Raw genomic sequence first — 287,681 nt, 5'->3', positions numbered from 1 at the left:
TCTGCTAACAATAACAACTGTAACTAGTGGTGACTGTGGCTATAAATCAAGGCTGTGCTTTTGTTTTAATGTACCAGTTGAACTGAGGTGAAAACTTTGCTTTTCTCCTCTTCCACCCATCCTTCACCAGGCTGACCTCCCCATGATCCAATTCAAATGCATGCAGACACTGTGGATGGAGCTGTCAGCTAGCAAAGTTAAGAGAGTAATTTCTCTGGAGAAATGACTGACACCTCAACAGCTTCAGGATGGAGTTCATTCACAGATGTAGATAGATTATAAAGGAAGATTACTCCTTTCTACCTCATCAGGCTGTATTGCACAGAATAGAAGAAACATACTAAGATAAGGAAACGCTTTCTGGTAGATGACACCTCTACAGCTGGACAGAAGCACAGTCAGCCACAATTGACTATATGGGCCCATACAGTGTCACTAGGGAGTTTATTCTACATTTACTCCTTGTCTCCAAACAGAAGTGAGGAAAATTCCAGTCTGTGTCTCTGATTCATAAATTCACATCAATGTTGACTGAGGCCACTTCCTGCCAGCTTCCTCACAGTACAGCTTACTGCTATTCCAGAAAAGAAAGGACACTAACAGAAAGAGGCAATGAAATACCCTCTGGAGGCTTCCAGATTGCTTTAATTCATAATTCTGTCTCAGTACTGTAATCGAGATATAAATAATCTCCTTATTTCCACTTCAGTTACTTTCAACCTCACCAATGCAGAAAACAGTCTTGTATCTCTCAGGTACCTCAGAAAGAAAGTTATTACACCAGAAAGCAAAAATTATTTTAAAAATAGTTTGCACGTCTGTTTGAATGATAATGCAGTCATGCAGGTGTTGTATAACTGATATTATATTCAGAGTAGTTTACTTCTTGAAAGTGAAGTATAAACATTTCAAGCATACCTACTTACAAGAAATATGCTTACAAAGCATGATTACTTCCTATGAGAAAAAAAAAACCCATGACTCTCCTCTTTACATGGGCAAACAATACATTTCCTCTTCCCATACCACAGTAAAGGCTTACACATGCACATCACGTACACACACACAAACGTTCACATGTGTGAGATCCACCACAATCTAAAAAGGAAAGTGCAATAAAAGGACCCTGTAGTAATTGGGTAGCACATCTTGATGTAAATGAGCGTATCTCAGAAAAGCTGCAGGCCTTGTAGTCTTGTTTTGCCGTGCTAACCACATGCAGACACACACACAACAAACTACTTTCATGTTAGCTCAGTTCTCCTTCCACAAGGCTTGGTGGTAAAGCTCTCCCTGACATCCATCAAAGAGAGAGACTGATGAGGTGAGAGCTGATGAAAGTTTTGAATAGCCAAGGAAACCGATGATTTGAAGAATTTAATTCCTCCCGTCTTAAACAAATGCTTGTTTCCCTGGGAACTCATCAGGGCAGCTATTCTGAGAAAAAAAAAAAATTCCTTTTTTCTCCTTGCCATACCCCATCCTCAGGACAAAAGGATTCCTCTGGCATGTAACTACCCATCTCAATTCCCAGTGTGGGCAACAAGGAGGGATATGTATTTTCGGAGCAGTCTTTGTCTCAGCCCAAAGTAAATATGTAATATAGGTCAGATGAGTTAGCCCCCCTTCCCTCCCCCACTAAATGCATATTTCTCTCTTTGGTAGAAGGATGCTACCACAGTGACCTTCCACACTGACCTCAGAACTGGACCATGCCTTACCCCATGGGCTGAGGGCAGGAAGGGCCACATGGCTTGTAGGAAAATTCCTGTTCAGCTCTAAGCCCAGAGATTAAACCTGAGGACAAAACTGGGGGGCACCATCCCTCCATGAGAGCACTGAACAGTTTCTTACTTCATTGTCCATCCTGCCACCATCTATCCATCTGTTGTGAGGAGAAGAAAGGGCTTCCTCCATGGCTCCTACATCCCTGTCACACCCAAGGGTGGGTTAGTACTAAGGGAAATGTGAATGGTGACCTAATGGCCTTTCCAATCCCTTTGTTATTTCATGGTTATTTCAAGGTTATCTGGGACATGTCTTGTTAATTATTAAATATTTTCTTTGTCTGCTGCATAATCACATCAATAATTTGGTACATTCCATTTTAAAAAGGATCTAGGTCCTTGCCCCCATTACACTGCTTGAGAGACGGATCCAGAACTTTCATCTTTGAATGGTTTCACTAATTTCAAGCCTGAACTCCCTTATGACCAATTTCTAGCCAGTTGGGTTGGAGCCAGTAGTGTCACTTAACTCAAATGCTTCTTTTCCTCTTGTGATTTTTCCCTCTCTCCCTGTTCGCAAAAACATATTATAAGGAGACTTCATAATTGTCTCCAGTTTCAGAAGCCAGCTTCTTGTCATGGTCCTTGCAAAGGAAGATATTACTTTCTTCTCACTGTAACCATTCAATTAGTTACCATTTAATTACCTTTGGACCATAGGTAACAAAAGCTATAAAAAATAATTCATTGAAGAATGCCAGTATAAATGTACCAATACTTCTCCATCTCTATTCCCAAAAAAAACCTTCACCTGGTAATCAAGTTTTATCATTGTCTCTGAGCTGGAAAAAAAAGACCCAGTGGTTGTTATGGCATCCTCTTACAGATCAACAAACCCAAGCCTCTTTCTTCATCTTGTCCCTTCACAATAGCAGCTGTTGTGAAAGGAGAGCAGGACCCAAAGCAGTGAGTCAATGCTGAGCACTAATTGCAGAGCAGGGACAAAAAGGGATTCAAGGCTGGCAAGGTTGGGCACTCGAGGGATGTCCACATGAGCTGCTGGGATTGGTGCCATGAGCTCCTGGCTCCAGGAGCTCCCTCTGCCAGCCCCACTCTCCTTTCACTCCCCATTTCCCAGCCTGGTTTTCCCTCTCAAAGGAGAGGTGGCCATAGCTGAATCAATCCTCTTCTCTCAGCTCCCCAGGCAAATGCCAAGGAAGTGCCAGGGGCAGCAGCAAGTCCTCCAGCATCATATCACCAGACAGGAGCTCATGCTGCATTCTCTCACCCCTTCCCATGTGTTTCCCTAGGAAAAAGAACTAAGTTAGCACATGCAGGGATAAATAAAATAAATGCACATTTATAATAGGCCCTCACTTTCCCCTTCTTTCCTCTTCCTTTACAAGCCAGTGGGATTCAGCCCACAGCACCTTGCTTATTCTACACATTGAGAAGTCTTTCTCCCTGCTGAGAGGAGCAAGGAAAGCACAGGGCATGGTTCAGCCTTTCCAGCAATTCTGCCCCTCCTGTGATGATGGAGGCACTGCAGTGCCCAGAGCAGCACATCTCCTGCCCTCAGCCCCAAGCAGAAATGCTCCAGGCTACCCAAGAGGAGTGTGTGCTTCTTAAATCCAAAAGCACTTGCCCTCTTGAGACTTATATTTAGCCTGAGAACAAACAGTACTTTTGGCTTATAGCCTGGATTCTCATCAGAAGGAAGGAAAAAGTTGGTCTGAGAGGCTTTTTCAGCTGCTTTCCCTAAAACCATCTGATTTTACTGCTCTTCATGGAAAACATTTGTGATTTTACCCTGAGGAGCTTGTTCATCTGTTCACCCGCAAACAAAAAAACGCCAGTTTTTTCTAAAAGGGGACAGAAGTGTGAAAAATGAAAATTTTTAATTCCAACTATAATTGCTGGAGTTTTGCAATGTCATTCATTTTCCTAAGTAATACCCAAATATTTTTTCCTTGCTGTGCTGCAGCCAATACTCACTTGAGCTTTCATATGAGGAAAATAAAATAGATGTGAATTATTCAAATCTAAAAACCCAAATCAACCGCTACACAAACTTAATGGTGCATACTGACAATCCTGTACAAAAGGATCTATGACTTATGTCATCATTCTCTGTTAAAAGGTAATGAGGTGGGGGAAAAGAACCACAAGGAGATTATTCACAGAAGTGAGTATCTCACAGGAGGTGAGCCCACAACCTCGGCATCAGCGGTGTTAATTAATGGGGTTATTGTTCCACTGGGGAAAGACCCTTTGATCCTTGGCTAGATTAGTCCTACTCTGTGTACATCAAAGGAATCAAATCTGATAGGCAATGCTAGTGATCCCAGCTCCCTCACCCTTTTCTAGTTTGTAAGAAAAACAAATGTATTTAGAGCAAACTACTACCCTTGTTCGATCCTATTCTGTTTCACCCCACACCAGTCCTAATTCCATTAATTAAGGCAGGGATTGCTGGACAAGGTGGGCCTTTGACATACATCCCAATGACCAGGACAACCACCTTCCAGAGGCAAAAGGCAAGAAAGGTTTGCAGTCAGATGCTGCTGTGAAATAATATGTAACTCTTTATACATAAAATTTACACCTTTCATACCCACCACAGCTGGGCCACAACTGAGGACAGCACTCTGAGCCCTGGTGATGCTTTGGTAGCTGGAGCATGGTGGTAGGCAGGATTTCAAGTGGCATCCACATCAGGGAAAAGCCTGTTAACATAACATTGCATTCAGCCTTGGTCATTCAGCAAAAGCTTTGAATTAAAGCATGTGAGTTGTGTCCCTCAGCAACATGCTCAAAAAGATGAGTGAAGTTGGGGTACAAGAAAAGGTATTTTTTAAAATCAAAAACTTAAACTTTCCATCTCCTAACAAAAGAAATGAGAGTAGCCTTCTGGATATTTTCTGGAAACAAGGAAATGAAGAGGCAAAGTTTCATTTCCTTGCTGAAAGCATTTTACTGAACTATTTCCCTGCATCCAGCAGCAAAATTCCAGCTGCTGTCCAAGTACTGTTGCTTTACTGATATGGTTAAACTGCAGCTGGCGTGGTGGTAAAGAGCCCCAGACACCCATGCTGAGTGACCAAGCCACATGAAATACACCTTTTGGTTCTTTTGCTAAATTAATATGACATGCTCCCAAACCACTGACATCCTTAAAAAATCCTTTAAAAGTTCTAATTAAGTTCAGCTCATAGTTCAGTTGTATAAAGCAATGCACTAGACACTTTTGAAATTAATTATGGAAAAGACTGAAAGAGACTCTTTTGCAAATATTTTGCTGTCTGTGGGTCATTTGTGGGGCAGTCCTGATTTCCAAGAATGTGTCAGTCATTCAGTTTACTCTGCCACAGGGATGTCGAAACAGCTTGGAGCCCTACAGTTGTTTGAAAACACTTTTGTTCAACTGTTTACAAATCATTAGAACTGTTTTGTAATGCCAGCATTACTTCTGCCTCTCTGACTGAGGCATTCTGAAAGGAAAAGTATGATTAATGATCAATAAATAGCAGCACAATGACTATGGAAATAAATGCTTGAAACCACATACAAATTCAGGCATTTGTCTCAATGAAGGACAGCTTGCTGGCAACACAGGCAAGCAAAACCAAGCTGTCTGGAGCAACCACCTTTCCCTCTAAGCCTGGCCTCTTCTGCATCCATGCCTTTTCACAGCAGCCCATGGGGACACCATGGCTGACTCCCTGATAACCTTCCAGTGCCATCTTTTCAGTCCCACAGCAGGTACTTCGCTATCAAAACACTTTCAGGATAAACACCACCTCATATATATACACAGAATGACATGGTCAAACAAGCACACTGAGGGCTAGGCAGCAATGAAACCTCAAAGGCTTGTCTACCTAACAGCTTCTGGGCACTTTGTGAAGGTTTGGCTTTGCCCAAGGCCAGCATCTGTATCTAGCAGGTCACCAGAAGCTTCATCCCCCTCCATCCACCTGATATAGGATGCTGGCACTTCCTGCAGCACAGAGGGGAGACAACCCACGAGGCTGCCACATCTTCCCTCTCTGAAACCCAGAGTGGCCATGTCCAGTTATTTCTTTAACATCCACAAGGATGGTAACTCCACCATCTCCCTAGGCAGCACATTCCGATGCTTGACAACCCTTTCCATGAAGAAATTCTTCCTGATGTCCAATCCAAACCTCTCCTGGTGCAGCTTGAAGCTATAGTAGCTTGTCCTCTCATCCTGCCACTAGTTGCCTGGAAGAGATTGACCTCCATCTGGCCACAACCTCCTTTCAGGTGATTATAAAGACCAGTACAATCTCCCCCAAGCCATTTTTCCTCCAGACTAAACACCCCCAGCTCCCTCAGCCAGTCCTCACAGGACTTAGTCTCTAAACCTTTGATCAGCTTCTCTCTGGCACAGGAGCCACCTCAGCTGGCACCTGCTCTGCCCCAGCCCCAGCACAGCAAACCACTAAACACAGAGCTGTAGGAAACCTGGTTTCACCCACTCTGGCAGTGAATTAGGGAAAAAAAGTATATCATGACCCCATTGCAGGCTCATGGCAGGTGTGTGCCTGTGCAGGAGCACGGGCCAGCAGCAGGAACTGCTGAGGGGAGGCACCACCTGGGTTTCCACTGTGACAGAGGCCAGCTCTGCTGTGTGGGCAGGGCACTTGGGTTCCCACTGCTGCTGGCCAAACACCAGGGTGAGAGTGATGTGACAGGGGGCTTTTGAGAACAAAACTGTCCAGCTGTATGAACGTTGTTTTAGGAAGAAGAAAAGGCATTGGGAGGGGGGTGGACATGTGGTACTTACTGAGACTCAGCACAGCAAAAGCTGATAAATGCCTAGCACTTACTGAACAGCCACTTCAGTCTGCTGCTCTTCAGGACAATTAGACACAGTCAGACCACAGAATATGAGGCCAAGGTGAGCACTCCTGTCGAGAGACAGCCCTGCACAGAGGAAAATTTGGTAAACATTTTGGAGGCGGTTCAGTACGACACCACATTGAGCCATCTGCAAAAAATAACCCTAATTACTGGGTAAGACCTCCTAGGACACACTTAGAGTAGCAGATGGTGCCATTTCCCAGAAATTTTTATAGACTTGGGTGACTTTGGCAGAGGAACATAGCTACTGTGGAGTTGCAATGGGCTATAAGGATGAGCAGGAAAATATTTGTTCTGCAGGACATTTTTGGTACTAGGGGTTAGAGGGCTACAGCCCAGTGTTGGCTGAGCTTCTGCCTCCACCTCTGGGAGCAGAGGCATCTAACAGGGAGGGCCAAAATTATAACCAAGACGGTGGAATAAACTGAATATGCTCCTGAGCATGTCAAATCTATTGGCTATCCTCCTACTTTGCAGGGAATCAAGAAGTTTTCAGATCCCTTTTCTCTGGCGAATATTAATTCTAAACAGATCATTGCTACCACCAGCACACTTAGGGGTACACAAGGGCCATGATTATGGAGCAGATATGGCTGAGTGGCGCAGCCTACCTCAGACTAAAACCATCCCACATCATGCCCAGAAGCTGCAGCACAAAGGTCTGTTCAATGCAAGAACCACACAATTCCTCTCCTCCACATCAACTCTCAAGAAAAATAATGGCTGGAAACTTGACCCAAAGGTGTTTGCACAAGTCAGGCAAAAGAAATTGCATCCAGTGTTGAGCCTTAAAAAAACCCTCAAAAACACAGAAGCAAACTTTTCTGATAAAATAGTATCTATGGTAAATCAACATCATTTCTGTGCTTTTTCACACCTGTGCTAAGATTTTCCTTGCAAGACTGTGTTCCCTGTTAACATAGGACAGCCCTCAGCTTCTTCCATATAAAGCTAAGGGAGCTCCATTCCATTGCAGTCAGCCAGTTAATGAAAACAGAAGTAATTAGGAACATGGGGAAGAAACAAGATCCAGTAGGTGTCTCAAGTAAGCAGTTTTTGTCAACTCAGTGTGAAGTTGAATTATGTCCTCCATTTTGACTGACAAATGCTTTCCACTGTCTGAAATTTTTCATTTTCCATTTTCAGAGGCTATTGATTTCCATCTCCTACCCTAGCAACTGTTTCGGTGGTTTATGATTTTTCCAGCTCATTCTAATTTGCTCAGAAAATAGCAAATAGGCCAGCTATAATGAACTGTCACAGGATGTGCAAAATCTTCACAAGAAATAAACATATACAGCCTCTTCTTGCACCCACAAATGACAAAATCACAATGAAACATTAAACAGAAAGCAATCTGCCATGTGTGGGTGAGATCTGCTTCCTAATCTAAACATCTCTTAAGCTGAGTCCTGTTTAGTAGAACATCAGTTGGCCTCTTCTAGGGAAAAAATGTAACTCAGAGACACAGCATTGTTTTGAGATGACTGAAACCTTCAAAGGATGAAGTCTTGCATCTCAAAACGAAGTTACAGTGAACCAAGAGTATAAATTGTGTACTCTGTTTTTAGAGACCTGCACATGGGCTTTGTTTTTCAGCACTTACTCATCATTATTTCTATATTCCCAAAAAAAAACACTGGAGCCACATTCATCAGCTCATTACATGTACTCCCTGAAACACCCCTAAGGCATCTGTCTCCTCTGGCCACTCTCCTGGGAGCTGCCCACTTCATTTGTCAGCAGAACCCACCCTGACCTGCCACTCTGATGTCCAGCAGACTCCTCATTATACAAATTATCTGTCATTACCAAGCAGATATAAAGTCCAGACAAATGTTAATAAAAGGCTACATTAAAAAAAAAGCAAACCACTGCAGATCGACCAACAGCACATGGTTCTCCACCTTTTGCCACCATTCGTGTCAATGCAAAATGATGAGGTGGTGTTTTACATGCACAACTCTTTAAATTACTTTTTAAGGCTTTCTTTAAAAATCAGCAACACAGAAAACAACCCCTGTGATTCAGAGGTAAGTGAAGTTGGGAAACATTACAAGTGGCTTTGATTGAAGAAGTTTTAAACCCATAAGGCTCCACCACCTGAAGGAAAGTGTGAGACTCACCCAAGACTGCCATGCACCACGTTTTCCAGTAGCACAACCCACAATACGTTCAAGCTGAAACGCCTGTAGGAAACTCAGGTTAAAGGAAAAGAAAAAAAAAAAATCAAATTATCTGTTCTGCTGACCTATTGAAATTGAACCCAATAGACAGGCTGATCCTCTGCCACTCCTCTGCCAGAAATGGCCTCAGCATCTCCCAAGTTGTTGCCAGCCTGTCCAAAAGCAATGACTGAGGGGTTACAAAATGGCAATCAGACATGCCTAAAATCCTCCAAGCTTCTGCTTCTTGCCATGTTTTGGTCATGCTAAGCTGTTTTAGGGTTCAATGCTTCACTAAGCTTCCAGAAAGCAATGCAGTTTTGGTGAACAGGCTGATATTTATAAAAGGAGGAGCAGTCAAGGTTAATGGCCCTCTTCTTGAGAGGAGGCTTTGAACAATATAAAAAGCCCATGTTCATATAATAAATTCTCCATGGGCTCTCTCACAGACATATAATTCTTGATGCAAAACATTTTTAAGATAGGAGTTGAACATAGAAATAGGAGTGAAAGTCTGGTAAATATTCTTAAGGAAGCTCTCTCTCTCATATCTGCCAGAGAGCAAAACAAATGCAGCCCTTATTTTTCTCTCCATTTATGAGGAGTCTGTAAAGCTCTTAGAAGGAAAGTCAAGCCACAATCATTGCTCTGGTTTGTTCAAAGTAAATTTAAGAATTACTGGAGAGACACTGATCAATAGCTTTGTCCCCACACCACAAAAAATGAAGTGCTCTTTTTAACACCTGTCTATTGCTATATATATATATATATATATATATATATATAAAGCCAGTTTGCTAGGGAACTATGTAAACTTCGGTGTTAAAGCCCCAGAGAAAGGTGTAGTATATTAACTAGCTGCTTGGCCTGGGGAAAAAGGCTCAGAGAGTGATGTGGAGACATTGAAAAATCCTCAAAAAAGCCAAGTTCTAAGTAAGTAACTTGACTGGGAGTGCCTGGGCTCACTTTCCTCTGTCACCCTGGGAAAGTCACTTATTCCTTGTGTCTGTGACCAGCTGTAGGACCTCTGAAGCAGTAAGTCCCAGCAGTGACCTAATGTGGAGAAAATATGGTTGTGGAAGGCAGGTAACTCTCAGGAACAAAGCCTCTAGTGCAGGAGAAGTTGATGGGAAAGGATTGAAAGAAAACACAAAAACAAGCTGGTTACCAAGCATTAGCAAGCCCATAGTAAATTCCTAGAAGAGATCAGCTGACTGTGTTTTTCACCATAAGATAACTTATGAGGACTACTTGCTCCACTCCACCCATGACTAACCTCACCACCTCCTTCCCTTCACAGTGCAGATGATATTTGCAGTGAGCAACCATATGTAAACTGCAGATAGCACATCTCTAATGGGCTGCTGTGATCTGCATGTTCTTAAAATCAATTACATTAATCTTTTAATTAACATTAAAAGTCTTAACTGATGGTTTTGAAAGCTTCATTTCAAAAGCCTTCATTTTCCTAGGTGTGGATTGGCTCACTTCTCCCATAGACAGAGACATAGAAAATCAGAGCCAGCCTTTGAAATGGCAGACCTTAACTCCCACACACACATTTTCTTTTAAAAAGTGAAAACCAGGGGCCAAGCATGGTCTCATTCACAGCCCTAGTTCCACAGTGTTTTTTCCATGTTCTTTAGTCAGTAAAGTCTCACTGGGAGCATGGTGTCAAAAGGTCATACACCACCATTTGCCCGAATATGGAAGTGGTACAGGCTATGGGGTTTCCCTGTCAGACCTTAAGAATAGCTTTGCCAATATGGGTTTTGGGCTTTTTTTTTAATTTAAAAATAAAAAATAAAAAATAAAATAAAATAAAAATAAAAAAAATAAAAAATAAAAAAATAAAAAATAAAAAATAAATAAAAATAAATAAAAAAATAAAAAAATAAAAAAATAAAAAAAAAAAAAAAAAAAAAAAAAAAAAAAAAAAGGAAGAAGAGGAAGAAAAAAGTAAAAGCCCACTACTACCAGTTGTTTCATTTAATTCATTTAATGGGACCTACCATATCATCTTCTGCTTGAAGCCTGAGGGACAAAACCAGAATAGGATTCCTGTCCAGGACCAAGCCCAGAAGTGAGAATAGCTCCCCACACTTGGCTTGCACTTGCCACTGCTCCCACCTGTCCTGCAGGGAGCACTTGTCTCTGTCCTTTCTATCAGGAAAGCAATCTGGACTGCTGAGACAATGAGAAGGAGTGTGGTTCATCATAGTATCACCATTTTTTTTTCAAGTGCTAAAAATCCTTTTGAAAGCCCACTGTGTTTTGGCATGGGTGGGGAAGGAGTGTTGTGCACTGCAGCACACAGGGCAGATTTTCCTGTCCCACAGCAGGTTTGCCAAAAGGACAGAGAACTTCAAGGTGCCAAGAGTTTCCAGCTCTTCTCATCTATGGGAGCTTTCTTGGAGAGCCAGTCCCCAGACCTTAAAGGCTATAATACCAGGTTGACAAGCTGAATTAAGAGGGTAGAGAAAAGTTGCTGTGGTTCGGAGTTGCGGAGAAAAAGGGAAAGAATTCCATTACACCATTTGTAATTTCTAAAATCCTTTGTGATACTAGGGCCTTGCAATTTTGAGTCACAGGACTAGTAACACAGGACATGTGATGTGGATCACAGATCCTGATCCTATTTTTTATGTCCAACAAGAGAGCTTGACGCTATAGATCACCAGAGCCCTGTGCAAGCTCCATTTTCTTCTCAACCTGCATCTCAAAAAGCTCTCTAGGACCATGCTCAGGCTGGGAAGCATCATGAGCCTGTCCTCTCAGAAAGACCTGAACAGCTTTGGAAACCTTGTGTGCTGGAGAGGGAAGGCAACATTTGAGGTTCTGCTCTTTGCACAGAGCAGCCAGGCTTGGGTCAGTTTGGGCCAAACTGGTTACTACCATGAGAGCCAGGTCCCTGATTACTTGCTAAAGCTTCCCTGGAGCACACACTGCTGGAGCTCCCCTCTCATCAGCAGCCCTGCCATACCTGAGTCAAGGAACACTTTCTCCTGCTTTTCCTCCTGTTCCCATCCTCCCGTCATGGGGCAATCCTATGGGGCATTTGTCCCTTAGGAAGGTGGGCAGCATGAGCAGAGGGGAGGGATGGCACCAGTCCATGAGTGCCTTGGTGTGTCCTGTGTCCCACAGCTGGTGTGACCTGCTCCTGTAGGGGTTCAGCAGATGGCCAATGGCATCTGGCTGTGCCCCCTATGGCTGGTTAGCACAGCCACCATGTGCTGGGATAAAGAAAGACAGAACAGGTGCTGGAGGTTCTCAGCCAGAGCAGTACCAGAACTTCCCCATCATGATAAGAGCTGGGCTGACTGAGGTAGAAGACACCCTGCAATTTTCCTGGAAGTGATAGTGTGAGTGACCCACTGTGACAAGAAGCCTGCATCACTCCTGTGGCAGCGCACCCTGGCAGGGGAAAACATTGATGTTCTCATTGCTCAGGTCCCACTGTGGTAGAGAAGGTTCCCTGTTTACTGACTGCCAGCTGGAAGAGGACAAACCACCAGGATTTACCAGGATCCCTATTTAATATACCTAATACACATAAACTGGAAACTCAGCCTTGCTGCAGCTCTGAGCTGTGGAACAGTAGTTGCCACTTCTGCAATTAAGAGAAAAACAGAACAGTTTATTAAGCACAGTTGTGGGAACGTAGTTTCAGTTTTCAGTGGGTTCATCTGAATATTTTTTCCATTTTAGTTCATGTAAGTTCACGCCCTTTGGGTTTCACATAAAGCCGTAGGGTCTGAGAAGCTCAAAAAAAAAAATCTCAAAATCAAAATGTCAAGTTGAAACGAAACCATAAAAGGTATTTGGATTTGCATGAAAACGGGCCCAGATTTGCTTCAGGAGTTCCTGAAGCCTGGTAAAGCTTTTGAAGAGCCTAATCTGAGTTTTGTGGTTTCAGTGCAGACAGAAAGCAGTGCAAGAGAGCAGATGGGCTCCTTTCAGGAAGCCAAGGCAGAGGAGAATGATTAAGAAGCTATGAGAACAAGAACCATGGAGCAGGGGGGCTGGGGAGGGGGGAATCTAAAAAAATCTCCAAAACCAGATTTTCAATTGCTGAATGCTGCATCTTAGGACCTGAGAGAACATGGGTCTTGCCAAGGCACTACAAGATAGCGGACAGATCCTGTTTCTGAGGATCAGGCTCTGAATGGGAATAGAGAGGTTTGGAGATAAGTCCAGCCCTAATAGTGCCACAGACCCTTCTGCCTGTACATTGAACATCCCTCTCCCTTTATAAATAATCCCCTTCCCACAGTACTCCAGCCTCACATGAGGTAGGAAAACAAAACGAAAATAATTTACCAGGCTTATGCTCTCTAGTTAACACCTATAAACCTGTCCAAACATCAAATATTTTAAATTCTGGCTTTGATCTATTTTTTAAATTAGTTATTTCAATTTCATATGCTGTAAATTTATTCTCATTGAATTCTTTTACTGACATAAAAATAAACATTTCAGAATGACAATTCAATTTAGTTGTTTACCTTAAAAGATGCAGAATAAATTTAATTAACATTTCTTTCCACTAGGAGTCTATACATCTCTTTCAATTACACTCTTTACATTAACATCTTTTACATTGACAGGATGCAGAGAAGGCACTCATTGATTGTTTAGTCTCCTGGCTGAGCAACTGGGTGTCTTAAAAACAGAAATCTCTCACCATGACTGACATAACAAGGGTATACAATGCTATGAACAATGTAAGCAAAACCTTCAACACTTAAGTATGTTTCTTTGAGAGCATTTTTCCTTCTAACTACACAAAAATTTAACATCTAACCTGCAAATTAAACTTTCAGTCCCCTCTCCCTTATCATTTTTTTCTGGAAAAAAAAAAATTCTTCTTTCAACAGCAGAAAATATAAATTTGGCTGAAACACTGACTTTTGTTCCCATCCATCAAGAGGATCCTTACTTTCCTATCTTCTCAAGAGTTCATCTTGCCAAAGAAAATAAAATGGTTTTGCACAGCTTCAGCATTTGCTTGAATTCTCATGAACTTGGAGTGCTACTTGCATTTTATGTCATCCTCCCAGGAGCATGCACTCAGGAGATATGACACTCCCTGCTGACATTGTCATGCAGCATCACTGCAGGCCAGCCAGCAGCATTTCCAGCATCTGCACATTTAATAACCACGGGTTGCATAACAGGATAAATCATTACCTTGGTGTCATCTCGCTTTGGCGTTTTGCCCTCTCACAGGTTTACTTTCATGCAGGCTACTGAACTTACTTAACCCATGAAGCCATTTAGTCTCCTCACGCTTTCCACACCGTCTTTTGTGATATAAAAGAATTTCCTGGTATGGCCTGTCCTCACAGCACACACTCTCCCCAGCCATGTCTTCTGTTTGATAGTCCATCACAAGCACTGCAGTTGTACTTTGGATGCCATCTTCCAGGCAAGATGTTCTTTGAACCATCAAGAGCTGTCTACATCCCCTTAGCTAAGACCATACCCTGGCATTCAAAGGATGCTTAGTCAGACCATTTCCACTGAAATCAGATGCGTTTAAGTGCTTAGGCAGGTTTGCAGGCTGGGCCAAAGAGTCTTTCTGCTTCATCTAGTAGATTTGAGGACAGATACTACATTCTCACACTGCAAAGATAATAACTAGGTTTGTTTGGAAAATCATAGTGGGGCACTTTACCATCTGATAACTCAGCCTCAGTTCCAGCAATACCTTGGATCAGTGTTAAAAATGGTCGAAAGGCAAAAGTTTCCATGCCCCAGTCACAGCCAAACAAATGACTGAGGAATCTTCTTTCCAAATGATGATGTTTCAATACATTTTCTGTTAATTTCATAGAAATGGACTATAGTAAAATACATAACCTTAAGATCCAAATCAAAACCTAAACCATAGCAATTTACTTCATCTAAACAAAACTAAAGAGTTTAATTTTCTGTCAGCCAGAAACAGGGGGTAGTCTGAAGTCCTGTTGTTCAAACAGTTTGGACCTTTGTGCAGCAGTTAAAGAAGACACCCCAAATGATAACAATCCAAATTCTCACAGTTTTTGCAAGCAGCATTTGAAGTATCCAGCCTGGCCCTGGGCCAGAGTATGCAGGAGGAGGGTCCAGGCAGCTCTCCCCATCCTTCCTGTCTGGCATCCCAAACAGCTCATAGGATTACCGACCATTTTATGGTCACTCCTCCCCCTCTAAAGAAGCAGCTGATTCAAAGGAACAGCTGCTGTGTCAGCCAGACAAACAGGGTTTATTTCACAGAATCACAGAATCACCAGGTTGGAAGTGACCCTCAAGATCATTGAGTCCAACCCATGCCCTAACACCTCAACTAAACCATGGTACTGAGTGTCACATCCAATCTTTTTTTAAACACATCCATCCATCCATCCATCCATCCATCCATCCATCCATCCATCCACAATTTAAAAGTCACATCCAAAAAAGGAGCAAATGGGAAATAAAAATACGATACAGAGTAAGGGAAAACACAACAGAAAAAAGGTGTGACCCAAAGAGTAGCTGGTCCCCACATACAACTGCATAGATTAAGAAGTTCTGCTCCCTAGCTGGTTGTAGGCACGGGGAAGGCTGTGAGCAGCCCACTGGACTTGCAGTACTTGCTCTGAAATTTGCCACTGAACCTTGTCTAAAGCAAAAACAACAACAAAAAAAAACCCAAATAAAAAAGTAAAGCAGAAAAAGAGTGAAAATGCTACACCACAATGTTATGTAAAAAGAAGCACAGCTGAAATCATTTTGAGAAAATTTGGTGTTTGTCCTGTAACAGCTTCATTTCTGTGGTTTTTCTCAGCACAGATGCAGTGTGAAAAGTCTACAGCTGTACTTCCCTTCTTAAAAATAAACATACAATCATAAGCAGAAATCGTTTGGTACACAAGGGAGCCAATTCTGCCTGATGTCACCTAGTTGTACAGGCAGGAACTTCCCCAGAGGTACCACCACTTTGGTCCCTGTGAGAGCCACGCATCAAAGATGACACGCCAGGACTGTGTGATCTCACCCAGAACGGGGCCATCACACCCAGGGATACAGCACAGGGCCAGGGAGGCCAGGCTTAACCCTGAGCAGAGAACATGAGCCATGGCACTCCAGGAAAAGCAGCTCATGCAACATGGTACCAAAATTTCTCAGGAGCTCAGCAGTCCAGCAGACACCTAAACACAGGGTTGGTTTTTCCCATAGCTCAGCACCACGCTCTTTGGAAAACCTGACTCACAATGTTACAAGCAACATCAGCAGCTCAAACCCTGTTATTTATCTGTAGGACAACAACGTCTAGAGGCCCCAGGCATGGCATAGCACTGCTCTGTCCAGGCACTGCGCAATCCTGCTGGCTGAGAGCAGGAGCTCCAGGAGAGCTGACCTGACACTGGCAACCACCATCAGCTTCCCATGGCTGCCTGCCAGCCTTGTGCCATCCCATTTCTCTCTTCTGATCAATCACATCACTGCAGAGAATATTTAGATTTGAAACCAGGGTGCCAGGCTCCAGCAGCTCTGTTGCTGTTGGTGAGGCATCCCAAGGACGAGTCACCTGGCGTAACTCCAGCCCCAGCAGACTGAGCCCTGCTAGGTTTGCATCACAGGCGAGACAGACACGGGCAACCAACATCTTTTCCTATGGGTCATGTATGTGCTCCCAGTCCTTCATCAGCCCTTGGGGGAGAAGCTGCCACTCCCTCCCTGAGCTCTTGTTTCCAGTCCATCAAGAATTTTCCTCCAACTTGCACTCAGGAAGGCAGCATGGGCTTCCATCCCTCTTGCTCTCCAAGACTTCCTGGAAAGATCCAGCTGGGATTTCTCCTGTACATGGATATTTACTGGGGTCATGCCAATGGGGACACAGCCAGAATTTATCTGGCATCAGTTTCACAATGAATGGAATACAGAGCAAAATAGGGAGTCAGTCTAATCTTTTGGCCAACACACAGAGAGGGAGCTGACTGGCAGCCTCCTCCAGGAGGGGCAGACATGGCTTAGTGACCTGCAGCAGTGATTCCACTCTTCAAGAAGCCCCAAGCAGAAGGAAATTCTCTCTGCAAAGGAAGAAGGAGACTTCCTCAAGCACAGAAGAGAGGGCAAGACGGTGGGTCTGGACCAGTGTAGCATATCAAGATGTATATTTACTTCTTTTTTTCCTCCCTGACCTTCCCTGGGACCTTAGACAACCTGCCCTAATCTTTCCAGAGGTTTTGAGTGGTTTGTGCATGCAGAGAAAGCACCAGGGCTCAGCACCCTGGCAGACAGGTTGCATGCCCACCTGGTTCCCAGTCATCATGCCAGGGACAGCATGGCACCACGAGGACATGGAAATCATCCCTGACCAGAGCAAAGCCACAGGCAGAGGCATCTTTTGTCTGAAACACTTCCAAAATAAAAACATCTAATGTTGCCTTCATGAGAAGACTGAAGTCAGCCCTGAAAACACACAGGAGCCCTCTTTCAGAAATCAAACTGTTCTTCCCCATTCCCCAAACTTAAATATACAAGAGAGGAGACTGATACCAGTGCTAGCAGACATTATAACTATTTTCGACCCATCTGGCCCAGAGCAAAATAGACCAGAAGAGGAAAAGCCCTTGCATAGCAAATCCCTCTGATCCAGACTCAGTCTTCCAGCACTTTCGCCAAAATTATGGGATAGTTCCTTAGCCTACATAAGTCAGCAGGAACACATGGATTTCTGTGGAAAGGAGAAGCAGTTCCCACAGGATAAACATACCTCCATGCTTTTTGGTAGGCATATTCATAGTAACCTTTTAGCCAGAAACATGTGCTGGCTTAACAAGATGTTTGAAAATTGGCCTGCAATTTAAATTTTGGTAGAAAATGAGCAATAGGATAGGTCCTTGTTTCAAATCTACACCTCTAAGACAGGTCTTGGACATTTATTACCAAATATGAAACTCTTAGCTCAAGCTAAAAAGTAGAATTAGGGAAGGAATTTGAAGAATTATTTATTTTATAAATATTGAAGTTTCAGAATACACAGTTGAGAACAGACACATCTCCAAGGGCTACAGCTCATGGGTACAGATCCTGAATCAATATTAGCCACCATCAGCTTCCTCACGTTTGCCTTGTGCCCTTCCCAATCTCAAGGAAGCAGGACTATAAGAATAAGCCTGTGTTATCAGACAGAGATTTTTGGCTTCTATGTTTGGGAGCAGTGAGATTGCCCATCCAACTTCATCTCACTGCAGCACGCAGACATTTGAAATTTGCTTTTTCCCCACAAACAGGAACAGTTCTCTTCTGATTCACGCTGAAAGTGACAGGGGATTTTCAGAATTATCACAACACAAGACGTCATCTTCCTCTGCCGGCAAGAGGGATTGAAAATGACCTGATTTCATAAAAATATCAGCGTGTGTGTGGTGTGTGGTCTGTTACTCTTCCACACTGTTGTGGTTTCTGGGTGCACGGCAGCAGCCTGCCTGCTACATACTGTAAAGCAAAATACAGGTTGGAAAACTGAAAAAGTGGAAGAGGAACAAAACAGAAATGCCTGGACAGATCAGTATCCAGTGTAGGCCAGCTAACATTTGAATCAGAACAAAAGTAGTAATTGAATAGGAAAACATTCATTTCCTCTCCTTCTAAAATAGCAGTAATGTGAGGCACAGGAAGTACACATGCTCTCATGTTTTGATTTTCAAATAAATTTCGGATGAAATGACATCAAGAATAAGCCTGGGAAAGTCCTTTGTTTATTATTTTTTTCTTTGCTTTCCTTTGCAAAAAGGCAAAGTTTGGCTTATTTCTACATTTGCAGATTCACAGTAATAATTTCAGTGGCACCTGAAATTCAGAATATGTCACTACAAACTATTCAGCAACTGGAGTGGAAAAATATTTTCATGACTTAAAACCACAGATTACTTCAAAATTGAAGTATATTATCTCCCTAGAAACATTTCAATGAGACAAAAAAAATGCACAAAAAAAAAAAGGAATGAATTTCTCCAGTAAAAGCATAATTTTTTTTTTTAAAAGTTCTTTTTCCTTACATATCCACACTCTGTCCTCAGCTCATTTTCACACTCCTGGATGTCATGGCACCTTTCCAAAGCCCTTTGCTGCTTTAAAGTGTATTGAATTTTACAGGCTTGGTGCAAAGGCATTGTTTTTACATTGTTCCTTTATTTTTCTTCAGTTTCAGATTCAGCCTCGGGTGGCTTCCATTTCTTTTCACTCCAATTTAATGTATTCCTGAGCATCATTTCAACTCTACATACTCCAAAGCAGCTTGTATGGACCCACTGACCTCTCTCTACTCCACTGATGGGAAGAGGGAAGGAGCAGAGCCCTCTGGCTAGGAAGGAACCAGCCTTGTGGATGGTAGGCAGTGAATCAGAGGTGAACTCATCCCCAGCAGTTCACACTGAGCAGCAGCTGCTGGAAAGTGTCTGTTTCACAGACTTGCTTCTCATGAATGCTCTGATCCCGTGGGCTCTTAAGGCATACACTGAAAAATCCCATTTTGGCACCACAAGGCTCAATGCAAACACCTCACTGAGGTTGTGTCACACATCACCAGAAGCCAGAGATAATCTGATTTACTCCATTCTGCTCAACCTCAGACAGATCATCAATGTGCATCAAGTGCTAACACCGACAACGGACAGAAAGGATAAATACAAAAATGTAAACCTGATGATAATGTTCCAAAAGTCACCCTTGCATGTAGAGATCTAGCACTGCTTAGGAGGTACCAGCATCTTGAAGCAAATATTCAGCAGCTTCTTACTCTCTATGTGGTCTTCTCCCCAGTTCAGCAGGTTAGGGACCAACTTGTGAAAAACAGATTAAAGGACTCGTACCCCAAACCAGCTTCTATCCTAAAAACTAAATCCAAACTCTGGCCAGGTTCACTTTTTGAAGATCAGAATAGGAAATGGGATGGGGCCCAAGGCCCATGGTCCTACAGGCTTGTTCCTGGAGAGTTCTCTCTTCCAGGCTGGGGTGGCATCTGTACTGACTGCAGCCAGCCCACGCACTGACAGATTTTTCTATCAAAGGATCTCCTCTTCAATGTGTTTGCTCCCTAGTCAGTGCTGCAGCACTATCAGCTGCTTTACATCCATCAGATGGCAGAGGTATTGCTGCCTTTAAAACTGTGAGCACAACCTCTGTGCAAGGTTAAAGCCATGGCAGCTCTACCTGGCCCAGGAGGAGCAAAGAGCCTTGCAGCAGCAGCCCTGACAATCAGAGAAAGTCATCTCTGGGGAAACCCTGATTCATAAACCAGCTACTCTTAAATCACAGAGCAGACATCTCTTGCTTTTAGGAAGCAGCCAAAAAATGTGCATGTGTCTCACCTATTTCAAGGGAGCTTTTTCTGAGTAATTCTTCCCCAAATCAGTTTGCAGCAAGGTGGCTCACCCGGGCCTCCCACGTCATGTAGTAGCGTGCAGTGATGTCCTTTGTCAAACAGCACCTTCTGTTTCTAGAGAGAGAGAGAAACCAAGAACATCACTCTCATTTTTCTAAGATACATTTATTGTAAGTGATTTCAGCACTGTTGGTAGCTAACTTCAAGAAGGCAGGTGGGTGATTCAACCAAGCCAAGCATCTTGATAGTTACTTATTTCCCCTTTGCTCTTGTCATTTCTTCTTTTGGAGGAATTTATTAATTATAAAAGTGATGGATAATGCCTATTTTAGAAGGTTAAAAAAAGACTGATTTGCACTTTTCTTGCCCTTTTGTGCAAGTTAGACAACCTCTATTGGGTACTGGAAGAAGCCTGCTGGAGCTGGGGAAAAAGAAGCATCTCCCAGTAACATGAACATCCCGATATGAGAGGTGGAACCTGCCTGCACACAAACCACTTCTCCAGCTCATCAGAAGCAGAGAAAGCATGAGTTGAAAAGGCAAGGTAAGTGTACTATTGAAAAAATATCCTTAAACCAGTCTGCTTTAGGGTTTAATGCACAGCATCCATAGCAAGGCAGCTGGTGTATAGGGGTCTGAGCTCTGTCCTTCTCATGCAGGAGCTCAGCTAAACCCTTCAATGCCTGGCAGTGCCCCTGCTGGCACCTCACACTCAGCCTAATTCCTGCACCTGCCTGTGTGTCATGCCAGTCCCTGACCTCAATCAGAGGCTCACCAGCCGCCAAGCACTGCAAATGGGACTGACTCAACAGATCTGTGGGGATTGCTCTGCACACCCACAAAAGAAGGTGGCAAGGCTCAATCCATTGCCAAATCCTGTCTCTCGCTGTCCTCAGCTCAGTGCCTTACCCATCTCCAGGGCAGGACCAAGGAAGTGGCTCTTGTGAGTCAGCAGGCAGCATCTCCAGCACTGGTACAGCAACATGAGCTGTGACGGAGGATTTGTCACCTCAAGGCTGGAAGCTCCTGCTTGTTGTCCACAATGGACCTTGCCAATCCTTTTCCTAAGAAGGAATTAAAAAAAAAAAAAAAAAACCTTCCTGTGCAAGGAGGGAGGAAAAGAAAAGCCTCAGGGTGAGCTGGTGGGTTGGAGCAGGACACAAAGTGACCCCTGGTCCACTAGCAGCTCTCATGCCAAGCAAAGAGCCAGAGGCTGAAGAGGGGGAAGTACTCCCTGCTCCCACACTATGCAGGTTTCTAGGGCTCCTGGAGCAACTCCAGGCCTCCGTGGGCCTCACTTGACTGCTACTAAAGCAAATCTGAGAAAAAAAGCAAATAGGAGCTGCCCACATGCAGCTCCTGGGCTTGGGTTGATCTTTCACTCCATGTTGCAGAGGTCTGGCTCCTCTCCCTTGCACACCTCCCTGGTGCCACTGTCCTCACCCCACCAGGAGCTGCTATGGCTGCTGCTCCAAATTTCTCTTCCCTCTCCAGTATACAATTGCCAAAGCCCTTGATTAGACTGTGAGAACTGCTATTGTCTGCCAAACTACTCAGATGTATCTGCTGCAACGATTAAATATTTTGCAAGGCTTAATCCTGTTTCTGCGTAAATCTGGTTTAGATGAGAGCATTTTTCACCACCTCTGGGAAGTCAGCAGAACATTCATGGAAACAGTTCCTCAAGTCAGGGTGTAGTCCTCTGGCCTTACTTTGACCAACAACTCCTGCAAACCACATTATGCATGTCCAGAGAGAGATGAGGTGTCCTTCAACAATCCCACAAACACCATCCCTGCCAGAAACAGTGGAGGGATGAGATTGGTAACCCACCGGGCTTTTTCTTCTTTCCATCCCAGCCTCGTGATTCATCAGAGCCACTGAAAGAGCTGTCAAGGGGAATCAAGCCCTGAGCACTGTTTCAAGGCAGATCTACATCCAGAGCAACATGCTGCACTTCAGCCTCTCCACCTGCCACATTCCACATTCATAGGTGTGTTTGCAGATTTGTGTGTTTTAGGAGGAAAGTTCATCCTTGAGTCAGAAATTCATTAGGCCAGTGTCAAGCTAGTTCAAAGGGTACCAGTTTGCCATGGCCAGCTCATTTGCTCCCTCAGAAGCAGCCAGGCATGAAAAGTTTTGATTTGAATTCAATTAGCACGCAATGTATTTTCCTGTAGTGATAAATTATGCTCTTTCATCAAAATGTGTTTCAAAAGTTTGCACTCCAGGCACCTTCTGAAAGGGAAAATCTTTGATATGTGACTTCTGAGTAGAAGACAACAGACTCTAACCATGACATCTTCTGCTATCTGGAAAGGACTCTGGGAATCTCCCACCTGAAGGTTAGTTTCAGACACGCAAGGAGACCACTGGTTCCTGATTAGCTACTTGCAGAGGGAAATTCCAATTCTCTCCCCTTCTTTGCTCCTGCTAAGACTTAAATGTGAAAGCCTCACCAAGAACACCAGTTAGGAGGAAAAGTTCAAGCTGCAGCTGTGGTAGCTCCCAAGTACTTTAGGGTAAGAGAGGCTCAAAGATGAACCCCAGAAATTATGTATTTAATAATGAGAAACTACAGACTCTCTGCTCTCCAACAACAGAATTGCTGCTTTCATCACAAACAAGATAAGCAGCTCTGAGTTGTGAAATTTCTTGTTTGACACTGAAACAAGGATAATACGTAAGGATCACAGGCAAGAATTGAAATGGCTTTGGTTGGCATTCCCCATAGACTTTTCACACAGCCCATGGGAATCCAAATATAGACACCAGTGTTGCTTCCCACCAGATGCAAAATCATTCTGCAAGTTAAAATATCTGAAAGTTCAGGGTCCTCTTAAACTACAATAGCCTCTTGAAGATTTTCTGCCCTTTTCCTCATCCACCATTTAGAAATATCATCAGGCACCTTCCCACGGCTGCAGATAGAAGCAGCTCCTCATGTTTCCATCCCAAATCTTCTTGGGGTACATTCTGCTGCTACACATCACAGCCCACTCTAAGTCTGGAGTTATGGAAGGACAAGACTTCCACGTCTTGCTGTGTCAGCCCAACAGCTTAGCACCACAATATGCCCCTAACCTGCTTTCCTCCTTAACACACTGCAGCTACAATGGGTTCATTCCAAGGGTTTAAATAGGTAAACAGGACTGCTTTCATCTCCAGTGGGTTACAGATAACGAGTGGTTTTGCTGGCAGATCAAGTCAGGGCTTCGTGTTGTCTTCCTGCCCAGTAGCTTGCCCTGCACCTCATGCTGAGGGCAAGCCCTCAAACCACCAGAGCCAGCTGCTTGCTCTAGGCAGGAAGATTGTGCCTGGGAAATGCTCCCAGGGATCCCACCACGACACACCGGAGAGGGCTGTTCTCTTGCAGCTTCCTCCCTCTGGCACAGAAGCCAGTGGCAGGCAATGGTAATACCTTCCTTTAGCACAGCTGGTTCAAAGTAAACTTGCCTTAAATTATAACTGAGTAAGCAATATTGCTTATCAAGATATTTTAAGGAAAAAAGAAGTCTTCTCTGAAGAAGCAATCAATTTGTAATCCAGCTGTTTCTTATACAATTACAGCTTAAAGTTGAAGTTATGAATTTTGAACTTACAGGTTCTTTTGTGCAAGATGGAGATGGAAAGGTCACTTTTAACACAATATTAGCTTTGAGCTATGAAATGAATATATTATCTAAACTAGACAAGACATTGATAAATATCTAAGAGGATGAGGCTTTTGGCAAGCACAATTTCTCTTTTTTCCACTGATGCAACAGAAATTGCTTTTTTTTTTTAGTATTGTCTAATATTGTCCAAACTGAACATGCATCTCAGACCACAATCTTGAGGCACACAGAATAAATAGATGATCCCTTGTTCCAGGCTTATCCAGTGATTTGCAGATGCTCCACATGCTTATGACACCCACAAGCTGATCAGTGATTGTCACCATCAAGTGTGACATGCAAAATTCCACAGACTCTGCCCTTTGATGAACCATGGGCCAGACATCACCTGACTCTGTCAGGGAGACCATTTCAGAGATGTCAGTGCAGGTGGTCAACTGGCCACCTCCTGAGGTAGAGACAGCACCCAATGTCAGCTCTCCAGGAATGGGCCAGTTCACAGCACTGACTATAGGTAAAAAGGCCTTCATCTGGAAAAATCAGACATCAGCCAAATACAAATGTGAGTGTGTTTGTGAAGGGTCGGTGGCAATTATCACACATTAATCTTGGGCTAATTCTAATTTTAGGCATCTAACTTAGGTGCTGATACCAGCCCTAGGGTGTCAGCAGAGTATCTAGAAGGTGACTCAGATGATTCCCAGAGCCCACCACAGAGTTGTGCCCCCCTGGCTGGTCTGCCTGCCTGCACCCCTGGCACAAGGGGTACCTCAGGAGGCTATGATGCTGCAGAGGAGTTCCAACCCTCTAGAAGAGCATCAAGTCAAATTGAGGCTGAAGGAAACAATAGGAAAATGCACAGCACCCAGAGCCAAAGAAGTTACCATGTAAGCAGGCTGGTGACTGCAGAAATAAAAGGCGCATTGCTTACAGCCACCTTGTAGTGGAGGATCTGAAAACAGAACCTGGGGTTGCTGAAGCCCTGGTCTCTGCTCAGACCCCTCCCTGGCTGTTGCTGGAGGATGTCCTGCTCTGCACCTCCACCCACCCTTTCTTTGCTGGCTGGGGACCTCCCTAGGGACATGGCACCAGCCCATATGTTCAGGTGCTTTTCCAAGTGCTGAGACCCTGTTTTCCCAGCAGGAAGCAGAGATACTTGGCTCAAAAAACAGCTCCTGGCCAGTCTTTCCCCCTCTGCCAAAGCACAAATGCTCTCTTCATGTCATAGTATGGAACAGACACTTTTAAACACAGTTTCAGAGGACTACCAGCTACCTGGCTCAACAGCTCTTCCAGACACATGAGGTACTACAGATGGAAAAGCAGCCAGGCCAGCATATGCTTCCTCCCAGCTTTACAGGAGACACTTTTTGGGAGGTGAGACTGAGATATACCTTCATCTAACCACCAGTCACAGTTCCTCTTCAGGATTCACATGTACCTATCCCAGTTTTAGAAACAGATATCAGATGTTGGACTGCAGCCAGAAAATCATGCTGAAGAGCCTTCTTTTCAGGAATAAACATTATTCTCTCTAGGCTGGATTTAAGCCCCTCAGTTACAAGAGAGAGATTCATTATCAATGCCCAAAGCACCTACTGGCATGTGCGGGTTTGTTTTTCATCTCTGCTGTGTAGACATTCAGATGGTCACAGCTCCTTTCTCTCACTCCCTGCAGCACCTGCAAGCACAGTTCAGGGGCAGCAGTCACACATGAGGCAGCAGATCCATGACTGTCATCCCCAAGTGTAGCACACAGAAGTGCCACCCCACAGTCTCTGCCCTTCCATGAGCCACAAACCAAACACTGCCAGACTCTGCCAGGGAGACCATTTCAGAGATGTCAGTGCAGGTGGTCAACCGGCCACCTCGTGAGGCAGACACAGCACCCAATGCCAGTCACCTTGCCATGGGAAAGTCTGCATGGATCCACAGTGTGGAAGAGAGGAGAAGAAAGATGTTTGGTCTGTCTGACTTAGAGACTTATCACTGTAAGGTAAGAAAGGCTTTTCTGCCATAGCAAAGCTGGTCAGTGCATGGAAAGCCATCCTTCCCAGGAAAACCTCAGCAGAGGTGCAATGCAGGGCTCAGCATTTGGTATGACTTCAGTGATTCCTGGAGTTCCCAACCCCAGAATCAAACTGTTATCCTGACTGTCCTGGATCATCCACACACTAGGTGAATGTGAAGGATATGGAAATGCCACAGAGCTGCCAGCCCCTTCCCAAAGAAGTGACAGAAAAAAAAATGTGGAGGAACAATGCACTGATTTGCAGCAAGTCCCTTAATTACCCAACAGGCTGCTTAAATAGTGAGAGCTTCCCTGGAGCACATGCTGGGTCTCCAAGGGTTCATGAAACAAAAGCCATTGGTGTTTCCTATGTCTTTTGGGACATAGCATGTTCCTGCTACTATTATAAATCAACAAGGGCTAGCAGGAGTCAGAGGAGACCTGCCATTTCACATCATCTGTGAGGAGAACACCTGAGTTACTGCAGTGCTGCTTTTTCACATGGCTATTCTGTAGGATAAAACTTCTAATTAACTGCATAGTAATTGTGATGGGAAGACTCTTTTGCTAATTATTTCTATACCCCCAGGCAATGGAATAAAATCAATACGTAGCAAGAAAATGATAGGTAAATAACCTTGGTAACTTGTGCTGCAGGTAAATTAACAGTGTGGCAGCAGATGGGAATGCCTTCACAAATCAGGATGCTGGCTGAAACCAGGCTTCAGATGTGCATCACCCACCAAAGCTGCCTCTGCCTCCTTCAGCACAGCCTCACACAGGTCCTACAGCCCCCTCCTTCACAGTGTGCTGAGGAACCTGCTTAAAGCAGAGAAGGCTTCCCTCACTTTCTTGTATTGAAAAGTCTATATACTACATTTACTTGCTTTAATGCTACTGGAACAGCCAAAAGGAGGGGAAATGACCTTAGGAGCCATGCAACTGGCACAACATTTCTTGTTACTCCTCACAGGCAAAAAAAAGCTTTTGGATTCAGTCATGTTTGTGTAAAACCAGGGCTCAAAAGGATGTAATTCCATGAGCCCTCACCAATAGTTACTTCTGCCACATGGTAGGAAAGATGAGATTTTAAGATTTAAGCTGAAGGGATTGGTTACTTTGGACCCTCTGTTTTACTACACCCACTTTCACCATGCTTGAGGGGATCTGTGTTTCCAGGAGCCAAGTTTACCCAGAGCTGGGCACCACCCGAGAGCCGCGCAGGGCTGGAAGCCTCTATGGCGCGTTAAACTCTGTTTGTCGTCCACAGCGCAACTTTCATCGATCTGAGAGCGAGATAACAATTTACAGAAACAAAACCACAACCACTTGTTAGCTGCGAGTGCCTCCACATGCGCTGCATTAATTCAGGCATGGATTAGACATGGAAATGCAGCCGGAGCTGCGCTGGGATGCCGGTTCTCTTCCAGACTGCTCTCGCATCAAGTCCCATCCTGCCGCATTCCCATGCCAAGCTCCGGCGGAGATAAAGCGGGAAGGTGCAGGCACAGGGCATGTCTGGCAGGCCCGCTCCCATGACTAACTAACTATTCCTGCGATAACAGGCTCGGCCACCTACACAACTGCAGCCCTCGGAATCATCGCTGCGCCGCGGGTTCCCAGGAGCGGCAGAGCGATGGCAGGGCCAGATAAGCCTTCGCTGTCGCTCTCACTGGGGGGTTTCTGGGTCTGGGCTGCCTTCTGGATCTCACACACCGCTCTTGTAGCTCTGTCAGTCATTTTCATCAGGTCCACTGCTCCATCAGATCCCTGTTTTTGTCCATACCAGTGTGTCGCTCCCAAAAATCCCCTGTGAGCACAAACTGCAGCTGGGCAGACATTGAAATCCCCTCCCCTTAAACCACACAAACACATCCAAAAAGACACATGGATTTTTCAGACCCAGTGCTTCGCAGCCTCTACCTGGTAAATGCATCCTCCCCTTCCATCTTTTCTCTTTTCCCTCCCATCACAACGTCCCAGACTGATACGCTTTGAAAGGCACAGCTCATGGGTCCATAGCGTCATTGCACACCAGCAAAAAGCCTTTGCAGCTTTCAAAATCTTCAACAACAGAATTTTCTTGGCTTTCAAATACAAGATCTCAGGCGTGTTCACAAGAATGAGTTTACATCAAAGCAAGCTGTCAGCAAAATTGCACTAACTGGCACAAAACAGGCACATCCAGCAGTTGGGTTTTCTGTTGGCACTAGTTGTTGCTTCCATTTCCTCCACACTGTGCTCTTGGCAAAGTAAACTACCCATTTGTCCCAGGTCCTGAGCACCTTAGGATCATTGCCACAGCCCATGGTTGCCTGGCTAGGAACAGCCATGTTAAAATGACTACTTCCCACACCAGGGGGTCACACCTCTGCCAAAGAGGAGTTGGACACCCCACCCTCACCTGATACTGGGAAAGGGAAAAGCAGGGGAGCCCTGCAGAGAACAAGGATGGGATAAGGGAGAAAGATGCATTCTATTGTCACTGACACGAAAGGAGCTCATCCTCCAAAATACATCATGCATTTGGTAAAGCCCACAGGGGTTTGGGGCCAGTGGGATCCCAGCATGGACTGGATAGGCAGGAAGATAACCTAAGCAAGGAGATAGATACAAGGCTGCAGGCAGGGTACACCCAGAGAGACCAGCCCCAGAAAACAGACTGATAGAAGAAGCTTTTAAGTTGGGTTTTCTAATGGCTGCCATCATTGGGCAATGATTTGCCAGCATTCACAGAGCCTAGGCCAGGAGGACCACCATAGAAATCATGGGCAGCTTTATTTCTCAGGGCCCTGTAAACTAGAACCACATATTTTTCTTTTTTTTTTTTTTTTTTGGAGGAGCCTCCTCGCCCTGATATCTTTAATTAAGAGGGTTGTGTGTTGTTTTTCTTTTACTGTGTGGTAGCTTTTATCTAACAGGTATATGTAAAAAGTGTGCCTGGGGAAAATCATATTCATGGGAACAAACTTAGCAAAGCCACTTTAACCCGGCTGCTTTTTTAAGAAGCACCTGAGGGCAAACCCTTGAAGATATTTATGCTCTATGGTGAGTTAGAGGCTTCTGAAAACTCCCACTAATCCCACTTCCCTTTATTCCCCTGGGTATCAGCAGTGGGAAGCGCCACTGTCCCTCTGCTCTCAGTCTAGAGCATTCATAAGGAGCTACTTTAAAGCCAGATGATGGGCTCCACCCTGTAAATAGCTGAGGGCCCCAGCCCCTCACAGCAAGCCGTGAGTGCCCCAGCAGCTCAAGGAGTTCAAATGTGATTGTGAAGCTCATGCAAATCTAAGTATCTGCATAGAGCTTTAATGACGAGCACCTTATGGCTACATCACACAGGTCAGGTACACATCACTAGGCTGGGGGGGGGGGGGTTTGGCCAGAGAAGTTGTCAGTCTGCAGTTGGGATGTCTACATGATTCAACCAGTGCTGGCAAAATGTAGCACAGCTGGTACCACAGTCACAGAATCACAGGATGGGTAATGTTGGCAGGGACCACTGGAGGTCATCTGGCCCAACCTCCCTGCTCAATCTGAATCCCCTAGATATATTACTCAGGATTGTGTCCAGACAGTTTTTGAATATCTGCAGTGAGGGAGACATCACAACCTCTCTGGGAAACCTGTTTCAGTGCTCAGGTACCCACACAGTGAAGTTCTTCCTCATATTCAGGTGGAATTTCTATGTTCCTGTTTCTGTCCATTGCCTCTTGACCTAGCAAAACTGCAAGAGAAGTGATGATTTTAAGTTAGAGCTGAAGATTAGAGAAGTACAGGGCATTTTTGCTATGCTTTATCATACCTTTTGTAAAATATCAACCTGCAACATCATTTCTAGGTTAGACTTTAGTTTCTGTTTAAAAAATGATACAAGCTACCTTAAAAGTTTGATCCAGCTCCTCATTAAGTCCATGTGAAAAGGGCTTTCTGAAAGGATCACTCCCTTCCTAAGCAGCTCAGGACCATGCTTTTGTGGAGGAGCCCTATCTACATCAGAAGGAGGGGTAGATGTAATCATAGTGACTAACACAGTCCTGTTGCTACTTTCACCAGCTTTAAGCATTCAGAAATTAGGCACAAGCCTCTATCCTCTCCACTGCACAGATCTTTCCCATACCAGCTGAAAAAAATCCCCACAAGGCTAGCTTGTAAATTCAGGTCTTCAAGAAAAAAAAATTAAAATAACAAAATCAAAAAACCAAACATCTGGGGCAGTTTACCTCCAGGTGCCTGAGTGTGGGGAGTTTTCCAGCCACAACCCCAAATGCTTTCACCACAACCCTGAGGGCCAACAGTGCTGCCACTCAAGAAGCAGAGCAGGGCAGGCAGCTGGTCAGCAGCAGTTCCTTGGCAGCCCAAACCCTGAGCTGCAGGGTGCCAGGAAGAAAAGACGAATAAAACCAACTCAATGCAGCTGCTGTGAACTGTGACCCCATTTACAGAAGTTGGCACAGCTGTGTGGGATGCACCAGCATGTTTTTTCCATCTGTGGATAGGAAGCCCTACAGGGAAAGGGAGGGAGGGAGAGAGGGGGGGGGTCTGCTGGGCATTTTTTCTTAGTGGAAGTTGGTCTAGTTAAAAATTGCCAAGAACAGGCCAAAAGTAGGGAGGGTTAGGCAATGTAAATTCAGGGTGCATCACCCAGCAGCTCTAACACAACCCTCTGTATTGCACTGCCAGTGAGTGGAGAGGGAGCCATGGTGTGAGGGCTCCACCAGCACTGCTGCCATTGAGTTTTACTGCCTGCACTGCACCCAGACAGCACAGACCTTGGGAGAAATAGTCCCAAAAAACTTCCAAAAATGCATACAGGCCCTTGCTGCCAAGGAGGATCATGTGTCTGCCCCCACAGCTGTGCCTAGGGCAGCACTGGGCTCAGCCTTCACTGCTTGGGCATGATCCTGATCCACACATGCCCTGCCAGGATTCCCTGCACTGGCACCTGGCCACAGTATGGGAGCAGGGGGGGAGCAGCAGTGGGGTGCAGGCTGCACCCTTGAGCTGAGTGTACTGCAGGAGTGAAAGGTTTTACCTGACAATCTTGGTGCCACTGTCCCTGCTGTGGGGCAGGGGCAAGTCCCTGAGCCAAGCAAACCTGTGGTCTTGTCCCTTACACATGTGCCTTGTATTCACATCTCTGATTTGAAACAAGCTCTGATTTTTACATCTCTGCTGAAAATTCCGGACAGGAACAGGTGTGATTCCTTCCAAACAACTCCCTTCAATCATTTTCTGGTGTTTCCTTTTTCCTGCTCCTTCTCTGGTTGTGGCACAGTAGGACTGGAGTGAGAGGGAAGGTGCAGGAGTGGGTTTTGCTGATGACAGGGACATTTCAGACCTTCTGTAGCTGCCAAGTCACTTGACAGGGGCATGTACCATGCACTGGCATTCACTCAGTGCAGGGCTGCTCTTGCCACATGTGCAGCACCAACAAAAGCAGACAAATCCCCATGCACAGTCTGCTTGTGGGAAGGGCATAGAGGAGCATGAATGTGATAAAATAAAACCACTGAGCACTAACACTGTTTTATGTGTCCTCATTTACACTGCAAACATGGACAGCTAAGGCCGGTCTCTTTGACTTTGGTTAAGCTAGGAAATAAAAGGAGTCAGGGCCAGAGGCCAAGGCCAAGTCTTGCTCCCTTGCAGCCAGCCTTTCTCCCCCCAGCCATGAGATTGGGACCCATCTGCACTGCCCTGGGTGACAGCCCCCAAAGATGCACTGCCCCTGCTGCCCCAGGGCCAGGGCTGCTCTCCTGGAGGACTCAGGAGCTTCAATCTTGCTCTGGACTCCACAAGTAATAGGATGATATTCCTGTCCCAAAGACCTGCTCATCTCACCCCAGAGCACAACCTGGCAGCTCCAAGTAGCACAGATTAAATCACAGCTGTATACTTTTATTTTCTACCCCCAGCCTGGTCAGTCAGGAATGAGCATTGCTGGGCTAAATCTCCTAAAACAGGCACTGGGGTCCAATTTGAGATGTACTTCTTGTCACAAACTAAGAGGCACTGGCCTAAATCACATACCCAGGCATATTACACTGTAAAACACTTCCAGCACAATGTTATATGTCAAATGTCAATCTATTGTGAGCTTTCATATCAAAGGGCAAATGCTGATTGAAGAGAAGCAGAGTAGTGCAGCAGAGAAGTAAATAAAAGGAAAGGTCTTAAGAGGCTTACAGCCACCCTGGTATAAAAGAATCGTCTTTCAAGCTGATAAAAATATTGTTACACGCTCTGATAAGAATAATCTCTCAGGCTCTGATAAGACTACAATGAGAACAAGCCTTTTACAACACAGCATTAGTGAACCACAACCCCATCCTGCCCAGAAATACCCTTTCTAGGTGCCGCTTCCTTTTGTTCTCCAGTGGGGTAAGCACTGAAAAGAGCTACTGTAGCTTTCCTCCCTGTCTAGCAGGGACACAGCCAGGAAAGGACTCGGTGGACTCCACCCTATTGAATATGGAGCAATTCACTCCAAAGCAACTAAAGCATGCAAATAATTGCATTGACTTCAAATGAAATTATTCCCATGTGTAAGTGCTCTACTGAATCAGGGCCAGGGTGCTTAGCACTCTGGAGTATCAAGTCTTAAAAGTTTTGGAAGGCTTTAAGTGAGAGGGAATGGTTTGGGAAATGGGGGGGAGGAAAGTGGGTGGGAAGGAGTTCTCCCACTGAATAATAGGTCAATTATCTCTGAAGTCTGTGATGGGTATGAATAGAGAGAAGAATCTTGGAAGGTCTGAATCTATTTGGACATTTGCATTAACAATGACTTAGGACCCCAAATCCACACTGACCAAAAAACTGGACCGGCTATATGGTTAGGGATTTGAGTTGGGAAATACATCCTGTAGTACCTGTGCACACAATTTATCTTCTTTCTTTGCTTATTTCCATCATAATACAAGAACATATTCAGACAACCTGCTGTTCTTGAAGGGATGGGATGACTTCCACAGCACAAAAAATGGCTGAAATTCTTCATGTCCCAAGCTGAAGAAGGTAGGTACTTTTCGTTGAGTGAAAACTTGAAGCTCCATGAAGCCAGCTCAGCAGAAGCACGTACTCAGGCATGGTAATGCAGGGGGACAGCTCCATACCTGAGGCCAGGCACAGAGTTGTCTTGCTGGGTTAATCACATTGACAACAGCAGATGCAGGGATGGCTCCCCCAGAGCCACTGGTTTGACAGGAGGGAACAACACAAAAACCCTGTGGAAATGACCTGCTGAGATGAGTGCCACACAGGAACTTGGCTGCACATAGCCAAAGCAGCCTGTGGGCGAAATTAAGGAAAATATGAAGTGAAAATAGAAGGCCATAACTTCAGTTTCCTGCTGAAAGACCAGGAATATCCTTTGCCATGTGACACTCCTGAAAGGTCTCATTGCAAGGATGTGGACATACCAACCAGTTCATTCCCAAACCTCTCCCAGCATCATTGGCTTCCTTCTGCCCTAACAGACACTAATTGTGTGCACTTCTCAGGTCTGATCCCAGTTTACTCTAAAAACAACAGATGAAAGGCAGCAAGCATTAAAGTAAATAGGAGTTCTGCTCTCAACCACATTTGGAGCAGAATTTGACCCAGAATTAAGAGGACACTTTTTACTGGGGATCTAGCAGGTTTCTGATGCTGTTCCAGTAGCTCCAGGAGGCACACCTGCTCTTGGATCTGCATGGCAATTTCTGTGGTTTGGCCACTGAGGAGAGTTTTATATTATTTTTAAACGTTGCCATTAAAAACAAGGAGCTATTTTTCTCTTTTCTCTTCACTTCTTTTTTTTTTTTTTTCTCAAAAAGCTTGGACAGGACTGATTAACCGTACAGGTGACAAAGCTATACAGAAAATATTCTCAGGGTTGTACACAGAAAATATCTCCCACAATTGTTTTGGATACCTCACCCAGCCTCAGCCAGTGATGCAAGAGCCCTTCCCTCAGCTGCCTGCCTGCTGCCTCTCAGAACTGACCCCACACAAGCCACCTGTAGCAGAAGACCACTGGTGCACCTGCTGTGATTCCAGGGGGCCTCCACAGCCTCTGCTCTGTGTTTCTGACTCACTTCTCTCTCACTAAGCTTGGGAATTGAATGGCAGGTGGTGCCATGCTGATAGACTCTGATAGCTTTTTAATCCACCCATAACTTAGGGTAATCCCATTTTAGACATGGAGATTTGGCACAGCCATGTCACAGAATCAGGCTGGGTCTAGTGCTTCCCACCACTAATACCTGGGTTATACCTTATGCTTTGGCTGTTGCATGAAGTACATGAAATGGCACCTGCTATAAATGACCAAATCAGAAGTGGAAACATTTATGAAAATGTATGTAGTGATATTGAGCTGCTATTGAAGCAGTTCTCCACAAGTGTCTCCAGCAGTGCAGACAACTCCAGTCAGTGGGGGCAGCTCCCAAGTCCTGGTGAAACAATCTTGTGTTATGTGCCTGCTACTGGAGAGTTAGGCCAGGAACCTGGACAAAAAGGAGAATATTTAGCCTATTGAATATGATTTTAAACGGTTTTTGATAATAGCAAAAGCATGAGAAATGATGGTTAGACAGGCACCCAAAAGAGTTTCAACATAAAATGGTGGGAGGGGGACAAAAAAAGGTCCAAATGTTTAAACCAGAAAAAAAGGCCAGAGCAAAGTAAGTATTTCCCACCAAAAGAAATTAACCCCCCCTTTCAATATAGCCTACCTACGGGATAAGCTCAACACCTGGGGAATTTACAGGCCTGCCTTTCACCAGGATATGGAGAGCAGCAATAGCTGAGCAGGTCATTCCAGCCGGCAGCAGGGCTGAAATTGGACCCAGCCATTTGCGTCATCACCAAACAATTAATAACTGCTTCAGGTAACTCGGGCCACCAGCCAGCGCCTTGGAAAACGTCTGTGGCCGGATGGGGGCTGTCACATTCCTCATGTCAACACCGAGGCTTTGCAGTGAACTCTGCACCGTCACGTAAGAGCAGCTGGGCCAGGGGAGAAAAGCACCTCCCAAGGTAAAGAGCTGCTCAGGCCAATGCAGGACAGATTTGGGACTGCACGGAAGGAGAGCCTGGGCCAGCACGCAAAGGTTGGGCTGTGGTGGGGATTTCCACTCTCAGAGCCTTACAAGGATGGGGAATCACATTCACAGAGCAAATGTCCACAAGCTTGATGATGCTCACTTCGGCCAATTGAAATTGTAGCACTGGAGGCACTCCTTTAGCCAGCTTAGTTAATTTTTAGCATTTCACAAATCAAACTTGCTGATAAGCCATTTCTTGAAATGAAGAGAGCAATAATGTAGAGATACTGGGGCCATTATGGAAAATGCTTTGACATTCCCTGTGATGAGACATTTTCATGATTCACCCTAGATCCAAAGGGAAACATTTCTATTACATGTCACAAGTCAGCCAATTCAAATAGCATCAGTGAGATGTGACATGTCAGTTATTCATTTCTCCATCATCAGGTAGACAACCAGAAAAAGCCTGCCAAACCATTCGTTCTGAGGGAGCCATCCCTGTAGCTGCTGCTGTCAACATGACAAAGAAACATGCAGACCCCAGTTTTAGCTCTACCAAAGAGGCAAGTGTTTTTAAATCATATACCTAAGCAACCTTTTGTCCACCACTAAAAAAATTAATTAATTAATTAATTAATTAAAAAGACAGGAAAATATACTACTACCCCCATTTCCATCAGATCTCCCTTTGGAGAGACTTGGATAGACCAAATCAGGACTCACCATCTAGATATGGGGAAGTTTAGGGAGACACTCAGAGGATTTTAGACGTTTAGTGTGGCAGTGACTCACTACACCCAATGCAAAGGCATCACTGTGCATCAAGAGCACAGGAGGCACCAGAGCAGGTGAGGCAGGCTAAGGACAGAAGCTCTCAGCAGGCTGAATGCAGCAGAATTCACAAACCAGAGCTCTTCAGATATTGCTTTTCTTTGCCCTCCATAACAACACACCAAGTGTTGACTGCATTTCATGTAAAGTTTATTTCACTCCAAATTCACAGTTTCTCATTAAAAATTCCATATCACTGGCATTCAGAGATGCTTTAGTGGGAGAGAAGGAGCAAAGGATCAACTACCTAGTTCATATGGATAAAAAAAATAGTTGGAATTACTGCTGTAAATGTATGGAAAAGTTACTCAGTCTCTGGTTTGGATCTTAAAATAATCCCTGTTAGATTATTAGTCATCTGATATCATAGGCAAGATAACCCAACTTTCACAGTTTTTCACAGTTTTACATCTCTAGTAGTTTTTAGGTCCTGGCATCTGCTGTCTTGTTTGCAAATAAAACCAGGAAAAAGTTCTCATAAAATAATAAACAAGGCAAAGGAATATAAATACTACAGAGCTGGAAGGAAAACCAACTACTTAGTAACACCATCATTTTCCAGTAATTGCTTCCAAATAAAAAAGAATTGTTAATAATGTGGACATATTAATTCCAGATCCCTCATACTTACAACCCTTAGATATTTTCTGTGGATTAAGTCCACTGCTGATGTAATAGTCTGGAGCCATGTGGAGCTCACCCCTACTGTGGTCTGTGTTCCACCTGTTTTTAGGTAAACCATGACTTCCTGCTGTTAGACATATCCATCTTCCAAGAGCCAGAACATGAAGGTAAACTGTTTGCTTGTATTGCTTTGTCATGGCTGGATTAATTACATTGTCCTGACACTCAGACCCAGTTCCAAAAAGCAGCAAAACTGTAACAAATAGCCAGGGTGGAGGACTGTGCTGACCAGGCTTGCTGGCCCATAGGGTGCAGGTGCAAAAGCAGATTCAACACACAGAAAGGGTGTGTAACGGTTCAAAAAGTATTTCTGTGCCTCACAGGGAAGCTTTAGAGAGAACAGGGGAATGAAAGAGAATAGTGAGCTGTTGCACTGAGCTATTAGTGCCTTTCTTGAGAGGACCTTGTATCACTGCTGTTCTTCTCCCACCACAAAAGCTTATGTTTGGGGAACTCAGAATATAAGTCTACATTATTTACCATCAAAAGAAAATCTCTCTGCAGGTTAATGGTAGCACTCACCTGCAAGAACAATCTCACAAGACTCTAAACATCACTTCTAACCCCTGGACTCCTTGGAATAAAGTGGCATGATAGCAAAGGATACAAAGCAAGAGGTAAGACTGAAGTCCATTGCAGCCTTGCATTGGTACTTGAGACCACTGCACTGGAGTCACAAATCAAGGCATTTACAGTAATCAAAGAGTACCTATCCAAGTGTAGAGATCTCTACTTAGCAGGAAGACTTAAAGTGAGCTGTCAAAGGGGAAATGCATGCCCCTTAGGAAGATCTCTTCAGTAGCAAGTAATGAAATTCATTTGATGCAAATGTAAGCCCCTGTTAAAAAGTACAAACCAGACATTGCTTGTGCATTTCTAAACCAGCATAGCTATTTTTATTTTCATTTTGCATATATCCCAACAGATTTTCAGAAGATGGTTTCAGCTGCCTGGATTTTACTAGTGACTACATCCTTGACATCTTGTCTTTTTATGCATTGATTGGTTTGATGTCATAAGAAGCAGTAGGTGCATTGTGCCTCTTCAAGTATCCAATGTCTCTATTTTCCATAAGGAACAAATCCCTATTTACCAGTTCAAGCAAACTATCAAGGGAGAAGAATGACCTTCATTCACTCACAATGTTTTTGCATACTTTCTCTGCTTGCTCTAAGCCTAGAGCTAAGTTGTTTCTGGGTAAATATTTTTCCATCTAAGAAATCTTTTTTTCCATTACATGGTTGTATAATCTGTTAGCAAACCACATTTTAGTCGGGAATTAACCCTGCTGGAAATGAAGAAGTGCATGAAATGCTGGGAAAAGGAAGTTTCTAATCAAAGGAAAATACCTAAAAATGAAGAAAAAAAAAAAAAGGGTAAGAGTAGAGGTGGGAAATTGCTTAGCCTAAACTGCCTGAAGTTCTAGGCAGCATTTGCTGCCTCATCTTCCACTAGATAAGGTTGCCTACAGACACTAGAGAAATAGACTATTGAACTGTTTCTTATCAATTTCATTTTCATAGCTTCTGGCCTGGAGAAGGAGATGGGATTTAAGGAGAGCAGCAAAGTTTTATCAGTTTCTCACACGGGTTGGCAGAGTGGGCAAAGACCTCTGGAGGTCCCCACCACTTGCGCTCAGCATCCATCATCAGGTAGCCAGTAAGAAACAGAAAACACTGCAGTGCTTGGGAGTGGGAATGGGAGCCCACCCAGTGGTCCTTTGACAGGACCTGAAACACACACCAGCCACCCAAACCCTCCCTGTGTGTGCCCATGGGCCCCCAGCCTGAGCTCTGCCAAAGGTGAGGCTCCCTGCGGCCAGGCTGCACACTGGTGTCCAGCCAAAGTCCAGCCCAGCTCTGCAGTGCTGACCACCACCTTTTCTCTACTGATGTTGGCTGACTCCTTGCTGGAGTTAAAGTTGTGTATTTGCTAGCACTCTTTGTTTCCCAAGAAAACCAGATGCACAGCAATCCAGAAGTTTATATGCTAAAATGAGAAAACAACATATCAATACAGGAAACAACCAAACAAAAGATAACCAAAAATAGCATGCTATGTCTTCAGGATAGAAAATGCAAAGAATTAAGTTTAAATAATTACATCATTATTCTGCAAATAAAAGAACAGTTTCTTCCACTTTCAATCCAAAAAGTTTATCAAGCCAGCATATCACACACAGTAGCAGCTCCCCCTGAAGAATTAATAATATAGCTACACAGATACATGTAAGTGTATATAAACACTTGCATTAGCCAAGGTACAGGTGTAGCTTGGATTATATTGGATTGTATAATGTTACTTGCTCTTGGTTTCTTTGCCATTCCAGCTGTTAAGCAGAACCCAAATATTTATGTGATTGCATGTTATTTCAGCTAAAGAGTTGTTAGAAACATCCAGCACAGAGCACAGACAGGGCTTATTCATAATTCATACGACAAGTTTTTTACCCCTGGCTGAATCCCACATGCTGCCCATTTGCAAATGCAGACACTGGAAATCAGTTTTGCAAATGGATGCGTAGCAAGTTAAGAGTATGTAAGTTCCTAAGGCTTCTTCTTATTTGTTCTGAATGGGCAGAAACGAGCCAGACTTACACCGGGATAAGAATTCATGAAAGGCATTGATTTGCTTTAAACCAGAACAATTAGGTCAAACCATCTGCTCTCTGATAACTACATGATCACCCAGCAGCACTGAATTTGGCAATGTGGAAAGAACCTGGGGCAAGATACCATCTGAGTTGTTCAAAACATAGGCAAGACGCTCTGCAAGACACAGCTGGTGCTTGCACAGCTCCTGCAGCCTGTGATTCACTCCAGCTATGCAGAATTTCATCTCCAAATTATCCTGGCCACCAAATACAACAGTTGTGTGCAGTCAGCTGCAGAGCCAACACCATGACGTGAAAAAACAGCCTGCCATTTCTCTGGTCAGGCAGCTCTGGTTTCTGACACAGCTTTAGGAAGCCTTAAACTGCCCTGTACATGGCAGGTTTGCTGAGTTTTTCCTGAAAAGCAAAGAGGAAGGCATGCTGGTTAAGCAGGAATCCTGCAACTGGAGTCCATGTGAGAAGTGGAGCAGGAGATCTCTAAACCTTTGGAAAGCCAAATGGATAGAATGTCCAGCACATTGCCAGGCTGCTCCCTGTCATCCTTCCCAGCCTGCAATGATTGTGCCTGGAGACATCCAAACTCTCAGCCCTAAGAAGGGTGAGTTTGGCACAGCATCAGTATTGAAGGCAGGGAAATACCCAGTCTAGCAACAAGAACATCACCCACCTACCAAGAGAAGGATGAATCACCTAGTTCACAAGCTACATGAAACCTTGATTTATTGGTAAATCATGACAAGTAGGCTGGGTTCTTCATCTCTGAACAGGCTGTGCTGTTCAGGCAAACAGCCCCAAACATCATTTGTGATGTGAAGTGCTGGTGGCAGAGCTGCTGAGATCATTGATGGGAAGGAACTGGCTTCCTCAAGTGTGGTTTTACTCTGAAGTAACTGCCTTGAAAAATTACCATCCCTCCACGGGCTGTGTCTCTGCAGAGTGAGTCAGAGTGTAATAGATGGCTTGGGTGACTGAGATAAGTTTGCATGGCCAGACACAGGCAACATGCTGAGCACACTCTGCATCCTGAGCTCAGGGCTCAGCCACAGCTGAGGAACAAGACCACCCACCCACCCCTGGAACAGGCTCCTTCTTGGTAACCCAGGAGGCACAACTATGCTTCATGGAAGCAGCCTTTCATTTTTGACTGCTTTCTATTTAAAGCACTTCCTTCTGGTGCATCCTGATACTTTTTACCTTGGGACATTAATCACAAAAGCAGTCACAAACAGCACACCATTAAAATGCAGGAGACCCAATTTCTGCTTCACACAACACTGGGAAATTAAAATAATTTGTCACCATGATTTCTTAGTAAACTGGATGTTCAGTCCTCAAGTGAGAGATTGTAGCAGGTATAGAAACACCCTGAGTGTGCCACATTTCATTAACTGAGTTAACATGGACTATAAAATTTCCTCTGAAGTGTCTGGTTTTGGTTCCCTCCAGACCCACATACATGGTCAGTGGCCCAAAGCAACAGATTACTATCACCAAAAGGTATTTTGTTCAAAGCCACCTGGAAGAGGAAGGAAAATGCAAGTTCTCTAGTTAGCTCATTTTTGACTTAGATGTCTGTCTCACTTTTCCCCAGAAGGGGAGGTGGTGGGATTCCCCAGCTGGCTTTTGCTGTTAAACACCAGTCTTGTCTTCCACATTTTTCCCTGAAGGCAGCCAAGCTAACAGAAGAAAAAGATTTGCAAAGCAGAAAAAAACCTGCTTGTTGGAGACCTTGTTTTGCTGCATAGTGTAAATACCTGGAATACTTCAGGGGAAAAAAGGTTTTCTTGCTGTAAAATAAAAACCTGCAGTTTATCCATCAAGGTTCAAGGAAAACAAGTCAATTACTTAATTCTTCATTAAGTTCCTGAACGCATTCCAAGGCAATCTACAGACATATGCAGTCTTTTTTATGTATCCAAGTTATGAAAAAGGAGAACACTATGGGTCTCAAGTCAGTAGTCTCTTTCTTAAGATATAAACTATCACAATCAGGCTGCATCTTGAGAATGTCCTCTTTTATATTTAATTTAAAATTTTTAATTAAAGTTACTTTTCTTTAGAATTTCTGAAAGGAAAAGAAATGCTTGAAAGGGGTACCTGGGGATACTCTAAAAGAAGAGAGGGTAAAAGCAGTGCTGCTCCAAATTACCTTCAGACCAAGTCATTCTCCTAAGCCTAGGTACAAGCTAACCCTGGGTTAATACTGAGATAGCAAGAGCAGCACTCTCTGTGAAACCATTCACTCTCCATTTATATGTCAGGGTGAGAAAAAAATGGAATGGGAAAAAACACAAGCCTATGTATGAGGTCAGATCTTAAGAAACCAAGAGATGGGGTGGTTTTTTTTCCTTTTTTGTCTTGCATCTTGCCTTTCTTTTGTTGGGTGCTGCTTTGGAGCACACACATTTATGTTATCCACTCTTATGGCCTCCACTGGGGGCCCACAAAAATAGACGCAAGTTTTAGTCAATTCACAGATGCAGAAGGAAGCCCAAGCCCATGCCTGAGGGCTTTGATCCACCAAGATTCATCAGCAGGCTCCATGGCAGGGCCAGACACAGCTGCTGAACACGCAGATCTCACGGCTGGAGAAACATCCCTGCTGGAGGGGCAGTGAGGGCTTTGGCCAGGGTTTGCACACACACAGTGCAGTGCAGACAGGGGGAAGCTCTGCAAATCAAAATGGGCACTTTCCCAAGGGCTGCTTGGGACATTTACAAGTCTAATTGTAAGTGTAGTTTACCCAAGCATGGCCACCAGCAGAGCTGCAGGCACACCACCACCCCCTCGTGCTCCACCCTCACATGCCTCAGGCCACCATCCCAGTTCTTGGCCATCTCCTGTCCCAATACACCCTCATCCCCAGGCTCCAACATAGCGCTTGGAAACGCCTCCACTGTCTGGGACCCAGCCCCATCCTTCAGTTTTAGGAGCCAGGAGCTGCCTTTGCCACCAGCCATGACCTATCTCTGCACTTTGCAAGTGGGGATCTAATGGAAAGGTAAAATAAAATTTTCCCTCATTTTGTACATGGTGGAAGTGTGGTTGGACCCACCAGTGAGCACACTGATGGACTTCTCTGAGCCACCCACAATGCTTCAACAAGACTTAACCTTGCTGCCACCATGTCCTCTGCAGACCAACATTCCCAGAGCTGCAAACTCTCGGGAGACGGCTCAGAACTGCAGACAGAGAAAAACATGAGATCAGATCTACTGGTTGACACAAAGGAAGGCTGACAATGGTGGGGCACCATGTGCAAAGGGCCCAGTCTGGGCTGTGGGAGGCAAGAGGAGGGGGAGAATCCCAAACCAGCACCAGCAGATCTACAGGGGAGGGAGTCATGGTGCTGGAACCAAAAGTATTGACATCTTCCACCACAAACTGATTTTCATCAAGCACATTTCTCAGTGAGAAGGAAGTGTTGGTATAAAACATGCAGGTCAGAAAAAAAATCACCCTGAAAATTTGGGCAGACTAAGCAGACTATATGAATCTTTTTCTCTGAAAACCCTATCAATGTCATTTGATAGTTTGCTCAGCCCTCCAAATAGTTGCTGACAATTTTGGGTTTTTCAGCAGAACTAGTCATGCTGTAAATTGTTACACTTGAAATGAGAACCACAATCACCAGTTTATCATACATCTAATTAAAACAAACCTAAGTATTTCACACTATATATACATTGTAGTGCTCATGTGCCAAACATCAAGATACAAAATACTTTGGAGTTCATACTGACGTCAGTTTTCTGCTTCAATCAACATTTACCTTTTAGGTCAATACATTTTTGTATTTGCCATAACAAAAGCTAGAATCAACATGCTTATGGCTGTAATTATTTCATTAACTCTTTCGGTGTTTGAAATAAAGTTTGTAAGGAAAAGGCAAAGCTAAATACAAGTGTGCAGTGGCTTTGCCTGGCCTTTTGCTCAGTTAAAATCAGAAAAATACTATTGCAGAGCTGTTATCTGGAAGAATCACCTTGTTCTTTGCCAGCACTGGCACAAAATATACAACAACATTGCCAGTAATATTAAATACCAGTAATAGCCCACCTGAATAGCCGGGAGACAAACATTCAGTTATTAAAAGTGATGGTACAGAATTGCCTCATTAAGCCCAGTAGCTCACTGTTTACAATGGGCTAGTGCCAAAAGAAGAACATGGTTTTATAGCTTTTATTGCTATTGTCTCAGTGCATTGAAGTATCTGTTTTCAGATAACCTACAAAAAACCCCCCAGTTTTAATCAAAGTGAGGTATTTGAACTCTGTGGCCATTATTTGATCCAGTCTTGCTGAGATAAGTAGGAGAATGTGTAGTTATCTGTTTGGTTTATACAACAAGTAAACTTCTTATACCCTGCTGCTCTTGCCAGCATTGCCAGTGCTGGCTGGAGAGCTGGTGGAGAAAACATCTGCCTAAAGATGGATGATCTGTGTTATGAGTGCCACAAAGGCTGGCAAGCCATGACCACGGTTGCCAATGGCTTCCTCAGCACTGCCATCCCAGGGAATGATTTTGTGTCTCCGGATATCCAAGTTTAGAATGGGCTCAGGATAGGAAGGGTGCGTAGGAATGGTATAAAATGTGCAGGCACAAAGTCACATGTGCCCTGCCAAGAAGCACACACACATATTCACATGGGAGGCTTGTTGGCAGGCTCACTCGCTTGCTTTCTCTCTCACATGTATATGTATATATGCATATATATATATATATATATATGTATACATACATATATATGTGTGTATATATATTTTTTTCGGGGCCACAGGTCTTCCTGCAAGCCTAGAATTGTCAAAACTCCTTTCACTGTCCTCACTCTGAATTGTTGACAAGAGCAACAGCTGTTCAGGGATGTGAGGAAAAGACATGTATGCACAGCAGGGAAGAAAAGGCATTCATGGAGAAAGGGGCAGGAGAACAGAGCCGTTTTCACCATTCACAGGTAAAGCACACCATTGTGGAGGTGCAATGCCCTCTGAATGGAGTAACCAGTGGTTTCTAGGCAGCTTTCTAACAACTGTTAGCCTGCCTCCATTCCAGGAGTGGGAACACTATGCCCAGTTTCTCTCTGTGGTGTGTCAGGGGCTGTCCCCATCCAGGAGAGAGCCATGATGCCGACACTGGAACTTCTCCTGTGCAGCACTAGTTCTGCTCCTCCCTGTACTCATCCCAATTACAGCAACTCAAAGGAGAAGGGAAGAGGAAGGTCAGTGTGCTCCATTGCAGACTGAAAATAAAGATAAAAAATCATGCAAAATTGTCTATTAGTGCATGAAAGACAAACACTGCCTCACTCCCCAGTAACTCACTCCCTTAATGGCAGAAGATAGACAATTAATAGTGTGGCTTCCGTGTTCAATCACGTTGGGGGCTATGGCTTAAACCCACTTTAAAGAAACTAGGCCAATCATTTTATGAGGCGTGGGAATTGTTAAATTGGGCTACCCCTTCTGCTTCATACAATTGCATGAAGACTGGTATTGTGGAGAGGCTTTAATGAAGGCCTTATATAGCTCTAGGTCAGAACATTTGCATTTGTGAAGATTACATTGAACACACAAGAAACGAAACATCATGAACAAACAGCAGTGTTTTCATCTAAAAAAAAAAAAAAAAAAAAAAAAGCACAACACATTCCATCCGTGGGAATATGGTACAAGGGACTGGGAAACAATAGTTTCTATTTCCAGCTCTGCTGTCAACTTTCAGGAGTCTGACCTTAAGCAAATCATTTTACTCTGGAACCTCATTTATCTGCCTCGGGTGTGTAGAGGCTCATTAGTACTCTTACTAATGAGCTTCATATAATCATATGCAAAGCACAGCATTTTAGTAGATTTTGGAAGAGTAGGATTTGTAAAGCCCTTTGAAATTCATGATGATGTAGATATGTAAAAATCTGCCTCTTGCTTGTTCTCTCTCACACATACTCTCTCTCTAGGTGATAGAGACAAATTCCATTAAAAAATTTCAATTCCCAAGCACAAACAATGTAAACCCAAAGTCCAGTTTTTGAAGTTTTATTACTTCTTTGGAATAACAGCACTAACACACTCGAAAGAAGCATGAACAGCAGCAGGGTACTGGAGCAGTTGATCCTGAGCAAGCAATAAAAGCCCGTATGAAGTTGAACTTTGGATTACATGCCATGTTGAGCTATTGAATTTGACAGGTTAATTTGTTCATTTTGTTCACCTGATTTATATACTCACTGTATACTTGCAGGTCTCCTCCTCTTCAGATGTTTCCTTTATACTTCTTACCTCATTGTAGCCTCAGTAGTACAGAGGCAGTCACCAGCTCTGAGTGCACAATTGCAAAGTTGTCTTTTAGTAAGCTAATTGGTATAGATGGAAAAAACCCTGTTTGTCATGCCTGCAGCCCAAAACCAAAGAATTACCCTGTTCCAAAAAGAGTGTCTTATTTTTTTGTTTGGAGGTATAACAGTTGGTTTAATGAAATATTATGGCCTTACCTACAAATCTCATCCATCTTTTGTCCTTTTGTCACAAAATACCAGGATAAAAGCTCTGACTTAGCCTCCTCACTGGAAATAAGGGATGTACAAGTTTTGATTGAGATATTTGCTTCATAGCAGCTCATATGGTGCTGGGTTTCAGATTTGTGACCAAAAGAGTGTCAAGAGCACACTGATGTTTTAGTTACAGCTGAGCAGTGCTTATACAGCATCAGGGGCTTTTCTGCTCCTCAGCCTGCCCTTCCCACAAGTGAGCCAGGGGTGTAGCAGAAGCTGGGAGGGGACACAGGCAGGACATCTGACTCCAACTCACCAAAGGGACACCTCTCACCTTATGCTGTTGTGCCTCCAACACATGGGCACAGAGGAGAATCAGTTCCACCTCCACTCTCACAGGCAGAGGTGTGCCCTTGCTACCCAGGGAGGTGTGCTCACACTTAAAATGGAATATTTTCCTGGGGGAGAAAAAAAAAAAGATTTGCTGTAGGAAAAGTGGCCAGAGCAGCCCTGTATGAGACCTCAAGGCTCTGGTGAGCCACAGTCACATTGCAAGGATATCCCAGCCATTTGAGGGAAGTTAATTGCAATGGTGGGAAATTTGTCCTGGTTTGTTTGGTGCAAGCTTTATGCACACTAAGTATTTGCTTGGCTGGTGGTTTTGGGTAGTAAAAGTAAAGGGAAATTATATTTTTTGAGTGATAGATTAGGCAAATGTCCCCTTGGCAACTCAGGCTTTGGTAGGGCAAGGAAGCAGCAGGAAGACCACCACTTTATAGGAGATCAAATCAGATTTTTATCACTGATCAGTTTTCTACCATTTGTTTTTTCATTGAACCTAATTGCATTACTTTGCATTTATCCTTGGGTAAGGCAAAGTTTAAAAGTATGTAAGATTCGATTTCAGAGAAATTAGGTCAGGCAAGCAGGTTGAAAGGCCTTAATTATAGCCTTGTCTTACCAACTGATGAGTTTTGTTCACCCTCTGCACTTGCTATAACCTCTCAGAAACGCAAGGAAGGTCCTCCACACCCTTCTACAGCCAGTCAAAAACCTCACCTCCGTTCACATCCCCACAAGGCTCTCAGGATTTCACCGTATCAGGAGCAGATCTCAAACCACCACCCTGATCCAGCAGGCTTCAGTGTTCCTAGAGCCAGTATCACTTTGCCTCGATGGGTCAAACAATCTCCAGCACAACCTCCTCACCATGCAATCTAGGAGAAGGTGACTGCAGCACAGCAGCCAGCTTCTTTTACCCATCACCTTCCTCCCTACGCTGCTGCTCTTCCATCCCCAAGCTGCAAGGCTTGGCCATCTTAATGGGACTCCAAAGTTGTCCATGGGATCAAACCTGTAAGCAGACATTGAAGGGGTCCAGGTCAAAAATAACCCCTTGAAAAGAAAGTATGTGGGAAGAGTCACTGAGGCCACTGAGGCAGAGCCATTGAGGGGGCAATGGGTAGAGTGGGCATGAGGAAGTGTCTCAACCTGCATCCCTGGAGGAGTCAGAGCAGGGGTCCATTCCCATCACTTTCTGATGCCCTCTGTCCTGCAAAAGCTGTCACCAGTGCTTGGAAGCCTTGGATGGATCAAACCCTCCTTGGTGGAGACAGGTCTTTCACTAGGGGCAGGGCACTCTGTTCAGAGAAACAGTCTTCAGGGAAATAAGATTTTTTCCCAACCATGTGCTGGCACCTTGCCACCATGTCCCTCCCCAGAACAACACACTGCTGAACCCCCCCCAACACCAGCACCCACAAGAAGCTGTGTATGACTGACATGGGGATAGCACAGAGCAATCTGCTGCCAAGGGAAGCAGACAAGAGAGAGGGTGCTGCTGGCACCCAGCACCTCAGCAGCCTTTCCCAGAGAGGGAGAGGGGACAAGGCAGAGCCCCTGCATCCCTCACTCTGCCCAATACTGAGCTATCCCTGATGTCTGTGACTTCTCCTGGGAGAGCACTCCCTTATTTACATCCTTGTCACAAAGGTGACAGCTGATGTATAAAGAGATGTCAAGAAAGCCTTTAAGGTCTCTCATCCCCCCAGGATGGCTGTGCCAGTGCCATTCCTACTGCTGAAAAATGGATGTGACCAAAATGGAGAGGAGATCACAGCTCCCCTTTGCCTACTGGAGAAAAAACATCTCTTTTCTTCCAGACAGGAATGAACCAGTGTGGGGTAGGGCTGTCAAAAATCCCCGCATGGCTTGCAATTACCAACACAGTTGTGTTGCCTGCTTCTGGAGCCAGGACTGATGTTGGGGTGTTTCCTACCTCTCAGGCCCAGACAACTAGCAGGCCCACCCACTCCTTCTTTAAGGGAGGGCTTGTTCCCTGCTGGGTGCATGAGCTGGCTCTACATGCATTTACATGTCTTCTGATAGCACCCAGAGAGTCACTCTTCCAAAATCCCTACACTAGAGACACTGGGAGTCTACTGTGATGTTGTGATGATTAACACCAAACTCAGTCCCCATCATGCAGACCTTGATTCCTGTGCCTGCTTCAGGAATTTGCACAGCTCCAGGCTGGGCTGTGGGTGATGATGAGCTTTCCCTTGCAGAACTAACAGGATGTCTTTGCCTTTTAGCCCTCCCCAAGCACTCATACACACATTTCCACAGACAGCTTTGCAAGAAAGCACCTTGGGATCTGAGAGCATCCTCCTGGTGCCAGAATCCCAGGCAAGCTCTTGCATGGACACAGGAAGTGCTTTGCTGCTCCTCTGAGAGTAGGAAAGGGGAAGACAAGAGAAGATTTTAAGAATGAGTCTCTGCTTTCCCCACTGATGAAGATCTCTTTCACTTGCTCCACTCTCCCTCCCCCTTCAAAACAAGGTTTAGCTCACCAAAAAGCAAAGAAAAGCAATGAGGAAAACATGAAACAGCACCATAGCAGCAGGGAGTGCCAGGCCCCCGGCCTGGCAGGGCAGAAGAGAGCAAGCTGAGCCATGCCACCAAGAGCTCCCAGGTTCCCATCACCTCCCACCCACTTCTGTCAGAGCAGGCGTGCTGTTCGCTCTGCCATGGGGCCAAGGCCTGTCCCCCCACGCCTGCCCCTCCTGCTCCTCACCCAGCCCAGCACACAGCCTGCCAAGGCACACAGGCACTGAGCTGCAGCCAAACACTCGTCTTTTTTTAACAAATTCATCCATCTTCTGCTCAGCAGCCCAGTCTCCACTTCTGCAGTTAAATGATCAATCTCACAGCCCATCCTCACCCCAAACAGAATAAGGCACCGCATTCTGGTGGAAAAGGACACCCTACACTGATGCTCCAGGGTTGCTTTCAAGGCCATTGTGTATCATACAATCAAAATGACCAGGTATTTCCAAAGCTGTTTAGTAGGGCCTTATTTTCTGGTTAGCATGTGTCTCGTGGAGCAAAAGCAAAAAGCCATCTTTAACAAAACTGGAGAACACCGAATGTGTTGTGAGACTGCTGCGGTTGTGACCTCTGTAAGAGCCAAGTAGGAATTCCTCCCCTACCACCGTGGGTATTGCCATGGTGCTATCGAGCTGTGCACCAAAAGAGGCTGGTGGTATTAGAAATGGGATACAAGGAAGGTTATGAAAGCTGCAGGGTCTCTCTATATCACTTTTCCCCTAAGGTACCTTCATTTGGAATGAAGCTTCCAGCTGGGCCGACAGACTTGGAAGCTGAACTTCTGTTTAGCAAGAGAATAGTCCTAACACAAACTTCCCCACGGCTTTCTGATAAGAACATGACAGTCAGGAACCACACCTTAGGAAGCTCTTCCCGGGCTTGTTGCAGTCTGCAAAGTCTCTGCCAGCCTTGGCAGAAGATGGTGTTTTTGGGCAGAGAGGGGCTGTGCCATCCCCTGCACAGCAGCACACAGGATGTCCCTGGCAACAGCAACCTCCTGTTTCCTGGGGTACAGTTAAGAAACAAGGAGAACTGTGCACCACACTCACTCTCAGGCACAGTTCTTCACAGAGAGAGTAATTTTCATATGGACATTTGAGAGTCTGCTGAGATTTATTGTTGAGTCAACAACACATTGTGCAAGAGGCCTGTGAGATGTGGCAGGAGCTGGCAGCTGCTATGGCACCATGGAAGAGAAGTCAGAAAGCTATGTCCCCCACTCTGAGTTATCACAGTGTTTCCATACCTTATGTTATGCACCTGATGTGTTTTGAAGGGACAAGCCACCAGCGTACTTCCTGGTGATCCAAGATTTTATCACTTTGTTGAGAGAAAGACTGAAGATAAGCAGATATGACATGCAGGGAATATCTTGCTGAAAAAAAAAAGGGGGGGGATAAGGTACAACTTTCTGTGGGAAACAGTCTCCCCACAGGAAGAAGTAGAGGTTTCTTTTAAGTGGGTTTATTTTTTTTCCCAACATTACAAGAATTTTGTTTTAAAGGAATGGTGTTTCACCTGCAAAACCAGAGTTCATTTTATCTCCTCCCACTCCTCATTAATCAACCTCAAAGAAGGTTTTTACAATAAAGAGATACAATATTAGTTAAACTAATGACTTACACAGACAGAATCATGCCCGCAATCTTGACAAATGCTTGGAGCAAGCAGACAGGTCCTGAGAACTGACAATGCTGGCTGGGGGGAATGAGGATGCTCTTGAACAAATGTTGCTTTGCAGATGGCTCCCCAGTACCAGCAAATATCCTGGCATCACCAGCCTCTGTCAACTGCATCAATGAGGCACATGGCCTACACCATGGACAAGTGGCACAGCAAAGAAAACACTTCTGGGTCAATATAGAAAGCAGTTGGAAGCCTATTGTCATAATACAAAGCCTTCTGATGACTGTTTACATACTTTCTTTCAAAGTTTCTCGAAACAATCTATATTGTTTTCATTCCTCTCAGTGATGGACTTTTAGATTCACCACTAGGGTCAGAGAAGTGTTCCTCCCAATGTCCAATCCTTGACCAAATCCCAAATACTATATAAACCCTAAATCATAATAAACTGCCTTCTTTTCCCTGCTTCTATGTGACAGGTGAGTGTAGTTCTTTTCGTGTTCATAATTGCAACAGAAGCCTTTGTGCTCCAATTTTGGGAAAGAAAGGGCAACACTGTGAAAGTTGCTGGCTCCTATGCTGAGAGGCGGGAAAGCAGTTCTAGACAAGGCCCCATGTACAGGGTAGGAGGGTGAGCTGCAGGTTGTGCCAGATTTCAAGGTGGGTGAACAGAGAGGCACAGGGGCTGCAGGACTAACTGTGCTAGGACAGGCACATGAGGGAGAGAAGCAGGCACTCGACATTTCAGCAATGGGTTATGACCAGAGGAATTTCAAAAAGTGACTGAGGTGGGAGAATAGATTAATTCTAGGCTCATCAGCAAGCTTTATCTGTTTCTAGGTTTAACCACTTTTCCTTCCTCTTCGAGTCTCCTAAGTTTCAATTTGCCTTTTCTACAGCCAACACTTTAGTAGTAGCCAAGACAGAAGGAAATGCGCTGGTGGTGCTACAAAAGGAAAGCTGGTAGGATTTGCAGAAGTCAGAAGACACTCAGGAGAGAAGATGGATATAGTGGCGAGGCTGGAAATTGATTCAGTTCTGGAAACAGCAACACAGAGCACAATGCAGAGTGGTGATGGACACTTAATGCTTGCAGCAAATTGGTGCACCTAAGCTCCAGAGAGGTGGAACACTCAAAGGCACTGAGAGAGGCAGGATCTGACTGCCCAAGCACAGAAAGAGTGCTCCAAGTAGGAGTCTGAGCAGAAAATGGGGAAAAGGCCAGGTTGGATGGGGCTTTGAGCAGCTTGGTCTAGTGAAGTTCTTCTTGCCTATGGCACAGGGGCTGGAACGAGGTGATCTTTAAAGTCTTTTCCAGCCCAAAGCATTCCATAATTCTATGGTAAACAAGTACCAGAGCTAGATGTGGTGAACTGAATACAATAAGAGAGGCTTTCGGGAGCTGCTCAAAAAAAGGGTCACCAAAGAGTCATCAGAAATAGTCCTGAGAAAAAAAAACAGTTCTCAAAATGAAGTTTGTCATGCAAAGGGGAAGAGAAAGTTGCAAAGTATATCCCACCAAAGAAATAGGGACACCAGCAGAGAAAAGAAACCAAAACCACTCTCAAAATAAGAAATAAGAGGGATGGGGGAAGCTGGACAGACAGAAGACATCAAAGAATGTATAAAAGCAAACAGAAAAGAGAAAGAAAAAAATAAAATAAATTGACCAACACTCTCCAGAACCCAAAAAAGTCAGGTATGATGCAGGCTGTGAAAGAACAAGGCAAGAAGGACCTGGTGGCACAGGACAAGGCCAGAGGGTTGGAGGAGGACCATAAAGGCTAAAAGGAAAGGACAGGAAGGATGATCCATAGTATCAATGCAAGATACAAGTGGATAGGGAAGCAGGAGTAGGAAAAGATGAGAGAATGGCCAAGACAAGCCAGAAGCAAAGCTAATGGATTTAACAAAGGCACAGAAGAGTCTCTACTAGTATGGCAACACTAATTAAGAGGATGTGGCACCTAGATATGATGGTAGCAAATAATTAAAGGTTGTTAAGAGGAAGTAATTTAAGGCTAATAAGAGACAGTAATTTATCAGGAGCCAACAAGAATAAAGAGTTCAGGAGCAGTAAATTCAACAATGGAGTAAAAATAAACAGGCAGAGCAAGAACCAGAGCCACCAGCATGATAACAAGGACGATGCCACAGCAGCACATAAAGTCTGTACACAAATGGTGAGTGGCTGATGGAGTCCCAGATGGAGCTGTCAAGGCCTCCTCCCTCTCCTTATTCAAATCTTCCCTGAATACCCATCTGGGCCAGGAGGCCTTTAGAAGATATCAAGCCACTGATCAGGGAAGACGCATCTTTTTGAAGTAGGGTCCTGTTGCACTTGTCCCTGCACCCAGCACCTCAAACAAGAGCTCTTGGGGCAGAGGTTGTCCAAGATCCACACCACACAGGGTGGGAATGGACACAAGGTTGGGGGAAGGTGGCAGCCACCAGTAGATCCCTGAAGGAAACTGCCATTGTTGGACTTGCAGAGCACAGGCAGCATGAGGGAGGGGAAAGAGATCTTCATAGCTGCAGCCCCAGCTATGGAGTGACAACCAAGCTCTTGCCTGGGGAGCAAAGGACCATCCTCCTGGGGGAGAAGAGAAACAGGAGTCCAGGCACCAGCCTGGGAGCAGGAAGGCAGGAGGAGCAGGCTGCCTTCCCAGCAGCTGTTGCAGCAGCTTTACAGCTTCCTAGAAAGCACATGAAGCTTATTAGCCATGTTCCTCGTGCTCCTGCTCTGTCCAGCTCAAACAGGAGATGATTGCTATTGTCCCTGCAGCAAGAGTACCTCTCACTCACTCATGCCCAGTGTCCAAAGCCAGACAGACAGCAGTGCACACCCTCTCCACTGCTCTCCACATCCAAGCTTGAAAATCCCAGTCCTGAGCCCAGACAGCTCCAAAGGGAGTGAGTGGCCAGCGTGCCAGTGGTCAGGTTTGCTCCAGCACTCTCTCCCACCGGCTGTCCCTGGGCTCAGCCAGCACAGCCCAGCCTGCTCTTCTAGCTGGGGATGGAAAGGCATGGAAAAGGAAGGGCTGCCACGGAGTCAAGAGACGCACCTTGAGACATGGATGCAGAGAGCGTGGGAAAGAGGCTAACGACATTCATGTTCATCAGAAGGCAGATAAAACCACTGCAATAATAAAATTTCATTATGACAGCTGAGGAAGAAGAAACAAAAATTCTTTGTTGACTGTGTCTGTAATAAAGTACAAAGCCTTTGCACGACTGGTTGCACAGACAGGTTTCGGCCCTAGGTGAGGACTAGAACTCGCTGGTGCATTGTATGTTGGTTTCCAGGTGGCAGATCAACTCTTTGCAGTGTTAACTCAACGCTCTGTGCCACAAGGTACATGCAAAACATCTTTCCCGGGGTCCTTCTCCTTATGGAAACAGAGAGCAGAGATGGCAAGACTTAACCAGTTCCCACAGACTTCAAGATTCATGGATTTATCAGGAAAGAGGGAGGACATCAGGGTCCTCATCAAAAGCCAAGGAATGTGCTTAATCCTCATTAGGCATGGGAGAGTCTACATTGGCAGTCATTCTCAGGACAAAAAAACCATTAGAAACCCAACTTTTATTCTTCGTAGTGCTTTGGTTTTCACTAGTGCATTCAATTTGCAAAATCAAGAGAATAGCATGGGAAAAGTTTCTATTTTTAACAAAAGAAGGTAAAAACTTCTAAAGTAATGAATTACTCCTGGATAAAAAGATTCATCTTCTTGAAAGAGTTTTGCTGCCTTATGTACTCCCACACAATACATTTTACATACTTACATTTTGCATGCATATATATACATACAATTCTCCTACAGAATACAAAAATAAATTGATCCATATTATAAACTTACTCTACATATGCATGTTTTTTATTCACAGACATGTGTGAGAAAGTTTGAGAAAATGAATAACCATACCAGCCTGAGACTAGAGCCAGGGGCTAGAATACAAGTGGATAAAAGCTGTGTAAAAATAAAATAAGATAAAATAATAAAGCAGTAAAACTATCTGTCCTATCTGCTAATTTTAAAGACTTTCTTTTTCCCTGCCATACTTATTTTTGTTAAGAGAGGTCCATCTATCCCAAGCACCAGAGCAGCTTTACCCGGTGGCATAGTTACTTCCTGATGAGTCATCCATGTCCTGAGCTCAATCTCCACACCTCTATCCCATAGGAAGATTTATTTCATATAACTCCATCAGAGCATTCATGGTGATGTCTTAAGTGTCGTTAAAAGCTCAACCACTAAGACAAATGCTTATTCCTCAGTTTGACTCACCTCTCCTTTTTATTTTTTAAAAAAATCCATTCATGACCAACCATGTTTCATGACCAGCTTTTCAAAATGTCTTTGTATGACTTTGCCTCACTTAAAAAAGGTTTCCCTAGTTTTGCCTCAAGTGTTCACAAAATGCAGTGAGTCTAGAGTCACGGGTCTAACTCAGAGTTCCCTGCCATCACAGCATACTCAGTTTGCTCTGGTGCAATTTTTCTAGTCTGGGTCTGCTTTTTCTCTTCCTGTTCCAGCAATCAGGGCTTAAAAAGATTAAATTTTTCAGGTGAAACAGCTCATTTTTGAGGCACTGTCCAATGGCTGCTCCAAACAGCCTGGTACTCCTAGCAGTAAACAAAAGCAATATCACGGACAGGGTTTCCAAAATGAGCACACAAAACACATGAACTCAACATGAATAACCTACAGAAGGATCATGAATGGCCAATAGATCAGTCATTATTCATTGTGTGATTTGGTACATTTAGAAAGAGCAGGCATCTAGAAGGATAATTGCAAGCATGTACAGCCTTTGGATGGAGCTCCTGTGGTTCTTTGAGTCTCTTCAGACGAGCTTCTTTCCTTCTCCCTGCTTTGGGTTTCTTATCTGGCCGATGGGACTAGTGATTACTACTGGCTTTTGAAGCCACCTGGAAATCTACTGATGAATAATGATAATAGCATGTTACTATCTTGATGGTTTTTCTCAAACTGCTCCTAAAGCACTTCCCTTCAAAAGGAACGTGGGCTGTCACTGGTGACCCAGTTCTTATTCCTACACTGTACATCCAACTGCAGCACAGTGCAAAGGACAGAGCACCTGTAAGCACCTCTTGGGATTTTTCATCACTGCGATCTCAAATTTCCAATTCTTCGTACAGAAATGCCAAATTTATTGCCATCATTTAATGGGATGTTTTTAGTGGAGTGAAAGTACTTGGGCAAGAACCTGTGTTCTGCCTGTGGATAAACAACAAGATGTACATGCTCAGCTTTTTAGGGTTTATTGGCTAGCCATGAATAGCAGTGTTTAGGCTCCCTGTCCTTTTTTTTATGGCAAGCCTAGCTCTGAAGATAACAGGGCAGCTCTGGGCCTTTCCACAAAAGCCTCAAGATAGACTGAAGGCTGTCCTAAGGAGTCATGGACTGAAATGACCCAAGTTCTACCTCTCTCTCAGGTTGAGTCAATGGAAAGAACTCAGCAGTGCTGAAGAAATCCTTTATTTGGGGCCAACACAAAGCATTTGATACTATGACCTACCTTAGAAAAAGATGGTACCCACTGTGGTACCAAAAGGTCACCCATGTGGCCCAGACCATCTGGACAGAACTACAAGCTTTCATTAAGCAGGTGCAAATGCATCTCTGCTCTGCATCCACGAGACATTCACTCAGACTCTCCAGTCTGCCTTGCAGCCCTGACACGTCTACAGAAGCAACGTGCAACTTCTTTCAATTGTCTGCTTCCCCTTCTAAATCTAAAGCACCACCTTAGTCATCTTTTCCTCAGGCCTTCTGACTAGCAAAGGGGAAGGGAAAAACTTCACCAGAAACTAAGGGGGAAAACACGTGCAAAATATAGATTGGTTAGTACAGCAATCACTTTCTCAGGACAGCCTAGATCACATTTTCAGAGCTAAGAGTAATCCTTTCCAGGTAAAGCAAAGATTTATTGAGACAGCCTCAATCAAAAAAGCTGAAAACAGACACTAAGAAAACACAGCCCAAGATATTTTACTCTTCTCCAGCAAGACTGAGATAGGTACCTGAAGAAGAAACCAGCATCTAAATTCCACTATTACAGGAGACAACCTCAGGTGTAGGACTTCTGCACTAACGTGGTTCCCAATTTCATTAGTGCTGCCTTGAGATCTTTTGCTACGAGGAAGCAGATCCAAAGAAATACTGCCAAGAACAGTCACAAAATTTTGCCAGGAAAAGAGCTGACCATATAGGCTCTATGTACAGATGAGCATTCCCTCCCAAGCCATCAGTATCTCAGGCCAAGAATATCACCAAACACTCAGGAAAAGTAATAGATAACAATAGAAGGATTTGAATGTGTTGAAATACCAGGTCCATTTTTGGCAGATACTTAATTGCAGGAACCTGTTGTTTATCTTTACATGTTCACTGCACTTTAATCATCCTCAGCTCTTCCCTTACACAGAAGAGCATATATAGTTTTAAAGGAAAGGCAACCAGACAAGAAAAGAGTCAGGTAAGAACAACAAGCAGTTCATGTTGTATCTTTGCAGACAGTTATACCACACCCAACCTCCCTAAGAACATACTTCCTGGCTATGTTTTTCATTTTCTGATAAAAATATAAAATGAGCAATAAATGTGGGAAATGTACATTTTCCATCTCCAGAAGCAGAACATATTTCTTGTAAATCATGGATTGCCACCTTCCACAACTCCAGAGTAGCCCACAAAAATCAAAAAGCAACCCTTTACTGAGGTTTGGCTTGCTTAGACAAACAAATCAGACTCATCCTGGGAACAAAGCACCATGTGTCTTAATATTCCTACTTGGACCCAAGCCAGAGTCTCTCCTCTCTCTACTGCAGCCAGTGAAATAAGTGGTGAGCTTACATCCGCATCAATAAAAGCTATTCAGCACTTCCTGAGAGCCATAAGTAATCAGAGAAACACTGTTAGCCTCCTAAATATTTAGTGTCACTTGGCCTTCAGTAAAAAGGAATTGTTTCTAATAGCTAGGTAAATTGGGTCAGATATGCCAGACCTTCCCAAGATCATAGGAGAGAAAAATGAGACAGTTTGAGCAGGGATGCTTTCTTGTGATACTAGCTAGTGAACTCTCCAGACAATGAAATTATGCTCCAGGCAGATGGTTAGCTTCAAACACTAGAGCCTTCCCCTAGGAATTTTCTAACTTGGAGTGCCCCTTCCAGAAGGGCACAAGTGCCACAGAAAGCACCACACTGGTTGCTAAATGCTTCTCACCTACTTCATGTTCAAGTACTGGCTGAACACGTGCCAATGCTCTGCCAACCTTTCAAGGCCAGGATATTTAATCCCTATGTAAGATGACTCAATCAATGCCACTCAGAAAGGAGTGCCAGGCAGTCAGATCAGGCTGATTTGAAGGGCCAGAATATCTCATCAGCAACTCTTTCCTCCTGTGTAATCATCTTTTATATAGAAAATGAAAACTAACTGGAAACAGTACTATCAGGCTCTTTGCACAAATAAAAAATATATACCAAAGGCTGGGTCACTTGCAGTGAGGTGCAGATGACAGTATCTTCCACACAATCTAGACACAATTAGCTGTTCACATAAAGAGGTACCATTTCATCTTTGCATATCCTAGTAAGAAATTCAACTCTGTTTCCTGTTGCCTGCTGCGTGTGTGGTACTTTCATCAATATCTTCCAGCTCTCATGCTGGAAGGGAGAGTGAGTTCATCCCTACTCAGAGCCTCTGGCTTGTCATGGCTCTGCAGGACTGTCCTCACTTACTCTGCTGCTCCTTACAAGGAAGCTCCTCCACACGTCTGGGCCTCTTCCAATTCCCACACTTTCACCCTCACCACAAGCAGCAGTAAGGCAGGGTGGACAGCAGGTTCCTACAGTTACATAGAAGCCCCACTGGTTTTCTTCCTTTCCCCTCCTACAGATCCTAATGCTGCATGCACTTTTATCACTAGTGCCATCTCTCCAGCTCCATGCTCAGCTGGGACAGGCTGGGATGACAGCTCTTCCCCCTGAAGGGTCACTGCCAGCTCAGGAACATCTCATCACCATCTGTGAGGCAGACAACCCAGCCCCATGTGTACAGCCCTACAGACTGTCACCTGTGCTAGAGTGACACTTGTGCCTCAGCTGCCAGAACTGAGGACCAAGGCAGGGAAGTCATGAGGAGAACACAGCATTGTCAGAACTGCTATCATTCTTTTGAGTATGCAGGAACAAGTGTTCAGGTTCCAACCTTGTGACTACCAACTCGATTTGGGGGGCACACCTACTAAATTCACAGACAACACAACTGCAGAGTGCACAACCCAGAACACCAGCATCAAACTAGAGAAAGCATAAAGAGCAGGATGCCAAGACTTCATCTCATTTTAGCAAATGACTTTTCAGGCTCACTCTATTACTATGCTAAATCAGTTTTACCTCAAGCTTGACTTCTTTGTCATTATTTGTATCACACACAGTAACCACCAAAACTGAATCAGCATGTTTATTCAAACACAAGTTACACAGAACCCTTTAAGAAATACATTGCAACAAAGCCTTTGCATACCAGATTTTTTCCTTTAGCTTGTCTACAAGACATACTTTGCCAAAACAGCATAATCAGACTAATTAAATGGTTACAACAGAGAACTGCATGTGATGAGAAGTTTAAGAGCAAAGACCATACAGAGAACATATTACTGGATTACAGCCCAGCATGGATCATTCAGAAAGTGATAGAGGAACTTTTATCCAATAGAACACAAGTATACAGCATCATTAGTATACATTTTCCATTAATAATTATTAAAAAATAGAAAAACTGTCAACTTCAAATATTACTTTGCTAGCCACTATACCTATAAGGTAAAACCATAAATGGACTAACTCTGCTCAGGAGGTGGAAAACATTAAGTCTCTAGAATTAACTAGAGCCCAATTCAGCACACTACTTATGCATGTGCTTAAGCCTCACCAACACTAGTAAGGCTTACATATGTTGAAGTATAAAATTAACATTGAGAGATTTCAGCATGCATCAACAATGAAGTGCATGCCAAACTTGCATTGAATTAGGATTGTATCCTTTAAAGTACAAGTTACATGCATACTATAAAAATCATGATCCTCCTCTCTCAATCTTTTGTTATATTTCTAGAAAAAACCCAACTGGGTATGAGAAAAACTGACACAGTCCCCTGAAGAAGCATAGCTTTTCATGTTTTATTAACAACTCCAAAAGTATGCACAAATCAGTGCCGGGGACAATCTATCTTAACTCTACTTTCCATCCTCAGCCTTTCAGAACAACAGAATTTACCTGATTTGCATCAGTATAGTATTAAAACTCTATGCAATTTGCAAGTTCAAAATCAAGGAACTTGTTTCTTCAGATCCTTCCCCAAGTGATCAATAGATTCTTAGAACTATACATCTGTACAATAATGTCAGTGACTATATACAATCCTGCAAAAGATACTGGAACAAAGCCACAAAGTTACATAAATAAATGTTCAACTTCAAAAATATTTAATTTATCTTGCATTTAAGTGTTACTAAAAACACAACAACAATCTTTGCAATTTTGACCTGTATCAGCCCTTCCAAAAATTTAATTTAAAAAAAATCCCATAGAATTGCCCTTGTCTAGAAGTTATCTCTATGGCTGTTTAAATAAAATCAGTCTCACCATAGCTATGAAATAAAGGTAGCCAGGAAAACGTTCCACATACTTGGGAATGAAGCATTCCCTTTTGCTTGGAGGAATTTGATTGTTGGGTTTGGGTGGTTTTTTTACTCTTACGTAACCCACTATATAATAGTGAACAAGATACTTTTGTTTCATAGAAACAACTAACATTTGCCCACACCAGGCAAATGCTCTATTTACAGATTCATTAGGACTGCCTGACTGACAGTGAGTGTAAGTTGCTGAACTCCAAGAAACATGGAGCCTAAAACGGCGACACTCTCTGCTGAATCGCCTTCCCTTTGAGGATACGTCTTATCTGGAGAAGAGAGAAAGACAAAAACATCAGTATTCTTAGTCTTGAAGTCAGTCACAATCTGAAAAAAACCCACCCCTAGATCCAGTTTTGCATTCATTTATCCAAGCCTAGGTCCTGAGTTCAGTTACACCAGAAATGATCCCACTTTACAGCATTTGAACCAACGAAAGGCAACAGGCAGCAACTCAGCTGTGCTTAAGTTATCAGTCTTAGGTCAAGAGTCAGTTTATTCATCAAGCAGGAAAAAGGAATCTTTTCATCTATTACTCAGGCCTAAGAACTGCTGCTACTAATTCTGACCAGAGCCATAAAAGCATGAACTCAGGCCATATTGAGATGAGCAAGAGGAGGAGTATTGCCTCCAGTACATTGCAGGATTACAGAGACAAAGTTGATCTCGACAGGTAAAAGCTTTCGAGATGGAAAAAACAAAAGCTGCATGTGAAACCTCAAATTTCAAGTCTGTACATTCTGCCTGATCTTCACGCTGAAGCTAAAGATGTAAAGAATAAAATGGTACTTGCTAAATCTTTTCCTTGAAAACTGCAACTCAAAACCCCAAAGAAACTCCTGGCGTGGAGTACAAGGACAGATGAAAGGAGACGGCTGTCAGGAATTTTGTACCTGTTCCCCTACAAGGCCGTCAGGAACCAGGTGCACAGGCTGCTCGTTCTCCAGGTTCCTGGCGCTGGGATCAGCTCCCTTGCGCATGAGCAGGCGCACGGCGTCCAGCTGGCTGACGCGGTACTGCAGGCTGGCCGCCACGTGCAGCGCCGTGTTCCCGTTGTACGCCTGGGGACCACAAAGACATTCCATGAGGGGAAAGTGGGGGCACGAGCCTCTCTTTCTCTGTCTGCATCATGAAAGAAATCACCATACCTTTGCGTTAACAAAAGAGAGGCAGTTGGGCAGCTCCAAAAAGAGACGGATGAGCTCCAGGTTTGCCTCTTCTGCTGCCAAATGTAAAGCGGAGCGACCACTTTTGCGATCCTATCAAAAAAGAAAATGTTTAGTCTTCCCTGCAGGTGTTTCACCTATCCAGGGGGAACATGCAGACAAATAAAAATAGAAAGCAAAGTAACTGCAAGTGTTGAGCAAACATACTTGCACTACAATTCATCAAAAGTGAATCTGAATATATATATTTTAATATCAACATCTAATGAACAATGGAATCTGATCTCATCCACAGGTAGGCTTATATAATGTAATACTTGATATTTTGGTTAAGTAATGGTCTGGCACGGCACAGAGCCGAACTGCACAGGTAAGCAGTTTTTAATTAAAATTGGCAGTTTGAGAACAAGGTGTCATCAGCACCCTACTACTACAGGTACCTCAGAGTGCTCCAAACATATTCTTACTTTTACAACACTATTCACTACACAGTCAGTGTAGCATCATCCTTAGTCTAGAGATTAGACTGTCACCTCCTTCTTTCCCCAGGGTTCGTTCGCATTGATAATACCTTGTTCTGAATAAATGCAGCATTCTCATCCCATCTGGGTAAATTAAGCTTTCAAGTTAGTCTGCTTGCTTTGTAATAAATGTAGCGTGGGAGAAAGGGACATATCCTGCTTCCACATTCTCTCTGGATCTGGCACTTCACACTAAGGCATTTTACTTACTTTCGCTTCAACAGAGGCTCCCATCTGTATCAGGATCTTGATGGTTTCTACCAGGCTCTTGTTTCTCAGCAGAAGCTCCTGGACCTCAGGGGAGTGAGGTGGCTGACAGTTCTGTAGTTCATGCAGCACAGCATTGTGGGCCAGAACTGCACAGTGCAATGCTGTCAAACCTGAACACATGCACAAAAAAAATATATATATATATTAACATAAGTGAACAAATGCAATACAGAAGTATTGATTGGCTGATTGTTTCAGAGGTTGGATAAAGGAGCTTCTACCCCCATTAAGCCCAGGGATGGTTCCATATTTGTAGGTGACACTGACTGGTCCCAAGCAGCTTGAGATTTGAACCATCAACATAAGAGTGAAATAGCAGCCTACTGTGAGCTCTCAGCCAGCATATAAAAGAATCCACATCTAATATATTTCTGTACAAACTGTATGTTATAGAAAAAGCTGTTTTATGGAAAAGGGGTCCAAATAGAAGAGCTTTCTACTGCCAGATTCTGGCTTCTGTATCCACTGACACAATGCTGGCACTCCAATGTTTTAAACAATGGCCAATTACAACCTACACTCTCCATGCCAAACACAGCAACCACATGTAAGAGGAAAGAGGTCCTGACAGACGCAGATTAACCATGTTTTCATCTGACAGATACGTCAATTGTACCTGTAAATTTCCATCTGAAAAAAAAATGCACTTTATAGTATACCCATCAGTAGCTATAAAACCTGTACTATCCAGTAACTCTGTAAATTATAAACTCTTGACTACTCACCATCATAGTTTGTTGCCTCAAGGTCCACATACTGATTGCTTCCCATGGCTCCCTTTTGGATTGCCTACAAAAGTGGGAACAGTTACACATTTAGGTCTTATCCAAACCACACACTGCTTCAAATTTGTTTACTGTCTTACTGCAATAACTGTAATAAAGTTGCAATAAATAACAGCATCCCTGGAAGTGTTCAAGGCCAGGCTGAACGGGCCTCTAAGCAACCTGGTCTAGTGAAAGATGTCCCTGAGCACAGCAGAGGGGATGGAACTAAAAAATCTTTGAAGTCCTTTCCAACCCAAACCATTTGATGATCCTATGATTAAGAGGAGACTTACTGTTTTGGTTTGGTAAACTAGAGGATTCCCCCAAAATTACTCAAAAACGTTGAGAACCTTAACGAGAAATTCAGTCCCACTTCAAGCTCTATGTGTAGACAGCCTCACAAGGCTATCCAGAGAGAAAGACAAAGGAAGGAGTGGCATTTCCAGAGTTTCCCAACACAGCTAAGGCCAAGGGTAAGAGTCAAGGGCCGGGGCAGAGCTGTGCCTGCCTGCCTCTTACCTGGAGGACCTGGGCATGCCCCTTCTCAGCGCAGACATGCAGCGGCGTCCTGCCCCAGCAGTCTGTGGTGTTCACTTGAGCCCCCAAGCTAACCAAGTCCTGCACAATGAGATGCTGGTTGGCAGCCACAGCAACCTGGAAAGCACTCTGCAAACATCAAGAAGAAAATTCAAGCTATTAGTCATCTGATCTCCAACAGGAAAGAGCAACTAAAACAAATAAAAACCCTAGCTACCTGGTATTATTTAAGCAGTGATTATGAATACTAGGAAGCCAGGACAAATGAAGCAGAGCACATAGTTTTACCAGCTCAAGGTGATCCCAAGAAGTATTAATAGCTCAAGGTTAATATTAGTATGCAGGCTAAATCTTGGGGTTAATATTAAATAAGCATTTCACCACATCTTTCCCAAGGTTCAGACAAGCAGAAGCACTCAGGTGCACAAAGCAGGTGCAAAGACCTTTTTCAGAACCTCACCTGGCCATTGTGCTCTTTAATATCCAGCATGTGCAGGGCAGCCATCTTCCTTGCAAGAACATAGGAGAGGGCTCGACGGCCCTGGGCCACAGCAATGTGGAGGAAGCTGCAGGAAAGAGAGACAACAGAGTTACACCACCAGACATAAACCAGGGCTCAAGACAGCAGAGAACCAAATGTATAGAAGGCCTGTTATGCTGCCAGCTTCAGACCTCCTCTGTGTAACTAAGATGGGGACATGGGTATTTTCTTACCAGGGCAATTTAAAGCACCTAAACTATAATGTTTTCCTCCCTATTTAGCCAAGTCTAACAATAAGCACCCAAAATTAGAAAATATATCTACTCAGGTGTGCTGGAGCTCTGCATCGCAGCCATCAGCAACACCACACCTTTGACTTGATCAGCCAAACCACTGCACTTGTGACACAAACACTGCTATTGATTGAACTGCCTCACTATAACCCACAGTCTGCCAAAACCCAAACAGAAACATTCCCCAACCTCCCACAGAAGACACACCGAGATAAACGGCACTCACGTGTCTCCATCGGCGTCTTTTGCAAGAAACTGGTCCTGAGAGATGTTAGCCAGCTTGTTCTCCTCCTGTTCCACCTGCCATTGGAAAAACGACTTGCCCAGCTGTGTTGTGCTCCTGGCAACGTTCTGGTCAGGCAGAGAGACATTCAGAGCAGCCAAAGAGACGCTGCGCTCCAGGCTGCCACAGAGGTTGCTGAAGTTTGGGGCGTGAGGGGCAACCTCGGCCTGCGGGTGGGCACTGCTCAGCGGCTGGAGGGGGCTGGAGATGCTGTCCGAGCCCTCTGAGTCATTCAAGAGAGAGGAGAAGCTCTGTGACGGGCAGTACTGCAGCTCATGGCTCCCAAAGGTGCTCTGCTGGTAGGCAGGAGACTGATCACTGGCAACGAAGGGCCTGTAGTCCAGGGAGGCATCTGAAGGGTAACTCTGTGACAGATCTTGGTTCTGGGACGCGGAGAATTGGTAATGCTGTGGCGGATCAAGCATATGCTGGCTGGTGTGGTCTTGGAATGCTTGGTACTTCTGGGACGGGGAGAAAGCCTGTGTTCCTGGGCTGTCCTGGTACTGCTCAGCAGGAGAGCCGTGGCTGGAGACTGAGTGCAGCCAGCTCACCTGCACCGTGTTCAGGGAAATGGGGCTCGACTCGTTCTTGATGTTGATAATGTTCTGAAGCAGATCAGAACCGCTGTCGTGCTTTGGGTCAGTTTTATGTGTCTCCTCCATGCTATCCATAGAAGTTGGTGTCTGGGGTGGGGTCTGGCAGCAGGGGAAGAACAAAAGCAAATCAAAACAAGCCCCAGAAAATTTGAGGTATAGTTGTATCTGGTAGATTCTGATCATACAAAGCAAACAGAAAAATAAAGGCACAGAAAAAATTACTACAAACTTACCAGGAGATGTGGGTGAACATTTGCTTGGCGTTTGAAAGAAGGTCCATCAGAAAGGAGTTCATGAGCCTTTCTTTTGCCACCGTGGCCCAGTATGCTCTTTAGCTCTGATGAAAAGAAAAGAAATTTAAAATCCATTTAGAGGTTACTCTTAAAATTTAAAATTTTAAATACTGCATGGTATGATTTAAAATGCTGCATGGTATGTACTAATAAATGGTGTACCTGTGTATGGCTCGTAGTTCACCAATCCTCCTTGTGCCTGTTAAGAAAAACCCAAATTTTTCTGTTACTATAATATTATTTCTGGGGGGAAATAAACAAAAACAAATAAACAAACAAACACAAAAAACCAATCCACCCCAGAAAAAAAAAAAAAAAAAACAGGAAAGCAGCCATGACTTCCTTCTATAAACACAGAATATACCTTAGAATAATTCCAGTACGTGGCTGTCTAACCCTAACTTAATTGCTTTTAATTAAGGTTAGAAAATGGAAACCCTTTAATGCAACTTAAATAAAACCCACTGTTTTTCTTTAGGCTTTTCCCGCCATTTGTTATAATACCACAAAACTCAAGAAAATCTAAAGAAAGACACTACTCCTTCCAGAGACCTGAGGATTTTTTTGAAACATAAATAACCCAGCCAATTTTATACTTCTTTACTGCCATGAAGTTTTCCATGCAAAAATCTTCATCTGACAACACTTATCTAGGAAGCTTTCAAACACACGTTCAGAAAAAAATAATTTAATCAAATAAAAAATATCCTTTATTCTTCTCAGAATTTCCTGTAATTTTTGTGTTTTCGGACTGAAAGGGCCTACCTTTACACTGTGTACTTTGCACAGAGAGGCAGGATAGCAAGACAAACAAATCTGAGAAGAATCCCTAACCCTTTCCAATGAATGATCTCATTCCAGTCAACACGGAATTTCTGCGGTTTCGCAACACAAACGCGTCTTTATCCAGACTCCCTTTGGAAAATAAAGCTTAGTAAAAAAACATTTTTAAGTGCCTCCTTCTCTCATGGTAGACCTTCCTTCTGATTTCTTCCCAGCTGTATTCTTCCATTAAGCGTTCAAAAACACCGATTCCATCCACAGCAGACAAAGCAGAAGCTCGTTTCTAGCGTTACCGCAAAGTGCTTCTCTTGCCAGCTCCAGTCACCACTAAAATCAAACCTGTCAGTGCAGAAAGCTGCCGGTTACCTTGCCTTCCTCGGCGGCGGGACCCGAGGACATCTGCTTGCTGCTCCTGAAGTGCAGCAGGAGCTCCTTCACGGAGTTCTTCACGCGGACCCCCTGGAAAGGTCCTCTGTGCTGCTTTCCGCCCCCCATGTGTGGCTCAACTGCGGGGACACGAAAACAAAAAACCCCGGACTTAAGCCACCCATTCCGTGTACGTTAAAAAAAAAATAACAATAATAAAAGGTAGGAACTCTTGTATAATTATAATAATAATAATAATAATAATAATAATAATAATAATAATAATAATAATAAAAGGTAGGAACTCTTGTGGCAAGGCACCTCAATCCTGGTTCAGCAGAGAGCGCCCAGGGAGCTGCCCCGTGTCCCCCTCGCCATCCCAGGGCCGTGCGGCTCCTCCGCCGTCCCGGGACCGCCCCGCCGCTCCCTCTCCAGGGATGGATGGGAACACCCCGGAGCCCGAACGCGCCCGCTCCCACCGCCTGGGCCGCTTTCCCTGCTTTCCCTCGCCCCCGAGGGGCCGGAGCGGGCCCCCCGCCACCCCCCGGGCCGGTGCTGGTGCCGGTGCCGGGCCGGGCCCGCCGTACCTTGGAGCGCGGGGCGGGGGCCGCCCCGGGGGTCCCTCCGGCCGCCGCCGCCGCGGCTGCTCACCGAGAGGTCCGAGTCGGATCCCGGCGAGCCCGGGGCGGAGGAGTGCGCGGGCGAGCAGCTGCCCTCGCTGGAGCGGGGCGAGGCCCCGTAGAAGTAGGCGAGGTTGATGGGGCTGCTGAGGGCGCCGTCGCCGCCATCGGGCGCCGCGTCCCGGCTGCTCTCCACGATCATGGCGGCGCGGCGGGGCGGGCGGTGGCGGCGGGGGGCGGCGGGCGGCGGAGCGGGAGCGGGCACCGGCACGGGCACGGCCAGGGCTGGCACTGCGCTCCGGGGGCCCGGCGGCTCTGGGGGCGCGGGGCCGCGGCCGCGCTTATCACCGGGCCCTCCCCCCGAGGGCGGGGCCGCGCCGGGCGGGGCCGCGCTTCCCGTAAGGCCGCGGGAGGAGCCTCCCCGTGAGGGCTCTGCCCGGGAGATTCCCGCTGGGAAGCGTGCTGAGGGGTGTCGCCTCACGCCGTGCCGTCCCAGCTTGCCCCTGTGCGCTTCGCGGAGTCACAGAGTGTCCTGAATTGGAAAAGGCCCCATCAGGACCGTCAAGTCCAGCTCCTGGCCCTGTAATCTACAGCCCAGGAATCAAACACGGGCCTGAGAGCTTTTCCAAGCGTAGCCTTGTTAGCCCTCGCATGTAGCCCCCCTCTTATGGGGCTGCAGAGGCGGGGAATGGCCGGGATCCCCCTGGGCCTCCCACCGCTGTGATGTCCCCTCATGTCCCCCCGTGTCCCTCACCCCGGCCCGGCCTCGGCTCCAGACACAGGACAGACTCCTCGGTCTTGTGCGTCCCCTGAGCAGCGCCCAGCGAGAAGGGGAACGTGAGCAGTCACTCACCACAGGAGTGAGTCATCTGTGCTCCTCTCACCCGACCTGGAGCAGGCAGGGGCAGACAGGAGTGATTTTGGTTGTAGGTTGCCCCACACTGGGGTGGCATGAGCCCCTGGGTTGAGGCCAGCAAGCAACACAATGCCAAAACAAAATGTGGGCAAAACCCTGTGATTACTGTTAACATCACTGAGTTATCACCAGTGAGACTTCCCAGGTTTCTACTTTTCAAACAAATATTTCTGCTTTCCCATCTCCACTGAAGTCACTGTCTTCTAAAGTACAAGTGAGCTGTTTTGCCCACGAGGTTGAGATTAGGATGTGTTTAGCACTGTGGATGCTCCAATAAATATGTAGTAAAACAGCGTGGTCTAACCTGGTCTTTCTAAAGTATATTTTGCAAAATGGAGGTCTATAATTTATATGTTTTAAATGTATTGAATAACACGGGTCAGGTGCAATATGAAACTATATTAATCGGACCACAAAGAGGCAGGAGGGAATGGCTTTATATTTTTCAAATATTTCTCCCACCATCAAGCGAAGGAAGGGTTTTGCTGAGAACTATCTAGGTGGGTTTTTACTCCAAAGACTGTTGTTTTACACCATAGACTGAATCTATGCAGCCGGGGTGAAATTTGCAAGTAGAAACCATAAAACAAAATCAGATGCCAAGAAGTGCCAGAAATACTCCAACAAAGGTTTCTGCTCCCTGAGCAGAAACTCACTGCCAAGCACACCTTCTCCCTCGTTTAACAAAGCACTTTACACAAGTGAGGATTTATGAAATCAGGCCGTGTGTTTTAAACAAGCAAGGAGATGGTTCCCTGTTCTTCAAGCCTTAGACCTCAGTTATGATACCTCAACCTTAGACAGATGCTTTTAAGTATCTCCTCATTGAAAAGCACTTGGTGCTCAGAGATCCTGGAGCCCACGAACGCTCTTTGCACATTCACTGGCTGTGAGGAGGACCCAAGACTCAGCTTTCCAAAGTGGATCCAACCATTGCATGGACCTTTGCCTTCTCATCCCTGCCAGGGAGTCCAGAAAGCCACTCATTTTAATCTCACAGGAGAGTCTGCAACTACTGCAAAATGCATCTCTTCTTTCAACAAGCAGATGGTAACGCCAATCCAAGAAGTTGATAATCCAGAAAATTAGATTTGTCATCACAGTTGCCTGCCATTCCCTTTAAAATGTTGAGAGTAAACAAGATTTCAAGCCAAAAGTGGATTTGTCTCATTGTAGTTCTTCTGTGTTGTAGAAGGTCCCTAAACCACAGGCAGGGAGGGACAGGCAGCACCTTTATCCTTGCAATTCCATAACGATTTTGGAATGGATTTAATTGGAGATTAGTCTCTACATATGAATAAAAACCATTCTATAAAACAATTTACTGAGTTAGTGTTTGTTTTTTTTCCCTATAGAGGGCATGAAATTTCTTTTTCTCATCTATTCCAAAGTCTCTACTTTTCTGAAGGTTGAACTGTTAACTTGCTCTCCTTTTACCAAGCAAAATCCGTTTCAGACAACACTCTGATACCTCAGCTCATACTTGTTTCGTCCGTGACATCTTATTTATCAGGTCTCCTGGCATAAATCTACTCCCAGCCAAAGCAGATTAAGGCAAGTCTAATTCCACCAAGCTCCATAACAAAAGGCTCTTTCAAAAATATACACACACCCACTGGTTGCACAAGATGAGCTGGCTCACAGCAGCCCTGTGTTCTCGAAGTGCTTCTATGAGAGTTACTGGTAAATTATTGCTACATCCACAAACTGTAATTATTAATGCTGCAGACCTTGAGCTTTAATGGGTTTTGGGTTTTGGCTCAAACACTACGTAACATCTGTGGTGACCAAAACCCTGTGAGGCATCTTCAGCCAAAGTAAGTTCCTCTGGGGCAGGGTGGTGACCAAAAAAAAAAAAAAAGCACTTGTCACCTCTTCTCCTTGGGAAGGCATCCAGCTGTTTTTAGCCTTCTTTGGCCGAGCTGTAATTCAGTATAACCCACCAACCTCAGAGCTGGAGAAAGCTGCAAGGTGAGCACCAGGCAGCCACCTCAGCTCGCTGAGTGCTGTGTGTCCATGATTTTATTGCACCATCTCCCTGCCGGGATGTATCAATAATGCCAACTAGCGGCCGTTGGCAGCAGCATTTGTCCTGAAACCACTCCCCTACACACCTGCAAAAAGTGAGATAGGCTTATCTTGCTATCTCAAATAACAACAAAGAAGAAACAGAATGCACTTGTTTCTGGGAACTCTGTTTCTTCCCTCCCTTCAGAGCACAGATCAGTATTACAGCATTAAAAGCAATCAGTCTTGATTTAGATTAATCCAATATACTTGATTAATTAAATAACTTTTGAGAGTGTGACTTGTGCATGCCCATGAGCTACTTCAATGGGATCCGGAACAAACTCAGTTAAGAACAAAACCAAAATCCAGTTGTCTTGAAACTTGTTCTTGCTGGGTAGAGGGTGTCATTACAGAAAGCAAAGAGGCTGAATACCAACACCTTAGACTTTTACCACCAGCTAAACATCTACGCTAACCAAGGTCATGTGTATCCCCTTTGCTATCCTAATCAGAACGAGCACAGAGAGAAGGTTCAGCAAATGCTACAGGGAGTGTAGGCTTTAAATAAATGAATGAATGAATAAAGCAAGCTCAGTGAGTGGAGCTTTGTCTTCTCTGTAGAGCAGCACGTAGTCACTCTGCCAGGCACACTGTATAACATCCCTCTGTGAATGAGGAACATGCCAGCTCTCAGAGCAGCCCATGGCTCAGCAGGAGCAGAATAAATCTCCCCCCCTCAGTCTGTCTCCTAAGCAGCAGCATGGAATAAGGGACAGCCTCTAGGTGAAGTGTCAGAGCACAAACGACTGGTAACAAGAAACTTGTTGGTTTTGCAACATGTTTCTGCAGCAGCATGACCTTTGTGGTATTTCTTAAACTGGACATAAAAATGGTAGTTTACAGTCCAGTTGCTTAATGCAAATGAATATTTGCTGTGTTTATGTCAAACGTGCCTTATTCTCCACTGGGTGTAATCGAGGCTCCTGCTGCAGATTGTGAGCTGAGATGTGCAAACACCACTGCCACACCTCTGCACCCCAGCAGTGTTTCCAACAGCACATACCTCCCAAACCATGCAGCGCAACCCTCAGTCTGCTTCTAGACTGGCATAGAGAAAAACAGAGGTAAAATCCCAGGAACTATTCCATTCCTGGAGAGCATTCAGGGTCTGTACCTGTGTTTGCTTTAAACGGTTTTGGAGAGCACTTGTCAGCACTTTGGAAGTGGTCCATTACACAGTTTTACTCTAAAAGCTGGTACAGAGGAGTTAGTGTTTCTTCCCTCTTTGCTATACTTGTATTGCTACATTTTTCCTAGACTGTGGTCTCCAAGACTGACATTCTGGGATTACCCTGAACATCAAAAGGGGGCATGTTTCTTCATATTAAAGAAAAACTTGGACTTTTTATTTAACATATTTCTTTTGGGCCTTATTCCTTTGATCCAGAGAATAGCCTCAATTCTGGGTTTTTTTCTCTCGAGCTGTCTGATATTTAAAAAAAAGAAAAGAAAAAGTAAATAAAACAGAAAAAAGTAAGTTGTGCCTAAGTAGATCCTTCAACACTGTGTATATAAAATAGCTGAAATCAGTACAGAAGAAAAGAAACCCTAAGACCAGCAAGTGTTGCAAAGCCGGCAGAGTGGATCTGAGTTCTGTGAAAGCAAACAGTTTCCTTGTATATATAGCTCATGTTTGGGGACATTCCTCGCAGCATACTCACTACCCTGGTTAGTCATGTTTTCTCAGCAGCTTACCTATCTCATTAGTGCCTTGCAGTAGGAATGCACTGCTGAGAAACACACACACACACACACACCACTGATGTCACAGCGTGTAAACAAGCAGCAGTTTCCCCATAGCAAAGGGCAACGTCATATGTTGCCTATAAAGGATACTGTGTGTACACAGATGAGGTAGAGAGTACACGTACACGGCTTGTTGTGCTATTCCAGTTTAGAAGGGGCGTTGGCACAGTTTCTCAATGCTATTGGGGAGACTCAGTATAGGTTTGGAGGGGTCAGCATCAGTTTTCCTTTTTGCTCATGGTGAAGACATTTTTCCTCTAACCCAGATGATCAACCTCGGCCAAAACCTGACATTTTTAGCTCACATTAATTTCACGTTGTGCTGTCAGATGCAGGAGCGTGTATTGCAAGCACAGTAGGTGAGGTAGGCTCTGGTGTACTTGGATTTCAATGTTCCTACTTTCCACAAACAAGGACCACTTCAACTACCTGTAAAACAAAACCACTGTCTAACAGGGCCTGCAGAGCTACACTGATGCCCATTGCCACTCAACACTTCAGTACAGGAATGGGAGGAAAAATTCTCAAAGGGAGACTTGAACCTAAAAAACATGTTTTTTTTGAGCTGCTCTCTACCCAGACACTTCCATGGGTAGACTCAGTTTGTGTGTAGTAGCAGGTAAACTAAGATAAAGGTTGCCACACATCCAGGCTTCTCAAACACGCATTTTTTCACTCAAAAACATTGTCTTGGCAGATTTTGAAAATTTGTGCTTTTCTGGACATGGTAGACCAGTAACATCTACCAGACAGCAGGTCTAACAGCTGGCCAGTCCAGAAACCCCAGGCACAATGTCAGTATTTATACAGCCCACCCGTGCAGCACTTGCATGGCAGGATCAACACCTGCAGGAAACTTCAGCACTGATTTGCACAATCCTACACATCCTGTGTGCATACTATCAGTTCAAGGTGCAGATCAACGAGCAGGAAAGTCCAGGCAGAAGCAAGACAACCAGTAAAAAGCACTTGTAGCAGTCGACAGTGCAGAGATCATCGAAGGGAATGCCCTCATCTAATGTCTTGAGCTCGTTTCACTGTGTTTTCCAGCTGATCGAGTTTAAATGCCTTCATTTAGTTCAGTTCAGACATCCATTCACTAGAGAAATCCCAGCTTTCAAAACACGTCTGTCTGACCATTGGGGAAGTCCTGAAACTCAGCTTCCAAGCTGTCCTCCATTAGTCAGAAAAAACCAAAATAAACAGGAAATTTTCTCATTTACAAAAGCACCTAAATCAAGGCAGACAAATAAAATTTTATTATGGTAGGGAAAATGTTAGATGGCCTCCAAACAGCAGTACAGAATTTTTACTGGTGCTTAGGATGAACTGCATCTACTAGGCCAGGTTTTATCTTCTGTTAAATGTGTGCTGGAACAGCTGGGACAATACCTCTTCACCTATGGGTCAGAATTTGCTGTCACACAAGTCTCAATCACAGATGTTCTGTGTCTGCATAAAAGAAATAAATAACACAGAAAGGATCCAAATACTCTGTTCTTTCTATAAACTCAACAGCCACCTGTTACAGCTTTAGAAAGAAATGCATGACAGTAATGACAGCTTCACAGTAGTATGTAAATCACGCACAAGTTAGCATAAAACATCAAGAAAGTTGGAAATAAACTCTTTGATTTGGTGGGGCATTGTGCAGAGCTCTGTTCCCAGGCGTTGGCTCCCTCCTCCAGTTCCCAGCTGGGAAAAGACACCTTCCAAAGCCAGACACATCCTGTCTGACAGGACACTGCTTTCCACAGAAGCCAGCCCATGGATGTTTAAGTTTCCTTTTAATTTCCTGCCAATTTCTTAAGAAGAAAGCAAAAGTAAAGGCAGCTCTCGTTTCTACCTTGCACATTTTGTCTCAGGAGTTTGTGACTGGGAACACAAAAGTCACACAGGGGTTTCTGAGCAGCACCATCAGGGCTGAGTTTTGCTGCTCTCTAAAGTCCAGGTGAGAAGCAAAGCCAGGTCAGAGCACTGGGGCTGCAGCAGCAGGCAAAGCCAAAGAAAGTGATGCGATTCTTCCTGCCATCCTGCTGCTCCAAGCAGCCCAGGGATGGGAAAGGAAAATCCCCAGTGCCCAGGACTGCTGCTGCAGACCTGTTTCCACCACTGATGAAGATAATGATGACAATGATGATGATGATGATATCCTAACCATGACCTCCAGGGTGGCAAGGCTGCAAGGCTGCTCCAGGCAGCCCAGGGCTTGGCTGGTACTTGGCTCCCTGTGACAGAGGGCATTTCCTCCCCACACACACACACTCACTGCCACCAAATGCAACAGGAAACGTGCCTTGCTGCAAAGAAAGTAAATAGAAGTCTAACGAGCAAAAAGAAAAAAAAAAATCAGGAACGTGATCACCAAGCGGATACTGGAGTTTTGTTTGGATCAGAAATATGACCTTCTTTTCAATGCCGTAGGTGGCATTTGTCCCTGACTACTGGTCACCCAGTCTAGCTGGGGGAGAACCCAGGGTGTTTCCTTTTCCCTGCCCTCTCTCTGCCTCCAGCAAACCTCCATGTCCCAGCTGAAATCACCTGGCTTCCATCTGAAGTACGCACAAGCTACCCACCCCTGGTCACATGTAATTCTCCAATGTCATCATGGCACACAAATCCCCCCCCAACCCTTGAGGTCTGAAAACCAGACCACATTTTATTCTCTGCAAGACTCTTTGTGCTGAGCTGCCCTCCCTGCTGGCCAGAGACAGGCACGGCTAATGAACCAGGGTGCTGCATAATCAGCCTCCTGTGGTAAGCCATGGAAACCCTCGCCAGGCGATGAAAAAGAGTTTATGGTTTGGTTTAATAAACCCCTTAGCATAACAAAATTTAAAGTGAATTTTAAGCTCATTAAACTTATTTCTTTTCATTCCCACAGGTTTTTTTCTGAATTACAAGAAAGTAGGCGTAGATCCCTATTTTTATATGCTTCCCTATCTTGTCTCGCACTGCACAATGACAGTTTACTCCTGTCCTGTTGAAGCTGGCAGGCTCACATACTGATGGTGCTCTGCTATTTCAAAATTACTGATGAGCTGCCAGGAAAGAATTGTAACCAAGATTATACAAAACACCTTTTTTCACTAACAATGCTTCCATTCAGTACTCTCAAAGCTTTCCATCCATCCATCCTCTGGAAAGCAAATACATCCTCCCCTAAAAATGAATATTGTTTCAGAGAGATTCACCCAGAACAGCTAAGCTATTTAGGAGTATTTTGCCACCAGATTCACTGAGAGTTTTCAAAAATCCCACCATTCTTTGTGGTTTCTTTGCTCTTGGCTGTTACCCACTACCTTCCCAAAAGCCAACCATTCTTCCATACTCAACCCCAAAAGGCACATTTTTTTTTTATATTTATATAAAAATTTATATAAATATATAGATATTTATAGCACAAGCCACTTGTGAGGTGATTACAAGTAAAAAACCTTATGAGAAGCCAATATTGTTTCAATTGATTAGGTTTTTTAGGCAATAAATCAAATAAAATTATACCAGCATACCTTCATGTTGGAGGAGTGAAGTTAGAAATAGTTCTGTGGAAAACAAGCCAGTTCTTTGCACGCCACTGGCAACTGATCATTCCTTATGGCCATGCCTGTGTGAATGACTGAGAGGTTCCTCTGAGGTTTAAAGGTGAGAAACAGAGAAGCGGTGGTAAGGAAATTTTTCTTACCCTCCCTCACGAAAGTCCTCCTTACTTTGGCTTTCTGTTCACAAAACAAAAACAAACAAAACAAAATAAAAAAAAAACCCCACCAAAACCCTAAACAACACCCCACAAGTTTCTTTCAGCTCCCAGCTGAGTACCCACAGGGCACCTCTAGTGCAGTGGCTCACACGCCACTTATCTTTTGGCTCTGGTTAACAGGAAGGGAACGGGGATGTTGTGACATGTGAGAGGAAGCAGGGTGGAGGAGGACAGTGGCGTGAGCATGGCTCTCTGGACTTTTTTTGCATGGTGGAATTTCCCAGCTGGGGTAAGCCCTAGTTGAGGACATTCCCCTGTCAAAGAGGCTGGCAGGAAATCCCAGGCTGGCATAACACTGCCAAAAAAGGGTCTAGAAAACACTGATATGAGATAAGAATAATGAAAAAGTGCTGTGCAACAGTAGGGTGAGGAGAAACCTGCGGGTACAACCCAGTGAGGTTTCCTTCCTGCCAGGGTCAGGTTCTCCTTGCCCACCTCCTGCCTGCAGTGCTGCCTGTATGGCCACAGGCATTAAGCTGCATCTCGGTATCCCTTTTCTGTCTTGGCACTACAGGATAAACTGGACAAGCAGGTGCCTGCATAGCATTCACATAGGAGGCAAGACAGATGCAGTGTCCCACAAGAAAAAAAAAAAAAAATCTCTAGCCTTTGGAGGTGGTGCAGGACAAAATCCTCTCCTTGGCAACTGTCTGGCTTCCAGCAGGAGTTTGCCCTCAGAAGGGTTGGAATGAGTTTCACAGGGTGTCAGTGTGAAAGCTCCATATAGCCAGGAGCCTGGTTAAAGTGGGAGGGGGATATGTGTAAAAAAAAAAAAAAAAAAAGGAAAAAGTAGTCCCATTTGTCACAGATGTATCAGGTGTGAAATAGTCACCTGCTCCAGTAGATAAAAATAACCTTCAGAATAAAAAAAGTATCCTGGATTTTCCTAAAATGTGAGTAGATCCATCTGAATCATAACTCCTTTTCTTTTCTTCTCCTTTCAGCAGTGGCACGGGCCAGGAGTCACCATACCTATCAACCATGGTGAGCAAGGACAGGACAGCCAAATCTTTTTGGAGCAAACACCCTTCACTGTGAGTGCCCTGTGTTGGCCCTTCCCAAATGCAGCTGATACAATTCCCAGCAGCTCGCACTAACAAGGTGAAAGCACTGGACCACTGCTCCCCTTGCCTGTTGTGTCCCCAGTGCCTCCTGCACTGGAACACAGATGTTACAAACAAACAAAACATCCTCAGACTTTACCCCACTCCTGCCCCAGCAAGCTGCAGGAGGGAGGTAGGAGAGAACATCTCCATCCCAAAGGTGATAAATTCGAAACCTTCCCCCTGCAGGCAGGAAACGCTGCGTGGGCTCCATCTTCCTGCTCGCAGAGGTATTATATCACTGGAACATGTTCAACTGATAATCTTGATGGGCTCAATACTTCTCTTTGAAATCAGGATGGTTTGTTCCAGCTGGGGTTGGTACTTGCTCACTGAAGGTCCGTGGAGCCCTCGGTCTTGCCTAACGTGTGACAGGGCAGTGCCTCACCTGGACCCTTGCCCTGCCCTCTCCTGCAGCAGCTGAGAAGCAAAACCTGCTGCCTTTGGGGGCCTGAGGGGCTTTGAGTGGCTTCACAAGGAATGGAGATCTCTCTTTGCAAAGAGGGGAGGCTGCAGACCCAAAGAGGCACAGATGGCCCAACACCACAGGCAGTAGGAGCAGCACCTGGAGCACCACCCAGCTCATCCTTTCTCCCAGGTGTCACTGCCTTTGGCATTAGGGCAGCTAAGGTGCTTTGACTCCAAAAATCACAGGGGACATTTGTTATCAGCTGAATATGTGATGGAGGTCAGCCCCCTTCTGGGCACCACTCACCTGTGCAAAGAAAAGGAAAATGCAAGTCCGACAAGAAAGACAGGAAGAGTAAAAATGCCACAGCTGATGTGTGGCAGGGCAGGATGAAAAGTCATGACTCCAGCCAAAAGTGAAAATACCTACTTGTAACAATGTTTGTTGCACACAGGAACAGGAGCAATAGGACATCAGGAAGAAATGTGTTAACATACATTTCAATTGGCAGATATGAAACTTCTGGGATTAGAAGATACACATATGTTGAACACATTTTACAACAATGTAAAGTAATCATAATGTCTGCTTGTTACTGAAGCACCTGATACTTTTTTAATGGATTTTAAAGACAGGACATTTTCTTCAGTAAAGTTTCTTTTTCTAATTTTACCTATCAGAGCAAGGGTAAAAGCAAGGCACAGCAAAAGCAAATAATAATAATAATAATAATAATAATAATAATAATACACAGGGAAAAATACAAATGTGGAGCAGAAAGATATGAAACCATTAGAAGGAAGAAACAGGTAGAGACAGAAATAGCTGCCTTGCCAAGAGCAAGCAACAATTCCCTGAGAGAAGCTGACTCAGAAAAGAGGGCAGGCAGGACTGGAAAGCACGACTCACCCAGCCCAGGGAAAACGAAAGAGTAGGAAGAAGTGGAAATAACTGACTGCAGGATGGCAAGAGGGGAAAAACCCTGTAATTTGTCATGGTTCTTTCACTGCAGGTCCTTGTGCCATGCTCTTACCTACTGCACTCCCACGGGCATGCCCCACCTGGAAGTTCTTTTGTGAGATCCTTCAGTGAGCTGCCAGGCCACAGCAGAGGAGTAGTCCTGGTCATAGTCCTGGTTGTTGCAAACAGCCTGCAGCAGAGAGGGAAAAGGGACAGCCCTGTACCAAACTGAACTAAAAAAACAACAGGTGCCTTCCGAGGGCCCAAGCACAAGGCCAAAGGGTGAAAAGCACTTCAGAATTGACCAGGGAAGGAGAGAGTAAAAATTGGGAAGGCACAAAATGTTTAATGGATGGCTGACCCAGAGAACACTGACTGCCACAGCATGTCAGACCACAGACACTGCTTAATTTTCTATGTTGCAGAAAGAACTAACTTAAGATGTACTATTCTATCCTGGTAAAGTTTACACCTCTTGATCCTTTTGTGGCTTAGGAAAAAAAATTAAGATTTAAAAGAATATTTTGGGGGGAAATACCATCCTCCGAAGCATAGTCTTCAATCCAAGAGTTATCAAATCTATGTCATCAATTGATTTCACTCTCAAACAAACTTCAAATCAAAGAGCCTCATTGGTATTTGAGACATTTGTTTTCAAAACACAAACTACACAGGAGTTACAAAACAAACCACCACGAAGACAAATATGTTGTGGGTTATGTTTTTTATTTGAGAGTCATCCCAGACTCGTTTTCAGTGCCTCAAAGCCCTCTTCTGGCCACATTCATTAAGGGATTAATTTATTAAGCCCACACCAGCTGACAGAGTTGGGATGTGGGGGAGGGCACATTGCACTTTCACTTAGTTTTAGTGCTCACTCTGCAATCTGGTGCTCACAGAAAGTAACTCATACACTCAATTCTCTAGCATTCCCCCACAAAATCTCGCTTTCCCCTTCCAAGTAGAGAAGCCCCTGTACAATTCACCGTGACAGACTCACAGAGCAGACCAGCTTGCATCACCCCAGAATACTACTGAATATGCCCACAAGAGGTTGGTAACACCAACAGTGAAGGAGGACATGGTAATTGGGACAGGATTTTAGAATCACTGCCCAGATACAACCCAGGTTCCCTTCCACGAGAGTTCAGGTCTGGGTGACAAGCACTGTGGTGAATTAACAAGTCAGAAAGCCTCAAAGATCCAGATTCAAGTACATAAAACATTTCCCTGATTTCAAATACATTGATCTTGCACCATAAATAGGACAGCTAATGTTAGAAGGTACCTTATACTCTGCTAACTGGGGATGCAGTGCTAAACCACAGGATGAACACAAGAAGCCCCATTCCAACCAGACCAGAAACCATCTTGTTTTGGCTTTTTGCTGGCCCTGCTTAGCCTCCTGTCCCTGTGTCTGATGGATGAGACTCAAGCCCCTGCCCTGGCAAGCAACCCATGCCATCTCAGGCAAGTTACATGCCTCCTCTGAGTCACCACGGCCTCTGAGGAGCACTTTGGCACATGATGAAAGCCTGCGTGTGCACTCCTCCTTATCTTCATTACAAGTGCTTTGGGTTTCTTTTTAACAAAGTTCCCCAGCCACATTATCTGTCACATCTAAAGCCATGTGAGAACACAATACACATGCAAGCAGAGACTGGAACTGTGCCTAACATGATTGCTGTGTCATTGCTGTCAGGAGGGCACAGAGGAAGAGGTGGGTGAGCAGCCTGGGTGGAAAGAACTGTTCCTTTTTTAAAACATGGAGCAATTCATCTCTGTGCATTCAATGTGCTGTCTCAGAGGAGTGAGTCTGTCCCACACGAGTGGTACTTCCTTTGGAAATCTCCACATGACTAAATCCCCGACCTTCTTCCTCTCCTTGGTGTCACAGAGCAAGACCTTTGCATGTTGTTTTTCCTTAGCTGTATCCTACTTTCTCACTTCCCCTCTCTGTCCTACTCCCCACTCTCACTTCCCCTCTGAGGAGGCCTGGGGCCTGACACAACACCACACTGAGAAGCAGCTCATACTTTGCAGCCTCTCTCATTCATTTTTGGCTGAGTGAAGGCTGATGTAGGTTGGACATGACAGCAGCACATCTTTAATACAGTTTCCAGAGCCAAATGCTGGGAAGGAGCTGCTTTTGCCTTTGCCCTGTCCCCTTGGGGCCGTTGGGACTGGTGAGAGCAGGCTGCGCCATGGCCCCAGCTCTGTGCTCAGCAGGAATGTGTGGGCAGCACCAGATCTCACCCCTGGCCCCTGCCCCTGCCCTGCCCACTTCCGAGTCACCATGGAGTGAGAGGGGAACAGAAAACCGGAACAAATGCTTGGCAATTCGGCCTCAGCACTCTCTCCTAGCCCACGGGATTTTGTCACTCAGGGATTTTTAGCCTGGTCAAACAGGCTATTTTTGGCTACATACGTCAGGAATCAGCACAAAGGGCTGATTCTTACACCCTGCTTACTACTTTCCCAGCCACAAAGCCTGGCTGCAAGCTGACTCCATGGCAAGCCAGTGGACATAGCCCAAATCCTCCACCATTAGGCCATCCCAGAGACTCCCCAGTGTGTGCCAGGCAGCTCCTCTCTCCCTCCGACCCTGCAGACACAGCCCTTGGGCTCATGAGGCAGTGGACACACAGCCCACCAGCACAGGATACCCTACAGCCCTTGAACACTCCGACTGACTCCCAGGATCCGTCCCTCCTCCATTTATCTTCCATTATTTAAGTAAAAACTGTTAACAAGATAGAGAAGCAATGATCATGCTGCATCTGCTCTTCACCCTTTTTTAAAATGAAGTGGTTTAAGGATTTCCTGTGGGTCAGCAAAAGCCCTCAAAGAAGGAAGCCTAGATTATGGACAAGCTTTTATTATGTGTTGGATACACCAACAGAGGGAAACATCAGTAAGCATCATTGCTAGGTCTCATGTCAGGCACACGTCACTCCTCTCCAAATGCAAAACACCTAAAAAAAAAATCACTTAAGAGTGAATTTAATCTGTAAACCATAGCTTGAAACTCCTACCCAACACACGGCACAAAATATAATAGGTAAAACTAAGAGAATTAATATGCAGCTATAAAAATATAAAGCAAACAAGATAAACTGAGACTAAATCAGATTAAATGGTTCAAGTAAACTTGCCCCCTTTATTAGGAACTTTTCATTCTCTGAGCTTTTTGGCTATTTAAATTGTTTTTCTGATGACATCAGGAAATAAGACAGTAGAGCCTTCTGCATATTGTAAGCATTACAATAACATACATATATTAGAAAGAGACAAGTTCTTTCTCCAACATACAGAGTTGTTCACTACTCCCAATGCAGAGTAAGAGCCTTCCAAACAGTCTAAATATATATGAAATTATCTGAACTTAAGGAGTAAGTGCTTTATAAATGAAAACCACATTTGTGACTGAAGTTTTTTGCTGTTACTTTTGCTGTCATGAATAGAAGAATGTTTTAACCCACACCTCTGCAACAAAACTAAAGCAAAACCTCAGTGTCCTCCACCCCTCTAGAAGGCAACTTCAAACCTTCGTTTTTGCCATGTACACATGAAATTGTCACCTGTAGTATATCAAAAGTTGCACAGACATTTGTGGTAAGCAAAGCTTCCATTTTAATTGATTTCCTCTAACAAGTAAAACAATGAAAAATGGTGATTTAAATCTCATGAAGCAGTGCTGCACTGCAGATGAAATTAGAAGCAAATCAAAACCTGAAAGAAGGGAAACTTGCTTTTTATTCTCCCTTCTCATCAACAATTCATCTAACATTTTTACTAAATTTCTAGAAGGAAGAAATTAGCCTAAGAAGAGATACATGAGAAACAAGACTCTCAAAATATTACAGTGCAACACTAATATATATAAAATGGAGTTTACTTATTTTATAAATAAATTACTCTGAAATCTTCTAGTAGACACAATCAAAAAGTTTCTTTCACTGTAATTTGAGAGAGCTGGATTTTTAATGAAGAAACTAAAAAAAAATCCACTGAAAGATTCATAATCAAAACAAGAATGAAAATATCAATACAAATTCTTCCTTTCAAAGGAAAAAATGGAAAGAAAAGGAAAACAGGGCTTTGAAAAACCTTGTGAATTAATTTTTTATGTGTCAAGGAAGAAGATACTTAACAGATGCTGAGAAATTCCTTTCCAGTCCTGTTTCACATTGAGTTCAAAAATAACCAGCATCTTAACCTAAGTCCCTATTAATATCCATTTAGAAGTTTAAAGAAACTGATTTAAAAATATTTTATTGCTTCTGTGTTTGCATATCCTCTACATACACAACTCTCACGTGATGATAACAAGATGAGAATAGAATTGAAAAATCATTCACAGATCACCTGAATGACATCTAAAAGCACAGTGTTTCCTAGCATGAGTAAATCCTCAGTTTCTTCATTTCTCTTCCCTGTCTGTTTCAGAATCCAAAGAAATAAAATATTGATCTTCATTCTAAATCAACAGGCAATTTCCCTGAAGTTCATTACTGATAAATTAGTTCATCTGTTACTAAAAAAAAAAAAAAAAAAATCAAATTAACCCAAAGGATGAGGTTCTACCAGAAGGCAATTAGATCCCTTTGCTAATAGCAATCCTGTTCTCTTTTCCCCAACTGTCAAAGCATTTGAAAGAATATTTTCTTCTCTCTCTGTGCTTGGTAGCTAGTAGTGATATAAAGCTGCTGTTCAAGAGCAATAACAAGCACTACAACACCCAGAGAAGACACATGCAGCCACAACATTTTCAGACACAATATGGCTTTATGGGTTACACCTAATGGTCAGTCCACAAATTAAGTAGTTTCCTTCAAAGTAAGTCTGAAGACCTATTTCCATGAGCATTATTAGGATAGAGTTGTTATTCAGGATGAAAGTCTTTGCCTATTTTATAAATCACACCTGGAAAAGATGAAAGGTCATTTTCCATTGTGGTAGTTTACTTTCCCAGACCTGAATTGGTGTGGCCTCTTTTTAGCAGAGGATAAATTGCCATTACCATATTAAAGTAAGAAATAGTTACCTAATGTATGGGCAGATGCTGTGTGAGGCAGTTGTCAGTGGGAACTAGCAAATTGGATCTCTTAATTGCTGATTTGAAAAGCTGAGAATAGGTGCTATTTCAGTGTACACAATTCCTCCAGACATGTTTGAACTGTTAAGTTTATAGATGGATAATACCGATGCTTTTTACATGCTAAAATAATTTATATTTGTTTTAAAACCACGTCTCAGTTGCCCTTTAAAATGAACACAATAAGACACACTGTTGCTGTAGCTGGTAGCATTGGCTCTCTTACAGCTCTGGCAATAAGAGCACAAATTTCCTTAGGACAGCAGCAAACCTAACAAGGGGGAAAACTTCTAACCTAAAGACATTTTGATTATTTCACTCTGTGCAACCTGCCAATTCACCTTACTAATTTTCTCGGTTTGCTCACAAAGATTCAACTTGGTTTTTACACAAGCCAGTGAAGACTGGCTTTGGCTTGAGTGGGACCAGAAATAAGACAGCATGGAACACTTCTCTGCTGTTTAATTTGGGGGTTGAGTTTAATAAAAACTGTTTTCAAAGTGCTTCTGGTTAAAACTGCAGACAGGCTCAGTCAAACAAGCAGCAGTAAATGCCAGGCTGCAGAGCCACCAGCTGTCAGCCTGGCAGACCTGGGTCTGTGCCAGGCAGATGTATAAAGGCAACCCTGGATGCAGTGCAATTTGGATGCAGGGTGTTCCACCTTTTATACTGGCAGCAGTGAAGCTCATTTAGAAATGCCAGAGCTGCCAAGTCCTGAAGAGGAATCACTGCATGGCCTTCACCACCCCTGCCACAGCTCACCAGGGCCCTGGGGTCACTCAGCTCCCCGTCAGACAAAGGACGCACCAGAGCCACTGTCGGCAGCCCGGCTTTGCAGGGCCACAAGGGAACAGCTGTAACTGGCAGGGAATGCAAACTCTCTCCTTGGCAAATGAAACACTTTCACTAGCAAATGCTTTAAGCTTCAAGTAGGTGAGCCTGCAACTTGAACTTGCAGAAACCGCCTGAGACGGTGTTTTCACTGAGGTCATAAAACACACATATCCTCGCTACTGATAAATCAAGAAGTGGATGGTGTAGCAAAGCTCAAAGGAAATTCAAGTAGTATAGAAAACCAAACTAAGATACTGGCTATTTGAGCTGTTTAGCAGCCATCTGTAAACAACAAAGGCGCCTAATTAGTGTGCTCAATTAATTTCAGCAAATCCTTCATAACTTAATTCTACAGATATTGTGATTGTGCTTCCTTATTTGTGACTTTGGTGCACTCCCTTCACGTTTCTAATTAGGACTTTGAGACAAGAACAGACACTCTGCTTCTCTGACACACAACTGGAGGAGAAAGCTCTTAAGCTCTGGAATGCTCAGAGAAAGACCACTCCCAAAATTCTTCCCAGGTTTCACACACTGTTCTGAGCAACACGACCCTGCCAACAGAATCAGTGTCACATGGATTAAATTAGGCTTACAGTGCAGACAACTAGTAAAGCTAATAACCCAAATAGTTTCTTATTGAATCCTGCCAATTTAATTTAAGGTGCTCTCTAATAATCTCAGGTATGAATGATAAGCTTGAAGGAATCAACCTTACAGGAAGATATGGCCTGAAGAGTCACCTCCTCTTTACCACCCTTCACAGCTACCCAGACTTAAGGCCACCCTACTTATCCTGCATGCAAGTACAGTACCCAGAGTTCCTCCATATCATCTAGCCTCATCCCACAGCTCGGAAGAGCAACCGTACTTCGGCTATAGCAAAAGATGACACAGGGACACCCATTTGTGCTAAGTTTGCAGAGGGCACACATAAGATAAAAACGCATCTATTTGATTCTTAACAATTATTTCATGAGGGTGCAGGTTATGCGGCAAGTAATGAGCCACAGACATCTCCCAAGCATCCACAAAGTGCACAGCAATTCCTGAGAACATTTTCCTCATGACAGAGTCAAGCTGGAAGGAATACCAGTCACTGTTGAAGAGGCTCACTTCGGGCCCGAGCTCCTGCACGTTGGCGGTCCTGATGACGATGGCAGTCTTGGGGCTGCGGTCCAGCAGGCGCAGGACGGCCCTGCGGATGTTCCTGAGGCGCCGGATGTACACTTCCACGGGGAAGGTGCTGAAGTGGGACCAGATGGTGATGGCTATGACGGTGTTCCTGCCGCCCACGATGTTGTCGAGCTCGTTGGCGATGTAGCGCAGCTCGCTGCTGAACACCGTCGAGAAGCGGATGGGCGGCCCGTGGCAGCGGAACTTGAGCAGGATGTTGTGCCTCAGGTCCACGGACATGAAAGGGCCCACGTTCTTAGGGCTGCCCAGGTTAAACTCCACCAGATCTGAAAGCCCAGGGGCAGGGGTTAGTGAAAGGGGAAGGGGTTAGTGAAAGACAGCACAAAAACTTCCAGCTGTTGACAAGATGCTTGGACCACAGGACAAAGCAGGAGTAGGTAAGGAATCTGAACATACTTCAAATATTTCTAAAATTAAACAGGTGAGCATCATTTTTCAGAATGGAGTTTATGGGTGTTGAAATGGACAGGACAGCACGTTTGGATTTGACATTTGGATTTCATAAGGCTGTCATTCCTTTTCCAAGTTTCGCAAACTATTTCCTTCTCTCTTGTAAAAAAGAAATTTTTCCAAATAGTCATTGTTTCCTCTGGATCCAGGGTTCACAAGAACCCTCCTAGCAATTTTAGGGCTTCATTAAATTTAAAGATTACTTCAAGTTGAAGGAATTGAGGTGGTTCAAAGACTATTCCAACACAATTGAAGCGCTTCAGGGGAAAGGGATGAGGGAGGCGGGAATGTTTAATTGTCAACTGAAATTCTTCTATTTAAGTAACTTGAATAAGGAAAAGGGCCCCAAAACCTATAAACAGCAATGGAGGTAATTTGCTACTTCATTCCAAAACCTCTCCTGTGACTGGGATGCTGCAAGGCCTTAAAGAGGCAACCCAAGTGACTTCCTGCCTGAGATGTGAGAAATAAGGCTTTGTAAAGGTCCTTAAGGACAAAGTTAAATAACAAAAAATTACCTGGAACAAATGCTGTCAAATATTCAAACCACTGCCTTATTGTAGAGTCTCCAAACAAGTGGATTACTTTTCCTTGTAAGCACTCTGTTATATCATCTGATTTATTAAAATTATGGATCCAATGTGTTCTGGACCTCCACTGGTCTTCATAATAATAACCAGAAGGGGAAGCTGTGGGATCTTCAGCTCTGTCCATACTGCTTGAATCTGGAAGAGAAAAAATCCTTTGAAATTAACATGCAACCAAAGCAGCCACCAGCCACACATAGTCAGTGACTGCTGACAAGAGCTGGGTGGCCGATTATAGTTCAATTTGGCTTAAATTAAATGGTATCTCTGCCGCTAATGTAAAAACGTATCGGACACCTTTCTCCCTGCGCTAGAAGTGCCCAGTGGTGGGTGTTTGCCCCGGCAGAGAGGAGCGGAGGCAGGGAGAGCAGCGGAGCATCTTCCCCATCCCGGCGCGGATCCCGGCGCGCTGCTGCCCTCCAGCGCCCGGCCTGCGCACGGCAGCGCTGCTGTTAATACTCAAAGAAACGTCCAAAAAACCCAAAACAAACCCACCAAAACTCCCCAACAGACCACAACAACCACACCCCCACCCCCCCGCCAAAACTACTTCTATGGAGTAACACGTATCCCGGCACTCTAGAAAACCATAACTCTGAACCATAAGGCCTCCAAACCCAGAGAATGCCAGAATTAAAGCTATGACCAAAAATGTTTTATGTGCCATTTGAATATGTTAATTATGAGTGTCTCTAATTCCATGGATTTTGTACTTTCTCTCTGCTATCTAGCCCTCTCCCCATTTACTGCCTGGGACAGGGAGCCCCCTGAGGAGCAACTGCACACCAGGGAAGCTCTGCTCCATAGGATGCCTTTTTAACCTGCAGAAGTTGAACAGTATCTTACAAGCAAAGGTATCAGGATTACAGGAGACTACAGGAAGAGAAACTGCAATCTCATGGTTGTATCAGCCAAACATTGCCATAATTGGCACATCAAAGTTCCATGGGGTTGTTTCAGGTTCCTCCTTTGCCGTTTGTGTACTCAAATACCTCAGCTGAACAAGCATGGAGCTCTTCCTCAGCACAAACACCAGCTGCATGGAGCAGACACTTCCAGCTCTTTAAACACTTCTACACACCTTGGTGTGGAGACTGCTAAGAACATTCCATGCCCTGTCATAACTATCAGCTGCTTGATAAAGAACACCTTGTCGTGGCCAAAATCATGCCAGAGACTGTTCAAATTACATAAAAGTATGGAATTCCAGGGCTCAAAAGCACCCTCTGATGGATGCTTTATTACAACACAGATAAAGCCAACCATAACCATCTTTCCTGGTAAACATTTTAAATTGCTCTTTTTCTATTCAATATCCTCTGCATGTTGTATTAATGGATGTTAACCTTAGAGTTCAGAGGATATTAACCTCTTTAGACCTCACAGAGACACTGTAAAATGCAAACCACTATTATGTCTGTGTAACACAAAAAATACAATCACAATTACCACAGCACAAAGCCATCAGAAAATTCTATCTATGGATGACTCTTTAAATCTGACAGCAGGAACAAGGAAAGAAAAAAAACCCCAACTAATAATGTGGACTCATCTAATATTTATATACAGGAAAAAGAAGCCTTCACATGGTCATGCAGTTAAAGAATTCATAATGTGAATTCACAATTTGAGTTTGTTTGATTCTAAGTTTTGATGTAAAAGCAATTCAACTTTTTACCTTTTAGATGGATTCTATATATAACAGTGGTACTAGAACAACTTTTTGGTGCCCCAGAGTAAATCAACATTTCAAGTCTGTGTATAGTATCATACCAGTTATGGCCCAGAATTCAGAATTGGCCCTTACTTTGAGATTTTATAGAAGAGGATAAAAGCTCCAATCTGAAGTTAAAAACCAAAGATAGAAATAAAAACTTGTATTTCAAAAAAGCATAGGTTTTTAAAAACTCAATCTACATTTACCACCACACAGAAAAACATGTACAAAAATAACAGCAGCAGAACAGTGAGTTTGTCTGTACCATCTGTCCTAACAAATCCATACATTCATGAGCATTATACCAACGAGTTCAGTTTATTTATTCAGAGACTGCTGTACTCGGAAGGAATTTCCCTGAGGAAATGTGCTACTCCTATCAAGACTTTTTAACCCAGAATTAATCCTCAGGACATTGTAGGCAGGCTTTGATCATTCACAGCTCCTGGAGGAAGGGTGACAATCAGATTTTGAATTTGCAGCAGTTTCCAGCAGGAAATATGCAAGATTAAAAAAAGCTACAAAAACACATCAGATAAAGGATTGGACAAAGAAAAGAGGTGGAGGGTAAAATGCTGCAAGCCTAGTAGCAGAACTGTATTTTTTTAGTGAAGAGTAAAACTAAAAGCAAGAAATGCTCTAAGCTGCTTTCTGTTCAGACTTCATGGCTCGGGTCAGTAACTCTACCTTAAAAGTCTCCTACAACCCTATGAAAAAAAATTAGTGTTTTCTTTTAAAAAATAATTCTCTGTGTATCACATTTTATGCAGACTTTTTAGAAGCATAAAAAGCTTGCATTTGGATATGAATGAGATAAAACCTCTGAGTTTACTTTAGTACAGACTGTCTTTGTTCTGTTCTTAGAAAGGGCACAGAACAGTTAGAACGGTTAGTTCTGACATCCTGTGATAACACAAATTATAGTAATACTTGAATGCAAGTTATCAAAATCTGCTGGGCAATATTCTTAACAAAGAAAGAAATTAAGAAACACCACACAGCTGTTTTCATTAGATTGAGAGTTTGGTAAGCAGTTACTCTAAGACATTTTACAGTGTGAGTAAATCCTAGGGGAAATGAAAGACATTTCTGGCAAGAGAACAAACTTCTCTCTTCTTTTGATTTCTTTTTTTTGCTAAAAATGTCATTTATGCATGTAATTTTAGAAAAAGATTTTCATTATTTCTGAACTTGTATTACAGTTAACACCCAAGAGCCTTTATCATCTCAATAGAAATCCAATACTCATTTTTTTGCCATGCTAAAAAACCAAATTATTACTTGATGCCTTTGCTCTTTTTATAAATTTAATTATGAATTACAAACAAGGAGTTATGCAATTTACTTTACCTGTAAATGCCTTGGGCTTTACAATGACTGAATCAGGTCCACTGGAGAGTATCGGCCTTTTGATATTCACATCACTTGAACAAAAAACACAGCAATGTTTGTAAAAGTTACTGTGAAACTTGAAGGTAGTATTAATATCTTTTTTTTTTCTTACTCCACTTCAAATAAGCACACAGTACTACGAATTTTTACTCTTAGTTTACCCTACTTCCTATAGCTGAATTCACTCTGCATTTACTTTGAGACCACCCTCTCATTCTGAATCCAAATTCAAAATTTCATGGCACTGACACAAATCTTGTGCACACTTGTACCGACACAAATCTCAATAAAGCAATCAAATTGCCAGAGGCTGGAACTTCCTGCAACTGCAACTGCAGGAAGCTTTTGGGGATTTGCCTCAAAGATGTTTCCAGCTTGCAGAACATGTGGGGACAAACCACTGCAAGGGGTACAGGGCCACAGCAGCAGCTCCCAGCTGACTAATACTGAGCCCTTGTTCTGTCTTTTGCTACTGTTTTTGAAGAGAATCTTTGCCTATTTTAATTTTTTTCTCTCCATTTAAGAAATAAATTATTTGGAATTTCTATAAGCCACTTCAATCAAGGATCTCAGAACTGAATGAAACAAACAAAACAAAACCAAGAAAAAAACCTTTTCCATTCCCATATGGAAACATCACCAATAAATATAAGCTATATTTTACAGGTGGACTGGCAGAGAGATACAGGAAGTCAAAAGACCCACTTACAGACTTGATATAATTTTGCAGGAAGAGCCAAAAAAATTTCCACTGACGCTTTTTATTTCTGGTTTTGGTTATGAACATGCACACATACTGTCCTAAATTAAACTATTCAGAGTTGCTACTCTAAAATCTTTCCCAATTTAGGCCTCAAGTGAACATAGTGCCAAAAGACTTTCCTACAACATCTTTGTTGGAGAGCAAGGCAGCAGCCTACAACTACAACTCTGACATTACACAGTAACTAACTTTATCCAAATTCAGCTGTGTAATTTCATACAGAAGCAGTTCTGTCACACGTACCCAGGAAGTAAGAGATGGTTTGGGGTTTTTTAATGCTGAATGCAGAAATAAAATATGACTGTGAAACTAATTTAGTATGACACTTGAAGTAACATGCACAGATCATTTCCACTTGCATGGGTATTGCTCAGCAATTTGTTCTACCAGGTGTTTTCTTTATGAAGTATTTTTAAGATTTCAAAGTCATACTGAGCAACAAGGAACACATTTAAGACAATGTTTGATGAGGACAAAAACAAATGGTAATTTCTGTGAAAATAAGCCTAAAACACAGACCCTTTTTAGGTAGTTTAGATTTGGCCAAAAATACTTCTCAAAGCATTGTTATTGATATTGCAAGTGTAGGCATGAAAATAGAAAATAAGGAAACAGTCCCCCAAACCATCACCACATTTAGACAGCATGCTCTTGTGAAACTCAGCAGCACAGAAAGGGAAGCACAAAAAGAGAAGTACATGCCAAGTCTCTTTAAGATTGCTGTCTAAGATTCTTGCAGAGCTGAATGGAGGAGAAGAGACTATTCAAGAACTAACACCAAACACCTGGTCCTGCAGATACACTCCTCCAAGGCAATGCATCATATTAAAGCAATAGGCTAAAGTTTGTATAAAAAAGCCCCAAATGAAACAACTTGGCTGAATATAAATAAATTCAACAACATACAAACCTTTGGAAAAAGAGGCTTTCCTCTCGTGTCAGAAGGCCCTTCAAATATCCACCTTTGGCATGGCTGATTCGGCTGGCACAGGACAATTTCCGAGGCTTGTAACAGAACCACGGCTCACCCGTGTAGAGGTCTGTGAAGTTACAGACTGGGAGACCTCCAGGCAAGCAAACGTTGCATTCTGTAGTTTCTGAATACCTCCCAGACTTGAATGAGCTTTTGAAATAGACTCTGTCCGGCCTTTCCTCTCGCAAACGCAGGAGGACTTGGATCGCTTCACTCGGGTGGACAAGGGACACTGAAACTTTGACCTCTCCTGGCCAAAGCAAGGTAAAGAAGACTTTGTAAAAGCCATTATGGCCATCTACAACCCTTCCTGCTGCTCCAGCTTTCAGTCCAGGAGAGTGAATTCGTGCCTGTAAATAGTCTCCACCATACTGCTTGGGGTTTCCTTGGAAATCCTTCATGCGAACAAGTACCTCTAGCTGATCACCCACCTTGAAGAACCTGCTGGGTTTCACAATCACAAAGTCACTGTGTGTGGGATCAGTGCTCTGTGCAAAGGCGATTTTGCCCTCAGGGGGCTTTGGCCACTCTATTGCAGCAAGCAACGACTCCTGCTCCGCTTGTTCCCGCTTGGACAAGGTCTGCTGTGTATACCCACAGTAAGGCTTCCTGGTAGTTTTGGTTGTCTGGGACAGAGAGTGCTGGACATTGTTTTCTGTTATCCAATTCGATCCTGAAACTGTGTCATCATCCAGGTGCTGGGGAGAAAAAGATTACCTGAAGCTGTGCTATGAAGTGAAACACTGTGAATAATGGATGCTTTGTCAGGAAATGATCCCAAGAACTGGGCTTTGCTTTACAGAGCTTTGAAGCTGACCAAATGAAGCAACTTCACTAGAAGACCCAAATCTAGTCCTTTGGCCATGGGATTTCTAAGGAGACAGGTGGGCAACCTGTGGTTACCCTGCTTTGGCAAACAAGCACTTAAAGAGATCACATTCAATGTATGGCAGTGTTTCAGGTACCAGAATACTCTCTAAACATCAGCAATGTGGGAAAAAAAAAAAAAAAAAAAAAAAAAAAAAGGTTGGATGATTAAGTTATAACTCATGTTTTCTCTTCTTCTGCAGTAACATTTTAGTCTTGGAGCACCATGAGATCTAATACCTGCCCCATGCAATGCAAGGAAATACAGCTTGAGATGTTACCCTGCAGGTTAAGCTGATGCACCCCCTGCACATGCCTTCCAGAGAAGTCTGCTGCAAGCAGCAGCTGCAGTCATTTATCTGGTCACACTCACATCACTTCTTGGCTAATTATCTGAAATGCATGTCTCCCTGTAATGTGCACGTTGAAAGAAATAAAAGAACAAAAGCCCAGATCCTTCTGGGACAATGAATTCATGGGGCAGTTGGCAAGTAGAATAGCACAGGACAAGCTAGGACCAAACAGGCAGAGAACCTGCTTGTTTATTTATAAGATTTTTAAATCTACATACAGCTGCTTCTAGCATCAAATGAAACAGCAAGCAAAGCATTCCCTAATCCATACAAAAATTTAAAAATTAAAATAGTTAAATACAAAACTAGACTGAGAGGGCTCCTGCTGCAACTTAAAAAACTGTATTTTGTGTAAAAATTTCAGTGTCCAAAACTGTATTTTCATGCAAATGACTGCAGATACCATCTTCTTTATGACATCACATAATTTTGCAGGTTAGCATTAGGATAATTTTTTAAATAGCAGTCTAAGACTCCAGAGGTACCTTTGAGACTTCTAATCAGCAAATCCAAAAATACCCTTCAAATACACACAAAATCAGCATTTAATGAGCAACTAATTACTAGGTCTATATAGCAGAACTTCTCCATGGTTCTATTTCATAAAGAAGGAAAATAGTTTTTCAAGCAAAGATTAAAATTATACAGTGTACCATTCACATGGCATCAGATTATATGCTAGTTTAGATTTGAAAGATTGCTAAAAATTCAACCAACACTATTTGAAATCTTTAAAAATATCATTGCACTTACCAATACCCCAGTGTTTTCCATTTACTGCCTTCACAACTAACTGCTCAGTAATGTACTAAAAGTCACAGCACTCATATTAAAGCTTTATTCACTGTCATAAACCTTTCTTAGGCCATGGAAATATCAGTAGTGTCTTAAAATCATTTGAACCAGACTGAGATTCAACATACTTTTTTTAGAAGAAAGGTAAACCTAACAAGCAATAGAAACACATAGGCTTTTGAAGTCTGTGACATAAGTTGGTTTTGATAACCTTTAGAGTAAGAGGAAGAGAACACGAGGATGTAGGATGGATACACAAAATCTTCTTTGTTTGATATCCATGTTAACTGTAAAACCTGAACTTGTAAATTGCTACATTGTACCTCTAAAACAAATTGACACATACCCAACTATACACCAGATGTTAACGTCACAATAGAGGCTTTTGCTTCTGTTTTATATTCACACCTAGCATTTAATAAATGTTCCCTGAAGGCCATCTGAGATAATTCATAATTATTTTTGTTTTCCATCACAGCAAGCCAAGCTGCAGATGTATGCTGCACATTACTTTTATTAGTCCAGTGAATTTCAGCCAAAGCTGAGAGTGAATCTCAGGCACAGTTCTACTTTAAGTCTTGCCTACGTGCATTCTTGAATTAAGCCAAGTTTCTATTTTTGGAGAACTTCACAACTTCTTCCCTTCACTTGCTCATGCATAAATAAATACCTATCTATATATATCTATAACACAGAAAATACTATATGGGAATAGTTTTAAAAGTTAGCTATATATTTGGATGTATCCAATAAGCTGGTAACAATGTCTCAGCAGAAATATTTACACATTTTCCTAAAGGGGGTGGAAAGGGAACAATATGTGTGTACAATTAATTGTTGTTTTCAGTGTAAGTTCCCAAGAGAAAGTTTCTGCTTTTCAGCTGGTTCTCCAATGGTTGGTACTTTGGGCTGGGGGACATGGCAAAAACAAATCCTATAGAATTAAGGAGAGATGGTTATCTAAGACAGCTGAAAAACTGGCATATCCCTGTTTTTAACCTTCTATCAATTTCCTCAGGGTTTTTAACCTGAGATGTAGAAGATGCCATTTCTGGCCTAGCTAGGCTTTCTGAAGTCTTCCCTGGGGGCATATCTCTATCTTTCAGTGGGAAAGGCTGCGGAGAACACCAAACCAACAAACTCATTCAGAAAACAGAACATGGTTTCATGTCTCCAAATTAGTCCACTTACACAGACTTTTGGCAGAGCATAAGGCCAAAGCTCTTCACTTGTATGCAGCTGAGAACAAGAACAAGCACTGTCACTTTGACATCTCCAGGTTATAACCCAGTAAGCAGAATAGATCACAACACAAATATTTCCTCAGTCTATCTCCAAAGGGCCTGAGGGGGAAGCTCCATGAAGGTAGAAGCAGAGCTTCTTCAACATCCTCAAGGACTATTCATCCTTGTTCATCTTTACAGCCATCTTTCAAGCCCTACCATTACCATGTATTGTTGCAGAATTAAAAGCTTACATGTGAAAATAAGTTACACCATGTATGCTATTCACAGAAGAAAATACTGCAGATTCTCTTTGCCAGTAAAGGCAGAAAAAGCTTCAAAGTCAATTAATACACCAAAGATCCTTGCCTGGAATAGAAAAGCTTTCCAAACCATCTTCCTTTCTTAAGTGTTTCCCAGGCTCAGCTCCAAACAAGTATTTAAGTTCTCCTGCCCCTATGGACATACAAAGCCTAGCCTGAGGTAAATAATTAGCTTAGTTTGTCCCCACTCCACTTTTCCTCCCTGCTGGAATTTCCAAATCTCCCTGGCTCCTCTGTGTTGTCTTACTGAGACTGTGCAGAACTGAGGGTTTCTACTGCAGTAATAGCCAAAACTAAATACAATTCCTTTATGAAAAACAAATGAAGAGGATGTCTCAAGAGTGCTCCTCCTTTATGACACAGATTCTTTTAGTGTTCATTACAGGTTCCATGTTGGATAACACCTGCTTTGCTTGTTTCCATGTTTACACCATTCAAGGTATCATGTATTTTAAGTGTAATTCCCAAGAGGCTTTATTTGTTGGGTTTGAGGGGTTTTTCTTTGTGTGGGAGGAGTTTGTTTGGGTTTTTTTGCTTTGTTGGGTTTTTTTTCTACTTTACTGTATTTTGAAGCTAACCAGAACCCAAATGTGACCACAAAGTAATTTAATGGCTGTCTGCCAAGTAACACAGGCAGGACGGAAGAGATTTCATGTCAGTTAAGCACAAATAAATCCACTAGCAGTTCCTGCATTAGAGATGTCATAAAAAGGAAAAAAGAAAACTGTATTTATATGAGAACTAATGGAAATTTCTGCCAAAATCTGAGGAGATGAGCTTTCTCACCACCAACTAAGCAAAAATTAGATACAACATATAGATTAACCCAGGCAATAATTCTCTCAAAGACACTCCAGAAGGATGACAGAGTACTTGAGAAGATCTGCAATGAACACCTGTCCTTAGGTGGCTGATGAAAACATTGAGTATTTCCATTGCTACTGAAGAGGTGGTGGCTCCATCTCAAAGCCCAGTATCTTCCACCAGCTGTTAACTCCTGCCTTGGCCTGGCACATCCTGAACAGCTGCTGCAAATCTGCCTAAAAGTTACTGTCACTAGAGCAGGAAACAACACAGGAGTTGCCCAGGCTACAGACACAGTGGGGAAATAAAAGTTCCAGAAGACAATATCTGAATCTGAATGAACACCAATTCCTGAAAGGTCAGTCACCTTATTTTCAGTAATTTTACACTCCAGGTACTTTATTTGTTGTCTATGACAGATATGAAATTAGTTCTCTATCATTACCATCTCACAGCAGTTTGAGTGGCTGCTAAACTACTCTAAGTGTCAAAGCCAATCCTCAAAAGCCATCACTTGACAGTCAAATGTTCCAGAAATAATTGGAATAAGATGAAGTTATCTTTTGTAGGCACCTGCAATTCAGCAGCAAGAATTTAAAACTTTGTTACACAGTTCTTTCGTTCAATTTCAGCTGTCTGATTTCATACACTGTCCCGGCATGGAACTTTCTTTCTCCCCACACACTCTCTCTTCAAGGTGCTTCTAAATAAAATAGTGCTGACAACCAATCCTGAAGTGGTTGTCACTCTAAAGGCCACTGGTACAAATACACAAACCCTACTGCATCCTGAAAGCATAATGTTTGGGCAACGTCCTGATACTTCACAAAAAATTACTGTATATTTTATCTGTCTGGCTATATTCACAGAAAGAAATTATAATAAAGTAAAACCACATTTCTTCTGGTACTATATGATCAATTGTCTGACCTCAGGGGAGTACTTACTCCATAATAAAAAGCAAAGTAGATAATAAGGTGACTACCAAACATTTTGTGGACAGCTTGGTTAGTTTTGTTGGGTTTTTTTTAAACGCAACATAAGGAAAGTAAAATTCTGACATAGGTATAACTACTAGGAAGGTATCATTAGTAGTTTAAGAAATTAAGAGGAAACATTCCAACATGAAAAAGTATAAAATTCTAAAGCAAAAAAAAAAAGAAGGGAGACTAGCTGACAATTAGATCTTGAGCTTAAGCCAGCTAGGTTGGATGATTTGGGGATGAGAAGCATGTCTGATGCATTTATAAACACATTCTCAACAGTAACCAACAATACTGTCCAGAGCCTGAATAGATTTGGTTACAGATATTCTGTGAAAGCTTTATAGGATTTTTTTTTCTGGCTTTGATCTCTGATTGAAAAGAATCAGCATAAATGCCTATCTTAGACTGCCTGGAGAACTGAGCCAACACAAATACAGGACAAATACAGGCATGTCATTTAGAAAGGTCACAACAGAAGGGATTAGAGTTGCATGTTATAATGTAAAGATTCACCAGCAACACAATTCTTAACTGAGTTTAAAATAACAGTTATGTAAAGGGCAACAAAGCCACAAAGACTCTTTCCATGGACAGTGGCAAGAAAAGGCACAGAGTGAACACCCAACCTGCATCTTCCATTTCACTCTCAAAGCACTGCCAGAGCCCTTTTCTCTAAGAAATGTAATTTTAAAATAGAAAGAAAACAGTTTAAGATTCTAAATATCAACATTCCTCAGGCAACATCCTAGGTCAAAACCCAAAACAAAATAAAACCACAGAAAAAGAAAACAAAAGCTATTGGTCCTGAACAAAATGGATCATGCTAACTTGAACCAAAAGTCCATCAAACACAATATTCTGATTGCTGCAGGTATGTGGGAAAAGAAATCAGACCAAACATGTTGTGCCATTTCCTCCTGTAGACTTAACACATTTTCTAGCACTTTATGGCTTAGATTTCTTAAACACAGGGTAAACATATTTAAGATCTAGTATCCCTAATGGATTTTTCTTCTGTGCACTCACCCAGTTTTTTTGAATACATGCATTTAGTAACTACAAAGACTTACTGCAAGGGCTTCTGCAGCTTTGCTGCAATGCATAAAAAATATCCCTGCTTCATTTAAAATCAGCATCTGCAGTTTTTATTTAATGTGTTCACTAGTACTGGAATATGTAACAAATGTTCATTCTTCAGTTATTGCTCCTGAGTCACTTGTGATTTTAGACTTCTCAAACATCTTCCTGACCCTTACATGATCTTCTTCCAAGTCAACTGTATTTTGTGTGAGATGAGGGGGTTTTACAGCCCCTCTTCTAGATCATTTCATTTGGGCCTCACTAGCCAGGGAGAAGGAAGATTCTGCAAGCAGCATATGCACAACTTAAAAAGCATAAAGCAATCACTGACTGGCTGGCATGCAGAAAGGACAGCTATAATTTAATGAAGTGTTAGGCTAAGCATTCCAAAGCTCATCCACCAAAGCCAGCACTGGAATGCCTGGCCAGGCAGGCAGGCAATGGGCAGGGTCAGCCTCCAGGGCTCCATCAGACAGATCCTCATCCACCTTGGCTTTAATCTGGGGTTACTGACTAAGCAGTTTGAAAGTACCTCTGCACTGAAGTGATAAGTAAAATGAGGAAATATGCAAGACAGATGCAGCAGAGGGGAAAAAGGGAAAGGGAAATAAAAATTGCATCAATACAGACCGGAGATGAACAAGCTAGTAATAGCTCTGCAGGAAAAGGCCTAGGGATTCCAGGAGACAGCAAACTCACCATGTGTCAGCAGCACAGCACTGTGGCAAGGAATTAACAATATCCTAACCAGCTGATTAAGCAAAGTTATAGTTCTCCTCAACTTGACCATGGTGAACTCATACCTAGAACACTGTGTCTGGTTTTCGGACAATACACACCAGAGTAAAGTTGGCAAGATCAGCTAAGAGCCCCTGAGAAGATTAGGGAACTGAAACAACACTAAGGTAACCAAAGCATCTTTTTTTTTTCTTAAATTTGGAGAAGACCAAAAGGGGATCTAACTGCAGTGTTTCACTATCTACAGAGGAGTCACAGAGGAACTGGAGTTAAAGTAGACTCAAACACAGGGTAAGGAGGTAACTTCCTGTTGCAGATAAGGCAGACAATGATCCCTCTAAGAAGGATGCAGCATTGCAATAGGCTGCCTAGGTAGGTTGTGAAATAGGAGTGTCCTTGAATACTGTCAAATGTCAAGATACCCTGTTGCAATCCAAGCTAACTCTGATGCCAGGCTTTTGAGGAGGGTGCTGGATACCTCCAGACATGCCTTCAACTATGAATCTTCTGTGATTCCAATTTATAGCCAAATATAATATAAAGGTCAGACAATTCTAACCTTACACTTGAAAGTTGGTAATGCTGCTCAAGCCACCTTGGAGAAGAAACAGGCTCCACTTACCTCTAACTGAAAAAAGTTATGGACCAGCACCACAAGGGCCAGCACTGCCATGAGCAGGCAGAAGAGCTGCAGTCTGAAGGAGTCACGCCACATGGTCCATTCGTGTCCTTCCCTCCCATGTTAGGCACTGCCCTGACTTCCATTGGCCACAAGCAGGAATGTCATTTCGTCTCAGCAGAGCACCAGAGAATTCACTTGACTTCCACTTCATTCCTGCAAGTGCATTTACGAAAACTGTATTAATTCCCAAAATGTCACCAGAACTACAGTCAAGTTTTACCCTGAAAGCTCACAAAGGGTGGCACAATAACTAGTACAATGGAATGGTCAGATTCTTCTTGTGGAACTAATCTGAACAGCATTATTTATCATGTCACATATTTCTCTAGGGTGTACCAAGATAAGCTCTTATCAAGAAGCTGGTCTAACCTGTAGTTGACAAAAAAAAAAAAAAAAAAAAAAAAAAAAAAAAAAAAAAAAAAAGTGGGGCCAGATTTTGTTCTGGCAATCAAAAAGACCAAAACAAATTACCACCACCCTATTTATGCGTTAGGACACACCATCACCATCCAGACTAGATCAAAACAGAAACTTGTGGGTTTAGACATCTCTCATTTACCTGTTTACATGTTCCAGTGAGTTGTTATTAAACACTGATGTCTGAAACAAATTTGGATAAGCAAAGTAAAACTAACTTCCTCCAGTTTTCTGCTTGGGAAGAGGGGGAAATAAATGAACTGTAGCATTAAATAGCAGACACCTAAGAGAGTTGAAAGCAGTAACATTTAACTTCATGCATCACCTATAACATTACATCTTCCCTGTTTTGCTTTTTTATCATTCCTTTTATCTCAGGGACTCATATGCAGCTCTAAAAATAAAAAAAATAAACTCCTGAAAAGAATACAATGTGTTGGGATTCAATGTTCCTGGTTCTTTAAATATAATAATAGTACTGTCTTTCATAAACTTTAACTTTCATACAATATTGTTCCTTTAAGGTTGCTTGATGACTGATCTGCTATAAAATCACAGCCTTAAGAGCCACTGAAGAAGTTCTCAATGCTTGCTCAGAATGACTCTTAAACCTTCCTTTCTTTCTGAGAAGGACAATTTTGATGCAGTCTTTTTGCAAGCAAAAAGGGTACTGTTCTTGCAGTAGCTCTAAACTTGGAAACAGAAAACAGATGGCAAGGAGAGACAGTCAAAAGACACCAATCACTCCAAACCCAACATTCTCAAAGCAGCATTACTCATAACAACCATGCACCAAGTGCAACAACATAATCAAAAGATTATATAAACTTTGTATAACTTTCTATAAATAGTATAGCTGAGAATTTATACAATTAAGATAATATAAATACATAGCACCTATAGTTTTAAGACTATATAAAAAATGTAGTGTAAGTTTAAATGAAACGTACATTAAATATCAAAATTAAAAATTTATTTATCAAATGAACACAGGCTAGAAAACTGAAACACATTACTGACATAACCAGGACAGCCTCAAAATAGACCAAACATCAAATTGCTTTACAGGGATTATAGGGATTATAACTTCAAATGCTTTGCTGAGAATTACAGAGATTGTATTTCTGACCAATGAACTAGCATTGAAAGAGCAAGGTACTCATTAAAGTGAAAGTATCAAAATGCCACAAAAATGCAGCTTTGTTGGAACAGTTCTGCACTAACAAGAAATTTGCATAAAACAGCAGCTTGGGTCATTGTAAATTGATAATAAATATACCTAAACACACAAAAATTGTAATTTAAGGACATATATTCCCATCTGAGGAAGAAAAAAACTACATTAGACAAAACCATAATTTTCAATTCTGTTGCTGAGAATTCTTTCCACGTCACCAAAAAGCACAAGACACTGAAAATTAATAGACTGTCATTTCAGATGCCTAAAAAGACCACAAATGCTGTTCTATCTATTTTTATTCAAATTTTTCCATATTCTGTAGATGTCAAATGCCCTAAAACATTTAACTGCACAGGTTTAAAGCTTTCTTTATGCTAATGGCTTAATACACTGCCAGTTTCATCACAATTGATGAACAACTGATCTTTCATTTTTTGTATAAGGGAAGCCCATAAGTAACCAAAAAGCCTTAGGTTCTTACCCTTCTCCTGAAATGTTCTCTGAAGCCATCCACGCAAAAGGCCAGATAACCTTGGGAAACAATACATTAAAAAAATAAATATATCTATAGAAACAGACATACATATTTTTTGAATAAAGTTCATATATTGGTGGTTAGCTTACAGTGGCACAAAATAAAATAAAAAATAAAGAGTTGAGACTTTTTATCTGTAAAATTACTTTAGTTTCTACAACGACTCAAGGATTTTGTTGAAGTATTTGATTCTTTTAAACTCCAGTGCTGCACCTTCGTATTTTCTGTTATTTATTGGCAAGTATTACTTCTCTCAGCTTAGTTTTATGTTACCACAAGCCCCATTTTACCGGATGTTAAAAACAAAAACCTGTTTAATGACATTTTTACGAACATGTCATTAAATTATGCCTCATGCATAATAGGATCAGGATAGCTGCTTTGGGTTTTTTTTACAAGTTGTCAATTCCTGTCGGCTCTCTCTCCCCACAGCTCTCCAAGCCAGCAGCATTACAAAACCAGGCATGAGTGCCACCTCTCCAAATCCTGCCATGCAAACCGCAGAGGAGCCGCCACCTCCGGCGATGCCCAAACCACGGCACTGGGGCACAGGGGCTCCAGGCTCGATGCTGACGGAAAATCAGATCTGCAGCTGCCCAGGGCGGGGGGAGCCGGCAGCCCCCATCCCGCCGACATTCCCGCCCGGGGAACAGGGGACCGGACACCACCCAGGGGCCGGGGACGGGGGCAGCCAGCAGGAAGCGCCGCTGCCGGTTCTGTTTTATTGCTTCTAAGGTACTTTTTGGGGTGCCGGGGGTGGGCATCCCAGGGAGCGCCAGCATCCCCAGGGAGCGGCACAGGGCAGAGCCGGCATCCCCAGGAGCGGCACAGGGCAGGGTCAGCATCCCCAGGGAGCGGCACAGGGCAGAGCCGGCATCCCCAGGAGCGGCACAGGGCAGGGTCAGCATCCCCAGGGAGCGGCACAGGGCAGAGCCGGCATCCCCAGGAGCGGCACAGGGCAGAGCCGGCATCCCCAGGAGCGGCACAGGGCAGGGTCAGCATCCCCAGGGAGCGGCACAGGGCAGGGTCAGCATCCCCAGGGAGCGGCACAGGGCAGGGTCAGCATCCCCAGGGAGCGGCACAGGGCAGCACCAGCATCCCCAGGGAGCGGCACAAGGCAGCACTAGCATCCCCAGGGAGCGGCATAGGGCAGGGTCAGCATCCCCAGGGAGAGGAACAAGGCAGAGCCGGCATCCCCATGGAGCGGCACAAGGCAGCACCAGCATCCCCAGGGAGCGGCACAAGGCAGCACCAGCATCCCCAGGGAGCGGCACAGGGCAGAGCCGGCATCCCCAGGAGCGGCACAGGGCAGAGCCGGCATCCCCAGGAAGGCAGCGCCCGGCCCGGCAGGAAGCACCCTGAGCCCCGCCCGGCGGAGGCCCGAGCAGCGCGGCCCTGCGGGCGGGCCCGGCCGCGCTGAGGGGGATCCGAGCAGGGCCCCGCCGGCCCCGGGACCCCGCTCCCGCTCCCGCCCCGGGCCTGTCCCAGCGCCCCGGGCCCGCCCCGCCCGCCCCGCCCGCCCCGCCGGCCTTTCCCCCCCTCCCCGCTCCCCGGCCGAGCGGCGCAGGCCGCGGCCCCCGCGCCCCCTCACCGCGGCCCCCGGCGCTCCCCCGGGCCAGGCGGCGGCCTCGCCCCCGGCCCGGAGGCTCGGGCGGGCTGTAAATGCCCGGCTCCCTCCTGCCCGCCCCGCCTTCTGCCCGCCCCCGGCAGGGCCCGGCCGCCTCCTCCTCCCGCCCCGCCCCGCCCCAACCCGCCGCCGAGAAGCGGCAGTGAAAACAAGCATAAAGCCCAACCAAAACACCGCCACCGCCCCTGTAATTTTTGAGCCACCGCGGGTGAGCCCAAAGAAGGCAGGATGTGGGGAGGGTGGCCCGGGTGGCATCACCGCGGTGCCCAGCCGCACCCCAGCCAGGAGAGAAAGGCTCCGGGGTGACCCACCGCGGCTCAAACGCCGCCGTCTTGGACGGAGAGAAGGCTGTGAAAGGAGAGCCTGAGAAAGGAATACAGGCACGGCCCAGCACTGCAGAACTGGGCAAAGGCAGGTGCCTTGGAGGCAGGACCTCGCTCGGTGTGCTTGGTGAGGACCTGCACACAGACAGTGTCGAGCTCTGCACCAGAGCCGGGCAGCACTTCAATCTGCAGGACAGCTGCAGTTAGTTTCGTAAACACTGCGTAAGTTTGGGGATGCCAAAACACTCACCTGCCAGCAGTTCTTTGGATGAGTATAGCTTAAGGGCTTGAGCTTATTTTTACTAAGGAATATGTGGGTTGCTTCAAACCAGAAACAAGACAGAGCAGCTGAAATACTCTTGTGAACACAGCATTTTAGTAGTTATAAATCACCTAGTTTTGTCTTCTGCCCCCACCCCCATCAGCCATAGCTATTTTGAAGAGGTGATCTTACTTGTATTTTTCTCCTTTCTGCATCATACAACAGTGGTTACCTGGTAGAGACAGAAAGCAAAATCTCATCAGGCACCATTATACACTGTAGGTCAAGAATTGAAAGCCAGCTGGCTGTACAAGCAGAACACATTAAAAATACAGTATTTTGAAAGATAATTGGTACTGATTTTTTTTTCTCCTCTCAATATACAAAGTCTATCAGTTCTACAGCAGTCTCATTTCTCTTCACTCTTCCTTCATGAGCATCAAATTCCCCTACAAACTCTGCTGCTCAAAGTTCAACCTAAGGCAAAACTTGTGTGCCAAATGCCAAGCATTATCCCATCTCTTAATACATCTGGAGTGATGTTGGGAGTGAAGGTATGGAAGATGGTAATAGTGAGAAAACCTGTCACTTCTAAGGAAATAGGTACTTCTGTGCTATTTTCTGCCACATTTTACATTTCACCTTCCCAGAGATGGGAAGGGATCCCCACACTACTTCTCTCCACAAATTATTCAATTATCATTACAGTTAGTCTTGATGATGGCCTAATAATCAAATATGCCTTTCTAATCTTTAACATAGTAAACCCTTTTGCACAGAGGCCAGAAACCAATTACTTTGTGTTTGCCCCCAGGCTCTACAGAAAGCATCATGTAAAAGGCTGTTTGGGTTGAGTGTCAATGGTATTAGTGAGGTCTGTTCTAACTTATCATCATGCAAAATCTAAATGTCATTAGTCCCCAAAAAAGTACAGCTTCATCAGCTGTCACTCACTTTACATCCCTTCTCGTTTATCACACCAGAAGCACTTGGCAATTATTTTGAGGTGAGTCCAGAAAGCTGGATAGTGAAAAAGGAATTAGTCTTTCTGTAGGAGAAGGGATTACAGGTGACCTCGACCCTGATGAGTTACAGCTATATCCAATAAAAATCAGTGTGATAAAAGGGGTGGGTTGGCTGGTCAGGGGAGGATCTTGAGGAGGACCTGGAGGAAGAGGAATGAGATACTAAAGGAATGGTCCAGAAGGACTGGACTAAACAGGAGACAGAATCACTGTTGTGAGGAAAGTTTGGGTCTGTTGAGCCTGTTGTTGGAACCTGCAGCCACAGTCTGGCCAGGTAAAAGCCTGCAGTCAGAGTCTGTAAACCAATATCTGCAGTCATGGTTTAGCAGGAAATAACCAGCAGTCAGAGGCTGCAAGGGAAACCTGCAGTAGGAGCTGCTGCAGCCAGAGTCAGTGAGTAGCTGGAGTCAGGATGGCTGAGCTGTAAAGAGGAATAAACCAGGACCCTTTTCATACTGTGATAAAAAAAGAAGTCTGTGTTTCAGCTCATTTCTACCCTCTGACATCTTTCTTTATTTCTTTTTCCAGAATTATATGCAGTAAGATGAAATTATACTGGGCCCTTAGCCCTGCTGCCCTTCTCTCCCTTACCTGCAAAGAATAGTCAATAAAACACAGTCTATTTGATAATATAATACATATGGGACTACTGAACCCATTTTTTATTATAGGCAAGTATGGAGGAATGTTTTAGTTTGTTTCCTGAGGCAAAGTAAAACGTGCTTTTGTGCTGAAGTATGGTGAGATTTAACAAACCATGCATTGGACAGTCCGCAAACAGCACAACTCACACACTGTTCCCTTTCTATAGATAACTTTGATCTGTCTCCTTTTGCTACACAACCCTTGTATCACTTCTCCAATCTTTTTTCCCTTCCACAATCCTCCAGGTCTTGTTCTTCTGCTGTCCTTAGAACAGCAAGTTTCACTCTCATCTTGCACACAAGTTCAGGATGTCCCCTGGTTTTCAGGCATAGCAGCAATTAAGGTCTATTTAACTATTGGGAAAAGTCTTTTGCTGACCTGGTGCCATGCAGATGGTTTTCACATCATCTAATGCTTGTAAAGGGATAAGACTTTTGCTAGAAGAATCCTCTTGCAGCTTCCTCAAGTCCTTTTCCAAAAGGTTACAGAGAAGCTTTCCTGTAGGCACCATAGCCTTTCCATGAACCTGCCTCAAGCAGCTGTGCTGCATTCCCATTCCAGGGACAGGCAGGAAGGAACACAGGTTCCCATTTCTTCCAGGTGGCTCTGCTCCCCTCTGGGACTAAGAGGAACTTCCTGGTCTCCCTTTCTATTTCTCCACCAGACAATGGACATGGCCACAGCCATCTCAGCTGTAGGCTGCCCAGAGGAGATCCTGCCAGTTTAACACTGACACTGCTACACCAAAGGAAGGAAGCATGAGGCAGCTAGGAATATGAGAAAGGAGGTGAGAGAAAGGTAGCTTACCTGTTCTACTAGTAAAATAATACCTAGTTCATGTGCTTAAAAATTTCAGTATCTGTGGGTAAAACCAAGGAATGAGACCAACAGGAAAGCCAATCTGCAGTAAACTACTGAGCTTGGGAATGAGCAAGGTGCAACAAGGAGAGGACAAGTGCATGAACTTTATCCTGGAGAGCTCAACATTACAAGACAGCTGGACAGCCAGTCTTGAAAACTTGGGCTCCAAAACCACATGCACTAGCCATAAACTTCAGGTTGAAGGGGCTGTAGGAACCACTGATGGAAAGAAGTAAAGTGAATTCTGGTTGTAGAGTTTCTCAGTGTCTCCTGTTTCTCCCCAGGTCCCACAGACTCCAAGGCATAAGCAGCACTAACAGGCTCGGCACTTCCCCCATGCACTTCCCACACCAGAACTTGCTGCAAATGCTCAAGGGACTGGAAAACTTCAGCTGGTGTAACAATGGATAGGAAGAGATTTCCCAAAGGGTGCTGATTGAATGCACTTTAACACAATGCTAAGCAAACAGTCCTGACTGCTTGACCGCTGCTTCTCACAGCAGTATGCTGTCTGAGAATTGTTTAGGCTTTTCTAATGGTTTATTGTCTTCAGTCCAACTCATGGAACATTCTAAACACAATGTGTCAGATTTTACATTTTCCAGAGTATCCTTTATGATCATGGGCTTCCCACTGTTCACAATTTAAAACATCTTAGAAGTCAGAGGCTGTGATTCATCTGATTTGGGCATCCTGTGCACAATTTTCTGATATTCCTTCCCTTGGTGAATATCATCTTGCACGTATGGGAAAGAGCAGCTGTACTGGTTTGGGATGGAATAGAGGTAATTTTCTTCACAGTGGCTAGGGTAGGTCTGTGTTTAATTTGTGCTGGAAACAGTGTGATAACATAGGGCTGTTTTAGCTACTGCTGAGCAATGCTTACAGAGCCAAGGGCTTTCCTGCTTCTCACACCACCTCACAAATGAGTGGGCTGAGGTGCACACTAGCATAGGTAAGGATTTCAGCTGATAAGATTAAAAGTAACTATTTCCATTTGAACAAAATGGGCCCATCCACTAGCCATTCCCTTATTTTCCAAATCCAGCAAAATATTTTAATGTCTGATCTTATTACAAATATGAATAAAAGACAGGGACAAGAGGGATCTTCAACCTGAGTTCATGAAGTGCTATGGTTACTAACCCTACAACACACAGCATTTAAGCTAGTACAGCTTCAAGGTCTTTACTCTAAAAGAAAAGGTCACTGCTCTTCTCTTTTCAGACCTGGAGTTACTTTAGCTGTGCCTGTTTTTGACTTTTAGAGTCCTAGAATGAGGTGGAAAGGAACTTAAAGATCACCTAGTTCCATATTCCTTGCAATGGGCAGGGGCATTCCTGCCTATGGCAGGAAATTAAACCAGATTGCCACATCCAACCTGGCCTTGAACACTCCCAGGAATGGGGAATCCATTTCTCTGGGCAGCCTGTTCCAGTGCCTCACCACCCTCACAGTAAATACCTTCACAGAAGAGCAAAAAGAGCCCCACTTAAAAAAAAAACAAAATAAATTTCTTTGGTGTAATGAAGTAGAAACACATAGTAAAGAGTTAAAAATATCTACTAACCTCTGTGTGTTACAAGTTGAGTGAAAGCAAAGTTAGCTTTGTTGTTTCAATTTTGTTATTGTTGTATTTTTTTTTACCTTTCAGAGAATTGTGTTGCAGCAAAACATGACTTTCATGCATATCTGAACTCCTCAACTGTTTATTTTTGTTAAAGCATGAACGATGTTTAATTAGTCTTCATTTGTTTAAGAACAGAGCAGGTATCTGACCAAACCAAGAAAGGCAACACCACACACTGCAATTGTGTTTCTCTTGATAAACGCTTAGTCTTAATCCTCTCTCTAGAAAACTCTGTACAGAATACTGCCACATCTTTTAATTTAAACACAGCAGGTAATTAAGAACACAAAAGAGGACCAGCAATAGAAACAAGGGACTGCAAATCACAAAGATCAGTTTCAGAGTCATGGGTGAACTCATTTCATGTACCCTACTACACTCTTACTGTCCAAGGCACTGGAACAGTGGCCATCAGATGTCTCAGCTGTACCAAGTAAAGAATGACAATGCTTACCTTGTCATCACGTGCTTTCTGTTGCTGAGCTTCCCATGTCCAGAAGAGCCCTCCAATTGTAAGACTATGATAATTGACTATTATCATAAAAGAGTCAATATAAGGTACACCTTAAAATTTTCAATAAACGTACAAATCATTTATTTAAAATTCAAAACTCAGAGATACAAACAAAATACTTATGAAACAATAAATCCAAAATGTAAACACTTATAGAAAATATATGAACGGTATCAATTTAACCACCCACCATTCTTCACAGAAAACAGCAAGAAATAGAAAGACAAATCAATACTCAATTGTTCTTTCTTCTCAAATTCTAGTTTAGAGGTAGAATACTCCTGTGAAAGTCTCAAAAAAATTTAATTCAGTAGAATTATGCTACAAATGAATTTGGCCCGTATACTTATAAACGGAATGAAGCCAGAAAAAAAAATTCTTACTGTGAGCTCTTTTACAATAAAATTTGGCATGGCACTTTTTAAGAGATAAAGCACCTTTCCTGATAAATACTGGTTTATGTTTTTGTAAGAAAGGGATCCTGTGCTTTTTCCATTACTGACAAAGAAAACATTTAAAAATAGAGTCCCAACTTTTTGGTAGGCATATAGAAAGCAAGTGTTTCTCAGTAACTTGTCCTAGAAAGCCAATCTGGGGGGGAGAAAAAAAGTATAACTATTAAAAGAAAACATTTTGAAAGACTTTATGAATACTTGATGCATACTTATTTGGGTGGCACAGTCCTCAAAGGGGGAAGGGGGGGGCAGTTAATAAAAGAGGAGAGGAAAATAAAAATTATATTTTCTACTAGCAGGGGAACTGACTAGTTTTACATTTTATTGTCATTCCATCAGTCTCCCCTAACTGCTACAATTCTATCCTCTCAGGAAAAAGTGTATCTGTGTGAGACACACTAGAACATCAACTGCAGTAAAAATTACCCAGGTAATCTCAAAGGAACATACATTCCATTTTTGTTCATCAGATAACTTGCTACAAGTAGAAACAAAAATTGGAATTCTTCGGACAATATATACAAAATCATAAAGAAACAGGAACAGTTTGCAAGCTCAAAGACAAACATTATTCAGAAAAAAACCCAACTTTTTTTTTATATAGAGACTGGCTGCTAAGTGCATTATTTAAACTGCTGCATGCAAATAGTAGAACCTATGGTTGTTTAAGAAACTTAACTATCAACAACTGTTAGGCTTCTGCAATTAAGTTTAGCAAGGACTTTCTCAAATATTTGCTGAAGGACATTTGTGGCTCAGAAGCAGCAAAATAAAATTTGCAGTCTTAATGCCTTCTTGCTTTATGGTATATAGAACCACTTGTCTCAGCCTTCAGAAAAAGAGGCAAAAGAGTAATTTCTGCCACAGACTAGCTGAAAATAGGCTTGCATGTGCCAGCTATCTTATTTGGGGCAAAACTACTTGTGTGGTGCAGTTTAAATAGTCTGAGCTATATTTATCTGATTTTTCTGAAGCAAATTAAAGAAGCATTTGAACTGTACTCACGGCAGAGCTGGCAACAGTACCTGGCAAAAAAACTGGTTCTCTCTCCCACTAACACTGCAGGATCAGCCCAGGACAAAACACAAGAGATAAGCTTTTCTTCTACAAAGTACATTCTTCTCCTGAACATGAAGCCTTGCAAAAGGAAAGAATACAATATTAACACAGGAAAGTTTCAGATATATTTTAGGCCTTCCAATTCCTTCATGAAATTTCCATCACCTCCAAAGGAAAACTGTGCATCCCTATCCAGCTAAAAGAATGCTACATACCTAGAGTAAGGAAACTCACTTAAAGATGAGTAAATGCTAAGCCATATATTAAACTATGATACTTCCACATCATGATTCTTTGAGAGCTCAAAACAGGGCCAAAAGAAGACAATTTTAAGTACACATCCAGTTTTATTCCTTATTTTTCAACTGTATCCCTCATTGTCTTTCCCTGTGTGTATTTTAATGGTCAGGATGAAAATATTTTCTGTATATACAAACTAATTACATTTAACCCTGTAAAAATTAATCCAAAACTTCACCATTCTTTGATTTCTCTATATTTAGGCAACTCATCTTCTACACATGCAAGATACTTTTCAGAACATTAGAAAAAAAACTTTCTAGCATTTCACTGCTTCCCCAAAAAAGTAAGATAAAGCTGAATATTTGTCAGTACATGCTTCATTGTACCTGCATAAAACCATTTTTGGATATACAGGTTACACATTAATAAGGACAACAACTGACCTCAGCATTAGTTAAAGTAAGTTGCCTTGTCTTTGTGTTTTCAAGTCCTAATAACAAAGGAAATGTCAAGAAACATCTAGGGCTTCCATGAAAAATTTACTTGCACCAAGTTTTCCCCCTCTGACGACTCCAAAATCAAAGTTGTTTTACCTCTAACTGTGCAGCAAAAGTGACAACGCAAAACAGCAAAATATATATGCTCCCTCAGTGTCTCCAGTAAGTGAAACATTGTTATCCAGGCAGTGGTCTAGTTTCTCCCAGGTCTTGCAATAAAGCACTCTGCCATGAGAAGAGAACTTTCAGTGTGTTATTACACCTGACCACTGCCTCCAGAGTGCAAGATCCAACAACTGTTTCACAGACTGAAATAACTCCTCTCTCAAAATGCAGAGAAAGACCCTTTGAAGTTTGGGGGATTTTATATAACATATTGACATTCAAAGAGCTAAGTCTTATGAACTGCAGATCCCCAAGCATGGCAGATTTAAAGCCAAGTTCAGCACCTTCAGAGGACAAGGATATGATCCTGTGGACTACACACTGCTTTGCCCAGGTTATCAGATGTTGGGATACATTAATGCACCTGTACCATTTTCAATACCCAAGCACAACTGTGCTCTAACTATGAATATGGTCATGCTTCAAATGTGCTGTAACTACATTCAGTTAGAAATATAGCACATTAAGAACCTGCCACCTCAGCTGTTCTGGGTTTTCTTTAATGCTCCCATGTATACAAGGCAGAGTCAAAGGTCAGCCTGACTGCAGGGACAGCTCTTTGGAGAAGTTGGTGCCCTAGAACTTTTTTGGAGTGGGAGAAAAAGAGATGATGGCTACTCTATACACAGAGGCAAGCTTCATTCTTCCAAGGTGAACTTCACCACTAGGAACATGGCTGGTACAAGTCCAATACACCATTTATGTTCTAAATAAAGGATATTTTGAGGCCTCAAGCAGATACTGGTCTCCTACCAAACTACTGAGTAGTGGTAAATTTCAACTTGGAACCTAAAGCAGACATGCAACCAAAGCTTTCACACAAACTGAATTATTTTACATGGTAACGTGGCCATGAGAGTAATTTTTAAAGAGTCCTAGTTGGTTTCAGTGACACCATAGCACCAGAAGTTAACCTGTGGACCCAGACAATTACAATAGGCATGTGTCTTTGTAAGTGAGAAGTAAACATTAGCAAACTCCTGCAACACTGGCCTTCCAGTACACATTGCAAAATGCAGCATCAGCAAACGCAATGGATCCCTGTAAATAACAACATCAACTTTTATTTCATGTGTGTCCATCACAAATCACATGGCAAAACAGATTTCCCCTGTCACTGTTGAAGTATACTAAGATATCTGATAGTTTTCCATTAAAAAACCCAACATAGCAATGGCTAGGTAGGATACAAACCCTGCTGCTTTCCCAGTGTTTAAGTGGAAAGCATAGCCCAGGTATCTCAGCATATTTGCTAACAGGGAAGAAATACAACTTTTTATTCACATCTAATTAAAAAGTCAGATTCTGGACATACAAGGGGGGAAAATACATCCAAAAAACCCAACAGAGATATCAGGAAATAGTTTTAAGTCATGGCATTTGCTTTTAGTATTTATACCTGTAGACAGAAGTAGTTGTGATCCATCAAACTCACTCAAGGGCAAATCCAAACCCCTCAAGGGCATTAGAATCCTTGTGGGTGCTAATACATACACCACCAGGTCTGCTGCTGCACCCAGCAGGGCAGTCTTGGAAATGATGTTCCCAAATCACATGCCCTTCTGAAATTCTTATTTAGCCCTGGCTGCTACTGGTTGCGTTTTTGAGTCTTACCTGAGAAGGTAGGGAAATTCAACCCCAGGGCAAACAAAGGTCAAGGCTTGTTTGAAGCTCCCTGAGGTGTCTCTCCTGTAAGTCCTTGTTTCAGTGTGTATGTAAATGATCTAATTTATTGCCAGCAGCTTCAAGTTATTTACAGAAAAGTCACTGACTCGGACATTGGTTTTCTGGAATGCAACTTTGATATACTGACCAAGTTACTCTTGTTTTAAGTCAAAGGAAGTCTGAAAAGCAACTTTTCATCTTTCTCAGCAGGCTGTATCCTGCCTATGACAGGATATACTGCCTGTATTGACTCCATTTCTTCCTATAGTGTTTGCTTCTCTTTGCAAAATAAGAACTTAATCTTTCTTTGCGGGAAAAAAACCAAACAAATACTAACACATGCACCAAAGTGAATTTACAGCAAACATTACCACCACCACTATCCACCCCCCACCCCAGTCTTCAGAATTAATTTAATGGAGGCCAGTTATTAGGATACCAATTTTATGCTTGAAAATAAAGTGCATAACGATTGTCACTGAGAACTTTGCCAATTTCAGGTTAGCATAGTTGGTGTCTATCCTCAGCAACATCAATAAAATAGTAATTACAACATAAATGCATAACGTGAGTCAAAATCTGGAACAGCACACATGAAAAATAACATTTGTATAAACAGGAAAAAAAGTGAAATGGAATCCCTAGTCCTTTCTGGAAATTCTCTTATTATACAGCTATCCCAACATGCAGCATCTGAAACGAAGAATCACGGCCCGTTTGCTTCCCTTCTACTATTCCTGAATTCAGTTTGTAGCTTTCCGGTGGTGTCTGACAGATTTCACCTCGGACAGGGGAAGATGTGTCTTGAGGGAGCTCTACAGAGACAGTGTCAGAGGAAGAATCTTGGCTTTCTGCTGACACAGCCATTTCTAGACAGCTGCCCTCCATTTCCTCATTGCAATCTGTGTCTTCATCAGCCTCTTCCAGCTGCTGAACAGATTTTAAATACTGTTGTATCAGTCCATTGTCCTGCTCATTACCAGAGCTCTCTTTACTTTGCCCACACTCCCCAGGGCCATCCTTTATATCTGAAGAACATGCTAAAATACAATAGCCACGTTCTTTGATGGTTTCCACAGAAAGAGAGCTCTCAGTTCCTTCAGCTAAGCTCTTCTCAGAGCTACACAGGTCACTGGCATGAGTCTGATCAGCTGCAGAAGAATGAAAGCCAGAATCTGGGAACTGCAACAAAGACTTTTCCTGAAGATCATCCTCACTAGCAGGAATTAACACAGCAGAACTAGCAGCTGGTGGGGTTTCTTGCTCCACTGTGGATGACTCAAGAGGTGGCTTGGATGAACATAAAGAACTGCCTGAAGGGATGATCCCAGCACCACCTAAGTGCTGCATCACTGAAAGCTGCCATTGTTGAAGGGATTTAACCTGTAAAGTTAAAGAGAAAAAAATCATTATGAAATGCAGCTAAATGTATTTTGATTTCTGGAGAATTTCTTGCATTCAGCAATCAAGCTCTGTATGAAGTATAAAATCCATGACCAAGTGACAAACAAAAAGTTTCCTGTATCTTTAAGGAAATTTTGTTCTTCTCACTGTGAAATTGGCTTTTAAACCTACATGCCAAACACTGACAGAGCACACAAGTTCCCAATTCAGGTACCTGTAGAAAAAGAAATATGTTCATAAAACTAGAAAGAATTCATATATTTTGAAGAAAACAGCCTTATTTTTGGAAAGAAGGCTTACTAAAAGGTGTATCAATAACTTCTCTGCCTCAAAATTGAGTTGCTCACAAGCAACACAGCTTGACAATTTCATTTGCCATGGGCATTTACCAGTCACATCATTCTTCACAGTTCTGCTTATGTTTATTTAGCTTTTCTTGCATTTTGTCTTCCTTCTCACACCAGGCCACAATTTAGTCTTTAGTAATAAAACCAGTGTTCTTGCACTAATGTTCTGAAGGTTATTTTGCCCCACAATATCAGTACAGCAGACAACAATGTGATTAAATTCTATTTAACCACTCAAATCATCATTGGAAAAACTGAACTATATTGACTGTCTCCTCAGGATCTACAGTAAGAAATAATGAAAAGTCACATATAAGCAGATCCAAATTCTAATTCCAAATTCACATTTAAGCAGAAAAACAAGAGGACTAAAATTACTTACCTGGTTCCAAAGAAATTTGACAGCTTCCTCCTGTACAAGCCTCTGCATTTTATCTTCCTCTCTTTCTTTTCTTAGTCTGGAAGAACACACATCCAAAATTTATGCAGCTTAAATAAGCAACATTTGGGTAACAAGAGCAACAAGAATACATAAAAATGCCTACTTACATAACAGCACCTTTGAAAGATACAACAGAGCCTAACATTAAGAAATTACTGCAGTCTGGCTTGCCATAAATACCCAACTGCTGACTTTAGTTTCTTTTTCAGTTACATTTAAATTCTGCTGCCTTTTAGTGCAGCACACTTGTTGGCTTGGCAGTAACACATCTTTTTGTAAGCCAAACCAGAGCTCTAATTTTTTCCTGCACAACTATCACCCCCCCCCACACCAAATAGTTCTTCTTTATTTCAAATGATGCTGCCCCACTGATACATGGATGGAATGTGATGTGCGAGCATTGGGAGTTTCTAGAGGTTCACTGAGTACTCAACTTGAATCACAGAATTTTTGTCACTTGTGACGGTGAAGAAAAACAGATTGAAAAACAGATTGAATCTGTTAGATTGAAAGATTCAGAAAGGCTGATCTAGAAATATATTAAGTAAATCCAGAATTTTTGTCTTACAAGTTGAGGAACTTTGACCATGATCTTCTCCAAACATGGATTCACAGGATCAAAAATTCAAACAGAACCAAACACAGAGTAACATTTTAGAATTGTATCATAAAAGGTAGAGGAAATTCTTTTCACCAGCAACAGAAGAATGACTCTCAATATGGACACTTGATTTATAGACTCTCATTGCGAGGAGACAAGTAAAAAAAAAAAAAAAATCCCATTCAGCAATTTCTATTTTGAAATATGCAAGTCCTGCTAATAGAGGAATAGATAAATGTGTTCTAACCCAATCCACTTATAGAAGGCACTTTGAGAGTATGAACAGCTATACTGAAAACTGTGCTTACCAACAGGAAGTCATCCTGTAATGTAATCAGTTTTATGTTTCTGATGCTAAGTTCTACTGTGAGTAGTTATATCAGGCCCATCTACATCTGTTCTGAAACACTCTGGAACAATAGTTATATTCATACAGACCTGAAAATGCACAGCATGACCTCAACTTACTTTTCGATTTCAGCTCTTAAGTAAATGATGTGCTCCTGCATTCTGTTCAGTCGAATTTCATTCCGCACTTCCCTGGCTTGAGGATGGTGGCTCCTCGTGTGAAATCCTCTCCAGGAAGCTTGAAGCTTGGTAGCTGCTTCAGTCATCCTTTGCAGTTCAGCTGCACCTTGATCAGCTGGTGCTGCACCTTGCACAGGCAGTGAAGCAGACCTTTCTTCTGCCATCTGGTCAGGAGTTTTTATACCTAACGCGGTGCTGGGGTGACTGTGCAGAACTTGGCCTCCAAAGGCCCCAAAAGAGTTGCCAGTCTTTGCAGCCAGGCCAGCTCTTACTGGATCAGGTATCTGCAGGATCTCTTTGATATTCTCTTGTGTTTCCACACTTCCTGCTGCTCTATTAGGGTCCTCTCCTGTAACTGACAAGGCTTCTTGCTTGTTAGTTGTTCCCCTACTATTAACATCTCTCACACGTTCAATCACTGTATCATCATCATCTTCTGGGCCCAAATTGATTCCATGTAGCTTCAGGTCTGAAGCAGGAGACACTGGAGACAATCCTGAAGCAACTGGCATGAAAGTAGACTCTGAGGATAAAAGGCTGCTGTTTAGTTTGTCTTCACCTGTCTGTAAATCTTCAAGCTTTAGCTCCCTGGAAAAGCTGCTTTCATGAAGAAGAGTGTTCTTTACTGCATAGGAATGATCACTGTTTGTACTTGGTCCAACCCAAGAATTCCTCTGGATGACAGGTTCTAGACAGGCAGAAAGCCACATTATAATGTTAGGGTATTTCAATAATAGCTATACTTTGTTTAATTCATAGGAATTCCCAATTTGGTTTTGACAGTTACCGCCTGGATGGGTAAGATGATCTAACATGTTAGTAATGGTGAGCATTATTTCTGTATCAGGACAATATTTACCACAGTAACATCTAAACTTGGCAAATACTGGGTACAGGAAATTGCACAAACTGCACTTCCTTGGAGAACAAACTTGCATAAAATGGAAAAGTCAAAGCAGTAACTCTTTAGTTTGTTGGATTGGGTTTTTCACCTAACCAGCCTACTGGCATTTCAAGACAGAAATAAGCATGGACTGGATTTTTTTTAGAAACAAAGTGCAACTTCATTTGAGAAAATTGAAGATCAACAAAATAAAACAGTAACAGTAACCTTGTTCTGAAATTCCTTCCACAAAGTTACCTATGTTCAAAAGGTTTACCTATGTTCAAAAATATTTATTTCCACAAGTTAGATCACAGGTGTAGATAAGCTACTTACCCTTTTCAAAAACCATCTGTGATGGCTGGGTGAGGCCACTGTGTTCATGAACAACTGGCACTGTTTTGCTGGGAGCAGGAGTTGTAAGTGGTTCCTCATTTTGGTTTTCATGCATCAACTGCCTCTGGTGGAGTCTAAGCACAGAGTGCCAACAACAGATTTTATGCTTCTTTCAAACTTTCTTTTGCACAGAAAACAACTAAAAGAAACTATGAACTATTTCAAAGGAAACAAGTGATTGAAACATTCTAAACAAGAGGCTAGTTATGCAGGCTCCTATAACTAGAAGACACTAACAGGATTACTCACAAAGCAGGGGACTGCAGTCTTTTCCTGCTCCCCTTCCTCCTGCCCCTCTTTCTTCATTACATATATTTAAACAAACAAACAAAAAAATAAAGAGAAAAATCCCAACATGCAATTCTGACTATAGACTCAAAACCATGAGGTATTTCTATACACAAGGAAGGCATGCAGATATTTAATGTCTAATGTGGAACACATTATATGTGTAGGTATAGAAGAGTTTGAGGAATGGTGGGAGTACCTTTTACATTTCAAAGCGAGTGGATCAAGGAATAGGTGCTCCAGTAACTAAAGGCCCCAAATTGTAGTACAAATCAACAAATATTGCCACAAAAAAAAAATCATCCTTTACAAACTCAGAGAACACACAGGCTCTTTCAGCCCAGCTAAATTATAAGATCATAAGGCAGAGGTCAAACTGTTCTATAAATCAATATATACAGGTGAGGATTTGGGGGATTGTTTTTTCTAATAGGTTTTTTTTGGCTTGGTTGTTGAGGATGAATTTTTAAAGAGTTATATTTAGCAGAACAACTTCCTGAATTTTCCCCAGAAACACGAACACCAGAGCACTTAGTTAGCAATTCCAAGGTCAAGATGCCTTGACTGCACTTTCTCCTCAGAAACAGCTACAACATTTCTATAATTTCCTCCTGGAGACCAATCTTGCACACTTGCAAAATGTGCAGTAACTCCTTCCAGACACTCCCAAGTTTCTGCCCCTTTTTATGAGATACCTTTTTGCTAACCACAACATTTTCGTTGCTCAACCTTTTAACCACACTGTGCCACTTGAGTGGCTGTTCCTGGGAGCTGAATTTTCTGCTCTAATTTTCTGAAAAGAAATGTTTGTCAAGAGGTCCCAGGGAATAGAACAACCTGTATTGCTATGTTTTCTGTCTTCTAACCAAAATTAGTTCACTTTACATGGATGAAAAATGCAGCATGATAAACTCTACTCATCTATTTGCACAGACCTTGGCAAAACAGCTACTGCTGGCAGAACCAGCAGGTTCTCCAGAGGCCTCTGCTGACAGATCTCAGGTGCCAGGTACAGATGGACAAATCCCTGGGAACAGTGTCCCTCAAAGGACAACCTGAACTTTAAAACCAAGCAAGAACATCCCAGCAATAAAAGAAGTGGCTAATACACCAGTGTACCACAATAGACCTCGTTTACAATTAGAAAAAAAATAAGCTCCTTTTTGAAGTTCTCATCATTTTTTAATGTGGCAAAAAAAAAAAAAAAAAATATATATCCCAATACTCAGTTTATTTTAATCACAGTTCTAACACAAATTACCTTCAGTGTTCTACAAAGCACAGACTGAAAAATACAAAGAATCTTCCCATCTAGGGAAAATGGCTCTCATTCCCATCTAGGACACATCCTGCACCTCCATGAGACTTTGCATTTCCAGCAGTCAATGTTATTTTGAAATACTTAAAAATGAAATCTTACTACATCTAACACATCAGATACATAATTATATGTTCTCAATTACATTCTCTAAGAAAGAAACTAAGTTCTCACCTTTGCTTACTCAGTATTTTTTCCAGTTTGGCATCCTCTTCAGTCTGGAGTCCATATGCAGATATGAGAGGACAAACAGTGGCCAAGTACTGAACTAGCTGAACATGCTGCCCAGGTCTGTATGACCTTCCTTTCCCCTGACTGTAGAGCCATTCTGCTTTCAAACTGTTAAGAAGGGGGAAAATGGTTTAATAAACGGCACAGAAGCAGTGACTCTGTCTTCACTGCTGTTTTTCTAGTAGGTACCCAAGAGCTGATCTACAAATCTGAGCAAAACTTGGAACAAGTGCAATGCCCAGGGGAACTGGCAATGTCATTACCAGAACAATGAATAAGTATTCATTCACTTAAGCATTGATGAAATGAGAAAAAAAACCCCCAAACCCACTTGTCCAAAACTGAGCAGTCTCTGCTTTGTGTGTAGATTTTGAGATTGGAAACACATTTGTCCCAATGAACTTATCAGCAAAGCTTTCACAGAAGCAGAGAAGTTCACAAAATCATGCAAAACAGACACGGAGAGCAAATATTGCTAAAAGGTATTCAATAAGTCTGTTTTTCAAATGAATTTCTGCCTGAGAATGATTAATATAATACATCTACATGGAATAATACATTTAATACAGAACTGATATATTCCCATTAGTAATGAAAAAAAGTCTAGAATTCCAACAGGCAGCTTTCCTGAAAAGTCATAGCATGTTATGGTGAAAGAGAAATAGAATAGGTTTACTTTTGACCAAAAAAAAGGCACCTTCTTATTTTAGTAACAGGAAAAAGGATATTAATGTCCTAGAATATATTCATGTCCTGGACTGGAATGAGTTTATACTGGATAATACTTATGCTTGGACTGTTCTGATGTCAAGAACTTTGTCATGCAGATATCATAGTGATACAGTGAGCACAGTGATACAGTAACAAGTGATTTGAGCCAAATGATATTTAACTAATTGATAATGAAAAAAACCTAAATCTAGAAATGCACATGCAAATCATGCTCTTTATATAAGGACATGTTTGAGCTTCCCCCAAGACAACAGCTTTAACACCTGCTGATGGTCACATTCTGCAAAGTGAAAGAGGCTGTAAAGAAAGGGTGCCAGACCCCTGATGAATTGCTGCCACAGTTGTGCTTTGTGGAAGTGCTTCTGTGAGCTGAGCAACAAAACAGCAGCTTAAATTCATACCTCTATCTAAACAAACTGGTGGTCTTACATAATAATTCCAGTATAACAGACAAAAAATTTAATTCAAGCACTTTAAGCTTAGCCAAACTTAACTTAACAATTTTTAGAAATTTAGTAATACTATTATGTCACCTTTCCTTCTGAGAAATCATATATCCATCAAGAATTTTAAGACTCAGACACCAGCTGACAATATAAGGCCTGTAGTCAAAGCCAGGGACAGAAGGTGTGGCCATCACACAGGGATTGTTCATAATTGACAGCTGCTCCAGTTGGCGAAGAGAGGCCAGAAAAGAAACCTTGAGAAAACAAGATACATTTGTTAACTGAACAGAACACAACACATTTCTCCTAGCTACAGCTGGACACCTCATGCAAAACAACAGAATGGCAAATAAATCAAAAATCACATTGATTTTTGAACACAAAGACTACAAAGGACCTCCTATCAACTACTGCCATTTCCCATTAATTTTTGCGTTAGTGCTATTAATCCTTGGAAAGTATTACCTTCTCTCAAAATTTGGGAATAGGGCTTTATGTTTAGAAAGGGATAGTACTGCTATGATTCCAGTCTACCACAATAGTTTTTGGATTTTGAAAACAAAGAAAAAAATCCAAACAGGTAAGCCAAAAAACAGAAAAAACCCTGTCCTGTTCTCCTGAAAAGAAATTATTACCAAAAAGTTTTCTTCTGACATGAAATCCCAACTAAGAGTTTTAGCCACTACTTATAATAAACAAACAAGGCAATAAAGACAAAAGTCACAGGCAGATTATTTATTTCTCTTACACAGTGTTTGAAAAATAGGTCAGTGGCAACAAGTGAAATCGAAACCTCTGTTCTAAACACAGCAGCTGCAGAAGCTCTCTGCAGCAGTCAATCAGCTCAGCTTTCAACTTTCAGACAACCACAAAAGATAGGAATTTAGACCTAAAAGTAACATCCTTGAATAACATAAAAAAATAACAGAAAAAAGGCAAAGTTTCCTTCCACACTCAATTTTTAAAGACATTACCTGGCTTGTGCAGCTAATGGTTGTTACATATAAACAATTAAACTATTAAGTTGGGTTGTTCCAAAGAAGAGAGCCCATTTTCAGTTACAACCTCAAAAAACTTGTTCAGCTTCCTTCTTTCAGTCTACCTAAAGACAAAGGTGATCTATCTTCTATAAGTTACCTCATTTAAGTCTCTGATTTCATTTTCTGCCAAAGAAAAAACAGTCAAACTCTGAGGTAGGAAAGTAGGGGCACTGCGAAGTGAAGTTATAATATTCCCATGGAGCAACAGAGTCTACAAAATAAAAATACAGTGATGAAATGGATGTTTGATCAAAACCCACAGATTTCATTTTCAGGCATCACTGACAAAAAGAAAAGCAAAAGAACTGTAATTAAGGCCTTCTGGTCACAATTTCCAAAAAGCACATTTGGAAACATTATTCTCTACAGTGTGCATGCCAGAAAAGTTAACAGTATGTTTTGTCTTGATTCATGATAGGAGAAAAGAGAACAAAAAGCTATGGAGAAGACATCACCTGATGTCTTTATCAAAATCATTAGAGTGGCTACAGAAAAATCACTGCCTCAGCTCCTGCAACTTGAAAACAAGGCAGAGAACTCTTACCTGCTTCCCTCTAGAAATTACAGTTAATTAATTAAAATGCTCTAAGACCTAGTGTTCAAATAGTTAATGTCTAAAGGCAGCAATTTTCAAAGCAAATTTCTTTATATGAAGAATGTAACAAAACCAGAGAGAGAACAACACCAACCTTCAGCGAGGTAAGCTTGGAGAGATCTCCTAGTTGAGCAATGTTATTGTCTGACAGATCAAGATGCTGAAGAGACAGGCAGGAACTGATTTGTTCAATGACCTACAAAAATAAATAAGTCAGTTGCTTATTATAGTAAGCAACTATTATTACAGTAACTCTTTTTAGCCACTAAATAAAACCAGGTATCAATAAAGATAAATTATGTTGAAAGATGAAAAAAATTGTGCTACTAACTAAGTAACACAACCCACCCCCCCCATGTTTTAATACAGTTATATTTTAAAGATAATAATTCTTTTTCCTATTTTGGAGACTATTTCATTTCACTTTGATACCAAACCTTTTATTTTTTTCCTAGACAACTCTACTCCGAAAGCTGCCCTCTTCTATTTCATAAGCCAGTAGACACAAAACATTAACATTGTTGTTCCAAAACATATTCAGATATCTTTGCAGCATTTTCCAAATTTCTACAGCACAAGATTCTGGTTAATGCAACATGCTAAATACTTTACCTTAAGGTTATTTCCTGCCAAATTCAACCACTCCAGGTGCACCAGTTCCTTCAGCCCTTCCACGTACCCAATACTATTATGGGGCAAGTTGAGCACTCGGAGCTTGGTCAGTTTTGCTACACCCATCATTCGCACCAAACGATTGTTGGCCACAGAGAGCTGTAGGTGGACAGAGAAAACCAGTCTTAACTCTGCAGACAGAGTAAGATTAAAAATTTACTCCAACAGATACTTGTTCAGTCTACGTATTTCATTTTCAAGTAAATACTGCCAATAAAAAATTTCCTGTGAGAGCCAGGAAATAAATTACTGATCAAAGAACATAAGTCCTCACAGCTCATTCCACAAACTCTAAGAGGAGATTCTCCCAGCAATAGCTAAATAAAGGAAAAAGAATGAGGAATTGTATCATATGGAAATAAGGTTTTAATATCAGAATGGCCAATCCATTGTGCAAATCGTTGCCCCATTCCTGGTGCAAAATTGCACTCACTGTCAATGTGGCAGAGGAGAAAATGTATTTCACACAATTCTCAAACAGGTCCTGTGCTAACAGGACTGTAAACCACAAACTTTTTAAAGGGTAAATCTTGACTAGACACACACTTCAGTAACATGATCACCAAGCCAGCAGTGTGGTGAAGGTTTGTTGTAGCAACAAACCCCACCTCTGCCCACTCAGTGTAGCTGGCCTGTAGAAGTTATCAGGCAACTTCCAGTCTATCCAGAAGCACTTACAAAACTCATGCATTCAAAAGCCAAGAAGTATCAATATTTGAGTTATCAGTGATTTTTCTAAGTTGTCCTTATGATGTCCCTCACCCACTAGGATTTATTTAGCTCATTTTTAGTTACCTGGGTAATTCACAAAACAATCTCCTCCACTATCAAGCGCAGGCCTCCACTGAAAACAAAGCTTTCTACTTTAGTTAGCCATCATTTATTTTTCTCTGAAGTCAGTAACTGCTAGCTTACTTCAATTACATAATACGGCCTGAAGGCAGAAGATGCTAACATCATAGCACCCTTATTTGATAACAATTTCAAATCAAGTAACACTGACCTGCATCAGATTCCTGCATTTCTCCAAGTGCTCCAATTTAATTATCTGATTTTTGTCCAGAATCAGAGTCTGAGTATCAGCATCACAGGGCAAGGTTGGACCCAGTTTTTGCAATCCTTGACCTGAGCAGTTGACTACTAAGGCTTAGAGTAAAAAGGAGAAAAACAAACAAACAAAAAAAAGCACCACAAAGTTCACAAATGAGAACATGTACTGGAAAAGCAACACAAGATAAAAAGATCTGTATTATAATAGATGCAGATAATTTGGAAAAACTGAATAATTTTCTTTTCCAAAAGAAAATTTCTTTTACTTCAGCTCAAACACTTTAAGAGTAACTGATCCAGTTACTGGAAGATGTACGTACCAGACACTGTCCCAGTTAAAAACTCTGCCAGAATTCTGGGAAAGTCACAACAGATCCTTTGAAGTGAGATGCAGCAAAATTCTGGTAGCTAAATTTAAAGGTGTGATCCTCAAAACCCCAAATTTCAAAAGAACCTAAATTCTCCAGAGAATTTAAGTTTTGAGCAGCGTGACAACTAACTATGTGTAAGTATTTTATCTAAGCTAAGAAGTCATTCATGCAGCCATACCAGAGTACTGGGGGCATGGAGAGGAATAAACTGTATATAGGCTAGCATACCATTAACTTAATGCAACACACAATTCAAATGTCCCATGCAAAAGGGGTTACCACATAAAGTTAAAAGGCAAAACATTTGCCATCTACAGGGAGCTTGAATCCCTGAGTACCCAAAGTGGCATCTGATAACCATAATAATTTTCATACATTAAGCCTCTGCTGTTTATTTGATAGACAAACATCACTGCAGCCCTTCTTGTTCTCTTAATAGCAGTTCAGTAAATAATGTTTCCTTTTTCAGCAACAAATAGTGTTCTCGCCCTAACATGCTGCACATGTTAATATTACCATTTACAGGTTTTTAGGGGTTAGTTATGCTATGGATAGAGACCAACATTTTTTCGTGTCTTTTTTCCCTCAGTTAAGAGAACATGCATTTCTATAGAAGATGTCTGATGGCATTCATTATATTTCCATTGTTTTTTTCAAATCCACGGTTGCCCCAGGAGCTTTGGAGAGCAGCAAGGCAGAGCCAGCAACCATCACACTCCTCACGTTCAGGGAGAAAGTACCACTTGTTTCTCACCCAAGTAGTCAATTCTGCAACTGTTTGGTTATTTTAATGGATCAGAAAAACTTTTGCATCTGCTCATTCATCCAAAGGTTTGTTAAAAAACCTCACAATTGGCCCCTCCAACCTAGGAGAGAGGCAAGGATGCACACTACTGAATTGCAAGAGTGATCCTTTTATTCATTTATATGAGGTGTCCCATTCACACCGGGGCACTCGGAATGTGGCTTTACATGTGTGTCTCAGCGATTTCCAGCATCCAAGTGTAACGTGATCCAACTGCTCCTTAATACACACAACCCTTTGCAAAGAACCTGTATTTCTATGGCGACATCCTCCACCTGCTTCTCTACTGAACTAGACATCCCCGCAGTCAGACTTGCTGTAATCACTTCTCCAGGCTGCTAGACAAAGGAAGGTTTTCACAGAGGTGTTAAGCGAGCTAGGGATGCTGGAGTTATCTCCCTTGTCTGGGATTATCCTTTATGAGCACCTTTAAGATTCAGAGAAGCACAGGTCCCTCTTTCCACATCTCTGTCCTCCTCCTTGTAACCAGCTTTAGTTTGCTTGCTTTAGCATGGCAGCTCAGTACACAGCATGAATTATATACACATCTATGACTCTATTAAATTAATACAATTCCATTCCATAAAGACTCATAATATCTGAGGAACGAGATTTTCCTGACAGGCGTTCAGGATCCAGGAAACCATTCAAAAATTGCTTATTTCTCGTGTGGCAGGAAGCAAGGCACTGACACCCTCAGCAGCGGCTCTGTCTCCAAGACCTCTCAGCGCTCCCTTCTACAGAAAACGGGCTCTATACCGTTCAAACCCCGGCCTATAAAGGTCCTACCAGGCTGCGGGATGCTCCAGCACGATGGACAGCCGCTGTGTCCCGCCCGAGCCAGGGGCGCTCCTCAGGGCGGGAAGCGGTGCCCGGGCCGCTCCCGGGGCCCTCAGGGGCAGCGCCGCGGCCGGGCCGGCCCCGAGCCCCGGCAGGAGGAGGGGGCGCCGCCGCCTCCCCAGCGCCGAGCCCCGCACCCCTCCCAGCGCCTCGGCGCCTTTCGGACCCGCGGCCCCCGACACCGCGGCCCCCGCACCTCTCCGGGGCTGCCCTTACCCGCTCCGGCCGCCTCCTCCCCCGCCGTGGCCGCCGCGCCGGCCGCCGCCATGCCCCGCGCTTGACAACAGCGCCAGGCAACCGAGCGCCGCCGGGCCAGGCCGGGCCGCTCTGCCACGGCGGCGCCGCGCCTTTTATGCTGAATAGAGCGTTGGGTCCCGCGCCCGGGGCTGTGCCGGGGTACCCCGGCCGGGTGAGCGCTCGGAGAAGCCGCCGCGGTGCGGCCGGGGCGGGGCGGGGCGGGGCGGGACGAGGAGGCGCTGCCCGGCCCTGCCCTTCCCTTCCCGCCCCGCTCCCGTCGGGCCCCGCGGCCGCTCCCGACCCCGCCCCCCGCCGGCCCCGCCGCCTCTCCGGCCCCTCGCAGCCGCCGCCGCCATCATGAAGTGAGCGCCCCGTCCGCCGCCATCCGCCTCCATCCGCCGCGGGGAGGCCGCCGCGGGGCCACGGCCGCCTCCCCCGGCCGCCCGCGCCCTCCCCTAACTCTTCTCTCCCGCGCAGGGTCGAGCTGTGCAGCTTCAGCGGGTACAAGATCTACCCGGGCCATGGCCGCCGCTACGCCCGCACTGACGGCAAGGTGAGGCCGGGCCGGGCCCGGGGGCGGGCGGGAGCGGAGGCCGCGCGTTTGGGGCCGTCCGGAGACGCCGGTAGTGCTGATGTGGCGTCTGCCCGAGCCTCTCGGGTAGAGCCCTATGAGAACAGCGTCGCTGTGCGGGTGCCGTGGCTGCTCCGCAGGAGATCCGCGCCGTGCTGTAGCTTGGGGCTGGGTTTTAGAATGCAGTGTCCAAAGGGAGTCTTAGAGCAGCGGATGTAATGTACTGAAGTTGTGTAGAAAATGCTACATAGGCGTCCTGCATCAAAGGCTAAGATTCGCTGGAGCCAACAGGTTGTCTTCCCAATTAATTGAGTAGAAATCTTTATGATAAAATAAGGTAAAGAGTCCTTTCAAGCTGTCATGTCATACGCAGAGAGGATTGTCCCTGCCTCCGAAAGGAGGGCTTGCCTTTTGAGCATCCTAATACAGTTATCTTTCTCTGTGGAATTCCCTGCAGAATGACCAGGAGATAGACTGGTTGAATCTCCTGGGAATTAGGCTGTATTTTAAATGGAATTATATAGCTAATAACAAACCAGCTTGCAGACAGGTTAGTGTCACTAGGCAAGAAGGAATCAAGTGGAGCATTGGTCTCCCTGTGTTCCCTAGGCCAAGTTTGAGTCACTCCCACATACAGGAAGTACATTGTTGCTTGATGACAGACACTTGAAAAGTACGATGCTGGACACAGCTATTCCTGCTGTGCCTGAACTACACAACACTGAATGCAAGTGGTAATCTGAACTTTTGTCAGAAAAATGAAGCTGCTTCAGAATGCAAGAAATCAGTTCGACCAATGTAACAAAATGCAAAACTTTAGGTTTCTTACAGATTTACCTTATAAAATTTTTAATAGTTTTTAATGTGTTTAAGAACTCCAAAAGCATCAATGTCAAAAAACACTGACTCAAAGAATATGCAAACTGTGATGATGTATTTCATGGGAACAAAGCTTACACAAAACATTCTGCCTTCCCAGGTTTTTCAGTTCCTGAATGCAAAATGTGAGTCTGCATTCCTTTCCAAGAGAAACCCTCGTCAGATCAACTGGACTGTGCTGTACAGGCGTAAGCACAAGAAGGGACAGTCAGTAAGTACATTCCAGCTAATGGCACTCTAAATTGGTGACCAGAAGACCAAAAGATGTGATCCCTGGTCTGTCAGAGGTCACTGAAGTGTGCCAGTGTTCAGCACAAGCATGACCCAAGTGACCAGGATGGAGACTGGTTAATAATGGTGAAAACATGAGCGCAGTTACGTGAGTTTATACACCACTTCCACAAAAGTGTTGTGTTGTGTTGTAGCACTTCTTTGAGGGACCACTCAGAGCCACAGTATGTTCAGCACTTAGTAATTGTAGGAATGGCATATGTTTTTAAAGGTTAGTTTTATGGAAGATGGGTAATGCTGTCTAATCTGCAGACTTCCTAAAGGTTTGGTCTTGTAAACTTCCTGAATGGTGACAGCATAGGGAGCTGATTCTGGGGTTAGAGGGGCAGGAATGACACTCCTAATATATTCTCCTTGAAAACTTTGGGATGTAGCTTATCACCATGTCTTTTCCTATGTAGCTGTCATTGTATGAAAAGCATAAATGAAGTGTGCTGCAGTGCTCTTGTCTAAACTTGCACAGCAGAGGAGCTTTGGGAAAGGCTTCTGTCAGTGCAGTAAGTCAGTGCTCTTGCCAGTTTGGCTGAAGGAAGAGAGTTGATGCATGATGGCTTACACTGCTCCCTAGCACGTGATGGAATAGGTGTGGAGTGTCTTCCTTTCAGAAGACACCATCAAAGGTATATCCTTTCCCCGTTTTTTCTTCTGGGAGTTACAGATGGCTGAACTTCTAACAGTTCTTTCAAAATATTTTTTTTTTCATACTTTGCTGTAGAAGCCTAGAAGATACAGGGGCTAATGTGTGTTTGTGACAGTGGTAGCTGGACAGCTAGGGAGCCAACCAAGGATTATTGATAATAACAGACTATGGAAAGTACAGGATGTGGCTGGAGAAGGGGCCATATGAAGGTAGCACAGCACTTCTCTGTACCCACCAGAAGGATTCGCTAAAGAGAGGAATAAAATTCTACTTCAGTGTAGAGTTTTAAATAGCTTCAATTTGAGTAGCAGGTTGTTTCCATAATTGTCTCTATCCGTGTATTTAATGTCCTGTGATGCCAACTGTCTGTGTCTGTGCCCTGCCCTGGTAGGAAGAGGTGCAGAAGAAGCGCACGCGCCGCGCGGTGAAGTTCCAGAGAGCCATCACCGGGGCCTCTCTGGCCGAGATCATGGCCAAGCGCAACCAGAAGCCCGAAGTACGAAAGGCACAGAGGGAACAAGCTATTAGGTGAGAAGTCACATCACTGAAGCTATCCCAAGCTTTTCAAAGATTACAGTACTTTTCATAAAAAACTCTAGATGAGCTCTGTGTTTTATAAGACTTTTGTGGGGTTTTTAGTTTGCTTTTAATCTGTATTTGTATGTAATACTGAGTAATCTTGGCAAGAGATAGTGGCAGCAGAGAAGGGTGTCTCCTTACCCTTTCCCTTTGTACTTTCATCACAGTTCTACTGTCTGTAGAAATCCCTCCAGGGGGTAGTAAATATAGAGGAGAAACCTGCAGTAATGCATTCCATTCCTGATCTTGGGAAGCTCTTCCAGTGCTGAAACCAGCAAACAGTGAATGGCAGACATGGATAACTTCCTCTTTTTCTATGAATTAACAGGGCTGCAAAGGAAGCCAAGAAGGCTAAGCAGGCAACCAAGAAAACAGCTGTTTCTGCTGCAAAGGTGAGATGCAATAGGCAAATAGAAATTATAAAATGGAATACATCATGTTGTAACACAACATTCTGCTGGGGCACATAATGGGAAATTCTCATTTCTGTTTTGAGAGGAAGCATTTTCATAGCAAGATGATGTGAAAGCTCATCAGCTGGACTTTAGTGCTGAAGTTAAGCATACTCAAACAGCTGGATAGAATGAATCTCTTTTACAGAATAAGTAAATATTACAGTAAAAAAATTCTCTGTCCTAATATCAGAGAAATTAATAGATAAAAACTTGTCTGAATGTGACATCTTCACTCTCTAGGAACTTGGTAACAATATATTGATGAATGCCACCACATGTTTCATTGTCACTTACAAATTAATATCATATGTTGGTTTAATGTTAAGTGTGCAAACGTCTGTTAACATTATAGATTGCAATTCTAGTCTGATCTGATTTCTGTCAAAAGGGACACTCTTAGGACTGCAGATAAATGGCATCTTTCCACTCATACTTCATTATTTCTCTGCAGGCCCCTACGAAGGCAGCACCTAAGCAGAAGATTGTGAAACCAGTCAAGGTTTCTGCGCCCCGTGTTGGTGGGAAGCGCTAATTTTGCCAAACTGTTGGTCGTGCTGAATAAACATCTGATGGAATTCCATTACTTGTGCCATGGTCTGCTCAGATTGTGAGATATACTGAAGGGAATGAATCTGTGAAATAACCATGTCTGGGTTTTGCAGACTGAAAAGCATCTTCCTGCCATCAAACCCTTTATTTCTTAGACAAGCTGCTGTGTTAGCTCACCCAGTCTTCACTGAGTGGCTCAGGCAGCAGGGAGGATGGAGCTGGTGTTTGAGGAGTGTTCTTGCCTGAAGGACAGAACAGCACCTAAGATTATTCTGCATCTATGACAAATGACATAAAAAGAGGTTTCTGAGTTCAGAGATACAAGCTAAAAGGGAGTGTGAAGCAGTGCTATTTGTAAATCACTTACAAAGGCCCTGTGTTGTGCAATGCATGTAGCAAGATACAAGAGAATCAAATAAGGAAAAGGTTTAAAAAGGGAATGAATGGATGGTTTCACAGACTGCATGGCTCTCACACATAAAGGTTCAGATGCAACTTCTGGGTCAGGAAGTTAAAAAATGATGAATTGCTGGAAGTTGTTGTCAGGAAAAGGAAGCCTGTGAAGATTGAATGGGTTTCAAATGCATTTTATAATAACTGATGTTACACAGTTAAAGCTCATTTAGGTTCATATTTAACTTGCTGAATGCAGATAGGAGTTCCCTTAGGAATTTTTTACCAACCTCCCACCGCTAGAGGGATGGAAATTCCTCAGGGAAATTCCTCTGTCTGCTTGAGTAACTGCACTGTGCAGACCATGCCAGTTTTGCTGGACAGCAATAGCCTTGCAGAGCAACGTCCTGACTTACTGGAACCAGAACAGAAACCAAACCTTCGCTGTTTTCTGGATCAGTTACTTTTCTGTTGATATTTTAAAGGCTTGGTTTGTTATCTTAACACCAAGCAGATAGCTGTGTTTGAATTTCCTACAGTCCTCCTGGGCTTCAAAAACAATGGCTGTAAGGGGAACTGTAGATGGGCTATACTTAGGCCTTGTTTGGGTTTCAGTAAAGTAGCTATGGGTCTGGATGAAGGCTACAACCCATTTTAAAAAGGTCTAGCTTGATGACATTAATGGAATTTGCACCATGATCTTCCAAACACTTCGGCTTTTTGCAATTTAAAAAACCCAAAACCTCATCACTAGTCCTGTTTAGAATGAAATTGAAGGCTTCTAAACCGATTAACACATTTGAAAGCAAAGGAACCAGAAACTGGAGGGAGAAAGGAAGGAAGAAAAGTTACCTGTAGCTAGCAGGGAAAGGAATTTTTAATAATTTAAAACTGAAGGCTGAAAACGCCTCTGAAAATTACTTGTGCTAGTTGTGATTATAAAAATCATACCGTGTATTGTACAAGGCCCCTGGTACCCTGAATGTGTCCTTGTGAATGTTTCCAGCTAAGAAGCTGAAAACCAAGATGAGCTTCTACCATCTGCTTGAAATACCATTGGATACATATATGGAAACTGATTGGCAGATAGGACTAATTAGTGTTAGTATTTTTTAATGCTTTGAAGTTTGCAGGCTTTGGCTGCCTGGTGTCACTGCAGTGGTGCACAGAAGTGCTTCATGGTTACTCTTCCTCGATGTTTATTCCTGAGTTCTGGCTGATATGGTGAGAAGTGAAGGATAACAGCCCATGAGGTTACTCCTCTCACTAACTATTCATCAGTGAGGCAGGCTGTTCAGAGCAGGGCCTTACCCTGGTGTTACAGCACGTTATTTAACTCAAACATAGATATAATAAAATGAATTAGCATGGAAATTAATATAAGCCTTTGTGTTTACCTAATGCAACATAATTGATCCTCTATCAAGTATTGGTCGGAAAAAAAAAAGAGTACCTAAGTTTATCACAGACCCACAAAATAATTTGGGTTAAGAAGAATTTCGAGAGGACATCTACTCTTAACTCCTTGTTCAAAGCGTGTCTATTTATGTAAGATTACTTAGTATCTAGCTGAGTCTTGAACGCAACTCCAAGGACAGGGATTCCACAACCTCTTAGGGCCACCTCTTCCAGTATTCGACCGCTGCCATTGTTAAAATAAACCGGAAAAACTACAAAACCCTTTCTCTATATAACTATCGCCTCTGGCGGGTGTCGCCCCGCCCGGTCGGTGTCTCTGTTGGGGGGTCGCTGCTCCAGGCGTGTCCCGCAGTTCCGAGGGCAGGGGAAGGGTCGCTGGCCGCTTTCCTTGATCCGCCTGTCTCTGCTACGGGTGTAACACCAGCGCAGAGCTCGGACAAGTGAAACGCGCACTCGACATCTAAAGGGTTTTCTTTCTTGCCCCTTACAAACGAAACGGAGCGCCCTGAGCGCCCCCGGGCACGGCTGCGGCCCCGCCCCGGGCGGCACGACTGGCCCTGCCGCTCTGCGCGCAGCTCTCGCCCCCGAGGCAGCTCTGGAGCAGAAGCCGCTCGTTTCGGAGCCGGGGCTACACAGGGATTCCCTTAGGAGCGTCCCCCGTTCCCGGTGCCGGCTCTGCCCGGCTCCGACATGGCGGCCCCGCCCTGGCCCGGCTCTCCCTGCCCGGCCCCAAGATGGCGGCCCCGCTTCCCCCCGCCCCTTCCCGGCCCCTCCTGCGCGCGCGCGGCTCACGTCACTTCCGCTTGTGCAGCAGCCATTTTGTCTTTCCGCCGCGGCTGCTGCCCGAGCTTCTCCCTCCCTCCCGCCGCCGCGGGCCGCGACACTCCAGTTCCCCCCCGGGCGCGGCTCCCGCCGCCCGGGGCCGCTCCCGGCTCGCCTTCCCTCCTCCCGGGAGGCTCCTCCGCAGCCTCGGCGCGGCTCTAAGGGCGCGGGGGCGTCTCCTCCCGCGCCCCTGCCGCGCCATGTCCAGCGAGGAGAGCTACCTGGCCATCCTGCGGTACCTGACCAACGAGCGGGAGCCGTACGCCCCGGGCACCGAGGGCAACGCCAAGCGGAAGATCCGCAAGGCCGCCGCCTGCTACGTGGTGCGCGGGGGCACCCTGTACTACCAGCGGCGGCAGCGCGACCAGCAGCGCTTCGCCGAGCTGGAGGTGGTGCTGCAGGCCGAGCGCCGCGCCCGCCTCATCCGCGCCGCGCACCTGGCGCCCGACGGCGCGCACCGCACCCGCCTGCAGACATGGCAGGGGCTCTCGCAGAAGTACTGGTGGAGAGGTGAGAAACGCCGCCGGGTTCTTGGGTATCTCCGCTGATGGAGAGTACAGTCGCCTTTACAGTTTTTCCTCGTGTTCACGTGGAGCTTCCCGTGCATTACCGTGTGCTCCTTGCCTCTCGTGTCATTGCTTGGCACCACCGGGAGCTGGCTCCGTGCTCCCCACAGCCTCTGTTTAGGTATTTGTGCGCGTTAATGGGGTTCTCTCTCAGTCGTCTCATCTCAAGGCTGACCCAGTTCCCTCAGGGTTGTAAAGTCATTGATTCAGTTGATTCAGTCCCTTAATCATCTTTGTTACCCTCCGCTGTACCTGCCCCAGGAGTTGCATGTCTCCTCGCACTGGAGGGATGTCCGTGTGCCCTCCGTGCCGGGCCCAGGCGGGGACTGTCACTTGCCGGGTGACCAGTGCTTTTAAAGGCCACCTGGAGCACATGCACTGTGGGCAGTGAACTGTGTCACCCCCGGGGAGGCAGGGCTCGCTTTGCGCGGTCTGCAAGTCGTCCAGGGCTGCTTATCTGGTGGTGGTACCTTGAATATACGGAAACACGGAGCACAGCTGTCCCCTCCGGGCCTCGCACACAGCCCGGGTGAGACAGTGACATCTCACCTGTGCCCTTGGGATAGGGTGATAATCCATTCCACGTGACCCAGGTTAGCTTTGGACTTCATTCATGCGTGTTCATGTTAAAGTACTGCAGCTGCCAGTGCTGGTTGGCAGTCCTGGCACCCACTATGATGTTTGTCTCTTTCTTGCAATGAGAAGCTGAAAAGACCAGACTAATTGTCAGCTGAGTCCTAGTGATATCACCACCACAAATGGTGGTATCTTGAACAGCAGTAATTCCCAACTGGGACTTTCTTTTGGCTGAGGGAATGACTTGATATATTGTTGCTTTTGGATTTGGTGTTCTACTTTTAGCACTAGATATCTATTAAACAAATAGCCTGCTTTTCACTTGCCATGGGCCCAGTGTGTGTCTGTATTGCTTCTCTTGTTCTGCTTTCTTCATCCATCAGCAAGTCTGTAATTTAGCTTTAGTTTTCCCTATTTTCAGCTGGAGGGATTTTGCTCAAGCTGCAGGCGACCCCTGCAGTCCAGATCTCATTGACTTGAAGATCTTTCCATGTGAAAAAGGATTTGGCATCTTAAAGCTGACATGCCCATTCTGGATAGTGGTTTCCTTGCCTTTTTCTGCAATCTCATTGTCTGCCCAGCATTGTACTGTTCTGGCATTTGTTCTCATCCTGTGCTGGAAACTTCCTCCATGGGCATCAGTGCAGCTTCTGCTCATCAGGAGAGGACATTCCGTATTTTTTCACTCTTGTTGGTCATGTTTATTTGCAGACCCTATACCCTCTTACTTCTCTTGCACTGAGAATATTAAAATTCATTCCATGCTTTCAGTTCAAGTATTATGTTTGTTACATGTGTCTCCCTTAAAACAATGTTTCCCCTGCCATTACAGTTGTGGACAGCAGCCTTGGCCCCCTGTCACCCTGAGATGGACATCAGCCTGCTGAGTGTCTGTTCTGTACCTGCAAGGCAATGGACTGGAGAGTGGCTCAGGGGCCAGGAAGGGTGTTAGAGGTGTGATTTGCAGACCAGAGACCTCCTGACTGATTTCAGATGAAATCAAGGAGATGTACAAATGTCGAATGTCTTAGTTTGCCTTAAGTCTCCTTACAGAGATATATATGTAACAATAGTGCAAGTCATGCTCTGAGGAGGTGTGAGCAAGCAAGTCTAGGTCTGTGTCAGCAAAGCTTTTGAGCTGTGCTGGATTTTAAACCCTAGAGACCCAACTGCTTTATATGTTTTATATTGTCCTAGTGAGGAAAACTAATTTGGATTGAAAGCAGTGCATGGAAAATGCCTTGGTATCTGGAGGGGGACCCTGGGCTGAGGACCTGTTGAGTATCTGAAAATATTTACAGAATTGCAGAATGTGCTGAGTTGGAAGGGGCCCACAAGGATCATTGAATACAACTCCTGGCCCTGCACAGGACCATCCCCAAAAATCACAAGGGTCATCCCTCACAGCATTGTCCAAATACTTCTTGAACTCTGTCAGGCTTGGTGCTGTGACTGCTTCCCTGAGGAGCTTGTTCCAGTGTCCTCCCAGCTTCTGGGGGAAGAACCTTTTCCTGATATCCAACCTAAACCCCCCCCCCCCCCCAATACAAATTTAGGCTGTTTCCTCAGGTCCTGTTGGTTATATTTGGTTAAAGTGCTGGTGGGAAATTGATATATTCAAATTCCAAAATCATAAGCAATTGGTTTGAATCAGTGTTAATGATAGATATCAGTGTCACTGCATTTAGCACGGTTGAGCCCCATTTTGCAAAAGCTCTTAAGCGAGCCTTCCAATTCTTGTCCTCTTCAGGAGGAACAAGCCATTTGTGTGGGCTAAATGCAGGATTATGTTACATCCATCATTACCTTGGGATTATGAGACTAAATGTCTAAATACCATTATTTTTTTAGCCTTAATAATGTTTCTAAGAAGGTTTGCTTGATATAGTGACATTCTAAATGTTCTGTCTCAAATTAGCAGTAGTGACTTACAGTATCATGCAGTGGTGTGAGAGAATCAGAACTGGTAATAATGCATCAGAGAGGGAGTGAAGGTAACCTACTTTATTTTTCTTGGTTAATATGTAATATTTTTTATTATTAATTATTGATGTTTTGCTAATCACCTACATACTTAGCTATTTGTTTATAGTAAATTGAATTAAGATTAGAAGTCTAATCAAGCTCCATTTTCTTTTTTTTTAGGTATTCTTAAGCAGGTTAAAGATTACATTAAAGAATGCAGCAAGTGCCAGGAAAAGCTTGATCGCTCCAGATCTCTCTCAGATCCTTCTGAAATGCTGGAGGAGCTGGGACTGGATGCCAAATCTCATGAAGACAGTAATGAAACCGATGATGAATTGAGTAACACAGCATCAATCCCAGCTGCATCTCCAAAGCCTGTGAAGAAGAAACCAATAGCAAAGCATGAGCTTGTGTTTGTAAGTACCATTGTTTACATCTGAATGGATTTGCATTTTCTGTTACTGCATTCTTGGTCATGTACTTCTTTTCCATTGTTGTGATAATCTTGTAACAAGAAGACTATAAATTTTGCCAAACATATTGAATATGTATAAATAGGATACTGGCGTGTATGTAATGAAATTAATTATAGGACATCATTTCTGGGAAATAAAATCACCCCATATATTATGCATATAAAATCTAAGATAAAATTAATGGCAAAATTGCCAGTAGTAAAACATCACATACAAGATTCTTATGGGCTCTGTATCTTTTCCTTAATAAATGATGCTATACTGATACATAAAATTTTTGTCCATAACTGCAGGCTCACATGCACGTAAAGACATTTGAATTTAGAAACTTTTTCAGACTGTAGCATAGAAAAATACAGTCAAAGAGCTGTTTGAATGTGTCTTCCCATTTTTCCAGTCTGTTCTAATTGTGTTTGGAGGGAGGGTGAAGCTTAAAGAAAGAAAACAATAGTAAAGTTAAGCTCTATATTCTACAGGCTTGAACTGATTGTATGGTTGCAGAAAATAATCCTTTTCTGTGTTTCAGTGTGAATGCTTAAAAAGGCACAATCTAAATGTAATGAAGTTCTCAAATGTTGTTTATGACAGGTTGACAGTAAGGGCCTTGTGAAGCAGTCATCTTCCAAACATTGTCTGTCTGTCTTAAACCAACTGAATCAGCAGAGGCTTTCCAATCAGTTCTGTGATGTGACTTTGCTGATTGAAGGAGAGGAGTACAAAGCTCACAAATCTGTCTTGGCAGCCAACAGCGAGTACTTCAGAGAGCTCTTCATTGAAAAGGGAGCTGTCACTAGTCATGAAGCTGTAGTGGATCTGTCAGGTGAATTGCTGTGGGTTTCAAAGCTAGAAATCATTATTCTAAGTAAGGTGTACACTATTTGATTGAGTGTTTTTTGAGTATTGAAGACAACCAGATTTTTATCTTGCTTTTTTCTCTCTTTTAATCTAAAAGTATTTTGTGTGGATCCTAATGCAAAAATGATCACTCTGATTTTGCCTAATCTGATTTTCCATGGATTGTGGTATTTAATCTTAAAATTTCTGAGAAGCCTTTGATGGATTTTTACCTTGCTTAGGCGTGTTTCCTCCTAGGATTAGTCACAAATGTTAAAAAGGGAACAAAGAACAAAATCAAATTCTTGAATACACCAAGTGGGGATGTTGACAAGCTGCTTGGAGAGTTGTTTGACTTAATGAATGCTAAATTGCTTCTTTGTTCTGTGAAGCAAATTATACGTGTCTGCTTATTTCTCAGACCTGGTACGTGAAAAGACAGGAGACAATTCTAAAATAAATGTTCTAAAAATAGCTTTGTAGTGATGAAAAATAATGAACTGAACAAATGCCTTCTGCATTGTCTTCTCATTTAGTAACTGTTTGTCTCTGCATGAATAGTGGGCATGCATGAACAATAATTTTCTAATAAGACGGTCCAGAAGATTCCCCACATTAAATATTTGATTTATTATTTATGCAGTTGTGGAAAATTATACCAAATTCTTACATTTAAGCGTTTCTATCTATATATCCATATCTTTATTGTTTCCAGTAGCTGTTTTGTTATTTTTCTACCACATCGCTTGTTACTTAAGACCTGAGTACTTTCTGAATGTAGCAGATAGAGAAAGACTTCGGTTCAGTTAATCTGCTCCAAAAGTATTGTGGCTCTCCCAGCATCTTAAACTATTCCTCAAAGAATTTTACTGTGAAACTACCTAAGTTCTACTTAGTTATTGGAAAAGTTGTCTGAGCTTATCCTTACACAGAAGCTACATGAGGAGGAAGCTGTAGTGTAGATGACAATTAAGTGATGGGCTTGTTATTTCCAAGTGTGTTTTACTCTAAATTTCAGGCTTGCCTGTATCAAAGGTGAACTGTTGTATTCATCATGGGATATAATGGTGTAATTTCAGATCATCATTATTTGCTCTAACATCTTGTTTTACTCCTGGTAGGTTTCTGCAAGTCCAGTTTCCTGCCTTTATTGGAATTTGCTTATACTTCAGAATTAACGTTTGACTTCTGTAGTATGGCCGAAGTGGCCATGCTGGCCCGGCATCTCTTCATGTCAGAGGTCCTTGAAATCTGTGAGAATGTGCACAAACAGATGGAAGAGAAACAAATTACAGTGTATCAAAAGGGAGATATTCAAACAGTAGAGTCAACACAAAATCTAGCAGAGCAGGCTGAAGTGGAGATGCAACCTGTGGATTGTGTTGAGCAACCTAAACTCACAGCTGGTGAAGTTCCAGTAGCTGTGAATGGAGCTCCTTCCTCTGCTGGGACAGAGGAGACAGCAGCACCCCAGCCTGACCTCCTGCAGCCAGAGCCTCTGAAGGCCACTGCAGGCAATCCTGCCAAGCCTGTGGAACAGTGTGAAACAACTGAAAATTACATCAAGATCCAGCTGGTGGAGACCGTTTCAAACCACCTCTACAACAGCTGCAGCGCTGAGCCATCAGCTGTGGAAGCCATGGACACAGAGCAAAGTAAAAGGGAAACTGAGATAGTTCAAAACCAAAGTGATAAAGCACATGTGGACTCTGCTTCTGAAGACTCCTCAGAGACACTGAAGCAAACAAGTCCCGAGCAGAGCAGCTTGGTTTCGCAGCCAGAGAGCGTGGCTTCCAGCCAGGATGACACTTACAAAAGCAAACTCCGCCAGCGCTCAGTCACTGAGGGGGGATACATCAGGCTGCATAAGGGAATTGAAAAAAAACTGCAGAACAGAAAGACAAACCCCAAGTCTGCAGTGCAGCAGGTATTCTGTCTGTCGTTAGGCCTGTAGTTACCAGAGTAATTTCTAAGCTGCGACAGTTGTGCAACCAACATCCCAAAACCATTGGCTTGGCATCAGTATTCCTTCCATACTGGAGGTCCTTAGAATGCTCAGTGGCCACAGTCTAGGTTGAATATCTTCTCACAGCATCTTATGGTTGGACAGAAGTTGTATCATCTCCCCAAAATTCTTAATGATCTGTGAATCCTCTGAGCCAGCTCAGTTATATATATGTCAGTTATAAATACATACAGTTATCTATTAGAGAAGTGAGATCCTACTTTTGTTCAGACTTGACAACAGCATTGGGAATGAAAAATTTTACATCCCATATAGATCTTAAGATGTAGTCATGAGTCACAATTATGCATTCCTGCTGCCTTCTAATTGGGGCCAAGTTAAGAGAAAGGTTCAAAGAACACTGGTGTTAAAAACTCTAGCCTGAACATACTAAAGGTTTAGTAATTGAACTAGTTCCAGTTACAATTTTTTATTTAATGAAGCAATCTTGCTACTCTTTCCCCTCTGAGAGCCTTTCCTCTTTCAGTGCCTATGGATAGTTGACAGTCATCTCACTGGGCATTCATGCATGTAGTTTGTGACAGAATGCACTTCACTGCATGTTGGCAGTGTCTTCTGAAGAACTGTTAATTTCCAGAGGAGTCCTGGGAGTTTTGTGTACTAGAGCCACCAGTCCCACTCAGAGGACAATAATTTGTTATCATTACAACACCCTGCTAGATAGGAACTGTAGCATTAGTGTCTTTTTACAGATGGACAGCTTAAAGCCCAGATGCTAAAACTAGCACAATCAAAATACTTGAGCAATCTATTTATGCTGGTTGGAGAGCACCAAGGTTTTGTTCTGTTTGGGGAAGGGGAGTATTTACTTTTGGGAATATTCCTGTTAATCTGTTTTGCAGTTTTTAAATCCAGCTCCTTGACAGATCAAATCCACAGACCTACGGAAAAAAGAAATTGGTTTAGATGATTGCTCAGGATCAGACTGAGGAACAGGATTCTGCTTTCTTACCTTGTTTTGTAGCTTTTAGTGTTTTGTCTTGAGCATCCCTCATCTCCCTCTGTGGCATGGGATGTTATACGAGCTTTGGGAAGGAGACACTCCTGAGTTCCCAGTTTTGATGATGGGAGAATAACAGGAAAGAGATTGCAGGAAAAATGCTGCTGATTTAAATTACAGTATTTGCACTTGGCATGGAAATATTGGGGATGAGGTGTGCTTTGTAGGAATTATTTTCCCAGCTCTTAGTAAGCATGCAGTGAACAAAATTATTTTTGTGGCTTCACAGTTTAGCCAAGTTTGCATAAGTTTTCAGAGCAACAGGAAAAATTTAAAAAATACTTTAAAAAGGTTTCTCTGTGTCAAGTTTCAGTTTGGTTTTCAAAGGCATGGAAGGGCTGGCATGTTCTCAAAAACTGCTAGATACCTCACTTGTTGGGAGAACAGGATGAAGAAATGGGGATGCTTGTACTTCCTTCCCTTGCCTTATTCTCAGGAACCCAAAGGGGACACACCTGATACAGGACATTTCAACCTGATCACTTAGAATTTGGCTTTTAAAGAATTTGGCAGCAAGTTTCTATGAAGGAAAATGAAATTATCAGCTCCAGGTACCACTGCCAATACTACCTAATAAAAACTCACTAGTGCCTTCTTCCTAGACAAAAGTTCTCTAGGAAAGCTGGAATGCTCTCAACTTGATAGAAATCCTGACTGGCAGTACTCTGTGATTCTTCTGTAACTATCCCATAGCTGTCACTTAGGCAGTTACTCAGGGCTGAAGAGTTCTTTGTCCCTGAACTGGTAAGTCACTGTGTGACCATCATCATAATAAGTTTATGGTTTTAAGAAAATAATGGTTTGTCACTCAGCTTGAGATCCGAAGTTTTGTAGTGAACTGAAACAAGGTAACTTTTGAGCAATTAAGTCAGCTGAGCAAAATTAAGAGGTATTACAGTGACACAGAACATCAGCTTCTAATACAAACTTTCAGACAAGGTATGAAGTGCAGTGCAGTAAGATTAATTCAGAGGTTCTGTTTTTCCAACTTAGGTTGCCATGAAGCTGGTACAAAGAGGGAAAAAAATGAAACAGCCCAAAAGAGAGACGGCGGAAAACAATGAAGTGGAAGCTCAGCACAAATGCACTGACTGTGGAATGGTGTTCCAGCGGCGCTATGCACTTATAATGCACACACTGAAACATGAAAGAGCTAAAGAATATAAATGCCCAGTAAGTTGAGAGGTTGGGGTTTTTTTTACTGTGTAAACCTTCCTCCTTATGAAAATCAATTCAGTAATTATTTTTCATTTCCTTTTTCAGTACATATATTTATTTTCCTTATGGATTTCAGAGTTGGATGCAGTCTTGATCTGGATGGGGTGGGGTAGAATGGAGTGCAGCCACTTGGCCTGACAGTAGTGTGTGACTTGCTGGTCACGACAGTGTTAGCATAGGATTTGCTTTTAGCCCTGTCAGTAAATTTGTGTTTAGTCTCAACTGGAAGTTAGTCTCGCTGGGAAGTGATCAGTGGTGCTGTCAGTAGCCATAAAATAAAAACTTACAGCTATTCATTAACCTCAGACAAAACAGCTGTTGGAGTTCGGTGATTTAACTCATATTACTGCACTTAAAACATTTGGTTACTTCCATTTTTTTTTTAAATAATTCTGGGTGTTGCATGCCAAGTAAAGCTGTAACCCTTTCTGTCCCAGCTGTGTAAGAAGGAGTTCCAGTACGGGGCGTCCCTGCGCGCTCACCTGGTGCGGCACACGCGCAAGACGGAGGCCACGGCCGGAGCCGCGGGCGCCGAGGGCACGGGCGTGTCCTCGGCAAAGGGCAGAACCAAACGGGAATTCGTGTGTGACATATGTGGGAGAACTCTGCCAAAGCTCTATTCGCTCAGAATACACATGCTTAAACATACAGGTGTCAAGCCTCATGCGTGCAAGGTAAAGTCCTTTTGCTCTCTAATCAGATTAGTGATGTTTTCTATTGCCAGTATTTTGGTATTGATGCTCTGCCCTAAAATTTATGTTAATCTTGGTCACCTCACAGTAGGGAAAAGTAGTGTAACATTCATGATGAGATTGCTTGCAGTCCAAGAGTGAGAAAACTAGAACAAATTTGAGTTGTCCAAGTTCATATTCTTGTGTCTAGAAGAATCTCTTACTTTAATTATTCCCCTTTTTTAACATACCAGTTTTGTCGCTGGTGCAAGATCACTAGGCCATCCTAGTTCCTAAGAAATACAGGAAGTTTTGTTTTGTTTGAAGTTAAACACCTGTTACATAATTACTTATATTTCTCCTATTTCATCACATATGGAATTTTTTAGGTTTGTGGAAAGACCTTTACGTATAAGCATGGATTAAAAATGCACTTAGCTCTTCATGAAGTACAGAAACAGTTCAAGTGTGACTTGTGTGAAAAGTCTTTTGTCACAAAAAGAAGTCTTCAGGAACACATGAGCATTCATACAGGTAAGTGATGAGAAAGGGAATACTTTTCCTTTCCTATGCTGCTGAACTTTAACATTGTTCTTCAGTGTCAAAGGAACTGTTTAAAAAATAAATGGTAGTTTGTTCTTTTTCTTCTGGTCAGGCAGCTGAGATAGATGTAAGTTTTCTGGGAACTGTTCTACCATAGTTAGTGTAACTGTTCTGTACAAGAGCAGGGAATTGCGATTGGTCTGTTCCTGTGGTTTTATGTGCATATTTAATGCCTGTATCATGTTAATTCAGTAAGAAATATGCAACAGGCTGGAATGTTCCAGTGCACTTAATCTTCCAGCCTCTCCTTTTAGAGGAAAACGTGCTAAGTTGAATCTCCATATATATTTTACAAGGTTTTCTGTACTAATGTATTTTATAAAGCCTAGTGTCTTGAAAGATCTTAGCATGTGAAAGATGACAATATAATAATTTAATAAAAGCAGAGTTTTAAAACTGTGATTTGTAAAGGTTGTCTGTGTTTCTGGTTTTCTGGGCTTGGCAGAATCAAGAGAGATATTCAGTTAGGATAATTTGTTCCTGAAATTAAAGAATTTATATCAGTAGTCATCACTCCTGTGTTGATGAAATGGAGCAGAAACTTTTCTTTTAAGGTGTTTTTCCACAAATGTAAAATATAAACAATAATCCATAAGCAATGCTGTGTTTCTGTAGAAGTTGCATAATACATAAACTCAGGCAGTTGTGGTTTTTTCACACAAGAGGGCAGTTTTTCAGGCTGCTCACTTTTCCTCACTAAATCATAGTTGCAGTGATGTACTTAAATTTAAAAACATTAAATAATTTAGAGTTGCTACTCCCCCACCTTGTGTATTATTACATTAGCACATACAAAATACACTTAAAAATTCCATCAGTGTGTAATTAAACAAACGTCTCTTTGTAGTGCTGCTCTGATTACTTAAGTTATGTATGAATTAGAAACCTGTCTCACAAAGCACTCCAGAGAAATGGAGGCTTGGCTTGGTAACATATTCTGTTTTGTTTTGGCCAGGAGAATCCAAATATCTTTGCTCCATCTGCGGAAAATCTTTCCACAGGGCATCAGGACTCAGTAAACACATAAAGAAACATCAGCCAAAGCCTGAAGTTCGTGGATATCAGTGTACTCAGTAAGTCAGGTGATGGGTAGTTTTGGTGGCCTTTTTTTCTTAGCATTAATGATCCTAGTAATTTTCAAGATTAAAAGCAGCTCCTTGTTGTAGTGTAAAGCTGTTCCACTGGCCTGGGATAACACTTGTAAAGCATGAGAATAAAAAAATGAATTTTTGTAAATACATGTGCTGGAGAGCAAGGCTTGGCTTTAAGCTGTTACCTAGCTCCAGGTTCATGCAGTTATTCTCTAATGACTGCACTGTAATTGGTGCTGAAATCAGTAGCTGTGTGGGTATACAGGACAGACAAAAGGCAATTACAAAAGTGTGTAAGTTTGTAAGAGGCCAAGGGCCTTCAGCCTGGTTTTGCCCTCCTGTAGTGTGATAGAGGATTTCAGTTTGATTTGAAGCTGTCCTGTAGAGTCTGCAATGTCCTGCACTTGTGTTTAGCAAACAGCTGTGCAGGAACATTGCAAACTGTGCACAGACATTGTTTCGTGAAACATACTATGGAAGGCAGTTTTAGTTTTGAAGTTGAAATATATTTAAAAAACAAAAACTTTTTACTCAAGGCAGTAGGACCATGGATGCAAGAGATTGCCTTGACAGAGATGGTATTTTGATTCCCCAGCTTCTTCAAAACTAGTGAAGGTCTCTACTAAGGATATAATTCATGTTGTCACCAGTGGTTTAGAGAGCTTCACTAAGCAGTAACCAGACTTCAGTTTTTTAGTTTGGTGGCTTAGAATAGAAACCACCCTGTCAGGCTTCAGTCTGAACTTCTGGCCCAGTTGAGCAAAGCTGACCATGAGTTGTTTTCCTGAAATGTTTTATTTTCCTGGAAGTTTTGCAGTGAAGTATGTGTTTGATTAAATTGCAGTAACGTGTAACAATGTTAGAGGATGGTGGTTGCTTGCGTTTTTTTACTTCTCTAATGGCTTTTCCAAATATGCTTTCCAAAATCCTTGAGGAAAGAGCACCAAATGCCAATCCCCTGAGGGGTCTTTCTGATACTTTTTTATGTGGATGTGCAAACTGAGGATCCCTGAGAGCCCCATTTGAACTGGAGCAGTCAGGTTTTCCAGCCGAGGGAGAGGAGGAGGTTGTTTGGGTGGCTCAAGGACTGTTACTCGGGGTTTTTTTTCCTCCCTCAAAAGGAAAGAGGACTTTTTTTCTCTCAAAAATGCCCATTATTCAGGCAATGTAATATCAAATGTTTTGTTCCAGATTTAGATTCCACTGGATACTGTGACTTCTGAGATGTCCTCATTCCAGTGGTGATGCTATAGAAGTTGAATCATCCACCTTTGCTTGCTGGCACTGCTCTGCCTCTGCCCTTTCTTGTGTCATGCAGCTGTATGTTGTCACATGAGGGAGAGAGAGATGAGCAGCAGAATTTCTTTTGAAGGGAGAAACCATGTTTTTGATTAGACCAAACTCTGTAGTCCTCATACCAAGAGGAGCTGTATAGTCATATGATGGCAAAGTGTAAGTGAAGGAAAACTGTAAGTTAGCCTGGGTTAAGGTGTGTACAAGCAGAAAACTAGAGAATGAGTATTGATACTTTCAGATGCTTTCTTGCAGGATTATGAATTTGGGGGGGGGGGGGTTAGTTTCAAAAAAACAGCTACATTTGAGCATTAAAAACAACAAATTCCAGTTATTTTTGTGTCGGTCCTCTTTGGTTAAGGGAAGAAGCAGCTGTTACTGTCCTCATATGTCCATATGGTATAATACAAATTTCTGATGTCTCCCAGTTGGTTTGCTTTTGATTAATCACCATTAAAACTGCAGAAAGAATATAGTTACTCATTAACAGATAAAAGGGTTTCAGAGGTCCTCAAGTTTTATTCCGGGCTTTCAAATAAGCTGCTGGGTTTTTTTATTTTTTCGTAGTTTAGATTGGGGTTGTGCTTTAAACAAATACTGATGATGCAGTAGCTCTTCTCAGTCTTCAGTTGCCATTAAAGAAGAGCTTCCCAGTGCCTTTGAAATCAGTGCCTTTCTTGTATGGGATGCTAAAACATTTGCTGTTGCAGGTGTGACAAGAGTTTCTATGAAGCTCGGGATCTTCGGCAGCATATGAATAAACATTTAGGTGTGAAGCCATTTCAGTGTCAGTTCTGTGGAAAATGTTACAGCTGGAAGAAAGACTGGTATTCTCATGTAAAGTCTCATTCTGTCACAGACCCTTATAGGTAAGAGGAAATTAATTTAATAACTGAAATGTACTAATCAAAGTGAGGTTATAGAGATCCACAGCCTGTCAACAAGGCACTGCTTAGTCCACTTTTAAAGTACCAATGGATTGATGGTGACTGGGCTCTTGAGTACTTGAGGATGGATGGGTGACTTTAAATAGCATTGGGTTAACTGCTGACCTGGAACTAAGATGTGAAGTCATAAGAGGATAAATACAGTCAGTGAAGTTAGAAACTTACGTGTCTTACTTCTCTAGAAGGGGAAGTGGAAGCTTTGTGGCTGTAGATAAGAGGAAATGTAGTTCAGTCCAACAATATTACTCCTAATTATGGAACTGCTTACCATGTAAGGCAGTATTGTCATTAAACTTTGCCTACCATAATTAAAGTGGATTTTGGCTTAAAAGATATAAGTGTACAATAATGGTTTTAATAGATTTCTCACTTAACACATTTTAGGTGTAATGTATGTGGAAAAGAATTTTATGAGAAAGCTTTGTACAGAAGACATGTAAAGAAAGCCACACATGGTAAAAAGGGAAGAGCAAAACAAAATCTGGAAAGAGTTTGTGAACACTGTGGAAGAAAATTCACACAACTCCGGGAGTATAGGAGACACATGAACAATCATGAAGGTACGTAGAGCACAAATAGTCATGACATCCCTCAAACTCTAAAAACACAATGTGCAGGGGGCTTGTTTGGGTTTGTGTGTGTCCTCTCTGGCAAGACATGGAGGGGGTTTTACAGATTCTCCAGTTCTGTGCAAATCCTGGTTTGGTAACTTGCTACCAGTGATTCCCAGAAGTTGCTGTTGGGGTCTTTCTAAAACTCCAGTCATGTTAGATGTAAAGTATGAAATTGATTTTCAAGTATTTGGTTCTTTCAGCTGTTTTGGGAGTGTCTGTATTCTCCTGTCCCAGGGCAAAACCCACTTTTTTTTTTTTTTTAAGTATGTTTCCTTTTAAAGCATTTATAAGAGTAAAGCTGACAGCAGTCTAACTATTGAAATAGAGATTTTGTGTTTGTTTCTAAACAGAGAAAGTGTCCTGTAGTAGGTACCTAGCCTAAATCTACAGTAACTGTCACAGAGGAAATGCCAGTAGTGAGATGATGTTTGTCACCGCCCACACGCCCCATTAGATATTACAGACCACAGAACTCAGACATTATGAGGGAAAATAAGATCCTACAACCATCAGGTGCTGTATTTGGACATCTGCAGTGTGGAAGAGGAGGGGTAAAGCTGTAGGTGTACAGAAGGATCTACAGAAGCAAAGGGTGACTAGAAATGTAAGTGGCAGATGCTGTGAATTAAAACGTGGCTTCAGAAAGGAACCAAAATGATCAGAATTCCATTAAGCATTGTGCACTTGAAATAAGGAAGAAACTGCATTAAAAGGAATTTTGAAAAGTCTTGTAAGTAAATTGTTGGGTTGGGCTGGGCATTTGTGGAAAATCTCACCACTGAATGCATTATGCTTTCATTATATTGTTACACAGAAATGGTAAACAGGATCTCTTTCTTACATAGTGTCTTGGCTTAGAAAGCCAGGTGTCTGCCAGGCAAAGCTGGAGCTTTCCTTCCATGGAGCATGTAACTCCCCCCTCTCGAAAATATTATAATTTTTCAGTTAGGGGTTTTCAGGCAAAGATATGGCAGTAGGAATAACAGTTCTTTACTAGGAATATTAAGAATACCAATGTAGTAGTACAAAAAACCAAGCAAACAAGCAAAAATCCTACAAACCCTGACAGAGTCAGAAATACAACCTAACATCCTGCTGGTAGAGTGTTGGAAGCAGTCCAGATAAATCTCCTGGAGTAACAGGTGTGGTTCTGTTGGAGTAGAGATGATCTGGTAGAAGGGTCCAGTGGTGGTGAGAAGGGTCTGGTCTTCCTCCAGGCAATCCAGTGGAAGAACAGGATACCTGACGTTCTTGGGTCTCAGTTTGTGTCTAGGTAGAAACGCTTGGCTCCCCACACTGGGTGGAGCATCTCACAGTGGGATGATGTAGTGTTGTCACTCATGCGGTGAGCCTTAATGGCCCATTAACAATAGATACCTCCCTGGAGGGAGGATGGGTTGTGGAAGAGATAAGGAACACTGCCCCACCTGGTTTTAACAGCTGGCCCATTATCAGGAGGCACCTGGCCCCTCTCCTGTGGAGTTGGGAGGAATGGGTTATACAAGAGAACGAAAACATCTCCCTAACTGGTTTCAACAGATGGCAAATAGAATAAACATTTGTTTCCATAACTCAAGACACATAGCAGAGATGCCAGTGTTGCCCTGCTGTCCCTGTGGCTGCTGCTGGGGGCCCTTGTTGAGCTCTGTGTCCCCTGTTGGCAGGCGTGAAGCCGTTTGAGTGCCTGACGTGCGGCGTGGCCTGGGCGGACGCGCGCTCCCTGAAGCGCCACGTGCGGACGCACACGGGGGAGCGGCCCTACGTGTGCCCCGTCTGCAATGAGGCTTACATCGACGCCCGCACCCTGCGCAAGCACATGACCAAGTTCCACAGGGACTACATCCCCTGCAAGATCATGCTGGAAAAGGATACCCTGCAGTTCCACAACCAGGGCACGCAGGTGGAACACGCCATCAGCATTTTAGCGTCGGACATGCAGGAACAGGAGACCGAGATCAGCTTTGGCGCCGGGGAGGGCGAGACCGTGGTGGTGACGGGAGAGACGCTCGAGGCCATCGAAGCGGTTGCAGCTACGGAGGAATGCACATCAGTCTCTACCCTTTCTGACCAAAGCATCATGCAGGTGGTAAATTACGTGCTGGCACAACAGCAAGGACAGAAAATGGCTGAGGTGACACAGGCCGTTGAAACTGTAGAAGTAGAAGTGGCCCATGTAACAACAACAGAGTCGATTTAGTGTGTGAGAGCAGTATGGTTCTGTAATCTGTAAGAGCCAAGTATTTAATGGGTTAGCTGAAGCTTTCAGTGATGCCTTGTTTTCAAATGGTTAACCCTCAGTACTGAATGTTGTGATGACAGAATACTGCATCGTGCATTAAAGGGAAAAAGTACCAATACTCCACTGTGGGCCAAGGCTTTGAGAACTAAGATTTCTATACTGGCTATAACTTTAAAAAGAAAAAAAAAAAGGTTAAAATAATGGTTTTGTGTATGCAGTATCATACTGTAACTTTGAAAAATTAAAAAGAAAAAAAACATATAAAAAGGCTGCACTAAACACTAGAAACGCACAGCGATAGGTTGCTTTTTGTTTGTTTTGATGTGATTTCATCGAGTTTGTGAGCAAATTACCTGTATTGGATTCTGTCTGTTTACTCCCAAGACAAGGGAGGTGGTGGAATGCTTTGTGTAGGCTTGTGCTTCATGTGGCATACAGAAAAACTGAAGTTTTTTTCTCTGGGGAAACGCAGCATTGGTAGTTAGCAAATCCCAGTTCTGAAGAACTTAAATTCCAGGCATGTGGGTGGCTGGTCCGAGGTTCAGCAAAATGCTGTAAAACCTTTTATAGATAATGGGCAGTGACCTGCTGAAGTCCAAGGAAGTGACTCTCCAAGATGGTTGTGAATCTGAGTTGACCAGAGGACAGCCCACCACAGGGAGACTACTTAGAGAAGTAAACTCCTTCTCTTTTGTGAGGGAGGAGTTTACAGTGCAGCCTCTGTGCACAGCCACGTTCAGCTCCATGTTTGTTTGGAAGCTCTTGCCAGCACTGATGGATGAACCCAAAGCAGGCAGCCTGATGATGGATGCTTCTAATTTTGCTTTACATTTGATGTAGAAACTATCAAAGGAGAAAGGTCTAATGGCACACTTCTTCAGGAACTGAGGAATTCCACCTATTTACAGACTGATCTTGTCTTGTATTATATTGACAGGAAGAGCCTTGCTAATTCCCAAGCAGGACACATGAAATATGAAAATCTTAGGATGAGTAAAAATTAAATTTGTCTCAAAATTACCAGAATCTCTAAAAGACCTTATTACTGCTACTTTACGAAAAATACTTCTAGGGCCAGTTGATACCTGCTGTTACATCACGTAGTTGGAAAAATCCTTACTGGGTGTTCCTGCAAGTAAATGTGACTAACAGCTGTGCTTGGCCCAGGTTTCCATGTCCCTGGTTTAATACCACAAACAGGGCACATCTTAATCTGTACAATGTGTGGGTTCCTTCGTTGCTGCCAGGGTTTTTTTTAAGCAAGCAGCATGTCTGTCAAGGAAACTGAAAGTGCTTTGCATGTGAACAATCAGAGCTGTAGTCTTTAAATTCTTCTCAATCTGGAGTGGTATCATGTTTCCTAACTTGGACAGCAGCAAGATATCCAAGCAGCCAGAAACTTGTAATATTGCAGGGTAAACTTCATAAATAAAGTGACATGTATATATCTGCTACCTGTGAAACAGATCCACTGAACAAAGTTTCAGCAAACCCTGGGGGAAAATAACCACCTCATTTGAATTAGTATTTCTACTTTTCATCTTAAACTGTGTAGATATCTGTCTACTAAGCTACAGAATGGACTGTTCTTTTTATACTTCGCAGTTCTGTAGATAAGCAGTTGTTGAAAATTTTTTGAGTTTCTGTCTTGGATCCAAATTAATTTGTAGATGCCTATTTCAAAAGTCAGGGGCTTATTTCAGAGAAATAATGTAGTTATTTATATATCCTGCACCCCTTTACAATTGTATTATTTTTTAATTACCAAATGGAGTAAAACTAAAATGAATATTTAAAAAAAATTACTGCTAGCTGAATTTTTGTATGGTAAAGCACCTGGAGATAGCCATCATGCTTAAAATTAAAATACTGCCAATTATAATGGAAAAAGATTTAAAAGAGCACTAGGTAAACTTGAAAACTTACTTCAGTGTTTGTATCCTAAAAATAATTATGAATTACTAAAGTGAAGAAGTGTTCAAGGAAAAATAGCTGTAAATAGTGCTAGAACGTTATTTGTATATTAAGTATGTTACCTTACAAAAAAGAGTATTGCCAGCACCTTAGTTTAATCTTTGGTGCATTTATTTATTTGCCCAACCTATGGAAGAAGCAAAAGTGATTCTGAATTTTGGAGCCTTCTTACCCACTGTCAAAATGCTTTACTGACTCAATGATCTGTTTAAAAACAACCACCAACCAAACTAATCACAAAAGGTTGTTTTCTAAACAAGATTGAGCCAGGAATGTCAAAGCGGAATGTTGTGGCACCCCTTTCCGAACATGCTGTGCCTTACCTTTTCAGAACAGCGTGAGGTAAGTAGGGAATGTCACTCTTGGCTTTGCTGTTCCCATCTGTGTGGAGTTGCCTTACGTTTTTCTCTGGACTTCAGCACTTAAGACATTCACTACCCTTCTGCAAAAACCAGACTGCAAATATGCAGTTGGTATTTGATTTTTTAAAAAATAAAGTCAATGAGAAGTGTCCGTTCATTAAGTATTCCTGGTGAATTCCTGTACATAAATAATTTGATTTGTACATTCTGCTGTTTTTATTTAGTGTTAGATGTATAAAGTTATGGTTATTTCTGTCATCAAATAAACTGAGCTCTGCCATGAACTGCTCTTTCAAGAAACTTTTTTTTTTCTGGGGAAAGAAGGTGTTGGAGATTCCTCTTCAGTATTTCACTTTCCATATACAGACAGATTCTGGCCTGATAGTTCTAGTAACACCTGCTTTTTAATTTATGCTTAAGGTTCAAACAATTATGTTGTATGAGGAAATACACAGCCCTTCTGAATTGTCAGAACATGGCTGTACAAGAGCACAGTGCTCAGTAAACACTGTGTATATTGATTCTGAAATTGCTTTGGCTGCAAGTCCTCAGGGTGTGTGAGGTATCTGTCCCCTGGTACCCAGCTGTAACCATTTTGGTTTGTTTCAGATGTTGTTTTTCTTCTCTTGGGTGTCCACAACACTGCACCCCAGAGCAAGCACCAGCCAGCACGTCCATCCTTGGCCTCTGCCCTGGGATGGATATTTGGGCAGGGGTTGTGGTGTGAAAGTTGTCCTCCAGTGCCGCTCTCCTGGCTGAAGGATAAGCTGTACAGAGTCCTGTGCCTTTCCCTTTGCTGCTACAGGAACTTCAGGGCAGCTCTGATGTTGCAGAAAGCCTGATGATCTGTCGTTCATCCTAAGGGAATGCCAGGAGCTTTTTAACTCTTCTGTGAACCTCTGTAAGTAACCAAGCTAAGTCTGTAATTGAAGAAAAGTGGGGGTTTCAAAAGGCTGAGTGCTGAAGGACTAAGGTAGGTTTGTGTTGAACAACTACTGCTCCACAGGGATGCAACTACAAGCGCACAACAGCCAAGTGATGTATGGATAATTTTTGCCCTGCTTTGTTTCTACTGGGGATACACCCATGTCATTCCTCACGGTTAAAGAAGCACCAGTGTGTAATGATGACATTCAGGAGCCAGTCTTACGGCTCTGGCTGACGTGGTGGAACCCCCCGGCATCTCTGGAGGAGCTCTTAACCGAGGCCTGTTCCCTGCAGAACAATTCCAGCTGCTGCAGGCAGAGGCCTCGTTGCCACTCACCCTCAAGTGCAGCGCCGTTGGGGAGGATCCTTACAAGTCTCGTGTGACCTTCAAAGGACTTGGCAGGAAGGAAGTTTTGCTTGTTCCCCTAGGAAAAGTTTTGTGCTGCAGGCTTTGTCTCTCCTCTGGGGTCAAGTGCCCTGCCTTCCAGCATTGCTGAGTTGAATAGTGCTTTTACATGTGGAGTACTGCAAGCTCTTCTTGTCATGGCTTTAAATTTTACATGTGAACAGGATTGTCACACCTGAGTAAAAGAACTAAAAGACCCCTTCAGGCCCTGGTTTCACAGTTACCTGTTCAGTGCCGCGCAGCTGCTGAGTGGGAGAGCTCCCACAGCCACACTTGTGTCACCAAGGCACGGCTGTGATTCACTAACGAGCTACTGAGCATCAGCCAACAACTTATATGCAACTACCACGTTTATAAATTAGGGGAAGCTGGGGGAAAAAAGTTGTTTTTATTACAACTTGCATTAACTTTAGATTTATACCTTGTACTGCCAGGAAAACATCAGTACAGGCTCATGACTTCAAGTTTCAGTGGAGCTCTTGCTACAGAACCACAAACACTTTCTGCATATCCATCTCATCAGGAAATCCAATCCCAAGAAACAAATTTAAGAACTGAGCCACACGCTGAGCAGAGGTTTTCCAGACCTCGTTTCATGCCACTGCATCAGGGAGTCCATGCTCCGAGTACCAGCCACTGCTGCCTCCTCCCCTTACCCAGCCTGAGTGGCAGCTGCCAGTGGAGTGTCCAGACCTCAAAAAGCTGCAGAGGTTTGGGCAGTAAATCTCGGGCTCCCACCACTGCAGAGTGCTAAATGCAAGTTTGCAAACACAAATTGGAGCATGCTGTGTCCACAGTTAAAAGTCTAACAGTTGATGTTCTGTGCTTTTAATTCTGTGGAAAACCACACACCTACCCCCAGGCAATGGCTCCACATTATTGGACATGAGCAGCTTTCCTCAGTAAGCACTATAGACGATGCCAGTATTTCAAAATTAGACAACGGTAGATCTTTTTGTTAATGAAAGCAGAAGAAATAAGGGATGTGGTAACAGGATAAAGTAAAAAAGCAAATTGTTAATTATCCAGTATTTATGGTGTTCTAGCGAGTTGTGCCAGAGACACTAGACAACAAGTTCTGGTGAGTTTAGAACTTAACCTTTCTTTTTGTAGCTTAAGGGCAGAACTATTCAGCATTCCTCAACTTGCAGTTATATAAGGAATTTAAAAAAGAGCTCTTTGCAGAACACCCTTTAAGGCTACCAAATACACAGGAAAAAAGCTTTCTCAAAACCCTGTAGCTCCTCCAAATGGATTTATCTTACAGCAGCCTATAGAGTTCTAGTGCCACCAGTCAATTCCAGTAGTTTAAAACCCTTTTGCCTCTTCAGGAAACAGAAGCTGCCATTTTCTCAAAAGCTGACTTTTCCTCCCAAGTGTCTTCAGACAGCCAACTTTGGCAAACTCATTGCCAGCACACATCACTCAGCAGAGTCCTGTGAGCTCTGACAAAGGGCTGCTCTACAAACCTGGCAGCCGTGGAGATAAAGCTCACCAGGCCTGATGGGGCAGCTGTGGCTGTTGCCGTGGTGCTCCCAGGAAGAGAGCTGGTTTTGCCACAGTCCAGTGAATACTGGGATTGGGTCATCTCCGACACGGCACAAGCTGTCAACTGGCACCCTCAGTTACCTTAGCGACAGGCTGGGGACTCCTTCGTGCTGATAAATCTGCATTCTGAGAGTCGGGACAATGCACCTCCCCTGCTTCAAAGGAATGCAATTAGTGAGGGGTTACACCCAGCACTGCCTGAAACAGGGCCACCAGTTCGCTGCACTCTTTGGTAGGGCTGTTTTGGATGTTTGGGCAGGGACTTTTCTTGACTTTTGGTTTTTTGGGTGGTTTTTTTGTTTTGTTTTATTTTGGTGGGGGGGGAGTTGTTGGTCTTTTTTATTATTTTAATATTATTAGGTGAGTTTGGATCCATCTACAAGCCAGCAAGTTCAAAACAGCCCAGCTGCTGCATGGCACAGAGAAGGTTACTGAGTGACTGCTCACATCTTCACCTTATGTTATCAGTGTTCTGCAGGCTGCTCAGGTGCCAATTCCTGCTCAGCAAGCATGAGCCCCATGGGATGGATCCACACAAGGTGGCATTTCAGCCACTGACAGGCACACCACACACAGCGTGCTGTACTAAGTAGTTCAAGGTCTCAGCACACCTCCTGGAAGCACTTCAACATAGCTAAATCACATCGTTTACCATGAATTTCAGGATTCTTGAACATCCTTAGGAAAAAAGCCAAACCAACAAGGACGACAACAACAACAAAAAGGCTCTGTGCATGAAAAAACATGACTACCAAGAGCTTACAGCTTCAAGCTAATCCCAGCTACTATTTACCTTGATGATTGTTCAGATCAGTCAGTTTGTTCTCACAAGCCTCAGACGCTGAACACCAGCAGACACCTGGGAGTGACAAAATGCAGCTTGTTTGGCACCCAGCCCTCAGGAGACTGAGGCCATCCTGACGGATTTGCTCCCATGAAACACAGAAGGAAACTTGCATTGTGTGAGGAAAGAAGTTTATGCAGTCTCTCACAAGCTCCAGGATTATTTACTGACCATGGAAGTAAGAAGATAAATATAACTTTTGCTCTCTCAGTTGCATGGAAGGTATTCCATAGTATGTCTGCTCTTCTGCCTAGCAATTTCCTAAATGATACTGAAGTACAAGGAAATTCTGGGTATGAACATCTACTTGAGACAAAGATTGCAAAGAAGTGGTGGCAGGTTAACTAAAAAAAGGAACAGGTCTCTGAGTCATTCTCTCATCTGAAGTTCTGTTTTGCTGTGTTCCTATACAAGTGATCGATATTCCTATAGGATATTGATAATCCTATAGGACTGATAGATGAACCAGCTACCGAGGAGCACGAGAAAATAGCTATTCACTGTGGATTACCACTATCTTAAAGGGATTTATTTAGACAAACATAACCACATGTGATGAAAATAAGTGAAAAGTTTGTCTTGCCTAGTTCCAGTAATGCCCAAATTGATTTTGGAAGTCCTGAAAGTCAGTTTTGAAAGTGTGCTTTGTTTTAAATAAACCAAATATTTCTGCTATGGAAGAAAAATAATGTATACATTTTTATGTTAAGTTTATAACAAGGCTTTTAAAAGAAAACAGTTACAGGTATTCAACTGCATCAGACTTCAAAAGAAAAAAGGATTACACATACAATACAAAAATACAAAAAAATATTTTTAGAACTTACAAACTCAAAAGTCTAAGTGGTCAGAGCTTTCCTAAAATAATAATAATAATAATAATAAAAAAATACATTTCAAGATGCACTTTCCTTTCTGTACTTGAAAGTTCAACTTTAGCAAGAAGACAGTTTTAGAGGCAGGATGAAAGCAATTAATGTATTGAATGCTACAACCATTTCCCAGCTGAAATTAATTTAGTAGTTGACACTATCAGGTATTTGAGTTTTAAAAGAACCTTACTTTTGGTTGGGGTAGGGGAGGTGGTGTTGATAATGTTCTATTTAACCTATAGTTAAATGTATAGTAAAATGTTTTACAAATATGCAATCTAAATTAGATTGAGTTTTAGATGATCATTACTAGCACTGAAATCCTTCAGCACTCTCCTGCAGTATGGAAGCTAAGAAATAAACTGACCAGATTCATGTCACTGCTGAAAATCACTGCAAAAGGAAGACAGGCAGGAAAAGGTCAAGTTTTATTTCTGAAGTTGACATTTGTTAGAAATATCAGGACTGCAGATACAGCATTCTTTGACCTGATAGTGTCCACTGAGGTCATAGGCATCAAGGCATTTTGTCTTAAATGACAAGACAGGGAAAGTGCATCTTAGATTTTTCATACTTAAGCAGTGAGTTACCGATTTTTGGTGTGGCTTTTATTCCTTCTAGGCATAGTAAAGAAAAATATTTCAACCAAAAGTGAAGCTTAATGTACATTAGCTTGTATTTTTGGTGGTGGCTTTTGTGTACCACTAGGAAATGCTAACAAGCACTACTCAAGGCTAATGTCTTAAAAGGAGCACACTGAAAATACTGATTTACCTTTGTAGTGACTATTCTTTACAGACTGTATCTAATATACAGACAAGGCCCATTTCCTTAGGACAGAACAGGCCACTGAAGGTTACACATCCTACATGAAGTTTTAAACAAAATCAGAGCTAAGTTACCAGAGCCACTCAGAGCAACATAATTCCTAGTTTGCAGAGACTTAACAAAAGGTGACTGCAGGGAGAAAAAAAAAAATCCAGGTTCTTATTATTTCCTGTGTAAGATTATATTCAAATTAATAGTCCAGTAACACTTCTAGCACAAGACATTGCTCACTCTCTTTAGCAGAATTCCTAGGAGTCAACTGTTTCTCCTGTTATGAAGAGGGAGCCAGAAGTGAGAATGCAAGAGCATTCAATTTAACCTGATTAAAGAGACAGTAACCTTTTTCATCCACCTTATTTAATCACTAACAAAAAAAATTATCTTAAAAAGGTACCACTCCAATTTCTTTATTATCTGTAACCTTTTGAAACTAATCACATGAACTACAAAATTAGCAAATGCCTTGAAATCTGTATACAAAACATAAATTACCTCTAATTTCAAACTCATTTATTAGTGTACCACTCAAAGTCTTAAAAAAGTGGCTCCAAAGATAGTCTCATACCATTCTTAAAAAAGGAAACTGTTCCTTTAATGTTACACCCTCCCCTCCCCCCAAAACACCCAACTTGTAATCCACATCATTTAGTTATTCTCTTGGTCATGGACATTTCCAAGATGAGATTTTATATTTCGTTCCCATAGCTTCTGGTTGTCAGAAAATCCATGCTTTCCTTTGTTGAATGAATTTGGTCCTGCTGAGGTTGGTGTATCCCTGTGAAAAGTAAAGCAAGAGCAGCTGAGCCATGTGATGCTGAAAATGCCAATTTCAAGCCCAGTCTGCCCCAGAAACTACCACACATTTCCTTGTGTTACATCAGGAGCCCTCACTGCTCGCAGCTGTAAGCTGGGCACAGAACTGATCTGAACACAGTGTGCCAAAACAGAGCCATGAGATGGGGCAGGAGCAGGGGCAGTAACTGCTGCCAGCTACAAAGGTTAAGAAACTGAGGATCCAAGTTTGCTACTGGAGAAAAAAGAAAAACCACCAAAGTAGCGAATTTCCACAGTGCCTGACTTCAAAAGCAGTCTATCATGATGATCACCTCTAAAATGCAAATTCTCAAAATTCATCCCTAACTTAAGTGAAGCCTCCTCTGAAAAGGTCCCTACTTATTTTAGGACTGGTCCCCTACCGTCTCAAATCTGTGGCAAGCAGAAGAATTGCATTATTTATTATAAAGTAAAGAAACAATTCTTTTGTCTTTCTGAGAGATGATTCTTATCTTCCCCTTGCACATGAGTTTAAAAACGTGACCAGACTACCTACTTCAAGGCAATTTATAAAAGGGAGAACCAGAAATATATGAAGTAGAGATAAGCAGGAATTCCTACCTATTACATTTACAAGAAAAAAATGAGCTGCTATTTAATGCAGACTTAATTTCTTCCTCAAAAAAAAGTAAATAAGATTCAAAGTTCAAATGCAAATGTACTACTTTTAACCTGCAGATGACACATTTGAAAATCCTGTTTCTGGAGAAATGCTTCTTTAACCTTTTCTACCTCCTGTACTCTCAAACCATGCTCAGGATGTGCCCTGAGCTGGGGAGGCGTTTCACAGTCACCCTTGTCCAAAGCACAGGGCCCAGGTGGAGCTGCCCTACCTTCCGATGTTCTTCATGCGCATCTTGGCCTCGGGGGGCATCTCCTCGGGCTCGCTCTGCGGGGACAAAGCGCGTCAGGGCGGGTCAGGGCCCGGCACTTTGGTGCCCGACAGGACAAGGCTGCCCCAAAGTCACCTTGGACACAGTGCAGGCCCCACACCCTCACACAACAAAATACCAATTCCTTCCCTCAGCTCCATCTAACAAGGAGCAGCAACAGGACAATGAAATATTTAGCAAACCAGAAGCACAACCTTCTTTTGCCTCCCCCTAATCAAGCCTAGAGAAAGCAAGTATTAATTTAAATTATGTTGATCGTCTTACTTTCAGGGAGAAGTTCACAACATTTTAATGATTTCTTGAACCAACATCGAGCTATTGTACATTCTTAATCAGAGTCAAAAAAGATGCTTCTAGGTTGAAAATTCCTGACATTTATGTTAAGAACCATAAATAACCCACTCTCTCTGCCTACCACATCAATGGTATTTTGTGTTGATCACTGGTTTATTACTCACATCTTCATCTTCGTTGAAAGCTGCTGCTACAGAAAGGGTTTTTGGAGCCAGAGTTGGAACAGGCTCTTTAGGCTTCTGGAAAAGACAAAATGCACAAATAACGTAAGTCTACTAACTCAAGAAAGCTACCCTTGGCTTTTTAAGTATTTTGGTAAAATTAAGTCAAACATCTTCACTGAAATGGGCAACCAGGGGGAAAATTTTTTGTCTGAATCAAGCACATAAAGGACTGTGTAATGAAAAAAGGAAAATGACTGCTCATTTATGTGTGATCACTCTGAGCACCAAGCTGAGCCCTCTCATATTACAACTCCCCACATGCAGGTCTTAACTTTCTAGCACACTGCAGGGGTACTCAGCCACTGGTGCATGACATTAACAATTAAAACAGAACCTGAATAACTTGTGGTATTCAAAATTTTACTGTGTCACTACTTCCGTTATTCTTTTGGGATATTCTTATCCATCAATGTCAGAAAAAAATGAATATGTTTATTTTCTTCTATTTTAACAACACGACAGCTTTCTGGCTTAAACAATTCAATGCTTTTAAACTACAATCAGGATCTATCACACAGTCTGATTAATATAAAGTTCCTTTAAAGACTATTTCTTTTATTTCCAATCTTTTATTCCTCTATTTAAAGTGTAGGAAGCTGTCAAACTCACAACTGTTACGTGCAATACAACAGTGGTACCAAAAGTTACTTCAACACCACAGAGAAAAAACCAAGTGGCTACTCTAGTACTGTAACAGATGTACTCACATGTACTACAGCACTAACAGATGGCTACTACAGTACTAATCAATCCTGTGCAGTGTTTTCTCCATCCTGCCTTTACTGGCAATTCTTTAATACACTCTCCTAGAAGCTGGTGCTGCAGCAGAGCCCTTATGCAACTGCCTACAGCTGTTCTTTACTGACACTGCACAACATATAAACACTACACCATTATTAAAACATGTACTGGGGGAGTAGAAATGACTGAAAAGAAACAGGGTAAATTTCAGCACTGTCCCATCTGGTGCACTGTCAGTCACCCACTAAATTCAGTGAACCAGAAATCCTGAGCCAAATGTGCTGCCACTTTGGACATGAGAAACTGAAGCACGCTAGAAGCTCAAAGGAGGCCTTGTCTATTTTTCTGAAGTCTGGGCTGACCTGACTGCATTTATAGCCTAGAATGCTGCCAGCCTTCCATCTCAAAATAACAGAGCACCCATTTAATCCTTTGCAGGTCTCTAAAATGCTGGCTGGCACTGCAGGTGCAAGGCTTTCACGATTAGAGTTTGAATTTGGTGCAGACAGATACTCATAACATAACCACCACAGTGAGAGGTGGGAAATGTAAACCAACTCTGTTTAACAGAGAGGCAGCCCCTGGCTTGTCCTTGGCCCAGCCAGTGGAGAACTGCTCTGGAAGTACAGAGAGCCATCACATTCCCACCTGAACAAGCAAGCACAAGGATATCTTCTGCTGGACAATCGAGGGGATCAGAATTTTTAGAAACCCATGTAACAAAGCCCCATCTCTTGCATGGAGCACAAGTAAATCATACTGACCTTGCAAAGAACAGGCAAAGTCATGGAAATACGCTACAGTTCCCCAGGCTAAATAAGATCTTTGGAGTGGAAGACAACCTGTTAAGGACCTAGATGCTTTCTTCTAGCTTTAAGCATCCTATGCAATGAAGCTCCCAGCATGCATTTCAAAGTAGCCTGAACAGCTTACCAAGTCTGCTCATTTCCCTCAGGAAATTACTGCAGACTTATCAAATCTCATTACAAAATTATTCTGTATGTTCAAATATCTACAGTTCATTTCAATCAAGTCTTATGATTCCTGAGACTGCTGACCTGTTATTAATCACCTTGAAGTACTTACACATGCACCAGTAGCTGGCCCTGCAATGCCTGCTTAAACTTTACCCACGTTACCCTCTTGGGAATTCAAGGTTTCCTTCTGCAAGGAAGCCTCCCCAAAGTCCTTCCCTTTTCCCTCAGTTTCCCTAAAATTAAAAGCCCCCAGTAAACTTACATTTGCTCCCAGTTTGATGGATATTGCAGACGCCTTCTTTGTTGTCTGACTGCCTATGGAAAATCCAAACTTGGACATTTTGGCAGGAGCAGGCTTTGTGGTGAAGTCTTCAGCTTCTTCATTAGCCGCCCGTTTCTCTGCGCTGCGACTCGAACTTTCTCCTCCATTACTGGAAGAAACAGTCTTAGTTTTCACAGGTTTTTCTGCCTCTTCTTCAGGTCCTGGTGAAGTCGAAACAACTTACCAAGATGAGCTACTTTTACTGAGCAGATTGATGGGAGCAGCAACCTCAAAAAGCATTATACTTTGGGTGCAATAGGTAAGATGCTTTTAGTGACAGCAGTTTCCACCAATGTATATTTAGTGGACAGCAAAACACAGAGAGGAGAAGAAACTGCAAGCACTTCACTACTTGTAAAGAACTTCTTGTATGAGCCAGGAAAACAATCTTGAAGCACCATCTCTTTATTTAGTATGGAAGTCAAAGTTCATGTAGTAAATTAAATGTAGATGACTAAATCTTTTTACATTTTTAAGTTGCCACAGCTAAGCTTTCATAATTGGAATCTCAATTCCAAATCTAGATAATCTAAGTTAAAATGAATTCTATTAAATTCCTACAAAATCATGTCCATGCCAGTCTCTAGGCTTGTCTGGCCCAACTCTAAAACCATGGGAGTGCCTACAGTGAGGTCGGCTGTCTCAATCATGTTTCAAGTCACTGCTTGTCCGCATCTCATCTGTAATAAATCTGCCAAGCTCTGCTTGAGGAAGGAATCAGCACTAAAAAAACATATACATACAGATTTCATCTTTTCTGGTTTTGTATAGTCATGGAAAACAGCAGCTGAACAGTAATCCACTGAGAAAAAAACACCCAAGTAACACTTCCACTCCTATAAAATCAGCTTCTTCAGCTACACCAAGAGACAAAGGTGTCCTTGGAAAACTCGGACTGAACAGAGTAAATGCTTCAGCAAAAAGACACTTCCCTGCTGCTGAAACAAGCAAACACTGCAGTAGCAGAAGGGGGGAAAAACCAACACACATTAAGGAATGGCCAGGGAAGTGCTCACAGCAGCAGTTTAAAACAACTGGAGCTAGCACAGGCTCCTCATCCCATCCAAAGGAGAACAGCACCTTCCATGCCCAGCCAATTCCGACCATGGGGGGATAAAGCTCCTTGCACTGCTAATGCAAAAAGCTGCTACCTAAGATGGAGCAATGGGAGAGAAGGAAGTCTGAACTGGGGGGCAACAAGATTGTAGCTCTGAGGAAAAAAAAAAAAAAAGAAGCAAACAACATCAGGAAAGAGAAAAACTAGGGACTCAATCTATCTATATATTTGTCTGCTATTTCCTAAATCATAAGCAGCAGAATGTACCACTTCTACCCCACTCTTCCAGGTATCAAGATAATAAGTGATTGAAACAAAAATGGATTTATCATTCACCTTCAGAAATATGGCAGATCACAAAAAAAGAATTGTAACTTTAATCAGTCTCACTGTATTTAAAAAATGGTACTAGAAATTTGATCCAGAAAATATAGATCTAAAAATGAAAAACAAAGGAGGAAAGAGAATCAATCAAAATTCCCATATATGACCTTGGGCACTGGTAGCTGCCTTAGCACAGTTTACCACCAGAGTCTGCAGAGACACTGAGAGCATCCCTACAGCCAGCCCATGGAATCACACCAAACAGACTGTTCCAAGCCCAGCCAGGGACACCAGGGACTGGGATCCAAGGGGAGGCAGAAGATTCACTGGCCTTAAAAGGGCTGGAACCACAGGGCTAAGTCTTCTTTTTCATAACATACAAAACCCATGGCAGCCCAAAATTCAGGGCACAGGGAACCCGTCCAGGTTCCTAGACTAGTGCTCGCTTGAGGGTTACTACACTCCTTACAGTTTCCTTCTTTTCAGGGCAAATTCTCAAATACTGCTAAGCACAAGGTGAAGCCTAAAACAGGCTGCCCACACCTGCTTTCTCACCAAACCCTAAAGGGCATCTCCCTCAGCATTAGCTCCTCTCAGCACTGCATTCTGAGTGTTATTTCTGCTGGGCCTGACAAAGGATGAAGTCCAGGCTGCTGAAACAAACACTCCTGCAGAGAGAGAGCTGTAAGGGGCACGGGACAACTGGGGAAGGTGGGGAGGGAGCTGCTGTGCTGTTGGATTTCTGCAGGAAACAGAACTGCAGACACATTAACCATGAACAGGTCTCTACCATCTCCCATGCCAGTCCATATACATACATATATATATATATATTCCAAGATATCCAGGCTGCTTTATTATTTCCTGGAGGTCATACCTCACCTACAGAAAGCACCAGTGCTATTCCCAAACTGGACTGGCCAGTGCCCTTTTCATGGACTTCAGACATAAGAAGTTGTCCTACCTCACAGCTCAGTGCTACTGGTGGGCACCAACAACCCACACCAGTGGACAAATCCCACAGTGCAGGTGGCTGGAGGGACAGGAGGGACAGTGCCAGCTGCATTCCAGGGCCTGTTGTCCCTGGGATGTGACCACTGGGAACAAACCAGCCACAACTAAGTTCATCTGAAGTTAAACCCCATTATCTTGGCAAAAAACTGCAAATTGCTTTCAGAAATCCTCATGGAACAGCTGTTTTTCCTCAGGGCCAAGGTGCCTCACCTCATTCAGATCACGTTTCAGCACAGAAAACAGAGAACAAGACAGAAGGAATTACTGATGCTGCCCAGTCACTGCATTGCTAATACAAAAAAAACACCCAATACCATCACCAAAAATTAAAAACCAAAAAGCCACCAAAGCCCAACAGAGAACCAAGAAACTACCTAAAATCAGTCCTGTTCAAATGTCAGCGATTATCAGAAACAACATACACTGCTGAGACTATCCTGAATGGTTTACAAGCCTGATTTAAATTTTCAACAGATCTAAGAAATGCCCTCTCCCTACATATATACTGAAACCAACAAAACACCCCACCAAAATCCAACTAAAACAAACAAACAAACAAAAAAATACACCAAGAAAAAAAAGCTTTGTCTTTGCAAAGATACTGTCCTCTCAACTTGAAGGTAAGGGGAGAATGAAGAAAAGAAACATACAATTGAAATTTTCGAACCAAAGACTGCAGAAATGGCAGGAATGTCCAATCATAATAAAAATACTGTAAGACCAAACAGCAAACGTACAGATTGTTGCCAAGCAAAAAATTCCAAGTGCTTAAAACAGCAATTAAAGAATATTCACTGTACCCATTTACAAAAAAGGTACCATAACTGTTCAAAGTTAATCTTTAAGGCTCTGTCTTCTTCCTTGCAGACAGCAACAGCCGTATTTCTCTCAGAACACGACGTAAGCACTCCGTGTATTTTTACGAGAGAGAAATAGCGCATTCGCACGGACAAGGAGGAGCCGGTGCATTTTTACAAAGGCGCCCGTAAAGCTGAGCACGGAAGGCCCGGCTCAGCCTCTCCCCCAGCGCAGCCCCCTCAGGCCCGGGCCGGCCGCTCTCCCCGCAGGGCCGGGCAACTCCCGGCCGGGTGAGGCACACCTGGACCCCTCCCCACCCCCGCTGGACCATCCGGGACCCCGCTCCCACCCCACGGCTCCGCGGCGAGAGGCGCTACATGTTCACCTCCTGCGGGCTGCGGCCGCTTCGCCTTCTCCCCCTGGGCTCTGCCGTCCGCCATTTTCCCCGCCTCCTCCGCCGCCGCCGCCTCGCGCGCCGCGCACGCGCGCGCCGCCCGGGCCCGCCCCCGCCCCCGCGAGACCCCGCGCGCGACCGGCCAGGCCGGCCCCGCCCCTGCGGCGCGCGGGGATGGCGCGCGGGGATGGCGCGCCGGGGGCAGCGCCGGGAACGGCGGGAGCGCGCCGGGAACAGCGGGAGCGCGCCGAGCGGCGCCGATCTGACTCTCGCCCGGAGCCGCTGAGCACGTGGGCACGGCTTCCATCCCCTCCCCGGGGAACCAAAAGCGCCCCCGGGCACCGCACCCGGAGCCTCTGCGAAGGAACCACGTGCGCTGCCGGGCCCCCCTCAGGGCGCGTGGTTTAACCATCACCTTCCGTGATTCACAGGCATCGTTATTACCTCATTGCCTCCCCGGTGTGTATAAATACCTAAAGTGTGTGGAGGTGGTGCGCCAAGAGGGATCTCGGTGGTGCCAGGCAATGGGACAAGAAGCGATGGGCAGAAACTGATGCACGGAAGCTCCACCTGAGCATGAGGAAGACATTCTTTACCCGGCAGTGACTGAGCACTGGAACGGGTTGCTCGGAGGGGGTGTGGAGTCTCCCTCACTAGAGGTATCCAACAACTATCCAAATGCAACCCTGTGCCATGTGCTCTGGGATGACTCTGCTTGATTCCAGAGGTTGGACCAGATGATCCACTGTGGCCCTTTCCAACCTACTGAGTCTGTGATTGTGTAACACGAGTTGAAGTGAGCAGTGACACCACCTTCCCCTACCCCAGTGTGCAAGCCAGTTCGCAGGTCAGAAGAGGCTGTTTGTACGGAGGAAGAGCAAATGACAGAAGGGACGTGGCACCCAGCCCATGGCACAGGGCTGGCACTAGATAAGACCCCTTCCAGCCCAAACCATTTCACAGTTCTATGACTATGATCAGCAGCCGGTAGCTCCATTGTTGTTTCTTCCTTTGAGGAAAGAGAGTCTGCCTGAGGCACACACACTCACTCACACAGCCACTCCTTGCACTTCAGGGCTTCCCAGAGAGCTGAAGGCAGACCTCAAGCTGGAACACCACCCATGGGTAAAGCTTTGTGTACTTCCCAACCATACACAGCCAAAAGGAACCAGGTCTTTCCCCACACCAGAGGTTTATCTGTGCCTGGAGGCCCCTGCACCTCACAGCAGGCAGTGAAGGGCAGTATTTGGGTAGTGAATCTTCTGCTTTCCACCCCCACCTTCCAACAGCATGGAGGAAGAAGTCACCAGGGAGTGGGTCACCACCAACTCATCATCTGCCATCACTGACTTTAAGCATCACCCACAAAGAATGAATGTCCTCCTCCTCCTACAGACAGCAGACCTGTACTTAGCTGCCCAGGGCAGCTCTGCAGCCTGAACACAGATTTTCAGAGAGACATCAATATACTTTGAGCTGTGAGAAATATTAAACAGCTCTCTGCTCCTCTAAGTATTTACTAATAGGACTGTTTGCCATCTCAGAAGTTCCAGCACTTTGGGAAATCTGCATTACATGGCCTGAAAACACAGGCACTCTGGGATAAAAGTCTTACATGAAAGTAGGTAAGATTTTTATTTTATTTTATTTTATTTGGCACAGTTAAGAAATTTGCCTTATTCCTTCCAAACAAGGACTTGATTTGTGCCAGATAGAACATCCAAAAATAAATGGTGCAGTTGCCCAAACTCACACAAGGTTTTAACCATTTTAGTTCAGCTATCCAATGTCAATTCATCTGCACACAGAATTCAGGGAGTAATGGGAGAGGTCTCTTCTACTTCATTTTAGTGATCTTTTAGAATACAACTGTAGAGAGCCTCCAAAGCAGTGAGCTCTGAAGACCTTTGCATTCAGTAACAATCACCTTTGTCCAGGCACAGTTCAACTGAAACCGACTGAAAGTCATTGTGTAGTTATTTTTTTTACAACAGATTATCTCATTTGTCTTACATTATTTCAATAATGTGTGAATAAATTTAAACAGCTGGACCACTAAAGTAATTAAACCCAACTCTTAATGATGGTCATTTCAAACATAAGCAACAAAACATGTTCTGAGCTGAACAGAGTTCCAGATGTACCAAGAAGCTGGAGCATTAAAGGACAGAGTTTGTGTGTAAAAAATTCATTCTCCTCCCCATCACTCTATTTTTGCTTTAGTGTGTACTGCTTGGGGTGGTTTCTGGCAAATCGCTTTTCTACTTTTTCCCGCTCCTTTCTCAGTTTAAGTGTGTTGATCAGGTCTAACGTTTTTTTCACTTCCTTTACAGGTTTGTTTACAAAGCCACAGTATTTCCTTTTTGGAACAAATTCCAGAGCCTTCTTCCAGTCGTCAGTATCTTTCAAGGTTAATAAAATTTGCATCATTTGATCCAGTGTGAGATTTTTGGCACCAGTACTCCAAAGCAAATACTTCTCCAGTGGAAGGGCTGCAGTCTCCAGTCCCAATCGCTTTGCCCGTGCTAAAGAGACTCCTGTTTTTATGCTCTTGTCAACCAATGACCCAACAATATAGATCTTGTCGTGATCGAATTTCTTCATTACTTTGGGAGAATCAGCTGTCAAATAGATGAGTTTATCCTTTGGAAAGATTTCTGTGTAGCACTGGTCTGTCACTGTGATAAGCAGCCTGCCCCATGCCTCTCTATAATGCTTGATAAATTCCCTGTGATAGAGGCTATCCTCTTTGAAGTTACAGAAGTGGATGTGGAATGGATCCACAGTTCTCCGATTGCAGCTTTCACCCATTACTATCTGTTTCACTGTATTTGTGACTTCTCGGACAGACATTTCTTTTTCATAAGACATGTCAAATACCAGAGGCTGGCCAAAGATCATGGACTGAGCAGCCCTCCAATGGTATGCTTTCTCCATAGTGCTGGATGGCAAAAATAAAAATGAACTCTTTTTGGTCTCATCTGTATCTGAAGCTTGATCTTGTTCTTCTAGCCTCCGTTCCCTTTTCTCATCCATCTTTCTTTTGTGACTTTTCTTGTGAAGTTCTCTGAGATGCAAATACTTTAAGTACTTCTTTTTGGCTGACTTAGAAGGACACTCCATGAAAGTTTTTAGCTGTTCTTCACTAATATTTTCTGGAACTGCTCTGCCAGCTAGCCTCCACATCTCCAAAGTCTCACGTGCAGCAGCCAAACTGGAAGGCTCCTTAGGCTCCGAGACCGTCTCACTGACCTCTTCTTGCAACCCGGATTTCATCACCTTCTTCCATTCATCTAAATCTAGTTTTTCTGAGGGTTCACACGCCTTGTCCTGCTTCAGACAAAGCGATAAACTCAGAGTTCTACTGAGCAGAAACAAATCCTTTTTCATCCCATGCTGTGCAGCAAATGGAAGGACAGAACTTCTTACAATTTTTCTCAGGAGCATATTAGCACACTGCATACTTAGGCATGTGCTGTGTTGCAACACTTATCTGCAAAACACAAATAAGAGGGGAAAAAAGACTTGTCAGAAATCACAAAGAAAACACATGCAGATTTTTATTCTTAGTAACACTGACAGGCTACTTCTTGGGGGATACTAGAAATTGCTCCTTCTACTATGAATTTTTTACTGTTTCCTAAATAAAAACAGCTTAAACCAGCTCTACTTACTGCAATTCAAAATGTAGTCAAACAACCTTCAAGAACTGTCCAAGATCTCTTTAAGTTATCTGTATCACATGACGAGCCTTCACAACCAAAGTCAGTAAAATGCTGCATGGAAATCAGACGTATTTTTATATAATTTATCTATCCTGTGAAAACAGAAAGAAGAGATGGAAGAATAACAACTAGTATAGGAAAAGACTTTTTTTTTTTTTTTTTTTGCTCAATTGTCTCTGAAGCTGACTAGGCACATAAAGCTGAGGACATAACCCTCCCCAATCCCATTAATTTTATGCATGTTTGTATTTAAATATGAAAGGAAAACATCCAAGAACATTTAAAGGTTTCCTTGGCCTATGCACACTAATGAACTAAGCATCAGTGAAGTTTCAGTGCCTGAGGAAGCATGACTTGGACAAAACTAGAATTAATTCCTAATTTTTAAGTCAAAATTCATAATCTTCCTAATAAACTGAAAATAATGTGTTATATAGAACAAGAAGTTAAATCCAATATTGGGTTTGTAAATATCTACCTGCTCAGACAAGAGGCACAGAAGCAGCACTGTATTATTTAGAAATGCTATACAACCTGGCATGTGTCTTACTATACATTTGTTCAAATTGGTGGCTGACCTCTCATGTTCAATTGTTTTTAAGATAAAAGAAAGAAGAACAACCAAGCAACCTAACAATGTGAAAATTTGCTAAGTGTTACAACATTAGTAGGCCTAATTTTACATTGAAGCATTAAACCTACTGGCAAAAGTACTAATCAAAGAAGCGTGGAGAAATCAAGGGATCAGTTCCTCAATTAACTTACATTACTGGGCCTCCAATTAAGTCAATATTAAACACTAGATTTACACCATCAGAATACTTGATGACAGCTTTTGATAGAGCCAAGTTACCTTCCAGTGTGTCATTCATGCTAACATCATTACTGCAAGAATTAATCTCAGCCTCTTTGAAGCACCTAGATTTGTAGCACTGAAAGTATTTTTTTTTTTTTTTAGCATAACTTCTGCAACTCATCTCAGTAACAGAAAGGCTCTTCACTGATATTTCAGAGACTGAACAACTTGTTTTACTTCTCCAGCACAGCTGCCCACTCAGAATCACAGAGTGAGTAAGGCTGGAAAGGGCCACAATGGATCATCTGGTCCAAGCCCTCTGCTCAAGCAGGGTTATCCCAGAGCACATGGCACAGGCCTGGAATACCCCCAGTAAGGGAGACTGCACAACCTCTCTGGGCAACCTGTTCAGTGCACGGTCCCCTGCAGAGGAAAGTTCTTCCTCATGTTCAGGTGGAATTTCCGTGCATCAGTCTCTGCCCGCTGCTCTTCTCCCACTGCTCAGCACCACGGGGCAGAGCCTGGATCCGCACTCCTGGCTCCTTTTAGACACTCGCTGATGAGGTCGGCTGCAGGGGTTTACAACTTTTAAAGCAGCCCAGGAGTACCCGAGCGGCTGAGCCCACACCCCACATTCCCCGTGTGCGCCCCGGCCCTCCCGGGGACCCCGGCCCGCCGGCACCGGCCTCCGGGACACCGCGCTCCGGGAGGGAGAAGCACCTTCCCGATGTCCGGCCGCGCTGCCGCCCGCCGGGGCTCGGTCTGGCCGGGCAGGGCAGGGCAGGGCAGGGCAGGGCGGACCCGAGCCCCCCGCGGTCACCCCGGCCCGGCCGCGCCGCCACCGCCGCTCACCTCGTGTAGCCGCTGCGCCTGCGCGGGGCGGGCCCGCGGTGCGCCCCTGCTCCGTCCCCGGCGCTCCGCGGCCGCAGCGCCGGCGTTCCGGGCTGGGACCTGCGGCGGGCGGCGAGCCGAGCTCTCCGGTATTCCATTCCATTCCATTCCATTCCATTCCCTGGAGCCCCCGGGCACGGAGGGGCTGCCGGTGGGTGCTGCCCCGGCCCTGCCGCCCGCCAGGGTCTGGCCCCGCCGCCGCGCTGGGCTGGGCGAGAGGCAAACAGCTGGGCCGAGGGGTTCGCCAGCCCGGCCTGGTCATCTGTGGTGTCTCTTTATCTCCGCTTCCCTCTCCTCCTCTCTCCCTCTCTTCCTTCCCCTCCTTTTCTCCTTTTAAAAAATTAATAGCACAGAGAAGTTTAACTTCTTTTTGGCCCGCAGGTTGCTGTTGTTTGATGGTGCGTTGTTTTGTTATTTTTTTTTTTCCCTAATTATCATCTAGGGGTTTTAGTGGACACCGTGATCTGTCGCGATGAGTTTCCTGCTGCCCAAACTGACCTGTAAGAGGGAAGTGGACCAGGCAATAAAAAGCGTGGCTGAGAAGGTTTTGGTTCTCCGTTTTGGAAGAGATGATGATGCTGTTTGTCTGCAGCTCGATGATATTGTAAGACAAATTTTTTTTTTTTCTTTTTTTTTAACGGACTGTACAAGTGTGTAGAGTTATGGTGCATAGAAGAGAATGTTTCTTTTGCTAAGATGGGGGACTCATGAAAAGCTTGGTGACAAATACACAATTAAATTATTTTTATAAAAAGGTTTGAAAAGTAAGCATCTGTGTTACTATTGTAGTGGCTAAAGAAAGTTCTTGAGGTAGACAAGATGTGATATTCTATACCTGTTTAAGCTGGTAACACATAAGAGAAACAGGCTTTATAAAGCTTGCCACCCTCTTTTCATCCTGTCTCAGTCTAATTGTCATCTGCCTTTCTCACTCTTTCCAGCTTGCAAAAACAGCTCACGACCTAAGTAAAATGGCAGTCATTTACCTGGTGGATGTGAACAATGTCCCAGTGTACACCCAGTACTTTGACATCAGTTATATTCCATCTACTGTATTTTTCTTCAATGGACAACACATGAAGGTTGATTATGGGTAAGTCATCCTACCATTGTCTATTATGTCTTTAAGAGTTATCAGTCTTTTTCTATGTTACCGTGTCTGGGGAAGGTAACATTTGAAAATTATAATGTTGTTACCAGCATCTGCATTGAGAATTCTGTAGGAAGCAAGAAGGATGTAAAATAGAAAACTAATTTGAAATATGCTCTGATGCAATATGTCGGTGAAATATGTCTGACTCTGCAAAAAATAGTAAGAAATGGTTAAAATCTTAGACATGACACTGCACCTGTTTGACATTTGTAAGTCACAGCATATTCCTGTGGCACTTGGTTGTGCCATTACAAAGTTACTTTATTCTTTCAGAATTACCAGATCAGAACTCAGTATCTTATTTGGACATCTTTTCCACATTTTTAGGTGGTTTTTCTCTGAATATTTTAATGTTACAATTCTACCTTTGTCTTATGTTTATATTTAGATCTCCAGATCACACCAAATTTGTAGGAAGCTTCAAAACAAAGCAAGACTTTATAGATCTGATTGAAGTGATCTACCGCGGAGCAATGCGGGGAAAGCTCATTGTGAGAAGTCCTATTGATCCCAAAAACATTCCTAAATATGACCTTCTCTACCAAGGAATTTAATGGGTTGACCTGAGATGAGAAGTACACAAATGGAGGATGTTGTAGATCCCTTTTTCCTTGGAGCACTTTTGGCCTCCTCTGACACTGGGACAGTTTGAGCATTTATCCTGAAGGATCATATTGGTCTCCTTCTGAAGACAGATATTCTGTCACCTTGTGCTTCTGTCGTAAATAAAGATACATGTTCATGCACAGAGTTCACACAAGTGACTGTTCTTTGAGTTGTGTGCTGACCAGCCCTTCCAAAACAAGCAGGCTGTGTGCATCCTCAGCTCTGGCATCTCAAGTGCAACCTTCTTCAGGGAACCAAGGCACTCCGTTAGTTGTTGGTTTAGAACCATTTTCATTCAGATGTAATAACAATAAACATGACATTAATAAAAAAAGCTGTGTTTGCTCTCAACTGAATGTGCTTTTCCAATAGAATTTTCCATTTTACCCATTGCTGCATAACAGGACAGAAGTTTCTTCTGAGAGATGATGACTGAAATCTGAAATGGATATAAACACAAAGACAAACTGATGCGCTCTTCTTGATACACATTATTACTGTTCAACAGCTTTTTTGACTGAGATTGTAATATTCTACACTTGTAGGAGAAGGTTTCATCATCCTTCAAAGGTTCCTTTTTGTGGCCATTGAACACTTTTGATTCCCATGGGCTTCAACTGGAAATTAGGAATAATTCTTTTGTTTACACTCACTTTAAAGATTATTTGAACTTCTGCTTGTACAATTGCAAGTTTTGAGTATGTAAATTTAAAAACTTTGTTTCTCACCTCTGCCTAAAGTTAAACAGCTGAGAGGAAACAGCAATGTCATTCCTTTGCATCATTTAGCAACTGCAGGTTGCTAGACTATTGTATCTCTATAGCAGCTCATGTCCAGTATTCTTACTGGCTTAGTTGGCTTTAAAATGGAAATTATTTTCCCTCCACGTGTCATGTTTGGGCCACACCAACTCTGATTGGAGGGAAGGTAGCAGTATGTACTTCCTTTAAGCATTGTTCAGCTTAACAGTAAATGTTTCAAGGAGGAAGGTGGATGTTCCAGCTCTTGAAAGATTTTAAACAATACGTGGTACATAGAAAGGAGGAAACAGATTGTTTATATGATTTTGCTGTTCCAGATTTAGCCTTCTAAAGCACTTAAGCAAATGTTTTCCTGACAGTTTAGTCTGATTAAAGAGCCATAACTAAAGAATGTTTATTATAGAAAATGACAGATGAGAGTTTGTATACCTTAACATCTTTAATTCAACTTTAAATTTCACAGCTAGCCAGAGGGTTGTGGCTTAAGGCTTTCAACAACGCATTTCTTTCCTGAGAGTTAACTTGCGTGTTTTTCTCCTCAAAACCAAACAAACTAGTTTCAAACTTAGAACTGTGAATTTCTCCACAGTGAGATGAAGGTGCTTAGGTGGCAGAAAGGTGCAGAGGCAGTTACAAAAGGAAGAGACTGCTATCAAGAACAAACCAGTGTACCTTTATTTATTGCCTCTCTTACTTGTGCTGCTTCTGGTTGCAACAGGTGAATTCCTCGAGGCTGTTGTGATCCTGGCTTTCAGCATGCTCTTCAGGTACTTAAAGATGGGTTGTAAGCAGCAGGAGGGAGCTAAACCATACTTTTCTGTTCCAGCAGAGAATGTAGGACAATTTACTCTCATGAGAACGCCCACAGTTTTATTTAGGGGTTTACTGTTTGACACCCATTCCCGGCAGTTTTTGTGTATCCATTCCCGTATTTCTGGGTCGTGTCTGCTCTGGTGCTGGATGTTGTGTGTGGAGTCGATGAACGCCACAGAGTACACTTTGTTCATCACTTCACATTTCCTCTGCACCAGCAGATCAACAAACACCACCCCACCATAGCCATGGGCAATGAAGGCCACGTTCCTGGCTGCACTCTTGGCAATGAAATGATCCCATACGTACACGGTGTGCTCCTCAGGGCTGCTGCTGCCCCTCTTGGGGATCCAGCACACAGACTCTGTAAAAGTACCTGCCCCTTCCCTGGCAGAAAATCTCTCCTTTTCAGTGTTCAGATCAGTGATGTTGTCATTGGGGTTCAGTACAATCACTTCCCAGTGGCTTTCCAGGGCCATTTTGATGAATGGTATTTGTGTTCCATGTCTCAAGCCCTCACTGACAATTGCCCTTCGGCCCCACTGTCCAGCACAAAAAACTCCACGGTCTTGAAGAAGGATAATTAGGCAAGAAGAACTGGTCAGTGCATTCTTGCTCATGAAAAAGAAACTTCTTGGTTCATCCTCTGTAGCATCAGTAGGAATATAAACCTTCTGTAGCATGCAGACTCTTTCTAGGAGCTCATAAACATACTGAGTAATAAGATGTCCCAGAATTTCATAGCGTTTATGATTCTGCTCATGTCCATTCTTGTAGTAATTGAAAACAAAAGACTCATTTGTATCCAGGTGCCTCAGTTCCCCTTTTATATTGAAGTCATATTTAAGTTCCTCTTGATACTCTGATCCCTCTGTTAGTTTCCTCAAACTGAGTTCACACTGTGTTTGTAACCACTACAAATTAAGAAGAGTGTTATATCAAAGTAGTGATAGCCCTCCACACACCACCTGTCTACCCAGCCCCCCCACTGCATTAGAATTCAGACTTAAAAGCTGTTACAAATTAAATACCTGTTGATCCAGAGCATTCCGTGGTGATGTATAGTAAACGAGCTGCTTTTAAAGTCTCTTAGAGACTTCAGTTGCAGAGTTCCAACAATGGAAACTCCCCTCCCTTTAATGTGCCTTATTTCAGTTTGGTAGTTAAAAATCTTTAAGCTAGGATGTTTATTTAAAGATCTGTTTAAGGGAGTTTGAATTGAAAGCTTTAAGAAGGAGGCACATGTATGTGGTTCATTGTTCACTTGAACAACTTGTATTATGCAGTCTCCTAGCCCTTATCTTGGAACTCCACTGAGTTTGAAATACTCCACCTTTGAAATACAGGCCTTGGCAGTTGGAAATAGTCCAAGTGTTGTACTGGATCCCGAGTTTTTAAAGAAAATGAGCCACACTTACTAAGGACTTCAGCCTTTCCATTGCTTGTGTACCAGCATACTCTCCATGTTCTACCTTCAACTGCACTAGAACAGATAATACATGTATGCATTTGCTTTCTGCTAATTACTCTAGTTAGTAATTCATCCTTGCAAGCTCTTTCTACATGGAAATATAGGAATGGATGACAGAATAAACAACTAGCCATGGTTGTCCAGGAGCAGCACAAAAGAAAATCCAGGCAGCAAACTCTCATGAGGTTGGACTGAGGTCACCAATTTCAAATTATCTCAATAACAACTGATATGAATTATACCAGGAAGTGATTTTTGTGCAGCTGAAAAATTAAGCTTAGCAGAACCTTTTATTTTCTTAGTAACTCTTCAATCTATTAATGACTGTCACTGGCTGTAGAATGGCAAACAGGCTATAGCCTTTGGTGTGGCCAGAATACTATCTTTTCAGGAGTTTAGTCCTAACACATTTTTTTTTTTTTTACAGTTAACAGTCTGAATCAAGTTATATTCGGCAAGTTGGACTATATCTTTAAGCTTTTCTTGCTGAACTAAAAGAAGTTTTATAGAACACAGTTAATTACATTCTGTGTTAAAATTCACTATACCAGCTGATAAAGCCAACTACTAGGACAAAAAGTCATCTGAATATTTTCATGTAAGCAACCTGAGTCAGAACCCAACTCTTGCATTTCAAGGAATGCAAGTTTCCTTGAGGTAAGGTGCTTAGCAGATTGAAAATTATTTCTTAAGCTCCCAAATTTAACAAACAAACAAACAAACCAAAAACCCAACATATTTTTTCTTTCCAGTACACCAATACCATATATATTTTCCTTTTGAGTGATCTCCACTGGTCTAGTGGTATTAAGTCCTCTCTTCAGGGTCATTCTCATCTTCTAAATAATAGAGAGCAGGTTAGAAAATTATACTTTCTCCTTTTTTATCTCATATAATCAGTACACATAGAAAAAGGGAAAAAATCATATACTGTGATATATAATTCATTTATTACTGTCTTGCTAGTTTCTTGAAATGGAAACAGCACAAAGAAAATGCAGGGGCACCCATTCATATACGATTTTTCACTGTGGAGGAAGGCACAAAACACACAAAGGAGATGGGAAAAGTCTTTTTGCTATACTACTGAAGTATGGGCAATTGAGGCAAAAGAGATAATAGTAGGAAAGAAGCTACCCATATTCCAGTTGTTGTTCCCATGAGACAAAGTGGGAGAAAAAGTGACACATCTTAAGGAAAGATGTGTATGAAGAAAGGCATGCCTTTCTGTAAGAATAGGAATAGGTAGATGCAATTTCCTTGGATGTTGTGCTGGGGGTCACCTCTCAGTCCCTTTCTCTCCTCACCTCTACAAGACTAATTTCCCAGCATACTCTGAATAGGAGGTCACTATTCTCTTACTTCAGCTACTCACAGCAACATTGCTGTTTCAGTTCCAAAACAAGGATATGTGGTTCCAAATTAAACCCTGAAGATCTGCTTTACAAAGCATCGTGAAGGGTTGCTGAAGATTTCAGGAGGCAAAAACAAGAAAACAAACACAGTTTTACATAAGGTGCGCATATGACTTTCCTACCTGAAATTGCCTTCCAGATGCAAAAAGTTTTGAGGCAATTAATAACGGGTTATCACTTAAGAGTTTACTTCAACAGCAGCTTAGAATTATGTACTTATTAGTCCAAAGGACTGATTTTATTGTAGCAACACAATTAATTATAGAATTTAAAAGTAGTAATTACAGATTGTTCTAGATACACCTGCATAATGCATGTACTTCTTTAAGTCTGCATTCTAAATTAGCACTGATAGCTGTTTGTACTTCATTGTCTATATATAATGCAATATTCAAGGTTGTATATATTAGGTAAGTAGCATTTACAATTGCTACCTTAATTTTAAAAATTTACTTTTTGGGAAAAAATAATTCCTCTTTCCCTTTCTCCCACTTTACTATTCAGATTCTAAAATTCTAAATTGAGCTGGTGCTTGTTGCAGCGTTTGGCACATTCTAAATATTACTATAGTATAAGTTCTATATAAGATCCATAAAGATTACTTTGTTTTCCATTTAACACCACCTTATTGTAGTAAAGCCCAATATTACCATATGCTCTCCTGTAACATCTGCCATCATCATAGATGGAAATCTTTTTTCACTCTGGGAGTGTAGACAAGTCCTCTGCATGAAAAAAATAAACCCAATCAATGGTTTCAATTTTCATTACTTTACATACTGAGGCGTATATCAACAAAACCTGTCAGTAGCTGACAATTTGTGGCCACCTAAAGCACTCCAGAGAGTTCCAACTTACAAACTAACCTCTCACGTATGCAATTCACACTTAACACTAAGTTAAAGCTAAACCTCGAGTATGAAAGTAAATATTTGTCCGCACCAGTTTTAATTCCCGCTACACCAAGAAGAAAGCGGAAAGCTCCACACAAAACTTACAATTCTGAAGCTGTCCTGAAAAGGAACACAAAAGGAAAAACAAAACAAAACAAAACAAAGCAGAAAACCCTCCAAAAAAGCAGAAAACCCTCCAAAAAAACACACCCAAACACCCTAGCCAACAAATATTAGTCTCCCTGGGCTGCAGGAGGATTTCTAAGGGCATGAGCTGCAAACCGCGGCCAGCTGGGGTTATGAGGGCCCTCCCCGGCCTGGCGGGCTCTGCCTGTCAGCTGAGGGAAACCTCCTTAGCCAGGCACGACTTAAACCTGGGCCGGGCTCTCTATCGCTTCTTTACAAGTAACGCGGTTCTCCCGGCTGTTTAATGTTAGCGGTCAGCACTGAGCTCGCCCAGAGCGGGTTAAAGCTCGGCGGGGCGGCGCCCGGCCCGGAAGTGCCCGGGGAAGCTGCGCAGGCGGCGGGGCCGGGGCCGGGTAAACAGCCCCGGTGAGTGCTGAGTGCTGTGTGCTCTGTGCTGCCGGGGCCGCTCCCTCTGGCCCTCCGGAGAGGGGAGCGAGGCCGGCAGCCTCTCGGGGGGCCCGGGGACCGCTGTCCCCGCGGTGTGTGTGTGTGCCTGCCCGCCGCGAAGGAGCGAAGCCGGCAGGGTGGCTGAGCGGAGGACGCCGAGGGACGTGGGGAGGGCCGGCGGCGGCGGTGCTTCGCCTCTGGGAGCAGGCTGAGGAGAGTGTGGAAAGGTGGGATGGCTGGCTCCGGCCCTCGGGGTTTGATGTGCGGGTTTGTCAGCGGGAAGCTGTTCCCCTCCTGGCGGGGCCCGCAGAGCTCCCTGTGCCCTGTGCCAGGCGGTGACAGCCCGGCCCTGCCCTCCTGGTGGTGCCCGAGCCCCCAGCTCTCCGCCCGCCTCCCCTGGAGGCTTTCTCTCCTCACAGGAGTCGGGACTGGCAGGGCTCTGCCTTTTCTTTATCGCTCTGTTCCCCGTACTTATGGCTCTAAGCTGAAAAACCTGCTGAGATAAGTAAAAGTCCCCGAGCTTGTCTTCTGCAGAGACTCCAAACCAGACTCCAAACTCTGGAGGTCTTATGCCAGAGTTGTATAGACTGTGTATAAATAGAATACCTGTAAATGCTGGAAGCTCTGAGGCTGCATTCTTCCAGTGATGAAGTTTATGGATTTAACAGGAATCCTTAGCTGTTTTTTTTTTTTTTCTTGGAGCCCTTGTAGAGATACAGATGTCATCTTTTACTCATTTTCACTCTGTAATCCAAGCGAGAACTGCTTATTAGTTGTGTGCTTGCAGCAGGGAGTTAACCAGTAAATAGCTAAAGATAAATTCTAGGACGATTTCATTAACAATTCTGTCTGTGCTGGCGGTCCAGAGCCTTGCCCAGGTGTGTGTCTGTCTTACACTGTGGCTGTCAATTGCTTTTTACCAAGGCCTGTAATGACAGGACAGGAGGGAGTGGTCATAAATTGCAAGAGGTGTAGATTGGACATGAGGAAGAAGTATTTTTTACGATGAGGATGGTGGGACTGGAACAGGTTGCTCAGAGCGAGAAGCAGTGGATGCCCCATCTCTGGGGTGAGTTTAAGGTCAGGTTGAACAGGCTTTGAGCAACCTGATCAGTTGAAAGATGTCCCTGCCCATCCCCACCCAACCCATGTTATGAATGTGTTTTCCTTGTTCTAGTTTGCACAGAAATTCTATTCTTCTTCTTCCTTAGTGCCTACTACTGTGGTTCTACTTCCATCTTAATCAATAAAACAGAAATTGTTAAGTTTTTTTATTTTTTTTTTCAGTAGAGAAAACCATGTCAGGAAGAACATCATCTTCAAGTCATGTCAGTGTAAGTGTTCCTGAAATTTCCAGCATTTTATTTTGAGGTTGTGGGTATCCTAGGGTGTTCTGATGTGTTTGCACAACCAAACTCATTCTTCATGGATCTAACTTCTGCTTTGTTGGCAAATGCTTTCTTGGGAAACTTCTTATTGTAATAGCAGTCAATACTAATGTCTACTGTTGTATATCTATTAATCCATTATAGGCTTAGCACTTGATTACATATAAACAAAGTGTTTTCCACGTTATTTTAAGACTTAGGCTAGCAGCTAAAGTTTTAGAGTAATTTGAAGTAAGTGGGACAGCTGTAAAACTGTGTAAAACTTGGTTACCTGCAGAGATGTACTCAGAGGCTTCTTATGCTGGTGTATATTTTTTTTTCCTAAAATATCCCTATTAGAAGTGGGACTACTGGCGAGAGCAAATGGTAGACATAGGAACTGGGTAAGGATTGGGTAAGGCCTAGGTGATCTAGTGGTTTAGAAATAAGCTGTTTCCAGCACTGTGTTTATGCACTTTCTCTGGCCTTTGCTTCTACAGGTGGGAACCTTCAGGAAAGTATTGCTGATTTAGATGAGTCTGCCAAGTGTATGTGCACCTGTATGTGTAGAGTTAGTCACTTGGTATTTGGGAAAAGATGAGGCAACTGCATACCTTGTGTTTAGCATAGATCCAGACCTCTCTTTGCCTGTTAACTTTCTGCTTGTTCTGTAAGTTAATTGTAGGCACTGTAAGCCAACATCTTCTTAATGACTGCAAGCATTGGGAAGATGCTGTGTGGTGAGCTGGAAATGTTGCTGGTTAATGTATCTTGTGCTTTTTATCCCTTTCTGTCAGTTGTTTCTTCCTCTTAATGAGTCTGACTTTATCTGTACTTAATGTTGTGTCATTACAGAGGTTATCAGAACCTCTTTAATGTTAAATGTATGTTAAAATTCTAGATAACTATGTGTTCTTTGGAATCTCATAACAGAAGCTGCTAGTCAGGCAGCAGGTGGAGGTCTGAAGTAAGAAATCTGTTCCTAGCCATTACAGTGCAGATCAGAAACATGCCTTCTGACTGATAAATGTGTTTATAGGCCACTTCTAAAACAAAACCAACCAACCAAATTTGAAACAATCTACTTGTAGAAGTTCTTGAATAAGAAAATATCTTGTTTCAATCCTTCCGTGTTGATCGAAAGGAAGGAAGGTACTTGTATGAGAAGTTGTTGCGTGCGTGTGTCATTTGCATCCTGCAGAGTTTGAGGAATCTGTTTTTAAAGGAGTATTTGTTACAGTGTTTGACCAGCAAAGGCAGCCTGAGAAACTGTACAAAAATTTGGGTCTAACTACAAAAAACTTTAATCTTAGTCCCAAAGAAGTGTGAAGAAGGAGTAAGAGCACTCACGATTCAGACTGAAGGATTGAAATATTATCTCATTATGGTGCAGCATGCTTAATATGGTGTGTCTGAAGGACTACCTGCTGAGCTAATGAATGCAGTTAAGTGCTAATAAGTGTGTGTGTCACTGTTCTGGAATCCCTGCTTGTAATTTCATGTTACAATGCAAGGCATCTGGTGGCTTGCAAATTAAGTTCATAGGACACTTTACAGTGTCCATCTTGTGAGTAGCATCAGCTTTTTCCTGCCTGAGCTAGACTCACTTGTCTGAGAGGTGTAAAAGTTGCATTTCCTCTCTGATGCATTTTCATCTGGTTTTATTTGCAGTGTCAGGTTTTGCTTCTCAGGATGTCTGGAGCAATAGCAACGCTTGTAGTTGGCAATGACAATAGCTGATACCACTTTGAGTACGTTAAAGTCTGATGCTAAATTATCATACCAAAATACTTGTACTCTTACAAGATGTAATTGTTCTTCATCCTAATTTTTTTTTCTTTTGAGAAAGCAAACCTGGTCATGACATTCAGCTATTTAGTTTTCTCTTTATTGTTCTCTAAGCTGAGACAGTTAAACTAGGGTGTAAACAAATCAGAATGAACTAAGAAAACTATGCCAGTGAACTGGTTGTCACCTTTTTGTCATGTAAAGTTAATGAAATAGGGCTCTTCTAGATGGTTCATGTGTTAAAGCTAACTCATCATGTGGTGTGACACATCATTTGGGATCAAGCATTAATGAGGAAAGCATTTCAAGTAAAGTCACAAGTCAGGGCCTCCCTTACAACTTTATTTTGCCCAGTTAAGACAGCTTTGTACATGGCTGTATGTCAGCTGACAGCACCAGTGGATAACTTAGTTTTACCATGTGTAACATCATCTATTTTCAGTTTCGTATACCAAAGAAGAAAGCAAACACCAAGTCAGAGGATGTCCAAGTTCAGTCCCCTTTGGCAAGGCTCCCAGGCTCCCACCATTGTGACTACCCTTTAAAAGAGGTAAAGAGAAGCTCTTCAGAGTGTAAAGTGTGTAGGAGAATGTTTCATGAGGTTTTGGTTTAGTTTTGGAGGCTGGGTTTTGTCAACACCAAGCGCTGCCTTGTGACCAATAACTAATGCAGATTGTCTTGCAAGAGACAAGTGTGTAAATCTGAAATCTGTTTGCTAGCATACATTTACAGGAATGGGAGTCTTAGTGCCATGTTTCCAGCCTGAATCACTTTCAGTGAAGTAATTTTCACTTCACTTTTCATGAAGCAGTTTGTCTTCATGTGTAGTTTGAAACTATCTTGAAAACCATTAATTTAAAGATAAATAGGATATTTATTGGTTTTAGTTGGTTGTCTTCTGACTGCTGAACTTTTAAGTTGCATTCAGATCACTTACCAAACTTTTTGTTATACGGAAATAACCTTTACATTGAGTTTTCAGTTATCAGAGAGCTTAAGCTTTTAAGAGAATATATGAAGTACTGTATGACACTTGACAGAATTTTAGGTGCTAGTACAAAACTAGCTGTATTAAGACCAAAAGACTGTAAGAGTCTTATGGCATTGATCATAACTGCGTGTCGGATCATCTCAGTCACATATAGAAGCAAATATTTGCCTCTATAAATTTGTACCAAATTTAGTAAGCATTTCAAATGCCAAGTGTTGGAAACATATTTTGCTACTCTTGTTTCCTTCAGCTCAGCATTCGGAGTTTTTTGCTGGCTTTAGTACTTACAGAGTTATGGGCCTGGACAAACAGACCTCTTCTCCCTCAGAGGAGGCTGAAAGGTGTAGTGAGGAATTTTTTTTTGACCTACAGTAGCAGTGGTAATGTGATCCAGGTCTCTTGGCAGGTCATTTGAGAATGCTGCAACAGAGACTCACAGTGGGATTGTGTTCTATACTGGTAATATAGAGCAGAGCATCCAGTTGCAGTCAGGTTTTGAAATAGGAGGTGGTGTCTCCTGTGGCTACAAGCACCAACCTCTCGGGCAGATTCAGACAGCACTTGCATGGGGTTCTTCCTGTATTTCTCTCTGCCTCTATAAAAATAATGATTTGAATGGGTGAATTGAAAAATACTTTATTTCCTTGTTATTTCCTGAATGTTTTCTAATTTGCTGTTTCTTATTTTTCCTACCTGTGTCTATATATTTCAAACTTTTCCATGTATTGGGGGATTTCAAATGCTTTAAACGCTGACTAGTTTTTATGTGGTACTTCAAAAAAAACTTGGTTGTGAGTTGTCAGAGTTGGCACCATGTTGTTTGAGAAACTTTGTGCAGTTTTCAGTGATTTGGATGTCTAGGTCTCTCCTGTGCTTGAACACCAGTGGTATGAGATGAATGAGATGATGTTTGAAGGAAAGAAGAGGGGAGAGCCCCTCAAGTCATTTTCTTGCTGCCAATTTTAATAAGGGGCTTACTTACAGTTAGAGTTAGTCCCTATGGTAGCAGACAGTTTGATTTGGGATGTGCCTTTCAGACTTCACTGAAGTTTGTAGAATATGCCCAGGCATGAACTTCTCAGATGCCCTTTTAAACCACACTTAGTCAAAAATGAAGATAAGTTTGCTTTCAGCCTGAGTGGCATAATTTTCAAGTGCCTCTTGAGTTTATTATATTTTGATTTTTAAGAAATGAGGAAGATTAGGAGGACAGTTGGAGGGCACGAGGTTTCTGGAATTGCAACAATAACTATGTTGTGGCGGGGCTTATTTTAGTTAATTTGAAAGTATAAGTACTTTCTGGTAAGATGAGAGAATTCGGAAAAAATGAAGTCTTGCTGTTCTGGGGTTTGCCACCTAAGAACCAAACCTTCAAAATGCTTTTCCTTCTCAGAATTTTATATCTTTTATATCCATATTGTGACCTGTAAAATTTGCCTAAATGCAAATTGAGTTAGCCTCTACTTTCTCCATCTTGTGTATTTGTGATTACAAATCCCAGGCATAATGGAACAGGCATATGCATGTGGAACAGGAATAATGTTGAAGTCTGTGTTTGGTATAGTCCCCCTTGAAATTTGAAAACAATAGAATTATCCTGTATATTTCTTCAGAAGAAAAAATTCTGTTCAAGATGAGATGGTATGTGGATTCTTTAAATCAAGCAAATTAATTCCTCACAGAATTTCTGTCTATGCTCTTCATAACTTCGATGTATTTAGTCAGCTGCATTGTTTCAGTGTCCCATTTTGCTAGTGCATTATCCATTATGACATATTCGGGTTGGTTGAAATCTGCCGGTTTTATTTGTTTTGTTTCAGTGGAGATTAAGTGCCAACAACAAAAAGACTTCCACAAAAGGAAAAAGGCAAAAGGATTGCAACAGCCACAGCTCTAATGATGAAGAATCAATTGGGTAAGAAGTCATGTCAAAATTAGTTTAATCTCTGTTTGCATATTCAGAGTTTCACAGTCTTTCTTGAAGATGGATGTCTCTGGTCTGTGGCTAATTATTTGTGTCATGCAGAGATGGTTTTCGAGCTGTTGGGTGGCTCACCTTCAGAGAATCGTGCTTCGGTGGTCTAATGGCAACTGTAAACTTTCTTTTGTGTAATCGAAGCACAAGAGTGTGACATTATTGAATGAGAGTGCTTACTAGGGGAATTACTGCTGCTTGTTAACCTGCTTGGAGTCCTGAGAGGTGTTCTGTTCATTGCCCTCTAAGTGTAAATTGTCATTCTAGCCCTAGATATCCTTAGATATGGAAGAAGCTTCCCCGGAATTCTTTTTCTCATCCCTTTTTGTTCTGTAGTCCACACACATTAGCCTAAGCTTTATCAACTCTTTAAAACAATTAATAAATCCCTTAGACAATATGGTGATTAGCACTGGAAGGAAGTAGAAAAAAAAAAAAAAGAGAGAGCTTTTTCACCTCTGTGTTACTGATAAGGCACTTAAGTAATTAAGACTGCTCATGTGCCACTTCTTTATTCTCTGTTGCCAAGAGCAAATGTCTTGTTTTCTTTGAGATTATGGCAAATTATTGATATGCTATTATAAGATAAATTCATCATCTGCAGAGCTGTCAGCTAGGTAATTGTTCTTTCCAAGAAAATTTTGAAGCTGTAGTTTCTGTAGTTGACAAATGGAAATGAAAATGTACAACTAGATTTATTAGCAGCAGCTAGGAAACACAATGACTTTGTGACAAAATGAATATGTTTGTTGTAATAACACAGTTGTTATTCCCCAAATCACTTAATTCTAAATACATAACTAAGCATTCTCTGTCCTGTTTTCTGACTGCCCAAAAACTAAACTTGCCCATAAATGGTCTCTTATCAGGAGAGGCTGTTAAAAACAAAGTGCCCAGGTAGTGAAAATGCAGGTGATTTTGACACTACTGAGTTCTGTAAGTTTGTGGTTTATGAATAGTCATTGTTTACCCTGGTCTGTATGTTCAGAATGCTTCAAAGTGTTGCAGGGAAGAGCTGAAATTGTAAAAGATGCTGAGTTTATTTTTCATACCTCCTCTGGGGCATAGCTGTCAGTTTACATGTACTTACCTCAAAAAGCTTCTGTCAGTAACTTAACTGAGGGAGCAGCTCACAGAGTCAACCTAACAAAATTTAATTGCAGTTTCTTGAATTTTATTTACGTTGTGACATGGTTGATACCTGATATCAAGATACCAATCTCTAAAGATCTTTCAGTAAACTTTGAATTGATCTTTAAACATTGAGAAATTTGGTTTCTTTGAAGCTTTAGATCTGTTGTGTATTAATTTTCTGTTGCATATGTTTATTTCAAATGTAAGAGACTTTCAAATAGCATTTATAGGTGTTCCATAATTTTTACACAAATTGTTACCAGCACAATAGTAAGAGATTATTTAGACTACAAACAGACAGCAAATATTCAGATATTAAGCCTTTACATTTTTCAGTTCCTTGAAAAAAGGTGTGTGTTTAGAGACTAGCTGGAGCCTCTCTGTAAAACAAATTTATTCTCTTGTCTGCAGTGAAGCTTGTACTATTTGGATACTCAGTGTTTCTCAGTAAGTCAGAATCAACACGGTGAACTCATTGCATAATAAGTGGAAAGAGCACACAGGTTCTAAAAAAGTGGTGTTTGTTGAGCAAGAGTCTGAGAACTGACAAAACTCAGAAGAGGAAAGAGTGAAGTTGTGTGCTGCAAGTCTTTCTAATGCAATAGTTTTTATTCCCAGTGAGGGATTTTTCATTTGCATTGCAAAGCAGGAAATAAGTCTTAATGACAAATTCCTGTTGGCACCTGATATTTTAAAAGCAACCTACTCTATTGATAGGAGCCAATTTCAGGTGTTTAGGGAGACATGTTTCATCTAAAGTGTTGCTTCAGGACTATTACTGCCACCTAATTTTAGTCATAAAGGACAAAGTAGATAGATTAGCACAAACCTACACCTTCACATGGGGTTTTTTAAAGTTCTGGATTACAAAATTTGGTAGTCAATTGCTTCTGTCAGTTGTGCTGTGATGTGAGATCATGGAGGTTTGTAGCAACAACTGCAGCTGCTCTCACTTGTACAGCTCTGCTCCTGGGCTTGTGAAAGGTGAGTGTCAGGGGGTTTGTGATCCCAGAGAAGGTTCCTGGGGTAGGTTAGTTTCCCTAGTTAGCAGGGAGGGTGGAAGGAGTTGTTAAATAAGATGTGTGCAATTCTTTCAGGTCAGTATTTCAAATGTTCAGTAAAATACATGTTACAGCTGAATCAAGTACTGACCCTGTAGCAGTCAGGTTTTTGTGGCAATCATTTACATGCTGGTCCCCCTTGCCCTGACAAGGCATTTGGTCAGTAATGACCTCCTAATCCAGCAAAGCAAGGAGGTTCATAGGGATGTTGATGTTTGCTGTTTGTTGGTCACTGACTTCTCATCAGTTGGGGAAAGGTCAGGACCTTGAAGCTGAAAGAGGACAATCAGAAGCTTTCCTCACAATGGGATGTCACCAGGGAATGAATCAATCAATTCCCAGTTAGTGATAGTGTATCACATTATTCCTTTGGGCTCTGAAGAGTCCAGGTGCTCTTGGGCTGTGTATGTGCTGCAGAAGCTCAGATAGCTGAATACACATTAAGTCTATAAATGGCTTTATTCTGTAAACACAGGACAGACCCTCATATACAGCTTGTATGAGAGCTGAGGGAACAACCCTCAAATGGTATGTGACATCCCACTGCCAAAATATTTGTTTCCCAGAACTTGGTTTTACTAGTAAAAGAATATAGCCATGAAGATAGTGGTGTAGACAATTAATAGTAATTTAGTCCCAAGTGAGCCAGTAGTCTCCTTGTCTCATTCTGATCACTTTCTAATACAAATTTGAATGAATTGGAGACAGCAGTTTCAGCACTGGTGTGTGTACTCAATATGATCGTTGGGTGAGGAGCCATATTAAACAGCTGTGATTATTGTGTGAAAAAAGGACATTTTCTCCAAAGAGGTATAAACAATTAATAGCTTTTGGTCCTGTGGCTTATAAGGTAAGATAATTCTTTTCTTGCCTGTGAAAAGCAATATGAGGCTTCTCAGGAGCCGCTAACAGCATTTTTGGTAATTTTTTTTTTGCTTATTCCATCGTTAAATGCATAAGTATGTTTTCATTACCTTTGCTTTTGTATTTTTTCAGTTTGGAGAGGTAAATGAGAGACTATGGTAGGTACTTGTTTTAGAAACAGAAATAATTGTCTCTGGTTTTCCTTCACCAAGATGCCTCCAGTGTTACTGTTATGCAAATTATTTGCTGGGTCTGCTGGTGGGACTTGCTTCTAATGTATACTTCGCTTTTTTCTGTTTGACGCGTACTTTAATCTTTTGAAATGTGTTTTGCTTAAGTTGCTCACTTTATTCTGTGGACAATTCAACAGATAATTTAGGGTTCTGTGTCCCAGCCATTGTTTACAGATGTACAGACTGGCTCAAGTTTAGATGTTTCCGTGAATCCGTTATATTCCCAGTCTTAATGGCATGATTTTCAAGAAACACTGCCAGAGGCCATACCCCTTTTAGAAAGGGAAGCCATTGAAAGCTCTTAAGCCCTTCTTCTGCTCTGAAGGTTAGGTCATAATCTGTTCAAAAACTTCAGTCAAGACCTGGTGCCAGATATGAAGTGATGCCTTGGCCTGGCACTGACAAGTGTATACCGTTGACTTCCTTGTTTGTTGAAAGTTCCTCTTCTTTGCATAGATTTCCAGTGCAAAGCTTGCTTCATGGTATGTTTGTGTTCTTGAAATTATAAGTTTGTTTTTGCTAGAAGTACTTGCTTAAAATCTATAAGCCCCATTTAAATCAAGGGAAAGGGGAACATTAAAAATTCAGTTCCAAGTAACAACCAGTAAACCAAGTTATAGGGGAGCCTGGAGCCTGTTAAGGTGTAGCCTGATGTGTGAGCAAGGGATGTCAGACCTGAATTTTCAGGGTGGCCAACAAACTATAGGTAGTGAAATTCTGCTTATGACTCCTTCATCGTCTGCTGTGGACTTCTTCTGTCATTATGTTGTTTAAACACTCAGTGTTGGAATATTTTATGCTATCTTTACAAGTCTTGAGCATACATGGCCACAATGTCTTTAATTGTGTGCTCCCACTGGACTAATTACCTTGCTGTTTGAGCCTAAATTTAGTAAAATTTCGTTGTAGTGATGTGTTTGAGAAATAAAAAGAAAAAGTAATTTCTGTGAGGTGGAACAATGAAAGCTGAAAGAGATGAGATCTGGGGAATTGATAGTCTTGGTTTATCTTTAGTCAGGAGAGCTGAAGTGTTCCATAGAGAATAGCATGTTTTTGTTATCTCATGATGCCTTGCAATAATGATTTTAAAACATATTTTTTAAGAAGCAATTTTCTGGTTTACATCAGCATATTGCTAGGGCTTACCATTATGGCTGTTCTCAATTTGGAGGAAAAAACACCATTTATTTACTTCAAGGTTTGATTTTTAATTTTGAGTCTTATTGGAGGAGGAGGAGAAACAGCTGTCTTAATCTTTCATTGCATCATCTCTTCTGACATCCCAAGAGCTAAAGTGACTTCGGTTCTTTAGTCTTCAGTAACTGGCCCTCTAAAGTAGTTTGAGTGTTTCTTGTCTTTAGGGAGGAATTCTAAAGCACAAGAGTGCATGTCTAGTTTCAAAAGATAACTTGTATGAATTTTCTTGATGACTTTTACCTTGAAATTTCCTTTAACTGCTTCAGTGGCTGTAATCTTTCTCAACAGCCTAATAAGTTCTTGAATTTTTAATTGATTGTGTTTCTTAAATATATATATTCTCTATTTCCTTAGGTACTGCTTATTTATTTCTTATTTCTAATACACATTACAATGGAACAGATAACAAATGATGTAAAGTCTGGTTGCTATAAGCTCTTCTGAGGTATTGAACTGTGGTTCATGTGTGAGCTCAGTGTTTGAGAAGTCCAGAAGAAAGCCAGAACTTCTGATTTAGTGGGGATTTCTATGAGAAAATAAGTCTCTTGCATCCAGTGCTGAATCAAGAACACTTCCCAGACTTGGGATGTGCTCACTAAGCTGCTACAGTTGAGCTCCACCGTTTGAGACATTAATGTTACTAAACTGACCCTCAGGACCTGTGTTCACTTTATAAGCTTTTCAGTAAATAAAGCATATCTTGAAATGAAACTCCAGTCTCTGGATCCTCAGTGTTGAACAAGCCTCTCTGACAGTATTTGAGGCCCATCTACAGTATTTGAGGCACATTCTCATAACACCTTTTTGTATTATCCTTCATGGAATATATACAGAACTAGGTGAAAGAAAAGAAAGGTGAAAGCCTTTTCCAGACTGCATAAAACATTCTGGAGCTTTGCTGTGTTTTGGCTGGTGTTCAGATGAGACTCCCTTTGTACATGTGATTTTTTTTTTTTTTTTTATTCCCTTCACAGAGCCAGTGTCTCACTTGCTAAACCCTGGATTGTTTTTCCAACAGCTAATTTGGACCAGTCTGTTACATAACACATGGTCCTGTGTCCATGTCCTTGGCATGAAGTGCCTTAAGTGGGGTTGTTGGTTATTTTTTTCCTCACCAGTTTTTCTTTGGGAAACTTCTGACAGAAGTTCAGAGAGTGAAGGAAACTGCCTTCACTTGAACTTAAGTTACTTAGGTTTGAAAAGGAGCCATTTAGATTTATTGTGCATTGTCTAGATAGTGGTCTCCAGAGTGTGGTGTGTATGAGATAGTTCACTGAGGTACAGAAAGGAAACAATTTTGTACAATTACTAAATGTTTGTCTTTATTGAGTTCCTTTTTAAAATTCTATTTCTGTGGTTTATAATCATAGAATTGAGGTTGGAAAAGACCTTTAAGATCAACCTGTCACTAGTACCTCTCTGTAAATTTTAATTAAATAAATTTGGTAGAAGGTACATGCCCAAAATATTACTGCTGGTAGGGATGTGTGATTAAAACACTTTGGAGCCTGCTGGTCTGGTAAAGGTGTAGCAGAGCTCTAGGAGAAAGCAGCTCATGGCATTCAGGGGTGCAGAGATCTCACCAGGTTGACAGCCATCCAAATTATGGACAGGTTGTCCAAGCTGTGGGTAGGAACATCTGTCTTTTCAGGTTCAGTGAGGGGTAGTGTCTTGTGAATATGGTAAGTAACTAGAGAGAAGAAATCTCCATGTCAGATTGAAAGAGCAAAATAAAAGGCTTATGTGGAACATCTGCCCCAAGTTCATTGTGCTTTAGTAGCATGGCAATTCCAGACCTTATTTTAGGTCCAAGTATGTCTGTCCTTCAGCAACAAAAGTTTCCATACTGCACCTGTATTTGCCACTAGGTACCATGTAACCAGGTTGCTGACCTGAATACAGCCTGTCAGTGGGATTATTACAATTACAGCTGCTTGCAGAGTTGTAAACCCACTGAGGAATAGCAGTCCTTTGCTTAAGAAGTGTTACTGCAGCATATAACAGCTATGTGAGTAGTAAGGGTTTTTTTCTAGCTATTATAAAGAGATTTGCTCTACAGTGAAAACAATTTTTTGTTATGCAAGACATGCATAGGAAAAAACCCAATTCTTGCTTCAGTAATCTTTAAAACCCAACAAATTAGTCTGAGCTTCCATGTCTTCATAGGACCATCTCTTGGGAAACAAGTCCAGTTCTCAAAGGTTTGAAAATAAAGTAAATCCTGACAAATCATCTATGATCTGTAATGCTTATCAGCTTATAAATTCAATAAGCTGAAGTCCTGCCATTAGGTTGCAGCCACCTTGTGCAGCACTACAGGCTGGGGAAAGAAGGGCTAGAAAGATGCCTGATGGAAAAGGCCTTAGTGGTGCTGGTCAACAGCAGGGGAACATGAGCCAAGTGTGTCCAGGTGGCCAAGAAGTCCCGTGGCCTGTATCAGCAACAGATTGGCCAGCAGGATCAGGGCAGTGATTGCCCCCCTGTACTTGGCACTGATGAGGCCACACTTTGAGTGCTGTATCCAGTTCTGGGCCCCTCAGTAAAGGAAAGACATTGAGGTGTTGGTGTGAGCCCAGAGAAGGGCAGTGGAGCTGGTGAAGGATCTGGAACATAATTCCTATGAGGAGCAGCTGAGGGAACTGGGCTTGTTCAGTCTGGAGAAAAGAAAGCTGAAAGAAGACCTTGTCACTCTCTAAAACCACATGGAAAGAGGTTGTGGCAAGGTGGGTGTTGGTCTCCTCTCCAAGACAACCAGTGACAGGACAAAAGGATGGGTATTCAAGTTGTGCCAGGGAGGTTCAGGTTGGATATCAGGAAAAATTTATTCACTGAAAGAGTGGCTAAGCACTAGAATAGCCTGCCCAGGGAGGTGGTGGAGTCACCATCCCTGAAAGTGTTCAAAAGCAAGTAGATGGAGTACTTTTGCAGTATGGTTTAGTGGGCATGGTGCTCTTCAGTTGAAGACTTGTTGATCTTGGAGATCTTTTCCAGCCCTTATGATTCTGTAAGAAAACTGTCCAAATTACTGGCCATAGTACAGAATTAATTCTTTATGTGAAGACTTCAGTACCAATCTAGCAGAACTACCAAAGTATAGATACTTCTTTAAAGACCTTCAGTAGGGCATTTTAACTGACTTTATAATTCATAATTCTAAGTAATTTGTTTAGCGAAATTGAATAGAAATAGTTGGAGCTTCAGAACTGGGATATTTGTAATAACTTTTTTACCCCAGCAAGATAACTATTAATCTGCTATATGGGAACAAATAATATTCATGGTTTTAAAATAAGATGACACAAAATGAGTGGCTGTTTCCATATCCTGCAAATGTTCAAGCTTGCACTTTCAGAATAGCTTGTAAGGCTGTAGTGACACCACTTCCAACATTTTGTGATAACAAGATGCACCAAAAATTCCATTTCAGTGTTTCTGCACTGAAAGTTTACCTCTTCAGAATTGCTTGTGGTTGTGTTAGTTATTCGTGGCAGAAGAAGAAACCTTGAAAGGCCATCCTGATCAATAGATGAGTTTGCGATTGCTCTTTTCCAAAGAGAACTGCTTGTAAATTGCCAGGGCAGTGACCTTAATTCTGTAAGGTATGATGCAGAGACAGCAAACTCAGAGTATCTTTGTTGAATTCATGTGACTTTAAAAGTTCTCAGCACCCTATTATTAATGTATTGTTATATGTATGGCAGGCAACCCAAAGTTATCTTGACGAATGTCCTGAGGACGAAAATAGGAAGAAAATACACACAGGCTCAACCTAAAACTGGTGTTAATTTTTCTGATGCTGGCAAGCTGCAGTCAGATCAAGCACCCTCATCATCTGCTGCCAGCGTAAAGATATGGCAGATTTTAAACCCTACTCTCCAGAGTCTTTTTCTGTCTAAAAGGTATGTTGTCTTTGCCTCACGTCACTAAACAAAATGATTTTCCTTGCAGTTATTTCTTCATGAGAAAGTGTTCTTTATTGTACCACAGCTTCCTTGTTCATGAACTGTATTTTATCTCATTTGACTGAATTCACTTGCGCCTGGTTCCTTTTGATAATCGTTGAGAGATGGTGCCGGGCATGCTGTAGTGTTTTTTTTCTGATCAAATGGCTTCTAGATGGTCCTGTACTGTCAAGACCAATTAATTCTCAAAATGTTTGGGGTTTTTTTCATTCTCATGAAAAGAATATACTTGAATTTAACTGTAGCCCTTTTCTCAGAGAAGATATCAAGGTGTATTTTCACTGTTACTGCTTTAGACTACTCATGAAAATTGGCATAAATGATCAGAAGTAAAGCATATTAAGTCCAATATCTTCTTTGTGGCCCTGCAAGCGGTGGTCAATAGTAGATATTCAGAGAAAAGTATGCTTGAGTGAATGATTTATTTTCTGGATTTTCTGTCTGAGCTGCTGATGACAGGCAGTTTAGGGGCTTCCTTTATTGGAGGTTACATTCAGTCTACATGTTCTTTAATATTAGAATTTCCCATTTTAAGTTGTATCTCCTAATTGTTCATCCCCTGTGGGTCTTAGTAATTGTGTGTGGAAGGTAGGCTCCTGTTGAAAAGCAAATTGACATCTTGGTGCACAAGGGGATCTGAGTGCTCTCCAGACATCACACAGTCTGTGCTGGAGTGTGCTCTGTGGATGAACACAGGCAACAGGAGAATTATGCAGTCAATACCCAAAAGGCAGTGTTGTTTAAAACACATTCAAAAAGGCCACAGCCTTACAACCTAATCCAAAATAAATTGCAATGGAAGTGGTAGAATTTAAATCCAGTCTGAGAAAGAAAATGCATGGGCTATACAGGCTGCTGTGACACTGTATTAAGTGGGTTGTTCTTACACATCGTGTGTGTGTTTAAGTGAAAGTTGCATCTCTGTATTTCTGCTTGGCTTATTTTTGATGCTTGTCTGTTTTAACACCTGGGGATATTTTTCTGGGTCTTGCTATACTGTACAGTGCCATGTCATAGTTGAAGAGTGAAATAAAATCTAATGCTACCTTTTGTGCACATGCTGCTTTTCTGCCTGTTCACTAAATGCTTTGGAAAAATTGCTCTGTTTTACTGGAGGCTTCTTGTTCACAGGAAAATCAAGATTGTTTGTTCCAAAGTTCTGAGAAATGTGTACAGATACTGCATGAAAGCTGTTTAGAGATAAATATTTGCCAGTTTTTAAACAAAACTACATGCTATATTAGAGGCAATGCACTGTGTATAGTATTTGGCTAAGGTAAAATTATATGGCTAGCTTTTCTTACCCTGGTCTTATTTGTGTTTATCTGCTTTCCTTGTATTTTAAATTTCTTAATGAGATTTTTTTTTTGTTTTTTGGCCTCTAAGGGACTGAAAATATTGATGTTGAATTACCAAGGCTCTAGGATACATGAATTTAACAAGAAGTTTGTTTCTCTAGATTTCAGTGCAGTACTTATGACTTACTGTTATATGTATGGCAGGCAACCCAAAGTTATCTTGACGAACGTCCTGAGTACGAAAATTGGAAGAAAGTACATAGACAGCCACGTAATAATTGATGCAAATTTACCTGCTGCTGACAAATTGCAATCGGGCCAACTACCCTCATCAGCTGTTGCCAGTACACAGACATGTCAAATATTAAGTTCTCCTCATGAAAGTTCTTTTCTTTCTGAAAGGTATGTTACTCACTGCTGATTTTGCCAGTCTTCCTGAAATGACATAACTTCACAATGGAAAAGACTTTCCCTGAAACAGCTTTTGTTCTATTCTTTTCTTGAATCAGGAAATCAGTTTCCTGAGTGCAAATTAACATGCTTCTCCAATGAGCCATTTTAACATTACATTTGTTCTGGTTTGCTGGACCTGATGTTAAAAGGCTGCTTTTCTTTCTTAGAAGGAATTTCTGTTTGCAATGCATCACTGTTTTGATTTGGGAAGATGCATAAGTCATTCAAACATCTAAGTTGGTTTTGTGTCCAGACCCAAAATCTTGCTTTCCTGTTGGTGTTAATGGGTTCTAGCATGATTTCAAATAACTTCTTTTGCAAAATATTTCCAAATACATCTCTTTGATAATTAATTTTGTTTCACATTAACCCACTGGTGGTCTCAGTATTCCTCACAGGGTGGCTTTGGTTAAGGGCTGTGTGTGTCCTGTATGACCTAACATCTACTTTTCACCTTTTTTTCCTATATTTAGGTTGACTGAGCATCACAGTGACATTTGACATGTAAAACTAACAGAAATCAGATATACATGTTTGACATGTAAAACTAACAGAAATCAGATAACATCTGTTTTGGTCTAAGGTGGCAGTTGCATTCAAAGTAAGCTGTCTCCTTTTGTCTGTTATGGCTAGATCTTTGCTCAGCAGCAAATTTTCCACAGGAAAAAATAGCAGGAAATTCTGAGGAAGACAGTAGAAAGATGAAGAGAATAATGATGAGTTTGTTTTGTGGTTTGTTTTTTTTTATTTTTTGAAGGCAAGAGTAATTAGCAGTTCCCAGGTTAAAACTGAAAAGTCAGTCATGTTCCTCATTCAGATACATCAACATCTTAGAGAACTGAAATTAATAGCATTTTTTTTTTTAAATCTCTATTGGGTTGCCCATTGCTGCTTAAATTAACCTGACAAAGCTGCAATTCAAATGAGATTTAGAGAGAACAGTTTATTAGGCTGTGTCATTTTAAAGTATCATATTTGTTGCTAATAATTTTCTGTAACATAAGACTGGCTAAAATGTGGAGTGTTTGTTTGGATTGTTGTGAGTTCAGGCTTTTGGGTTTTTTTTCAGTTTTGTTTTATTGCAAAATAAAACTAATATTTTAGTATCTGATTTTTTCACTTTGATAAGTTTTAGATGCTGGGAGGTAGTGGATTTATGGAGAGGAAAACATTAACCCTTGCATTTAATGCTCTAAATCTGAAGGTACATCTTGTTGGGTTTTTTCTCCAGCTCATATCTGGAGCACAATATCATGTATTAATCATAATAATTATTTGAGCTAGTAATTTTTTTTTTGTAGTTGTGAACTCAGCTTGCTTTAGATTTAGAGTGTTTAATTGTTTGAATCATTAATATTCTGTACCCGTTGCATGGGTTTCTAATGTATAGTGTAAAAAGCTTGTTATCAGGAACCAACATTAGGAAGATTTTTCACCCTTCCCCAGCGACTATCACTTTAGTGCAATTTTTAACAGGTACTCTATGGAAAATGGAGAATTTAGGAGTTATTTCAACAAAGTAATGGCTTGATCCTGTTCATCTGTCTTTAGTCAGTGCATTACATACACTGATTCTTTTGGGGGTCTCTGGAGAATAATAAAAGCTCTCCCCTTGTCAGTGTTACACATATATATGTACATGATCATACAGAGAGTCTTTTGTACAGTCAGAGTAGCTAGAATGCATGCTTTGTATTGCTGACAATTGTGCTAGTTTTGTACTATGGAAATTTCAGATCAAGTCAAAAAATTGTGTGTCATCAGAACAGAGTGGTTAATAAATTCACTTATTTACCAGCTAGAACCTACTGCCAGCTTTCTCTTTCCATCCTTGCTCTTTGTATTACAGAATTGGTGGATTTTTTATTGCTTTATTGCAACCCAGTGTGAAATGCATTTAAGTGAGCACTGACCTGTCAGTATAACTAATGAATTTGAGGTAGGTTTTAAATATAAAGAAATCTAGAGTTTTAAAGTCTTTACAGTATTTGTTTTTCATGGTTGTTAAGAACACTTTACAGTATATATTGCCATAGCTTCATAGGCCATGCACATAACTGTTAAGGAGTGCATTTTAAACTGAATTATCAGCAAAGCTGGAATTGAAAACAAAATGTGTGGAATTTATGTATAAAGCAAATATGGTTAAGAAAATCTATTAGTTGAAATAGCCCTATTCAGGTGCTTCCTGTTGTTAAAATTCCTGAATTGTGATGTTGGTGTAAAACAAATGCTGAAAAACACTTGATGGTTTTCTATGTCTTTTAAGACAGTCAAATCTGTACAGCTCTTAGGCATAAAAAAAATATTTTAGTTGAGAGAGAAATGTGAGTTCCAAAATAAAGTTTTCTCTAGTGACCTCAGGTATACTTTCCTGTTCTGTGTACAGAATGTGTCTTGTTCCATGTGTCCTGTTTGGTGTGTCCTGTTCCATACACAGAATGAACAATAGCACTTACTGGAAACTACTTCTGTATGTGGTTCATGATTCTTTGTGAACGGAAAGATAATCAGTAATTTCTTTCACAGTGCTTATCACTGTAGTATTGGAGCACTCCAGAAATCTTTGTCTGTACATAATTCCCAAAGAACACTGATACTCCAGTTTACAGATGGGTCACTAAAGAGTAGTCATTCGTTCAAAAAGCATTCAGCAGTTTTGGTTGCCTGTTTAGAGATGTCAAAAATGTTTTTTGCCGTGGTGTGTGATGATTTTTAGGAGTTGAAGCTTGACTGTCAGTGATATCTGTCAGGCATTGTGTTCACTTAGCTCTTTGAATATTTGAGACTACAACATTCTGTGCTGAACACAATATAAAATGATGAACACAAAATCCATTTGGATTAAGTACTGTAAGTCTTTTATATTTCTTTCTTTCTATGTCCCACCCCTCTCCACCACCTTTAAAGTTACTGTTTCAGGGCCTTTTGATCAGGAATTTCTGTTTCAAATAATACTGCATTTCAGGATCTTACTCAATGAATTCTACCAGCAGTTCTGACTCTAAGTTAAAAATATACTACATTCCCTTCATGTTCATTACAAAGACAAGGATAGTCAACTGACTGTTCTCTCTTTTTTTCTTATATGTTCTTGTTGCAGTCTTTCCTTACAGCAAAATGATGTTCTGGTGTCTGATCTCAGGCATGTCAGATTCTCATCTGTGCTTTTTAGAAGTGTCTGTTTCATTATTAATGTTGGAGTATCTGAGTATTTCCACAACTGAACTGAATTAATTTGTGTTTCATTTGGCAGGGTCCACATGTTTATGGGAGAGGCAGAAGTTTGAAGTCTGACCTACTGTTGTTTTTGTTGGGATTTTTATTCAGTATTATTTCAAAATTTAAGCTAAGTCATAGTTAATATTATTTACAGGTCCGAACGTTGCCTCAGAAAGACAGATGATGAACTATGTAAATTGAGCAAAGCTTCTAAGGAACTAGAAAAAACTAATGCTGTCACTTTCAGAAGGCGAGAGCTGCAGAAGAAAGGTTTGTAATAAGCAGTCATCTGGCAGTTAAGTATGAATTTTGGAGAGTATTAGGATATTTTCCTTTTTTTCTCTAGCATTGCGAGGAGAGCACAGAAATAGTGTAGCACACCGTGTATGTTTCCTCAGAGTGCTTTTTTTTTTTTTTTTTTTTTTTTTTTTTTTTTTTTTTTACAGATACAATAAAAATAGATCAAATGCCTGGTTTTAAGTAGCAATAAAGCCATGGTGAATCAAATCTGTGGAAGAAAAATGAGACTGAGTGCAGCCTCACTGCTCTGTTATAATCTTAAATTTCTAAGAAGTCTTACAATAAAGAATGCAATCCATTAAGAATGCTCAAATGGTTTGTGAACCCTGCTAAAATATTCATGCTAAACAATATTTGCTTTCACTGCTGAAGAATTATGACCTCTGTGCACACTCTCCAGGGGTAATGCTGGTAATGCTTTTTATGCTGGTTACTGATATTTGAAGATTAGAAGAGGAAATTGAGAATATTGCACTTGGCAGAAGATAAAGAAAGACCATGGAGTATAAAGTGCTAATAATTGTTTGGAAAGAAACTATGAATTTGGTTATACCCCTGACTAATTATGCAGAAATAACAATAATTTTAGGGAATATGTTTTGGCAGCCACATACAATTAAAAAAGGAAAGAACTTATTGTGGGGGATACCTGCTTCCATGCATTTTATATAAGACATAAACAATATGAAGAAATGCAAAGGGTTTTAGGGATGCGTTAAAGTACCTTTTTTTTTGTTTGTTTTTGTTTTTGTTTTTTTTTTTTTTTTTGTGACACAGAAAACAAGCACTGCGGTGAAGTGGAAAAGAGGAGCAGACACATGAACAGCACTACTCTTAATCAGAAGGAATCAAGCTCTTTTGATTCTGAGAAAAGGAAAAGAAGACACAGTGGCCATATTTCTGATGATTGTAATGCACACATTCCACAAAAGTCTCTTGTACTCTCAGTAAGTTGCACATGTTCACACACACACTTTAGTAGCAGCAGTAGCAACATCCCAAATAAAAGGATTATGCTAATCAATAGGATTTATTATACAGGTATTTATTATTAGCAGGTATTACCTGTTGAGGGAAAGTAGCTCAGATGCATCACAGGGAGTGAATAAATCTTCTTTTTCATTCTGAAAAATGAATGACAGTGTTTCCTTCATACAGGAGCATAGATTCAAAAATTTTTGAAAATAAGGCATCTAGCTACTTAAGCTTCTTTGACAGATGGTCTAGAACTGGAGACTAATTAGGGGCACTAACAGCAAAACTGCAAAGTTTACCCGAGGTTATTGAAATATTGCAGATGTCATCTTTTTGGTTCCTCCTTAGTTTGTTGACCTTTTTCCCTGAAGTTTTCTTCTTATCCATCATTAGGATTTGAAAAAAACCCCAAGAAATAAAAGACTGAGGGAATCAGTCAAGTACAAAGTGTGATTTACGTTCAAGCATTTGAATATAAATAATAAAAGCATCTCTGTAGCCTTCTGATTTAAACCCTACAGAGACAGGCAGTTACCAAACCTGTTAAACCCAGATGACCAAGCCACACTTTTGGAAAGTAAAGAACAGCACTGATTCTTGGTCTCTCCATGTCTGACACTGACAGAACTACTAAAAATCAGAAATACTTCCTTTTCAGTTTGAATTGCGGTCATTGTAGCGTTTATAAAAGATTGTCCCTCACGTCTTTATGTAATAATTCTTTGGAATATGAGGAGGGAGAAATTAGCCTGAATTGAGCATTAAATTGCACTGTGTTAAGCTATAGTTACTTTTTCTACCACATAGCTAGTATCAGTGATCACTGATCTGAACTGTCTAGAAATGTCAAGTAATAAACTTACATCCTGTCTCTGTTTCCTGTTTCTAGGAAAAGCAAAGTTCGAGTTTAACTCAGTCTCCTGGCTGCAGAATACCCAGTGAGGATGGACAAGATCACAGATCTAATCCTATTCTGGTGCCAGACTGTCCAGCAGAGAGAGACTCTAAAGCCACTTCTACCCACAACCACTCACCTGCTCACAGGCACACAAAGGACTCTGCCTCAGAGTCTCCTCCCAGGACTTTGTCAAAGAAGCAGCTTTCTGCCACCAGTGAGGATGTGATTTCACCACAAGTTAGTACAATCAGGAAACTAAAGATGGACAAATCAGAGTACCTGAGCAAGCTGCGGAACAGAATCTGCAGGGGTAATCAGCAACTTGTTTCCATTGACCCAAGTATGTACTGTCTCTGTGCTGGTGACAATTACTGGTGCTGCACTTAGGTACTGGGAGAACTCGAGCATAACTGGCTAGTTGAGACAGGGGACAAAAGATTGAAGACTCCTATCCTGGTTTTGTAATGCTTTGTGCAGGTTATAGAACAGTGCTTAGTGTCAGGATCTTGTACCTGACAAACAGGATAGACAGCAAGATTCTCAAATTCCAATCCTTTTTTCAGCTGATTTTGTGGCTATTAAAAACTGAGCCTTTACTTTTTAATTATGCTAAAACTGAGAAAAATGACTCTCTTCTTTGAAGCAGCTGTGCTGTGTCCTGTTTCATTTAATAGCCAAATAATTCTGAGGATCTGGTATAAAAGGTGTTTGTAAAGATGCAGAGCAGTGCTTGTTGCATACAATTCCATGCACATAGATCTTGACTGATTTGGGCAGTGTACTTTGATATCATGTACTGCAAGACTTCTTTACTTGTCTGAAATCCACAAGGAATTAAATATTCTCAAGTCTGTAATTTGTAGTATATGTATACTTTTTTTCCTTTTCAGTTATTCTTTCCAGTGATGATGAAGATGAACCTGAATCACAATGCACAGAGATGATGCAGGATAGTATCACTGAAAATAAAGAAACAGACCAACAGTCTGACTTTTGTTTCTCAGCCAAGCACTTAGAAGACAAGAGGAAAAGTCACACAGAGCAGGTAGTCCAGTTTTTGGCCTATGTATTGTTATGCCAAGCCTTTAATTTATTTGTGTAATGTTTGTTATAGAAAGTGATTGTTTATTATGGTCTCAGCCACAAGCAGAAGCTGCAGTAATTTATTTCACAGATAGAATATTGGACAATTTTCAGAAATATCTCTACTTTTGAAGCTTAGGTGTTATTGCTACACACAATGTATTTCCTATTTTGACAAGAAACCCTTGGAAATATTTAATATCAGAAAACAGGAAGATCAGATAGTAACCTGAGGTAGAAACAGTCATGGTGAAGATAACATGTGGAAAAAATTGTTTCCACACACTGTTTTCTTTTTGTCATCCAATCCTCTGTTGTAATCCAATGATTACAGAAGTTCAAGGATCTTTCTTGACAGCAGACAGAGGTAAGGTGCAGTTCCCTTTCCTGTCAGGCTAGCTGTAGAGCTTGAATCTAAAAGTAGCCATGAAGGTTGTTTGTCCCATTTTGGGCTTCGTTAGCCTTTGGCTGCTTGCTTTGACCTGGATCTGGGTTATCACTGTGATCCTGAAACAAGTCAGAAGAGCCATTGCTGCCTCTCCTCACAGGTGAATCAATTCCATCATAAGCATTGGATTGGAGTCTGAAGCTTTGCTATGAAAAGAAGGGTATTATTTTATTGCTCTGCTGTTTGAATTTTTACTAATTTAGAAAGAAGTCAAGAGCACAGATCGTGTCTTGGTAATGGAAGTGTAGCAAGGTACTGTTAGACCCTTAAGGAAATTGAATTAATGGATGTAATAACACTTAGAGCTTTTTAATATGAATTTTTTACGTGGAAGCTGGCTTTGGGAGTCACTTCTTACAAGCGTGAAGAAAGGTACTCCTGTTGTTACAGGAGGGGCATATCTAACAAGTCTTGCAGTAAATACACTTTTTTTCCCAGTTTTTAACAGAGTCAATTGAAGATAAATGTCCTCTCAGCCTACCTTCTGGAAGCACACCTAGAAAGCAGACAAACCTGGCACTGGATGTTGAATTTGATAGACTACACATTGGGAAGTTTAAGTGTTTATCAACAGGTCCTGCTAGGGTAAGTTGTTCTATCATGCTATTTTGTGACTATTTAAAAATTACAATTCTGGTTAAAAAAAGTCAGTGATACTTAGTGTGGAAGCACCGAGTTTTTGTTATTGTTGCATTAAGTTCCTTTGGCTAAACAATGGAGTGTGTGGTCCTTGAGCATTTGGATTGCTGTCATAGAAAAGCTAACTGTGATTTGGTGTGGCCACAGTTTTCACATGTAAAGGTTCTGTATAAATGCTGTACTGGAACACAAATCATACTGAGTTTTTAATGAATTCTAACAGAAAACAATGGCCATTTTAATGGCCAGTTAATGTCACTTAAGACCAATTACTTTTCTCAGAAATAGTAATTGTGTTCTAATAAAGTAGTTCATAATGATCGGAGTTCAGATATATACTGTGCTCTTACCTTTTAAACAGAAAATTGCTTGCTTTGTGGCTTCAGAGAGCATAAAAGCAATATTAAAAGCTTTAGTGTGTAGACAATATGCTACTCACAGGATATAGAAACAGAAGTGAAGATGTTCTTTAAATGGAGCACCTGCTCCAGGAGTTTCAACGGGTTCTTTGACCAGATTCATCCTGTATATTGCAACTGAAAAAGAGAGATTTGAATCTGCATATCTTCTTTTGCCTTCAGTGAGACATTTCAAAATCTTAGATTGTAGTAGCAATTTTAGCTTCTCACAAAACAGCAGTTACAAAAACATTCCATGGAAATTTTCTTAATTAATAGGGAAAAATAATTTGAAGGATGAGTTGAAATAATTTTAGAATCAATGCTCTTAGGTGTAAAGTAGAAATTTTCCTTGGGAAACACAACTTTATGCCTACTGTAGTGCCACAAGGGACTTTGTTAATACATATAATCTGTTGTCAAAGTGACAATAAAGCATTTTTCATTTAGTAAAGTCTCTTTAACATAGCAGCAGGACAAGTGGAATCTTTAAGGCCTTTAATTCAAAGATTAACATAAAGTAATACCAACATAAATTGAACCATTTCTATTATGTCCTTACTTCAAGCAGTGCATCTGACAGCTTCTCACAGGTTGCTTTAACTTCTTCTGTCCCAAGTGTGCATCTTTTTCTTCTTTTCAAGGAGCCTATAGGGACTTCTGCAATTTTGTGCCCATTTCTCAGTTCCTTGCATCTCTGAAAGTTACTTGCTGTCGTTTAGGTTCTGCAATGTCTTAAAAAATGTGTTTTAGGTGATACAGCTAATATGAAGTCTCAAACTAAACATATTTGACTTGAGCTTAATGGTGTTTTCCAACCTGAATGATTCTATTATTTTCAGTTTATTTCACTATAAGCAGAGATGTGTAGATATTTAAAAATCTGTGTATTGTTTTAATCAATTTGTCAAATGCAAGCTAATTTATATTTTCTAAAATCTTATTTCAGTTTACAATGAAAAATATTGTGATCCCATTTCAAGGTGAGAGAATTTTGTTTTCTTTAGCCTTTTCTTAATCTGTCTTTAAAGTATTGTATTAAAACACTGAGTATGTATTTGTGTTATGAATAATTTATAATTTTATAAATTTATAATTATATTTCACAAAGATAATAGATACATTTTAATTTTTCATGTTTTTCAATAAATAAAGGTTTTGGTGTCTATAGTGTAAGCATTAACAGCTTAGCAGCTTGTTGTACTTTTAAGATGAATTTGTAGTTTTAATGGCTTGCCTCCCATATACCTGCACATTTTAGGTGCTGAACTGTAGTAGACATGACTATGCATGTTTTTGAGGTGAAACACTGAACTTTTCAAAATAGCATTTTAGATCCTTATGTTTACAAAAATGTATGAGCAGACTAAAGCTAAAATTAATATAACTATAGAATTGCATTCAGTTGATTGTCCAAGATGACGTGTAGTAGGAAAAGGTTTATGAGCAGTTCTAAGTTGAGTTGACTGAAAGCAAATAGGAATTCATGATTTGCAGTATTCTTTTTTCCATATTTGTAGGTATTATAGTTATTTTGAGGAAAAAACCAACTTTTTTCAGGAAGAATCCTGCATGCAGGTGTTTAGATTTTTGTGTTACAATTTAGTAACTTTGTTTTATGCAATTTGATGTAACTGACCTAAGTATTTAATTCTCAGTATTTTATGCAATGCAAGGAATAAAATGTGTAAGTACTGTGCTAATACACTCTGGTCATACCTCTCAGCATATAATTACTGTAACATGTATGTTTCTATCTATGGCTGTTAAGAGCATGTGTTTTTTGACTTCTGTTTTCTAAAGTGTCTCTTAAGAACATTCAGCTGACAGTGGATACACTGGATCTGCGAAGATTTGGCCAGTGGAAAAGTGATGGTGGATGTAATTCAACAATTATTTTTCTTTGGTTGTCCGTGGATTATGTAGAAAAGATTGAAACCCAGATGGGAAAGTTAGTTACCAGCAAGCCAAGTGAGTAATTGCTTTCCTTCAGTGCAATGAAAAGGTCATGTCAGTAAAATGGTTGTTTTATAGCTGTGTTTTTTGAATGCAAAGCAAAGCTTACAGCATTTTAAAGATCACAGAATCCAAAATTATGCTGAGTTAGAAGGATCATTGAGTCCAGCTCCTGGCCCTGCACCATCCCCAAGAATCCCATCATATACCTGCATTTCTAAAATGCTTCACTGTACTTTTATTTGGAAGAAAAAAAACCCTAATATAATGTGATTCAAAACTGCTGCTATTTAATAAAATGATATCAAATGATTTAATTGTAGTTTCTGTCAGGAGGCCTTCTGAAACTAGACTTGTGTACAAAGCATCTCTCCTTTTAAAGTATATGGATGTTTTAAATATTCTTACTCTTGAGTACTGTATATGCCATGCAAAAGGGTTGGCAGGTAAAGATTGAGTTGACCTTTAACAAGACTGCAGTGAGCCATTGCATTATTATTGAAGAAAATTTCCACTAAAGGCCAGATGGGCTGTTTAGTCTTAGGGTATTATGGACTCACTGTATTTGGTTTTCTAGCATGAAGCTCTGTAAAAAATAGTGTAACTTTGGCTCACAGAGTGGCACAGTCATGCAAGGTTTTTACATAAGCAAAATAGTTGCAAATAGCATCTATGAAAAAGATGATGTCAGTATTGTCTGTGTGACATTTAAGGGTTTGTATTCCCTATACAGTCACCACCTGTATGAAGAAAAGTTTCAAGTAATGGCAACTTTACATAAAGAGTACAAGTAGCCTTAAGCAAAATACTGAATGAAATGCTAGCAGAGAGCTACCTTTAGTTGATGCAAGTTTATTGAAGTTACTGATACCTTCTGTAAACACATTCCACTCATTTCACTGGGAAATGAGTGGAATGTGAGCATGAAGATGCAAGGCATCTTTCAATATTAGGTTTATTCGCATTGGTTACATTCTTGTTAGAGAAACCATCAGGATTTTTTATTAAATTTTTATGTTTGACTGTTTGCCACCTTTTAATTTTACGTAGTAATGTGAATGTTTTGACATGTTTTTAGAGACTTGTTGAAAAAATCCATGGTGGTTTTGCAAGTTGTGGAAATGGTTATTATGATTCTGCTCTCCTGCCTTAGTGTGTCAATATTAGAGGAAAATATACCATGGTTGATCTGGGTCAGCCTGGGAGGACTCAGAGGAGTTTCTCAGCCAGGAGAGCTAGAAAGGACTTTAATAAGAAGACAGGATGGGCTGTGCTGGTCCATGCTCGTGGCATGGCCAGACAAGTGCACAGAACAGCAAAGTATTTGAATGTGACTGGTCTTCTTATGCCCTTAACCCTCTCTTTGCCCATACTGGTTCTTCCCTGAATTACTTGAATGTCTCTCTTTACTCTCTCTTTAGGTCTTTCCTTAAACAGCCTTTATTAAGTCCTGTGCAATCCCAAAATACTCTTCCCCTGGATCCCATCATGTGCACTGCACACCTCAGCAGCAACCCCCTTTTGGTCCAGAAAGTTCTCTGGCATTGACTTATCTTGATGGGTTTTGGGTCTGGACCCTTGGGCTGAGACTCTCCTGGGACAGCCCTGGAAAGGGCCCTGGTTATGTCTCTTCCTCAGTCCTTAATTTGGATTCCTACCTGCCGTTTCGCTGTGCTCCTCTGGGCCTGTGCAAGTGGGACTTCTGTGGGCTGATGGCCTCTGTGATGAACCTGGCAGGGTGTTGTTTGGGCTTCTCCTGCTGCCATTGTCTCTCTAAGTTCCTTTGGGGGTGTTCAGACAAGTTTCTATCACATAATCTAATACCTAATATTATCCATTCTCTCCTTCTTCCAGCCAAATCCAATGAATTTGTATTTTTTGAGCTGTCTCAACCACTCACAAAATGGGAAGAAGACAGACTGACTGAACTGATTACGGGTGTCAGCAAGAGGAACAGAGCACCAGATCTTGCTGAGTTTTTATCTTTGAAACAAGCATTGCCCTTGTTTAAGGATCTTTCTCCTGAAGAAAGCTCTTTCATGAGTTGCCATAAGGACCTATTAAAGCAATACATGCCAAAAGAAAATACCTCAGATGCTCATGAGTCTGTAATTCAGGTTAGTGGATAGTTGTTGCTTCATTCATCACCGCTGGTTGGCATTCACACATTTGAGTAAATTTTAGGTCAGCCGTGTTTCTTAATTCATAGCTCAAAAAAACCCAGGCATGATTACTCCAAAATTTGCAGTCAGCTAGGTTGTGTCTACAGAGGGATAGTCTGTAGACCTCATCACTAAGTGGCAAGTACCAATGCTTAGATAGATTCATGGTTGTGTAAATTTAGAACCACAGGGGTGTTCTGCCCTTGTGGTGTCTCTAGGGCAGCAGGCTGGAAGTTAATCAAGTAATCAGTAATGAAACCATTTTTTTGGTTGAGCTGGAAGTGCAGCAGAAGAGGAGCTGTGTAGGTGGCCCTCTAAACACCTTTAGATGTACTTGTGGGGTTGCCACAGCTTGAAAATGCTGAATTATTCCTCAGACTGCTGGGGAGATGATTCTGCAAGTTCATGTGTTGTCTTGGTTTAATCTCTTGAGTAAATGTATAAACCCAACCCCACATCATTGTCACACAGAAATTACATATCTTTGTTCCCACCAGTAAAAAGCCAGGAGAGAATGAATCAATCTGGTCCATGAAATTGGGGACTTTAAAAGGAAACCAGCCAGCTCAAATGTGTATTGGTCTTAGGCAAATTACCCAAGGACTAGATTTTCAAACTCAGTTCCTGATAAGACAGGATACTTGTCTCCACTCTTCCATGTTTCCTCTCCAAAACCATTTCTGGTTTGTTTGGCTAAATAATACTTGTACAGTTTTAGAGATAGAGATAGATTATGAACTAAGATCTGTCATTATTTTTAAAAATATTCGTTAACTTTTTAGTTGTCTGAGCAAGGGCATGTTTCCCCAAATACCAAAGTTTATACTTTGGGTCTCCAGCAAGAATCCTCTTCATTGATGCATGGTACTCCTGTGGGTTTTAGGCTTGGGATTTGTGTGTTGTGTTTTATGTGTCAAGCTTTATGTTACTTTTTACAGTTTGTGTTTTTTTCTGGTAGGAATCAAAGCTAAAAGTTATCAGGCCCAGTTATGCCCTTGCAAATAAGCAGAATAGTGGCTGCTATTGTATCTCTTTGTCCTCTGCACTGAATGAAGAATGGAAGGAAGTAAGAGAAATGGGAGCAGTTAAGAAGTAAGTGTATTTCATATAAATGAGAAAGGGGAAATGGAGTGAAGTAAATTAATTACTGGAATAAAAGCCCTCGCTTAACTGCCATTCTCTAGTTCTTTGAAAGTGTTGTATGAAAGTCACTCTTCAAATCTAAAATATCAGCAAATATCAGCATAGTTACCTGTTAAAAGAATACAGTTGTGATATAGGACAAGAGTCTCACAGAAATTAGGGCAAATCTGAGCTATGACTACGAGATCATGTCATGGGTCCATCAACAGGGAGGGTGGGGATCTCATGGGTTCTGTCAGTTTCCATTTAAGTCTATCTTAGCAAAACTTACTAACTTAAGCTAACTTTTTATAAAAAATGAACAATGTCCCCGTTTACTTTTGTCACACTCAGTCTTTTTGTAACCATTTGTCCTCTAGTATTTCTTTCCATTTTATATAGCCATTTTTAAAACACTTTGATCAAAAATAGAAAAACAGGATGAAGGCAAAAAATAGTCTGTTTTTTGAAAGTTTTTATCAAAGTTTCAGGGTGCATTGGGGTGATATTTCTTTTTTAACACCTAAATATTGGAGGAGGAAATGGTAAAGTTTTGAGAACTGCTTTTCATAGGTTTTCTAGAAAATCTGCATACAAGACAACCGTACTCAGAACGATGTCATGTAAAACAGTTTGTCACTGTTATGACATGATTTGTTTTCTAGTTTAATTGTTTATCCACCCCCACCTGCAAAAGGAGGACTGGGAGTCACAAGAGAAGACCTAGAGTGTCTAGAATATGGAGAGTTTCTCAATGATGTCATCATTGATTTCTATCTGAAGTAAGTAATCTCAGACTTTCTTGGACCCTTCACACTCTCTGGGGCGTGATGTGGACTTGAATGTTACTGGAAATGTTGGTCACTAAATACAACAATTTCAGAAGTAACAATGTGATGAACTCAACGTTGGACGTTTTAAAAAAACTTTTTTTGTTCTTGGCAATTCCCTTTGTTTTAATTTCATTGGGTTTGTCCCTCTGAAGGCATGGGATAAAATCCAGACAGAATAACGGGGTGGGGAAAAAAGCTTCCTGGTGACCTTACAGAACAGAAAGTGTTAAGTAAACAGTTGAAAAAATTAGAGGGTCTGTAGTAGTATTTTATTTATGAAGTTTGCACAAAGTGGAGCATCCTCTGCTATTCTGTGCAATTTCATGCATTCTTCTGATGCAGATCTGCAGAAAGGAATGCAGCTGATACATCTTGAGGAGATTGTGCTTGGCTTAGCTACACTCCAAGCCATCCTGTTAAAGTTGCTTGTGAAAGCAGTTTTTCAAGAACTGGCCTTGTGGCTGCTAGTCCCTAAAGCTGTGGTTTATTTTCTCTCTGCTAACATAGACCTAAGAATTTTGGTGCTTTTGAAGCTTGTCAGCAGGAATTACATTTTATTTGGCATCCAGATGGGTGTAAGAACTGTGAGCAATAGGAAGACTCGTCTAGAGGATGGAAAAAGAAAATGTGTAACAGTGTTTCAGTGGGGTTTTACAGCAAAGCCCCTTGTATTTTGCTCTAAACTAGAACTAAATAATGTATCATGGTCCTCTAAATAGCTGTAGTTTCTCAACAGAAAAGAAAAATTTTAAATAAAAGAACTTAATGTAATTGTTGTAGAAATCCCTCTGCTTTTAAAATTTGTTAAGACTTTGCACATTCTCAGTTTCCATTCTGTTGCAAGCAATGTCATGTATGATTGTGTTGCTCAATTCTTCAGGTGAAATGGAGGCCCCTTGTGTGGGATACCTGCAATTATGAGAGCTCTGGCCTTCCTGAGTGACAGAATAAACATCAAAGTTGATGTTTATAATAAAATCAGCAGTGAAGCAATAGGTACTTAGCTTTCATGTGCATAACCTACAAAAGTGAAATGGACAATTTAACTGACCTGTTCCATGCTTTTTGGTTATGCACAAATCTAGCGTTCCATAGGTTCATACTTGGTTAGGTTTTTAAGTTTCTCTTAATTTTGAGGGCTAGGTACCAAACTTTCAAAATGAAGTCAGAAGCTTGAATACTGGTGAAAAAATTAAGGGCAAAACATAACTGCATTCTTAGTAGGGCTTAGCTGTTACATACTCTGATGTGCATAGTTAGAATAGGAAACTTTGGTGTGATTAGTGGCTGTGAAGGCAACTGATACTAAGCATAACCTGAATATGATATATGATAAGTCATATATCAAACTGCTGGGTTTTTTTAGCAGTAATAGTACTTTCCAGAAAAAGAGTTTAATATTTTTCTTGTTTTTTTTCTTTGGTAGATATCTGTTATTGGAGAAGGCACCAAAACACATTGCTGACCGCACACACATTTTTAGCAGTTTCTTCTACAAGTGCCTGACCAGGACAGAAAAAAACTCGGAGGGGGATGTCAAAGTTTCGTAAGTTTATTTCAGATGTCATTATGACCAGAAACAATCTATCTATTGGTGCCACTTTGAAGTTCTGTAGATCATGTACTAATCAGCACATAAAATAGGTTTTGGTGTTTTCCAAAGGATTAGTGATGAAATATTGTAACTCACAATTTAGGCACACTGGTGTTTTTCCTTAAAATCAATGTGGTTCATATTGAATATAAATGAAAATGTTATCACCTGTCTCCAGCTTTATCTGACTATTTACTTCAGACAATTATTTATTTGATATTTTTATCATAAATTCATAGTTCTGCAAGACATGCATAATTTAAAAAAATTATGCTACTGATAATATTTTTATATTTACCGTGTATTTCATTTTACATATTACATACATTTCTGACCAAAGTTTTAGTAAGAAAATTTTATTGTACACCAAGCTTACACGTTTGGTTTTTAACACATGAGCTCACTGAATTGGAGAGTTTCCAAAAAAGATATCAATTAGCAGTCTGGGAACCCTGTATCACACTGTGTTTCCTGCTAACAGTCTAAAAGGTAGAAGCATTCTTAACTCACTCGCAGTTTCTTCTCAACACTGATGTTTGAGAGCAAAGCCACCAACATTCATTCTGTGTCCACAGAGTCGCAGGATCTATTAGGTTGGAAAAGATAAAAGATCTCCATGTTAATAGAGTCCAACAATTATTACCCAGCACTTCCAAGTCCACCACTAAACCATGACCCCAAATGCCACATCTACACGTCTTTTAAATACCCCCAGGCCTGGTGACTCAGCTAATTTCATGGGCAGCCTGTTCCAGTCCTTAGAAAACTTTTTGGTGAAGAAATTTTCCTTATAGCCAATCTAAACCTTTGCTCACACAACTTGAGCCTACTGGCTCTTGTCCTGTTGCTTGTTACCTGAGAGAAAAGAATAACACCCACCTCACTAAAACCATCCAGGTTGTTACAGAAATCAATAAGCATCATAATTCAGCTTATTGAAGGCTTTTTTGTTTCTCTCTGAAGTGATCTTTTTTCCCCTTCTGTTATCTATGAACTCCCCAGATTTTTCATTCTACTGGCAAACAAGGCCATCTGCCCAGAGAGGTGTGTGTGCCATCTTTTTCAGGTGACAGTCACTGCTGGGTGAAAGCTGTATTGAAAGAGAAGAAAAGTGAGACCTGTAATATTCTCAAATTCATATGTGTATGAAAGAACATCTTCCATGACTTTACTGTCTTCTGACTTTGGATGTTCTGAGGTGACGACAAAATTATCTGTGACAAGAGCGTGGTTGTGCCTTGATCCGATTCCTTTTACAAGGCTAGACTGTCCATAATCTTGTGGAGGAACAGGAATGGTACTCTTAATTTACCATATTTAAAGGACTGTGGCTTTTCTGGATTAGGAGATAACTTTGAAAATTCTATTTTTGTGTTTGGGCCTAGATACTCACCTGGTGACTGCAGATGGTTTGGGTTGTTAGTTTGTTTCAATGGATTTTTTTGATAAATGTCTAGTGAAAATCCTGGCTCTGTACTGTTGTAAATGAAATGAATCCCCACAGATGTAGCTACTTAAAGACCTTTTGCTTCACTTTGTTCACACAGCTCAGGCACTGGGTTGAGAAAGTTCCTTTTATAGGTGCTTTCCCAGGTTATAAACAGGCTTTCCCTTCTGAAAGTGCCAGTGCTTCCACTGTCATGTAGCAGAGGAAGTTTGTAGCAAGTCTTTACTTCACTTCTGGCCCATGCAGAGTCCTACACCAGCCTGGTTTTCCACTCCTTACTCACTTTCCACTTACTCTCTCCTTACTCTGAAGCTGTGTTTCTTAATCAGAAGTGAAGATGGAATCACAATGATAATAGGGATGTCTACAGAGTAGGGTGAATTTTGCTTTCATATTGGAGCAAAGTTCTGTGAAATGCTGGTTTCTATTTCAACTTGTGCAAACAAAGCTAAAAATCTAAACTTAAATATCTTCTCAGTTTTTTCTTTTTCTCCTCATATTGTGTCCTCATGCTTTGTCTGTAGAACTGGAAATGAAATGTGGTCCAGCATTTAAATCTCAGGATTGGAGGGCATGTGTTTCACCTCTGTGTTTGCTACAGGTGTTCTGCATGACCCTGTGCAAGGCATTTAGCTTTTTCCCTTCAAAAGATAAGGTTGTTCAGATAGGCCTTCAAAAGTATTGTGAAGCTTAATTCCTGGATGTTTTAAAATTATTATAGGTCTGGATGTACACTGAACTGCTGTTTAGATGAGGTTTCTGCATTTAGTGCAGTAAATAATAATTTCAACTAATCCATTGAAATCTGTTGAATGATGGTGGGGTTTTTTTCACGAAGAGCTTAAGATGGTTCAGAAATGGCTCATTAGTCACTTGGACTCAATGGTATGCTGATTTATTTTTAATCTGTCTAGGAAATTTCTAGAGTAAATGGAAAACCCATTGAGGCTCTGAGGAGATGTAGTAGTACTAATCCCTATGCTTTGCTTTAACTAAAAGGAACAAAACTAAACAATTGTCATTTGTTTTTTTCAGAGCGGCGCAGAGAAGACACAGAAGAGTAAAAACATGGACTCGCCATATAAATATCTTCAATAAAGATTATATCTTTGTGCCTGTGAATGAGGAGTAAGTCTATGTTTTCAACATCTTTTCTGATATTTAAAGATTTCAATGAATGTTATGGTGGTAAAAATTTATGGCTGTTGGATCATTTGCCTGTGATAGATTAAATTTTGAAGAAGTAACGCATGGAATGAGTAATTTTTGAAAATTGTTCAAAAGGTAAAATGTTTATTCAATTGTCAACTTTGTACCTTTGGTTTTTGTTTTACTGAAAATTACTGTTAGGTATTTTTCAGAATTATTTGTGTGTCATTATGATGATTCCTGTGCACTTCAGTAATATTTCTATAAAGAAATCACAGCAACTCATAGTGTCCCTAGATAAAAGTAGAACTTCCATAACCTGTGCCTTGGCATGGTTAAATAACTGACCTGTACATGGAAATTCCTATAAAACTGAATAGTCATTGAAAGGTATATAATATAAAACAGCTGTGGAAAGATGTCACACCTTCAGCTGTATTTAAAACTGGCATCACCATCACTGATTATTAATATTTTTTATTTTGGATTTTAGTTGAAGCATGGAATGGGTGCTCAAACATAGATAAGTTGCTGTGGTGGGATTTTTAAAGGAATTGATTCTTATTTTTGCTGTTATGCCACAATGCAGAGTAAAAACTGAGGGAAAGGATTAGTATGAGATGCCATGAAAAGAACATGGCAATGATGGTTGTGTGTCACAGAATAGTTGTCCATGGGCTCTCAATATTATAAAGGCTTTTCACAGGCTTTTCAGAACCAAATGTTGCAGAGTTTTGACCTTTTTTCCTTCCTCTCCTCACTGTTGGGCAGGTCTCATTGGTACATTGCAGTTATCTGTTTTCCTTGGTTGGAAGAAGCTGTGTATGAGGAGTGTCCCCATCAGAACTCATCATCCCACCAGCCTCAGCAGTCTGAGCCAGAGAGTGAGAACACCAGAGCTGGGTCAGTGCTCCTCAAGGATGAGGAAGAGATGGATGGTAACACAAGTTTATCCTCTAAAGGTACATAATGTAGGAGAAAGTTATGTCAAGTCATAAACACTTCTGTGTCTTAATCCTTGAAGGAGGGAAATTATGTGAATGATAGTTTCTAAGACTTGCAGACTGATGTAGTATGTCTTTATGTACCCATACATAGTAAGGACTGCAGGTTTTCTGCAACTCTGGAAAACAATGAAAGAGATACGTAAAATCAGGGATGATTGGAAAGTTATTCAGTTTCAATGAGTATTTTATGAGGAGGGAAGACCTTTGGTAACTCTGCTATTTCAGGGTTCAGAAGGGAATGTTAAAAATTGGTTTATAAATTAGTTCTTTCATATTTTGAATATTAACAGTCATGAACTTGAAAATAAAAATACTTTGCTTAGGCATTATTTTCTTAACTTTTTTTTCATTTATTCTTTTATACTAGGTGGCAATAAAATTGGTGCTTCTGCTTCAGCTCTATATTCAGCTATTTCTAAAGTAAGTGCCTTTTTGTATTGACAGAAAAAACATTACTGAATTTCTGAAGGCTGTGAGACTTGACCAAGGGATTTTGCATCATCTCTTTTGCAGTAGTTACTGATGTGTGTGTGGCCTGCAGCATGTGCAAGGCATTTTGAATTGTCCTCCTTTGTTTACCTATTTGCTCTGCTATGATTTCACCTGTTTTTAAAATTGATTTATCAGTTTCTACCTTTCTGAAATGAGAGCTTCTCTAATGACTTTTAAATTTATTAAGATCTTAGAGTTTATAATTGATGTTGTTTTTTAAGGTTTATTTTTATTTTTTCTTTTGTCTCAGATCTCCTTAAGTAATTCCAAAACACAGATTTGTAAAAGGTAAGTTTCTGTTTTCTTTCTAATATTGTAACATTAAATTATGAAATTCTAAGGTAATTCAGTACTGTCATAAAACCACAGCTGTAGGTACTTGTCCATTTTTACCACATTGGTTCAGAAATTGGTACTCTTGAGTAGGCTGTATGCGAACAAAATACTTCCTTTGGTAGTGTTGGTGATGGAAGACTGCAATGACTTGTTTTTGTTTTTGTTCTGTACAGGCCTTGTATACTCATCTTAGATTCCTTGAAAGCATGTTCTGTGCAGAAAACAGTTCAGGTTTTGAGAGAGTAAGTAACTACATTTTCTATCTTTTAGCAATAGATGCTGCTGGCCATGTTTCTATGTACAAAATACTTTTGTCTAGAAAGATGTATATTTCTAATGCTAAAGGAAAATCCATGAAGAGTCATGACTAAGGAAATTGTAATTCTAATACAGAGGCTTCCATGCAAAGCCTGTCTATGTCCTGCCACCCACATATGATGCAAAAACTATGAAGTGGAGAAAAAAGAAAAATAGAGAGGTTTTTCCTGGTGTTGTTTCTGTAAGGGGAGGATCTATCCCATCTATCTGTAACTGAAGGTGTTTTTATGGGTAGAAAAACATTTAAAATGAATACTGTGAAATCTGAATGATAATTTTCTAGGGGAGTAATGTTCATTTTTTGATGACCCAGAATTAGTGTTAAATCCACTCCTATGTACAAAACTGCAGAAACCAGGCTGAAGCTGGTTTGTGGTACTGACACATCTAAAAGCTTGATGTGTGGAATGGTGATAGTGGAATGGTATTTCTGAGGTTGAAATTCCCAAGTGTGGTTTCTTGGAGTTTAAAAGAGATGTCCCATAAAGTCGGGAAACAAGTGGAGACCTATGCAGTTGTGAGATAAAGGGAGTTTGGGAAGTAAACTTCTAATTTCTTCAATTTCCAGTTACACCCTGGAAGCAGAAGTTTAAGGAAACTTCTGATGCAGGGATTCTATGACATCTTTTCTCTGTGTTGATTTTTGTTGTGTTTTGAGCAGTGGTCAGGCTCAAACAAATGAGAAACTATGACTCCACTATAACTCTACTGACACATCAAGCTTTTAGAAAGTCTACAGTTATAAGTTCTTGTGGTTTCTAGGAAGTGTGCTTCACTGAAATGTCTTCATCTTGGAATTGTTTTGTATTTCGTGCCTTTTCACAATTACTATTTTCCCCAAAGGCTGTTTTAAGTGTTCTGTCTGTATTTTTATTCTCATGACTGCAAGGACTTGGGGCTTTAAGAAATCAAACACAAGGTCTGACTTAATGCATGTATTTGTTCTCTTAAGTCAGACCTTATGTTTGATTTTCAGAAGCTCTGAGACTTTGTAAGGCTAGCTAAAGCCAGGAGAGAAATAAAGGTAACTACTGCCTTTGAAAACCAGACCCCTGAGTTTTCCATCCCATCTCTAAAATCAACTGCCAGCCTTCAATGTGGGGTCAGTGAGTTGCTCCTGAAGCATGAGAACAATAGAAAAACCTGATAACGAATAAATCCTAATCACTATAGAAGAGGTTTCCTAAGGTTTTCATCAAGTCTTTAAGTGCCTCGTACACTATTGGGTTGCAAGGATTATATTGGTGTGATTGCAACTGAAGTTTTTGTAAGGTGAGGTTTAAGGAGGCTTTCATGGTTTGCTTAGGTTGAAAAAGCACTTCTGGCCTCTCAGAATGAGCCCAGGAAAAATGTGTGATACCCAAGATTCTTTTAGTGAAGGTATAAAAATGTCTTGGTATTCCTAATTCCTTGGTATTCCTAATACCTTGTAGAAACTCTGCACAAGTAGCTGATTTTAAATGACATCATGCATATTTGTTTTGTATATTGCCTATTACGTAGTCGAAATGCCTCTGAGTGCAATAGAATATTGGATAGTGGAAACAGTATATGAATTTCTTCGGCAAATTCTGTGAAATAATTTGGCTAAAGCTGTTTTAGCTTTTTGGCTAGCTTTGGAACAATGTTGAGTAGTGTCCCAGAAGGCATTGAGCTTGGGAGTTACTTCTCAAGTATTTAAATTGTTTATTTTCTTCTGTAGATACCTTGAAGTGGAATGGGAAGCTAAACGCAAAACACATCGGGAATTCAGTAAATCCACAATGATTGACCTATGTCCCAGAGTGCCTAAACAAGATAACAGCAGTGATTGTGGGGTCTATTTGCTGCAGTATGTGGAAAGCTTCTTCCAGGTACAAATGCAAACTACCTGCCCCTTTCCCCCAAATTATCTTAAACCACAAAAACCCATTTTCTGGGCCAGACACAAAAAAGGTGTGAAATGTCAAAAGTTTCAAAGCTTTTGAGAAAGAGATGAAACCCATTCTTAAGTAATGGCAGGGGTCTTTCTGTCTGGTTTCTCATGTGTCTATTCTCAAATGTTTCTGACCTTGTAGTTTAATGTTGCCTTTATATTGGCACATGCGATATCCCTGACTATTTGCATGTATTTGGAACCTGTTAGTGTGCACAATCCTGCCCTACAGATGTTACAAAAGTATCTTTGTATCTCTTCTTGCAGCATCTAAAACTTTGCCAGCTTGTGCATTGGTCTTTTAGTGGGTCTGCAGAGAGAGGGAGAGGGGAAATTGTTAAAAGGGAATGTGTTGAGCTAAGAGAGCCTCTTTTTCAGCACATAAATTTAAATATCTGCAGATCCTGGGCTTCAGGCACTATCTTCTAGGGTGTCCCCAAGTCTTCCTCTCCCTGATCTGCTCTATTCTTTGAATGGCTTTGCTTGTTTGATGTTTGATGTGTGTGGTTCTCATTCTCTGAGATTCCTTGTGTGAGGCTTTGAGCAGTCTGTTCTGCAGGAGGACAGATTGCCATTCCAAACCACCTGTACACAAGTACACCCCTTGGGGCAGTATGGATAGATTGGAGCTCTGTGTGCAGTTGCAGGCTGTAATCTTGTCCAGGTCATGGGGATGTTGTTGGATACATCATGGATTCAGCAGGAGGGCTATGGATGGATATGAGCCCTTTGGAAAGCACAGGCACAGAACACAGGGAGGTAGAGTTGTCCTTGATGTGGGTCAGCTGGAATACATGGATCTATGCCTAGGGCTGGGTGAGGAGCCTTCTCAAAGGTTCTCAGAGGTTCTCTCCAGTGACTGAAGAGCAGAGGGTGACATAGCAGTGGACATCTGCTGCTGCTGATCAGTGAACTGCTGATCAAGAAGAAAAAGTGCACAAGGCCCCTTTGGACAGGTAAAAGCAGTTCAAATTCACAGCCTCTGGACCCTTTGGGTTAACCTGACAGCTTCCTGGAGCTTCCTGATCTCAGTGACAGGTGACCCAATGAGGAGAGGTGCTCTGCTGGAAGCCAGGAAGATCTGGTTGAGGATATAAAACTCCCGAAGTTCCTTTAATTCAAGAAGCCATTCTGTGGTTCTGTAATAGATGGATTGGCCTCTTGTGGAGGTGGAAAATTAAATTACTTACCAAAGCTTTTGAGCTGCCCATTCCTTAACAAGGGGGACTTCTTCTTGAATAAGCAAGGCTTGGACAAAGTAGTTACGACTTGTCCTAAACATGCCAGGACTCATAGACTGAAAATCGTGACATATTCTTTACTTTGCTGCTTCAATCTATCATATATTACTTAATTCAAAGGAAGGAGAAGGTGAAATATAAGCATGGCAAAAGGGTGAAGAGGGAAAGAAGAAAAAAGCTTGATTTTGGCAAATCAGATGGGATGTTGTGATCTTAACTAGCAAGTCTGCCAGCACCTCTCAGCTATTTCATTTTGCTATCCTGTTTTGTTCTGAATCCTCCCCTTCTCATGTCCTGCTAAAACTGTTTTCAGTATTCTTACTTTTTGTTGTCTTCAAACAGAATACCTGCTTGTGACAGAAAAAGCACATGCTTGAGACAGACAAATCTCAGCATGCTTAACCACTGTATGCTTGATTCTTTGCCATAGTGTGATTGTAATTATGTGTTTTGTGACTAAAATGCATCTGTCCCTTGTTAGATATCAAAAGTATGGCTACTTTGTCAAAATACATGAAATCTGCCTTTAATATGTGTTAATACTGATGTGTCTTTAAGAGAAGTGATGATAACCTGTTTGGTGTTTACCATGAGTCCCTTTTGGTAAGGGCACACATATATGTGATTATGATGAAGGAACTGCAGTTTGACTTTGAAGGCTGTCAGTCTTGTATGGAAACTAGTTTGTGCCTCCTTGATCTCAGCAGCAGTGGAAGGGTTTGAAATTCTTTCTGAAGGTTGTGTTAGGAAATTCATTCCGTAAATATTCTTTTTTCTCTTACCAGAATCCCATAGTTAATTTTGAACAACCACTGCATCTGGAGAATTGGTTCCCTCGTCAACTGATCAGAAACAAAAGAGAAGAAATTCGAGACCTGATCTTGCAACTGCACTTTCAACAGCAGAGTGGCAGCAGCAGCTAATAAATCTTATAAGGCAGTCCTGGCAAAGGACACTGCTGTATAAAATAACTGGAACTCTGCTTGGTAGTATTTGATCACTCCCTGCCTTGCAAGGAAGAAGGAAAAAAAGGCATAAGGAGTACTTTTTGTTCAGCATGTATTTATTTAAAGATTGATTGTTTGTTTTTTCACTGGTGTTGTGTGGTCTTAGGATGCTGGAAGGGGGAAAGGAGAAGCTTGTAGATAAGAATGTAAATATATTATTTAAAGGAAATGCATATGGATTGCTAGTTGATTCTTGGACAGGTATATGCCTCAAGGATGTATAAATACTTTTGTTTTTTGGAGCCTGTTCTTTATAATTCTATATAAACATGAATGGTCATGTAGGAGTCAGGCCTGAAGACAGGATCTGGATCCTGTTTTGTGTCTCTTGATTTGAAGCTGAAACAGATAGAATGAATACTATGTATTGTTTTACTTTAAGGATTTAATATTGACTCTCTTTAGAGATGTATTTTTTGTTTTGTCTCTGATTATATACGGAAGTAATCTGCATGTGTCAGAAAATTCTGCCAAAATTTGAAGCTGATGAGTTTTAATGATTTTTTTATTATTATTTTCCCCCTTTCTAGTATTTTCATAAAAGTGTGTTTCCACAAGTGGAAGACATTTGTTTGAGAGTGACTGTTGAAATACTTCAAAGTCGGGACAGTATTTTCTTTTAAGTTTGGGTTTTTTTCCTTTCCAGATTTTAGAGAAAAACTTGCTCTCAAAGTACATACCAATGCAGTATTGGGCAGTAGATTTTTAATGCTGTTCACCTGATTTTGGGGAATAATTCCTACAAATCTTAAGACATCACCTGCATTAGCAAGGCAAGCAGGCTGTGGCTTAACAAACTCAAAAATTTGAGATGTTTTACTGTAAAATAAGGTTATTAAGATACGTGATTTACATATAAGACAAACAGGATTTGTACCTTGCTTAGCAGGATCGAGTAAAGATGACTCAATATTGAGTGTTTGACCTCAGACTTGATGTGATGAACTACCACAAGTTCATCATTGTCTTAATGTATATTTATGTAGCTTTTCCTTGAACAGTGATCACATTTTGATGTGTGCACTTTTTTCTGTACTCACTGCACAATAGAAGGTGGCTTTCTCCTGTTTCCCCACTGTAAGTTTACTTAAGTGTCATCTCACCCTTCAGGAGTACTGTGTGTCAGATAACCACCAAAACCACCTGTCATAAAATAGTCCACAAAACCAGAGCTCTTAAAGCTGGAAATAAAATAGAGAGTTAAAATAAAAATTGGGGGCAACCCAAAGATGCGAGTATTTTTATGTCACTGCAGAATTCTCAGGGCCCTTCCCTCAAGAAAACTCTGAAACCTGGCTTTTGGAAAATCCAGTTATTATTTCAGGTTCTGTACAGTCATCCAACATGCCTCCTCCTCCCCCTTATTTGTTTCTCCAGGAAAGCATTCTTTCTGGAGAAGAGAGACAATTTTAAACCAACAATTTGCTGAGCACAGTTACCTTCTGTATAGCTGTGAGCAGCCTTGTGCAATGACTGTATGTTTTTGTCTTTGTTTCTAGTTTAATTCTGTACTATGTCACTACCCCTTCTTCCCCTGCCTCTCAACTTCTTTCCTCCTCATTCAGAGTTGTGTCTTTCAGCACCTAAATCACAACACCAGCATTACTTACAAGAATAATCTGTGTATTTATTGTAAAACAAAAGATAAAATGCAGAAATATGTTCCCTTTCTCTACACCTTTCTTAATTGAATAATATTTTCAGTGTTCCCTTATGAAAAACAGTTTGGGCTTTTTCTTATGGTAAAGTTAGGTTTTATCACCAAGTGATTGGTTCTTTTTTTAGATTGACTGGTTTATAGATATTTAAAAGCAAAATATTGTATGCAATTTTCTAAATTGATTTTATAACACAAAAGGATTGCCTTTTTAGATTTCTTACATATGTGCTATGAGAATGCCAATGCATTTGATATTAAAATTATCTCTGGAAGTTGCTGGCTCTGGTTGTTACCATTCTTTTCCTGGCTTCTACAAATAACCCACAATTCTGACTGCTTTTAAGGTCTATACACAGTATGTGTGTCTTAACCCAAATGTCTCACCCAGTGATTATGGGATTATCAGTCACAACCCACCTCATTTCCAGCCATTTGCCTTTAGCAGGTATGTGGTGATGCTAGAAAGTGTCTGTGGAAGAAGCTACATTCCAGGTATCTTCATGCTTCCTTTTTACTTGCCAGAACTCCCCAAAGTTAACTTTTTAACCAGACTGACTCAGGGACCTTTTGGCACATCTCTTGCATTTCCATTTCCTGTATTAAGCCCAAAATAGTGGAGTGACAAGGTATTTCAAAGCAAACCAGTCTCTTTAAGGCTCTTTACCCTAAGCTGTGCAATTTTTGTTTCAAGGAAATCAGTTGTACCCAAATGTACCTGTCACTTTCTTCAAAAGAAGCTGCTGAATTCTGTCTATGTGGGACCAGAAAATGGCTTCCATGAAGACTTCTGTGTCATGGAGATCTGTTTAAGGTGCTGCACAACACAAGAAGCAAGGTAGAAGAGAAGTAACTTATAGGGAGTAAATCTGCCAGGAAAAATCCAAAAATAGACACTTTTCATTAAGAGCTACAAGTGAATCTACAAGTATGATTTTTGGGTTTTTTGTTCATTGTATGAGGGGACCTGTTGTGTTTTAGCAATGGAATTGCAGGCATGGATTAATTGCAGTTCATCTGGGCTTTTGTGGTACTCACCTCCTGGAACTTGACCCTGACATGAGCTTGCAGTGCTCAGGAAGTACTGCACCTAAGAAAATAATAAAAACTTGAGACCCACAGTAGTAACACGCTTTTCTTGGTTTGGACAGAGAAGCAGAGTATTGCTTCTGGAGCCCATCCCCTCATCCCCAAAAAGAAACCCAAACAAACAAAAAGAAGACAACTGTTTTCCAGATGGAAAAGCAGGAGTTGTAGCATGAGACTTGAAAAGTCTCAGAATGGAAAATGTATTGAATAAAACCAAGACTAACAGTAATAATTCTGCCCAACCAAATTGAAATTGGAAACTGAAGTCCAAAGAGAAGCACAGACACTGGGATCATCTTTGTTGAACAAGGTAAGAGATTTCTGGTCAGCAGTTCACAAAAGGAGGAATGCTGGGAATAGGGTTGCATTACATTGATAAGTGTGAGATTAATTGGGTTGACTTCAGTTTCTAATTTTTCTGCTCAAAATACTTTACAATACTGTATGATGGAAGAGGTGGCAGTGCAACAGGCTATGGCAGGCTGAATTTGGTCAGCTGGAACTTTAAACAGCCTCAGAGCTTGTTTGTTCTTGGGGGGTGTTCACCAGAGAACTCTTCAGGAGCACAAGCCAAAAGTGACAGCGGTGAACGCTTGGCCCCAATGACCACAGAAACTGAACAGGTGAAAAGGTTGTGTCTAACCTAATTGTCTCTGCTAAACTGATTGGGAATTTTGTTGCTGAATCTTGTCAAATGCCATAAAGTCAACTTCTGTGTCCAGTCATGGGAGACAATTTAGCTTCTGGATAGTAAACCTCCTGAACTTGGAGGTAGTGGGTATCTGCTGTGATGCGGCTCTTTTATTAGAGACATTTTCATTAATGTATTCCTTTATTTGACATTTTTTTTTAGTTACGGGTGGATTCAGCTTTTTGAATAAATTGCATTTGGAAAACAGGGACATTATTTAGAGTGGTATGTGTGCTGTAGCAGTATTTCAGTGAGCATTGCTCTGTAGAGAACTGTAATTCAGCTAATCACATTTGCTATATGAAAATACATGTTTCTTCTCAGAAATGAAAACTTTATTTCTGGAGGTACTGGAGTGACAGTGTGTTGTGTCACTAGAATTACGCTTACTTTTTTTGTCATTCAGCAAGAATGCTTTTCATGAATACTTTTGAACAGATACAACTTGGCTGCTGAAAATGAAGAATTACACATTTTCTGATATAAAGTGTTACTGTAAAAGCTTTTGTTAAATCAAGGAAGGAGTTAATCTTCCACAATTAATTTGGAAATCTATTGCAAAATGGAAATCTATTCCATTTTGCTTATTTTAAGAAACTTTAAATGCTCGTGCTTTTAGATACACCTTTTGCTATTATAAATGTAGGAGATTTTCAGCTGTTGCAAGTTTACATTTCAGTGCTATAATCACTTGAATATAAAATTGATAGTAAACTAATATTAATAAAACTGAATTTACACTTTTAAAGTATTTTATCTCACAGAAGCTGACCCAACCATAACATAAAAACCAAATGTTGACAGAGATGGTTTTTATGCTCTTCATATTCTGCGTGCCTTTGAGTACTTTGTTGATGAAAGAAACAACAATACTGTAAAGCTAAAAAAATCTCCAGGAAAACTTTTAACTGGGTTTCATACTTCTACTGAAGTATGTGTGTGCTGTAAATTTTCTGTAAAGGGATTAGTTGGCACGTGTTCTGGAGGTAAGGTAGCTTTTGCCTTTATAAGTATGTGTAGTGTTTCTAACCTTCATCCAATTGCGTTTTTGCAGGGTATTGCAAGCAAAAACATTCATGACATTGAAGGCATGAGCTTCTGCAGAGGATTAAAAAATAAAGCTGGTCTTTCTTGAATCCAGGGTCATAGTAAAGATACCCAAGCTAGCCTCAGAAGTTGACACACAAACATGCTTGAAGAGGACTTTGAAACAGGTTCTGGGCACCAGTGCACTGTTGTCTCTGTGCTGTTCCATGCATAGCTCCAGCATGGTGCTCCCAGCATCATGGTTAGCATGGCAGAGCCAGACTAGGTCTGCAGTGGTGGTTTGATAGGTCCAAAATGTCTGATTCTAGGAAAACTGGGGGTGTTCAAGCAGCTCAATGGTTAAGCTTTAAGTGTATTTTAATAATTTTGGGGCAGAGAGGGGAGAACCAAAAAAAATATGTTGCTGTTTTGAAAAATATCAGCTAGAGTCTGTTAGATGTCAGAAGACAGAGCATAAAAATAAAGGTAATTTTATTTGATTCCCGTGGGTGTTGTATGTATAATAGTGCCAATAATTCTGATGTGTGAATGGCTGGCAGTTCAGTAGAGCAGCTAGAAGAGAGAAGTGAGCACTGCAGTGCCTGAAGAGCTCTGTGTAAAAGCTTTGCAGACAGACACCAGGGAATCTAGCTTTGAAATACTTACACAAAACCACTCCAAAAATAGTCACTTCAACCAAAGCAGCAGTTTGTTCAGATTGATCTGAACACAGTAGCCAGGACATCCTGAGTAATATCATGCAGAAGACAGCCCTGAAGGAGATTCCTGGTGGTCTGAATGCAGTCTGCCATTGTAGAGCAATTTCTATACACGTTTCCATGGTGAGCTGACTCTGGACAGGAACTTGAGAGTGCAGCTGCTTTCCTGTGCTCTGTCCTTTCTGCACTTTCCTTAGCTCATCATCTCTTCAGATGTCTGTACCAACTTCTTGCTGCTGTTCGTGTCAAGTAACACATGAACAGAGATGAAAGAATCATGGCTGGCCCTGGCTTTATCTTTGGAGGAAGCACTGCTTTTGGGATGCAGAGGATATTGGTACAACAGCCCAAGACCTTCTCCTTTAGCACAGACTTGACTGCAGCCCTGTAACCAGAAGAAGCAGTCTCACAGAAAGGTTGCTTCAGTGTTTACATATACAATGGTGTTTAATTGAGTCATACATTTACATAAATGTTTATATTTGTACAAGCAGACAACAAAACACAGGAGACGTTCTGCTGGAGATCAATGTGCTCCCCCTGAAGTTTTGTGGCCAGCAGGATTTTTAAAAAGAGCAGAAATTGAAAGGCCAATGAAAAAGCGTGGTTAATTAAACGTGAAAGGTGCTGTCCTTGTTTGGACTGTCTGTTAATGGTATGACAAGCCCTTGTAAAGAGCTTAGCTGGCCAGATTAAAATTAAAAAATTGTGTCAGTCCATCTGCTAGCTCCAAGGAGTCCACTTCGATCACCTTTTCTTGTTTCTTCACTAAAGCAGAATACTGTCTTTGAAAAGAACAGAGCCAGGATGTATTGGTTGACTTTTTTTACCTAATGCTTTCTCCAAAGATAACGATATGTGACGTCAAGACATTTTCAAGAAGCGCAATGCTCTTGGTTGGTTCAAGGCTACGGTAAAGACAACAACAAGCTCTTTTGCTAAAAGGGATTGGGATTTTCTGCTTTTATTTTTTTAAATTTTTTATTACATAAATAAGTATGTTTGGCTTCATGTGGAAAATCTTTCTTTGCCTTCCGGGAATGATAAACACAGATCTTCAAATAGTTGCAGGTAATGCAGACATCTTTCTTATGTTCTTGTTTACAGATTTAGCTGTGGCAGTGTACAGAATTAGAAATACCTCTCTGATTTAATTGTAACAAAGGGGGCTAATACAGAGAAATGTTTGGTCAAATCTGTGCTGTGATAGCAGTGTAAATATGGAATACCTAGACTGATTACCAGGTGGTGTAACTGTACATTTGTCTTGTTTTGAGTGTAGAAGTAGCTATAGGAGGCATTTTTTTTCAACTTTGAGACATTAAATATTTGTAATTTTTTTCACTTTTTCTTTTATTAATTTTGTATTAAATCTTAAAAAGTAAGGTTCTGTCTTCTGTATATGGGCACTAAACATGTGTCAGTTTGGGTAAAGATTGGGAGTTTGCCTTAGTAACCTTTTTTTGATGTTCTTTCTGCCTCTGCTATACCATCTGGTGATCTTCTGCAACAGAGCTGATTATTAATATACTATCAAAATAGCCATGCCTTTCATCTTTCAGTCATAAAAGTCAAAGGTCTACTGACTATGAAGTTGCAGAATAAATTCATAATCTGTTGGATGACAAATGCCATAGAGTTATTACTGTTCTTTCTCTAATGGGTTGTGATTGTTTTTCAGGCATGTTTTCCAGGGAAAAAGTGAAAGAAGTTGAGTTAAATATTTCAGATCAGCTGACTTTAGAGGACAGAAAATTAGACTATCAGACTAAATCTCAATATGCATGTTCTTATCTCAGCTGTTTCCTCAAGTTTGCTCTGGAATGGTATGGAACAACTAATATGAGAGGGAATTAAAACCAAAAAATACTGAAAAACAAACAACAGCAAAAAACCAAAACTAAAAACACAAAAACCTCACCCCAACAGAAAGCTGATGAGCCTTTTTATTCCTCTTTTTTCCATCTGCTCTAGTAAAGACCTATCTCAGTGATGGAAGGTTAATTGTCAATTCAAGCAGCTTTCTTTTTGCAAGGTATACAAATTGCTCTTATGGAAAGAAAGTATGGAGCAGGATTATTTCTCAATTATTTATTTTACTTCTGAAAAGCCCTGAAAGCTTCCAAATACATGTTTGTTCAGAAATATAATTCCATTGGCTAAGCCTAATGGCAGATGGGAAGTTACACACAAAGCGTTAGAATTCAAAGCATTAGAGCCTTATGCTGTGTTACCATTTGATGGGATATTGTAAAGAGCTTAAGGTTGTTTATAACATCACAGTCAGAGACAGGTTCTGTTAACAGGAAAAAGCACAGCAATGTCCTTCAGAGACCACAGAATTGGCATGAAGATACTAATTGCATCAAGAAGATACTAATGATTACATCCTTATCTCATCTGAGAAATTTGTGTGGTTTTAATTTCACAGCAGAAGCTTATTCAGCTGCAGGAGGAGGACAGGCTAAAGATATTTCACCAGCCCCTCAGCTCAGTGACTGGCAGTTGGCAAACCCTTCTCTGCCTCCTGGATTGGAAAAGCCTAATGGCATCATGGATGCTGAGCAGTTCCACAGGCATTTGCAATTACGAAGGAAGCGATCCATTCTGTTTCCCAGTGGAGTTAAGATCTGCCCTGATGAATCTGTTGAGCAGGCTATTGCCAACCATCTGAAGTATTTCAGGCTCAGAGGTAAGTACATCTCATGGGTAATCGATAAAGAATATTCACTCATTAAAAAATAGTTCAAGTTTTTAAGGAATACCAGAACATAGAAAATACATTATTACTGGTGAAACTTATTTTTCTGTGATAATCTTGATTATGAGAACTATTCTGGGCTAAAACCCCATCACAATCTGTCTACACTCATATATCGTAAGAACTCTTGCTCCCTGAAACCACATTGTTTACTAAAATAATCCTTTCTCAGAACAATTTGAATGCTAAGAAAAATAGGTGCTGTGTACACAGTAGCTAAATAACAGAGTTATTAGATTTGGTTTATTTAGTGTTTTTAAAGTGCCAGATGAATTCATTGAGGGGTCAGTCAGAAAAGTCAAGTCTGAGACATTGGCACTTCAGCCGTGTGACTTTTGGCTATGCCTGGTTGTACAAAGTGTACCATTTCTGTGTGTTGAGCTGTAGGATAGTAGGCCAGCAGCCTTTCTTTTAAATGTGGAAGTTGGTGTGGCAGAGCTTTCTCTGAAGAGCTGCAATAGTCCCACTAACATCTTCTTTCACTTGATGAAATATTACAGTAACATGATGCATTTCAAACCCTTCTGACTGCTTTGGAATGGGACATCACAGTTGCGCAGCACTTTTTGCACTTTATGTCTTTGTGTTGCAGCATTCAAACAGTTTGTAGTTATCTTAATGTGTCTGTACAAAACTGGCAGAATGACATAGCTGCCATCAGAGGAGAAGGAAGGATGTTCAGAGGCTCACATTTGATGAGATTTGATTGCCTATAGAGAAACTCTCACTGGTGACAGTGTATTTACTTAGACAAGTGAAAAACAATGACAACCAGGAGTTGCTCAGTGTTTGCATAAAAGTGAACATAAACAATGTATTTGGAGAGCAAAGTGCAATTATATGGGGTGTTACAGCCACATTCAGATATGAATTGTGCCCAGCTTGCAAGGGATGTTGACAGTGAAGATGATGTTTATGGTTTGACAAGGTTTGGCAGTTTCTTATTTCCACCCAAGAGGACTCAACAGTTCCTTGTTTCTCCCAAGTCAATCCATACATACCATGGGCTCTAACTTCAATCCCTCAGTTATCTGTGGTAGGGCAGTATCAACTAAGCAAAGGTGTGAGTGATAATAAAGAAGAAAGAAATCTATAAATTAGGTTGCAAAAGTATATTTAGGTCTAGGTCCTAGGCTGAACCAAAAATCCACCTAGTCCATCTGTTTCTTTACTGGATTTAACAGCTTTCACAATCCACAAGGTTTTCTTGTGGAGCAGAGAGGCCGTGAGTACCATTAGTGCTTTTAAGTTAAAACTTTTGAAAAAGATCTCTGAAAGCAGAAGAGGTGACTTTAAATAGCAGCAAGTCACACAAGCTCTGGTTCAAGCAACTTGTCATCTTCATTCTGTTAGCAGCAACTGCTGCCCCAGGAGTGTTGCGTGGTGTCTAATGATGTCCTGAATAGGCACCTGAGGTCATGAGAGTTCACATGCTGTGTATTGGGTTTGTGGGGCAAAATTTTGGTAGCAAGGGGCTTTTCTCTGAGAAGCTGCCAGAAGCTTCCCCTATATCAATAGAGCCAAGGACAATGGGCTCTGCTGGTCAAGGCCAATCCCATCAGCAACAGTGGTAGCACCTCTGGCCTAACATATTTGAGATGAAAAAAGTTGCACAGCAGCAATTGCAGATGAAAGAGAAGAGTGAAAATAATGCGAGAAACAGCTTTGCAGACACCGAAGTCAGTGGAGGAGGAGGAGGTGCTGCAGGTGCCAGAGCAGAGATTCCCCTGCAGCCTGTGGTGTAGACATTGGCAGTGAATGGAACTGCAGAGATCCCCCTGTAGCCCGTGCAGGACCCCATGCCAGAGCAGGAGGATGCCCATAGAAGGCTGAGACCCCATGGGAAGCCCACATTGGAGCAGGCTTTTGGCAGGACTAGTGGCCCCATGGAGAGAGGAGTCCACACTGGAGCAGATTTACTGGCAGGACTTGTTACTCCATGGGAGTCTGTTCCTGAAGGAATGCACCCCATGGAAGGAACCCACGCTGCAGCAGCCTGTGAAGAACTGCAGCCTGTGGAAAGGACTCAGATTGGAGAAGTTAGCCAAGAACTGTTTCCCATGGGAGAGGCCTCACATGGGAGCAGGGGAAGAGTGTGAGGAGTTCTCTCCTGAAGGGGAAGTAGTGGCAGAGACTGCAGTGATGAGCTGATCACAGCCTCACTGCCCCATCCCCCTGCACCACTGCAGGTGAGGAGTTAGAGAAAACCAGGTGTGAAGTTAAGCCTGAGAAGGAGGGAGGGATGAGGGGAAGGTGTTTCATTATTTGGTTTCCTTTCTCATTGTCCTGCTCAGATTTGATTGGTAATAAATTCAAGGAATATCCCCAAGTTGAGCCTTTCCTGACAGAATCTGGTGAGGGATCTCTTGCTGTCCTTATCTCAACCCATGAGCCTTTTGTTACATTTTCTCTCTTTTGTCCGGCTGAAGAGTGGAGTGACAGAGCAGGTTTGGTGGGCACCTGGTGTCTGAATTCAGTGTAATTGAATTATATTCAAAGTTTTTAGTAGCCATCCAGATAGCCACAGTCCACTGTCAACAAAATAATCCTAGGAAAAGGTGTAGTCACTGTTTACACTCAGAGACCAGCTACTATAAGTGACTATGAAAACAACTGACCCTGGAAGAGAATAAATATAAATGTACGCAGAATCTGCTGATTTTTCAATCTCAGTGTGTATTTTTAGAATCTTTTTTCTTTTACTCTGTATATGTTGAAGTAAGAAATTACTTTGATATCAATATATACTTTTGCTGGAAAGGATGGTTCTAATACAGTCTATTCTTTCCTTGGTTTTGCTTTACTGCCAGCAATACCATGTCACTACTGTGGAAGGACAGGTTAATTGCTATTGTGATATAAGATCTTGTTAGAAAATAAGAATAGGTTTGCATGTGCTGATTATCCAGATTGTTTGTTCTATCTGTGTCTACCTTAGAAGGAAACAGGTGGGACTATAATTATCTGTCTGTAGCTCCTATAGCTTTATTTACTTTTGCTAGCTGGCAAAAGCCTCTCTAAGTGTCAGAGACTGACAGATGAGCATTCCTGTTACAGGCTTTAAGGAAGTGCTTCTGTCATATCACTGCAGGCTTAACAGTGTACAGCTCTTTTTTTTTTTTTTTTTTTTTTTTTTTTTTTTTTTTTTTTCCTGGATTTTTGAGCCTTAAAAAGGTACAAGATAAAGAATATGATAAATGTATAATAAACCATTAAAAATCAAAGCACAACAAAATACAGGGATCTGGAGAAAAATCAGCATTTTCTAAAACAGCAGTATCACTCCAACATATGACAGTTTAATTAGTGGTATGATTATTGGAGGTCATTTTATTACTGTGGTATTCAGAAGCACCAGCCTGGAACTTGGGGTGGGGGTTGTACTTGTATTTCTACACCTGCAGTCTAGAAGACAAATTGCTGAAGTGCCATGCAGAGTTTTACAGCAGCAGATGATGCTATTTTCACTCTTTTGAGACGAATCTTGGATTATGATTGTCTCTTTACTGCCCTGTCTCTGTGTCTCTTGTAGCTGTGTATGGAGGCTGCTGCTGTTGGCTGACTTTCTATTTAATTTTTTGCAATATGGGAATGTGAACATCAGTCATAGATGTTTACAGGCTGGGTATTGTAGGCCTATGGGTTGGGTCTTGGAGTGTTTTTAATTATGTCTTTTTAAATGGTGTAGTGTTATGGTTGCTGATGGAAGAGTCATGCAAATGTAATGGTTCTGAGCCAAAGATAAATGAAATTTATTACGTGATAAACAGCCACACCTACTCAGACCAAGTGTTTTGTGGCCAATCACCTTGTGTGCACAATTCAGTCCATTCTCTGTTGTGTAAATTGTTGGTAGAGGATTGTAGTAGACATAGAAATTGAATTAGCATGTAAAACAGAAACAATATAAGGATTACAAGATAGGTAAACAGTACAAGCCATGCTATCTCATGCCTCTTAATTGGGCTGCTGGATTTTGTCACCATGGCTCAGGGTGATATGCTTCTTTGCCTCCTCTGAGATGTAATTACTCTGGTGGCTACCCTTCCAAATTTCTCTTTACAATTTTCCTGCTGTGACCCTCTGCCATAATTATTCAGTGTATTCAGTGTATGCTTGTGAGTACTTTTTTTTTTTTTTTTCTGGTGAGCACTGATCTTTTTTTCTCATGAGTAGATCAGATCAGTTCTTGTCTGCCAGAGCTTCAGATAAAGCCAAACATCTAAGGATGGCCTTTAAAGATAGTGACCAAACAAGGAATTAGATGATATTGCAGTGGGCCGTAGCTGATGAGACACATGGATATTTTTGAACTTTGGAAAGAATTCACGTTTCTCAGGAATTAAATTCTGTCCATGAATGTTATCCCTAGATTGGGCATAGTACTATGCCTGCTCATTTTCCCCTTTCTTCAGTCCCTTCAAATCTGTTTACTGAAGTATTAGAAATAATGATGTTATTTTTTGCACATGATCATAGTTGGGAGTAAAGTTTCAATTTGATACTGAAATCATGTTACAAGTTAGTCAGATCTTGCTAATAATGATGAAAGCCAACGGCCAAAAGTAATGAAAAGTATCTGGCTAAAAAGTATACATTAAATAAAGAATATGACTGAGTGAGCATTTTTTCCCTGTTTCCCCCACATCTCTGGCACATATTACATATACCTCACACTCAGCAATAAATTTCTGAAGTTTATTTGTAGAAGGTTTGTCTCCCTCTACATTTGAATTTTTAGATACTGGCATATGCTTTGAAGAAACTTGACTTTTTCCATGAAGGACACTTGTCAGTTTTTACTGAAATATTATTGGTGAGAATAATGTATGTGCTAGAGTGTAGTATGCGAGTGTTCAAATCAAAAATCTTTCATGTGAATTAGCTAATTCACAGTCATGTATTTTCTCATTTTAAACCCCTTTTTTGTTTTATATATCGTTTGAGGGTTGCTGTGTTAAAGGCCATACACAAGAATAGATAAGTGATTTCTCTGCATGTGTGTATTAATTTATTTAACAAATGCACCTTTAGGAGGTGTCTGTCCCTGTGGCTGTAGTATTTATATTATCAAACCCCTCTGCAATTAAGCTGTTGAGTTGAGCAGAATTTTTTAGAGAGGAAGAGGAGTTGGTCTCATGTTGCCTCAAAATAGAATATGCAGCCTGATTCAGTGCTCCTAGCCACCACAGACGATTCAACTCTTAAGAAGCACTAATGAGATTTAATTGGGATTAAACTTCAGCCCTGCCCACTTACACAAATGGCCAGAAAGCCACCCTACCCCCTACAGGGTGCTCAATGCTGTCATGTGGTGCCCCTTCTGTTAACCTCAGAAATCCCTGGGCACAGACTGAGTGTAATAGGCTAATTGTCTCTCGTTGGAGAGATAAATGCATCCCCAGAGGTACAGCTTGAGCCACAAGGATGCTGTATCCTACCCAGGCATATGAGGGGTAGCTAGACTGGAAAATTTCAGAGCAAGAGAAAGGTCATCTGATCACATCACAGATCTTAGCTGGAGGTTTTGAAAATAATGATGATATCTTCAGGAAAGGAAGCTTCAAATAAACTTTTTTCATGCATTTCTGCAGAATAGTAGGATTGAAAAGAGCTTGTGTCTGTCTATGAGGAATTATTTGGTTTGAAACACAATTATCTTAAGCTTTTCAGGATATTGGCTATTATTTTTAAGTATTACTTGAGCATAGACACTGAATTTGAAGTAGGTAAGCTCCCAAGGGCTGGACTTTTCTGCTTTTGAAGCAGATATGCTGACAGAGTTCCCACTGGAATTGTCTTGTGACATCTGGCTTTCTGAATCAGGCTTTGAAACCTGATATGGCCTTTAAAGGTAGGTTAAGACACTGCTTATTTCAGGTGCTTGTGACACTTGGCTCAATAGCTTAAACTTAAGATTAAACAAGGGCCTGGACCAAATGTGCTGATCCTTTAATTTTTTCCTACCTTCCCTTTCTCGTTGAAGATGATTATATCAGTGATGAGTTAAGTGACTTCTAACTTGTGAGGCTTTTCAGGATGGAGTACATGGAAAATGTAGTATATGCGTGCAAAATATACTTTGGAGACAAACTGCAGACCAAGCTGTGTGATTTGCATTTTTGTTTTGAGTTCTGGTTTATTGTGCCAGTCAGTTACATGTCTTCAGCACAACTTTTCTTTTTCCTGTAGTCAGCTGGACCTGATCACATCTCCTGTAGCAGGGAGCTTTTAGTCTCATAAGGTTTCACCCTTTTTTTTTTTTTTTTTTTTAACATTTGAATTCTTCGGAGGAAAATTGCAAGGTAGCCAAGAGATCAACTAAGTTAAAAATACAAATTATTTATTACTGCAGCCATAGGATGAAGGAAACAATTTTCCAGGGGAGCTTACCTTCCCACTCGCGTGTAGCTTCAAGACTCTTAGCTCACTGCCTTAAAAGATTGATCTCGATTTTATGATGCTTTTAATCAGTATTGTTTGCTGAGGATTAGAGGCCTCATCGCAAATCCTGTCTCCTCCAGGGCCTGGTGTTGCTAATGCTGTCCCACATATCTGTGCCCCTGTAGCAGGCTAGTGAAAGTTTTGGTGTGAGATCCAGGCAGGAAGAGTGGCTCTTCACACATGGCCCGAGGGCTGAGCTGCTCTTCAGGTGGCAGTGGCACTGCTGCTGGATCTACTCAGCAGTTATTCTTCATGCTGGCAGGATTGCCTGCTTTGTTGATTTTAAAGAAATTTTAGCTAGTCTTCAAAAATTAAACCCTGGAAAGATCTTAATACAAAACCCACCCAGCAGCTTCAATCATAACTCTGAATTATTGAGCTCCTGGCAATTTATTATCAGCTCTCATGCAGCAATTTTTTTCCCATTCTCTATCTCCTTTAAATGTTTTATATTTAAAACTCAGAGTTGTATTTCTAGTTGAAAAGCTCACTGGTCAACTTTTTGGTCCCCCCTGACTCTCATTTTGTTTCATTTTCTGTTTAGGTTTGAAGGAGTTGCTATTTTAAATCTTAGTTAAAAGTTGTTTCATTTACTGTCAGCATATTTAGGTAATGTATCTGACACAGACACTGGCAAGTTTCTGGAAGGACAGAAAGGAAAGATAGTGAATTATTTTAAACAGTAAGTTATAGTTATTACCAGAAGCTTCCAGTCAAGTCCTGTTTAACTTTAGTTTTGTGCATCCAACATTTGTCTACAGTCTCAGCATGCTTAAAATCTAGTTAGTGAAAAACACATTTTTCTTTATGGGGGTTCTTAAGAATCTGAGAAACTTTGAAAAACCTCCCTCATCTACAGATAGCTGGAAACCCATCAGGGTGGGCTCCACCTTCAAGTTAAAAGAAGGTCGATCACACTTATTAGCCAGCTTGAATGCACTGTGATGGTGGTGTCTTTTCAGTTCCCTGGGTGGCCATGTCAAGTCAAGATAAAAATTGTCTCCCTTTTTGACATTCCTGAAGGAGAAGTGGAGGACAGAACTGTACTTGTCTCCTTCTTTACATGTGTGTGATTTGAACCACACTGAATAAATTGTGCTGCTCTCCCTCCGTGCTTGAAATGGCAACTCTCTTCTAACTGTAAAACAATAAAAATATTTATGAGAAAGAAAGAGAACAATTTTGTTTCAGTCTTTCTTAGCCAATCCATGAACTTACTCTTGAGTACCCTATAGGTAAGCACATCTGAGGATGGTTCTTGTGTTGATCCCTTACAGCCTGGGTTTTTATCCTGCAAAGCAATCCTCTGCTTTACAAACTGGCTGGTTGGAATAAACAAGGCAGGGACAAGACAGACTGTGTGACAATGAGGTTGCAGGGTGATTGTGTTGGCGAGCAGCTCACCAAGGTTCAAGGTGTGGTTTCCTGGACAAGGCTAACAGAAGTGACAGTTGTGGTAGATGTTTGCTTGGAGTTTTTAATCCTCCCTATATGTCAGAACTAACTCTGACAGTGGAAGGAAGAGAATACAAAAGGAATTTGCACTATGTTGTCCAACTTGTTGCTCACCTCAGTGGAAACAGCTAGATAGGAGAGGCTAGAGAGGACAAAATGTGACTCCTCATCCACATCTTATTTCCCCCTTTTACAGAATACATGGCTGTGTTGACAGCTTAGGTCTAATTAATGGGCTTGGAGCCCACAGATGGCACAAAGCCTTTGGTACTGGAATTCAGTGGGGTGTCTAATTCCAAATGAAAGGACACACAGAAAATCCTTAATCTATTGGGAGCCGATTGGAACAACTGTTTATACTGGAGCAGCTTGTATTCAGGCAAGACACTGTCTCATCACATTTATTTTAAACTTGTTTAAGAGCATTAAGGAAAATTATCTTCAATTACTTGCATCTGGAAAGCCCGTCCTTTGCCTGTAGGTATTTGAAAACTAGGATTAGACAGTGTCCCTGCAATGTATTTGCAAGCTATTGCTATGGCTCCAGTTGTTACTGAGAGTCTGCCAAGGATTTATCCCAGCCACAGGGAGTAATCTCATTGCAGGATTGTTGCTCCACAATGTGGCACCTGGAGTGAAAGGTATGTAGGATACAAGTACCACCAAAAGAAATGTGAGCAAGTGATATTCCTTAGTGTAGGCTTCTGGATTTGAAACTAGGCTTCAGTCTGTTCCTGGATGCCTAGCTCTTACAAGTGGGATGGTAGAGACAATATTACAGATGTTATTCTGCTTCAGGAAGCTTATTAGTACTCCAGTAGAAACCTGAAATCCCAGAGCAGGATTGGCCTCATTGCCTGAGGTTTGTGCTGAGGTCAGATGGAAATGTGGTCTCTGCCTCAAAGGGTTTGCAAGTGTAACTTGAGGGGGGATGTGAGATGGAGCCTGGATTTTTGTCAGTTGGGTATTTGTTTCTGATTAATAGAGATGCATACATTGATTGGAAACATGGACAATACTTTCCAAATTAGTGTGTTTTACAGAAAAAGTTAACTGCCTAATGCTGGAGGGGTGCTAGAACAGTAATATACTACGGACAGTTAATAATGCAGAGTTTGGGGACTTTATTGTTCTCTGATCATGCATACCAGATGAGCTACAATGCTAATCTCCATGTCATAAACCTGGGAGTGTGGCATGGAAATGAGAAATGTCTTTGTATCTGTAGAGTTCCACAACAGAGAAATGGTCTCAAATGCTCTCATAAACTAAGAGTCAGGGTGAAGAAAAGAACTTTTTCTGCATGGTGCCATCCAATGTGCCAGAGTCAGCTCAGCTTTAAGGGTGGTGCTGCATAGGAAACAGTTCCTTAAGGTCAGTATTTGTTAAGTCTTTGCATTTAAGAAAGAAGTCCATCTCTTGGTTGAATGAAAACGTTTCCATATGTGATCTATGTGATAAGTTTTGCATAAATACATTTAAACAACTTTGGAATTTGGAAATCAAAGCATCAAGAAGAAATGACAGCAAGGTACTGAGTTTGGCAGCCCAGAGATAATTTTAAAGCTGATTGAAGAAAATGGCTTTCTGGAATAGATTTAGTCTCCTGTAAGGGCTTGCTTGTGATGCCAGGACTTTCCTGGAAGGCAAAGCATTCCTCTGCTGAACTGTTTGTCTAAATAATGAAATCTGATTAAGGCAAAAAGCAGGTTAGTCTGCTACTCCTCCAGGATGGCATTTGGTGTGAACAATTTTGAGAGTTCGCCTTTTAATGTTGCTCTTTTCCAGGACACCAGGAAAATCCTATAAATCTTTCTCTGAGTTATCCCAGGTCACAGTGTGGTTCTTGCCTGAGCATCATGTGGCCAACTGCTCTGACTGGCAAAAAGAGCATGTGCAAGCTTGGGAGGTTAAAGTAGACAGTGTAGTATATGATATTAAACCTTAATTCTCAGGCTGACTGTTCAGAGCTGTCCAGTTCTTTGTCAGTGAACATGTACAGTACAATTAGACCTTGACTAATTTCATAGCATATTCTTTTGTCATCATCCTGCCTTGTTTTTTGAATTATGAATGCAGCTGTAATTTCTGAAACGTATTTTAAATCCTGTGTAAAGGTGAGTCCAAAGGAATTGTTACTGACTGAGCTTTCTAGACTTTGATCAGTGCCACCATCTTTCTTACAACTTAAGCTCCACCTCTACTTCCTATGAGGACATTTGCCATAGTGTTTTGGTTTTCTAGGTTTTCTGAAAATTTGATTCATTGATCAAATTGCAGTTTCACTCAATGGAAATACTGTTGTTCTTGATGACTGTTAAGAGACAAGTGTTTTCTCATGCTGTCTTCCTTTTCTCTTAAATTTTCTTTAATTATTTCAATTTAAAAAGTCAGGGAGAGAGGTAATGAGTGCAGAAGATCCACCACATCTTCATTTCAGTCGCTTCAACGCTTTCCACATTTCCATCTAGATGTCAGGTCCCTGTGTTCTATGTTTTGATGTGCTGACAAGCTTACAACATTCGGACAATAATAGCCTGGCCACTTGTGCCACAGGAGACTCCTGTTGTACTAACACCAGACATTTCTTGTGCCTTCAGTGTGCCAGGAAACAATCTGGGAGGTCTTCAAGACATTCTGGGACAGACTGCCGGAGCGTGAGGAGTATAACACCTGGATGAGCCTGTGTGAGGAAGGAATGATGAGCATCTTTGAAATGGGCACCAACTTCAGCCAGTCGGAGGAGCACCGCAGCCTGATCATGAAGGTGGGTGCAGCAGCTGCTTGGAGTGTTCTCTTGGGCAAGGGCATCATGTCCCACTGCAGGTTTGGCACATAGCATTTGGGAATGATGGGCAGAGCCCTGAAAACACTCACGTGTGGGTATTCCAGCCCTGGGATCTGGAGTTCTGAGATCAGTTCCAAAACAAAGTTGTGGGTGATCCAATGCAGGGAAAAGCAGCAATGATGAAGAGAATGTTGTCTTCAGTAGATGTGTTCCTGTCAAGGAGATGGTGTCTAGACCCACGAGTGAGTCAGGCTGTGATGCATTTTCCCCTGGCAGCCTCCCTGCTCTGAGCTGCGCATTGAGGTGCCTTCAGCCCAAATGGCACTTGGGAGCAGGAAGTTCCAAGCTGTAATTCTGGTGCTACCAAACCCTATGGCATAATTGCTTGTTTCATGTTCTGCAGGTCTGTGATGTCTGTGCACTGCTGCCTGACTGAAATGAGTGTAGTTATAAATGTAAAAACTTTGGTGTCCTATGAAAGCAATAATTAATATTAGGTAACTCGCCATGGGAAGCTGCAGGTTAAAATCAGTGTATGAGTGTAAAACAAGTCACTAAAAAAAATCTGAGTATCTTGATATATTTTCTGTTGATTCACTTTTTTTTTAGCTTAAAGAAAGTAAAAGAAATATTAAGTCAAACTAAAAAAGCCTGTCTCAAATGAAATACAAAGATGTACTTTCAGGAGTTTGTGAATTTTAAAAAAAGTGCCTAGTTTTGTATTCATCTAAGATACAGTAGATATCTTAATGTCTCTGGATAAAAGACTTCTTAAAATTTGTGGTGGCTTGTGGATCTTCTTTGAGATTACTGTTGCTAGCTAATGGATGAGTAGTTTTATGAAACTTGTAAGTCTTAAATGTGTAATAGAAACATAGAAACATTAATGTTCTGTTAGGGTGGATGCTCTGACGTTTTCCCCTCCTGCTTTTTTATTGGACTTCTTATCGCACACTGGAAGAATGTGCACAAGGAATGTGCACTAAGTTATGTGAATATGGAAACTGTTGTGGATAACAGAGAGGTTTTTTTTTTTTTTCCCTGAGCTTGCATGTTAGTTTTCCCAGGTGATGCTGGCCAAAGTTTGCTTTTGTGAAAGTCTGATGATGCTGTTGCCCTTAAAAGTCTTTGCAAAAAGATAGAGAGAAATAAAATTAATACATTTTTTTTAATGAACACAGTGCATGTAACTTTTTTGTGTTCAATTTTTGCAATGAGATGATCTGGAGTGGGAGCTAATTAAAAGAAATCAAAATTACTCTTGGAAACAGGATGATGCATCTAACTTCCCACTGCTGCTCTCCCTTTTTGGGTGTGGCTCTGCAGCATTTCAGTGGAGTCAGATAAAGTGCCCTGGGTTTGATCTTGTCAGAAGAGTGGTATTTATTTAGGTTTCCTTTGTCCTGTAAATTGATATATTCCTTTCACTAATGCCATATTCTGGAAAACAGTCTGTTCATTGTATTTTCTTCCTGCTAGTTGCTTGCCCCAGTCTAATGTGGTAAGAACTGGTGCTCAGCCTGTGGGACCAAACACACTTTCTAAAGCCTTGTGTCCTACTCTCTTGTTCTTTCCACTCTTACCAGCTAAGAAGACCAAGTCATATGGTCAAGCCTTTCCATTACTAGTGGGATTTTGTTTCCCTCTCATTACAGAATGTTGATTCATTTGGTCATAATCAGCTGTTGTTATTTTATTTTCCCCATTCCTTAGGTTTGATCTCTAAAGCACAGAGCACTTGTTACCAATGTGCTGATGTCATTTCACTGCATGCACAGGGCTCTGTAGTGGGCAGGTGTGATACAAGTGTGTGGGCCACACTGTTGCTTAAAAGCAAGGTTCACTTCTGCAGTGGCTTTTTTGTTTACCATAACACTCCTCATTAAATACCACTTGTTTCTAATCTTCCTCTGCTCTCCAGTGCCTGCAATTCATCTGTGGTTAATTTCAAGAGCTTAGTTTAGAGCCTGCAGCTGATAAAAGTAATTCTGCTTTTCTGTTGGTCTACATTGGCTGTTACTGTCATAGCATTGCTCTGCTGCTTCTTATGTATGGGCATGTTGGCAGATTCCAGCAGTCTTATTTCAAAGTGTCTTTTTGTATTACTTTTTGGTAGATTGAAACATGACATTTAGTTGTTAGAAATGCTGCATGTTCTGAATTTTCTCCCTCTCTCTCAAAAGAAGTTCAAAAGTGTATCTGAAAATTAGGCAAATTAAATCCGTGTGGTTTGTATTTAATAGACAATAATGCAGCAAAATTACTGCTTTCATGATGTTTCTGTTTTAGTGTGGAGGGTCTGTTATGAGCAGTGTAATTAAATGCCTCTTATTAACCTTCCTCCTTGGTTTTCTTTCTTATCCTTTCTTCTAATCCCCAGTAATCACTGTGACACTCCCACAGATGCTGCAATATCTGCTCCATCCTTAGTTCATGTTGAGAAAAATTCTTTCACTTACTTTTAACATACTTTCTTGCTGGATATCAGCTGGAGCTTAGACTAGCTGGCCTTAGCTTTCATACTTCTTTTTTTGTCTTGGAGATGTGAGGTCTGCCTCTGTGGGTTTCCCTGTAATATCTGTATACACATGCCTGTTCTGTATGCTCTAATACAGAATATATATACTAAATTTTCCTGAGTTTCTTTAAGCAGATCACCTTCCAGACTTACAGAAGGAGCAGGTGGACATATTTATGCCAACCATGAAAATTTATTTTAAATATCTTTTTTTCTTTCTCAAATTTTCATTTTAATTTGTGTGAACATATTAACTGACAGTACCTCACATAGGACAAACACTATCCTAATTTCTTTGGATATAAAGCAGATTTACAAATTCTGAGATTTTTAACCCATCTTTTTTCAATCCCTGACAGAAATGCAAATGACAAAGGTAATTCCAATTCATAGGACAGGTTTTTTTTCAGTATGAATTTTCATGTAAACATTCCTTCCTGTAAATTAACTTAGCTTATGTTCCTTACTGTGTAGCTGTATTTCACTGGGGAGCAAAACCCTGTTACATAGAATGTAACATTCATCCTCTGTATCATCCTGATTCCTCCCATTCTGCACTTTGAGATATCTATATCTGGAATTCCAGTATTGCCAAATTTGCCCTGACTCTGCCCTGTGATTGTGACCATGTTCCCACTTGTACTAGGCAATTTTTGAAAAATCCAAGTGAGTAGAAATGCAAACAAATGTAAATATTGTTTTGTCAAGAACCATTGCTATGACTTGCTATGAGATTGAAACACTGCTGCCAAAGCAGCACAACCTGTGCTGTTCATTGGAGAATTTACAGCTGGCATACAGAACTCCTTCCTAAGTCCATAGCAAAAAGCAACTTAAAGCCTGATACTGCAGGACTTTCAGTGTAAAGTTTTGTCTGCGTTCTGCATTTCCAATGTGGGCATATAATACATGTCACGATTTCAATTTCCCCAGATTTCAATCAGATTTCAGAAAATAAAGTTTTCAAGGGCTGCTGTTCCTTACAGGTCTGATGACAAGAGATGTTGAGGAAAGCTGTTATGAGAAATGAAGCATTAAAGGAACTCATGAAACTTAATCTATTGAGCAGATACTCAACCATACCTGCTGAGGGCTCCTGTACAACCCCATGTCTATAACAAAGTATATCTGACAGTGTTGGGCAGATAGGACATCAGGAACTAGCTTATGAATCCTTTCCAAGAGGATCTTCTAGAAGGAAGCAGGTCTGTGAGATTTTTTTGGTTGCTGGCGAGAGGGAAATCTGTGCTCTGCTCACTCTGGTGGGTCTGAGAGCCAAGAGTTAAGCTGAGACTTAGTGTGGAAGGGAGTTTGTGGGAGAGCTTTCCCTGAGAATCAAAGGCAGACAATTTCCCCAGGAATCCCCAAAACTGTGATGGGAGGTGCTAACCTACTGAAAGGCAACTTGAAAAGTTTCTGGGACAAGATACAAACCCTTCAATGGTGTTGACTCAGCAGTACTATTGTGTAGAATTAACTTTCCAGCCCAGGAGCAGCTCTGTGCTTCAGTGTGTTTGCAGCACAAACTGCTCAGTGACAGATTAGGGTGAGAGGGAAAAAGGCAATCCTGCCTGAGGATGCCTGAATGTGTAGTGTAACAAACACCTTCTTAGCATGCTGAAATGTGTACTTGGCCATGTAAAATGAGTGATTTTCCTGAATTCTCAGAGCTGTGTTTGAAGGTGGGATGTAACATCCCAATGATATGAAATATTTGTAACCACTTACTCCCAGTGCTGTTGTTTGAATACTTCGTGAAGGCAGATTATTTTGTATTCCTCAGGTTCCTTTGGAAGATCTCTTCTGCTCTCTCTCCTCTTCCCCTGTTCTGTGACTTTCATTGCTAACCATTGTCTTTCTCACTTCAATTTAATGTCCTAACCACTCTTTCCAGTTCTTTAAATTTTTTATTTGCATAGATGTTGTGGTTTGAAAGCAAAAATGAATGTGAGGCTCCAAGTCAGAGATATAATTTAATAAGAAGAAAGGTAAAAAGGTAAAAGTAAAATAAAATAAATACAATAACACAAAGAATCACTGACAGGGTCAGAATACAACCTGAGCAGGATGGTGGAAGCAGTCCAGGTGAAGTGCTCTTCCTGAAGCAGTGATCCTGTAGAAAGGTCTGGGAGCTCTGGTCCTCTGGGAATCCAGTGGGTAAGTGCTACCTGCACTGTCCCAAATCCCAGCTTATATCCAGGTGAGAATGCTTGGCTCCTCCCCCTGGGCAGAGCATCTCACAATAGTATGAGAAGTGTGAAAATGGGTCCTTGATGGCCCATTAACAGAGATAACCCCTGGAGGGAGTTACCTGTGACTCATGGGTCATTAGCAGAAGACACCCCAAAAGTCATTAGCAGAAAACACCCCAAAGGCGTTAATGGGCCATTAGCAGAAAAGGCAGGGGGCTTGGGAAAACACTAGCCCACCTGGTTTCAACAGTTCATGAAGATGGTGATAGAATAAATACTTTGTGTACATCCTACACTGCAACCCAGGACAATAGAACACCTTCTTTAGTTTCTTATAAGTCTGGAAAAAAGCAGATCCTATCTGCTGTTTCACATCCCCCATCCCCTCTTATGCATGCAAAAAAAAAGTTTTTCAATTGCCCTCCTTTGAGCCATAATGTCAGATTTCCTTCACCCTTTTTCTTATCCATGCACTTACAGTTGTCCTATGACTTTCATTCTTTGCATTTTAAGTTTTAGCCTCCTCTAGTTTAAAAAGAAAATGTGGCCTTCATGGCAGTGTGGTTCTGCCAGGCACCATGATGGGCAATCAGGACAGGCAGATAGAGAATCATTTCTTGGTATGACTTTCCTGTTGTAAATGAGGTGTATAGGTGGGTTAAATCAGATATGCTTGGTAGAGTACTACACAGATAAGATTAAACTAATATGGGATTATTTCAGATCTCCTTGACATTTCCTCTGCCTTTTTCTCCTGCCTGGGATTACCCTCAGGATATCTTGTCTTCTGTGCATAATGATAGTCTCTTAGGATCAGGAAGAATGTCCTATATAATTGCTTTTCTGCAAGATCATGAGTTGACAGAAGCTCATCTGGTTGGTACTATATATGATTTGTTGTATTGTAGCATGTGTTTAGTGTATTAATTCATGATAGCTTTTCATTATGTAAAGGAACTGTTGAGAAAGGTGAGCACTAGAGCAGTGGACACAAAACTCAGCTCCCAGCTTTAGGAGAATTGATATAATAATGTCAGGAAGGTCTCACTTCAAGAGAACTAATTTTGTACAAATCACCTGCCAGAGATAGCTTCAGTGAGTAAAAGCTCTCCTTAACTTTGGTATGGCTGCTGCTGTTATGGAGAACTATTTCTAGATGACTTCAAGTATTGAAAGGGTGAAGGCATTATTTAATCTTTGCAGTCTGTGTGCAGCAGGTAAATTTGTAAGTCCATTTTAATGAAGGAGCTGAGTCAGAGAGGTGAGATGTTTTGGCAAAGGCTATTCTGTCCTAAATGATTAAACAAGCCAGTATTAGAACTCTAGAGCCCTTGGCTTCTAATTAGGGGGAAAAGGTGATATTTGCCATGGAGTTCAAATATGTCATTGCTTGCCCCCACCCCAGGCTGGAAAGCAAATTGACCATTTGGGAGAGAGGAAGACAGGCACACTACACACTATTGCAGACCACGCCAGTTCAGCAATAGGGGGTGCTAGTTTACTATGAAATTATATGAGAATCTAGTAATTTGATGCCTTTTTAAAATGTGTGTGCGGAGACTGTGTAGTGTTTCTTATTTTAGACTTGCGCCATTAAAATAATAATTAGACATTTCAGGTTTGGCTCTTGTAAGTTCTCCTTATAATTTGTTGAATAGATGACTTGGAAATAACAAGACATTGGTTGAGTCCAGGGACCCAGACTCAGAACTTGGGAGCCACCAGTTCCTCAGACTGCCCTGCAATAGAGTTTTGGCCCAGGCACCCCTCACTGGGGTGTCCCTATTCCTTTGCTCTAGGAAATAGTCAGGACTAGGACTACACTCAGGGACCTTTGAGGAGCAGTGAGTAAAGCTGCTGGCTACAGACTAGAACTAGGTATTGAAAAGATGTGTGAGGCCTGTAATAACTGGGGTTGGTTTTAATAGCACCTACAAATCATCCTGGCTGGCTGAGTGTGGAAAAACATCTTTTCTAATGAACAAACACTTTTTACTGAGCTACTACTTACAGATAACTTTCCAAAATATTGTAGAGAGGGAGTCAGTCTCTCTCTTCCTTGTAAATCCCAGTGCACTAGGGGTGAATATACAGACACTGTATACTTCAGCATAATGACCCCTTAAAAAAACTGCTCAAAGTCCAAAACAGCTTTAGTGGCCCTAAGTTAGAGTTTCCACTGTAAACTATCTGGTTTCTTTCTTTGTCACTTAAAACTAGTCTTGCTGTGTCTTAGTTTTTCATATTAGTGAATGTCCAAATAATTCATTAAGTGGAGTTGTATAATAAATGTTGGTCAAAGAACATGCTGTGAAAGGCAAGCTGACAGAAATTGGTATTTTGGCAAGCCCTGCTTGGGCTGATTTCCAAGCTGTCTGCCATTCTAGCTGTGATCACAATGCCCACCTGTCCTAGAAAGAAGAGAAGGCTACTCACTGACATGGCTCCAAATCAATAACAGCTGAATTTCTTCATTTTCCTAGAAACACAGGAAAACACAGGTGAAGAGAGTGAATGGGCTAACCTGCTAAAAAGGTCTCTTTTGCCTTTTCAACCCTCCTTCACAGGAAGAACCATCAGGATAACTTAGTGACAGTCCTTAGGTCACTGAATACATAATGATGTTTTTAAAAGAAGTTTGCAAAGTGGAAATACTCTGTTTAAAGATAATTGTAATTTAATTTCAAAGGAGATACTTGAGCTGATTAACTTCCTGTTGTTTTTACTGAAAAAGATACCTGCACTGATTATACAAAGAAAGCCAGCCCAATAAGCAATCCACTAAACAATCCCTTTTTGACCCCCTAAAGCAGAGAAACAGAAATTTTGTGCATGGAAAATAATTTTCTGTAAGTATTTGATATTCTCTTTATACTGGTACAGCAGCAGGATAAAGCATTATTTCTCAACAGCTCCTATTATTTCTCAGGATCTTCTCCACTTCTTGTGGTGTTCCTCACAGAAGTGTCTCTGACTCTCCTCTAGAACTAATGGCACTAATACCATGAGAATTTTGATGAAAAAAAAATATGACCTGTGTAGCCCTTCTTAGTATTTTTACACCAATACATGAAAAAACATCATCCCTGCCACTTGTATATCCATAAATAAAATTGTCAGATTTATCCTGCTCTGGCACTTTAAGCTGTAGCTTTAGTTCCAAAAGATGGTTTTAAATCTATAGACAAGTAGCCAAAGTAATGCTGAATTTCTGAAGACTGCTGCTTAAAAGGTTCTTATTGTTTGCATCCTCTAACATTGGGAGAATGTTGTACTGGCAGAATATTGTAGGAAAATACAGAAATGTAGAGCAGCTCAGACAATCCTAATGCTCTTTACACTGTCTGATGTCGAGTTGCAGTTGTATTTTGGAAATGTCAGACGTATTTCCTTTTCAGCAAGGACTTAGTTAATGAATTTTAAGCTTAATAAATTACAGTACAGAGAATAGAATTATTTCAGCATGCAGAAAGAAATAAAGTGGTATAAACTGCATTTCAATTTCTTTCACCTTTTATTACTCAAATATATTTAAGCTTTGTTTTTGTTTTCCAGAAACTGGCCTATACAAAGGAAGCAATGGGCAGGTGAGTGAGCATCTGTGTTCTCTTTGCACTTTATTCCCTCTGGAGTTAACAACAGAGCTGAGCTATGACATTTTGTAACCTTTTCTCTCTTTTTCTTGTCAGTTCCTGTGCTGATTGGTCATGTGGGTGAGTAATTTTCCCTTTCTCAAAGCCTAGTGATGGTCATTTCTCTGGTTCTTGCTGCTGCTGGCACTGATTGTTATGCTGATGATGAACAAAATTCACCTTTGTGCAGAAGGACGTATAGAAAAGTGTGGTGGAGAAATCTGGTGGTTCTGGAACCTCTGTCCTGGCATGGTTGGAGTGCTCAAAATATCTCAGCCAATCTGAGGCTTGTACTTCTGCTTAAGTGTGTCATCACCTTGCTGGCTGTCGGGCTGCCAGGCACAGACACAGGCTATTTACCTGAAGAGGTTTAGTGGGGGAAATCTCTTCTGGGAAAGAGATGTGTCCATAGTAACTTGTGCTAGTGTTCTAATTGAATATTTTGAAATGGTATTTTGAAAGAGTTTCAAGAGATGTGTTGTATAAACAGTTACAAGGGATTTGGTTGTTTGGGCTCCTCACACTTTTAACAAGGCAATAAAACTGAAAACTGATTTGTGGCATCTTTGTACCAAAGCAAACCTGAACTTGACCTGTTATTTTCATGTGTTTTATTGAGCTGAAGAGAAGTTCAAATTATTATTGCTCCATTGCTACTCAGAACTTAATCTAAACTGTTATTTTTAGGGTAATTCAAACCCAAACAATCTGGTGCTGAACTCCTCTGAAAAACTGGCAGGTTCAGTTCTCTGCTTTACAGGCACATAAAGCTATGCTAAATATGAGTAATTAAAGTACCAGGAAGAGTAATCATTTAACAGACTTCTTAGAAAAGCCCCCAGCTTCTCAAATTAGATATCCTCATTGTGATTTCATAACCATAACATATGTTAAAATTAATAATGTGAGATGATAATGGCAAGAGTGATTCCTAAGAGGTTGGTTTCTCTCTGCCCTGTGGAGCTGAGTGCCCCTTTTGACAAAAGCACTCCCTGAAGCCTCCAGGTCAGCTGGGTAGTGTCCATCTGTTCTGAGGAAGTTTGAGCTTGAAAATCTACTGCATGTCTCTGTGTGATGATGCAGGAAATCCAGTAAATGTAGAGATATATGAGAGGAATTGGAGTCAAGGCATCTGGAGTCTGCATGTACTGGGCTAACAGTGCAAAGGAACTAAAGGAATTTGGGCTAAACTAACAGTGCATAACGCTCAACTTTTCACTGAAATGTGGATCAGAGTGATAAATGTTGTACTTTTCCAAAAGCTATCTTAGGAAATGTCGCATGGCAACATCAAGGGTGTTCCAGTAGACAACTGGCAAATTTTACTAAACTCAATTCACTGTGCTGCATCTGTCTAAAATATACACTGTTTTTATTTCAGTATGTATTGCTTCAGATTGTTTATAGCTTTAGGATGAGGTCTTTGTTATTGCCATCAGTTTAAACTTTGGGTTTATTGTATCTTTTCCTCTATAATTTGTTATTGTCTTGTGCTTGGAAATTGTAGTGTTTTATAGAATAAAGAAGGTGATAGAGGACTGAAGCAGTGACAGAAACAGGTAGAGTTGCCCTGAGAAATGGAACATCAGGAGAAATTAGTAGAAATAATTTTTCCATTATAAAATCCAAACTTACTTAAGACTATCCTGGACATCTTAGAGCATTCATGGTTTAAGATGTGAAGTCTGTAAGCCAGACTTCTATAAAAAACAAAGCCATGATTTTCTGTCATGGATAGAAGATGTCTCATCTAACTCCAGATGTCTTGCCCCGAGTGGAGTAAGTCAGCCATCTCAATACTGCTAACAGCCATTGTTATTCTCTGAAAAAATAACCAGACCTCCCAGTAAAGATCACAATAAATGTTCTTCTAAAAATATTCTGTAAGAAATTAGCATAAGTACCCAAGGACCACCATCAACCTCTAAGGTGCAGGATGGGAAATCCAGTGTCAAGTCCCTCCTGCAGAGAGGAAAAGTGAGTGCAGTTCTCCCTCTCCTGGGCATTGCTGTTCTCACCTGCTGACCCACATGTGCAGAGAGGCTGCTCCAGTGCAGGGCAATGCGAGGATCTGAACAGAGCTGACTTGTCACTCAGCTGTGCCACCTGTGTCAGAATGGACAGCGGTTCTGGGCTTGTCTCGAGGGATGGCAGGACTGTCCTCAATATCTACTTACACAGGGTATCTAGATAAGATGTTCAGGTGAGATTCCCACACTGCCAGGGGAGGACAGGCTTCTCCAGATGGTTTGAAGTGAGGCTCTAGCTGAAGTCTCTGATTTGTCTTGTGGTGAGATCCAGTGTCTCTTCATGATTGTGCAGAACAGCCATTTCACTTTGGAGACTTGGCACTGGGCATATTTCTCTGTCTGTTTTCCCACTGATAAGAACAAGAGAAATATTGCTATAGGTTCTAGAGCATACTGCCCATGCAAGAAACTCTTCCATAAGCTTTGACCAATCTCTTTGTCCTGTGAAACAATTTTTTTTCTTTGAAACATATTTTTTCTTTGAAATTATTTCTTCATTTGGGGGTTGATATGGAATGGAAGACAGGCTCTTGATATCTGTTTGTCATTTTAACTGTACTACCTCTCTAAATCAAATCAAATTGTGCTGAAAGCTATTAACAGCTATAGAACTGAAGCTGTGACTTGAGTAGTTTAATACAATTCATATAATCCTTCCTAGATGTCAATATGGTGTCTCTCTCTAGCTGGAAAAAGCTGATTTCATCTAGTTAAATGCTGGAATAGTTTTAATGTAGCCTAGGGAAAGGTGCCTTGTGCTCTTGTAGTTGGGTTCCTGGAATCACTCCCAATCCGGCATTACCGACAGTGACGTACCAGCAGGATGAAAGTTTGTTCCCGTAAGGTTTAGAGCATGCGTTCACAGAGGTTAAATGCTCAGCTACTCTGCCCTTTTCAGGAACTGAGGGATTAAACTAAGTACCACCAGGGGGAAAACCTCAAAAGGAAAAGCAATATATGGGACACAATCCAGATGTGTATGGAGCAGTCGACATTGTAGAGTTTTTGCCCCAGTTGGAAGTGTCAGACCACTGCATCAGCTAAAGGCTTTTACTGACTGCTTTGATCAGTGGGCCACTGGCACTTCACATAATGAAGTTCTCTCTCTTAATATTGGAGTCTGTCTCTTGACAATAGAACCGTCCTTTTTCCTGGGGGATCAAAATCCAGATCTGGAGAATCAGCAGAAAGCAAAGAAGTTGCACAAAGTTGTTGCAGTGGAAAACAAGAACTTCTGTGTCATAGCCTTGCTTGAGTGCTGTATGCACAACAGCATACTGAGGGAAAGATAAAGAGGATAGGATAGTTGAAGAGGGGGAGTATAACACACTACTTTTTTACTTCTTCAGAAGCATTTTTAAGGCAAAATTAAATATATAGAGGCATGTGTCCTTTCTGATGGTACTTGCTGATTCTTAGATCGCTGAAATTAGTTGCAGTAAATCTTGTCCAGACCTCCTGTGTTCTGTGCTTGTTTTCTGCCTTGAAATACATTGACGAATCTAGAATACATACTTTGTCAGCAGTGGTAGCAATGGTTGATGGGGTATCAATTTGGCTTTTGTACTACTTATCTAAATGTACTTCATGAAAGAGTAAGAATTTGTTTTCTGTGCTGGGATCATTTTACCAGTTCAGCAGTTATGCCTGCAGTGACATAGAAATGTATCTGAGGTTCTTTACTGTTTGCATGTGGACTTGGCAGTGATATTCCTCATTTCAGAGATTTTTTTGTCATCTGCACAGCTTTACCACATGTGAAGAGTTCCACACTGCTCCTTTTCAGGTGTATGTTTTCTTTTGTGCTCCCTACTGTCTGGTAGCAAATATGAAATTTTTTTCCTGCTTTAAGTAGAACCAAAAGAGATGAAAAATTCAAGAACTACCTAAATGAAAATTAGGATAAATGCATGTAAATATTAAAAGGAAGAGAATCTGAATACTAGGCTTTGTCTTGCATTCTGAAATTGCATAAAAGTAGTTCTTAAATTGAACTCTAGTTAGTTCAAGGCTGTGTGATTGAAATATTTAAAAATTAGAAAATCAGAAAATAAAATTTTCTCTCTTTTGTGCGATATGAGAATTGAATTAATATTTCAAGCAAAACAAATGTTTGACATAGCCAGTTAGACTTTAGAACATTCAAAATGACCAACAATCTTCTTAATAATGGATCAGCCGGTGGATGTCTAGAACATGTAGTACAAATCTGAAGGTGTTACTTTCTTCATCCACTGAACTGGGTTTGTTTTAAACCTTGAAGAGAAATGTAGAGAAAAATCTAACTAATACCTTCATAGAACTTCATGGGGAGCTGTGAAATGCTATCACTGATGGCCCATTTGACAGGTCCAGAGTGTTGTTTCCCCCCAATAACACAGTATGGCTGCACATAAAGAAGCAGTGTGGGCCTATGAGTCAGTGGAACTCTTATGGTTTGGTGCACTGAATTTGTCTTCTCCTGACATGACTGATGTCACACAGAAGTACATAGCATGGGCCTTGAAAAAAGGGGAATGTAGGCTGTATTTGTGAGCTGTGGTTGCTGTATTATTATGTGTAGGCTGTCCATAAGCACTGTTTGCTTCAGATCAGCTTCCTAGGCTCTAATGGATCTTGTCTTACACCTGCCTAGATCCTGGTGTCTAACAGAGCTGTGTGATCTGAAACCACTTGTTTCTGCCAAGGAAACACAAGTGCAGTGTTGTTTGTTCTGGTGCTTAGACATCTGCTTGTCCATATTTTTTCCTGCCTCTCCATACATATGTGTATGTTTTTATATTTTGCTTACTGCTCAGCCAAGATGATCAAGGGAATCTCTCATGCAGGTAGGACAATGGAAATTACATTTAATATGTCTGTGTCTCAAATTCTCTTGTTGGAATACAGTCCCTCCACCTGGAGTGGCTTGCTTGTATAGGTAGAATTAAAAATCAAAATGTGGGCCCTGAATTAATCCTGGGGCAAACCCATAAAAAGTCCTGTGTATTTTATGTGGTGCAAGTGAGCAGGAATTTGAATCTGTGTTTACCTTGAAAAGTGGTATGTTCAGACAATTCAGTATATTTATTGCCATGAGCATTTTGAGTGACTTCTTTAGAGATGCCCAATACAATTGATGCTTTTTTAGGTGATCAATAAAGCAGGCATTTGAAAAATGCTAAGGGGAAGTAGAAGGCAGAAAGAAAGCAAACCTCATCATTCTGGTAAAGTAATGAAAAACTAATGTGCATGAAGTGAGCTTGGTTACAGCATAGTATCCTTCAAACGATATTTTCATCCTCTTGAGAAAAAGTGGTAGCTGATCATTTGACCAAATTTGGTGCTTGACTGGTTTGGTTAGATTTATTAGGGTTTTAGTCGGTGATGTTTAAGTGCTTGGCTTTTTAATTTTCAGCCAGCTGAAATTCTGTCAGAAAATTTGTTAGCTCCTGAGTATTTGTATTTAAAAGCCCCTCAGCACCAGTAAGAATATATTTATTACCTGGCCTTGACAAAGAGTGTGATCTGTTGTTGTTTAAGGAGCTGGGTTTGCTGCATAAGCTTAGCTCTCACTGTGACACTGGCCTTACTCTCTTTCTGCACTACCATGGCTGCCCCAAGACCTGGCTTGGGCTGTGGTTGTCACCATGTGGCTAAACTGGTGCCCAAGGTGACACTTGTGACAGCTGCCATCTGTTGGGCTCAGTGACAGAGAAAGTCCTCTTGGACTTGGGAAACTTGGAGAACGTCACTTTGATGTGCTTATAACCAGTAATCTGATCTAGAAGTAGAATTTGAGAAAGATATTAGGCCTTTCCATTTGTAAACTGCTCCTCTTTTGAAAGTGTGATTTATACCACAGCATTTTGTTTGGGGTTTCTTGCCTGCTTCGAGGGCTTTTCCTTAGGGTATTTTAATGTTTGTCTGCTTCTCTCACTACCCAAATGTACTTAGATATGCAATAAATGGGTTTTCCCTAAGCTGAGTCTGAATTTCCCATGGAGGTGATTGGTGAGTGATGTTCCTGGCTTTTATTTCAACCCAGAAGCTTTTCATTGTATTTTCTCCCCTGTCTTATGGAGGGAATGAGAGAGTGGCTGGGTGGGTGTTTTGCCCTTGGCCAAGGCTAAACCACCCCAGAACTGGGTGCTCGGTTGGTCAGATAGTAATTTTGGTCCTTTTGAGTTGCCCTGAGTTGCAGGACATTTGTGCAGAAGGCTGGCAGGGACAATATGGGATCCATGGGTGACCTGTGCCTTGTGGGACAGTAGTTTGAAGTCAGGAGTGCCTGGAAGCCCCTCAAAGAATACTGGGCACCAACCTGTGGCCACCTGATCAAGTCTCATGAGTCTCAGGTTGGGATCAGGGCTTACCACAGCAAATCATGTTTCTTGTCCTCTTCTTCAGAAAAAGGCAGTGGATACAAGACTTAGCCAATGGCTATAAATAGGTTTGAATTGACCAGAACATTAAAAATCCTATAGCAGAGTTTTTACTATTCTTAATAATAGTAGTTGAGTTTATATTCTGACCCTAGTTACACTGAACAGTTTTGTAAGAAATAAAATCCCAGTCTGGTTCATCTCTCCTAAAAAGTAGAGTCATTCTTGCTTCTGAACATTAAACATGATGGACTAAAATACTGATGCTGCAATTGGTGACACTCTGATACAGATGTAATATACTTCCTATTGAAACTGGTAAAAGAGGCACCCTGAAGCTAGGTGGACTTAATTGGAAAATGTTTCATCAGACCAATTAACAATTAAGCAATAGTTTTTATTACAGTTCTAAGATTACAAACTAGTAAGGAAACTAAATCCCTCTAAAATATAACCAATATTCTTAAGAAAATATCCTTAAGAGAGGCTATCTTGTCTAAATGACACTTTTAAGAAAAATTTTCCAGTCTTGGAAATGATTTGAAGGTTTACTGAGTTTGTTGAAGAATTGGCAAACTCAAAAGTAGTCTTGCACTGTGCTGGCTGGAAACAGGTACCAGTGTCCATGAGATGGAAGCAGGCAGAACTATGCCTCAAAGCTTGCATGGAGCTCATTGGTTTTATTTGTGCAAGAAAATACTTGAAAGTACTGCTTAAACTCGTGAATAAGTATTTTCTGATTTGTTCTTGTGGATTATTTTTTTGTTGTTGTTAATATTTTAGAATAGCTGTGGAGATCTCACCCTGTCAGCTTAACATTCCCTGAACTATGTTTTGGTATAGTTAATCATTATATGGAGGATTAGACTGTGCCTTCTGGGAAAGGATGGGTGAAAAGATTCTTGGCTTAAATAGAAAGTTGTTCAGGTTTGCCTTCAGGTCTGTTTATTGGCACATAAATCTTGTGTCTGTGAGGGGCAGAGAAAGAGTGTTTCAGACATTAACTCAGTGAAACTATGGTCTCTGATCATATGCTATGCTCAGGTAACTGCAGAATGCAACTGTGAATCTGGTTGTCTGGCTGGTGCTGGAAGCCTTTTTTGAAGTAATACAAAGACTGACCATACAGCCTGAAGGAGGCAAGATATCAGCTTGGACTGGATTTTGGTTGAGGATAGACTGCAAGACCAGTCATAGAGTTTGTGAATCATAGAACAAACCTGGCAATGTTGCATATAGTAGAGAGAAGGCTTCCCGCAATGCATGTTTTATGGCACAAGTATGATCACCAATAAAAAAAAAGAGATCTTTTAGAAGTGAGAGAAGTATCTCAATACAATGAACAGAAGTAATTTTCATGTCCAGTTTCTCTCCAGCACTTAAACTGCCAGTCTTACATATTATGCTGTATATATTAACAATATGACAAACTCAAAGAATAATTTTCCCTTCATTCAGGAAACACTTGCTTCTGTCAGAGCATGTCTCCTACTCTCAGTAACTTGACAGTTGCTCCAGGTTTACAGAATTGGCTCCAAGCAGCTTGGGTTTATTGTAAGAGTCATGTCAAAGCTGTTAGTTTTTCTTCAGGCTGACAGTCTTCATGTGATTGTTCTTCTGAAATGTTTTTCACATTTTGCCCAGAATTGTTTTATATGTGTGTGTGAATCCCATAACTGGGTTTGGAAATGGATGCATTTTGAAGATTTCCAATTAAGCAAAATAAAATTAATGAAGAAAAGAACACATCTCCTTGCAGTGATTTTAGTGCATTTATGGTGTTTTAGTGCACCGGGGAGTGTTTTTAAAACTGAGTGGTTTATAGGATATTACCAGTTATCTTTGTGTTTTATCTCTTTGCATTTGCTTGCTTTACAGAACTGCTAGAAGGCAAAATGTATTTTTGTATGGGACTCCAGGTCATTTGGGATATAAGAGGTTGCAACCCAGAGATGCACATGATGTGTTGTATGATGCAATTGACCCAAAATCCAAGTTGCAAAATGTAACTGAAACACTGCAAAGCCTAATTTTTATGAAGTTATGAGCAAAATAGTACGATGAAAAATGTCTTCTGCATGTGTGCTTTTTGGTGTAGTATCAGAATCACAGAAATATCAAAAGCTACTACATTAATCTTACCACATCCAGCTTCAATTTCTGATTTGTTTTTTATCTAGTGGGACTCCTACTCCACCTTTGGATGCTGAGGTTACCACACTGAGAGGTCAGTTTTTATCTAACTGCTGTTAAGGCCAATTCTGAATTACCAGAAAGTTGAGAAATTCATGTATTTGGATTTCAGAAAGAGTTCTGAATTTCTACACCTCTATAATGCCATTTGTTATCTGGAGATTATGTGCTGATATTTTGTTATTTCATGAATCATGAAAATCCTACTAAAAAAATTTAGCTCTGTGCTGTTTTTACTGCATTTAAGTTCGTGTTTCCAAAAATACACCTCCTTGGGCAGAATGTTAGCATCTTATACTGATTAGTGTATTTGATACTTTTCCTCAAGCTCTTTGTGTGTTTCCTGTGCTGTTGCCGTCATGATGATGGGATTAGGAACCAAATTTGACTATTGATTTATGCTTGCTTAACTGCTTCTTTGAGTATATAGAAAAAAAACTCAACCAAACCCAAGCAAAATAATACTGTTCTCTTTCAAACTCAGATGCAGCTGCCAATGTTCCTCCCCCTCATGAGGTCTCCATCGAGAGTCCTGTGGATGATGCCATCCATGAGCATGACAATGTAGATACCACTGTGAGTAGGGTTTTTTTCTTTTGGTTCAGCATTCTGTTGCCTTCCCTACATGATATTGCTTATGATAATTTACATTTTATAGCAATTAAAGGTGTTGTTAATATGTTGTGTTAACACAAACTAGCATTTCATAATGGCGCCTTTTTCTTGGTCCTAAAATTAAGAGCCAGACATGGTTAAGGGATAAAGGGTTTTTACCTCAGCATTTAATGAGGATTCTTATGGCACAACAATTTGCCAAGGTGGAATACACTGAAATTCACACTCATGGTAGATCACATATACAATTTTATAGACCTTGCAAATTAGTGTATCTAACAAAGATGTTCCAATGAGAGGCTTGAATGAATAGTGTGACATCCCCCTATCCCAAAGTATTCCCCTTTAGATGGGCCTAATCCTAGGATGTGTTCCTAGGATGGTTTCTCAAGATAGCATAAGGTTTTCTGGCCTCCAGCTGCAAGGCCTTTAGGGTGTTTGGTCTTCTGGCCTAACAGAATACCAGGACTATGTTCAGATAGCAGATGTAAGGAATTGCAAGTATGTACGCTAAGGGTACTAAGAATAAGAGGTATATGTGGAATTGTTTGAACTCCATGTTTGCTACAGGTATGCAAAAAAAAAAAAAAAAGGGGGGGGAGGGCAAAAAATCATCATGGCATCAATAAAATCAGAGTGTGAATTTCTAAAGTTTTAAGGCATTTTAAGACATTAAGATATTTTTCCATTTGGAGGGGCTTTGAAATGCCTCTTCCCCAGCAGTGGGAGATAACAGCTTAGCTGAGCTGTTAGGTGAGGATTTTGCTAGTGTCATGGGACTAAAGAAGGAATGCCTGAAATGGCTCTGAAATCTCCAAGAAGATTATTCCTATGGAAGCACAGTATTCCCTAGGTTGCTATAGTAGTGTTTCAAGGGTCTGTGGGGTACAGTTGTGTAGGACAGCAGAGAGATGACCTGGACAGCTTTGAAGACTCTGATTCTCTGCTCTTTTTTCTATGTTCATGTAGGCGAACTTTTATTTATCATTTTACAAGTTACTCTATGATATTTAACCAAAGCTCAATATACAGGGAAGTCTATATTTAAAACATCTCTATAGAAGTGAGCTGACCACCACATAGGTCCCAGGGTAGTATTTGCTTCTAGGAAACAGGTCCTCCAGATTAAATTTTAATCCCACACTCTAGAATCCAACTGCAGTACATGGGCCAACATGACTGAAGAAAATTTTGCAAACCAGCAGTATCCATCAGCTGGCTTTTGTTTTCTTATAAAAATGAAACTCTCAATGGATCATGGAGAAGCTCACAAAGTTTTACATGCTGCATATAAATAGCTGATTTATTGTACTGGGATTAACTGGTATTGTTCAGAACTTTGTGTGTTGATTGTACCAGGTTTTGGGGGGCTGATAAATGATTTCAACTACATGGTGTTGCAAACAGCCAAATTAGAGCACTATATTTATGCCTGCTAAATGTGTATCTCTCAAATGCTAACTAACTTTAAGTAATGTACCAGTCCTTATGGTCTTTGGATAGAGTTAATCAGTGATGTATGTGAAGGGCCAGAAAGAGTATTTAACTAAAAGTTTTTAGAAGGTTCCTAAACAATATAGAAGTTGCTTACTGATGGCAGATTTACTTTCTGGAGAAAGTTTTTTCCATTTCCTGCATGAGGCGTAACTTAGGCTTCAGTTTCATTGAAAATATATTTTTTGCTGGCTCTCTTTTTTCCTTTTTAACAGGAAGAAAACCAACAAATATCTATGTAAATAGTCAAAGACAAAACCTCTAGCAAAAGATATTTGGCTAAAGTTAACAAGCCAGCCTTCTCTTCCCTCCCAGACAAATCTCAATTTAAATTTTTTTTTATGATGTTTTTCCTTGTCCTTACTTACAAGGAATAGTATGCTGTTTTAAAAATACTGGGGAAGTAAGCAGAAAGCATGCTTGGTCATTGAAATTAGATTAAAACCTGGCATTCACTGCTGCCTGTGGTAACCATGATAGCACCATGCATCCCTGCTGCATTGCACTGCACAGCCACTGCTCTGGGGCTTTTTGGGCAGCTATAGACACAGCAGTTGAAGCCCACAGCTTTAGCTTAGCAGAGCTCCCATACCCAGTGCCCTTTGTATATCTGGGGGGATCCCTCACTTCCTGAGGCTGAACAATGCAGGGTGTTATTCCAAATGTAGAACCTGGAAAAGGTAGCTTGTCTTACAGCTGGAATAGTAAGTAGGAGCCCTGTGATAAATAAGTACATTTTGGGTAAAGCAGCCTAGGCTGACTGCACTCAAGTGAGATGTTTGGGTAGCCCTGGTTGCACTGTAAATTGCTTCGTGAACATCCCACATATCTGTACTTCACTTTATACCTGAGGTCAATGACTTACACTGAAGGTGTCCAAAAGGAAAACAGAATTATCTTCAATATGAGAATTCTCAGGAAATGTTCTTGCTTAGTAGACTGCCTCATTAGTTGCTGCCTCTGTCCCTGAGGCTTGATGAGCTCTCCATTGTAGAGCAAGGCAAACAGGTGTGCTGATGGCTCCTGCAGTGAACACGCCGTGCTTTGGACTGCAGCATTCACATGCCATTAAGGGTATCTCTTCTCTCCCTCCTTCCTTCCCTTCCAGATCAATAATGAGATAAAGAAGCAGGATGAAAAGCTAGTCAGACCTGTAACTGAGCAGATGATTGAGTTCAACATTTTGATTGTTGGTGAACAGTACAGTGAGGAGCTGAAGGACCCATCTGCTGCTGAGTATCAACAGCTGTCTGAACGATTCATTTCTCAGGTGATTCCCTTCCCAAACTTCCTTTTTCCTTTTGCTGGCTCTGCAAAACAACAGCAGCAAAAAGCATCTGTGTCAGGGCTCCTGATTTTTGTCTCCTTGTTTCGAATATTTGGTTTTTATTTTGTCTATAATGGTGGCAATTATATTACCATCATATTTTGGGGGCAGGGTATGGGTCTCTCTTTTCTCTTTGGAGAAGAATCTGAGTTTCCATATGGCTGCTTATCATGAGATTTATCTTTTCTCTAGCTTTGCCTCCTTCTTAAGAAGGGTTGGTTGGGGTTGATTCTCTGAATTTAATTGGGATTGGTTCTCTGAATCTTTTCTACTGGGACTAACCCCATGCCAGATACTGGGCCAGATTGAAAAGAGATGTACTCTTCACTGCAGCCAAAAAGCTTCACCATGACTGTCACAAGTTGCTAGCATAGGCTAGACATCTTAGTTTTCCTAATTGTGAGTCCAAGTAGCAGTGCCATGGTATGTGTGCGTGTAAAAAATGTTGGATGGGACAGAGTCCACCTGGCACATGGATGTTCCACTCCTTTGATCCCTTGCCTGGTTTTCTCTGTGCTTGAATATAGAGGCTCTTGGGGAAATAAGTCAGCAACACTGTGATTGTTTAAGTCTCACCACAGACAGTTTAAAAATAAAGAGATAGGGGAGGAGAAAAAGAATTTACAGAGTAAAAAATAATCCTCAATTGGCGAGGATCTTTGGAAGCTAAAAAACTTCCTAAACCAGCATGAACTTTCAGTATTCTGTATCTTGGTTTTGTCTCCTGTAGCACAATTGATTATCTTGGCAGTCTCTTTATATTTCTCCCTTTGTATATCCCTATACAGTTCTTGGAGAATGCTGGATGTTGTTCATACTTTTCATTTCCCCTTTTTCTAATAATGAAACAGTGTCACCAAAACTACTCTTCCATAAATAAAAGAATATTTAACTGTTTTTAACCTATTAGATATAACAGCTCAGATGCTTTTTTGGAAATCACTAGAAACACTTTTTTGGTTTTTCACCACATGAGCAGAAATTAAGGGAATCTGTGTTAATTTTTTTGTCTTTCCATCAAAATAGATTAAAAGCGTATTTGAAAGACTACCTGGATACAAAAACATCCATATCCTGGATTACAGGTAAAAAGATACTGATGCATATGTGGTGATTGAACATGAACATATATGATGATGCAGTGATGCTTGGCAGGAGGTCAGGTGTGTGTGTGGGAACTCCTAGGATGTATTAACCAAGTACTTTCATATTTGGTATCTCTATCTATGCAACTGAAATAGAAAAGTCTTTTTTTTTTTTTTTTTTTTTTTTTTTTTTTTTTTTTTTTTTTTCTTTCTTTCTGGCATTCTCAAGAGAATCTCATATGAAATGTTTGCTGTGATTTTAAGGCATTCTTGTTCAAGATTCTATCCTAAAATTAAAAGATATATTTGTATCTGCTACTTCTAATATGTCCAAGTATTAAACAAGGAAGGACACAGAAAACTTTTTTGAAAAATGTGGTGTATTTAAATTTCTTTTTGAAATTCTTAATGTTAAGCTGGGATGGCTCTAAAAGTTAGTGTTTAGGATATGTAAAGGTCTCTCTCCTTTGGATCAACAAAAAAGGTGGGGGACAGTTTGATAAAAGATATGAAATGTTTTAACTCTCTGTATTCCTATAAATATATTTTTAAAGACCTGGTTCCTTTAAATCCATTTATGCTTCAGAGTGACATTTAAAATTAATTTGTTAAGTTAATGCATCAAATGTAAAATGTTTGACTTTTGAAGAACAGGGCTCACAGACTGTGATTTTTCTTGAATGGACTGGATGTAACTTTTAGAATCTAATGAGTGTGTTCTTGAGTTAATCTAAATTGTGTTTTCTTTGAGACTGTAAGCTGTATTTATTGCCTGAGGTATTTTAACTAGCATACATGTAGAGAACAAAGCAGCTGTAGTCAGAGAGCCTTGTGGTTGGAACCCTAGGCTACATCCAGTTTTCAGCCTGGAAGGTAGCAAAACCTTCCATCTTGGTGTTTGCAGTCTGATAGGTTTGCAAGCACTTGCTTCATTTGAGAAGACAAATAAAAGGCCTTGGTTTTTCTGGCAAAGTGTTCTCTGCTGTGCATGAGAAAAACCCATTGGTTGTAAGTGAAACCTTTAGGCAGAATAAGTGAGCCTTGATCTACTTGGTACTGACAGCAATTTAACTGCATTATTTGCAATAATCTTGAGATGGCTCTGCTGTGCTCATTCCTTGGGATCAATAGGAAATAGTTCTGTAAAAGCAGAACAATCTGTTATGTAGCAGAATAACTATGAATAACTGTGCAACTTAAAAGGATTTTCCTGTATGTGTTTTCAAATGGGTATGCCCTGTAGAATACCAAAAGAAACTTGTTAAAGTTTTTAAGACTTAAAGGATATTATGACATTGATTTAACAGGTTTTGCTGTTCTGTTTTGTTTTTGTAATCAGCCCTTCCGAGGAAGAAAGGTAAAGACAACTTTTTAATAGATATTGTCATAATACAGATGGGAAAAAAATGTTTAGCTGAAGGGCATTGTTTTTTGGGATTTGTAGTTTTGTGTTCAGAGCCAAGATAGTTATCTAACATAAATATTGTGAGAGGAGGTTCTACCAGAAACCGCAAAGAGCTGATCTGTTTTGATTAAGGATAAATAATTTCGTTATTTAAGTCCTAATATTAAAAAAAACCTCAGGAAAAATCATCCTAAACACAAATCAGCTACTGAGGTAACTTGTGTATAAGAGTCTCTTTTGTGAAGAAAAGAAAGTTGCTTAACAATGACTCAAAGTCTTCACACTTTTCAGCCAAGTCTTGAATAGATAAGGGATTGTTATTATTACTGAAATTGAAGTAGATAAGAAACCCACAGTTCTCCAGCAAAAGCTGTTGGCTTAGCTTCAAGACCAGAGTTGCTGCAGATCTTAGTAGAACTTTAATCAATGTTCTTTAGCTGAACATGGAATAAGTCTGGACTTGTTTATCATCAGACATATGCAAGTTAAGAATACAACATTTTCCTTGCTTAGTACGTCAAGAATGTCCCAAGACAGAAAAAGAACTGCAGCCTTAATTTACTAAATGTATTAATTTGTTCTGTGTGTATCTCAGCATAGCCAGTTTCCATGAACAAGTTTAAAGAGAATGAGCATTCTAATTTTTCAAGAAAGGTTAAAAACACAAATCTCTTCACAAACTATATGCAACTGCTCACAAGAGCTGCATTCCAGGCACCAGATGTTTAGCCCTTTCCAGAAAGAGAATGGTTTTCTGGTCATTTGTTAGGAATTATGAATGATAGCACAGTTGTATTAAACCTAAATGTTAGGTTTGAGGAGCATATTCTGTTCCATCTTTGCTGTACCTTTTCACTACTGCTGTCCTTTTTAATTTCCTCTGCTGACAGTAAATGCCTATGGTGGGCTCATGTCAGTGATAGAGCCAGCAGCAAAACCCCAGACTCCTCGGTTTAGTCAGTGTGACTGAAATTGTCTCTGTTTTATCTGGCACTGGGGCTTTAAGGACTTCTCTGAACAGAGCCATTGTTTTAGAAATCCAGTCTAGCTCTGTGGAATCAGCAAAACCTGTATTAAGAGCACATTTTTCTAATGCTTCATAGGTTACCTCATTTTCTTCCTGTGTTCTGTCTATGTCTTATATCTTCTAAAGTTCCCTTGTGCTTATGCCCAGTGTATGGTAAATCTGATTGCAGCCTAAGCTGTTGAATGGGAAAGGACATCCAGATGTATTCAGGAAAAGAAAATTAAGAAAAGAGTTAATATGAAAAAACCCCTAAACTATACACAAAACTGAGTTATAGAATAAATGATCAAATGTGTCTAGATAAACTTTCCCAAATATAAGATGAATTAAATGCTATTTTGTTGCTATTAAAAACATTCTTTCAAGCAGGTTAACACTGCACAGTGACAGAGATTAGGGTGCTCACTTGCTACTGTAGATTGCTACTATATGCAACCTGTTTTTCCTGCCTATTTTCATACCTCAGAGCCATTCCTATTATTGGCAGGACCTTAAAATCACCACTGTGTGCTAGTGGACCCACTAGTAACACTTGCAGAAAGCCAGTGTTTTGGCTGCTTGTGCTCTGTCTGCCATTCACTAGTAGAAATATGGGACCTGGGGTCAGACCAGATGTCAATTGTGGGTAGCATTTCCCTTGAGAACTTTGTGAAAAGAATCAAGTAGTTTTTATTCATCCCTTAAACTCATGTATTTTTATGTTAAAAAGGGTATTGATAGGGGCCCTTGTGAAAAAGTATAGTGTTTGCTTGTTTAGGGAAAGCTGGCATTTCTCATCTGTCTTCTTTCCCTTTGTACAACTGAAGTGGGGTGGAAGTTCATTATGCTGTCACATTTGATGGAAAAGCCATCAGCAATGCCACCTGGGACCTGATCAACCTTCAGTCGAACAAAGTGGAGGACAACTCCTTCATGGGCATAGAGGATAATCCAACAGTTGTGTACACCATCAGTGATTTCCGAGATTATATTGCTGAGATCCTCCAGAAAAATGCTCTGCTTGGAAATGCTTCCATCTCTTTAGACCCAAACTCTCTTCAGCTTACTAATGGTGGGTATTAATTATGATGCATTGGTGTGCCACACATCTGACTTCTTATAAAATACATCTCAGAAGAGTGAATTATTCAGCTGTTCTCTGAAAAATGAAACAGAACAAAATCAACATATTATAGCTTGTTTTGCTCTGATCTTAACCAGGCCAAGTCATTAGCAGTAGCATCATATTGATCCATTAGCCTAGTCCCTCATTTATTTTAATTTTTATTTTGAAACTGAGGTTTGTGGTGTGCAGTTTCAGTAATGTCTTCAAAAATTAATAGGAATAAGAGGAGGCAATGTGGTTCACATGGTGCACATTGCATCAGGGTGACCTTCAACTTAGTAGCTGTGTTGGTCTTAGGAGCACAAAAGAAATACCCAGATTATTGCTGAATATTCAATGGTCCCCCTAGAGGTGATGAAAGAGTGTTGTCACCCCTTTGTTCTCATCTTTCCCCTCCACTTCCTGTAAGTGATTTGGAGGCATTTCCAGAAACAAAATCTCTTTGGCAAACTTTTTGAGAAGATTTTACCTACAAATCTGAAATCAGAGAGGGTTTTTCAGTCAATCTTCCAACACAACTTCCCCACACTGTTACTTCAGCCTTTAGATCCCAAGTGTTTATATTTCCACAGTGAAGGAAATAGTGCAATCCACATCAGAAGACCCATCCTGGATTACTGAGCATCCAGTTGTGCTGGAGCGCCCAGAGTTTGATGTAAGTATGGTTCTGAGCTTTTTAACACATTTGAACAACTTAGTTCAGCAAGGTAGAACTGTAGCCAACACCCAGAGCTCTTCTATCCTGTTGTTCATGCACAGCAAGTACTAATGAAAGGTGCACCTTATATTGGAATAAAAACTGGTGAAATCTCTCATATGATAATTCTGGTGTCTGCTGCCCAACAGCTTTCTGTGATCATCTTATTTTGATTGTAAATTTCCTCTGTTTAATTGTAAACAGAGGAAGTTTACAATCAAAATACAAGTTACAGATTGTAAACTGTGATTCTTTCTTCCATGACACTACCTTTCTTTGGAAAGAAGAAATAGATGTAAATCCTGAAGTTGGCTGCTAGAAGAGAGAATGCTAAGTTCCATAAACTCCTTTTGTAACTCTATTTCTTGCAAGGCAAGTTCTCAATTTGGTTTTAAAATTATGTCCATCGTCCTAATACCAGCAGAGGAAAATAACTAGCACTGGTTTCTTTTTTTGTCTCTTGAAATTGTAATTGTTTTCTCTGAGTGCCTCTGGAATAATCCAAGGCAGAGACTAGAGTTCCGTATTGGACAGGAGACTTGGTGTCCCTGACCATGTCTGTACAAAGGGACTTTAAGCAAAGATACTGAGTAAGGTGCCAGCAATGCTGAGATCAAGTCAGTCAGTTCTGCCAACAGAGATATCTTCTGAGTGCTGAATCATTGTCTGGGCAGTTGGTTTCTGCTCTCCACTCTGTTCTGTAACACAGATGTGCTTTCAATAAGAAAGAGTTCAGATCATGCCCTAAAATCCAGGTCCATTTCTGCTGGATGTAGGTTCTCACTCAATCCATTGTGAAATAATGTTATGAACACAGACACATTTAATTGTAGCCAACTTCTGAAATTCTTATGTAAGCAAAATTTGTTTTCACAGAATGTAAATAATGTTAGAATGGATGTAGAAAAAAGTCTTTAATTTCATGACAGTTTTTGCTGAGTCTTAAAATCTAATCATTGATGTCTAAAATACAAATTCATGTGGATTTACCATAATGGATTAATTATGGTGTAGATAAACATGAATTTAAGTTAACTTTCAGAAAAGGGTTTTCTCTTTATGGAGACATCTTACTGGAGATATCTAACTAGTCTAAAATGTTGTAGATGTTTATTTTAGTAAGACAAAGAACTCTGGTGTTCTGTACTCTGACAGATGTGCAGGCAGGAAGATATTTTAGAGTAGCGGTAGCTTTTTAACAATAATTTTTAAACCAGTTTTTGGGAATATTATTAAAACAAAAAATGGTGGAAGTTATATTTTTTAATTATGGGATATGAATAAAGGCTTCTATGTCTTCAGTCAAAAACTCTGACCATGTAAAAGGTATCAACTATATCCCCAAACCAGCTATGTACAATCTGCAATACACATGTAATTTGCAAAGTAGCTTCAGGTAAATATAAGAAAATCCTAAATATGCTTAAACAGTTGATCACATTGATCAACACAATTGATCAATTACTTCCACAGATGTTGAACCTTTATGGTTCAAGTAGATGCTCTCAAATAGAACTGTTAACTATGGAAACAAATTTTGCTGTAGTTTTCCCTGGGTGATTTGAGAATAAGCTGGATTTGTATTAGCATACCAATATCGTGACATAACATGGGACTGTCACAATTTCACTGTCCATTTGCTAGTAGATGGTACAACTAATCTTTTTGAGTTTTGTAGCTCTCTTTAAAAGTAAAGCACAAATCACGTCTAGTCTTTGAAATCCATGTTTTCTTGTTGTTTATGTTGTAGCAGGTAGAATGTTCTGGCTTGAGGAATACAATTTCTGGCAGCAGAAAATGGAAAATCAGGGAGAGGGGTTATGTGTTTACAGCCATCTATCACATTTCTAAGCCTTTTACATTGGTGAAAACCAGAACTAGCCAATATGATATTAAACTTGTTAAAATAATATATTGCCCTGTAACAAGAGTCTTTGAATAATGTTAGTTGCCATAGGAGCATTTATCCACATTCAAATAAATGATGAAGTGCAATCCCTGGCAACTAAATGCTTACATTAAATAAATGTATTGAGGGCGATTGCTGGTTGTCCTAATTCATTCTTTATGGAATTTATATATGTAATTTACTTCTAATTTTGTACAGTAAATCTTTTTACAGCTTTATTTATAGTGGTTCATCTTGCCAAAAATAAAATTGGTGGAAGACATGTCTCTGTGGTATATATATTTTTCAACTGATTGTTACCATATAAATTAAAAAATTTGATGAGACTGTGGTGGCATAATAACTGGCATTTTAAAATGTGATCAATACATGCAAACAAGTAATTTAAGAAAAAAAACCAAAACAAAGCAACCTTAACTGGCCTGTTTCCAAAGCATTCAAATGCAGTTTGAATTAAACTGAAAATTTAATTCACCCACATTTCAATCAGGAGTAAAATTCCAAATTGAAAAATATTTTGATTCTTCCTGTTATTCCTGCTGGTCAAGCAGTAGAAAGAGATTTCACAAGAATGGTGAGCTACAGAAATTATTACAGTGGTTTTGAACTGGAATACATATTACAGAAACCTGTGTCCACTGTACACTTAACTTTACTCATCACCATTGGCAGTATGTTAGCCCCTAGTAAATTGCTGCTTCTTGAAATTGCTTGGCAGTTTTTCATACCCTACAGGGGTTTTGGTCCATATCCCACTGCTGCTCAGCATTTCTCTGTGGGCAGGTATCCATGTAAGGTACTAATTCCTGAGTTTTAGGCTATCAGCTTGCTTTTGTAGCCTTGACCAAATTATGTAGTATCTTTATTGCTCTTTTCCAATATAATTACCACATCAGACACCATAGTAGGAGATTAATATTCAAAGATGAAATATGCTAACTACTTTAACTATAAACCGACTAATGATTGGGATGTGGAATAGTTAGTAAACAGTGTGGAAATTGGAGCTGTAACAAAAAAAAAAAAATTCACATTTCAAATAATTCGCAAATTCATTCTGCATGCACATTGTTGTTCATCATTACTGCTGATAAAATTTTTTTCTGCACAGGTATCAGATTTGAGACTAAATTATTTCAGATTCTAAATGCTCTTCATTGTGTTCTGGTCTTTCTCCTGGGTTCTCATACCCACAAACTAAATGATATCCATAAATGATGACTGGGCACGCATCCATCTAAGTTCACTTTCTGCACTGTTTCATGTATTATAGTAACTGAAATATTAGAGTTGCTGTATTGGTTGTGTGGCTGATGAATAACAGCTGTTAGAACCTCATCATGCTTGAGGAAGGCAGACAACATTTATATTTGATTTAGCTGGAGATGGACAGATCCAGTTTTTCAGCATAGGAAATGACACAGAGTTGGATATAGATGGTAAATCCCCTAATGCCCTAAGGGGTGCTCACTCCAAACAATCTGAATGGCTCCTTTCCCTTTTTGATGGATATGACTGGACATGACATTTGTCAGACGGATGTGCATTTTACATGTATATTGCACAAGATTAGCAAGGGTCTGTATTTGCCACTCCTCCTGCTGCTGTGCATTGCTCTCTGAGAGGCAGTAGTCCAAGACTTGGCCACTGCCTGCTGTTTACCCCTCCTGTGTGTTCAGCCCCATGCAGACAATCAGTGTTTCCCCTGTAACAGTGGAAATATTAACAGAGGCTTTATGTTCCAGGACAGCACCTTTTTAGCTGAACGTCCTTCTGCAGATGAGTCAACTGTCAGCAATGCCTTGCCCTTTGATTACACCAAACCAGATTCCACCTCAGACAGTGAGCAGTCCAGTGACAATGAAATCCAGCCAAGACCAGAGATCATTGACTATGAACCCAGTTTGGCACCTGAAGCTCCACTTTCCTCAGAGGTTGATGTCACTTCTTTGCCTGATGGGCAGAATTTAGAGACTTCTCATTTAGTCACTGTACCAGTGCTAGAGCCTGATTCTATGGACTCTCTGGAATGGCTTTCAGCCCCCAGTTCTTTAGATGGTAAGTTAATACCATTGACTGAAGCTTAAGTTTGGATACCAGTGTTTCCTGATACTCACCAAATTATAGTTCATTGAAATGAATTTTGAGAAAAGTCTAAAAATTTTTCTCTGCCAGTTTTTACCTTTTGTGTGCACATGTATCCAAGAACTGTAACCAAGGTAAAATCCTTTTAATAGCTAATAATGCCTGTTTCTCTCTTCTGGAAATGATACATATATGGCACTTGTTAAATAGCATAGAAGTAATTTTGTATGCCTTGACTTGGCCTGTAGAATATCTGAATGGAAAGTGGGAGAGGTTCACAGGCGTCCTTCTGACTTTGGCATACAACGGCCAGGATATATTATGGAAAAGGTGGAACACAGATCTGCAGATAATAAAATTATTGAAATTTGACAGTTTTTATCATAAACAACATCTAATTGTCAATTTGTTTTTATTTTTAATGTTTGAAGATACTGGACTATCTGAAGAACTTTTGCCTTTAAGTCCTTCTCACTTTGTGCCTGAAGATTCTCCATCTACTGATGACTCTGCAGTTCCTCTGCTTTCTGCACCAACAGTGGCCTCTTCATCAGTCGTAGAGACTGATATTAAAGAGAAGGAAGAAGTAATCCAAGGTAGTCCTGAGGGCAGTGACAGTGCAGACTCTGTGGAAGAAATTCCTTTTCCCTTAGAAGTGCCCCCTATGGAAGACGAAACTGATATATTTCTTGGAGATAGAGTTATATATGATGATGGGTCTGGTTCAGCTTTTGATGGTTCAGGAAAAGAAATGGAATCAAGTATCTGGCCTTGGGAAGAAGCAACCCTGGAACCAGTTTTCTACCCTGGTCCTGATAGCTGGCTTGAAGATGACAATGAGTCTTTGTTAATCAAAACTGAGGATATTCCTGAAGGCATGATTTTAGACTATATTCTTAACTCTGGGAATAAATTAGATTATGATCTTTCCAAAGATGAGAATGAAGGGATAGTCAATATAAAAGATTTCCTTGATGAGTCTGAAATATTTGTCTTTCCAGAGACTACAACTCCGCAAGTCCCTCTGTTACAGACAGAAGAGCCATCGTCTGTGGAACCATCTACACAGACAGAAACACTGGGCATGTATGATTCTTCTTTTGTCATGCCAACTGGAGAGGCCCCTGTCTCACCACCATATACAGATCTGTCTGTGGAAGATAGTCTCCAAACATCTACAGGGCCTGTCAGTATGGAGCAACCTGAGGAGTCTAGTATAGGGCAGAACATGATCCCTGAAGTAGTTGAACACCAAAGCGAAGACAGGGCAGTTCTAGAAGAACTATTCACAGTGAAGCAGCCAGATGTAGTGGAAGCTGCTACAATAGGACACTTGGACACAATCTCTTTAGAAACTATTCTGACTGCAGATCCTTCCGTGGTAAAGCCTGATGCTTCCACAGAAGAGCAGCAAGCCTTAGATTCATCACTGGCAGACCAAGACACTCCTGGATCAGCAGTGAAGGAACCAGCTGATGTTTGGCCTACTGACAGGGCACTAGAAACCTCCTTAGATCAGACAGTGCAACCAGCAATGCCAGAAGCTACTCAAGGTACAGCTGCAGTTCCTTCTATAATAGATCACAGCGCTGTCCTAGAGGGCTTTGCTGGACAGGATGGTACAGACCATGACACACATATTTCCATGAGCTTCAGCACTGCTGTGGATTATCAGACAGTGAGTGTAACAACTGTTGAGCTTCCATCCCACCTCCCTCCTGTGGGGTCCACACCATCATTGTCTGTGGCTACCTCAGCAAAGCTGGGAGATGAAACAAAAAGAGTCCTGGATGTTTCAGTAGACCTGGGTCATGTTAGCACTGTCCATTTTTCTCCTGAGCAGACTGAGGAGGGAAGGAGGATGACTGAAAGTCACATGGAGCTAACAACTCGTGTCCAGTCCACAGAGATGGCCAGTGTGGCTTGGGCCACACATGAGACTCACTATAGCAGCACTGTCCCATCTCGAGCTCTAGTTGTGTTCTTCAGCCTTCGGGTTACCAACATGATGTTTTCAGAGGACCTGTTTAATAAAAACTCCCCTGAATACAAAGCCTTGGAGCAGCGATTCTTGGAACTGGTAAGAGTCACTTCTCTGCTAAATGTCCATTACCAGATAGACAAAAAACTTTAGGTAAATTATACTTAAGCATCTCTCTTTTGCAGAGAGCAACTTAAAACTGGTGTTTACACACAAGATTTGTGTCTCTCTGTGGCAAAAATTCTGTCTGGAAATGGGTGCCGAGATGCTGTTTGTCTTTTATTCAGATAATGGTCTCTCTAAAGGAGAACTCCTTAGCATCATGGATCAGCTGCTCTGCTGGTGTCAATAAATGCAGCAGTGTAGCTGAAGTCACTATCACACTCCCCCTACTTGCTTCCAGAGTTTTCTGTATTTAGTGTATAGGGAGAAAGATGCAAGAAAACTTGCGGCTATGAGCAGGTAACCGTTCTGCAACACATTCAACCTGTCCTAAGTAAGAGGTAGCTCAGGGAACTAAGCTGTTCCTAACCTGGCTGATGACTTGGAAAGCCTCACAGGAGTTACACAGCAACAACTGCCAAATTTTAAACAGGAAATTCTCCTCTTCTGACTGAATTCCCCTCTTCTGTTGTGAGAGATGAAGGGAGCAAAGCAGAGAGAGGGAAGGGGGATATGCTTGAAGGAGAAACCCTGTGAAATGGCAAGTATTCCAGGTACTTAGATCAAGGGAGAACACATGTGTTCTGAGAACTCTTTCTGAATTGTAGATTTTTAGAAACTCCTTGCCAATTGGTATACTCCTAAGAACTGGCTGAAGTATCCAGGCTCCTGGCAGGCTGCCAATACAGACATTACCTTGGTAAAGGTTAATGCCTTTGATGGAGGATTTGGATAAAATCATTCTGACTCTAATTTTCTGCTGCAGTAACAGTGCAACTGACATGAGTAGAGAGAGACTGAAAGGTTCAGGTTTTCCGTCATATCCCCTGTGTTGCAGCTGGTGCCCTACCTTCAGTCAAATCTGACAGGATTCCAGAATCTGGAAATCCTGAACTTCAGAAATGGCAGCATTGTGGTGAACAGTCGAATGAAATTTGCCAAACCTGTGCCTCGGAATGTCACCAACGCTGTCTACATGATCCTGGAAGATTTCTGCAACACTGCATATCACACCATGAACCTGGCCATTGATAAATACTCCCTGGATGTGGAATCAGGTAAGGACAGCAGGGAAATGCACCATATAGCAAAGGAACCAGAAAAATTTCTGGTTTAACAGCTAAGGATCCCAACAGCTCAAAGACTGACCTCTGCTTTTCACAGGCTGGGCTTTAGAAAAACAGTCTTTCATACAGTAAAAAACAGATAAATTACAACCTGCTCTGGGACTAAAGAGATGAAAGCCAAAGTGGGACCCAGACAGAGAAAGCTGTATGGGGTCCATATAGATTTATGGAGAAAAATTGCTGATGGAATACTCTGTATTCCCTCTGTATTTGACCTGGGGAGTGGGGGAGCAGATGGGTCAGGGAAAACAGTGGTGCTCATCTCTCTTCTCCTTACTTTCATGTGTGGCTTGAACTTAGTCCACATGGTTATTCCCACAGGTGGTAGCCAGTTTACCTGCCAGGTGGGCATCTGCACAGGTAACAGGTGCTGCCTCATGCTTAGGGTAAGGTCACCAAAAAGTGACAGGCCCTCTTGCTCCACTCCTCTGATACAGGGAGAAGGTTATTTTGGTTTTTTCCCCTGCCCAAGTTAGCCAGTAGTTTACCATGTAAGCAACCCAGAAATATCTCATGTTTTAAAGTTAGAGAAAAATAAAAATGCTGACCAGCTGACATATGGTAACTGTTCTTCCTAGATAGGTCTTTTTTAAAGATGGTCTAATTAGCATGAAAAATGTTCTGATATTGATTGTTTAGCTGTATGCCAGCCTCCTAAGCCTGATACAAGTGAGATATCTTGAATGCTACAAGCTTGTGTTCCTTGCAGACAAAAATGCAAATCCCCTCACAGCAGATGGTGAGTGCCTGACATCCCATTGCCCTTCCCCATAGGCTGCCTAGGTTTTCTGTAGCTGGAGATCACCTGTGGTTTACTCATTTGTAAAAGAGAGTTCCAGCAGACAGAGAAAATATGAGGTACTCTCTGTTCTAGTATGAAAAAGATCACTTCATATTTGCTTTTTTGACTGTTTGTTGGGTGGTCTTAGCCATGCCACTGGCATATATGGACAGAGGAATATTTGCTAGTGCTTGTTTACTGTAGCAGAACCTTTTGTTACTCAGGGAAGATGCACACGGGATTTTTCTGGATTAACAAGAGACCATTAGAGAAGATGGCAGCCAGCACCTTGTCTCAGTTAGGGCTTTCCCCTTTCATTAACAGCTTTTGCTCTGTGTATTGTCAGGTGAGCAAGCAGATCCCTGCAAGTTCCAGGCCTGCAACGAGTTCTCTGAGTGCTTAGTGAATCGCTGGAGTGGGGAGGCTGAGTGTGTCTGCAATCCTGGCTACCTCAGCATCGATGGGCTGCCCTGCAACAGCATTTGTGATCTGCAACCAAACTTCTGCCTCAACGATGGCAAGTGTGACATAAGCCCTGGGCAAGGGGCCATCTGTAGGTAGGTCACCCTGCTGCTGGAAGCTGTGCTCCCTGCATGAAAACTCCTGTCGTCTCCTCTGTTGTAGCGTTCTGTAAGATTTGTCAAAAATTCTGTACAATTTTGTGCAACAAGTGAGTAGATTTTTGCGCTGCTCAGTGCAAGTCCCAGTATTAACATTACTTTTCCTATGTATATATCGTGAGATATGATAACAAATTAATTAGAACAGAAACATCAGAAAATAAAACTAACTAGGAATAACAGTTGCAATGGAACTGTTTGCAATGGAACAACACTCAGTTGTTCAAATCATTTTTATTGACCTTTGGGCACAGAATTTACCTCCAGAGGTTTCTCTCAAGTAGCAAAGTGTTTGATAGTGTCCGGTCACCTATGAGAGTTAAATCCATAACAGGAATTTGTACCTGAACATCACATTGATAATGCATAAATACATTAAAAATAGTGCATTTGATCTGGAAAAAAGCATAAAAGTAAATCATTGTACATTTGGGAAAAATCATGTGTGGTCATAAAGGGATAAAGGAACAGGCCCCATATATTTGCTTAAAAAATATACAGATGCATCTGAACAGGATTGCTGTATTTTGCAGGTAATCAAAAAGACTGTTCAAGATACAGACAAATTGTGTATCAGGTGATGACTCTCACATGGCAATTTACTTTTTTTACTTTTTTCAAACAATGTAACAGTCTATTTTTAAAAAGAAAATGTACCCATCAACAAAAATTAAGAAAACCACCACAATAAAGAGTATTACTACTAGTAGTTATGTTACTTCATGTGATTTCTTTTTATAGTTTACCTAGAACTTCTCTAAAGTCAATCTTAAACTGCTAACAGATAACAGAAGGAATAAAATGGTTTTAAAATTGGATACTATCACAGATGCATTATACATTTAAACATTTATGTGATAGTGTTAGTCAGAAGCAGGTAAGTATCTGAAACCAAGCATGTTCCAGCCAGTATTTATTAAAAATTTCTTGAAAACATTGAAGTATTGCTTACTACTTTCAGAAACTGTTTCAGATCATTGTGAGAAGAGTTAAGTTAGTGGTGTTTCTTATTAACAGGGTTCATTGCTGTGCATAATGATAATAGATTACGATACTTTGAGGTTTTATAGAAAAAACTCTCTAACACATATAACACAAATATGTTATTTTTACTGATATATTTAAAGTCAATAATAACAACACTATAGTTCATATGTTCTAAACAACATTAAGGCAGAAATGCTGAATACTGTTTTGGGCAACCATTCCAGAGATACAGTCTTGGGCATCTGCTTCCTTTGAGCCATTTATTTTATGTATCTATTTAGCCATTGTGAAGGTTTCAACACCAGGAGCATTCTGCTCAGCTAGCACACCTTTGTTAGCATTTGCATTACAAGATGATAAAGAAAACTGTTTTCCACCTTTGCAGTGTTGATATGTCACATGCAAGGCTCAATGAAGGCAGTTTTTCCTCAGTGTAAACAGTGTAAATACCTTCCACCTCACAGGGTACTGTAAATTTCATAAAGCACAGGTTTTTCCCACCACAAATGCATTACCCTTTTGCTATTTTACCTGCCTTCATTTGCTTCAGTCATTGGGGTAGTTCATCCTGGAGAAGAGAAGGCTCCTGAGAGACCTTTTTTGTGGCCTTTCAATATTTAAAGGGGGCTTATAGGAAAGGTGAGGACAAACTCTTTGGCAGGGTCTGTTGTGATAGGACAGGGTGTAATGGTTTTAAACTGGAAGAAGGTAGAATCAGACTAGATATAAGGAAGAAATTTTTTACAGTGGTAAAAACTGGCGGTGGTAAAACACTGGAACTCGTTGTTCAGAGAGATGGAAGATGCCCTATCCCTGGACTGGATGGGGCTCTGAGCAATCTGATCTAGATGATGTCATCCCTGCTCATTGTGGAGGAGTAGATGACTTTTAAAGGTCTCTCTCAACTCAAACTGTTGCATGGTTATCTACCAAGAAGTATGTCCATAATAATAACAATAATAAAGAAAATTGGTGATTGGACAATGCAAAGATATTTATTGAGGTGACTTAACTGAGGGCACATCATAACAGAAGCTTAAATAAATTAACCAAAGCTTTTGCTGGTGTGTAATTTCCCTGTGTTTCTTTGTGGCAGGTGCCGTGTGGGAGAGAACTGGTGGTACAGAGGGGAGCACTGTGAGGAATACGTGTCTGAGCCACTGGTTGTGGGTATTGCAATTGCTTCTGTGGCAGGATTCCTTCTTGTGGCATCTGCTGTCATCTTCTTCTTGGCCAGGACCCTTCGAGACCAGTACACAAAGAGTGATACTGGGGACTCCCAGGGGTAGGTGACACCATCTAATATTTTAAAACACATCAGCTACAATAAGGATAATTCTGTCCTAAGTCTTATATCACACAGTTTACAAGCAACAGGACATGCAGGCACCTCCAAATGCCAGGCTTCCTGAGTCTATCTGCTGCCCTTCCAGGCTGCAGAGAAGCTCACAGTGTGTTTATTGCTCCCCCAGGCAGGGTGACAGCCTCTCGTCCATTGAGAATGCAGTTAAATACAACCCCATGTATGAAAGTGACACGACTGGCTACAGCCATTATTACCGGAGATATCCGCAGCTAACGTCCTACAGTTCCACCAGTGCAGAGACATCCACAGACTACAGCAGTGAAGAGATCAGGCACATTTATGAAAACAGTGAGCTTACTAAGGAGGTAAATGACCTTGTTTTCATAGTGGCATGGGAAAGATCACGGGAACAGTAAGCTTATTCCACACTTCTAACCTCAGAGGTGGGCCTGGTCTTTCCCCAGTGTTTATGCTCTAGACAAACAGGTTGCAGCTGCTGCAATTATTTAAAAGAAGACAGAAAAGCTTGCTTTCCCTCCTTGCTTTTAGAGAAAGTTATGGCTTGTTCTGACCTCTAATTTCACATAATAAAGGAGCTGATGATCTCTTAAGTAACTTCATGGGAGTTGGGGAGGTTTGATGTATTGCTTGACACAACATTTACCTTTTGAAGCCAACCATCTTTTGTAAGAGTAGTTGCACAGTGAAAAATTGGTACATCCAGGCCTATTCACAGGGTGCTTTTGTTTGAGGTGTTTTCTGTTTGTTTTTAAAGTTTAAGTCTTTCTATAACCTGCAAGTTAGATCACATCTTATTTGTTCCTATATACACAGGAAGTATCCAAGGTTTACTCTAGAAGGCTAAAGAGAAGGGATTTACATCCCAGAACTAACCACAGATCCTTAAGCAACTGTGAGAGGTGTGAATCCAGTATGTAGCTGGTAGGCTGGTGGTAGGCAAAGTATCTCTGAGAGATAAATGGTTTTGTTAAAGCCTGTTGAAATGCTACACTCTGTCCAATCCCTGGTTTTGATTTAAAAGTGAAGAATTAGTGAATCCAAATGAAGTGCTTAATTTAAAATAAAATTTAAAATAATTATAAGAATTATAATAAAATATATAAAATAAAGAATTTTAGCCTTGTTATGCCAAGCTCCACTCTTTGAAATAGCAACACATAGGAGCTTTATTTCCCAAAACCCAGAAATCAGTTATTTCAGTAGCATTCGGATTTCTATTATGTACTTACAATTCTGTTTATTTTGTTCTAGGAAATTCAGGACAGAATTCGAATTATAGAGCTCTACGCTAAAGACCGACAGTTTGCAGAGTTTGTTAGGCAGCATCAAATGTGAGTGAAATGTCTTCTCTGGATAACTAACTCCTCTGATATTTTGTCCTGTGGCCTTTACTACATTACTGTATTATTTTTTAAGGTCCTAGACATGCTAGGACACTAGAGGCTAAGATTTCAACGTTATTTTTGGAGAGGTTCATCCCTTTTGCTGTATTTTAATCATCTCAGAGAAAAAAAAAAACACTGAAGAGGAATCCCGAAGTTAATGGGTGTCAGAGGTCTGACATCAATTTAGGTCCTTGAAATCACAGATAGAATCTTATTAATTCTTCTGGTCTAATTCCCATTGCCCCTTTAAAACCAGAAATTTTAAAAACCTAAAACAAAAAATCTAGTTTATCTTGACTTCCCAAGATGTGGCAACTGATCAACACCAGACAGATCACTGGGACAGTCCTGTCTGGTATGTGGGCACCAACTATAACAGAAACTTTACAATTCTAAACAATCAATCAATCTGAGCTGTGTGCTTTGATGAAAGCTAAGCACAAAAAAGGTCCTCAAGGACTGAGTTTTTTGCATACAAACTGGCATGAACTGTATTCCTGCTGTAGGAAGCAGCAAATCACAACTTGCTGGGTTACTTTGAAGGATACTGTTGTACAGTTCCTTGGCATCCTATTAAACATATATACAGTACCAAAAAACTTGTATTCCCAGATCTTCAGCAGTATTTTTTTTTTTATTTGGAAGGAACAGCAGTTCCCATTTTTCCATGCCAGTCATTCATTTTTTCATCTTGAAAAGGATCAGCATCTAGATTTTCCACAGCTGGAAAGTAGTAAGAGCTGCCTTGTACAAGCCTTGAATCCAATGTTTAAAAGAGATGAACTTAATCACTGCTTTTCTGTTTTTCATTTCAGGAAGCTGCTTTAAGAAAAAAAGAAAATGATAGAACACACATGGGAGATAAATGCTACCTTGCTGCCCCAGCAACGGGCTCAGATGTAACTGCAAAGTTACTTATAGTCTTAACATTGCATGGATGGATACAGATGTTTTCTAAATGAATGGCTAAAATGTACAGATGTCTGTTTATCTCAATTTCTTCTGGCTTTTCCATGTAAAGTGACACTTTTAAGAGATGATCAGAAGTGGCAGAGTTTATGAAAGTTCATTTTTCTTTAACTTCAAAATGAACATTGAAAGATCTTTTATACAAAGGCAAAACCTAAATCTCCATGGATAAAACAAGATACATGCACAACCAAAATAAAATGCACATTGAAAATCCCTGCCTGGCATTTTATCCCCTCACTGGAGGCTCTAGGGGCAATTTTATGATAAAACACTAGCAAAAGGAAATATTTGATTTGCAAAGGAATGAGTTGTAGGGGAGAACTAGAATTATGTTAGCATTATTTTAAAGCATTCACAAAATTTTAAAGCAGGCACAAACAAAACCTCCCTGGAAAAGCTTTTCTTCTGTACAGATGCCTGATGTACGTTTTGCCACCTGGCATTGGCAGAGCAGAGGACAGCACCGAGCCTGCAGCCCCCTGAGGGCTCTCCCTGGAAATCAGCATCACCTCTGCCTGTCAGTGACCCCACAGGGAGCCTTGGCCAGGCAGGACAGTGCTTCTGCAGCACACTACAGTGGCTTTAAAGCCAGGATGGTTGGTTCTCCAGCTCATTCTGGCAGACACATGAACTGGGGCACTGAAGGGCTTCTATCATACAAATGTTCTGTGACGCTTAAGTGACTAACATTGATTTTTACTTTTTTTGTATTGTAGACATTTTGTTTCATATTTTGTAACTTAATTGCATTATTTATTTGTTTTGTGTTTTCTTTCAGAATGGATCTTGTTGTTGAAATAGAAAGCTGACTAGTTTTAATAATGGAATACTACACTGGCATTTGTGCCCCTTCTTTTATAGCTATATTATATTTAGTATTTACTCAGTGTTGAATTCAGCCAACTAATATTTGAAATTACTGAACTGGGCAATAGCCTGCTATGAGCTCCCTTTCAAAATCAGGTATTTAAGTTCATGCACATTTGGTAGATGTCAGCGCTTTCCTGCAGGGAAGGGAAAAACTGAAATTATTTTTAGTTTATTGGAAATCAGCATAGAATTCCTTAAACAGAAGAAGTCAGCCTCAAGCATTTTGAAATAGCTGAATTGAGATGGGGACTTCCAAATAAAGAAATGAAATTTTATCTTCAAGTTATGAAGGGAGTTCTGACTATATGTTAAGCTGTGTTGGGGCTCTGTTCAATCACCCAAGGTCTCGTTTAAGTCATTGACACAGCTGTCAGGGTTAGGGCACCAGTTACAATCACACTAGCTTGTGCCAGCAAAAAAGGCCAAGTGATTTATTCCCACATCTGTAGTTCTTGGCCCACGTGTGCCAACAGCCACCTGATACTTTCTAGAGTTGAAGTGTTAGTGAGAAATACTTGATTGCCTTTAGGCAGCTTAGCTAAACAACAGAATATTTCAATGCAATTTTTCTGCATGTCCTGGACAACCCCACTGGATCACTTGTGTAGTACCTTCTTGCCTTGAGTGGCAGGGGATGGGTGATGTGAGCCACACATCTGTCAAAGAAATGCTTATACAAACCACTGAAAGCCAAATAATGCCAGACAGCAGGAAATAATATGGTGCTGCTGAACATTGTGACTGGATGTTATGAGACAGAGGCCCCATGCTACTGGCTGGCCCATGGGCTCTCAGAGCAGCTGCTCCAGACTTTCTAAAGCACAGCCCATTCTTGTGGCCCTGCAGCAGCACAGCTGAGCCACCCCATAACACCAGGGCCTGGGACCAGAGCAGAGAACTGCTGGGCTCAGGGTGGGCAGCAGCTTGGGACTTGTTTCTGTGCAGCTCAGCTGCCAGCCCTGGGAGATTTGGTGCTGCTCCTGCTGGGTGCAGCAGTGGATGGCAGCTGGGATCACTGGGATCAGAGCTTTTCAAAGTATTCTGCTGTGCACAAGCTGAGATGAGGCTTGGTTACACTGAGTATGAGGTGTTTCAGTAAATATACAATGATATTTTCTTTGTGTGTGTATACTTATGAACATTATGGTATGTTTTCAGTACAATAAAAAAATCATTTCCAAAATATTTTTTTTTCTATAACATTCATGTAGAGACCATGAGTTTGACATGGAGAAGGCATCTTAGACATGAGCATTTGTGTGTGTAGGATCAGAAAGTTGTTTTGTTTTAACAGAGTTGGCTAAGCTGTTAAACTCCTTTGTTAACAAAAGTGCCAAATATATCTCATTAACACTTGCCAGGTTATAGTCTGAAAATTCATGCTGGAAAGCACATACCTGAGTGCTTTGCTTTCAGTTAAACTCTTCTGAAGATGTTCCATCCCTAATCAAAAAGCCAAGAATTTAATGAATGATTGACTTTCTTTGATACTCTCCCAATCCAAGGCAAAGATGCAGAACTCTAAGTATCCTAACAAAAAATCCTCAAAACCACACAAAAGCCAACCACCACCCAACCAGCTCTGTGTACAAATCTCTCTCAGTCTATTATCTGAGTTAGCATGTGGTTTTTCACTTGATAAAAGTAAAAAGTGCAAGTTTGAATGACTTGACTTAAATTAAGAGCATGGAAAAAAGCAGGTATTGTTTACTAAATGCTGACAGGTCTATCAGCATCTGTGGCTCCCCTCAAGGCTGGGAACACAGAAGAAAACAAGGTTCCCCGAGGATGCTGCCAGCTGCCCCTTTAACAGAGGATCTCAAACACACACCAGGCTGGATCTCTCAAGGCCTCACTTTTAAACCTCAAGGCACTAATCCACGGTGGTAGAATTCTATCAGGGCCACAAATTCCATCAGAAAACAAGTGTGCAGAGCTGCAAGACTGTCAGCCTTTCAGGAATTGTGTACTCATCTTGTATTTACTTTTTTGCAAAGCACAGAGCCTTGCCCAGAAAGAAGCTGAAAAATACCAAGTAACTGGGTCTCTATTCCATGAAGCCCAGACTGTGAGCTCCATGTACTGCTGGGTAACAGTTTAGTTCCAGAAAACAGGCTTTTTCAGGTTCTCAGAGACAGCTGAAACTATAAATTTCTCCTGTCTCCTCCAAACCAAGGAAGTGCATGAATAAACTTTTTAGGTTTTAAGAACTTATAACTTAAATGTTGGAATGAAAAGCCTTTAATAATCAAGACTTTCATTCACATTCCTCATCAGGCCTGCTGGAATTGGCCTCTATTCCAAAGGGCTGCAGGAGTATGAGAGGACTTGGAGCCCTCTCCAACATAGATTCTGTGAAGAGAGGCATGCAAATGTGCTAGAGCTCCTGCATAGGGACATTAATCTCATCCTATAAAACAAAAAGCAAAAATATTCACCAATACCAATTTATTTGTCTATCTGTAAGCATCACAGGACAGACATAGCATAGGAAATTACTCAGGGCATTGTTACTGTTTTAAATATTGGCAGAAAACTCACAGGATTTTTGTGGTGCTTGGTTTATTTGAAGAGTTCTACATCAGCAGCATTTCTGTCTTATCTTTTCACTACTTGATCCAGTTTGGGAACAAATGCATCATCTTCTACATAACATTGATGCATTTGCTTTGGTTTCACAACTGGAAAAAAATTCCAAAGCTATTCCTGGGCCAGGATTTTTTTCATTTGTCAGACCAAGTGGCAAAGTTTTGGTTTTGCCATGTTTACCACTAATTGGCTCTCCTATTCTAAACTGCTAATGACCCCCAGGGATTTTCATTGAGTTCCTGGACTCTTGTTTGTGCTGCTACTCAGCCTCCTTGCTGGGTCTCCCACCACCCTGAGCAGTGCAGGCAGCCCTGCTTGGGGATGGCAGCAGGTTGCAGGAATAAAATGTCATCTTGCTTAAGGTGCTACAGCTGTTCTGAGACTGTGCTTTTAGTTTTCCTGTGTTTCCAGTCAAACACAGAAGTAGATTCCAACTCTTAGTTGTTGCAGGATGAGAAATACCCTCAATAGTAGAATTTTGTGAGACAGATGCAAATTTATATTTATTAAAAATAAATTTGACCATCAGCATATCTAAGGACTATTTTTCTGTAGTAAATATATTAAATTGAAGTAAACTATGCTTAAAGCCTGAACTTTTAGAAGGGGACACTGCCTCCCACTCTCTAAACCAACAAAATATGACTGTCTTGAATCATTGGAGGTTTAAATGTTGTTCAAAGCACAAATTAGAGTTGATGTTAATTAGGCTTGCAGTTGCATCTCCACAGCTGATTACCAGATGCCTTTCTGGAAAGGCTGACATAGCTTGAACAGAAACTAAAATGGGAATGATAAAGGATATGGCTATACATCAAAACTTTGCATAAGTAGCACAGGCTGGATAAAAGAGAGTAAGTGAAGAGGTAGATTTTCAGAGGTGAGCTTGCAAGCAATCCAAAGTGTGAAAGATTTCCATCCACTCATGGGAGACAGCTACCAGGAAATTCACTCAGCCTCTCCTAAAGAGGATTACACAGTGATTATATGATCTCTTGTCTCCGAAAGGGAGCAGGAAAAAAACAGTGTGAAACACTTCCAGCAGTGGCACAGGACTTGTCTCCTACTGTGACCCACAGGTAACTGACTGGAGTTAACTCTTTGTAGATCCCATCATCTACTCACTAAGGCAGTGGCTTTTCTTCCCATCCCTAGTTTCACATGGAAAAGGCAGAATGTTTTGGTCCAAAAGAATGCTTTATACAGTCCTCCAGTAAACCACAGACTGCTTCACAGCTTTTTTTTTTCCCCTCTTTTTTGTCTTTTATTATTTATTATTTAAAATTTTGATAAAAAGATTAAATCAAAACAACCAGAAACAGCAACAACAATGACAACAAAAATTAGCAAAACATTCCCATGCTTATTTTAGTGTTTGCTTTTTACCTGCCCCTCCCTTAGGCATGCAAACCCACAGCCATGGTGGGAAGGCAGCATGGTCTACAGAGCTCTTCCATATGGAGTTCTCACTTTGCTCTTCTTCCCACCACAGCAACATGTATAAAGTCAGCATGTGACTATCTGTCAAAAAACCCCATCAAGTTTCGAAAATGATCCCACACTGGAATGTCCTCCCAAGGCTGGCAGGGAATGTGAATGGGAGCCTCATAAACACAAAGATTGACCTTTCAAGAGACTTAAACCTTTAGCATTATGCAGACAGCTCCCGATGGGACATGCCTAGTGCAACACTCAATACACCAGTTAACAAAAGCAGGAGCAGTGGTACATGACTTGAGATAAGGTTGATGGAAATAAAAGTAAAAAAAGAGGTTTAATTTTAAAGGTTTTTTTCTTACATAGGGAAGAGGAGAAAAACCCCATAACCATTAAGGCTTGATAAATCTTCATGTAAATAAGCTGCTTTTATGTAATTATCCTTAATATTGCTTTGCAAAGGGGAGGGCAGAACTCTGAGCATTGTGCCCAGTCAGGCCCTCTGCAGCCTGCTGCTGCTGCCACACCCAGAGATAAGCAGGGAGGAATGATTCAGTATGTTGTGTGCATCTATACTTGGAGGTTACATGGAAAATTTTACTTCTGAAATATTAGTGAGGGATGTGCATGATCCAGTAGAGCAGAGGTTCTGCAGCTTCACTGCTCAGCACCTATTCAAGAACTGCCTTCCATCAAGTACTCTCAGCTGTGTGTGAACAAACTTGTAAACTGTGCACTGTTCCTCTCCAGATGGAGCACTGCAGCACCCCTTGTCATGATATAAAAACCTGATTAGCTGTGATGACCAGTATGTTTCATAAGCACTTAACAAAACTTCCCATTCTTTAATTACTTGTGTGCAAAAAGCAGGTGATTTTATAACATGAGAAACTTGGTCATGGGGAAGTGAATGTCTCATTAATGTTTCTTAAACCTGCTCTAGTTAACTAACTCTTCTGACACACAGAAGGTTGTGCCCTGTCCCCGTTCTGCTCTGGGAAATGGGAAATCTCAAATTTAGCAAAGATCAGTCATCAAACAGGACACATTCAGGGACCAAAATTGAAAATCAGAAGTATTTATGCAGCTTTAAATGATTCATGCAAAATCCCACATAAAATTAATGCCAAGAAACAGAACTGGTAGAGCAAAATGCCATTACTTTCTCTGTCTTTGGCTGTATTTTCTAAGACCATCAGCTGTCTCACACATCTGGGATTATCTGATCATTTCAGGACATCTGCTGATCTCCAGTGTGCTTGCCTCAAACCCCTGGCTCTCTGAGCTTTCTTCCCTCTAGCTGAGCTTGGAAAGGCCTAATCAAAACTTGGTTCAAATTAAGAAGCAGCCCAGCCCACTAGCAACAGCAATACTAACTGCTCTGCATCCATATCAATTGGATCCTGCTTTGGAGTGCTTTTGAGGCTGGGAGGAAGGAGCAAAAGATGGAGAGAAAAACAGACAAAGGACAAAGCTTGGCTACAGTCAGAGTCAGCAACAATAACTCAGATACAAGTCTATGTGAAACTGTAGAAATGGAAAGAAGTCTCATCCACCTGTGTTTATAGGGTCTTTCCAAGGGCAGGACAAAGAACTGATACCATCTTACTCTAGTTAAAAGGTTTTTGGTTGATTCCAGCTGATTAAATCTCATTTGCCTTATGGAAATCTCATACCGTATGGAAAAACAGGTTTCTCCTGAGCATCAGCAAGAAAGACCAAAGCAACCACAGCCTACCAAGCAATTGTCAGCTCAGTAAAGTTGCCCTAAAATATGCAGACCACAAACAGTTGATATCATACTAAGGGGGAAGACTGCCAGCTTAGCTTGGGTTCAGAGCAATGGTCTAGAGACGAAGATCCTGTGCAGGGTAGCACAGACTGAAGTTCAGTGAAGTTCAGTGAAGTGCCCTCTTGGGTAAGTTATTGTACATGGACTATGAGGTTGCTCAGTTTGCTGCCAGACTAGGGGACCTCACAGAACACACAAGTGATGGTTTATCAGTGCTGATCTGCTGCCTTGATCAGCAACTGAGCTCTGGAAAAGCAGGTTGGCTGCAGCTGGCAATTGCTGGCCTGAAAGGATCATCCCAAGGGGCAGCCCACGTCACCCTGGTCATTTCACCTGTACTGGCAGCAGGTGTCCTCTCAGCAAGATCCCTATCCACACCTTCCCATGGGTAGGGAGGCCAAGCTCACTCCCCAGTGATGACAGGGCAGTTCAGCTCAGTTTGGCCAAGAAGGAGTGCCATGGCTTTGGTGGGTACTCACTTCTGGCACACACAGTGCTGTGCTGGTTCTCCAAATGGCACAGGCTGGAAGGGTGCTGGGCATTGCTCACTGCCAAGGGTGGAAACACTGCAGCTGCAAAACAGACATTTTCCAGTGTCTCCTGAACAGACAGAACCACAAAGACAAAAGTGTTCTCTGGTTTCAGGGTCTGACAGTTCACTTCATAGCTTATAATGGAACGTGGTTTCATGACTGACTCCTCTGCAGAAGACACCAAATACTGGTACAGCCTTTGCTTCTTAAAGGAAGACTGAATAAATGGAATCCTATTCCAACTTTCAGCATAAGGTTTTTATGGACATTAAAGGACATTTTACTTGCTTTGAAATTATGTCTTTAAATCATGCTGGAAATCTTATGCCTATCACTTTTAAAAAGCAGCCTGTTAACTCAGGTATCAACACATTACTGATAAATCTGCAGCAAGGTGTTTCTAGAGGCAACGTGTTGTAGTCAGGGTGCTTTCTGCAGACAGTTGGCTGAACATCACCCTGGACACTTACTAGGTTGAAGAACATCCAGCCATTGAACAAACCCTTAAGTGTGTCCCAGAACTGATCATTGCCCAGTCTTGAAAAATTATGATCTAGGTAAACTCCTTCAACACTAATCCTTTCCTTCACACCTCCCTCCAAAACTGCCAATTCTACCCAGGCAGTCACCAAGGTCCCATCTTGAATGGTATTTTCAATAAGCTCTGCTCCCAGAACCTCAGAACAGTCTCATCCCAGTCTAATAGATCCTTGCCAGCAGTGACAATAAGCACTATTGCTCACAGTAAAACATTTTCTGGTAGTAATAATTAGCTATTATCCACCCAAACACATATCACTTCCCAAGTTATCACACTCATCTGCAGTTTTCCTCTCTTCTGAGGCTGCTGGTGACAGTCCATATCCACTGGAGACTGCAATGATATGACCAACTCATTTCACATAAGCCACTAAACCACTATCCAAGGACAGTTGATTTTCTAGTTGGCACTGAATCTCAGGAACACTCACCTAAAACCCCATATACTCTAAGTTACACTTCATCTGAACATTACCCACATAAATAAGTAGGGACTTAAATAAATATGTATGAAAGGGAGATGTCAACACTAAAAGGTGCTGAAAATTATTTTAGGAGTAATGAATACTTTGGGGATTAACAGTAGCATATGGTACCTTTCACCTCCAATTTACTGGTACAAATCCAGCTAGAGCAGCATGGATAAAAACCTTTACCATCTGGTGACTTATTACTTTATGGAAAATAAACAGGTGTTTATATCTCACATACATAGAATGCACCACCATAACTGGAAGTCTTGTTGGCTTTCTCAGTAGACAGATCAAAGAGGGGTAGAACACTCTTCCCTCAGTATAACCAGTCTATTTACCTGAGAAGTGAGGACAGCTGAATGTCAAATAATACTACCACCCAATACCAGAAATTAGAATATGATCTTCCATATTTTATTCCCTTTATTAGGAAACATTAACTTTATTATGGCTTTCAACCCAAAATCTCACTATTCCTTTCCTCCATCACAACCCCTTCAAGGCAGTAGGTGTTATATATATATTCTCCTTTTCTAAAAGCTTTATCTAGCTTCTTAAATCATTGCTGCTATAGCAGTGCTACTTTACAATAATTCACATTTAGCAGCTCTCATATCACTCATAACAAGGAAGTCAGAAGTACTCAGCTTCCTATATCTCTCTGAGTTCTTTTGAACATTATGCTTTTTTATTCAAGCTTATTTTTATTCATTTTTACCATCCAAGTTTGACTTACCTAGTTTATTTATAAATTTACTCTTTTATGCTCCAATTTCTCCCTATGAGTTAGAAAGATTTTTTTTTTTTCAAAAAGAAATATCATTAGCATTGTTGGAAACAGACAAGAAGTTACTATTAGTTTTAAAATTAATAGCAAGAGGTACATAAATGTCCTCTGAATTTCCTGCAAACGTATTACTTGGAAATGTGGAAATCACTTCATATATATATATATATAGCAGAAGTTACTGGCTGTTTAATATATTTAATCTTTCTTAGTGACATACAGGAGCTTCTCTGAATAATTTGAAACTGGGATAGTCAGAAGATAATTTGCTTGCCTTCTTTAAAGCTCTATTTTTATCCCAGAGTGTGTTTTTGGCTAAGGCTGAATGCAGTTACTTTCACAGCGTGTAAGGACCAGGAACACAAATCGCATCAGAGAAATCTCTTAAGTTTCCTTGGCAAATCTGCACCTGTTGTTTTGTAGCCTCTTAATGAAAAAAACCCCAATAAGTGTTCCTATTTCATTACCCATGTACACTTTATACACTGTTGATCAAAGACAGGACAATGCAAACTGGAGACTTTCTATTCTTTCTCCTCTGCTTATTTTATCAGGATTAACACATGCCAAGTAAGACAAAGCTAGAAATAACTCAGAGGGATTGAGATCTGCCAGAAACACCAGCTTACAAATCTTATTATATCTTTTCATACTCCAGTCACATCAGCTCCCTGGTCTGACCACCTGTGTCTGGAAACAGTCTGGCTCCCCAGGGAACTTTTTCATACATCTGATAACTTCTCCAGCTGTCTTTGGGCTTTTATCCTTGCTCTGAAAAACACACACATATGAAAATAAAGCATCAGTGCTTTATTAGTCACCAAATATTTGGAGCCAAAAGTAGCCCTGTACAACAGAGAACAGTCTGCATTACTTCAAAGAGACCAAGCTCCAGGTCCTGGTTTAAACACTCTATGCACCTTGGTCTCTGTAATGACTCCTCCCTCCCAGCTCTTGCATGCTATGAATTACACAGCTGCTGAACCATAGCAGAATTCCTGGGTGAATGAATTTGCAAAGTTTCAAGGGGTGCTCTTCTAAAAATTAAGTGCAATGCATGAAGAGTTACTCAAGAATTTCAAGGACCAGAAAGTGCACGGGCCCAGATGCCTGCCATATCTGCATGGCCTGCTAGAAAGGCAACCCAGTTTAGGATTCTCTTGACACTTGTCCATATAAGATTTCAATCCATGACCACTGTCCTTCAGATTCTTCTATATATTTGTGGCACAGACAAAAGGAAAGACAGCTTATTTTGAGCCTTGCTTTCAGACCGTTCTGACAGGTTTCTTGTCTCATCAAAACAAAAGGCCTCTTTAAGGCTCTCTGTCAGCTGGTGCACTGCTCTAGCAAGTTTCTAGGAGAAAAACAACAACAAAATATATACAAAACCAGAACCAAAAAGCAACCATTTGACACGTTGAAATACAATTACAAGCTGGCTGAAACTAGACTAAGTCCTAGAAAACAATAAAGGGACAAAGTTTGCTTTGAAATGGACCACAAAACATCAACATAAGCTTGAGCTGTTCTAAACAAAAGGTAAACCAGAAGGACAGGAGGTACCAGGGACTTGCTGTCATCCCCACAATACCAGCTCAAACCAGAGTGCAGTGGCACTGGCAAGGCAAACCAGGTCTTTTATTGGATGCTTGGTAAAACCAGGGCAAAGATCCCAAGAGGTTTGTTAAGGTGTCCAATTCACAGGGTCTAAATTACCAGTGGCTTCCCAAAATTTGCAGCCCCTCTGGGACTATGCTTTCCAAAAGCCAGAGAAATGTTCTGAAAATCCACTGAGAATCCATGATTAGTGCATCTGCACACTGCAAAGACTCCTGCAGTAAACTCTCAGAAGCCTTGTGGTCCCTATTGAGGTATACATCATCATAACCATGGATGCAATTACATTACTCTGGGTGAGCCTAAACTCAGAGTTCAGACCCAGGTGCTAGTCACTGGATTTACATTTGCGGTAATATACAAGGAAAATTGCCTCTAACTTTGTAATCAAAGTTAGCTTCCTCACTGTCAGAGCAAGAATCAGCCTGTGGAACTACCCTCCTATGCCTTGTTAACTCTTTTAGCTCATCTCCAAGTGCAGAGGGGGAATAAATAAATAAGTAAAATAAAATATCAAATGCAGATTTTTTTTTTTTTTAAATGACACACAACATTTCAATGACACACAAACTTCAATGTTATTTGATGTACCAGAAAACAGACAAAAAAGGGTTGTGTGCTAAGACTATATTAACTATTTCTTGCCATTTTCCCCACCCCAGTTTTTCTTCTAGTTTCTGATTTTTTGCTCCTTTAATTTTCTCAACTTCTCCCACTTCTTAGCTGCATTTCTTATAGCATGGGTATAATCCAGTATAATCTTTCATTTTCTCCTGTCACAAAGTGGGACTTGAAGGAGTTGCACACTGAATGGCAGCTGATTTGCTCATGTGCTATCTCAGGTGTCTCAACTTTAAACAATACTTTGTGTCTCCTTCTATACAGTTGCCCTTCCTTGATCAGATTGTTATGCTCCAATATTGTTATTATCATGAGCTAATAATTGAAAATAAGGACTAAAATGTGTCTAACTTGCTATTCACCTGTAATAAGAGAAGCTGTCTGAAACTGGAGGTGTTTTCATCTTACATACAAAGACATTTAACAATTTCCTGTGACCTGACAATGAACTTAGAAGAACTGGACAACAAATGAGAAACACTCAGGTGTTAAAGCACACATGGGTTCTGGAGGGCTTGCTCAGATTCTGGACTCACTTCCATTTGGAGTCCTCAAATCCAAATTGCTTTCTAAAGTGGGACACCTTCACTTCTAAGAGAGAAATATGATGGCCACTCTTGAAGGCATCTGACAGCATTACCTTTTAGCACAAGCCTGCATGTGGACTTATCCTTGTCCTCATCTACACCCCTGACTGAGCTGACCACACAAAACTGACATACTGCTTCAGCCACCACCATCTGTCCTCATCTGCTTTTGGCAATTCTGCTTTACATTCTGTACATGACTACCATGATACAGATGATCCTCAGGGTGCAGAAACACTTACATGAGACTGGGTTTACTTAGCACAAAAATCAGGATATCTGTGTAACACACATAAAAACCATAACTTTGTACACAGGCAGAGCTACCCCAGCCAGCAGGTTTGCACTGTCCTGTTCTCTGAAACAAAGATGGAAACCAGCACCAAAGGGAACAAAGCTCTTGAAAGTTAATGCAGGCACATTCTGCTGGAAGTTTTCTCAGTGACTCACATTCTTAACTCTGTTATAAGAGGGCTTCTTCCCTCAAAAATTATGCCTACTTACATAGTCAAATATGAATTTCACAATCTGTTCACAAAGGAAATGGGTTGGATTCATCTTTTATCAACTCCTGGGTCCTGACCTGACTTTCATTTTTGATTTTTTCCAGACATTCTGTAATGGTTTTAAATTCAAAGTGGTCGAAAATAATCTTGGATTCTTCTTCTGTAGAGATATCACACTTGTGACACTGACCACAGCATTTTTCATGTGTGTCTCATCTCCAGCCTGTGCCTGCTATTTCTTTTTTTGTAACTCTTTCTTTCTCATCAGCTTGGTATTCTTTCTTTCAGCCCCACCACCACTGGCCTTTCTATACTCATCACATTTCCTCAGAGCTATTCAGTGTAGCACTATTTAGGTAGTTAACCTAAGCAGAAGCTTCAATTACCCTGCCTTCACTGATCAATCATCCTCATAAGCCTGGGAGCTCTACCAGGACTCATCCTCTGCCTCCAGGAACATACTTACCTCATCTTCCACTGTGCTGCTGCACTGTACTGCCATCCCATCCCATTAATGCCACCACCCTTTGCTGTCCCACTCTCTGTACTACCTCCATTGGAAAACTTGTCTACAACT

The 287,681-nt window shown here is 41.5% G+C and overlaps 12 protein-coding genes across 18 annotated transcripts; 5 read left to right on the top strand and 7 right to left on the bottom strand.

Moving 5' to 3' along the window:
* Positions 1-58,424: 58,424 nt before the first annotated feature.
* On the bottom strand, positions 58,425-66,332 carry LOC310923860 (NF-kappa-B inhibitor zeta-like). Its single transcript, XM_083884695.1, has 11 exons — positions 66,013-66,332; positions 65,026-65,062; positions 64,804-64,907; positions 63,918-64,669; positions 63,378-63,483; positions 62,900-63,046; positions 62,339-62,402; positions 61,554-61,723; positions 60,805-60,915; positions 60,550-60,717; positions 58,425-59,925 (listed from the first exon to the last, which is right to left on the bottom strand). The coding sequence occupies exons 1-11, from the start codon at positions 66,139-66,141 to the stop codon at positions 59,872-59,874; spliced, it is 1,842 nt and encodes a 613-aa protein (XP_083740821.1). The 5' UTR covers positions 66,142-66,332; the 3' UTR covers positions 58,425-59,871.
* A 2-nt stretch (positions 66,333-66,334) lies between these two features.
* On the bottom strand, positions 66,335-66,834 carry NFKBIZ (NFKB inhibitor zeta; the record flags this gene model as incomplete). Its single annotated transcript, XM_083884696.1, has 1 exon — positions 66,335-66,834. The coding sequence occupies one exon, from the start codon at positions 66,832-66,834 to the stop codon at positions 66,346-66,348; it is 489 nt and encodes a 162-aa protein (XP_083740822.1). The 3' UTR covers positions 66,335-66,345.
* A 13,624-nt stretch (positions 66,835-80,458) lies between these two features.
* Positions 80,459-102,240, bottom strand: NXPE3 (neurexophilin and PC-esterase domain family member 3). The gene is made up of 7 exons (XM_083855846.1): positions 102,182-102,240; positions 100,537-100,586; positions 98,399-98,611; positions 90,545-91,305; positions 88,830-88,903; positions 85,694-85,900; positions 80,459-84,991 (listed from the first exon to the last, which is right to left on the bottom strand). Exons 3-7 carry the CDS (start codon positions 98,489-98,491, stop codon positions 84,441-84,443), a joined length of 1,686 nt encoding a protein of 561 aa, XP_083711972.1. The 5' UTR covers positions 98,492-98,611; positions 100,537-100,586; positions 102,182-102,240; the 3' UTR covers positions 80,459-84,440.
* A 5,305-nt stretch (positions 102,241-107,545) lies between these two features.
* On the bottom strand, positions 107,546-124,818 carry CEP97 (centrosomal protein 97; the record flags this gene model as incomplete). Of its 2 annotated transcripts, XR_014589273.1 has the most annotated exons (12): positions 107,546-108,068; positions 108,958-112,944; positions 113,695-113,770; positions 114,824-115,571; positions 116,103-116,236; positions 117,943-118,107; positions 119,265-119,431; positions 120,315-120,428; positions 120,907-121,008; positions 121,425-121,583; positions 122,488-122,630; positions 124,767-124,818. XR_014589273.1 is itself a non-coding variant. In XM_083854530.1 (11 exons), the coding sequence occupies 11 exons, from the start codon at positions 124,816-124,818 to the stop codon at positions 112,228-112,230; spliced, it is 2,577 nt and encodes an 858-aa protein (XP_083710656.1). In that variant the 3' UTR covers positions 107,546-112,227. The 2 variants fall into 2 exon arrangements, 1 of the variants encoding a protein (XP_083710656.1); XM_083854530.1 differs by having other exon boundaries at positions 107,546-112,944.
* A 223-nt stretch (positions 124,819-125,041) lies between these two features.
* Positions 125,042-128,782, top strand: RPL24 (ribosomal protein L24). The gene is made up of 6 exons (XM_083885216.1): positions 125,042-125,149; positions 125,265-125,340; positions 126,338-126,448; positions 127,560-127,696; positions 128,076-128,139; positions 128,654-128,782. Exons 1-6 carry the CDS (start codon positions 125,145-125,147, stop codon positions 128,732-128,734), a joined length of 474 nt encoding a protein of 157 aa, XP_083741342.1. The 5' UTR covers positions 125,042-125,144; the 3' UTR covers positions 128,735-128,782.
* A 2,803-nt stretch (positions 128,783-131,585) lies between these two features.
* On the top strand, positions 131,586-148,533 carry ZBTB11 (zinc finger and BTB domain containing 11; the record flags this gene model as incomplete). Its single annotated transcript, XM_083854529.1, has 11 exons — positions 131,586-131,895; positions 134,673-134,908; positions 135,557-135,788; positions 136,924-137,729; positions 139,822-140,001; positions 140,484-140,720; positions 141,107-141,251; positions 142,276-142,393; positions 144,415-144,573; positions 145,036-145,211; positions 146,930-148,533. The coding sequence occupies 11 exons, from the start codon at positions 131,586-131,588 to the stop codon at positions 147,460-147,462; spliced, it is 3,132 nt and encodes a 1,043-aa protein (XP_083710655.1). The 3' UTR covers positions 147,463-148,533.
* A 5,559-nt stretch (positions 148,534-154,092) lies between these two features.
* Positions 154,093-163,202, bottom strand: PCNP (PEST proteolytic signal containing nuclear protein). Its single transcript, XM_083885190.1, has 5 exons — positions 163,129-163,202; positions 159,491-159,711; positions 157,451-157,525; positions 156,933-156,988; positions 154,093-156,040 (listed from the first exon to the last, which is right to left on the bottom strand). Exons 1-5 carry the CDS (start codon positions 163,181-163,183, stop codon positions 155,911-155,913), a joined length of 537 nt encoding a protein of 178 aa, XP_083741316.1. The 5' UTR covers positions 163,184-163,202; the 3' UTR covers positions 154,093-155,910.
* A 1,690-nt stretch (positions 163,203-164,892) lies between these two features.
* Positions 164,893-168,463, bottom strand: TRMT10C (tRNA methyltransferase 10C, mitochondrial RNase P subunit). The gene is made up of 3 exons (XM_083855827.1): positions 168,379-168,463; positions 166,812-166,954; positions 164,893-166,630 (listed from the first exon to the last, which is right to left on the bottom strand). Exon 3 carries the CDS (start codon positions 166,597-166,599, stop codon positions 165,346-165,348), a length of 1,254 nt encoding a protein of 417 aa, XP_083711953.1. The 5' UTR covers positions 166,600-166,630; positions 166,812-166,954; positions 168,379-168,463; the 3' UTR covers positions 164,893-165,345.
* A 99-nt stretch (positions 168,464-168,562) lies between these two features.
* TXNL4B (thioredoxin like 4B) lies at positions 168,563-170,448 on the top strand. 2 transcript variants are annotated; one of them, XM_083855157.1, is made up of 4 exons: positions 168,563-168,638; positions 168,992-169,153; positions 169,491-169,642; positions 170,091-170,448. In XM_083855157.1, exons 2-4 carry the CDS (start codon positions 169,022-169,024, stop codon positions 170,254-170,256), a joined length of 450 nt encoding a protein of 149 aa, XP_083711283.1. In that variant the 5' UTR covers positions 168,563-168,638; positions 168,992-169,021; the 3' UTR covers positions 170,257-170,448. The 2 variants fall into 2 exon arrangements, with proteins under 2 accessions (XP_083711283.1, XP_083711282.1); XM_083855156.1 differs by having other exon boundaries at positions 168,590-168,700.
* Positions 170,449-171,727: 1,279 nt separating this feature from the next.
* Positions 171,728-175,445, bottom strand: LOC310906212 (putative protein ARB2BP; the record flags this gene model as incomplete). The annotated part of the gene is given in 5 exon segments (XM_083855272.1): positions 171,728-172,796; positions 174,577-174,590; positions 174,593-174,619; positions 174,622-174,670; positions 175,419-175,445. Coding segments are annotated over 5 exon segments (1,170 nt in total). The 3' UTR covers positions 171,728-171,743.
* Positions 175,446-176,393: 948 nt separating this feature from the next.
* SENP7 (SUMO specific peptidase 7) lies at positions 176,394-218,994 on the top strand. 5 transcript variants are annotated; one of them, XM_083854672.1, is made up of 23 exons: positions 176,394-176,461; positions 177,522-177,568; positions 179,832-179,939; positions 182,201-182,295; positions 192,309-192,506; positions 195,934-196,049; positions 196,857-197,026; positions 197,944-198,262; positions 198,843-198,997; positions 199,922-200,068; positions 201,470-201,503; positions 202,324-202,491; positions 204,331-204,593; positions 205,597-205,730; positions 206,426-206,542; positions 208,020-208,139; positions 210,670-210,762; positions 211,555-211,745; positions 212,158-212,210; positions 212,533-212,570; positions 212,792-212,860; positions 214,639-214,789; positions 216,878-218,994. In XM_083854672.1, exons 2-23 carry the CDS (start codon positions 177,533-177,535, stop codon positions 217,013-217,015), a joined length of 2,913 nt encoding a protein of 970 aa, XP_083710798.1. In that variant the 5' UTR covers positions 176,394-176,461; positions 177,522-177,532; the 3' UTR covers positions 217,016-218,994. The 5 variants fall into 5 exon arrangements, with proteins under 5 accessions (XP_083710798.1, XP_083710797.1, XP_083710796.1 ...); XM_083854671.1 differs by having other exon boundaries at positions 197,944-198,292; positions 211,555-211,721; XM_083854670.1 differs by having other exon boundaries at positions 197,944-198,292.
* A 4,327-nt stretch (positions 218,995-223,321) lies between these two features.
* IMPG2 (interphotoreceptor matrix proteoglycan 2) lies at positions 223,322-273,727 on the top strand (the record flags this gene model as incomplete). The annotated part of the gene is made up of 18 exons (XM_083855271.1): positions 223,322-223,352; positions 224,713-224,973; positions 235,542-235,708; positions 243,995-244,026; positions 244,129-244,152; positions 252,646-252,692; positions 253,143-253,234; positions 255,876-256,037; positions 257,121-257,179; positions 260,418-260,662; positions 261,289-261,371; positions 265,068-265,380; positions 265,830-267,487; positions 268,389-268,608; positions 269,805-270,015; positions 272,162-272,350; positions 272,538-272,736; positions 273,644-273,727. 18 exons carry the CDS (start codon positions 223,322-223,324, stop codon positions 273,725-273,727), a joined length of 4,077 nt encoding a protein of 1,358 aa, XP_083711397.1.
* Positions 273,728-287,681: the final 13,954 nt, after the last annotated feature.

The sequence above is a fragment of the Zosterops lateralis genome, assembly GCF_965231275.1.
Source record: "Zosterops lateralis genome assembly, chromosome: 2".
NCBI lineage: Eukaryota > Metazoa > Chordata > Aves > Passeriformes > Zosteropidae > Zosterops > Zosterops lateralis.
Note: the sequence above shows the minus strand (reverse complement) of the source record. Positions and strands in the feature narration are given on the sequence as shown.

Bases quoted from the DNA above. Each gene is read 5' to 3' on its own strand.
- LOC310923860 (XM_083884695.1), bottom strand. From the start codon at position 66,141: ATGGGGGGCGGAAAGCAGCACAGAGGACCTTTCCAGGGGGTCCGCGTG. The intron at 62,403-62,899 runs GTAAGAGGCAGG...CCACTTTTGTAG, and splicing joins GGCATGCCCAGGTCCTCCAG to GCAATCCAAAAGGGAGCCAT. The intron at 61,724-62,338 runs GTGAGTAGTCAA...GCATGTGTTCAG, and splicing joins TGAGGCAACAAACTATGATG to GTTTGACAGCATTGCACTGT.
- NXPE3 (XM_083855846.1), bottom strand. From the start codon at position 98,491: ATGTGGCGTGACTCCTTCAGACTGCAGCTCTTCTGCCTGCTCATGGCA. The intron at 91,306-98,398 runs GTAAGTGGAGCC...TTTTCTCCCCAG, and splicing joins ATAACTTTTTTCAGTTAGAG to CACCTGGATGATGACACAGT. The intron at 85,901-88,829 runs GTAAAGTAAATT...TTTCTCTTCCAG, and splicing joins AAAGCCCAAGGCATTTACAG to ATTCAAGCAGTATGGACAGA.
- RPL24 (XM_083885216.1), top strand. The intron at 126,449-127,559 runs GTAAGTACATTC...CTGCCCTGGTAG, and splicing joins AGCACAAGAAGGGACAGTCA to GAAGAGGTGCAGAAGAAGCG. The intron at 127,697-128,075 runs GTGAGAAGTCAC...ATGAATTAACAG, and splicing joins CAGAGGGAACAAGCTATTAG to GGCTGCAAAGGAAGCCAAGA.
- PCNP (XM_083885190.1), bottom strand. From the start codon at position 163,183: ATGGCGGACGGCAGAGCCCAGGGGGAGAAGGCGAAGCGGCCGCAGCCC. The intron at 159,712-163,128 runs GTGAACATGTAG...CGACTTCACCAG, and splicing joins GCGGCCGCAGCCCGCAGGAG to GACCTGAAGAAGAGGCAGAA. The intron at 156,041-156,932 runs GTAGGGCAGCTC...TACTTTTCACAG, and splicing joins CGCATGAAGAACATCGGAAG to GGATACACCAACCTCAGCAG.
- TRMT10C (XM_083855827.1), bottom strand. From the start codon at position 166,599: ATGCAGTGTGCTAATATGCTCCTGAGAAAAATTGTAAGAAGTTCTGTC.
- TXNL4B (XM_083855157.1), top strand. From the start codon at position 169,022: ATGAGTTTCCTGCTGCCCAAACTGACCTGTAAGAGGGAAGTGGACCAG. The intron at 169,154-169,490 runs GTAAGACAAATT...CACTCTTTCCAG, and splicing joins GTCTGCAGCTCGATGATATT to CTTGCAAAAACAGCTCACGA. The intron at 169,643-170,090 runs GTAAGTCATCCT...GTTTATATTTAG, and splicing joins CACATGAAGGTTGATTATGG to ATCTCCAGATCACACCAAAT.
- SENP7 (XM_083854670.1), top strand. From the start codon at position 177,533: ATGTCAGGAAGAACATCATCTTCAAGTCATGTCAGT. The intron at 177,569-179,831 runs GTAAGTGTTCCT...ATCTATTTTCAG, and splicing joins CATCTTCAAGTCATGTCAGT to TTTCGTATACCAAAGAAGAA. The intron at 208,140-210,669 runs GTAAGTTTATTT...TGTTTTTTTCAG, and splicing joins GAGGGGGATGTCAAAGTTTC to AGCGGCGCAGAGAAGACACA.